Genomic DNA, 288358 nt, shown 5'->3' with positions numbered 1-288358 from the left:
ATTAGATCCGAATTTATTTGTGGCGAATCTCGTTAAAAAACAGCTATTTCCTGGTGTAACGGTATCACTGTATCTCACCGCCTTGTAATTCCTTAATTCCATTTAGTTGAAGAATCCCCCATTCGCCAAATAAGAAATTGCTGGTAGCGCTGAATAATTCCACATATGAGCCAAAGCTGAATACTGGAACAAGACTTTACTGGAAGCACTACACATTCAAAAAGTACAATTTTTTTTATCCCCTGCTCCCATGCAAGGTAGACACCCACAAAAAACATACATTAACCCATAACACAAAGGTTACAACCCACATAACATCCTCCCCTCTGCCTGTGATATAATCATGGTACACCATGGTGAACATAATCATCACAGGCAGGAAAATACACAATGTCCTCTGTCCTGGAGACAACAGAGTTGTAATTCAATTATCTCTCAGGACAGAGGGCAATCGCCAATACACACGGGGAGACAATGGGACAGATCTCACTACTCAACTTATAGAATGCCCCACCCTTTACAATACACATAGACATTTAACATATCCCAACCTGGCACGAATTAAACCAGGGGTTCAAAAGTTAGTGAAAGTCTTTTAAGCAGGGAGCGGAAAACTTGCAAACCACCATAGAAGGGCATCCTTCACACCTGGCTACAGGGAGCCCGTATAGTGGTGTAGAACACTGTGCCATGCAGTAACACGCAGAGGGAGTCTGCTGTGGTAGTGAAACAATACTGTGAGTCAGTATGACACGCAGATGACAGACGTCGCTCTTAGAATCACTGCACACTTCACTTATTTGGGCAGTTACGGGGCCAAAACTGACCAAATTTCAAGTGTGAACTCAATGTTAGCACCAGGTATAAAGAACCATGCAGAGGCCCAAGATCCTACTATAGCTTGAAAGAGCGAACTCCTTTTACACCGTCGTCAGCCGATTCCACATAGATGTCTACAGAACTTGTTCTATTAAGCACTTATACAAGTAGAGCCCCCCTGATAGAGTGGATAGGGTGTCAGCAGTAAGTTTGTGTTTACGTCACTGATTATTTTGCCCTTCCTCTGATCCGTCAGAATAATAGCCCCCCAAAAAATGGATCCTGTCTGTGGAGCATCCGCCTTCACTCGGTCAGTAATCCATCAGTAATACTAAAGCCAAAAAAACAGGAGTGGACACGTGAATGGAATATTTGCATGTCTTCTGTGTTTTGTACCCACTCCTGCTTTTGGCTACCAAATCACAAGCCAATTCTGATGGGACCATACAGGCCTTACAGCTGCTACACAGACAGGATCCATTGTACATCTAATTTTTCCTTCCTTCTCATAGATCAGAAGAAGGGTCAAATAAATAATGATGTCAACCAGGCCAAAAAGGCAAAATAGTGGCCCAGTCATGGAGTGGGGAGGGTGGGAACAGCATGAGAAGTCCACAGAGTGGCCCAGTGACATAGTGGTGAGGTGGCAGAAGCATGAGGAGACCACAGAGTGGCAAGGTGACATAGTGTGGAGGTGGTAGCAGCATGAGGAGACCACAGAGTGGTGAAGTGGCAGCAGCATGAGGAGATCACAGAGTGGCACAATGACAGAGTGTGGAGGTGGCATCAGCAGCATGAGGAGGCCACAGACTGGCAAGGTAACATAGCATGGAGGAGCAGCATGAGGAGGCCAAGAGACAAAGTTGTGAGTTGGCGGCAGCAGCATGAGGAGACCACAGAGTGGCACAATGACATAGTGGTGAGGTGGCAGCAGCATTAGGAGACCACAGAGTGACCCGGTGACAGAGTGGGGAAGTGGGTGGCAATAACAGTACCCGCTGACAATGGTGGGTGTAAGAAAGAGCACTTGGCATCAGATGTGTGGCATCAGCAAGGTGGCAGCATCAGAATAGTAGCTGAGGCAGGTAGCCAGAAGAAACCGGTCTCTTTTGTCAAGGTTTGGGTGAGGCAGCATGGATGATCTAATCTGATGCATCAGGCATTGGTGGGTAGAAATTCTGGCTGATCCACGCCTGATTCATCTTGACAAAGGTCAGTCTCACCACATTTTGGGAGGAGAGGCGAGTTCTCCTTGAGGTAACTATGGCCCTTGCTGTACTAAACACCCGCTCAGATGCCACACTATGGCCGGGCAGGACGGCTTTTCCAGGGCAAACTCAGCAAGTTGCGGCCAAAAATCCAGTTTGGCTGCCCAGTAGCCTTGCGAATATTCAATGTGGGGTTGCAGTGTGGTGTCCAAGTATGCCAACACCTGCTGGTTCAGGTTCTTCTCCAGGTCAAGCTGCTGCTGCTGGTGAGTAGTTCTTCACTAGGTGGTTGAAAGTTGCTCATCAGTGACTCGTCTCCACTCTCCAGTCCCCTGACCAGAAGATTTACCAGCATCTGTTCCAGGATATGGAGCAGTGGGATGACAATGTCCATCCCGCTTTGCGGCGTACAAGTGGCTAAAGTGCATGCAAAGTTTCCTGGCCATTTTTAGGATGTCTTGCAGATGGGTGAAAGACTTCAGGAACCACTTGAAAACTAGATTTAACACATTCGCCATGAAGGGCGCCTGGTTCAGCCCTCCTTGACGTAGTGCAGACACCATGTTTTTCCTGTTGTCGGTCACTGTGGTTCCGATTTTGAGTTGTTGCTGAGAAAGCCAGGATTCGATTTCTTGATGAGGGACATGGAGAAGTTCCTCCCCTGTGTGACTCAGTTCGCCCAGGCAATCAAGGTATAGAACAGCGTGACACCGCCGTGCCCTGCACATGTGGTATGCTGGAGGAGCACTGTGAATTGTTCCTAAAGTGGAGGCTGAGGACATGGTGGTGGATAAGGAGGCAGAGGCAGACATTGTCGCAGGACCAATGGCGTGAGAATGTGGAGGTGGTAGCGGTGTCATCTGGCAAAGTTGCTGGTGTGGCTGGGCAGGAACCACATTTACCCAGTGCGCCGTAAAGGACATATTGTCCATGACCGTAGTTACAGCTCCACACGTCGGCGCTGCCGTGCACTTTGGCAGACATCGACAGGCTCAAGGATTGGCCCACCTTCTGTTCTTCATACAGAACGTGTGCATGGCTGGTATTGCCTTTTTAGCAAAGAAATGATGTCTTGGGACTCTCCACCAAGCCATCAGTTCTCTGAAAGGTGCAGAGTCCACACTTGGAAAGGGAAGGACTGCAGCACCAGCAACTTGGCCAGGAGCACGTTCAGCTTCTGCGCCATTGGATAAGTGCATGCAAACGGTTGTCTCTTGGCAATCGCTTCTGTGATCGACAGAATGACTGATGAAGAGTAGGAGGAGGAGCATCAAGACCAGCAGATGATGGAAAGGACAGACAGCTCCCTTTGGCTGAGGTGGTGGAACATTGACTGCCTGAAACCAGGTGCGTGCCACTGGGTGATGCAGCGGTTGCTGCAGCAGGCTGGATCACCACATCGGAGCCACGGTTCTCCCAGGGCACTGCATGGTGACGCTGCATATGTTGATGCAGGGCCGTGGAGCAAACATTGTCACCCTGGCCATGCTTCACCTTCTGCCCACAGATTCTACAAATGGTCATGTTCCCTCCTCCGTCAGCTTAACAATAACTGCCACACCACTGAGTAGGTGATTTTACCCCCAACTCTCCGCACTGACTGACTGCTACCACCGCTACCTCAGTGAAACCCTGCCCCACTACTTTCTGGGCATATAGGCACCTGTGAAGCGGGTTTGCCTCCCAATCTACTACTGCTGCCACCCTGCTCACTCCCCACCATGCTACCAAGTTTCTGGCTCCACTGCCGCCTCACGGGCAAGCTGCCATCCTCTACTCCCGATGATAATGAAGCCCCTTCGTCACCCGGCTCCCAATTGCAATCGGCTACATCATCATCGAGTACTGTTTGCACATTAGTGATGTCCTCCTCAACTGTCTCTGAGCCAGGAGCCTGACTGCTTGCAACACCAGCTCACACCCCACTCTCCTAATCACTACTTTCCAGTCTAACGGAGGAAGCGGCGGATGTCTCCTCCAGATCTTAGCTGTATAGTGGAGCTGAGCCCACAGCATATAATACTTGCCTGGCTGAGGGAACAGAAAAGGCTATAGGCAGGTTGAGGACAGGTGAGGGCACAGGGCCTGCTCCTGGAACATGCCAACTAAGGGTTTTCTCTGACGAACCCACGACTCTTGGCTGGAGGTGTATGATGTCACTTAGGGCGAAGTGGATGACCAAGTCAACCATTCAAGCACCGCCGAGTTGCTGGTCAAGACACGACTGCTAGATGACACCGAGAGCTCAGGCCTCTCGAAGTGACCCCTGCTGCCATGCCACCTTACTCTGCTGCGACCTGTGCCTGCGCCAGAAACATTTAGGACTCTGCCCCTCTCCTGTGCAGGGTCTGTCACTTCTCTGTCTGACATACTGTTAGATCAAATAATTAAATAAAAAGGAAATTAAAACAGCCTAAAAAAGCTGTAATTTTGTCACTTCACCGCAGAACGGCTAATAAGCCTTTTTTTCCACTAATGCACCACAAAAAAGTATTTAAAACATAACTGCACCGCTGAATGGCAAAAAAGCCCTTTTTTCCACTAGGGCTAATACGACGGACAAATATTTCCTAGTAATACACCACAAAAAGGCTTTAGAACATTTATATATAACTGCACTGCTGAACGGCTAATAAGCCCTTTTTTCCCACCAATACACCCCATAAAAGCCTTTAGAACATATAACTGCACCGCTGAACGGCTAATAAGACTAGTTCTGGGATTTCTACCTTCAGCATAGGTGACCTACAGCATGAGAGCAGCGAGGAGTGGTTTTGGCGCAGTTAGGGGTAGTAGTGGTTTATTATAGCTGTATTCACTCTGATGCTCCCTGGGGCCATGCAGCAGTGAAAAGAGGGCACACTATTTCCTCAGGGCACATACTGTACTCACCTCATCCACATGCATGCATAGGGACATTCGCTTCTCACTGGAAGCACCAGGACCTGACACTGCCAGTGTTGTGACGTCACATTATGTAATGTCACCATGCTGTGTGCGTCAGGTCCTGCTGCCCCTAGTAAGGATCGAATGTCCCCTGGCATGCATGTAGATGAGGTATGATTTTGTTATTTTAACCCCTGAATGGCTCTTTTTGTGTAACCATTTTAATGGCCACTAGATGGGTGCACTTTTGTCTAAAAGGCTATTAAAAAGGGCCCATTGTTTTCAAAGGGGTCCGTCTGGCTGTTATTCACTAGCCATTAAAAAAACAGCCACGTGAATAGCCCTATAGACTTTAATTGGCTCTGAAAATGGCTGTGTGATGGCAGTTTTTTTCTGTCATGGGAATGTAGTCTTAGGCCCCTTTCACACAAGATTTCCTCGCGGGTGCAATGCGTGATGTGAACGCATAGCACCCACACTGAATCCTGACTCATTCATTTTAATGGGTCTGTGTACATGAGCGTTTTTTTTTTCACGCATCAGTTCTGCGTTGCGTGAAAAATACAGTATGTTTTATATTCTGCATTTTTCACGCAGCCCTGACCCCATAGAAGTGAATGGGGCTTCAGTGAAAAACGCATTACATCCGGAATGCAGATGCAATGCATTTTTCACTGATGGTTTCTAAGAGACGTTGTTTGTAAGCCTTAAGTTTTTCATCATGCGCGTGAAAATTGGATCAAAACACATTGCACCCTCGCAGAAAAAACTGACTGAACTTGCTAGCAAAATGGTGCTGGTTTCACTGAACGCACCCTGAACGCATCCGGAGCCACTCTGTATAGTTCGTGTGAAAGAGGACTTAGAGTAATTTCCTCAAAAACGGGCTCAAGTCCGCCTTGTGAAATAATTGATGGTTCCTTTAAGTATAAGTAAAATCAAATGGTGTTTGATTAACCCAAGGCTTTATTAATTTAAAGAATCTTCTAAAAGAGATCCATTATTTCCCCTTCCTGTACTTTGATTATAGGATTTTAATAATGCAGCTTCATTCTGGAAAAATGACATATCTTTCTTTGTAAACCAATCTGTTCATCTTGGTTATCTATTGTCCATTCCATATGTAAACTCTTCTTACACAAAAATGAATCACTTCCCACAGTTATTCAATCTGATGTATACTGTTATGGAGCCATAGATATCATCTATTCAGATATGTTTCCATAAACATATACTGTATCTACCAGTTATTCTACCCCAAGAAATCCACGTGATTAGACGTGTACCTTTAGTCGGTATCAGGGCTCTTTTACCTTTCATTTTACAGAATCTTTTACCCAATATGTTATAATTATGTTTAATAATATATAGTTCCAAGTAAAATGACTGATATAGGAAAAAGCACTCATTCTTCAGCATCAATCAACTAAAACAAGGACAATAAAAATCAATTTATTTGATTTTCAATCTGATGGCAGTAGCTCATAAAAAGATCATAGTTCAGACTCTGCTAAAATTCTCCTACAATATTTATTACTAGTTTTCGTTGACCTCTTGTTCACCCTCAATAATTCTTTGGAATTGGTATTTACCTGCGAGAACAAGTGTATTAGGCTCTAAAACATTAGAATATTTAAATAATTCTATATCTCAATATTAAAATATGCTGCTTTTAAAAAATCATATGTAATCATCATTACTGTAAATTATACAACATAATACACTGTATAAACCCAGAAGATGTAATTGGGGAAACACTAAGGTGCTTAAAAACTATAAAGTTATGCATGTGCTGTCAGAACCTAATACTGAGAACATCATATGACTAGATCTCAATGTAAAAACATTTTGAGGATGCTTGTAACCTCTCTTCTCCCCTTCTTCTTTTGGCTGAATGGGCACAAATGTCTACAATACTCCAAAATAGAGACTCTTCATTTTTAACATGGGACAATCTACCATAACTGCATACTGCTTAATCCATGGGATACCAGCAGAGTACATGTACGGCGCTGAGAAAAGGGTCACATATCCCAGCGCTGTGCAGCTACGGCACTCTGATCAGCTGCAGGGGTCCGGTAGTGACCGATAGCCGGACGCCTGCTGTATGCACACAGGGCCGGCGCAACCATATAGGCAAACTAGGCGTTTGCCTAGGGCGCCGGCCTTTGGGGGCACCCTGGTGGGCTCTCCCTGACTGGGGCTGCAGCCCTGGGTGACAGGGCGAGCAGCTCTTGAGCCGCCCCCAGCACCATTACAGGGGGGTCAGGAGGTGGAGGTCCTTCTTAAATTTGGCAGAGCAGGCATCTGCTTACCCTGATAGCAGGTGCCTGCTGTGCCAGTAAATTACCAGAGGAGAGGAGGAGGGCGGCAAGGGAGGGTGTTCTAGCAGCTCCCCACTCCTCCCTCGTGCGCCCTCTGTGATGCCGGAATATGACGTCATTCCGGCCCCGGCATACTTAACGGCGTGCTGGAGGACTGAGGAGCTGCACCACACTGGATCCCAGGGAGGTGAGTGTTTAAGTGTTTGAGTGAGTGTCTGCCTGTGTATTTATGTCAGTGAGTGAGTGTATGTATGTCTGTCTTTCTGTCAGTAAATGTATGTGTGTCTGTCATTAAGATTCTGTGTGTGTATGTCAGTGAGTGTGGATGTCTGTCGGTCAGTAAGTGTCTGTGTGTTTGTCAGTGAATATGTGTATGTTTGTCAGTGAGTATATGTGTGTGTTTGTCTGCCAGTGAGTAAGTGTCTGTCAGTGAGTTTCCGTGTGTGTGTGTGTTTCAGTGGGTAGGTGTATGTCTGTCAGTGAGTGTATGTGTGTCTGTCAGTGAGTGAGTGACATGAGGGGGCGGCAAAATGGATCTTTGCCTAGGGCGGCAAAAATCCTTGCACCGGCCCTATATGCACATTAGCCCTTGCATGCCACTTAAAAAATGTAAAAGTTTCAAGTAAAAAAAAGTGTCCTTTTCCCTAAATAAAGTTAAAAAAAAAGGGAAAAAGAGAAAAGTAGACATATTAGGTATTGTCGTGTCTGTATTGACCGGCTCTATGAAAATATCACATGATCCACCCTTTCAGGTGAACGCCGTAAAAATAAATAAAAACAGTGCCATATTCTGGTCACTTTGCCTCACAAAAAGTGTAATACCAAGCAATGAAAAAAACTTATTTAGCCCAAAATGGTACCAATCAAACTATGATCTCATCCCGCAACAAATGAGACCCTACCTAAGACAACTGAACAAAAAATTAAAAAACTATGGCTCTCAGAAAATGGCAACACAAAAACAAGATTTTATTCTGTTCAAATAGGCTTTCACTGTGTGAAACTTAACAAAAATAAAAATGACAGACACATTAGGTATCACAGTGTCTGTAACAACCTGATCTATAAAAATATCACATGAGATGGCCCCTCAGGTGAATGCTGTAAAAAAAATATTTTTTAAACTACGCCAAAAAAAGCCATTTTTTTACCTTGCCTCACAAAAAGTGTAATACCAAGTGATCAAACAGGCTTATGTACCCAAAATGATACCAATCAAATCATCATCTCATCCCGCAAAAAATTAGACCCTACCTAAGACAATCGGCCAAAAACTAAAAAAACTATGGTTCTCAGAAAATGGCAACACAAAAACAAGGTTTTATTCTGTTCAAAAAGGATTTCACTGTGTAAAACTTAACAAAAATAATAGACAAATTGGGTATTGCCGCGTCTGTAACAACCTGCTCTGTAAAAATGTCACATCAGATGGCCCCTCAGTGAATGCTGTAAAAAAAAAAAAAAAGCCAATTTTTTCACCTTACCTCACAAAAAGTGTAAACCCGTAAACCAATCCATCAAAATCTGTGCTGCAAAAGCCATATGGCGCTCCTTCCGTTCTGAATTTTGACATGTGCCCCAACAGCAGTTTACCACCAAATATGGGGTATTTCCATATTCAGGAGAAAATGGGTAACAAATTATGGGGTGCTTTTTCTCCTGTTACCCCTTGTTAAAATGAAAAATTTGGGGCTAGAGCAAAATTTTATAGGAATAAATGAAACTTTTCATTTTCACATCCAAATTCCGTAAACTGCTTAGGGGTCAAAGTGCTCACTACCCCCATTAATATATTCTTTAAGGGGTGTAGTTTTCAAAATGAGGTCACTTTTTGAGAGTTTCCACTGTAGGGTTACATCATGGTCTCTTCAAATACAAAATGGTGCCTAAAAAACATTCTAGCAAAATCTGTCTCCAAAATCCATATGGCGCTCCTTTCCTTCTGACCACTGCCACGTGCCCATAGGGCAGTTTACCGCCAGATATGGGGTATTTCTGTAAACTGCAGAATCAGAGTACAATATATTGAGGTTTATTTTGCTGTTTACCCTTGCTGTGTTGCAAGAAGAAATTAATTAAACATAAAAAATCTACCAAAAAAGTGAAACTTTGAAATTTCACCTCCATATTCCTTTAATTCTTGTGGAATACCTCAAAGTTTGTAACATCAGTTTTGAATAATTTGAGGAGTGTGGTTTCTATTACATAAACCCCTCAAAATCACTTTATAACTGAATTGGTGCTTAAATGGTTTTGAAAATTTTGGTAAAAATATGGGAAATGTTGATTGATAACTTTCTGCTTTTAAAGTATAAAAAATCAAATTTAGAACATTTTTGGTAAATTTGGGATTATTTTATAAAAAAAGGTGAAATATATCGACTCAAAATACCACTGTCATTAAGTACAATGCATCACGAGAAAACAAACAATCTCAGAATGGCTTGGATAAGTAAAAGCGTTCCAAAGTTATTACCACATAAAGTGACACGTCAGATTTGTAAAAATTTGCCTGGAATTTAAGGTGAAAAGTGACTAGGTAGTGAAGGGGTTAAGATCCCTTTATACAGGACTAAAGGGGGGGAAGCTTTCCTTCCCAATAATCTGCTGCTCGCTGGTGGAGTAGACTACTACTTTACACGTAGCCATCTCCTCAGTATGGGGAAGAGCGATCGCTAATGCTATTTCTCTTATCCATACTGACTTGTTGTTTCCCAGCAGATCGTATTTATACAGCACAATCTGTGCGCACAAAAAAATTGTTTGCCGACAGAAAACAATCGGATTACCCGATGAATGAGCATTCTTCTGAGGTGATTAAGTATTAGACCCCTTTCACACGAGCGATTTTTCCATGCGGGTGCAATGCGTGATGTGAACACATTGCACCCGCACTGAACAGGACCCATTCATTTCTATGGAGCAGTGATTTTCATGCATCACTTGTGCGTTGAGTGAAAATCGCAGCATGTTCTATATTCTGCGTTTTTCACGCAGCGCAGGCCCCATAGAAGTGAATGGGACTGCGTAAAAAATTGCAAGCATCCACAAGCAAGTGCGGATGTGGTGCAATTATCACGCACGGTTGCTAGGAGACGATCGGGATGGGGACCCGATCATTATTATTTTCCCTTATAACATGGTTATAAGGGAAAATAATAGCATTCTTAATACATAATGCATAGTACAATAGGGCTGGAGGGGTTAAAATAAATAAATAAATAATATAACTTACATTAGTCCACTTGATCGCGCAGCCCAGCTTCTCTTCTGTCTTCATATTTGCTGTGTACAGAAAAAAGGACCTTTGATGACGTCACTGCGCTCATCACATGGTCCGTCACATAATCCATCACCATGGTAAAAGATCATGTGATGGACCATGTGATGAGCGCAGTGACATCAAAGGTCCTATTCCTATGCACAGCAAAGATGAAGACAGAAGAGAAGCCGGGCTGCACGATCAAGTGGATTAAGGTGAATTGTATTTTTTTTTTTAACCCCTCCATCTCTATTGTACTATGCATTCTGTATTAAGAATGCTATAATTTTTCCTTATAACCATGTTATAAGGAAAAATAATACAATCTACAGAACACCTAACCCAAACTCGAACTTCTGTGAAGGGTTCGGGTCTGGGTACCAAACATGCCGATTTTTCTCAGACGCATGCAAAACGCATTACAATGTTTTGCACCCGCGCGGAAAAATGCAAACATGGAATGCAATCTCAGTGAAAAATGACTTGTTTTAGTTTTAAAATCGCACCATTTTCCCTGAACGCACCCTGAACACATCTGGCCCCAATCCGCAACACCTGTGTGAAAGGGGACTTATGGGTAGGTTACGACTTTTATGATTTATCCACCGGCCATTACTGTAGAAGGGGACTATTTATGAAATACATGCTCTCAGTTGGAGTTCCTGACAGCACATGATAAAGCGAGCTTTGACAACTGTTCACATGGTGTGGTGCTGCGCGGTGGCCATTGTCGCTATGCTGCTGTTCTGGTGGGTTGGGTGGCCCAGTGCTAGGTTTGGCATTGTCAAACAGCAGGGGTGCTGTTTGACTGCTGGGTCCCGCCGCCTGCTGGGTCAGCGCCGTGGTATCGGTGGTCGCCGCACAGTGCCACGCCAAATTTAGAGTAGGTCCCACTCATATAGGCAACCTATATAGGCCTTTTGATCAAAGTGTACACTAATGCCTCAGCATGTAGCATAGGAGGTGGTACAAATGTGCCAAGTAGCGCTGTTTTCTGCTACGTAGCAGTGATGAGATCAAACATTAATATGTGGATGTGTGATCCAGTTATTTTTCCTTTTTTATATATTTATGAGATACTGCTGCATTATTGTTTAGCACTGGCTATTGATTTACAGTATTACTTGCTATGAATTATTTATTATACAGTTGTGTTCAAAATAATAGCAGTGTGTTTAAAAAAATTAATAAAGCTTAAAATTAGAGTTGAGCGGACACCTGGATGTTCGGGTTCGAGAAGTTCGGCCGAACTTCCCGAAAATGTTCGGGTTCGGGATCCGAACCCGATCCGAACTTCGTCCCGAACCCCATTGAAGTCAATGGGGACCCGAACTTTTCGGCACTAAAAAGGCTGTAAAACAGCCCAGGAAAGGGCTAGAGGGCTGCAAAAGGCAGCAACATGTAGGTAAATCCCCTGCAAACAAATGTGGATAGGGAAATGAATTAAAATAAAAATTAACCAAAATCAATTAGAGAGAGGTCCCATAGCAGAGAATCTGGCTTCACGTCACCCACCACTGGAACAGTCCATTCTCAGATATTTAGGCCCCGGCACACAGGCAGAGGAGAGAGGTCCCGTAACAGAGAATCTGGCTTCATGTCAGCAGAGAATCAGTCTTCATGTCATAGCAGAGAATCAGGCTTTACGTCACCCACCACTGTAACAGTCCATTTTCATAAATTTAGGCCCAGCACCCAGGCAGAGGAGAGAGGTCCCGTAATTCATTATACGGGTCCCGTCCCGTATAATGAATTAAAATAAAAATTAACCAAAATCAATTGGAGAGAGGTCCCATAGCAGAGAATCTGGCTTCACGTCACCCACCACTGCAACAGTCCATTGTCAGATATTTAGGCCCAGCACCTAGGCAGAGGAGAGAGGTCCCGTAACAGACAATCTGGCTTCATGTCAGCAGAGAATCAGTCTTCATATCATAGCAGAGAATCAGGCTTCACGTCAGCCACCAATGCAACAGTCCATTGTCAGATATTTAGGCCCAGCACCCAGGCAGAGGAGAGAGGTCCCGTAACAGAGGATCTGGCATCATGTCAGCAGAGAATTAGTCTGCATGTCATAGCAGAAAATCAGGCTTCACGTCAGCCACCACTGCAACAGTCCATTGTCAGATATTTAGGCCCAGCATCCAGGCAGAGGAGAGAGGTCCCGTAACAGAGAATCTGGCTTCATGTCAGCAGAGAATTAGTCTGCATGTCATAGCAGAGAATCAGGCTTCACGTCACCCAACATTGGAACAGTCCATTGGCATATATTTAGGCCCCGGCACCCAGACAGAGGAGAGGTTCATTCAACTTTGGGTAGCCTCGCAATATAATGGTAAAATGAAAATAAAAATAGGATTGAATGAGGAAGTGCCCTGGAGTCCAATAATATATGGTTAAGGGGAGGTAGTTAATGTCTAATCTGGACAAGGGACGGACAGGTCCTGTGGGATCCATGCCTGGTTCATTTTTATGAACGTCAGCTTGTCCACATTGGCTGTAGACAGGCGGCTGCGTTTGTCTGTAATGACGCCCCCTGCCATGCTGAATACACGTTCAGACAAAACGCTGGCCGCCGGGCAGGCCAGCACCTCCAAGGCATAAAAGGCTAGCTCTGGCCACGTGGACAATTTAGAGACCCAGAAGTTGAATGGGGCCGAACCATCAGTCAGTACGTGGAGGGGTGTGCACACGTACTGTTCCACCATGTTAGTGAAATGTTGCCTCCTGCTAACACGTTGCGTATCAGGTGGTGGTGCAGTTAGCTGTGGCGTGTTGACAAAACTTTTCCACATCTCTGCCATGCTAACCCTGCCCTCAGAGGAGCTGGCCATGACACAGCTGCCTTGGCGACCTCTTGCTCCTCCTCTGCCTTGGCCTTGGGCTTCCACTTGTTCCCCTGTGACATTTGGGAATGCTCTAAGTAGCGCGTCTACCAACGTGCGCTTGTACTCGCGCATCTTTCTATCACGCTCCAGTGCAGGAAGTAAGGTGGGCACATTGTCTTTGTACCGTGGATCCAGCAGGGTGGCAACCCAGTAGTCCGCACACGTTAAAATGTGGGCAACTCTGCTGTCGTTGCGCAGGCACTGCAGCATGTAGTCGCTCATGTGTGCCAGGCTGCCCAGGGGTAAGGACAAGCTGTCCTCTGTGGGAGGCGTATCGTCATCGTCCTGCCTTTTCCCCCAGCCACGCACCAGTGATGGGCCCGAGCTGCGTTGGGCGCCACCCCGCTGTGACCATGCTTCATCCTTATCCTCCTCCACCTCCTCCTCATCCTTGTCCTCCTCGTCCTCCAGTAGTGGGCCCTGGCTGGCCACATTTGTACCTGGCCTCTGCTGTTGCAAAAAACCTCCCTCTGAGTCACTTCGAAGAGACTGGCCTGAAAGTGCTAAAAATGACCCCTCTTCCTCCTCCTCCTCCTCCTCTTGGGCCACCTCCTCTTCCATCATCGCCCTAAGTGTTTTCTCAAGGAGACATAGAAGTGGTATTGTAACGCTGATAACGGCGTCATCGCCACTGGCCATGTTGGTGGAGTTCTCGAAACAGCGCAACAGGGCACACAGGTCTCGCATGGAGGCCCAGTCACTGGTGGTGAAGTGGTGCTGTTCCGCAGTGCGACTGACCCGTGCGTGCTGCAGCTGAAACTCCACTATGGCCTGCTGCTGCTCGCACAGTCTGTCCAGCATGTGCAAGGTAGAGTTCCACCTGGTGGGCACGTCGCATATGAGGCGGTGAGCGGGAAGGCCAAAGTGGCAGGATGTGAACGCCGGAAGCGCGAACAGACGGCCCGCACTTTATGCAGCAGCTCTGACATGTCGGGGTAGTTGTGAATGAACTTCTGCACCACCAAATTCAGCACATGCGCCAGGCAAGGGATGTGCGTCAAACCGGCTAGTCCCAGAGCTGCAACGAGATTTCGCCCATTATCGCACACCACCAGGCCGGGCTTGAGGCTCACCGGCAGCAACCACTCGTCGGTCTGTTGTTCTATACCCCGCCACAACTCCTGACATATGAGTTTCAGAATGGCCTGCTGATGTTTACCCCGGGCTGTGCTGAAGTTGGTGGTGAAGGTGTGTGGCTGACTGGATGAGCAGGTGGAAGAAGAGGAGGAGGAAGCCGAGAAGGAGGAGGTGGCAACAGGAGGCAAAGAATGTTGCCCTGCGATCCTTGGCGGCGGAAGGACATGTGCCAAACAGCTCTCCGCCTGGGGCCCAGCTGCCACTACATTTACCCAGTGTGCAGTTAGGGAGATATAGCGTCCCTGGCCGTGCTTACTGGTCCACGTATCTGTGGTTAGGTGGACCTTGCTACAGATGGCGTTGCGCAGTGCACACTTGATTTTATCGGATACCTGGTTGTGCAGGGAAGGCACGGCTCTCTTGGAGAAGTAGTGGCGGCTGGGAACAACATACTGTGGGACAGCAAGCGACATGAGCTGTTTGAAGCTGTCTGTGTCCACCAGCCTAAATGACAGCATTTCATAGGCCAGTAGTTTAGAAATGCTGGCATTCAGGGCCAGGGATCGAGGGTGGCTAGGTGGGAATTTACGCTTTCTCTCAAATGTTTGTGAAATGGAGAGCTGAACGCTGCCGTGTGACATGGTTGAGACGCTTGGTGACAGAGGTGGTGGTGTTGGTGGTACATCCCCTGTTTGCTGGGCGACAGGTGCCAACGTTCCTCCAGAGGCGGAGGAAGAGGCCGAGACGGCAGCAGCAGAAGAGGCCGAGGCGGCAGCAGCAGAAGAGGCTGAGGCGGAAGCAGCAGAAGAGGTAGCAGGGGGAGCCTGAGCGACTTCCTTGTTTTTAAGGTGTTTACTCCACTGCAGTTCATGCTTTGCATGCAGGTGCCTGGTCATGCAGGTTGTGCTAAGGTTCAGAACGTTAATGCCTCGCTTCAGGCTCTGATGGCACAGCGTGCAAACCACTCGGGTCTTGTCGTCAGCACATTGTTTGAAGAAATGCCATGCCAGGGAACTCCTTGAAGCTGCCTTTGGGGTGCTCGGTCCAAGATGGCGGCGGTCAGTAGCAGGCGGAGTCTCTTGGCGGCGGGTGTTCTGCTTTTGCCCACTGCTCCCTCTTTTGCTACGCTGTTGGCTCGGTCTCACCACTGCCTCTTCCTCCGAACTGTGAAAGTCAGTGGCACGACCTTCATTCCATGTGGGGTCTAGGACCTCATCGTCCCCTGCATCGTCTTCCACCCAGTCTTGATCCCTGAGCTCCTGTTCAGTCTGCACACTGCAGAAAGACGCAGCAGTTGGCACCTGTGTTTTGTCATCATCAGAGACATGCTGAGGTGGTATTCCCATGTCCTCATCATCAGGAAACATAAGTGGTTGTGCGTCAGTGAATTCTATGTCTTTCACCGCTGGGGAAGGGCTAGGTGGATGCCCTTGGGAAACCCTGCCAGCGGAGTCTTCAAACAGCATAAGAGACTGCTGCATAACTTGAGGCTGAGACAGTTTCCCTGGTATGCATGGGGGTGATGTGACAGACTGATGGGGTTGGTTTTCAGGCGCCATCTGTGCGCTTTCTGCAGAAGACTGGGTGGGAGATAATGTGAACGTGCTGGATCCACTGTCGGCCACCCAATTGACTAATGCCTGTACCTGCTCAGGCCTTACCTTACCATCCTTAGAACGGCATTGGGCCCCACCATATATCGCTGTAAATTCTGGCGGCTACTGGGACCTGAGGTAGTTGGTACACTAGGACGTGTGGATGTGGCAGAACGGCCACGTCCTCTCCCAGCACCAGAGGGTCCACTAACACCACCACGACCATGTCCACGTCCGCGTCCCTTACTAGATGTTTTCCTCATTGTTATCGTTCACCACAACAACAAAAATATTATTTGGCCCAATGTATTGTATTCAAATTCAGCTGAATATAAATTTGAGGCCTAGTATTTAGGCGCTGGGTGACAGGTATAGGTTTACTGACAGAATTAGACTTGGAAATGCACAGTAGCGTGTGTGTGAAGTTATTCAGAATGACCCTATGTGCACCTTGAATATTATATACCCTTTTAGGGATAGATTTCAAATAGCTCTGATACAGCAGAAACCACTAAATTAGGAAATTGCTAAATTGGGAATTGTATTTCAACCCAGAACAAAAAATGTGCTTTGACGGACACTAAATAACTTGCCCAGCCACAACAGTACAGCAGTAATGACAGATTTAGCGGGATACAAATTTGAGGCCTAGTATTTAGGCGCTGGGTGACAGGTATAGATTTACTGACAGAATTAGACTTGGAAATGCACAGTAGCGTGTGTGTGAAGTTATTCAGAATGATCCTATCAGCACCTTGATTCTGATATACCCTTTTAGGGATGTATTTAAAGTAGGCCTGATACAGCAGAAACCACTAAATTAGGAAATTGCTAAATTGGGAATTGTATTTCAACCCAGAACAAAAACTGTGCTTTGACGGACACTAAATAACTTGCCCAGCCACAACAGTACAGCAGTAACGACAGATTTAGCGGGATATAAATTTGAGGCCTAGTATTTAGGCGCTGGGTGACAGGTATAGATTTACTGACAGAATTAGACTTGGAAATGCACAGTAGCGTGTGTGTGAAGTTATTCTGAATGACCCTATGTGCACCTTGAATATTATATACCCTTTTAGGGATGTATTTAAAGTAGGCCTGATACAGCAGAAACCACTAAATTAGGAAATTGCTAAATTGGGAATTGTATTTCAACCCAGAACAAAAACTGTGCTTTGACGGACACTAAATAACTTGCCCAGCCACAACAGTACAGCAGTAACGACAGATTTAGCGGGATATAAATTTGAGGCCTAGTATTTAGGCGCTGGGTGACAGGTATAGATTTACTGACAGAATTAGACTTGGAAATGCACAGTAGCGTGTGTGTGAAGTTATTCTGAATGACCCTATGTGCACCTTGAATATTATATACCCTTTTAGGGATGTATTTAAAGTAGGCCTGATACAGCAGAAACCACTAAATTAGGAAATTGCTAAATTGGGAATTGTATTTCAACCCAGAACAAAAACTGTGCTTTGACGGACACTAAATAACTTGCCCAGCCACAACAGTACAGCAGTAACGACAGATTTAGCTGGATATAAATTTGAGGCCTAGTATTTAGGCGCTGGGTGACAGGTATAGATTTACTGACAGAATTAGACTTGGAAATGCACAGTAGCGTGTGTGTGAAGTTATTCAGAATGACCCTATCAGCACCTTGATTCTGATATACCCTTTTAGGGATGTATTTAAAGTAGGCCTGATACAGCAGAAACCACTAAATTAGGAAATTGCTAAATTGGGAATTGTATTTCAACCCAGAACAAAAACTGTGCTTTGACGGACACTAAATAACTTGCCCAGCCACAACAGTACAGCAGATATAAACTTGAGGCCTAGTATTTAGGCGCTGGGTGACAGGTATACATTTACTGACAGAATTAGACTGGGATATGGCCAAAAAATAACCACACTATTGATGGTTAAATGCACTTGGTGTGACAGCTTGACCACCCACACTACTGAGGGTTAAATGCACTTGGTGACAGGTGCAGCTTGCCCCTGATGTAGTATATGGCCAAAAAATAAACAGACTATTGCTGGTTAAATGCACTTGGTGTGACAGCTTGACCAACCACACTACTGAGGGTTAAATGCACTTGGTGACTGGCGCAGCTTGCCCCTGATGTAGTATATGGCCAAAAAATAAACAGACTATAGCTGGTTAAATGCACTTGGTGTGACAACTTCACCCGGATGTAGGCTTTAGCCAAAAAACAACCACACCATTGAGGGTTAAATGCACTTGGTGACAGGCGCAGCTTGCCCCTGATGTAGTATATGGCCAAAAAATAAACAGACTATTGCTGGTTAAATGCACTTGGTGTGACAGCTTGACCAACCACACTACTGAGGGTTAAATGCACTTGGTGACAGGCGCAGCTTGCCCCTGATGTAGTATATGGCCAAAAAATAAACAGACTATTGCTGGTTAAATGCACTTGGTGTGACAGCTTCACCCTGATGTAGGCTTTAGCCAAAAAACAACCACACCATTGAGGGTTAAATGCACTTGGTCGCAGCTTGTGCTGGCGCACCACAAGACACTAAATGGCCACCGATCACCCCAGAAAAAAGTGACTGACAAACGGTCTGTGCAGCCTAAAAACAGTGAGCAAGATCACAGCTGCAGATCGATCACTGGATGGAGTCTTTTGGAGGAGTTAATCAGCCTAATCTCGCCCTACTGTCGCAGCTTTAACCTCTCCCTACGCTAATCAGAGCAGAGTGACGGGCGGCGCTATGTGACTCCAGCTTAAATAGAGGCTGGGTCACATGGTGCTCTGGCCAATCACAGCCATGCCAATAGTAGGCATGGCTGTGACGGCCTCTTGGGGCAAGTAGTATGGCGCTTGTTGATTGGCTGCTTTGCAGCCTTTCAAAAAGCGCCAAGAAAGCGACGAACACCGAACCCGAACCCGGACTTTTACGAAAATGTCCGGGTTCGGGTCCGTGGCACGGACACCCCAAAATTCGGTACGAACCCGAACTATACAGTTCGGGTTCGCTCATCCCTACTCAAAATCCTTCTAATAGCTTTTATTTCCATACACAAATGCATTGGGAACACGACACATTCTATTCCAAATCAAAACATGAAAAATATATCAAATTTGTGTTGTTCCAGGGATTGTATTCTTCTTTACAAACTCAAACATTCACTATATAAACTGAAAAATGTTTGAAGATTTTGCTTTCCTTTGAATCACTTAACTAATATTTAGTTGTATCACCGCTGTTTATGAGAACTGCTGTACATCTGTGTTGCCTCTTCAGCATAAGTCAGCATGACCTATTCAAGTATTATGAACGTATCCATGATCCCTAGTATGCGATAAATAGGCCCAACACCTTAGTATGAAAAACATTCCCATATCATGATGCTTGCGCCACCATGTTTGACTGTCTTCACAGTGTACTGTGGCTTGAATTCAGTGTTTGGGGGTCATCTGACAAACTGTATCTGGCCACTAGACCCAAAACGAACAATCTTACTTTCATCAGTCCACAAAATGTCTCTTTAGGCCAGTCACTGTGCTCTTTGGCAAATTGTAACTTTTTTCAGCAGTGGGACTTTGCGGGGGCTTCTTGCAGATAGCTTGGCTTCACATAGGCATCTTCTAATTGTAACAGTTCTCACAGGAAACTTTAGACCTTCTTGATCTTCCTGGAGCTGATTGTTGGCTGAGTCCTTGTCATTTTGGCTATTATTCTATCCATTCGAATGCTAGTTTTTTGCTTTCTTCCACATCTTTTAGGTTTTTGTTGCCATTTTAAAGCAATTGCGATCATTTTAGCTGAGCAGCCTATCATTTTCTGCACTTCTTTATATGTTTTCCCCTCTCCAATCAACTTTTTAATTAAGGTACGCTGTTCTTCTGAACAATGTCTGGAACGACCCATTTACTCAGAGTTTCAGGGAGAAATCCACGGTAACCAGCATGTACAACATTTGCTGCCTTCCTTCCTTAAATAAAGGAAATAATTGCCACCTGTTTTTCAAAGAATATATGACCTCACTCATTGAACTCCACACTGCTATTATTTTAAACATGCCCCTTTTAATAAGTGATTGAATTACAGAGAATCAGCAGCATGCATGTTATGATTGTTGAGTCTGTTGGGTTTCTATTACTCTATTACACCTGCTAGTAAATTATTTGCCATGTAGATATATAATTTCTACCAAAAACAGTGATTGGTCGGGTTAGTGATGTCTGACTGCTATTATTTTGAACACAACTGTATATCTTGCGGTTCAGTAATTTTTCTCTATAGCTACCCTCCACTTACATTATAACTCCATATTTTCCCTCGGGTAATACTGCACTTTACATTGATGTGATTCATCTCTTTTTATTATGTTTTGTGTATTTATTTAATAACAATTGTTATATGATTTAAGATATAAGGACTAAAGTGTCTTTATGAAGGTTAATATGCCATAGGTGAGGTAAATTGGAAAGTCTGATGCAAGAACTGTCTGGAAATGCGCCAAATTTATTCAATAAATTTCACACATTCCACACTGATCGACTTTATACTAAGACTGGCGTTTGTCCACTTGTGTTTTTAAATCCAAAGTCAAAAGTGCCTGTTTTCTTGTTATAAACAGATATATTGAATGACGGATGTAACAAACGGAAAAAAATCTGACTGAGGCCACGCAAAGGTAAATGAGGTGACAGCAGAAAAAGTAGATTAGGACTGGGTAGACTGTGTTTTCATTGTTGCAGTCTGATCAAATCTGATCAAACTGATGAAAACTGTGAGAAGCAGATTGTTTTTATTGAAAATGTTCAGAGGTTGCCATGAACTGTGTTGTGTACTCTGTGCCTTGTAGAGAAGCTTCAGGACTGTTTTACCTGTTAAGAATGTGAACCTTTGTGATGTTTATATAAGCTATTGCCCCCTGTTATACTTTGCCTCATTAAAAAAGATCAAAAGTTAAACTATCCTATTTTCGCAGGACTCTGGCCACAGTCAAAACTCTGTACTGCCTGTAAACCTCCATAATGCTTACTCTTCATGCTACTATACATCTACTGAAGTAAAAATAAAGGTTAGATGGCATCAGAGGTATAGAAATACTTTGTGGCTATGCTCAGGAAAGTTTTGGAAAAATGACATAAACCAGAGAAGATGCTTCGGTGATACTTTCATTCCTATCACAAGAAACTTTTTTTCATTAGTATGCAATCATCATTAACTGTTTATAGCTACAATAATGTTCCTTTGTGAAATGCCAGATGTGAAATTAGCTTTTGTAGGTAGACATTGCTGCATAATACCTAACCTAAAACATTACAATAAAAAAAACAAGTTTTATATGTGTAAAGATGCAAATACAGTTAAAAGCATTTCTAGATTTTAAAGTACATTTTAGATGTAATGTAACTCTTTTCTATTTCCCACTACTGGTGTCTTGGGTCAGATGCAATATAATGTTCATAGTGACCATGATGATCGGTAATCACCAGGAAAGGTGATGTTTGACCATAGTGACATCCATCTTGTGGCAGTCATATGGACATTTCAACACAGACACAGGCAAATTCCAGATCAATATACAGGAGGTTACTGGTGAAATGGGGAAATGGTGCAGAATTTAGATTATTTTGACAAATCAGGTTAACATAATCTTAGCATAAAATTCCAGAAAACCTCCATTTATGATGATGCATATTAATACATACTGTACTAATGAGTAACGTTGAAAACTCACAAATCCATGACGTTCAACTTGTGACTCTATGCTTGCCAAAAAAAAAAAAAAGAATTGACCTTAAACATGGAGATTAACATTAATTCCAGGATGAAAAAGCCATCGCCAACAATCTAATACACATAGCCGTTATATAATATGATTGAAAAAAAACATGTCCACCAAGTTCAATCAAGGGACTTAAGAGTTTTTAGGGGATCGCAGGGGCGGACTGGGCCGGAGGGCAGGGGGGCAATTGCCCCCCGGGCCTCCCTGGCTTGCTGTCCCGGCCGGCCGGCCAGCCGGCCGGCCGGGCCGGAATAAACAGCCGCTTTATGCCAGGGACGAGACGGGGAGCAGGGGAGCAGTGCGCCGGAGCTGGAGGCGGGAGTCCAGAGAAGCAGGGAGGTAAGTATGTCTGACTGACTTTTTTTTTTTTTTCTTTATTTCTGTCCCTATCTGGCTACTACTGGGCTGGCACTTTGAGGGGGGGGGGGGGCAGGGGGCACAATCTGGCTAGTGGTGGCTACTCCTGGCACATTATAGGGGCCCCCCCCCTAATCTGGCTACTACTGCCAGTAGTAGCCAGATTAGGGGGGGCCCCCCTATAATGTGCCAGGAGTAGCCACCACTAGCCAGATTGTGCCCCCTGCCCCCCACCCCCCTCATAAAGTGCCAGCCCAGTAGTCTACTGGGCTGGCACTTTATGAGGGGGGTGGGGGGCAGGGGGGCACGGGGGCACAATATGGGGGGCCTATGGCGACTGGCACATTATAGGGGGGGCCTATGGCTACTGGCACATTATAGGGGCCCCCCCCCTAATCTGGCTACTACTGCCAGTAGTAGCCAGATTAGGGGGGGGGCCCCCCTATAATGTGCCAGGAGTAGCCACCACTAGCCAGATTGTGCCCCCTGCCCCCCACCCCCCTCATAAAGTGCCAGCCCAGTAGTCTACTGGGCTGGCACTTTATGAGGGGGGTGGGGGGCAGGGGGGCACGGGGGCACAATATGGGGGGCCTATGGCGACTGGCACATTATAGGGGGGGCCTATGGCTACTGGCACATTATGGGGGGGCATATGGCTACTGGCACATTATAGGGGGGCCCTATGTGGCTACTGGCACATTATAGGGGGGCCCTATGTGGCTACTGGCACATTATAGGGGGGGCCTATGGGCTACTGGCAGATTATAGGGGGCCTATGGGCTACTGGCAGATTATAGGGGGCCTTTGGGCTACTGGCACAATATAGTGGGGCCTATGGGCTACTGGCACAATATAGGGGGGCCTATGGCTACTGGCACATTATATGGGGGGCCTATGGCGACTGGCACATTATAGGGGGGCCCTATGTGGCTACTGGCACATTATAGGGGGGCCCTATGTGGCTACTGGCACATTATAGGGGGGCCCTATGTGGCTACTGGCACATTATAGGGGGGCCCTATGTGGCTACTGGCAGATTATAGGGGGGCCTATGGGCTACTGGCAGATTATAGGGGGCCTATGGGCTACTGGCAGATTATAGGGGGCCTTTGGGCTACTGGCACAATATAGTGGGGCCTATGGGCTACTGGCACAATATAGGGGGGCCTATGGCTACTGGCACATTATATGGGGGGCCTATGGCGACTGGCACATTATAGGGGGGGCCTATGGCTACTGGCACATTATAGGGGGGGCTATGGCTACTGGCAGATTATAGGGGGGGCTATGGCTACTGGCAGATTATAGGGGGGCTATGGCTACTGGCAGATTATAGGGGACCTATGGCTACTGGCACATTATGGGGGGCATATGGCTACAGGCACATTATAGGGGGGCCCTATGTGGCTACTGGCACATTATAGGGGGGCCCTATGTGGCTACTGGCACATTATAGGGGGGCCCTATGTGGCTACTGGCACATTATAGGGGGGCCCTATGTGGCTACTGGCAGATTATAGGGGGGCCTATGGCTACTGGCAGATTATAGGGGGGCCTATGGGCTACTGGCAGATTATAGGGGGCCTATGGGCTACTGGCAGATTATAGGGGGCCTTTGGGCTACTGGCACAATATAGTGGGGCCTATGGGCTACTGGCACAATATAGGGGGGCCTATGGCTACTGGCACATTATATGGGGGGCCTATGGCGACTGGCACATTATAGGGGGGGCCTATGGCTACTGGCACATTATAGGGGGGGCTATGGCTACTGGCAGATTATAGGGGGGGCTATGGCTACTGGCAGATTATAGGGGGGCTATGGCTACTGGCAGATTATAGGGGACCTATGGCTACTGGCACATTATGGGGGGGCATATGGCTACAGGCACATTATAGGGGGGCCCTATGTGGCTACTGGCACATTATAGGGGGGCCCTATGTGGCTACTGGCACATTATAGGGGGGCCCTATGTGGCTACTGGCACATTATAGGGGGGCCCTATGTGGCTACTGGCAGATTATAGGGGGGCCTATGGCTACTGGCAGATTATAGGGGGGCCTATGGGCTACTGGCAGATTATAGGGGGCCTATGGGCTACTGGCAGATTATAGGGGGCCTTTGGGCTACTGGCACAATATAGGGGGGCCTATGGCTACTGGCACATTATATGGGGGGCCTATGGCGACTGGCACATTATAGGGGGGGCCTATGGCTACTGGCACATTATAGGGGGGCCTATGGCTACTGGCACATTATAGGGGGGCCTATGGCTACTGGCACATTATAGGGGGGGGCCTATGGCTACTGGCACATTATAGGGGGGGCCTATGGCTACTGGCACATTATAGGGGGGGCCTATGGCTACTGGCACATTATAGGGGGGGCCTATGGCTACTGGCACAATATAGGGGGGCCTATGGCTACTGGCACATTATAGGGGGCACTATGGGGACATTGGCTCAACTGGGGACATTACAAGGGGGTATTTTTTGCACTGTCTATTATAAGGAGAATTATTACTACTGGGGAGGGGGCATTATGGTGGGCTTTATTACTCCCCCATGGTATGACCCACCTAGTAGCAGCACCGGCCTCTCCCTGCTCTGCTATCCCTCTGCCTCTTCTCCAAATCCTCATTATGACATTTTTCTCATTAGGATAAAACACATCAGCTCCGCCGAGCCGCGGCCAAAGTGTCGAGGTGTCCAAGATCCCCAAGGGTCAAGCCAAGTAATTGTAAGTTTTCATGCATATACCGTGCAACACAATATACCGTTTCTTCTGCAAACGTCAAGTGTCATGTGGGGGCCCCCTTATTGTTTTTTACCCCACGGCCCCAGTTAACCTAGAACCGGCCCTGGTGATAGTCACTTCTTTATACTACGCGATCTTTATACCATGCGATCTCCGAATCAGATCGGCATCGCATAGTACTGTCCTGTGTGTGGCTCCTCCCCTGCCTTGCGTGACCGTGCACTTGTGAAAATAAGTGTCCCTGAATGGCAGTTAGGAAATGTGCTCACCCTACTGTTGCCTCTATAAATGGCCCCCGTCGGTGCAAACACTAGTGTCACCCAGCTCCTCTCGGCCGCTCTGCTACTTCAGCGGCTGGCGAGAACATGCTGCCTTCCCAAATGCGCGTGTCTCTGATCGGGCTCCTTTGCGGCCACGGCAGCTCCCTCCGCCCACTTCTGCTACTATTGGCTGGGAGGGAGACTGCCCACATTGGCAGGCTTTGAAGTGATACGGGGACCTGAAGGGAGGAGACAGTGACACCACAGGAAGCTGCAGGAGCATTTATCTCGGCGGCTAGAGGCTGCTGAAGCATTCATCTGACCCCCAGGCCACAACTATCAGGAGAGAAAGACAAGAGGGAACAACACCTGAATGAAGAAAGAAAAGGAGTAACAGTAACTCCATGTTCTTTTTGTATGACCTTTGGACTTTCTTACTGATCTCTACGTCACACCTCTGTTCGGTTTTGAAATTTTTATTTCGGTGCACCTCTAGTTAAAACTCTGACATGCCATTACCTAGGGGTGGGCGATTTGGCCTAAAATCTATATTGCGATTTAATTTTAAGCATGTGCGATATATATCGCGATATATTGTTTTCTATATTTGGGGGGCGTGTTTAAACTTTTTTTTTTTTTTTTTTACTTTTTATTTAATAACTATTAGCCTCCTTAAGGGCTAGAACCCTTGTCATATTCACCCTAATAGAGCTCTATTAGGGTGAATATGACTTTACACTCTCCCTGCTGCCCTGTGCTTTGTGTACGCAACAGCAGGGAGATGAGTCCCCTCCCCTAAACAGTGCCATCCACAGATCCCCCCCCCCCCCTAAACGGTGCCATCCACAGATTCCCCCCCCCCCTAAACGGTGCCATCCACAGATTCCCCCCCCCCCCCTAAACGGTGCCATCCACAGATTCCCCCCCCCTTCCCCCGACATTTATACATTTATAAACTAATCAGTAACTTTATTAATTGGTGATGTATTTACTGACGATGTATCGTCTATATCGCCCACCCCTACCATTACCCCTTCTTCCGGTCAACACTGACAGAGAGGTATTTTTAAAATGTAGAAAAACAAAATCAAATAAAGTAGATTACTATACAAATTAACCCTTTATGGTGATTATCTGCAACTGAGGTGCAGATTTGTTTTGCACCCTAAGGAGTTAATTTTTTGTTTTATCCCCACATGACTTACATCATACTCCTTTATCACTGAGGGTGTTATTTAATAAGCTGCAAAATAAATACCTGTCCCGAAATGAAGGGAGCTGAAGCTTCTTCGACTATTCACTTCAGACCTGTACGGCTAATTTTATCGCTTTGTCTCCCTTCACTTCCCCTTTAGTTAAGCTGAACAGCCTCAGGACTTTTGGCTGAACCAAAGGGAGTATTCTGGTTAGCTCAGCCGATCCAACATCTGGGTCTGCTGAGGCAAACATTCGTCAGTTTATTCACTTTTGTACGGGCTATTCTCTCAGGGGCCAAACAGCAGAAAGTGAACAGCCGAATGTTCAGCTTAATCCTTTGGCTCCTTAGTGAACCCCGTATGTTTTTTAGTGACATCGCACATTGTATGCCACATTAGTTTGCAAACTTTGTTGTTAGTAGATCTAAAGGAAATTGTACAATCAGATTGTAAGGTGTGTGTTGAGCTTTAGGGTTCCATTGCAAAGGCCTGCTCTGGATGCCCAACGCTCCAGTAAGTAATGCTTGTGCGGTGGTGCCCTTACACCTGTGGGAGCACACTGGCATGGCATGCCCTCACCTTCGGGTCACCTTAGATGATTGGCATATATGAAGCTTTAATTTGTATTTTGGATATGTACTATAAAGCCCTTATTCCTGTCCTAATTGTTACTCCCTTTTATTTGTTTGATGTCCAGCAAACAGTTTAGTTCATTCCTTATTGATAAATATGGAGAGCATACCATCAAAAAGCAAGGAAAAAAGTGGAGCTCAAAAAATACGCGAGAAAAGGGCTAAAGAGCTTGACATAGCAGGAAAGGATCCTAAGCAAATGAAATTATCATTTGCAGTGGTGAGTTGAAAGTTTAGAAGTTGTAAAGCAGGGGTAGGCAGCCTTCTGCACTGCTCATAATGTTCATAATTTTTATATGACTTTTTGTAGGGTCATGGTGCAACAGTACCCAAAGAAAGACCAACAGAGGTTTGCACAGACCAAGATAGGCTTCCAGTGAGGCAAGATGTGCTAGTTGAAGAGGAGTTGAGAACACAAAGTCCAAGTAGCTTAATAGAGAAGGAGTTGGACTTTGAAAGCAGTTCTGAAATGACTATTATAGAACAATCACCCATTCCTTGCTCTGAAGCTACAAGCTTTCATGATTTAGAAAGCGGTAGAACAGAAGAAGAGTCTGCATCTTCTGATGTTCAGTTTGACACCACCAAAACTCTCTTTAGTCTTCCTTCTACATGTTCCATGGCAGAAAAAATTACATTTGTGCAAATGCATCCAGTGCAACCAAGCACTACCGATTGTGAAGGCCTTCCCTTTAAAGAAATCGATTTTTATTTCCGTAGAAATCCAAATGGAGATCTTATTAGGCGTTCATGGCTCACTTGCAGAGTAAGGCCTCATGCACACGACCGTTGTGTGCATCCGTGGCCGTTGTGCCGTTTTCCGTTTTTTTTCACGGACCCATTGACTTTCAATGGGTCCGTGGAAAAATCGGAAAATGCACCGTTTGGCAGCCGCATCCGTGAGCCGTGTTTCCTGGCCGTGAAAAAAATATGACCTGTCCTATTTTTTTCACGGCCAACGGTTCACGGGCCCATTCAAGTCAATGGGTCCGTGAAAGAACACGGATGCACACAAGATTGGCATCCGTGTCCGTGATCCGTGGCCGTAGGTTTTAGTTTCATACAGACGGATCCGAAGATCCGTCTGCATAAAAGCTTTTTCAGAGCTGAGTTTTCACTTCGTGAAAACTCAGATCCGACAGTATATTCTAACACAGAAGCGTTCCCATGGTGATGGGACGCTTCTAGTTAGAATACACTACAAACTGTGTACAAGACTGCCCCCTGCTGCCTGGCAGCACCCGATCTCTTACAGGGGGATATGATAGTGCGGCACCTGAAGGGGTTAATTGTACTATCATATCCCCCTGTAAGAGATCAGGGCTGCCAGGCAGCAGGGGGCAGACCCCCCCCCCCTCCCCAGTTTGAATATCATTGTGCGGCCCCCCCCTCCCCTGTTGTTAACTCGTTGGTGGCCAGTGTGCGCACCCCCCTCCCTCCCTCCCTCTATTGTTTTAATACATTGGGGCCAGTGTGCGCGCGCCCCCCCAACCCCCCCCTCCCTCCCTCTATTGTTTTAATACATTGGGGCCAGTGTGCGCACCCCCCCAACCCCCCCCCCCTCCCTCCCTCTATTGTAATAATAGCATTGGGGCCAGTGTGCGCACACCCCCCCCCGATCATCGGTGGCAGCGGAGTAGAAGATTTTCATACTTACCTGGCTGCTGGCTGCTGCGATGTCTGCGTCCGGCCGGGAGCTCCTCCTACTGGTAAGTGACAGCAATGCGCCGCACAGACCTGTCACTTACCAGTAGGAGGAGCTCCCGGCCGGACACAGAGATCGCAGCAGCCAGCAGCCAGGTAAGTATGAATCTTCTACTCCGCTGCCACCGATGATCGGGGGGGGGGGGGGCACACTGGCCCCAATGCTATTATTACAATAGAGGGAGGGAGGGGGGGGGGGTTGGGGGGGCGCGCACACTGGCCCCAATGCTATTATTACAATAGAGGGAGGGAGGGAGGGGGGTGCGCACACTGGCCACCAACGAGTTAACAACAGGGGAGGGGGGGCCCACTGGCCACCAATGAGTTAAAAACAGGGGGGGGGGTCTGCCCCCTGCTGCCTGGCAGCACCTGCCAGGCAGCAGGGGACAGTCATGTACACAGTTTTTTTGTATATTCTAACCTGAAGCGTCTCCATCACCATGGGAACGCCTCTGTGTTAGAATATACTGTCGGAAATGAGTTTCACGATGTAGCTCATATCCGACAGTATATTCTAACATAGAGGCGTTCCCATGGTGATGGGGACGCTACAAGTTAAAATATACCATCGGATTGGAGAAAAATCCAATCCGATGGTATAACAGAACTCCAGACTTTACATTGAAAGTCAATGGGGACGGATCCGTTTGAAATGGCACCATATTGTGTCAACATCAAACGGATCCGTCCCCATTGACTTGCATTGTAATTCAGGACGGATCCGTTTGGCTCCGCACGGCCAGGCGGACACCAAAATGACTTTTTTTTCATGTCCGTGGATCCTCCAAAAATCAAGGAAGACCCACGGACGGAAAAACGGTCACGGATCACGGACCAACGGAACCCCGTTTTGCGGACCGTGAAAAAAAACGTCCGTGTGCATGAGGCCTAAACAATAGAAAGCTTGAAGCTTTTTTTGCAGTATCTGCATAGCATTTTCAAATTCCACTTCATCGTTCACTAGTGGGTGTACAAATTTTAGGCATTGTTATCAGGTTACTAACAAACATGAGATATCAAAAACTCACCGTGAAGCTGTGAACACATATTTTACTATAACAAAGAGCAAAGGCATTGATACATTGATAAACCAGGCACATGCTTCAAAAAGAAAGAAGGAGATACTTCAAAACATAGAAGTAATGAAACGAATCTTTGATATTGTTAAACTGCTAGCAAAACAAGGATTACCTTTTCGTGCCCATGGAACTAATGAATCATTATATAATTTGAATAATGCTGAAATTAACCATGGAAACTTTCTAGAAATGGTTTTATTTCTCTCGAATTATGACGTTCCGCTTAAAAATCACATTCGGAAATGCATTTCTGAAAGTGAAAAGAGTAAAAAACAGAGAAGACTCCTGGGAAAACAGACAGCTGGCCGTGGATCACTTGTGACATTTTTGTCATATAACACAGTAAAAAAAGTTATTATGGCAATCGTTCAGACCATGAAGTCATCAATAGTGTCTGAAATTGGTGAAAAGTAGGGATGAGCGAACTCGAACTGTATAGTTCGGGTTCGTACCGAATTTTGGGGTGTCCGTGACACGGACCCGAACCCGGACATTTTCGTAAAAGTCCGGGTTCGGGTTCGGTGTTCGTCGCTTTCTTCGCGCTTTTGTGACGCTTTCTTGGCGCTTTTTGAAAGGCTGCAAAGCAGCCAATCAACAAGCGTCATACTACTTGCCCCAAGAGGCCATCACAGCCATGCCTACTATTGGCATGGCTGTGATTGGCCAGAGCACCATGTGACCCAGCCTCTATTTAAGCTGGAGTCACATAGCGCCGCCCGTCACTCTGCTCTGATTAGCGTAGGGAGAGGTTGCGGCTGCGACAGTAGGGCGAGATTAGGCAGATTAACTCCTCCAAAGGACTTGATTAACTGATCGATCTGCAGCTGTGGATCATTGAGCTGCTGATCCTCAATTGCTCACTGTTTTTAGGCTGCCCAGACCGTTTGTCAGTCACATTTTTCTGGGGTGATCGGCGGCCATTTTGTGTCTTGTGGTGCGCCAGCACAAGCTGCGACCAAGTGCATTTAACCCTCAATGGTGTGGTTGTTTTTTGGCTAAAGCCTACATCAGGGTGAAGCTGTCACACCAAGTGCATTTAACCAGCAATAGTCTGTTCATTTTTTGGCCATATACAAAATCAGGGGCAAGCTGCGCCTGTCACCAAGTGCATTTAACCCTCAATGGTGTGGTTGTTTTTTGGCTAAAGCCTACATCAGGGTGAAGCTGTCACACCAAGTGCATTTAACCAGCAATAGTCTGTTCATTTTTTGGCCATATACTAAATCAGGGGCAAGCTGCGCCTGTCACCAAGTGCATTTAACCCTCAATGGTGTGGTTGTTTTTTGGCTAAAGCCTACATCAGGGTGAAGCTGTCACACCAAGTGCATTTAACCAGCAATAGTCTGTTTATTTTTTGGCCATATCCCAGTCTAATTCTGTCACTAAATCCATACCGGTCACCCAGCGCCTAAATACTAGGCCTCAAATTTATATCCCGCTAAATCTGTCCTTAGTGCTGTAGCTGGGCGAGTTATTTAGTGTCCGTTCAAGCACATTTCTTGTTCTGGGTTGAAATACAATTCCCAATTTAGCAATTTCATAATTTAGTGGTTTCTGCTATATCAGAGCTATTTGAAATCTATCCCTAAAAGGGTATATAATATTCAAGGTGCACATTGGGTCATTCAGAATAACTTCACACACACCCGCTACTGTGTATTTCCAAGTCTAATTCTGGCACTAAACCCATACCTGTCACCCAGCGCCTAAATACTAGGCCTCAAATTTATATCCCGCTAAATCTGTCCCTAGTGCTGTAGCTGGGCGAGTTATTTAGTGTCCGTTCAAGCACATTTCTTGTTCTGGGTTGAAATACAATTCCCAATTTAGCAATTTCATAATTTAGTGGTTTCTGCTATATCAGAGCTATTTGAAATCTATCCCTAAAAGGGTATATAATATTCAAGGTGCACATTGGGTCATTCAGAATAACTTCACACACACCCGCTACTGTGTATTTCCAAGTCTAATTCTGGCACTAAACCCATACCTGTCACCCAGCGCCTAAATACTAGGCCTCAAATTTATATCCCGCTAAATCTGTCCTTAGTGCTGTAGCTGGGCGAGTTATTTAGTGTCCGTTCAAGCACATTTCTTGTTCTGGGTTGAAATACAATTCCCAATTTAGCAATTTCATAATTTAGTGGTTTCTGCTATATCAGAGCTATTTGAAATCTATCCCTAAAAGGGTATATAATATTCAAGGTGCACATTGGGTCATTCAGAATAACTTCACACACACCCGCTACTGTGTATTTCCAAGTCTAATTCTGGCACTAAACCCATACCTGTCACCCAGCGCCTAAATACTAGGCCTCAAATTTATATCCCGCTAAATCTGTCCTTAGTGCTGTAGCTGGGCGAGTTATTTAGTGTCCGTTCAAGCACATTTCTTGTTCTGGGTTGAAATACAATTCCCAATTTAGCAATTTCATAATTTAGTGGTTTCTGCTATATCAGAGCTATTTGAAATCTATCCCTAAAAGGGTATATAATATTCAAGGTGCACATTGGGTCATTCAGAATAACTTCACACACACCCGCTACTGTGTATTTCCAAGTCTAATTCTGGCACTAAACCCATACCTGTCACCCAGCGCCTAAATACTAGGCCTCAAATTTATATCCCGCTAAATCTGTCCCTAGTGCTGTAGCTGGGCGAGTTATTTAGTGTCCGTTCAAGCACATTTCTTGTTCTGGGTTGAAATACAATTCCCAATTTAGCAATTTCATAATTTAGTGGTTTCTGCTATATCAGAGCTATTTGAAATCTATCCCTAAAAGGGTATATAATATTCAAGGTGCACATTGGGTCATTCAGAATAACTTCACACACACCCGCTACTGTGTATTTCCAAGTCTAATTCTGGCACTAAACCCATACCTGTCACCCAGCGCCTAAATACTAGGCCTCAAATTTATATCCCGCTAAATCTGTCCCTAGTGCTGTAGCTGGGCGAGTTATTTAGTGTCCGTTCAAGCACATTTCTTGTTCTGGGTTGAAATACAATTCCCAATTTAGCAATTTCATAATTTAGTGGTTTCTGCTATATCAGAGCTATTTGAAATCTATCCCTAAAAGGGTATATAATATTCAAGGTGCACATTGGGTCATTCAGAATAACTTCACACACACCCGCTACTGTGTATTTCCAAGTCTAATTCTGGCACTAAACCCATACCTGTCACCCAGCGCCTAAATACTAGGCCTCAAATTTATATCCCGCTAAATCTGTCCCTAGTGCTGTAGCTGGGCGAGTTATTTAGTGTCCGTTCAAGCACATTTCTTGTTCTGGGTTGAAATACAATTCCCAATTTAGCAATTTCATAATTTAGTGGTTTCTGCTATATCAGAGCTATTTGAAATCTATCCCTAAAAGGGTATATAATATTCAAGGTGCACATTGGGTCATTCAGAATAACTTCACACACACCCGCTACTGTGTATTTCCAAGTCTAATTCTGGCACTAAACCCATACCTGTCACCCAGCGCCTAAATACTAGGCCTCAAATTTATATCCCGCTAAATCTCTCGTTACCGCTGTCCTGTTGTGGCTGGGAAAGTTATTTAGTGTCCGTCAAAGCACATTTTTTGTTCTGGGTTGAAATACAATTCCCAATTTAGCAATTTCATAATTTAGTCGTTTCTGCTATATCAGAGCTATTTGAAATCTATCCCTAAAAGGGTAGATCATATTGAAGGTGCACATAGGGTCATTCAGAATAACTTCACACACACGCTTCTGTGCATTTCCAAGTCTAATTCTGTCACTAAATCCATACCGGTCACCCAGCGCCTAAATACTAGGCCTCAAATTTATATCCCGCTGAATTTGAATACAATACATTGGGCCAAATAATATATTTGTTGTTGTGGTGAACCATAACAATGAGAAAAACATCTAGTAAGGGACGCGGACGTGGACATGGTCGTGGTGGTGTTAGTGGACCCTCTGGTGCTGGGAGAGGACGTGGCCGTTCTGCCACATCCACACGTCCTAGTGTACCAACTACCTCAGGTCCCAGTAGCCGCCAGAATTTACAGCGATATATGGTGGGGCCCAATGCCGTTCTAAGGATGGTAAGGCCTGAGCAGGTACAGGCATTAGTCAATTGGGTGGCCGACAGTGGATCCAGCACGTTCACATTATCTCCCACCCAGTCTTCTGCAGAAAGCGCACAGATGGCGCCTGAAAACCAACCCCATCAGTCTGTCACATCACCCCCATGCATACCAGGGAAACTGTCTCAGCCTCAAGTTATGCAGCAGTCTCTTATGCTGTTTGAAGACTCCGCTGGCAGGGTTTCCCAAGGGCATCCACCTAGCCCTTCCCCAGCGGTGAAAGACATAGAATGCACTGACGCACAACCACTTATGTTTCCTGATGATGAGGACATGGGAATACCACCTCAGCATGTCTCTGATGATGACGAAACACAGGTGCCAACTGCTGCGTCTTTCTGCAGTGTGCAGACTGAACAGGAGGTCAGGGATCAAGACTGGGTGGAAGACGATGCAGGGGACGATGAGGTCCTAGACCCCACATGGAATGAAGGTCGTGCCACTGACTTTCACAGTTCGGAGGAAGAGGCAGTGGTGAGACCGAGCCAACAGCGTAGCAAAAGAGGGAGCAGTGGGCAAAAGCAGAACACCCGCCGCCAAGAGACTCCGCCTGCTACTGACCGCCGCCATCTGGGACCGAGCACCCCAAAGGCAGCTTCAAGGAGTTCCCTGGCATGGCACTTCTTCAAACAATGTGCTGACGACAAGACCCGAGTGGTTTGCACGCTGTGCCATCAGAGCCTGAAGCGAGGCATTAACGTTCTGAACCTGAGCACAACCTGCATGACCAGGCACCTGCATGCAAAGCATGAACTGCAGTGGAGTAAACACCTTAAAACCAAGGAAGTCACTCAGGCTCCCCCTGCTACCTCTTCTGCTGCTGCCGCCTCGGCCTATTCTGCTGCTGCCGCCTCGGCCTCTTCCTCCGCCTCTGGAGGAACGTTGGCACCTGCCGCCCAGCAAACAGGGGATGTACCACCAACACCACCACCACCACCTCCGTCACCAAGCGTCTCAACCATGTCACACGCCAGCGTTCAGCTCTCCATCTCACAAACATTTGATAGAAAGCGTAAATTCCCACCTAGCCACCCTCGATCCCTGGCCCTGAATGCCAGCATTTCTAAACTACTGGCCTATGAAATGCTGTCATTTAGGCTGGTGGACACAGACAGCTTCAAACAGCTCATGTCGCTTGCTGTCCCACAGTATGTTGTTCCCAGCCGGCACTACTTCTCCAAGAGAGCCGTGCCTTCCCTGCACAACCAAGTATCCGATAAAATCAAGTGTGCACTGCGCAACGCCATCTGTGGCAAGGTCCACCTAACCACAGATACGTGGACCAGTAAGCACGGCCAGGGACGCTATATCTCCCTAACTGCACACTGGGTAAATGTAGTGGCAGCTGGGCCCCAGGCGGAGAGCTGTTTGGCGCACGTCCTTCCGCCGCCAAGGATCGCAGGGCAACATTCTTTGCCTCCTGTTGCCACCTCCTCCTTCTCGGCTTCCTCCTCCTCTTCTTCCACCTGCTCATCCAGTCAGCCACACACCTTCACCACCAACTTCAGCACAGCCCGGGGTAAACGTCAGCAGGCCATTCTGAAACTCATATGTTTGGGGGACAGGCCCCACACCGCACAGGAGTTGTGGCGGGGTATAGAACAACAGACCGACGAGTGGTTGCTGCCGGTGAGCCTCAAGCCCGGCCTGGTGGTGTGTGATAATGGGCGAAATCTCGTTGCAGCTCTGGGACTAGCCAATTTGACGCACATCCCTTGCTTGGCGCATGTGCTGAATTTGGTGGTGCAGAAGTTCATTCACAACTACCCCGACATGTCAGAGCTGCTGCATAAAGTGCGGGCCGTCTGTTCGCGCTTCCGGCGTTCACATCCTGCTGCTGCTCGCCTGTCTGCGCTACAGCGTAACTTCGGCCTTCCCGCTCACCGCCTCATATGCGACGTGCCCACCAGGTGGAACTCCACCTTGCACATGCTGGACAGACTGTGCGAGCAGCAGCAGGCCATAGTGGAGTTTCAGCTGCAGCACGCACGGGTCAGTCGCACTACAGAACAGCACCACTTCACCACCAATGACTGGGCCTCCATGCGAGACCTGTGTGCCCTGTTGCGCTGTTTCGAGTACTCCACCAACATGGCCAGTGGCGATGACACCGTTATCAGCGTTACAATACCACTTCTATGTCTCCTTGAGAAAACACTTAGGGCGATGATGGAAGAGGAGGTGGCCCAGGAGGAGGAGGAGGAGGAGGAAGAGGGGTCATTTTTAGCACTTTCAGGCCAGTCTCTTCGAAGTGACTCAGAGGGAGGTTTTTGGCAACAGCAGAGGCCAGGTACAAATGTGGCCAGCCAGGGCCCACTACTGGAGGACGAGGATGAGGAGGAGGTGGAGGAGGATGAGGATGAAGCATGGTCACAGCGGGGTGGCACCCAACGCAGCTCGGGTCCATCACTGGTGCGTGGCTGGGGGGAAAGGCAGGACGATGACGATACGCCTCCCACAGAGGACAGCTTGTCCTTACCCCTGGGCAGCCTGGCACACATGAGCGACTACATGCTGCAGTGCCTGCGCAACGACAGCAGAGTTGCCCACATTTTAACCTGTGCGGACTACTGGGTTGCCACCCTGCTGGATCCACGCTACAAAGACAATGTGCCCACCTTACTTCCTGCACTGGAGCGTGATAGGAAGATGCGCGAGTACAAGCGCACGTTGGTAGACGTGCTACTGAGAGCATTCCCAAATGTCACAGGGGAACAAGTGGAAGCCCAAGGCCAAGGCAGAGGAGGAGCAAGAGGTCGCCAAGGCAGCTGTGTCACGGCCAGCTCCTCTGAGGGCAGGGTTAGCATGGCAGAGATGTGGAAAACTTTTGTCAACACGCCACAGCTAACTGCACCACCACCTGATACGCAACGTGTTAGCAGGAGGCAACATTTCACTAACATGGTGGAACAGTACGTGTGCACACCCCTCCACGTACTGACTGATGGTTCGGCCCCATTCAACTTCTGGGTCTCTAAATTGTCCACGTGGCCAGAGCTAGCCTTTTATGCCTTGGAGGTGCTGGCCTGCCCGGCAGCCAGCGTTTTGTCTGAACGTGTATTCAGCACGGCAGGGGGCGTCATTACAGACAAACGCAGCCGCCTGTTTACAGCCAATGTGGACAAGCTGACGTTCATAAAAATGAACCAGGCATGGATCCCACAGGACCTGTCCGTCCCTTGTCCAGATTAGACATTAACTACCTCCCCATAACCATATATTATTGGACTCCAGGGCACTTCCTCATTCAATCCTATTTTTATTTTCATTTTACCATTATATTGCGAGGCTACCCAAAGTTGAATGAACCTCTCCTCTGCCTGTGTGCTAGGCCTAAATATATGCCAATGGACTGTTGCAGTGGTGGGTGACGTGAAGCCTCATTCTCTGCTATGACATGCAGACTAATTCTCTGCTGACATGAAGACAGATTCTCTGTTACGGGACCTCCCTCCTCTGCCTGGGTGCTGGGCCTAAATATATGCCAATGGACTGTTGCAGTGGTGGGTGACGTGAAGCCTGATTCTCTGCTATGACATGCAGACTAATTCTCTGCTGACATGAAGACAGATTCTCTGTTACGGGACCTCTCTCCTCTGCCTGTGTGTGTGCTGGGCCTAAATATATGCCAATGGACTGTTGCAGTGGTGGCTGACGTGAAGCCTCATTCTCTGCTATGACATGCAGACTAATTCTCTGCTGACATGAAGCCAGATTGTCTGTTACGGGACCTCTCTCCTCTGCCTGTGTGTGTGCTGGGCCTAAATATATGCCAATGGACTGTTGCAGTGGTGGCTGACGTGAAGCCTCATTCTCTGCTATGACATGCAGACTAATTCTCTGCTGACATGAAGACAGATTCTCTGTTACGGGACCTCTCTCCTCTGCCTGTGTGTGTGCTGGGCCTAAATATATGCCAATGGACTGTTGCAGTGGTGGCTGACGTGAAGCCTCATTCTCTGCTATGACATGCAGACTGATTCTCTGCTGACATGAAGCCAGATTCTCTGTTACGGGACCTCTCTCCTCTGCCTGTGTGTGTGCTGGGCCTAAATATATGCCAATGGACTGTTGCAGTGGTGGCTGACGTGAAGCCTCATTCTCTGCTATGACATGCAGACTAATTCTCTGCTGACATGAAGACAGATTCTCTGTTACGGGACCTCCCTCCTCTGCCTGGGTGCTGGGCCTAAATATATGCCAATGGACTGTTGCAGTGGTGGCTGACGTGAAGCCTCATTCTCTGCTATGACATGCAGACTAATTCTCTGCTGACATGAAGACAGATTCTCTGTTACGGGACCTCTCTCCTCTGCCTGGGTGCCGGGGCCTAAATATCTGAGAATGGACTGTTCCAGTGGTGGGTGACGGGAAGCCAGATTCTCTGCTATGGAACCTCTCTCCAATTGATTTTGGTTAATTTTTATTTATTTTATTTTTATTTTAATTCATTTCCCTATCCACATTTGTTTGCAGGGGATTTACCTACATGTTGCTGCCTTTTGCAGCCCTCTAGCTCTTTCCTGGGCTGTTTTACAGCCTTTTTAGTGCCGAAAAGTTCGGGTCCCCATTGACTTCAATGGGGTTCGGGTTCGGGACGAAGTTCGGATCGGGTTCGGATCCCGAACCCGAACATTTCCGGGATGTTCGGCCGAACTTCTCGAACCCGAACATCCAGGTGTTCGCTCAACTCTAGTGAAAAGAGATTTAGCATCCAAGTAGATTCTACACAAGATGTTGGAGTAGTTGACCAAGCAACTGTGGTTGTTAGATATGTAAAAGAGGAATCTGTTAAGGAACGTCTCATCTCTGTTTTACCGGTAAAAGATACATCTGGAAGAGGACTCAATGAACTTTTAATGTCAAGTTTTAAAATTCTTGGACTGGATTACAAAAAAATAGCAGGAGAGTCTTTTGATGGAGCAGCAAACATGAAAAGTGCTTATGTGGGGTTGCGTGCTCAGATTGCAAAGGAAGTGCCTAATGCTGTCTACATTTGGTGCTATAGTCACATTTTAAACCTGTGCATATCTGACTGCTGTGATGTTTTAGAGGCAAAAACTTTTTTTGGTCTTCTACATCGCCTAGCAACATTTATTGGGGACTCTCACAAGAGAATGAATGTCTGGAGGGATCAGCTTGATAAGAGATGTGGGCATGAGAAACTTCTCAGGTTGCAAAAAATTGGGGAGACAAGATGGTGGGCCAAAGATAAAGCCCTCCACTGGCTATTTGGAGAAAAACACTCACTATTTTTGGACACTTTAGAAGTGTTATTGTTGATTTCACAGTTCAAACAGTCTGATTCAAAGACTACTTCAGAGGCTTCTTCTCTGTCAGAAAACCTATGTTTGTTTAAGACCATTTTAACTGCACATCTATTTTTGGCTATTTTTGATGTTATTGGCCCTGTTTCAAGATATCTTCAAACAAGTGGTCTTGACTATATGGAAAGTACAGTTGACCAACTAAAAAAAATTGAGTTTTCTTATATAAAAGAGAAAGCAAAGCAGTTTGCAAAAAAAATAAATGACCTAATCATAGAAAGAGAGGGCCTTGATTCCCTGGAAGTTGAGTCAGAGCTACAAGAGAGAAGAATTGGGCGAAAAAAGCGTATGCCTGGCGAATCCTCAATTGATGAACGTCCTATTAGTGAAACCCAACGTTTTCGAGTTGAAGTTTTTAGACCAATTCTGGATCAGATTATTGGAAGCCTGGATGAGCGATTTTCTGAAAACAAACAATTAGTTCAGGACTCCCAATACTTGGATCCTCGTTTCTTTGACAAAATCAGAAAAGATCCAAATGTGTTAGAGGCAGGAGCACTACAAAGAATTTCTCAATTGGCAAACGTGGATGAATCGGGTCTGAAAACTGAGCTACAGAGTTTTGCCAACTTGTTCCCACATCTTAGAGAACATGAGAGCGGGAAGGTAAACATAGTTCCTATTAGCTCTCAGCAAGAAGATGATGATGATGATGATGATTATCTGGATAATAATCCTGTTAATACTGATGCTGATGATGAGGACTGGGGCTCCTGTAAAGTTGATACCATGGAACAAGAAACAAAATGCAAGTCCTGTAACAAATGTTTTCTTTGCTGTCACCGATTTCTTGTAAAATATAATCTTTTTTCAACTGCTTATGAAAATCTCTCTGTAGTTTATGAATACCTGCTAACACTATCATATACTCAAGTGGCATGTGAAAGAGCATTTAGTAAGTTAAAACTTATAAAGACTCGCCTAAGAGCCACCATGGGGCAAGAACTTCTTGATGCACTTATGATAATGTCAGTTGAAAGAGATCTTTTGGAACTTGTTCAATTTCCAGATGTTCTTGAAAAAATTCGGAAGACCTCTCCTTTGATGAGGTCTTTGCTAACGGTTTGAAATTTTTGAGAAAAACATACCTCTCCAAATGTTAGTATGGTGTATGCAATACATCATAATATGTTCTGCACTAAGCAGTTGTAATATGCACTTAACTATTTGAAAAAAAATATGTTCTCATGTTTGTTTGCTAGTGTGAAAAAAAAAAAAAAACAATTCAAGAAATGCATGTCCTTTTAATTTATGTTTTGCTTCTGTATATCGGATTAAAGTTCTCTATTTATTTTAAAGTCTTACAGTGTGACTTGTTTAGAAGTGCACCAAAAAGCAAATTTCAAAACGAAACAAAAATAGTCAAGCCGAAACAGAACATTTTTTTAAATTTACATTTTTCATCATAAACTTTTAATTTCATTCATTTTTTATTAAATAATTCGATTTTTTTTACTTTACTTTTAGGGGCTTCGGGGAAATATTAGGGGTCTAAACAGACGCCTGATATTTCCCTTTTAAAATAGAAAAAGCAATTGAGGACACAAAGTCCTCAATCTCTATTTCTGTATCCCCTGTTACAAATGAACAGGGACCCTCTATATTGAGAGTTTCTGTTCATTCAGAACATGAGGACAGAGTGTGTTTACTATAATTACAACTATGAATGAACACACCTGTATATCACTTTCTTTTTATTCATAATTGGGAACACAGTAAACATGTTAGGTTCTCAATTATTTACAAACACTCAGTGATCGCTGATCACTGCATGTTTGTGCCTCACTCTGCTTCCTGACACAATGTCACGGGAGGCTGAGCAGGCAGTGCGGAGAGGAGAGCTCAACCTCCTGGGACAGCACTGCAAGCTGTCTCTGCCCACACACCACTCTGCCAATCTGAGACAGGAGGCTGAGCATTGTGGAGAGGAGACGTCGGCCACTCACTGCGCTCTCCTCCTGTAGCGCTCGGACGGCTGACACAGTCTCTCCCCCCCCCTGCTCGGACACAGAGCAGCGCCCAGGGGGGAGGAGAGAATACACGGATGCAACACTGTATCAGCCATACAATGACACTTTCGGCATTATACCAAAAATGCCATTTTCGGCTGATATGTTTCGGCGGCTGATATATCGGAGCATCCCTAGTTTATTTAGTTTTCCTGTGTTGTAATTTACATGGCTGACGAAAGTGGCAAGGGGGGGGGGGGGAGGGTCAGTGGGCCTCTGGGTGTTACTTGCCCCCTGGGCCAAAAGTTGCCAGTCAGCCCCTGATCAAGGGAAAGGAAGTAGGGAAGCATCTAACCCTTCTTTTAAAACAGTCACCTGCTGTTACCACATCTTGAGGTAGACTATTCCACAGATTCACAGTGATTATTAAAGGAAAAATAGAAAAATATAAGTATAATGCCACCTATTATGCCAGACATTACATTCTTAAGTTCTATACATATGTATGGACACATTCAAAAGGTGGAGATGGCACTCACTTGGGTGAGGGACCATAAATTAGACTGGACAGGACCAGTAAATTTAGCAATGACTATGAGATGATGATGAATATCAGAGGATTAGACATGTATGTATGGTATAGGATGATCATGTATATCAGTTGAATGGGGCCCTTCAAGATAAACATTCAGACTCCTCTTTAGGATACTAATGATAATAATAATAGTATCAGGATGGGTCACCAGTAGTGATTATTGAGCATGCTCGGCCGAACACCTGTTCGGCTAGAGCATCTCGATGCTCGGCACATGGCGGTACTCGGTCGAGGACTGCATGTGCTCGAGCGCCATGCTCAAGTCTCCTCCAAGAATGTTTCTTGGCTGCCAAGAAACGTGCAGATAAATACTGCGCTTACTGTAATGCCAGTAGCCATGTTGGCTATTGGCATTATAGTGATTGGCTAGCCAGAATGCGTCATCGATGATGGATGTTCAGCTCATTCGAAGTTGAGGGAGAGTTGAGCATAGGAAGGGACAGAGAGTGTAGGGAGTGTAATTGAATATTTTTTGGACAAAAACATTTTAGAGACCCAAAAGTCCTCGTAAGGACTATTGTGTGTGACAGCAGCAATATATGTTTGTAGTGCAACCTGCGCTAAATTGCTCAGTGTTAGGGAGAGCTCTGCATAGGAAGGTATTCTTCTTTGTAGAAAGAAAGTGGGTGGCACTCACCATTGTGAAGATATAATATATTCCTTTATTGCTGCATCAAGCAAAACACACGTGGCACCAGAGCTAGGAGTCACTTCCCTGCACACTGAATGCAGCGATGGCCGTTTCACGCAATATGCCTTTCGTCAGACTGCTACAGGTGTGTGCACCTACACTCCATCTCTTAAAGCACTTCACGTCAAAGCATCAGGTGTGCAATCAGTGACGCTCTCTTGGTGCTAATACACATTGGTTACAATTAAGAACAAATTACTACATTTTACATATTTGTCACCGAGCATTTATATAAATTACAACAGAACACTGTAATCTAATCTATCATTCAGGCCTAAGTTTCCTGCGTCCACAATATCCATCGCGCTTCACACTGCAACAATTGGCGATGTCTATCTCCTCCATTCAAAGGAGGAGGGACAGACTCAATCCCTGCAAATCTTAATGAACTTGTGTGCACTTCCCTAAAATGTTCAATGAGTCTGGGAGATCCCTTCCCTGTGTCGACTGAACTCAAATGTTCTCTAACACGTTCATACATGCAGCGAATTGTCTTGCCAATATAAAAATCGGCCACAACCTCAGGTCACCATGTACACAACATATGTGCTGCGGCAGTTCATAAAGCTGTGGACTCCATAGTTCAAACCAGCCACCCTGATGAACTTAGACTGAGAGTTCCGTCTACCCAGGGAGCAACCCCCACATCAAAAATTTCCTACTGGGATATTCCTAGTGAGCCAAGTGGTATTTGGGGGAGTGGCAAATCTGCTTCTCACTATTTTATCCTTTATGGTATGGCACCTTCTGAAAGAAATACGGGGCTTATTGTTAGTGATCATTGCTAGGGATGGATACCTCTCCAAGATATTCCAATTACAAAAAAATAACTGACCGGATTTTTTCAGCCATCAGGCTGAACCTAAAGGTAAAAGTAAACCTGTCCATTTCTTTTTCCTCTTTCCCATGCCCCTTACTCATCAATTGTTTATTATTACCTCTCGTTTTTTTCAAAATATTCACGCTGAGAAAAATCACTCAGCACTTTGTGCATTCCTGCACTCACCTCATGCTCCGGGTACCCTCTAGACACCAAACACTGCTTCAACTCTGTGGCTTGGCGGAGGTAACCACTTGTATGACTATTGATTCTCCGCAATCTAATAAATTGTCCATATGGAAGGGACCTTTTCACCCAATTAGGATGGTAGCTGTCATGGTGGAGCAAGGAGTTGGTCACCGTGGGCTTTCTGAAGCCCTCTTTGACCAACTCGTTGTCCTCACCACGACAGCCACATCCAAAAAATCCAAGTACGTGCCACCAAAAGTCAGTGTAAATTTAATTCCCATATCATTATTGTTCAAATACGCCACAAATTCTCCACATAACTCTTCGGTTCCTGACAACATCAAAAGGACATCGTCCACGAAATGGAGGAAAACCCATATCTGTCTTCTAATCTAGCCAAATACATGTTGGCAAATGTACAGGAGACCGGGGTCCCCATGGCCGTCCCTAACTTTTGCCTGAACCATTTATTGTCAAACTTGAAGACATTGTTGGTGAGTCAACCCCTCACCAATAAATCTACAAAAAAGCTCACTCTTTCCTACATTCATGAATATGGATTGGATTGCCTCCACACCCGCATCATGAGGGATGCGGGTGTAGAGGCTCTCCACATCCAGGGACACTAAATGGTCACCTTTCTGCCAATGAATTCCCTTCAACGCAAGCAAAAATTCATTGGTGTCTTTCAGGTACGCCGGAGCACAAGGTAACAGCGGTCTGAGTAACCAATCTATGTATTTTGACAGGGGCTCTGTTACTGAGCCAACCCCCGAGTCGATGGGACGTCCCTGGGGGTGGCTCAGCGACTTATGGATTTTTGGGAGGAAGTACCAACAAGGCTGGGTAGTAGTAGCAGGAACCAATTTTTCCAGCATGTTTTTCCTTAAAAAACCTATGTCTATAAAGCCTTGAATCAGGTTCCTTAATTGCATCTGGATACTCATCACTGGGTTCCCCTCTATCCCTTCATAGACCTCAGGATCTGTTAGTTGCCTCGTCGCCTTCTCCACATAATATGAACGTGACATGAGTACCACGTTGCCCCCCTTGTCCGCAGGCTTCACCACAATATCATCCCGAGTCCGTAACCAGTCAAGAGCCTGACGCTCTTCTTGACTGATATTAAATGGTGCCTCGGGATATATTATCGCTAATTGTTGTTTTGGCTCGTGCACTGTTGAGATCGTGGTATCAGAGGAGAACCGTGTGGGACCTGCAATTTTGGGTTAAAGTTAAAGGAGAGACGTGGAGTGTGCCGCTCATAATTCTGTTTAGAGTGTGATCAGCATAGGAAGGGACAAACAGTGTAGGGAGTGTAATAGGAAGATTTTTATACAAAAAAACTTTTCAAAGACCCAAAAGTCCTTTTAAGGACTATTGTGTGTGACAGCATCAATATATATTTTTATCGCATCCTGTGCTAAATACCGTGTAATAGGCCGCTGTGGAACAGTAAATTATTCATGCCACATCTTCTGTTTAAAGTGTACGCATCCCTAAAATATCAGTGACATCCAGTGCACTTTTTCCGTAGACGTGTCCGCTGTGGACAGTTAAATTATCCACGCCACATCTCCTGTTTAAAGTGTGTGCATCATTAATATCTCAGTGATATCCAGTGTACTTTTTTCAGTGGACACTGCAGGCATTTGCCTCTCAATACATTTCACACATTCCACACTGATGGACTTTATACTAAGACTGGCTTTTGTCCACTTGAGTTATTAAATCCAAAGTCAAAAGTGCCTGTTTTCTTGTTATAAACGGATAGATTGAATGACGGATGTAACAAAAGTAAAAAAATCTGACTGACTGAGGCCATGCAAAGGTAAATGAGGTGACAGAAAAAGTTGATTAGGACTGGGTAGACTGTGTTTTCATTGTTGCAGTCTGAGTTCTATGCTGCCAAAATCTGATCAAACTGATGAAAACTGTGAGAAGCAGATTGTTTTTATTGAAAATGTTCAGAAGTTGCCATGAACTGTGTTGTGTACTCTGTGCCTTGTAGAGAAGCTTCAGGACTGTTTTACCTGTTAAGAATGTGAACCTTTGATATGTTTATATAAGCTATTGCGCTCTGTTATACTTTGCCTCATTAAAAAAGATCAAAAGTTAAACTATCCTATTTTCGCAGGACTCTGGCCACAGTCAAAACTCTGTACTGCCTGTAAACCTCCATAATGCTTACTCTTCATGCTACTATACATCTACTGAAGTAGAAAATAAAGGTTAGATGACATCAGAGGTATAGAAATACTTTGTGGCTATGCTCAGGAAAGTTTTGGAAGAAAGACATAAACCAGAGAAGATTCTTCAGTGATACTTTCATTCACACTGGTATCGCAAGAAACTTTTTTTCATTCGTCTGTAATCATTAAGGCCTCATGCACACGACCAATCAGTTTTCTGCAGTCCGCAAACTGCGGATCTGCAAAAAACGGAAGCCGCCCGTGTGCCTTCTGCAATTTGCGGAACGGAGTGGCGGCCCATTTTAGAAATGCATATACTTGTCCGCAAGACGGACAAAAATAGGACATGCTATATTTTTTGGGGGCGGGGCCATGGAAAGGAGCAACGGATGCGGACAGCACACGGAGTGAATACGGTCCCATAGAAGTGAATGGTCCTCACCCAAGCCGCAAAAAATGTGGCTCGGAAGCGGACCACAACAACGGTCGTGTGCATGAGGCCTAAGGCCACAATAATGTTCCTTTGTGAAATGCCAGCTGTGAAATTAGCTTTTGTAGGTAGACATTGCTGCATAATACCTAACCTAAAACATTCCAATAAAAAAAACAAGTTTTATATGTGTAAAGATGGAAATACAGTTGAAAACATTTATTGATTTTAAAGTACATTTTAGATGCAATGTAACTCCTTTCTATTTCCCACTACTGGTGTCTTGGGTCAGATGCTGTGAAATATTTTGTGATAATATAATGTTCATAGTGACCATGATGATCTGTAATCATTAGGAAAGGTAATGTTTGACCATAGTGAGATCCATCTTGTGGCAGTAACATGAAAATTTCAACATAGACACATGGAAATGCCCCATCAAGATACAGGAGGTTACCGATGAAATGGGGAAATGGTGCAGAATTAGCATTATTTTGATAAATCAGGTTCACATAATATTAGTTTAAAATCCAGAAAACCTCCATTCATAAAGATGTATATTATTACATACTGTACTAATGAGTAAAGTTGAAAACTCACAAATCCATGACGTTCAACTTGTGACTAGTGTTGATCGAGTACCAAAGTGCTCGGGTGCTCTGGCCGAACACATCGGGATGCTCAGGTAGTCTCCAGAGGACTTGAGTATAATGGAAATCTGAAAAGGGGAGGTTGTCTGGTTCATAGGAAAAAGTCAGAAATTGATGGAAACGCCACTGAAATGGTTCGGGAACAGCACGGGGAGGATATCTCAATGTATCTTGGACTCCCAGGTCACTGCTGGGATTCTGGGAACCATGTTGTCCGAGTAGTACGCCACTTTTACAGACTGACAATAATATGCACAAAACCGTAAAAAAAATATTTTAGAGGAAAAATTGTTAAGAAACATTCTTTACTGTATATTTACTTGTATATTAAGTGCAATTGCTGCCCAAAATTACAAGGAAGAGGTACTCAGATACAACCTGTATATCATATAATGGAGGGCCTCATTCTCATTGTGGTACAATAGTTCAGGTAGTGGGACTCCTACACTCATAAAGCCTATGCACTGAAAGGGCTGCCAAAAATTTCAAGGAAACGGCACTCCAAAACACCCTTTGTTACACATAGAGGGCATCATACACACCCTTGAAAAATTATGATTGATGGCCTGCTGGTGACCCTCCGAAATATTTGGAGCTAGGGCCTGCTGATCTGACCATCCAAAACATTAGGGGCGAGGGCCTGCTGCTGCATTGGGTACTCTAGATAACCTCTAGGCGATTGCACTTCCCAGTGATGGCGACAATCCAATCGGATGTATTTTCAATGTCTTTCGATGTTCTTTTCTTTGCCTACCATGGTGATCACAGGTAATGAGGAATCAGGGTTCGATGCCGGAGAGGGAGTGTAAGATCCTCACCTGCTTTGCACTCCAGGGGAACCAAGAGGGGTCCTCGTGGAGTTGCGGGACAGGTTATGCGTGTCTCTGATGCACCAGCGCTGACCCCTTTGCGAGCCAGTGCGGAGATGCGTTCGCGTGGACATCGGAGGGGAGGACCGTCGGAGCCCCGGGGACAGAGTGGCCAGGCGAGTGACAAGACGCCGCGGCCAGGGTTGTCTCCGGTGTCTCCTGCGGCTTCCGTTTCCGCATCTGGGTCCACGCGCTCGCATACTCGCGCTGAGTCAATCATGCGTCCGTGCGTACGCACGAGGGCAGGTTCGCAAAGGGATACACGGTCGCGAGTACGCGCTTCTTATGCACTTCGTCGACCAGTGGCGCATATTATACTGACTCACAAGAGCAAAGTGGATTAGGGAGCCAGCCATGGGTTAATCAACTTGTGATTGCCTTAGGCCTTGTACTCAGGTGCAGGGCAATTTGTTCACCTATGGTATTGGACACTTGGCACCCTGGGATTGGTCAGCAGGCATTTAAAAGGAGGTCTCTCAGGGTGATCAGTGCCCACTGTTATTTTCCCTCAACCAGGTATAGGTCACAACTCCTAGTGACTGAAGACTGCCAGGAACTTTGTCCTTACAGCGGACCCAAGATCTGGAGTGACACGACTGCCAAGTGCACAGCATCATTCAGCACTGGTTGGGACTATTCCTGGAATCTCCTTGCCTGGTTTTTTGTTATTATTCCTTGTTACCAGCAAGTGTCCTGGACGTTTATGTTTCTGGTGAATAAACACCTTTTTGCTTTCATCACTGGTCTGTTTGTTGGTGCCTTGCATTACAGGGAGCCTGAGAAACGGCTACCACATGCAAGGGAGGTCAATGGCTAAAATCTGATTGGCTGTTGTTGCCTTGCCCCTTTTTTCCCCCTAATTGTGAACCACTCAGAGAGGGTGGGTCAAGTTATTAAAGCACAAGCGTCTAAGGAAGGCAGCAGGCGCTCTGCAATTACCCACTCCCGACTCGGGGAGGTAGTGACGATAAATAACAAGAGGCCCTGTTACTGGAATGAGTACACTTTCTGATAACGAGTATCTATTGGTGGGCAAGTCTCGTGCCATCAGCTGACTTTCTCCCGGCCTCCCCAACATTTTCCCAGTGTGCCATCATGGTGAGAATTGTATTGATCAGACTTTTGGCTACTGAGACTGGACTTGTAGGTGAGGGCCTGCTGCCACTTTGTTGACTCTAGATAACTTCTAGGCGATCACACTGTGATGGCGATGATCCATTTGGATGTGTGGCCAATCAACTTTGGAGCAATTTTTCAACAAGGACCATCTGTTATAGGTATTTTGTGATGGGCATAGTGAGTCCATGGAAGTTTTAATTTTTTGTCACAAGTTAGTGGAATATGAGACTTTGTAAGGAAAAAAAAACAAATCATCATTTTCCGCTAACGTGACAAAAAATAAAAAATTCTAGGAACTCGCCATGCCCCTCACGGAATACCTTGGGGTGTCTTCTTTCCAAAATGGGGTCATTTGTGGGGTAGTTATACTGTCCTGGCATTTTAGGGGCCCATATGCGTGAGAAGTAGTTTGCAATCAAAATCTGTAAAAAATGACCGGTGAAATCCGAAAGGTGCTCTTTGGAATGTGTGCCCCTTTTCCCACCTAGGCTGCAATAAAGTGTCACACATCTGGTATCGCCGTACTCAGGAGAAGTTGGGGAATGTGTTATGGGGTGTCATTTCACATATACCCATGCTGGGTGAGAGAAATATCTTGGCAAAAGACAACTTTTCCCATTTTTTTTTTACAAAGTTGGCATTTGACCAAGATATTTTTTCTCACCCAGCATGGGTATATGTAAAATGACACCCCAAAACACATTCCCCAACTTCTACTGAGTACGTCGATACCACATGTGTGCCACTTTTTTGCAGCCTAGATGCGCAAAGGTGCCCAAATTCCTTTTAGGAGGGCATTTTTAGACATTTGGATCCCAGACTTCTTCTCACGCTTTAGGGCCCCTAAAAAGCCAGGGCAGAATGAATACCCCACATGTGACCCCACTTTGGAAAGAAGACACCCCAAGGTATTCAATGAGGGCCCTGGCAAGTTCATCAAAAACATTTTTTGGGGCATAAGTTAGCGGAAATATATATTTTTTAGTTTTTTCTCACAAAGTCTCACTTTCCGCTAACTTGGGACAAAAATTTCAATCTTTCATGGACTCAATATGCCCCTCAGCGAATACCTTGGGATGTCTTCTTTCCAAAATGGGGTCATTTGTGGGGTGTTTGTACTGCCCTGGCATTTGAGGGTCTCCGCAATCACAAATACTTGAATATTCTCCTTATATTGAGCATACAGGTAATGAGATTTTTTTTTTCCGTTCAGCCTCTGGGCTGAAAGAAAAAAATGAATGGCACAGATTTCTTCATTCGCATCGATCAATGTGGATGAAAAAATCTCTGCCCAAAAAAAAAGGAGGGGAAAGGCGTCTGCAGGACATAGGAGCTCCGCCCAACATCCATACCCACTTAGCTCGTATGCCCTGGCAAACCAGATTTCTCCATTCACATCAATCGATGTGGATGAATAAATCATTGCCGGGATTTTTTATTATTTTTTATATACAAAGTGTTTGCCAAAGCATAGGAACACCGCCTCCTCCTCAGCTCATATGCCTCGGCAAATGTATCTTTTACTGCAGAGGAGAAATCTCGTCTTGCAGCGCCGCATACACCGACTTGTGTGTAATCTGACAGCAGCGCAATGCTTCTGTCAGAATGCACATCAGTGCTGCAGCTAGTCGATCGGTTGGTCCACCTGGAAGGTAAAAAAAACAAAACAAAAAAGAAAAAACCAGGCCGCAACGCAATAATTTTATTAACTTTTGAACAGAACATATAAACTTTTACTTTTTGAACTGACCTTTTTGCTTACTGGTGATTTTTTTATTTTTTTTACCTTTATAGGACAAACCTCTCCTTCTCCATGGGACAATGTGCAAAGCGCAAATCGCCCAAACATGTGGCGAAGTGCGTTATGCACTTTGTCCCAGGTGAAAGGAGAGGTTTGCAGCAGCTCTGTGTGAATGGGCCCTAATAGCCCTGTGTGCCTGTCCTGGTGAGATGTGATCCCTATGCTAGTTGTACCTGTGTGTGGTACTTCCGGAAACACTCCCCTAAGCATAGGGCAGGGTGGTCAGGGCAGTCAGGACAGAAATAGCGTGTGTCACGCCTTATTCCACTCCTGCTACAGACACAACATCTTTTTCGGGGTGACGGTTGGGTTGAGGTACCGGCAACGACATTGGGGAAATGTCGCTCGTGTAGACGGCTAACTACACTGGTGGATGGGGCCACGGAAACTCCTGGGTACAGGAGGTTCTCGATGATCTCTTCCTGAAATTTGAGGAAGGATCCTGTTTTCCCAGCCTTACTGTAGAGAACACAACTATTATGCAGAGCCAATTGAATCAAATATACAGACACTTTCTTATACCAGCGTCTGGTTCTGCGGGAAACTAAATAAGGAGACAACATCTGGTCATTGAAGTCCACCCCTCCCATGTGAAGGTTATAGTCGTGGACTGAGAGGGGCACGGGTTGCTCGCTCAATTTAGATTGTCGTGTCTGCGTGAATGGAGGAGAGCATGTAAACGTCACGCTTGTCTCTCCATTTCACCGCGAGCAGTTCTTTGTTACACAAGGCAGCCCTCTCCCCCCTTGCAAGATGGGTGGTAACGAGCCGTTGGGGGAAGCCCGCATGAACTAGTGCCACAGCTGTTCTAGAAACAAATGCCTGAAGAGGGCCACACTTGTGTAGAAATTGTCCACATAAAGATGGTACCCCTTGCTGAATAAGGGTGACACCAAGTCCCAGACCCACTGCTCTCCAGGTAGTCAGGGCAACTGACCGGCTCCAGGGTCTGATTTTTTCCCTCATAGATCCGAAATTTGTGGGTATAGCCTGTGGCCCTTTCACAGAGCTTATACAATTTGACCCCATACCGGGCGCGCTTGCTTGGGATGTATTGTTTGAAGCCAAGGCGCCCGGTAAAATGTATTAGGGACTCGTCTACGCAGATGTTTTGCTCTGGGGTATACAAATCTGCAAATTTCAGGTTGAAGTGGTCTATGAGGGGCTGAATTTTGTGGAGCCGGTCAAAAGCTGGGTGGCCTCTGGGACGGGAGGTGGTGTTGTCGCTAAAGTGCAGGAAACGCAGGATGGCCTCAAATCGTGCCCTGGACATGGCAGCAGAGAACATGGGCATGTGATGAATTGGGTTCGTGGACCAATATGACCGCAATCCATGCTTTTTGGTTAGACCCATGTTGAGGAGAAGGCCCAGAAAAGTTTTAATTTTGGAAACTTGGACTGGTTTCCACCGGTAAGGCTGGGCATAATAGCTTCCCGGGTTGGCGGTTATAAATTGTATGGCATACCGGTTTGTTTCTGCCACGACTATGTCCAAGAGCTCCGCAGTCAAGAACAGCTCAAAAAATCCCAGGGCCGAACCAATCTGAGCTGTCTCAACCCGAACTCCAGACTGGGTGATGAAAGGGGGAACTACAGGTGCGGCTGAAGTTGGGGACTGCCAATCAGGATTTGCCAGCACCTCAGGGATTCTAGGGGGTCTACGGGCCTGTCTGTGTGGTGGCTGCGACGGGGTAACTACTGCACGTGCCACCGTACCAGCTTCAACTGCCCTTCTGGTGCTCGCCACTTCACCATGTTGTACGGCAGTGCTGGTACTAGGTCCAGGGAGGGCTGCGCTGCTGGTGTATGCCTCACCACGTAATCCGACAGTGCCAGCCCCACTCTGCTGCCCTTGAAGCGGATCCTGCGCAACCTGTAGTCTAGCAACACGTGGCCGGGTACGCCTGGTGCTATCAGGGACCTCAACCTCCTCGTCCGAACTTTGAGTCAGACTGCCACTGCTTTCTACAGGTTCATATTCTGAACCACTAGAATCGTCAGATGAGGGTTCCCATTACTCATCCAACTGGGTCAGAAGCCTGTAGGCCTCTTCAGAAGAATACCCCCTGTTTGACATTTGGGCAACTAAATTTAGGGGTATTCCCTGAGACTACCCAAGAAAAAAAAAGCAAGCCTGTCTTACAAATGGGAGGCTAGCGAAGTACCGGAGGCCGCTGCGGTTGATAAAAAATATCAAAACTGATTTTTTTATCACCGCAGCGCATGTAAAGTGAATGTGCAGTGATCAAAAAATATATATTTTTTGTCACTGCAGCGGGGCGGGCGTGGGTGAACGCACGTGTGGGCGACCGATCAGGCCTGATTGGGCAAACACTGCGTTTTGGGTGGAGGGCGAACTAAAGTGACACTAATACTATTGTAGATCTGACTGTGATCAGTTTTGATCACTTACAGATACTATAAAAGTACAAAAGCTGATTAGCGATACGCTAATCAGCGAATAAGTGACTGCGGTGCGGTGGGCTGGGCGCTATCCGATAGCTAAACTACCTAACCAAGGGGCCTAAACTATCCTAAAACCTAACGGTCAATACCAGTGGAAAAAAAAAGTGACAGTTTTCCTTTCACTAGTGATTGACAGGGGCGATCAAAGGGGTGATCAAAGGGTTAATTGGGGTGCAGGGTGTGATCTGGGGCTAAAGTGTGTGGTGTTTGGTGTACTCACTGTGAAGCCTGCTCCTCTGCTGGAACCAACCAACCAAAAGGACCAGCAGAGGAGCAGGGAAGCCATTTAACACATCATATTTACTAATATGATATGTTATCTGGCTTCTGATTGGATTTTTTTTTAAATCATCAGCTTGCCAGCCATGATCATTGGCTGGCAAGCTGATGACGCGACCCCCCTGGAAGAAATGCCGGCTGGCGATGCGCATGTGCGGGCCGGCTGAGCGCGTCATCTCGCGTCTCGCGGCCCCGCACCGAAAATCTTTTACAGAGTCCGATCACCTGCATGCCCTCCCCTAATTATACCTAATAGGTGACTTGCATAGTGCATGAGTCATAGTGCATGCTCGTGGTTACAGGCACCTCATGGATCCGCCTGCCGCCACACGTGCTTAGGGACACCAGAGCAGTGGGGTACTCTTAAATCTCCATGTATGCTGAGCACCCCGACTTTCTGGCCCGAAAACTCGGAGGGTTGCACCAGGGGAGCCATCACAAGGGTCACCCAACTCCCTGAGTCCAGCAAAGCCACCACGGGAGTGACTCCCACCTCCACTTGACACAAAGGTTCATTATTGAGAGTTTCTGGAGTGTCTGATGCACCGACCCTTCTGGCATACCATGACTGTCGATACCCATAGTTTACGTCCATGGGCTTGAGCAGGTGAGGACTCATGACACCGCCAGCACATTATCGGGTTTCTATCCCCAAAGGTCGCACCCCTTGCGCTATTTCTCAGCTCAGGCCTCTGGGTCTGGGGCGGGGATTTTCTGGGTTTATTGTGCCCTTCCCCAGAGTTCCCCCCCAAGGAGAATCTGAAGTCTTGGTGGGAAACACGTACATTGGAAAATTTCATCAAAAATGGAATTATACCGAAGGGTTTGAGAATTCGTGTAGTCCCAGCCCTGAGGTCTAGTTCCCCTTGTTTATTAGAGAAGCGGGAGAAAGAATCAATTGAAAGTTCTATAATGTTTATGAAAATTCATCTGGAAGAAGAAAAAGATATCCTCAACAACACTTGTAATAAATTGAACAAACAAATAGAATTAGCTTTAACACTTAAGGGTGACTCTGACTTTAATAGAAGGGAGGCCACTCTTCAAATCTCGGTCGAACACTTCCAAACACAATTAAAAGAGAGAAAATATAGACAGTTCATTACTGACCTGGTGCAATTGCAAACGGATCCGTCCCCTATTGACTTTCAATGTAAAGTCAGGAGTCCCTATCAGAGTTTTCTCCAATCCGATGGTATATTTTAACTTAAAGCGTCCCCATCACCATGGGAACGCCTCTATGTTAGAATATACCATTGGATTTGAGTTACATTGTGAAAACTCAGATCCGACAGTATATTCTAACACAGAGGCATTTCCATGGTGATCGGGAGGCTTCAAGTTAGAATATACTAAGAACTGTGTACATGACTGCCCCCTGCTGCCTGGCAGCACCCAATCTCTTACAGGGGGCTGTGATCCGCACAATTAACCTTTCAGGTGCCACACCTGAGGGGTTAATTGTGCATATCACAGCCCCCTGTAAGAGATCAGGTGCTGCCAGGCAGCAGGGGGCAGACCCCCTTCCCTCCCCAGTTTTAAATTCATTGGTGGCCAGTGCGGCCCCCCTCCCTCCCCTGTATTAAATTCATTGTTGGCCAGTGCGGCTCCCCCTCCCTTCCTCCCCTGTATTAAATTAATTGGTGGCCAGTGCGGCCCCCTCCCTCCCCTGTATTCAATTCATTGGTGGCCAGTGCGGCCTCCCCTCTCCCCCCCCAATCATTGGTGGCAGCAGAGAGTTCCGATCGGAGTCCCAGTTTAATCCCTGGGGCTCCAATCGGTAACCAATGCAACCAGGACGCTACTGCAGTTCTGGCTGCCATGGTTACTTAGCAATTTTAGAAGCATTATACTTACCTGCGCTGTCTGCGACTGGCCGGGCGCTCCTCCTACTGGTAAGTGAAAAGTCTGTGCGGCGCATTGCTTATAGCACAGACCTGTCACTTACCAGTAGGAGGAGTGCCCGGCCGGTCACAGACAGCGCAGGTAAGTATAATGCTTCTAAAATTGCTAAGTAACCATGGCAACCAGGACTGCAGTAGCGTCCTGGTTGCCATGGGTACTGATCGGCGCCCCAGCGATTAAACTGGGACACCGATCGCAACTCTCCGCTGCCACCAATGATGGGGGGGGGGAGAGGGGAGGCCGCACTGGCCACCAATGAATTTAATACAGGGGAGGGGAGGCCGGGGGGGCCGCACTGGCCACCAATGAATTAAAAACTGGCAAGGGAGGGGGGGGGGGGTGCGGCACCTTAGGGGTTCATTGTTCGGATCACAGCCCCCTGTAAGAAATCGGATGCGGCCAGGCAGCAGGGGGCAGTCATGTACACAGTTCTTAGTATATTCTAACTTGAAGTGTCCCCATCACTATGGGAACGCCTCTGTGTTAGAATATACTGTCGGATCTGAGTTTTCACGATGTGAAAACTCAGCTCTGAAAAAACTATATGCAGACGGATCTACGGCTCCGTCTGTGCTAAAGTAGCCTACGAACACGGATCACAGACGCGGATGGCAATCTTGTGTGCCTCCGTGTTTTTTCACGGACCCATTGACTTGAATGGGTCCGTGAACCGTTGTCCGTCCAAAAAAATAGGACAGCTCATATTTTTTTGATGAACAGGAAACACCGATCACGGACACGGATGACAAACGGTGCATTTTCCGAGTTTTCAACTGACCCATTGAAAGTTAATGGGTCCGCAGAAAATCACGGAAAACGGAACAACGGACATGGATGCACACAACGGTTGTGTGCATGAGGCCTTAGTCTGTATAATTAAGGGATTAAAAAGACATGTATTATTGTGGGTACTTTATATAAATAGTTTTCTGGGTGGATAGGGCGTAACAGTATATTTTCGTCCTGTATGGCTATATATCAATGTCCCTGATGAAACGCACCAGGAATCAGTAATAAAATGTATTTTTCTGACTGTGGAATGCATGGAGATATTATCATTTCCGGTCCCTGAGCCTGACTTTGCTCCTATATCCGCTCAGTGAAACGCATTTGCGTTCCAGAGCTGTTTCCTGATTGCAGGGCTGTAGCGATTGACGTCATTTCTGCTTTGGACACCGGCTCTGTATGTCATTTACGGTTGGTGGAACACATATGCATTCCAAAGCGGCATCCTGCTTGGGCTATGATGTGATATTTTTGTGAAGCTTTTCCCCTTGATTCTTACTCCGGTTTGATTATCTATATATAATATGGATTATGGATGAGTGGGCCCTCTGTGTGAATTAGTCTGGGATGAATATTGGAGGAACTGATGATGGGGCCAATTGAGGGGGAGGGACAAATTATGGGAGGACCTGTTATAAGGCGCCAGCTTTTGAACAGACATGGGGACACCGGTCATCTTGAGCCCACATCCTGGGGCTTCTTTTCCTTGAGGGTCTCGATTGTGGGACACTGAATGTAAATCTCCATTGTGAAACCTGTTTGTTGGAGTATCATCCTCCTTCTCCCCTGACGAACCAGTCATGATCTATAACGGCTGGGGAAACATAACGTTGGGATTTGCTTATGTTGTTTGTCTTTCTGTATGTCCTTTTTGTACTCAGCATTCTTCCTTATGATAGGGTTGTCTAGGGGATACTAGACTAGGAACGAGGACAGGGAGCCCCTACCTTTAAGGGGTGTCCCTGGGCTTAGCTGAGTTAGGGATATACAGGGAATATCTTAGGTCTTTCATCGTGTTTGACTTACCAGATACCATATTGGTGATTCTCAACCCTTGACACCATTTATGAAGGACCTGTTTATCATTTTTATCCCTGGACTATCTCCTGTTCATCATCTGTATACCTCCGTTAGGTCGAAAATCACCCTACCTAATGTGATGTCAGCTAACTGTGAGTAACCATTGAGTATCTTTGATACTATGGGCAATTACATAGTGAGTATTTTCTATATATGTAGGTGTTATCTTGATCCTTGGAATTAAGTCCGGCCTGTGGCCAATTTTTATATGATTGTTTAATAAAAGGTTTATTTTAGAAATATGGGAAGGTGTTCATGTTAATAGTGCTTTATTCTTTTCTGGTGGATATTTGCTGCTGTAGCGTTTTTCTGTGTGGTTCAATCCCCAAAGGGCACATCCCATGCCCTCTTTCTCAGCTCAGGCCGCTGGGTCTGGGTCTGGGATTTTATGGGTGTTATTGTGCCCTTCCCCAGAGTTCCCCCCTGGAACTAGTAGGAGATGTCTGGCCAACCCAGCGCTGGAGGGGTGGTGGCAATGCTGTCCAGAATTTGTCAGCTACAATATGGTCCAGCATGGCAGTGGGACTCAGAACGTCAGACGGTATCCATTTTTGCAAGAGATGCAGCAAATTATAATACTGGAGTCTCACTGGCTCAGCCAGGTTAAACTCCCACTAATGGACCCTCTGGGCCCGGACCAACACATTCATCCCCAGTCTTGCCAGGATCTCACCCTTGACCTTATAGTGGTCTGCCGCATGCTTGTCTCGTAAATCAAAACCTGTTGGGTCCGGATGCCAGGAACAGAGCGATGACCTCAGCCCACTGGTCTTGGGGTAGACTCTCCCTGACGGCCACCTTCTCGAACACTGCCAGGTAGGTTTTGACGCCATCCATCGGTGCTATCTTGGGGATCGCTGTGTGGACTGCTTTTCGGGCATCGTGGGCTCCCTGAGATACTCCTGTCTTCTCTAAGGCCCAGTGGCATGCCCAGGTGGGGGCGGAGCGCCCCAGGTGCCTGCTCTGACGGGGGTGCCAGCAGGCCCAGAAGCAATGAGCGCTTCCATCAACACAGATGGAAGCGCTCATTGCTGAAGCGCTGACACCCATGACCCAGTCCCACATACTGCGGCGGGGCAGGGAGCGGAGTGCATAGTTCCCTGCCCCGCCGTCGATCACCGCCGTCGAGAAGGCCTGAAGCCTATGCGGTAGTGAAATCCCGGCGCAGGTGCGCATGATGACATCATCGCGCGTGTCGGGACTCAGTAGCACAGTGCCGTGACTCTGCAACAAGCGCAGGTATTTAGCTTTAGGATTTCCTTCTTTCTTTTTTTTTTCTTTTATGTGCCAACTTTGGGGGACATGAGGGGGCCGGGGTGCACGGAGGACGTGTGGGGGCAAACTTTTATTTTATTTTATAATGTGGCAACTTTGGAGGACAGGAGGGGGGTGCACACAGGACCTGGGGGGAATATGGTGGTATATGGTTTGGCACAGTGGGGGGGGGGGGGAATTACTGTGTGGTGGGCAGCGTGGGGGACACTACTGTGTGGTGGGCAGCGTGGTGGGCACTACTGTGTGGTGGGCACTACTGTGTGGGGGGACTACTGTGTGGGGGGCAGTGTGGGGGAAATTACTGTGTGGGCGACACTACTATATGGGGGCAGTGTGGGGGACACTACTGTGTGGGGGGCAGCATTGGGGCCTTTCTATTGGAGAGGCCCTGTAGAGGCCAGTCTATTATTTCTGGGGACACTATAGAGGGATGATTACCTGGAGCACAATATAGGGTGTTATTATTATTACTGGGGGCACTCTAGGGGACATTATAGCTGCTATAGACACTATAAGAACATTTGGGGTCATTTATCAAACTGGTATAAAGTAGAACTGACTTAGTTGCCCATTGCAGCCAATCAGATTCCACCTTTCATTTTTGACAGCTCTTTTGGAAATCCAGTTCTACTTTACTCCAGTTTGATAAAGGACTCCAATTATGTCTATTGGGGTCACTATTTTTTCAGCAGTATAGTACCTGGGACATTGGGGAGCACAACGGGCACGGGTATTAGGAGTGGCAGCAGGATGACACTGTGGGGACACCAGGATGGGGAGGTTGATGGAAAAATTGAGAAATCTAACATGTCTGTGTTACAAAATCTGTAGAGACGAGATGCGGCTAAAATAATTTCTCATGGCGGTCTAATGGAGGAGAAGAGGAAAGAGAAGGCCTACATGACATGAGATGTCCCTGGATGTAAGAGGTATGCGGTCAATTATTGGGGGGAGGGGGGGTGCCAGAGAAATGACCCGCCCCGGGTGCCAAACACCCTGGGCACGCCACTGCTAAGGCCATCACGTGTTGCAGCAGCCGCTGGTTTGTTTCTTGCTGTCACTGATAAGCCTCTAGCAGTTGTCTGTAAGTCTCCTGCTGCTGCTCCATGTTGTTGCCTTAGGTTGGCCTGCACCAGCTGCTTCATCATCTCCTCCATCTTGTCCTGTGATGCTGGTTGCAACTTAGCAGGCTTTATCCAGGACATACAACAGTGTCCGAAAAAATGCAACAAAAATATTTAGGCTTTTATGCCAGTCTCACTGCGATTGCCCGCATTCTCCACCAATTGTCGGGATTCGCTCTGATAGACATGATAAGCGGACGCAGTATAGGGGCACAAACCAGTTCTTAAATCAAAAAGTTCAGTGTTTATTCACACATTACTGTTTACAAAACAAAAAGTCACTTTCAAGCAAAAAGTCACCTTGCAGTATTGGTGTTAGTTCACACCAGGCGGGCTGTTCTGCCAGAAAAAGTCCATCAGCAGGCTTTAGTCGGCCTGTTTCCCCTCACACGAGTCTTAGCCCTCCACCCCGGCTTAAGCCTCAGATCCAAACACAGATCTCTGCTGATCCCAGCTGTCTTTTAAAGGCAGCTGGGTGTTGTCCATAACCCAGATCGGCACCTGAGATCCAGTCCTGTCTTCACTGTGTCACAACGTCAATAAAGGTTTTTCAAGATATAAGTGCAGCAGCGAATGGCGAATGTATATTTATTTTTTCTACTGATATATGTAACTAAAGGTTTTTCAAGATATAAGGGTAGGAAAGAATGGCGAATGTACCGTATATTTCTTTTTCTAATGATATATGTCAATAAAGGTTTTTAACATGTAAGTGCACAAGCGAATGGCAAATGGATATTTCTTTTTCTACTGCAATACGCCAGTAAAGGCTTTACTAGATATAACTGCAACAGTGAAGTGAGAATATATTTTTCTTGTAGTACTGAAATACGCCCCTATACGCTTTCTCCAGAAATAACTGCAGCAGTGAACTGAGAATATATATTTCTTTTTGCACTGAAATTGGCCACTATACACTTTGACCAGAAAAAAATTAAAGAGTGAAGTGCATATATATTTTTCTTGTCGTACGGAAATACGCTTTCACCAGAAATAACTGCAACAGTGCAGTGCATATGTATTTATCTTTTTTTTTTTTACTGAAATACACCCCTATAAGCTTTCACCAGAAATAACTTCAGAAGTGACTTGAGAATATATATTTCTTGTTGGACTTAAATTGGCCACTATACGCTTTGACCAGAAAAAAAATAGAGTGAAGTGCATATATATTTTTCTTGTCATATGGAAATAAGCCCCTATACGCTTTCACCTGAAATAACTTCAACAGTGCAGTGCGTATATATTTTTCTTGCAGTACTGAATTAGATACTAAGATGTAAGCCTCTAAGGGCTTTTCAACATAACACTTGCAGCCCAATAACAAAAAGCTGGAATGACAGAGCTGTCGTTCCCTGCACTTGTAAATCACTTTCCTATCAATGTCCCTCGCAGCTTCTGTAATCTCTCCCTGCACCAAGATGCTTTGAAATGATTCCTCCCTATCCTTTCCCTGCACTTATAAATGTTTTTTTCTGTCTTTTATTTTCCACAATGAGGTTTTCCAATTGCTGTCCCTAATGCCTTCACACGTCTGTCCCTGCACTCTGAACGCTTGAAAATGGCTGAATCTAAAATGGCTGCCATATTTATAGGGCTGTGACATCACAGGGCTGGCTGACTGCTGATTGGCTGCATGCAGGCATGTCATTCTGGGTTATCCCGCCTTCCAAGAGTTCCATGCCCCATGTCCTCACACATGTAGCCACCATTTTGGGAAAATTGAGATTCCTGCAAGAAAATTCGCATTCGTTATGAATCAAATTTTTCCTGAAATTCTTCTGCGATTCGCTCATCTCTAATAGACACAAAAAAATCATTGACTAAAACAAACAACCCAAAAAGTTGTCATATTTGTATTTTTCCAATCGTAACAACCTGCTCTATAATAATAGGGCCATTTATGGGTGGTTTCTATTATGTTAGTCCCACAAAGTGACTTCAGACCTGAGCTGGTCCTTAAAAATTGGGACATTTTCTTAAAAATGTTAAGATTTGCTTCTAAGCCTTCTAACGTCCCCAAAAAAATAAAATGTCATTTACAAAATTATCCAAACATGAAGTAGAGATATGTGAAATGTAAAGTAATAACTATTTTAGGAGGTATGACTATCTGTTTTAAAAGCAGAGTAATTGAAATTTTGGAAATTGCTAATTTAAAAAAAATTGGGGTAAATTTGGTATTTTTTTATAAATAAAAATGAAAATTTTTTACTCAAATTTACCACTGTCATGAAGTACAATATGCGGCAAGACAATCTCAGAATGCCTTGGATAAGTAAAAGCATTTTTATTTATTTTTTTAAACTTTTTCTTTATTAATTTTTTCAAAAAACAACACAATATACAAATACAAAATGGGAAGGAGGAACATAATACGTGTACAAATTCAACCTCAAATATATAGTCTTCATGGTGTACCTACTAATAAACTTCTGGCATACTACCTTAACTTGCCGGTCGATACCTACCTATAAGAGGAACCCAAGGCAAATATGCACTACCTCCTTCCATACGCACCAAACCCTACCCTATAAACCTCCCCCCTGCCCATTCCCACCCTCCCAGACTAGGTCACGGCTGTTGCAGGTGCGGTGGGCGACTTCCCCCACAATTCCAGTCTATTTCTTATTCTACCCCAGTATACTATAGAACATACCATTCTACAAGTATATTTCCCCCTGGTGCTTCCCCAGGTGTTATCGGTTATGGGTTTTCAGCTCCACTCCAGCCATTCTGCCTCACCTATATCCGATGTTTCTCCCCTTTAAATTTGATGTCTTCAAATTCTTTTACTCTGTGCATTAGTCTTTCCCACTCTAATAAAGTAGGGGCCCTATCCATCACCCAATTCCGAAGAATTAGTACTTTGGCGACCAGGAATCCCTTCAACCAATGACTCTGTACACTTTCAATGTTTTGAGTTTAAACTCTGGGGGGATTATCCCAAGTATGGCAAACTCAATAGTTACTGGGGGACTATTATCCATTAATAACTCCATACCCTGGAGTATGCTTTGCCAAAAAGTTTTTAAAGCCGGCAGCTCCAGAACATGTGAACATATCCGGCTGCGGGGCAAAGGCATTAAATTGTGTCAACCGATGCTGGCGTGACAGAGGCCTTTTTAATATTTTGATATGCCCCCCGCCACTGTAAAGAGTTACCTATCCCTAACGCCGCTTCCCATTTGCCAACACTCTTAAATTTGAGAACAGTGCTTAATTCCTTCCTAAATCTAGTGTAGATTTGTGAAACCCTAACTTTCTTCCCATAAGAATTATAACAAAAACCTAATAGTGTCTGCATAACAGGTGTTTGAGCAATTTTATTTTGCATGGATGCGAGTGTGTGTTTGAGTTGAACGTATCTATAGTGACTTAGTGCCGTATTGGGTGTCTCGTGAAATATTTCCCCTATAGGTTTTAATTTACCAAAACAACAAATATGTAACAACATCGTGATCCCTCTCCGAGTCCAGTAGTTATTATCATTAAGAGCGAGAAATTAGTTTAAAAAGGGATTATCCCATAGCGGGGCAAATTCCTGGGCATACGTGATCTGCAAGATAGACTTGGTCTTATTCCATACCCTCTGTAGCATTAAACTTATCGGGCAAGTGCCTAGAAATCCGGTTTCCAATGTACTGAAAATATTCAATATAGGGCGCATCTGTTGTTTGGTGAGATATGATACCACCATCTCCCACGTTAGTGCACCATTGCAATTGCGAGGCAAGATAATAGCCTTGAAAGTATGGTAGACCGAGACTGCCATCAATTTCGGTTAAAGACAGGTATCGTAGCTTAATACGGACCCTTTTCCTGCCCCATATCAGATCGTTGATCAATCTGTCAATCCAGTTAAAAAAAACATCCTCGATCCATATGGGGCAGGGACCGATCACGTACAATACCCAGGGCAGGAGGATCATTTTAACCAGTGCGATTCTATTAATCTGCGAAAGGGGGAGTTCCTGCCAAACCCTAACCTTCTCCTTTACTTTATTTATCAAGGGAATGGTATTTAATTTATTATAATCCCTTACTGAGATGCCAATCTTGATGCCTAAATATTCCAAATGGTCCGATGGGGATATCACTTTTACTTTTAGTGTGTTTTGTGGGGGTGCGTGGTTCAGAGGGAAGAGGACGTATTTAGACCAGTTTATCTCACATCCAGCGACCCGGCTGAACTCGTCTATAATTTGCATGACATGTGGAACATTTCGCCAACCGTCATTCAGATAGAGCAATACATCATCCGCATATAAACTGATCTTGTCCTCCACTCCCCCTCCTCCAAACCCCTCAATTCCCACGTCCGCTCTGATCCTACAGGCCAGGGGTTCCATAAAAATTGCAAAGAGTAATGGAGAAAGTGGGCATCTCTGTCCCCTGTTGCAAGCAGATGGAAGGAGAGATCACTCCGTTTATATTAATTCTGGCCACTGGGCCGTTATATAGCATTCTAACCCATTTAATGAAGTTTGCCCCGAGATTCATTTTATACATGGTCTGCCAGAGAAAGGGCCACTCCACCCTGTCGAAGGCCTTAGAGGCGTCCAAAGACAGGATGGAGCGGTCCTCTCCCCCCCATCTGAACATTCAAAAAGGCCCGCCGTATATTTGTCTGAATTTGTCACCCAGGGATAAATCCCGTCTGATCAATGTGTACTAGCCCCGTAATTACCTTTTTTAATCTATTTGCGAGGACCTTAGCGACTATCTTATAATCTGTGTTGAGTAATGATATAGGTCGATAGGCCTCTACTTTCTTTCCGTCCTTCCCTTCTTCAAGATAAGTATAATAATTGCCTCCATTAAAGACGGATTCATTATACAGGATTCATTCAGCAGGTCCAGCAACCGAGGTAGAAGGATCTCCACATGGCTCTTATACAGGTCCTTCTAAAAAAATTTGCATATTGTGATAAAGTTCATTATTTTCTGTAATGTACTGATAAACATTAGACTTTCATATATTTTAGATTCATTACACACAACTGAAGTAGTTCAAGCCTTTTATTGTTTTAATATTGATGATTTTGGCATACAGCTCATGAAAACCCAAAATTCCTATCTTAAAAAATTTGCATATCATGAAAAGGTTCTCTAAACGAGCTATTAACCTAATCATCTAAATCAACTAATTAACTCTAAACACCTGCAAAAGATTTCTGAGGCTTTTAAAAACTCCCAGCCTGGTTCATTACTCAAAACCGCAATCATGGGTAAGACTGCCGACCTGACTGCTGTCCAGAAGGTCATCATTGACACCCTCAAGCAAGAGGGTAAGACTCAGAAAGAAATTTCTGAACGAATAGGCTGTTCCCAGAGTGCTGTATCAAGGCACCTCAGTGGGAAGTCTGTGGGAAGGAAAAAGTGTGGCAGAAAACGCTGCACAACGAGAAGAGGTGACCGGACCCTGAGGAAGATTGTGGAGAAGGACCGATTCCAGACCTTGGGGGACCAGCGGAAGCAGTGCACTGAGTCTGGAGTAGAAACATCCAGAGCCACCATGTACAGGCGTGTGCAGGAAATGGGCTACAGGTGCCTCATTCCACAGGTCAAGCCACTTTTGAACCAGAAACTGCGGCAGGAGCGCCTGACCTGGGCTACAGAGAAGCAGCACTGGACTGTTGCTCAGTGGTCCAAAGTACTTTTTTCGGATGAAAGCAAATTTTGCATGTCATTCGGAAATCAAGGTGCCAGAGTCTGGAGGAAGACTGGAGAGAGGGAAATGCCAAAATGCCTGAAGTCCAGTGTCAAGTACCCACAGTCAGTGATGGTCTGGGGTGCCATGTCAGCTGCTGGTGTTGGTCCACTGTGTTTTATCAAGGGCAGGGTCAATGCAGCTAGCTATCAGGAGATTTTGGAGCACTTCATGCTTCCATCTGCTGAAAAGCTTTATGGAGATGAAGATTTCATTTTTCAGCACGACCTGGCACCTGCTCACAGTGCCAAAACCACTGGTAAATGGTTTACTGACCATGGTATTACTGTGCTCAATTGGCCTGCCAACTCTCTTGACCTGAACCCCATAGAGAATCTGTGGGATATTGGGAAGAGAAAGTTGAGAGACGCAAGACCCAACACTCTGGATGAGCTTAAGGCCGCTATCGAAGCTTCCTGGGCCTCCATAACACCTCAGCAGTGCCACAGGCTGAATGCCTCCATGCCACGCCGCATTGAAGCAGTCATTTCTGCAAAAGGATTCCCGACCAAGTATTGAGTGCATAACTGAACATAATTATTTGAAGGTTGACTTTTTTAGTATTAAAAACACTTTTCTTTTATTAGTCGGATGAAATATGCTAATTCTTTTTACATAGGAATTTTGGGTTTTCATGAGCTGTATGCCAAAATCATCAATATTAAAACAATAAAAGGATTGAACTACTTCAGTTGTGTGTAATGAATCTAAAATATATGAAAGTCTAATGTTTATCAGTACATTACAGAAAATAATGAACTTTATCACAATATGCAAATTTTTTTAGAAGGACCTGTATATGCCAAACGGGAGCCCATCCGACCCGGGAACCGAAGACCCCTGAATTCCCAGTATATCCTCCTGTAACTCCCCTAAAAGAATAGAGTAGTTCAGGTGAGTAGAATCAGATTGAGACAGTACTGGAACCTCGATTTGGTCCAAAAAGTCATCTATGGGGGTTTCTATATCGTCTGCCTCAGAGTGGTATAGATTGTTGAAGTATTTTACAAATTCTCCCTCGATTTCTGCTGCTTTGTCTAATTTATGACCGTCGCAAGTTTGGATTTGTCTGATCTTTGGACGGGACATTTGATTAGATACTATGGAGACTAACAATTTTCCTGGGGTTCCTGCCTCCCAAAACTGATCGTATCCTTGGAAGAACAGTTTATTCTGTGCCTTTTTCGTCATATAGTCTGTGTAGTGGTCTTTGGCGGTTTTTAATTTATCCCGCATACTTGCGTCGTTGTTTATGCTGATCCTACCTTCTAGGTATTTTACATTTTCTTCCAGTCTTTTTTCTTCTTTAAAAAAACTCTGTTCTTTTGGATTTTATAATGCCATAATATAGCCCGTGGAGGTATGCCTTCATTGCATCCCACACGAAGTAGATGTGTGCTGTACCGATATTTTCTCGCCAAAATTGGCCCAACTCCTTGTTTATCTTCTTGTGGTCTTTTATAATGGCTAACCAATGTGGGTTCAGTCTAAAAGGTCTTACAGTAGCGGGTTGTCCCCCTATCTTAATGGCTAAAAATATGAGTGAGTGGTCTGAGATTCCATGGATCTCATATTTCATTTTTGAGATTAGGGCAGTCATCTCGCTCCAATGCTGCAAAATATAGTCAGGGAAAACAGTCACTGCTCCGAGGTTTCTGCGAGGAAACAGGGCTAGTGGACATCTGGCGGGCGCTGTATGGTAACAAACAGGTTTTTTCGTGTTTCAGCAAAACCTACAGCGCCATGTCCAGAATTGACTGTAGGTTTTGCTGAAACACGAAAAAACCTGTTTGTTACCATACAGCGCCCGCCAGATGTCCACTAGCCCTGTTTCCTCGCAGAAACCTCAGAGCAGTGACTGTTTTCCCTGACAATATTTTGCAGCATTGGATATTCTATCCAATTCTGGGTCTAGCACACAGTTAAAATCCCCGGATACTAACACCGGGCACCGCTCTTTACTATAAACGAACAAGGCCAAATGGTTCAAAACTATCATAGCAAATGGGGGAGGGGGGGCGATGTACACAAAGGCCAGTATACAATTTCGTCCATTCCATCTCCGATAAAGAAAAATATATCTCCCGTCGGCGTCAATCTGATGTTCCAAAGGGACGAAGTCAACGTCTCTATGGACGTATACACTGACCCCGTGGGAGTATGCCGAAAAGCTGGAGTGGAACTGTTGCCACGCCCCTTTTTTTAGTTAAATAAATGGGGGTCTCGGGTGCTGCATGTGTTTCCAATAATGCTATAATTGCGGGGAGATGTTGAGAAATCAAGTCAAAAACTATAACCTGCTTTGTTCTATCCCCAAGCCCGCGTACATTCCATGTTAAAACTTTATCATTCATGGCAAATCGGGAATAAAGTCGTCCCCTGCCCCCCAGCGACAGCCATTGCCGTGCCCAAACGCAAACGCAAACGCAAAATTCAGAGGGAGTCTCCCCCTCTACGCCTTCAGGAAAACCCACTTTTCTCAAGTTGTTCCTGCGTGATCTATCCTCCAGGTCTGTCAGCTTCATACTAATCCGTTTGTTTTCCCTATCTAAGTAATCTATCGTCGTGGTCATTTGTCGCTGTTCTGTTTGGACTTCCGCCAATCCGGATTCAACATGTTTAATAGTGGCCCTGATTTTATTCATGTCGTCTCTAATGAGGGTTATATCTGTCTGCAATGTCTTCACTGTGGTGGAGATGTCTAACACCGATTGGTTGGTGGTCTGGACTACCGTCAGTATATCCACCAACTTACTGTCTATGGTGTCTAACCGATCTACATTGGGTCCCCTTAACTTATGTGTTGACTGCTCCTTCTGCGGCGGCAAATCCACCTGACCTTCTGTGGAGTCCGTCGTTTTTTCCCCCCTCTGGGCTCAGGTATTTTTCCATTCGGGCCTGAGGACTGCTTCCACCCCCGTCTTCAGGTGATCCAGTGCCCACTGATTTCCTGTTGTATTTAGGCGGCATATTGTGGGTTACTTTATCCTTCTAGCTAGTGGCGTCACAGAAGCCCGTGAACAATAGGGACCGAAGGATCTCCCCAGAATGTGGTACCTTGTAGTGACTCACCCCAGCCACATAGAAGTTACATGCAACAATTACATACAAGCTGGTCATACGACGCAGCTGTATTATAGCAATCTATGGAAACAGTGATTCACAACGAAACCCAGTGCGGACGCTTGCTCCGTGGCAGCGGTAATACACTCCCACGTAATCGAGCAACTTATTTACAATACAACAGTTTCAGTCGATTAGTGGGTTATATGTTAGTCCCTTATTGGTTTTACCAGTCCACAAGTAAAAGCATTTTAAAGTTATCACCACATAAAGTGACTAAAGTGTCAGATTTGCAAAAAAAGTCCTGGTCCTTAAAGGGAACCTGTCACCAGTTTTATGGTGTCCTATCTAAGGGCAACATAAATAAGTTGTCTAGGGGATACTAGACTTATTGACCCAGTCAATCTGCCAACATCTTGTACAGTTGCAAGAAAAAGTATGTGAACCCTTTGGAATGATATGGATTTCTGCACAAATTGGTCATAAAATGTGATCTGATCTTCATCTAAGTCACAATAATAGACAATCACAGTCTAATTAAACTAATAACACACAAATAATTAAATGTTACCATGTTTTTATTGAACACACCATGTAAACATTCACAGTGCAGGTGGAAAAAATATGTGAACCCTTGGATTTAATAACTGGTTGAACCTCCTTTGGCGGCAATAACTTCCACCAAACGTTTCCTGTAGTTGCAGATCAGATGTGCACAACGGTCAGGAGTAATTCTTGACCATTCCTCTTTACAGAACTGTTTAAGTTCAGCAATATTCTTGGGATGTCTGGTGTAAATTGCTTTCTTGAGGTCATGCCACAGCATCTCCATCAGGTTGAGGTCAGGACTCTGACTGGGCCACTCCAGAAGGCGTATTTTCTTCTGTTTAAGCCATTCTGTTGTTGATTTACTTCTATGCTTTGGGTCGCTGTCCTGTTGCAACACCCATCTTCTGTTGAGCTTCAGCTGGTGGACAGATGGCCTTAAGTTCTCCTGCAAAATGTCTTGATAAACTTGGGAATTCATTTTTCCTTCGCTGATAGCAATCCGTCCAGGCCCTGACGCCCCAAAGCAGCCCTAAACCATGATGCCCCCACCACTATACTTCACAATTGGGATGAGGTTTTGATGTTGGTGTGCTGTGCCTCTTTTTCTCCACACATAGTGTTGTGTGTTTCTTCCAAACAACTGAACTTTGGTTTCATCTGACCACAGAATATTTTGCCAGTACTGCTGTGGAACATCCAGGTGCAAATTGTAAACGTGCAGCAATGTTTTTTTTGGACAGCAGTGGCTTCCTCTGTGGAATCTTCCCATGAAATCCATTCTTGTTTAGTGTTTTACGTATCGTAGATTCGCTAACAGGGATGTTAGCATATGCCAGAGACTTTTGTAAGTCTTTAGCTGACACTCTAGGATTCTTCTTCACCTCATTGAGCAGTCTGCGCTGTGCTCTTGCAGTCATCTTTACAGGAAAGTCACTCCTAGGGTGAGTAGCAGCAGCGCTGAACTTTCTCCATTTATAGACAATTTGTCTTACCGTGGACTGATGAACAGCAAGGCGTTTGGACATACTTTTATAACCCTTTCCAGCTTTATTCAAGTCAACAATTCTTAATCGTAGGTCTTCTGAGAGCTCTTTTGTGCGAGGCATCAATCACATCAGGCAATGCTTCTTGTGAAAAGCAAACCCAGAACTCGTGTGTGTTTTTTAAAGGGCAGGGCAGCTGTAACCAACACCTACAATCTCATCTCATTGATTGGACTCCAGTTGGCTGACACCTCACTCCAATTAGCTCTTGGACATGTTATTAGTCTAAAGGTTCACATACTTTTTCCACCTACACTGTGAATGTTTACATGGTGTGTTCAATAAAAACATGGTAACATTTAATTATTTTTGTGTTATAAGTTTAAGCAGACTGTGATTGTCTATTGTTGTGACTTAGATGTAGATCAGATCACATTTTATGACCAATTTGTGCAGAAATCCATATCATTCCAAAGGGTTCACATACTTTTTCTTGCAACTGTATTTAAAAGCTCCAGCTCATAATGATGAGTCCTGAATATTCATGAGCTCCTGACTCTTCCAGCCTACCTGCTGCTGATTGACAGTTATTTTCCATATGAATCAGCAACAGGTGGGCAGGGGAGTGGCTATAGCTCTGAATTAAATAAACGCTGGACTCACTGACATCACGCTGGACTCAAATCAGCTCATTCGCATGCGGCATGTGGGATCTATGTGTGTATATTATGAGGTAACCATCTGTCACACCAGTACTTGAATACATTTAAGGCACTTTTTAGCAGTTAATGATTGTATATAATTAGATTTTTCAAATATCCACATGACAGGTTCCCTTTAAGGTGAAAAATGGCAGGGCCCTGCAGGGGTTAAACTACCACATAGAAACATATAAGAAGATAAAACAAAACTACAGTAATAAAGTTTTCTAGTATAAGGTAGTGTCCGAGTTTGTAGGGAGCATGCTATATCTCACCTAATTCTGACAACAGTCCAAGATCGAGAGTCAGAGGGAATATCTGCCATTTCCCCAAACTAAGACTGCTCTCTTCTGTTTTCATTGACCTCCTTCCTTTTGTAGTCGTGGCATAAAAATACATCTAGCTATGTCGGAGAGGTTTGTTGCTTGAAATGTCTCATATCTGTTTAGTCTGATTTTAATCATTTCCTCCATAGAGCGATTATATTTCAAAATATTAATCAGCTCGGTCATTGAAGGATGACGGGGGTCTTTCCATCTTTTAATAATTGTTTAAGACCACTTGAAAAATGGCAAAAAATCATATTTAGCATAGCTGGATCTTAACAAGGTTCCAAGTAGAGCTTCAACATGCAACAAGAAGAAATGGGAGTTAGAAAAAAAAAAAATTGAGCATTCAATATAATGAAAACAACGAATAAACTGAAACAGGCTGTTTTTCAGCTGATCAAAAGTTTAGGACCACACCTCCAAAAAAAAAACTAAAAACTAAATGCCCCCAAAACAGAAATCCAACTTCCAAACATGAACTCAGTAATGAGTAGCTTTGCCGTTATTGTTTATCACTTAAAAAATTTGTTTCGGCATGCTTGATGCAAGCGTTTCCATGAGGTGAGTGGGAACATTTCTCCAAGTGGTGAAGACGGCCGTACGAAGGCCATCTACTGTCTGGAACTGTTGTCCATTTTTGTAAACTTCCCTTGCCATCCATCCCCAAAGGTTCTCAATTGGATTTAGATCAGGGGAACATGCAGGATGGGCCAAAAGAGTGATGTTATTCTCCTGGAAGAAGTCCCTTGACCTGCGGGCATTGTGTACTGTAGTGTTGTCCTGTTGAAAAACCCAGTTGTTACCACACAGATGAGGGCCCTCAGTCATGAGGAATGCTCTCTGCAACATCTGGACATAGCCAGCGGCCGTTTGACGCCCCTGCACTTCCTGACGCTCCATTGTTCCACTGAAGGAAAAAGCACCCCAGACCATTATGGCGCCCCTCCACTGTGGCGCGTAGAAAACATCTCAGGTGGGATCTGCTTGTCATGCCAGTAACGTTGGAAACCATCAGGACCATCAAGGTTACATTCTTTCTTATCACAGAATAAAACTTTCTTCCACCTGCAAGCGTTTCCATGAGGTGAGTGGGAACATTTCTCCAAGTGGTGAAGACGGCCGTACGAAGGCCATCTACTGTCTGTAACTGTTGTCCATTTTTGTAAACTTCCCTTGCCATCCATCCCCAAAGGTTCTCAATTGGATTTAGATCAGGGGAACACGCAGGATGGGCCAAAAGAGTGATGTTATTCTCCTGGAAGAAGTCCCTTGACCTGCGGGCATTGTGTACTGTAGTGTTGTCCTGTTGAAAAACCCAGTTGTTACCACACAGATGAGGGCCCTCAGTCATGAGGAATGCTCTCTGCAACATCTGGACATAGCCAGCGGCCGTTTGACGCCCCTGCACTTCCTGACGCTCCATTATGGCGCCCCTCCACTGTGGCGCATAGAAAACATCTAAGGTGGGATCTGCTTGTCATGCCAGTAACGATGGAAACCATCAGGACCATCAAGGTTACATTCTTTCTTATCACAGAATAAAACTTTCTTCCACCTTTGAATGTTCCATGATTGGTGCTCTCTTGCAAAGTCCAAACGAGCAGTTCTGTGGCGTTCAAGGAGGCGAGGTCTTCAGTCTCAGATGCCGTCTGATGGTTATGGGGCTGCAGTTAGCACCAGTAAGGGCCTTAATTTGGGTCGAGGATCGTCCAGTGTCTTGACGGACAGCCAATTGGATCCTCTGGCTCAGTGCTGATGACATTTTTTGGGGTCTTCCACTTGACTTTTTTGTTCCATAACCCTCAGGATCATTTAAGAAATTCCAAATGACTGTCTTACTGCGTCCCACCTCAGCAGCGATGGCGCGCTGTGACAGACCTTGCTTATGCAGTTCAACAACCCGACCACGTTCAAAAAGGGAGAGTTTTTTTTGCCTTTGCCATCACAACGAAAATGACAATGAATCCACATCTTTGCACAGATTTGGCCTTTTAAAGGCATGTGGTCCTAAAATTTTGATCAGCTGAAAAACAGCCTGTTTCAGTTTATTTGTTGTTTTCATTAAATTGAATGCTCAAAAAATGTTTTGTCTCACTCCCATTTCTTCTTGTTGCATGTTGAAGTTCTACTTGGAATCTTGTTAAGATCCAGCCATGCTAAATATGATTTTTTGCCATTTTTCAAGTGGTCTTCAACTTTTGATCAGGACTGTACCTGTAACCTCCCCGATAAAATGAAACACGTCGGACCAAAATCTACCAATCACTGAACAGTCTCACCACACATGGAAAATTGATCCCACATTGTTGCATCTTTTCCAGTACAGATTGGAGTATGTGGGGAACATCTTAGCCAGTGTGTCTGGAGACATGTATCAGTTTAAGGCAATCCTCATTGCTGTTTCTCTATGAGCTGTGCTTCTAGAAAATGATTTCAGGAGGAAACACGTCTTCTTCCAATCTAGAAAAGAAAAGGAACATTCAAAATCACGTTCCCATTGTGTTTGATATATTGTTTTAGGTTCTTTGTGGGAATCTTGTAATAGATAATAAAATTAAGTTATGCCTTTAGCGTTTGGTGATGTTGAATAAAAAAAGCTGTAATTTGTTTAGGCCACCTTTTCTCCCAAATGTCAAGCTTGTCCAAGCAGCTCGTTATCATTTGGTATTTATAAAGGTCCTCATTAGGAATGTTATCTGTGGACACCAGGACCTCAAAGAGTTTAATTTTTTTGTCGGTAAATAGAAGGGATATATGATATAGAGTCTGGGATTTCCAGTTATTTATATGTAGTCCAATATGTCCTTGGGCAATGTATTCATGGTGATGAACCTCCTCTAGATATTCAGTGAAGCGGTTATGGCCATGAAACAGTTTTTAGAATTCACTTGTTGGGAAGTTAAAGGATCCAGTAATCTGATTAGTGAAAAGATTTTTCGAGCTCTCCATCTCCACCCATATCTTGTGGCCACAGTTATCCCACCAGTTTCTGACTTGGTCTAGTACTACAGAATGGTAATAGTTAACGGTTCTAGTCAGAACATCTGCTCTAACTCTAGGGCATTTCTTATCCCAGATAAAGTCCAGTAATATCCTCTGCAGTTTATTTTAAAAAACTGTTGCGTAAAGGGATAATAACGGACCTGAAGGTGTATAGAACGATGAACATCCTAACTACTGCTATTCGACCTGACCAGCACAAAAAAATAATCAAATAGGACTCCAGCAGTGAGGATACCTGGGATATAAGGCGGTTCTAGTTTCTCTTAAATAGATCATGCCAATTCGCTGTGAGGAGGACACCAAGATACTTAATATACTTGTGTTCCCAACTAAAAGGACAAGTCGCTTGGATCTGTAATTTGGCCTCCTAGGTGATGTAAATAGGGATAATCTGGCTCTTGGAATTATTGACTTTATAATATGAGACCTTAGAGAATTGAGACAAAACGTCTTGGATATAAATCATAGTGGACTGGATTATAAACTGCCAGAATTATATCATCAGCATATAATCGATTCCCATGATTATTGAACAGAGGTCACCCTCTTCCACACCTACTGTAGTTTAGTAACGTCCTTCTTATACACAGGAGCCCATAAATGTACACAGCATTCTATGTGCCATCTGACAAGCGAATTGTATACAGAACAACTATATTTCTTAAGCATCTATGCCTTTTTGGTGCATTGTATGGTTTTATTTGCCATGGTAATACGGTAGCTGCCTGACATTGGTAGCTAAAGTTATGCTTACTGTGAACAACAGAGGGTGTTCCTTTAAAGGGGTTTCCTACAAAAAGTTACTATGCAATGAATAGGACATTTTAAATGTAGAATTATTTTAATGTACATTACATTTTCCTCACTAGCATCCCAATTGTGCCCCCCCTTCCATTTCTCTTTCTGGTTCACCTTTTGCTTTAAGTGGAGGACTAACATACTCAGCAGCTTCTTGGCTCCCTTCCCCTCCCCTCAGTGCCGGCATAGTGATCTCAGAGAAGCAGGCGATGAGGTCCATCCAGGCACCATTCATTCATTCCTACTTCTAAATTTTATTGAAATATAAAGCTATATTTCTCTTTACAGTGGAGAAGGAAATTGTGTGGGCATTGCATACCATATGTATCTATGAGGCTATATGTAAGGCTTTGTATGCAAGGGAAGAAGGGGCTAACAAGACCTAATTGCAGTGCATCCTGGGAGATGCTGGTGCTTGAATGTCAATGATGAGCTGCTGTCCTCCCACAGAAAGAGAAGAAAGTCCTCCAGATATGTCAGTAAAAAAAAAGTTTTAAATGTATGGGAAAATCTTTTAATTACCACCCTCTATGTTCTATCACTTTACATGGCCTGAGAATCCGCCTGATCATCGCTAACGAGCATTCATAGGAATGTTTCTCAGTGACTATCTGGCGTAACGGTACTATGAAAGAGAGAAACGCTTGTTCAATAGGTAATAATTTGTGTAGGCATCTAAATCGTTGTTTGCTGGCAGCAGATTGTGGTGTCTAAACATCACTCTGCTGCCAGCAAACAACGAGTCTGTATGGGGAAGAGCGATAGCATTAGCAATCACTCCTCCCCATACTGTGGAGGAGATCGCTGCATGTAAATACAGAAACTGTTGCTTCCTGACAATCACCTGCTGAATTGTCCTGTCTAAAGGTACCTGAAGCCAGTTGTTAGTACATGTACAAATATTTCCCCTAGTCCCAGCATTCTCATTTTACAGACCAACCTTTTATGTGGCAAACTATCAAGTGTCAGTCCAACCGCACAACTTCCACTAGGTCCATTTGGAACTTACCATCTCTCAAAAGCTGGTCAGATTAGTATAAGGCCTCCTGCACACTAAAGTTTTTTTTTCCGTTTATGTTCAGCTTTTTGCATTCCGTATACGGACCATATACTGAACCCTTCATTTCAATGGATACGCAAAAAAAAGGAAGGCACACTGTATGCCTTCCGTTCCCATATTTCCGTTCAAACATAGAACATCTCCTATTATTACCCGCAAATCACGTTCCGTGGCTCCATTCAAGTCAATGGGTCCTCAAAAAAATTGAATGCATACGGAATGCATCCATATGTCTTCCGTATCCGTTCCATTTTTTCAGAACCATCTATTGTAAATTTTATGCCCAGCCTAATTTTTTTATGTACTTACTGTTTAAACATTATTGTATGCTTCTGTTTCTGATCCACAAAAAACGGATCACAAATGGAAACTAAACAGAAAAACAGAATTGGAAACACTACAGAAACAAAAAAAAAACTGAAAAACTGATCTGTTTAAAACAGACCGCAAAACCATACGGGACCAACATGATTGGATCCTTCATAAAACCATGATGACGATGAGTAAGGCTACCTACACATACCTATTTGTATGTAGAAAATCCATGTAAAAAATGCATAAAAACTGCACATAAATGTGCGTGTTATATTGTGTTTTTTATGCGGTTTTGGGTTGTTTTTATGTGTTTTTGTTGTTTTTTTGTGTGCAGATTTTCAGTTTAACAACTGCATTGAAGTCTATGGGGAAACCAACTGTGGAATCACACAGACGATTGACCCGATGCAGATTTTTTAAATCTGCATGGAAGGTCAATTTTCATGTGTAGAAAATATGCAATGCTGGAGAATTATGAAAATGGGTGTAAAAGTAAACTCGCTCAGTTGCCCATAACAACCAATCTTCCTTTATCAGGCCACCTAAATTATTTCTGGGTGGTTGAATGCTTTCAGTTATAAATTTCTTATTATTTCTGTAGTTTGAAAATATTTTTAGTTGTTCTAGTTTTTTTTTGGTAGGGAATCTTTCTGTTGAATATTGACTGCCTTTACTGTTTGCACAGTTTATTCTTTAATTTATATTTTATCATAAAATTAAATAGTGACTATTGTTTTTCAACTAAAAGAAACAAAAAAGTTCCATTTATTGCATTTTGCTCATTACTACCGTATGTTGTACCCATTGTTTACAGTGCAGAGTAGCTCAATGTGGCTTGAACTGTAGTTTGATTGACAGCACTGGTTTGAGGCTACAGATCCATTGATGTTGTCTGCAATTTGTCTACACAAAACAAGCTTCAGCAGAAAATGAGGATGCAGCATCAGTGTAGTAGAACTGAGTTACATTATTAGTTGATAATCGCAGATGGTAGGATACAGTGACTTATCACTGCTAAAGGGTTAATGCTGTAATTCTGTAGTGCTAACTGTGATTTATGTGATCCAGCGAGGCTGTGTATGGGATGTAATAGTTAATCTTGTGACAGCAGTTTAAATAGCGTCCATATGTAACCAATCATAACCAATTGCAGTCTATGTGGCTGTTCACATGTTTTTTTTTAAAGGTCTAGTAAATAACGGCCAGCAAAAAATAGGATATGTCCTATTTTTGGCCGTGAAATCAATGGGGCCATTTTTAACAGCTGTCTAGACAGGAGCATGTCTGTTTAACAGATGATAAAAACAGGTTCAGTGGGGATCAATGATATTTCAGGAGTTAAAATAATTTTTAAATACTCACCTCATCCAAAGCACAGGGACACAGACTCCTTGGATGCAAAAGGACCTGCGCTCCCAGCGTGATGACATCACACGATCACATCAGGTTCTGCTGCATCCAGTGAGGAGCGAGTGTCCTCGCGAGTGAAAGTGGATGAGGTATGGTGTTGTTTTTTACAGTAAAAAAAAAATGCTGTGGGCCATATTATTAATGCTGGCGGCCACTTTGAGGGACATTAATAATGCTGGGGGCCAATATTTGGGCATTATTTACAATTGGGCTAAGCCAATGAAATTCATTCATTTTTAACTCATTAGAAACCAATGACGTTACAGTACGGCATGGTTCCTGAGTCCTTAAGGACCCATGATGTACCGGTAATCATTGAGCAGGCACAACGGCTAAATGCGTGGTGGGGTCCCGTGACCCTCCCGTGTCGGCGATCGCTGCAAACCGCAGGTCAATTCAAACATGCGGTTTGCAGCTTTTACCTGGTTTGTCGGCGGTGCCATCGGGTCCCCATGGGGCTGTGGGGGGGACCTGATGGCATGGAAGGCAGCACGATGCCCCCTGGATCTCACAGGCCGGAAGCTGTATGAGTAATACACACAGTATTACTTATACAGCCAATGCATTCCAATACAGAAGTATTGGAATGCATTGTAAAGGATTAGACCCCCAAAAGTTCAAGTCCCAAAGTGGGACAAAAAATAAAGAGAAAAAAAAAGTTTAAAAAATAAAGTTTCCCCCAAAAATTTTAAAGTTTCAAGAAAAAAACAACAGAAAACTGAATTTTGCCCAAATAAAGAAACAAAAAAAATGGGGAAAAAATAGGGGGGAAAAAGTATACATATTGGGAATCGCCACATCCGTATCGACCGACTCTATAAACGTATCACATGACCTAACCCCTCAGATGAACACCGTAAAAAATAAAAACTGTGCTAAATAAACCATTTTTTTGTCACCTTACATTACAAAAAGTACAACAGCAAGCGAACAAAAAGTCATATGCACCCCAAAATAGTGCCAATCAAACTGTCATTTCATCTTGCAAAAAATGAGACCCTACCTAAGATAATCACCCAAAAACTGAAAAAACTATGGCTCTCAGAATATGGAGACACTAAAACATGATTTTTTTTGGTTTTAAAAATGGTATTATTGTGTAAAACTTACATAAATAAAAAAGAAGTACACATTAGGTATCGCCGCGTCCATATCGACCAGCTCTATAAAAATATCACATGACCTAACCCCTCAGATGAACAACGTAAAAAAATTAAAATAAAAACTGTGCTAAATAAACCATTTTTTGTCACCTTGCATCACAAAAAGTGTAATAGCAAGCGATCAAAAAGTCACACGCACCCCAAAATAGTGCCAATAAAACCGTCATCTCACCCTGCAAAAATCGTACCCTACCCAAGGTAATCGCCCAAAAACTGAAAACATTATGGCTCTCAGACTATGGAAACACTAAAACATGATTTTTTTTTGCTTCAAAAATGAAATCATTGTGTAAAACTTACATAAAAAAAGTATAAATATTAGGTATCACCGCATCCGTGACAACCTGGTCTAAAAAAATATCACATGATCTAACCTGTCAGATGAATGTTGTAAATAACAAAAAATAAAAATGGTGCCAAAACAGCTATTTATTGTTATCTTGCCTCACAAAAAGTGTAATATAGAGCAACCAAAAATCATATGTACACTAAACTAGTACCAACAATACTGCCACCCTATCCTGTAGTTTATAAAATGGGGCCACTTTTTAGGAGTTTCTACTCTAGGGGTGCATCAGGGGGGCTTCAAATGGGACATGGTGTAAAAAAAAACAGTCCAGCAAAATCTGCCTTCCAAAAACCGTATGGCATTCCTTTCCTTCTGCGCCCTGCCGTGTGCCCGTACAGTAGTTTAACACCACATATGGGGTGTTTCTGTAAACTACAGAATCAGGGCCATAAATATTGAGTTTGGTTTGGCTGTTAACCCTTGCTTTGTAACTGGAAAAAAATAAGTAAAATGGAAAATCTGCCAAAAAAGTGAAAGTGGAAATTGTATCTCTATTTTCCATTAATTCTTGTGGAACACCTAAAGGGTTAACAACGTTTGTAAAATCAGTTTTGAATACCTTGAGGGGTGTAGTTTATAGAAAATTTGGATTTTTAAAAATTTCAGAAAAATTTCAAGATTTGCTTCTAAACTTCTAAGCCTTGTAACATCCCCAAAAAATAAAATATAATTCCCAAAATGATCCAAAATTGAAGTAGACATATAGGGAATGTAAAGTAATAACAATTTTTTGGAGGTATTACTATGTATTATAGAAGTAGAGAAATTGAAACTTGGAAATTTGCAATTTTTTAAAAAAAATTGGTAAATTTGGTATATTTTTATAAATAAAAAAGATTTTTTTTTTGCTTCATTTTACCAGTGTCATGAAGTACAATATGTGATGAAAAAACAATCTCAGAATGGCCTGGATAAGTCAAAGCGTTTTAAAGTTATCAGCACTTAAAGTGACACTGGTCAGATTTGCAAAAAATAGCCAAGTCCGTAAGGTTAAATAGGGCCGAGTCCTTAAGGGGTTAAGCAGCCAGATGGTGAGAAAATGGACGCACAAAGGGTTAGAAAATGGTTTTAACAGTGCGTCTGCTTCTAAACACTTTATTATTATTTTTTTACATTCGTGTGCATGTAGCCTTATATGGAACTGTATGATGGAGGAGGTTTGGGAGGGAGTGGTGTTACTTGCATTGGACTGTGTGTTGGATGAGGCTAGAGGGAGGGAATGATGTTTTGTACATGGGACTGTATGTTGGAGGAGGCAGGAGAGATGGCGTGATGTTATTTACATGGGACTGTGTGGTGGAGGGAAATTATGTTGCGTCTGTATGTTGGAATGTCTGGGGCAGTATAATTTTTGAGAGCACTACAGGGAGGATTATAACTATAGGGGGCACTGCAGGGGGGCATAATAAATACAGAGGACATTATTGGGGTCCTGATTGCTACAGGGGACTCTATAGGAGTGTTTATACATCGAGCTATAGAGAGCTATATTACCACTGGGGGAACAATAGGGGGGCCTTAGGCTACTTTCACACTAGCGTTCGGGCGGATCCGTTCTGAACGGATCCGCCCATAATAATGCAGACGGAGGCTCCGTTCAGAACGGATCCGTCTGCATTATATTAGCTAAAAAAAGCTAAGTGTGAAAATAGCCTGGGACGGATCCGTCCAGACTTTCAATGTAAAGTCAATGGGGGACGGATCCGCTTGAAGATTGAGCCACATTGTGGCATCTTCAAACGGATCCGTCCCCATTGACTTACATTGTAAGTCTGGACGGATCCGCACGCCTCCGCACGGCCAGGCGGACACCCGAACGCTGCAAGCAGCGTTCAGCTGTCCGCCTGTCCGTGCGGAGGCGAGCGGAGCGGAGGCTGAACGCCGCCAGACTGATGCAGTCTGAGCGGATCCGCCTCCATTCAGACTGCATCAGGGCTGGACGGCTGCGTTCGGGTCCGCTCGTGAGCTCCTTCAAACGGAGCTCACGAACGGAAACCCGAACGCTAGTGTGAAAGCAGCCTTATTTCTACTGGGGGCTGTGTGAGGGCATTATTAATACTGGAGGGCTTTTCTACTAATGGAGGCACTTTTGTGGAGCATTATCACAATTGGGGATACTGTAGGGGGCAGTATTACTAATGAGGGCATTCTAGAAAAGAATTGCTATTGGTGGGACTTGGAGGAGCACTATTACTATAGGGGGACTATTTGTATGGCAGTAATTTTTCTTCAGGGTAGTATTTGGGGGTATTGGGGGGGGGGGGGGGCACATAGGGTGCCGCCCCTCTAGTCATCCAGATATTAAACTGCTACGCAGTGCCCTTGTCTTTTTCAGCAATAAATCAACCAGAAGCACAGCCAGATCTGAGATCGATCCACACAGACCAGAGAGAAGTGACAGCATTAAAAATCATACTTAAAAGCGCAGTGTTGCCAGGCACATTTTTTCTATTTGTGCCCCCAACAACTTGCTTTCATATGGCGCCATAAGCGGCCACCTATCCCTGCTTGCCCTTCGTCCCAGCCCTGCACATGACAGTATTTTGTATCTGTGTCTGATCTATATTCTTTTGTGGATTGCACATGGATGGACCCATTCATTTTTATGGGTCCTTAAAAATAAACAAACAGCAAATGTACATAATCTGTGTCCAAAAACAAGAATGAACCTGGATCACACCTCCTCATGTTATGCTTTGATCTAATAACTGCTTCTCAGCATAATTAACATTGCTTCTCAGCACCATAATTAGTGTACAGGCCCCTATGTTGCATGCTTACATGAGTCATTAGTACACATTTTGATCAAAAAGCATAAGCCCACTCACCACAAGGTTGCCTCCTCGAGTAGGAACCTACTCTAAATTTGGCGCGGCACTGCGTGGCATCCATTGGCCCCTCAGCACCACACCAGCAGACGGCGGGACCCAGCAGCCAAACAGCACCCCTGCTGCTTGGCAATGCCACCCTAGCTGGGCCCCACCAGCACAGCATCACAGCAATAATGTCCGCCACGCAGCACTGCACCATTGAACAGTTGTCAAAGCTCACCTTATCATATGCTCTCAGTAACTCCAACTGAGATCTGGTAGGAATTTTTGAATCCTTATGCAGTCTCCTGCTAATTAAAATCACATTGGTTGAATGGGAGGAGTGCTAATATCAGAGTGCAAAAAAAGGAAAGGAACTATAAAATATCCAAAAACAAGAATGAACCTGGATCACACCTCCTCATGTTATGCTTTGATCTAATAACTGCTTCTCAGCATAATTAACATCACTTCTCAGCACCATAAGTAGTATACAGGCCCCTATGTTGCATGCTTACATGAGGCATTAGTAATTTAGTACACATTTTGATCAAAAGCATAAGCCCACTCACCATGAGAAGGTTGCCTCCTCGAGTGGGAACCTACTCTAAATTTGGTGCGGCACCGCGGGCGACCATCGGCGCCACAGCAACACACCAGCAGATGGCGGACACCGCAGCCACCCTGGTCCCAACAGCACAGCACCACAGCAACAATGGCCGCCATGCAGCACTCCACCATGTGAACAGTTGTCAAAGCTCACCTCATGTAAACATGCAACATAGGGCCCTGTATACTAATTACGATGCTGAGAAGCAATGTAAATTATGCTGAGAAGCAATTAGATCAAAGCATAGCTTGAGGAGGTATGATCCAAGTTCATTCTTGTTTTTGGACATCATCTGCGTGCTGTCTGCATCCATGTATCCATTCCTCAAATTATAGAACAAGTCTAATTCTTGTCCTTTTTGCGGACACGTATAGTCAGTTGTAGTATTGGGAGCGATAAAATTGTGAATTGCAGATGGAAGGTTAATCCACGCCTGATTCATCTTTATGAAAGTTAGTCTCTGAAAATTTTGGGAGGGAAGGCAAGTTCTCTTATGGGTAACTAGCCCCCCCACCGCAATAAACACTCGATCTAATGCCACACTACTGGTCATGCAGGAAAGCATGTCCATGGCAAACTGGGCCAGTTGCGGACACACTTCAAGTTTGCATGCACTTCATCCCGCAAAAAATAAAACAATCACTCAAAAAATTTAAACCAAAGGCCCCCGACTGCACTAAACACTCGATCTGATGCCACACTACTGGTCGTGCAGGAAAGCATGGTCATGGCAAACTGGGCCAGTTGCAGTCACACACACCTAATCCCGCCAAAAATTAGCCCCAACCTAAGACAATTACTCAAAAAATAAAAACCAATGGCACCCATAAACCAATCCATCAAAATTTGCTCTGCAAAAGCCATATGGTGCTTCTTCCGTTCTAAATCCTGCCAAGTGCCCCCCAGCAGTTAACCACCACATATAGAATGTTGCCATATTCAGGAGAAAATGAGTAACAAATTATGGGGTGTTTTTTCTCCTGTTACCTCTTGTGAAAATGAAAAATTTAGGGTAAAACAACATTTAATTGGAAGAAATTAAACTTTTCATTTTCACAGCCAAGTGTTTCCAAATCCTGTTACGCTAGGGGGGGTCAAAGTGCTCAGTTCCCCCCTTAATATATTCTTTAAGGGGTGTAGTTTCTAAAATGGGGTCACTTTTTGAGGGTTTCCACTGTAGGGATATATCAGGGTCTCTTCAAATACAAAATAGTACCTAAAAACATTCTAGCAAAATCCGCCTCCAAAATCCATATGGCACTCCTTTCCTTCTGACCACTGCCACGTACCCATAGAGCAGTTTAATATGTGGTATTTCTGTAAACTGCAGAATCAGAGTAAAGTATATTAAGGTTTATTTTGCTGTTAATCCTTGCTGTGTTGCAAGAAAAAATTGATTAACCAAAAAAATCTACAAAAAAAGTTAAATTTTTTTAATTGCACCTCCATTTACCTTTAATTCTTGTGGAACATCTCAAGCATTAATAACGTTTTTAACATCAGTTTTTAATAATTTGAGGGCTGTAGTTTCTAAAATGGGGTCATTTATGTGTGGTTTTCATTACATATACCCCTTAAAAATCACTGAATTGGTGCTTATAAAAATGGTTTTGGAAATTTTGTTAAAAAATAAACAAATTGCTTCTAAAATTCGAAGAATTCTAACGTCCTAAAAAAATAAAATAGCATTTACTAAATAATGCCAACATAAAGCAGACATATGGAGAATGTTCATTGATAACTATTTTATGAGGTATTACTAGCTGTCATAAAAGTAGAGAAATTCAAATCTAGAAAATTTTGAATTTTTTTAAATTTATGGTGAATTTGGGATTATTTTATAAATAAAGGCAAAGGTGAAATATATTGACTCAAATTTACCACTGTCATGAAGTACAATGTGTCACAAGAAAACAATCTCAAAATGGCTTGGATAAGTAAAAGCGTTCAATAGTTATTTGCCACTTAAAGTAACAGATGTCAGATTTGCAAAAATCGTCCTGGGATCTAAAGTAAAAAGAGGCTCAGCACTGAAGGGGTTAAGATGGCTTTTTTTTTTTATACTGTATACTGATTACTTTCTCCTGGTATTTGATCACACCTTTAATTTATTTTTAATACCTATTTTCTTGAAGATAGTCTTTCTAAAATCAGATGCTTTTGTTGCTTAGAATAAATGTCAAACTATAAACATTGGTGACCACTGGAACCTTCAGTACATTTTATCCCACTGTAACGCTCTGACACCAGATCCTATTTAAAAAATACTATGGCTAAAATTTTATTCCCTCTGGTTGATGATTTATCAAGCTGTTTTAGAGATGCTTCTTTATGTGCCTCTATTAAATTTCTGCTGTTGTGTGTAAATGCATTAAAGGTTTTCTTCATTTATTGCTGAGTAATATCTTCAATTAACAGGTTATCATAACCCTCAGTTTGCCATGGAGGCCTATATATAATGTCTCATAGCAACAATTCTTTCTTAACTTTGCATGTGTTACAGGCAGTGGGTGTAAAACCACTGTGACAACCAACCAGTTTGACTTTGGTCTAGATCTAATGGCGTTAGCAGTCCCTTTGTTTTAACCCTTAAACCCCTATACAAGGACCTATCTTTGCTGCAGAGGAGCAACCAGGCTGCTACCTCTTGGAATTTGAATAGTTCTAGTCTGATTGGCTGCTGACACAGAAGAGTCAGAGTCACTGGTGCAAAGCACCAATCAGTCAAGCCATACTTGTATTCAGGAAATAGGCAGAGGTCATGGCAGGCAGAGATGGTGCTAATTTGGGAAACTAATCTGTGGTCAGGCAAGCAGCAAAGGGTCAATACGATTAAGAGGCACAAGTCAGTTCAGGTAGGGAAGGGTCAGAATCAGTAAACAGACACAGATCTGTACACGTTCAGACAGACAGAACAGCACATTTTCACTAGGAACTAACAAGCTAGATAACTTATGGTTCAGACAGCCGCTCCTAGGGGAAGGTGCCTTAAATACCCTAAGGTGACCAGCCATAGGCTGGAGAAGACCAGGGAATGGGCCATTTAGTATCAAGGAGGTACAAAAGCCCTAAAGATGGGCATGGAAAACCTGGCAGAGAAGCGCATGCTGCAGCCTACAGAAGACGCGTGGGACGGCGTCAGTGGGGCCCTATGCTGCTGGACAGTGGAGGGCAAGTAGGTCTGGATTGCCAGGACAGAAGAAGCTGGGTGAGTCACACAGTGCCCGTGCCTGCCTGGAGGAGTGGGACAGCAGAAGGCATGGGCTGCCATTGCAACAGCATGCAAACTTGGATGCTTTCTAGCAAGGAGACATTTTATTTGATGAAGCCAACGCATTGTCAAGAATGGTGTAGTGCATGCTGGTCTTAGTCAAGGCTTTTGTGTGTCTCCGCAATACTCCACCACCCCTTCTTTCTACTGTGTCTTTCCTGTACAATGTGAATCCAGGTATGTATGTATCCAAGTAATTACCCGTGTCTCTGCTATCACATAACATGTACAAATTATTTCTAGAAAACACCTGCTGACTGTCGTGCCTGTTGTAATTTCTGAGGCTGTGAACAGAGCTTTAACTGCTAAAAGGAAAAAAGAAAGCTAGTACAAAAAATCATATGGGCCACTGAAAAAGCCCTCTATGATTATATCAGAATTTTGACATTTTCCCAATGAAAAGTACATTTGTGTAACTGAAGGCAGCAGTAGACAATAACATGTCCCTCATAATAGCTTTAAGAGGAATAAAATGAAGTCACATTTGGGAAAAGTTCACAAAGCAATTTACATCAAAATTTTGATTCCACTATATTCTGTCAGAGAAATACATTTTTAACAGTTGAACAGTTTTTTTTTACTGAAAAATAGTTAAGGATAGATAAGAATCATTTAACTCGGTTTGAAGTGATCATAAAGCATTTACTGTGACTTACAGAATGTGAACAGCCTGCTTAAAAGGGGTTGTGCAAGAATGGGAGGAGTTGGCAAACTCCCCACTTTACTGGACCTGGAATGGGAAGTTTACTTACCTACTTCCCAGGGCTGGCTCCCTGCTCCTTCTCCTCCAGGCCTGCAATGCTCCCTCGATGTAAATAGTCGCAGCCAATCACTGGCCTCGGTGTCGCCTCCTCTTACGCCATGACAAATGGTTACATTATGCAGTCTTAACCACGGCCAGTGATTGGCTGCAGCAGTGTCAAACCAGATGTTTACATCTAGTGTTTAGTGAAGCAAAGCATTCGAAGCAGAATTTGTTATGAAGTTTACGAAATCTTCAATGCGCAACGAATCAGAATGTCCTCACGCTTTGTGGCACCGAATCAGGTGTTCCTAAAATGGCGGCTGCACGTGTTACAAAGTGAAACTAAGCGTAGAGGAGACAATGCCGGGAACGCAAAATAACCCATGTTACCATACAGCCAACCAATCTACAGATAACCATCCCTTGTGATGTCACCGCCCTATAAAACCCTCATTCTGCGCAGCCTCCGCCATTGTTATGTGAGCTGAGCAAAGGGGGAGATGTGGCAAGCGCTCATGCGCTAGGTACAGTGTTGCTGAATATGATTAATAGAAGAGTATTGGAGAGTGCAGGGAGACTGCAGGGGCACTTATTCGGCGTCAATTTTATTTATCTATTCCTACATTTACCTATTCCTACATCAGCCATAAACTAAGATATGTAATTCAATCCCAATAAGATGGAAACCTTTATTATTCCAGTGGCAGAGTGCCAACCTTTACTATCCAGTCTGCACCCCCTTAGGGGGGCCAGGCCTCAATGATGACCATCATCATATTTTGCTGTCTTTACTTCTTTGAAATCATCTTTCATGGTCTCCATGTCCTAGAAAAGTCAGAGAGAGGCAGAGAGAGGAGGAGAGATGCAGAGAGAGGAGGATGTTCCTGATGACACATTCTCATTGATATTAGATGATGTGGAAAAGGAGGAAAAGCAGATGGCAGAAGAAGGGCTCCCACCTGTAGGGCAGGAGAGTCTGGGGTTGGAGAAGTGGGTACAGCCCCTGTTTAAAGGTTGCTTAAAGGTACTGCAAGGCCCTTAATAATGAAGACTGACTATACAGTGCGGTCTTCATTAATAAAAGGAAGGCAGCTGTGGGCTAATTTGCCATGCTGTTTTTCACCACAACATAGCCACAACCTGCCTACAGCACGGCTGCTCCCTGTGGCTGTACACTAAGGCCCCATGCACACGGCCGTGTTTCACAGCCGTGTGCGGGCCGTGGAACCGTGGCCTGGATCCCTCCTGAGAGCAGGAGCGCACGGCGTCACTGGTTGCTATGACGCCGTGCGCTCCCTGCTGCCGGCACAGTACAGTAATACACTGGTATAGATCATACCAGTGTATTACTGTATTGCGGCGGCAGCAGGGAGCGCACGGCGTCATAGCAACCAGTGACGCCGTGCGCTCCTGCTCTCAGGAGGGATCCAGGCCGCGGTTCCACGGCCCGCACACGGCCGTGAAACACGGCCGTGTGCATGGGGCCTAAGGCAGAGTAGCCTGGGTATGCCTGATTTATAGCGATGTGTGGCAAATTAATTTGTAACTAATCACATTAATTGGCGAACATCGGCGAGGCTGCCAAATCAAATCTTTAAAAACTTCGCTCATCTGCATTTATATTTAGGCTGCCCAGTGAAACATTACAGTCCTGGAGTAGAAGGAGCAGAGAGCCAGCATCGGAAAGGAGGTAAGTAAGCTTCCCTTTATAGGTTCACTAAAGTATATGTGTGTGTGCGGGGGTGGGGGGCTTGCCCCTCAATTCTTGCTCAACCCCTTTAAAATGAGCTTCAACTGTAATCTTCTGATGTTCCTGCAATCCAACACTGATTCACTGCAGTGTGAAATCCCTTACCTATTGACATGCCAGCTCAGTAAACCACCTTTCCCTGCTGCAGCTTAATTTTTTTTATATCAGTGATTACATCAACATGCTAATTTTGTGATGCTGCTGGTTGTTTGGGCTCCTTCTTAAATGCATACCTATGCTGCACCTCCATCCAAGTAGCTTATATCTTACTTTCATTCTGGGTATTACTGCCATCTTACATAATGGCTTCATTCAGGAAACCTATCAGGGCAGCACTAGTTAACCATTGTCCCTTTAATTCTTCATCATAACCCTGGGCCAACCTAAATGTAACATGGCAAGACTGTGTTTGTCTTTCTCTGTATTACTTACTAACTGGTTTGCTTGTTGTGGACTGCTGGAAATTGCATTGGCAAAGTAAGGACTTGTTCAAACGTTTGTGATGATATCCATGTCAAGATGGTCAGTGGCTCATCTGTGAAGATGTTCATTAGGAATCTATGTTTGGTCCATGTGTTTTGTGCCCTTCGTGTGTCATCCGTATTCCATGGACACTGCTAGACCGAAAATTAATTTCCAGAATGTACTGTATGTGATGGATCCCTAATCACAGACAAAAATAGGGCATGCTTCCATGGTGTCACCACAGTCCATGAAAAAGCACTGATGCGTGAATTTAATCACCAAAATTTTCCCAGCAGTGGATTTCTAGAATGTATCTATTGGTTCTCATTAGAGATGAGCGAATCGAAGTTGACGAAGTGGAATTCAATTTGAATTTCAGGAAAAATGTAATTTGCACCGCTTTGTAGAAACAAATCACATTTTTATCGTAAAATGGCTGCTGCACATATTAGGACATGGAGCAAGGAACTCTGGGAACGAGGGATCACCCACAATGCCATGCATGCAGCCAATCAGCAGCCAGCCAGCCCTGTGATGTCACAGCCCTATAAATAGCCTCAGCCATCTTGGATTCAGTCATTTTCCAGTGTACTTAGTGCAGGGAGTGATGTCAGCAGGCGCTAGGGACAGTGGTAGAAAAGACTTTAAAACTTTTATTTTGCTGTATAGAAGTTCAGGGAAAGGATAGTGAAGAATTACTCCATAGTATTGAATCAGAACAGGGTTCAGTAAAGGAGTTTACAGCCTGGGTAATAGGAACAATCTTATTACACCTTGCTGCACTGACTGCAGATCCAATTGCCATTATACAGCTCTATAATTCCAGTAAACCGTTCTTGTTATTGGGGTGCAAGTGCTGTTTGATGCAGCCATTAATAGGGTTTATTACAAGGAAATATTTCTACATCTTATTTGCCTTTGTGCGGTGCAGTTATATGTTCTAAAGCATTTGTTGTCTTGTATTAGTGGAAAAAAAGGCTTATTAGCCATTGTGTGGTGAAGTGACAAAATTGCAGCCCTTTTTGACGTGTATTAGTGGCAAAAAATATATATATTTTCTGTTCAGCGGTGGAGTCATATGTTCTAAAGTCCTTTTTGGCGTGTATTAGTGGCAAACAAATATATATTATTTGCCGTTCAGCGGTGCAGTTATATGTTCTAAAGCCCTTTTTGGCATTTATTAGTGGCAGAAAAATATATATTATTTGCCTTCAGCGGTGCAGTTATATGTTCTAAAGCACTTTTTGGCTTGTATTAGGGGCAAAAAATATATATATTTGCCGTTCAGCTGTGCAGTTATATGTTTTAAAGCCCTTTTTGGCGTGTATTAGTGGCAGAAAAATATATATTTGCCGTTCGGCTGTCCAGTTATTTGTTCTTAAGCCCTTTTTGGCGTGTATTAGTGGCATAAAAATACATATTATTTGCTGTTCAACGGTGCAGTTATATGTTCTAAAGCCCTTTTGGCATGTATTAGAGGCTAAAAAATACATATTATTTGCTGTTCAACGGTGCAGTTATATGTTCTAAAGCCTTTTGTGGCGTGTATAAGTGGGGAAAAAAATAAGGGCCTATTTGCTGTTCAGCAATGCAGTTTTATGTTCTAAAGCCCTTTTTGGCATCTATTAGTGGGAAAAAACTGTCTTATTAGCCATTGTGTGGTAGAGCGAGAAAAATACAGACTTTTTTGGGGTGTTTTAATTTCCTATTTATTTATTTGATCTAACAGTATTATAGACAGAGAAGTGCCAGGCCCTGCAAAGGGGAGTGGCAGAGGTCTTAATGTTTCTGGCACAAGCACAGGTCGCAGCAGAGTAAGGGGGCATGGCAGCAGGAGTCTCAGCGAGAGGCCTGAGTTCCCGGTGTCATCTAGCAGTCGTGTCTTGACCAACAACCCAGCCGTTTTTGAATGGTTGACTCGGTCATCCACTTCGTCCCAGGTACCATCAGACACCCCCAGCCAAAAGTCGGTGGGTTTGTCAGACACAACCCGTAGTTGGCATGGCCCGGGAGCAGGCCATGTGCCCTCACCTGTCCTCAACCTGCCTCTGTCCTTTTTTGTTCCCACAGCCAGAGAAGTTTTATATGCTGTGGGCTTAGCTCCACTATGCAGCGAGGATGAGCTACTAGAGGACAGTCAGCAGCTACTGGCCAGCCAAGATCTGGAGGAGACATCCGCTGCTTCCTCCAGTAGGCGGGAAATTTCTGACGAGAAGAGTGGCGTGGGAGCTAGTTTTGCGAGTGGTCTCTTGACCTAGACACTGTTAAGAAGGACATCAGTGACGTGCAGACAGCACTCGATGATTATGTATCTGATCGCACTTGGGAACCCAAATTATGGGATTTATCATCATCGAAAGAAGAGGATGGCAGCTTGCCTGTGAGGCAGCGGCAGAGCCAGCAAGTCGCTAGTGTGGCCGGGAGTCAGCAGGGTGGCAGCAGTGGGAGGTCAGGAGCCAAACTTGTGGTAGACCACCCGCTTCGCAGGAGCCTACTTGCCCAGAAAGTAGTGGTGCAAGAGTTCACGGAAGCAGCGGCTGTAGCAGTCAGTCAGTGTAGAGTGTTGGGAGTAAAATCACCTACTCAGCAGTGTGGCAAATTGCCATTTGCAAAATGTGTGGGCAGAAAGTGAAGCGTGGCCAGGGTTTCAATGTTTGCACCACGGCCCTGAGTCAACATATGCAGCGTCACCATAAAGTGGCCTGGGAGTACCGTGGCTCCGATGTGGTGGTCCAGCATGCCATAGCAACTGCTGCATCACCCAGTGGCACACACACGATTTCAGGCCATCAAGGCTCCACCACCTCAGCTGAAGTGAGCTCTCTGTCCTTCCCATAGTCTGCTGGTCTTGATGCTCCTGCTCCTCCTCCTTCTCCTTGTCAGTCATTCAATCAGCAATCGATCACCGAAGCGATTGCCAAGAGACAACAATATGCGTGCACACATCCAATAGCGCAGAAGCTGAATGTGCCCCTGGGCAAGTTGCTGGTGCTGCAGTCCTACCCTTTCCAAGTGGTGGACTCTGCACCTTTCAGTGAACTGATGGCTTGTGCTGAGCCGAGGTGGAGAGTCCCTGGCCGTCATTTCTATGCCAAAAAGGCAGTACTGGCCCTGCACACGTATGTAGAACAGAAGATGGCCAGTCCTTGAGCCTGTCGATTTCTGACAAAGTGCACGGCAGCGCCGATTTGTGGCTCTCTAACTATGATCGGGGACAATACATGTCCTTTATGGCCCACTGGGTGAATGTGGTTCCTGCACAGCCACATCAGCAACTTGGCCAGGTGACGCCGCTTCCGCCTCCAGGTTCTCAAGCCGTTGGTCCTGCGATAATGTCCTCCTCTGCCTCCTCATCCTCCACTGTGTCCTCAGCCTCCACTGCAGGGACAATTCACAGTGCCTCTCCAGCATACCACATCTGCAGGGAACGGCAGTGTCATGCTGTTCTGCACCTTGTTTGCCCTAGGTGAACAGAGTCAATAAGGGGAGGAACTGTTCCGTGTCCTTCATCAAGAAATCAAATCCCGGCTTTCTCTGCGACAACTCTAAATTGTAGCCATGGTGACCGACAACTGGAAGAACATGGTGTTGGCGCTCCGTCAAGGAGGGCTAAGCCATGCACCATGCATGGCACACGTGTTCAATCTGGTTGTAAAGTGGTTCCTGAAGTCTTCCACCCATCTGCAAGACATCCTAAAAATGGCCAGGAAACTTTGCACACACTTCAGCCACTTATACACCGCCAAGCATACCCTTTTTGAGCTGCAGTGGCAGAACGGCATCCCCTAACATAGGCTGATATACCACGTTTCAATCCATTAGAATTCCACCCTCCATATGTTGGACCGACTATATAAACAGAGAAAGGCCATAAAGGGTTTCTTGGTGATCCAAGCGGACAGGAGTACTCCCCTGTGTAACTTTGATGTCAGCCAGTCGCAGCTCATACGTGACACCTGCCGTTTGCTCAGGCCCTTTGAGGAGGCCATGTTATTTGTCAGTCGCCAGGACTACGGGATGAACAACGCAATTCCACTGCTTCATATCCTTAAACAGATGTTGGTAAATCTGCCTGATCAGGGGACTAGAGACGTGGCGCCTAGATCTCACGGCCACATGAGCCCTGTGGGGGATAAACCGGAGGAGGAGGGGGACATTAGAGCATAAGCAATGTGTAGTGAAATGGGTAGTTTTTCTACACAGGTAGCAGGAGGAGCAGAATCAGAGGAGCTACATGGCAATGAGGTAGATGAGGCAGAGGACTCAGATACACTGTGGCAGTATGCAGTGAAGAAAGAGGCAGGGAGTCCCTCCGAGTCACTTGCACAAATGGCCTGATGCATGCTCACTTGCTTGCGTAGTGACTGCAGAATTGTCACCATTCGGCAGAGGGATGACTTCTGCCTCTCCACCTTGTTTGACCCTCAGTGCCGGTCCAAAAAGGGGGCCTTTTTTTACACCAGCTGAGAGGGAGGACAAACTGAACTACTATATAGACATCCTATTTAGTCAGTTGGCCGCTGCCTATGTGTGCGATCGTCCATCCTCTCACAGTGCCCTCTGCGCTCACATTACTCTGCCATGGCTGCTGTGGCAGGGTGCTGGGTAGGAACAGTTCCAGCTCCATCAGCAGCAACTTGAGTCTACAGTCGCTGATGAGCAGCTTTCTTCACCCGCCTAGTGAAGAAACTACTCACCAGCAGCAGCTAGACCTGGAGCATGACCTGAACCAGCAGGTGGTGGCATACTTGGACAGCACCCTGCCACCCCACATTGAAGATCCACTGGACTACTGGCTAGCCAAACTGGCCGCAATTTGCTGAGTTTTCCCTGGAAAAGCTGTCCTGCCCATCCAGTAGTGTGGCATCAGAGCGGCGGGGGCCATAGTTGCCCCAAGAAGAACTCACCAACACAGTCACAAAAGAGACTGGTTTCTTCTGGCTACCTGCCTCAGCTACTATTCTGATACTGCCATCCGCCTGATGCCACACATCTGATGCCTAAGGCTACTTTCACACTTGCGGCAGTGTGATCCGGCAGGCAGTTCCGGATCCGCCGATCTGCCGCTGACTGAAAGCATTTGTGAGACGGATCCGCAAATGCATTGCAAGGACGGATCCGTCTCTCCGCTTGTCATGCGGACAGACGGATCTGTCTTGTATATTTTTTCACATTTATACCAGTCTGCGCATGCTCAGGCCGGAAGGACGGATCCGGCATTCCGGTATTTTGAATGCCGGATCCGACACTAATACATTCCTATGGGAAAAAATGCCGGATCCGGCATTCAGGCATGTCTTCAGTATTTTTCGCCTGAGATAAAACCGTAGCATGCTACGGTTTTATCTTTTGCCTGATCAGTCAAAACGACTGAACTGAAGACATCCTGATGCAAACTGAACGGATTACTCTCCATTCAGAATGCATGGGGATATGCCTGATCAGTTCTTTTCCGGTATAGAGCCCCTGTGACGGAACTCTATGCCGGAAAAACGCAAGTGTGAAAGTACCTAATGCTCTGTCCTTCACCCACCATCTTCAGCTGGTAGTGATATTGCCACCTACCTCCCCACTCTGTCACCGGGTCACTCTGTGTTCTCTTAATGCTGCTGCCACCTCCACACTATGTCACCTCCTGATGCTGCTGCCACCTCCACACTGTCATTGTGCCACCCTGTGGACCCCTCCTGATGCTGCTGCCTCCACCTCCACGCTCTGTCATTGTGTCACTCTATGGCCTCCCGTTGCTGCTGCTGCTGCCACCTCCACACTGTCATTGTGCCACCCTGTGGCCTCCTCCTGATGCTGCTGCTGCCTCCACCTCCACACTTTGTCATTGTGCCACTCTGTGGCATTCTGATGTTGCTGCCACCTCCACTCTGGCATTGTGCCACCCTGTGGCCTCCTCCTGATGCTGCACCCACCACCTCCACGCTCTGTCATTGTGTCACTCTATGGCCTCCTGATGCTGCTGCTGCCACCTCCACACTCTGTCATTGTGTCACTCTATGGCCTCCCGTTGCTGCTGCTGCTGCCACCTCCACACTGTCATTGTGCCACCCTGTGGCCTCCTCCTGATGATGCTGCTGCCGCCACTTCCACACTTTGTCATTGTGCCACTCTGTGGCCTTCTGATGTTGCTGCCACCTCCACACTGTCATTGTGCCACCCTGTGGCCTCCTCCTGATGCTGGTGCTGCCACCTCCACACTGTCATTGTGCTTCTCTGTGGCCTCCTCCTGATGATGCTGCTGCCGCCACCTCCACACTCTGTCATTGTGCCACTCTGTGGCCTGCTGATGCTGCTGCCACCTCTACACTGTTATTGTGCCACTCTGTGGCGTCCTCCTGATGCTGCCGCCACCTCACCTTCTTTTACCCACCATCTTCAGCAGGGAACTGGTATTACCACCCACCTCCACAGTATGTCACCTTGCCACTCTGTGGCCTCCTGATGCTGCCGCCACCTCCAGACTCTGTAATTGTGCCACTCTGTGGCCTCCTAATGCTGCTGCCACCTTCAGACTCTGTCATTGTGCCATTCTGTGGCCTCCTCATGCTGCTGCCACCTCCAGACCCTGTTATTGGGCACTCTGTGGTCTCTTCATGCTTTCACCTCACCAATATGTCATAGGTCCACCGTGTGGACTTCTCATGCTGTTCCCACCCTCCCCACTTCATAACTGGGCCACTATTTTGCCTTTCATCCTGGCTGACATCATCATTTATTTGACCCTTCTTCTGATCTAACGGATCCTGTCTATGTAACAGCTTTAAGTCCTGCATGACATGGCCCCTATTTTGCATCAGAATTGGCTTATGATTTGGCAGCAAAAGCAGGAGTGGGTACAAAACACAGTAGATATGCAAATATTCCACTCACATGTCATCTCTGTTTTGGATCCATTCCTGTTTTTTTGTGCTTTAGTAATACTGAAGGATTACTGACCAAATGCTGACCGAGTGAAGGCGGATGCTCCACAGACGGGATCAGTTTTTGGGGGGGTTATTGCTCTAATGGATCAGAGGAAGGGCAAAATAATCAGTGACATCAACACAAACTTACTGCTGAGATCCTCTTCACTCTGTCGGGGGGCTCTACTTGTATAAGCGTTTAATAGAACATGTTCTATTGACATCTTTGTGGAATCAGCTGACGACGGTGTAAAAGGAGTGCACTTCTTCTTGACGCTAACATTAACCTGTAAGGCTGAGTTCACACTTGAGTTATTTGGTCAGTTTTGCCCCATAACTGCCAAAATAAGTGGAGTGTGTAGTGATTCTAAGCGCGACACCTGTCATCTGCATGTCATACTGATTCATAGTATTGTTTGACCACCACGGCAGACTCCCTATGCGTGTTACTGCAAGGCACAGTGTTCTACACCACTATAAAGGCTCTTTGGAGCCAGGAAATAGCAGTTTTTTTTAACGAGATTCGCCGCATACAAATTCAGATCAAACCAAATTTTTTTCGAAAAATTTGGCAAACCGGCCAAAACAAATTTTTGAGAAATTTGCTCATCTCTAGTTCTCATCTATGTGATATGCACCACATTTATGTCAAGTGATAGATATATGATGGAGCGAATGCACCAAAAAGAAAAGAGGTAGGAGGGCATGACGGGCAGAAAAGCATGTGGGCTAACACATAACAATTTGCTCCAAAATTTTGGTACAAAATTATATTGCTAAGTAATCTACGATAACTAATAGATACTGTAAGTTAGATAAAAGTGCCTAGCCATGTACTAAATTTATCATCCAGCATGACTGACTGATAAATTTGGCATATCTTTAGACTGCCTGTTTTAATTTGCACTCTGTGAGGTAATACTTTTGGGATGAAGGAAATTCAGATTATGACTTTTACCAATTGACATCACAAAATGTCTAAAGGTCATAATTACATTTAATTGAATACAATGCAGCCTTTGACTTATTGTACAGCACTTCTTCTGAAAGGTAGCATAAATACATTTTTAGATTTTATAAGCATCTGCAGACATTGCTATGCTAAACACATTAAAATAACATATTTAGACTGGGCATGAATTATACAAAGCCTAACACCAGGTAGCCTGTGAAAATGAAGAAGGGAAGCAGTTTAGTGCTGTTCTCTCTGATTTGACTGTCTTGCAAACTACACAAACTATCAGCAACTGTACAGAAACAGTTCAGCATAGTTTATTCTATTATTTTTGTACCAGTTTTTTCTCTTACAAAGAATTTATGTTATGTCAAATCCAAACATGCTGCACTATAATACGCATGATGTATTAAAACCTAATACCACAGCGGATGAAGCGGCAGAGAAGAAAAATGGTATCACTTTTTTTTAATCACATTTCCTGTTGCTGCAACATTTTTTGATATTTTTATGAATCTTAGACAACCCCTTTAACCCCATTATCACACTCTGCCTATATAGAAAGTATAGAAATATAGTGTTGAAATACCACCACAAGCCCCCAAACAAAAAAACAAGAACACTATGTACATGTAGATGCTGTGTAATCAGGGCTTTTTTTTCTCAGAGAAAAGGTGGTGGAACTCACCCCCCCTCCCCTGGCCACGCCCCTACCCACCCCTAGGACCTCCCCCTAAAACCGCCCCTTTAGAGAACAAAGAATGGAAGAAAAATTTGGGGGGCTATAAAAGTCCAGCCCAGCAAAGAAACCCCCCAGATGGGGATGGCACTGTTAATGGGGGATCTGGGGATGGCACTGTTAATAGGGGGTCTGGGGATGGCACTGTTATGGGGGATCTGGAGATAGCATCCACAGATCCCCCATCCTATAACAGTGCCATCCACAGACCCCCCTATCCTATAACACTGCAATTCATAGACCCCCCTACCCCATAACAGTGCTATCTGCAGACCCACCCCACCCCATAACAGTGCCATCCACAGACCCCCCCTTAACAGTGCCATCCACAGACCCCCCTGTGGCGAAACCAACATCGCCACTGGGTTTTGGAGAGGCCTGTTTAAAAGCCTCTTGCCTCAGGATTATGGCCCATACTAACTTTAAAGGAGAAGACAGACCGGCCGCACAGCTTAAATCTGTCTTTGGAATTGTATTTCATGTTATTATGCGTTCGGTTAAATTGTATGTTATGTGAGGGTACCCAGATAGCTAATATTATTGTATTCGTGTATTCTGAGTGCCATTCACCAAATGATATGCACTCAGACTTGAGCTATCTGGGGATATGTTAAATGTCTGTGTTTGCTGTGGGGGTGTGACATTGTGTGTTTGGGTGGTGATTCCTGTCCTGTTGTCTCCACATGTGTATTGGCGATTTCCCTTTGTCCTGAGAGATAATTGGATTGCTCCTCGGGTGTCGCCAGGGCAGTGAGGAGGAAACCATGATGCATTGTGGGGATGTGTTGTAATATACTGATTGGTTGTATTTCAAAACCCTGTGGGCAGTACTATGTTTGTGGTTGGTGAATAAAAGCGGCTGTACTTGAAGTACAGTCAGTTCCTGCTTGACCATCAACATGGAGCCTCGTCTCGTTCTTGGGGGGATTCACTGTATTCTGTTAGAGACTGATTGCTAGGAGTGTAAGCCGCTTGGGTGCGTTTCCTATTCGTCTGCTAGCAGCTATTCGTGAGGTTCCGTTCAGAGTTTGGAGCATTCCCTTGTATGCCGTTACACCCCTCACCCCATAACAGTGCCATCCACAGACACCACCCCCACCCCATAACAGTGCCATCCACAGACCCCCCCTTAACAGTGCCATCCACAGACCCCCCACCCCATAATAGTGCCATCCACAGACCCCCCTTAACAGTGCCATCCACAGACCCCCCCATAACAGTGCCATCCACAGCCCCCCCCATTGCCGCTCCAGTACAGTTATAAAATGTGTAAAATTAATAATGATTCTATTCATGCTGAATCATTATTAATTTTACACATCTTATAACTGTACTGGAGCTGGGGGCCGGAGCACAGTGAACAAACTGGCCCCCAGCTCCTCCTCCAAGTCCCTCCCCGCTGATACATCGCAGCCTGCGATGCTGGAGCATGGCAGGCTGCGATGTCAAAAGGTGGCGGAACGCCGCTCGGGTGCGTTCTGTCAGAAAAAAAGCCCTGTGTGTAATGTACTGTAAACAATCCAAAGTGCTGTGTGTGAATCTAGCCTAATAGAAAATATATCAATTTCTTGCATATGACTGGTTGATATGCATGGACTTCAATTTGTATGTTCATCCAATCCATCCCTAAATGGGTGTTCTGAGTAGGTCCTTATGACTGTCTAGACCAGTGATGGATAATGTCCGGCACTCCAACTGTGGTGAAATTATGACTCCCAGGATGTTCCATTCAATTCTATGGAGTTCTGAGAACAGCCAAGCAAGAGTACATCTTGGGAGTTGTAGTTTTACCACAGCTGGAGTGACGGAGATTAGCCATCGCAGGTCTAGACCATCAGAACTTTGCAGGATTAGGAGTGGAGGAGGATAACATCCAGCATCTGGAACTATCCTACTGGATTTGGAACGCTTGCACACTGGGGCAGCATCAAGGTCATCACCTATGACTTCTACAGTAAATATACTGTATTTCTGGGAAAGAAAACTACATTTTTGAAGGAGTAGAAGCGTGAAAAGGCCTTTTGCCCCAAATGGGTTGGAAGAGGGAAATTTTCAACGGCGTTTGATATGGAGGTGTGGAAAAACTCAGTGCTATCTGTGAGATGATGTATGAAAGTGTTATGCCATACATGAAATGAAGATAATATAGAATGAAGGCATTGTTTTGTACCAAAGGATCATGAGTAGTGATGGCTTGCTCACTGCATTGATGAAGCGATCATTTTTTTCCAACTGCATTTTTTTATTTTTTATTCATATTTTTATTAGTTTTTAATACGTAACAGGGGGTAACAGAGTACTAAGGTATGGCACGCAGGCCAAATCAAAATGCATATGGTAAGCATCGTGAGTACATTGTAGTTGCAAAGGCAAAAAGCAAAAGAGTGAGATCCATACGGCGAAACAGTACATACTGAGACAACTATAAGATGTAGAGGGAACCTCTACTCTTGAGGGAACCTGTAGGACGTCCACAAGAGCCATTTTTTGATAAAAACAGTGTGTGTGCGGTTTTCCCATGAGGAGAGTTCTTCAAACCTGTGGATTTGGTCAACTCTCTGCAACCACTGATCTATAGATGGTGTTAGGCTTTGTTTCCAAAAGTCTAGGGAGTGTTTTTGATCTTCGGTGACAGTGGGAATATTGGCCGAGTCGAGGAAGGACAAAATAGCGGATGCTCTAGCATCAGGAAGTGTGTTGGAGGGAAGGTTATATAGGTTTTCATAAAAGGTGCGAAATTGGGAAGCAATCTGTGTGGCAGAGAAGATCGGTTTACCTTCCTGAGAAGTAAGTTGGTGTATATGGTTTGCTGTTCTTCTGCCTTTGATCCTACTCATAAGGAATTTTGTAGCTTTGTCCCCATGGGCGAAGTATTTGTGTTGGGTGTTCAAATAATATTTGGCCGTTTTGTTTTGTAGTAAGGTTTTGAGTTTCGCTCTGTGTTTTGAGAGCTCTATAAGGTGGGAGTCTGAGGGGTTTTTTTTGTGGGAGGTTTCCAACCTCTGGATAGTTTCGAGGGCTTCGTCAATCTCTTTTTCTCTAAGTTTTTTCAGGTGGGAGCTAATGCTAATAAATTGGCCCCTGATGTAAGGTTTATGGGCATCCCACAGGGTATTTGCGGATATGTCCGAACACTTATTAAGTGAGAAGTATTCTGTGATGTGTTTGGTTACTAAGTCAATTGTAGGCTGGTAACCCAAAAGTGACTCATTTAGCCGCCAGTTGAAATTAGTGGGAGTATCATGTGGAGCGTTAATCTTCAGAAAGATTGGGGAGTGGTCAGAAAGGTGTAGCGAACCTATTGATGCTTCTTTGCAAAGATGAAGATGTTCTTTGGAGACAAAGAGATAATCAAGGCGGTGGTAACTATTATGTAGGGAGGAGTAGAAAGTGAAGTCAGATGCATCTGGGTTAAGTGACCGCCATGAATCTACCAGTTGGAGGTTCCAAAGGTTGTCTCTTAAGTTTTTGAGGGATCTGCTGGAGTGTGATGATTTCCGGGAGGAGGTGTCTAATTGTGGGTATAAAGCAATATTTAAATCCCCTCCTAATACTACTATCCCTTCTTTGAAGGAATGAATGTGCTGGAGTATACTAGAGAACCAACGTGATTGATTGGTATTGGGTGCATACAGGTTAATGAAGGTATAGGTTTGTGGACCTATCGAGCCTTTCACTAGTAGGAATCTTCCATCGGGGTCATGTAATTGGCTGGCAAACTTAAATGGAATTTTCCTTTGGAGCCCTATACTGACTGCGCTTGAAGCCGCAGAGCTACCCCCACAGTGAAACCAGTTTGAGTAGTAAGAGAACTGCATATTTGGATAATGGTTAAATCTAAAGTGAGTCTCCTGAAGGAACACAACATCAGCCCCAGCCTTCCTTAAGATAGTGAATATTTGACTTCGCTTGGAAGGAGAATGAAAGCCTTTGACATTATAGGAGGCTATGTGAAGGTCAGTCATAGTGAGTTAAATTTGGAGAAGTACCTTGAGGCCAATGTCGTGTCCTCCAGGAGAACACCCTGAAGAACTCTGGTGTCATAAATGGCTTGCACATGCTTGTTCAGATAAGGCAGGATCTCACGGTGCATAGACGATGATGATGGGTACCTTGGGGGAAAAACAGTGAGGGAGAACATAAACATAACAGCAAAACGTATGAGCGTACAGTCGTACGCTAGTATCATTAAGGGGAAAAAATGGTCAAGAGACCAGATAGTGGACCGAGAAGCACGGAAATAAGAAAAAATGATGTTGGCAAACAATAAAGCAATGCAGTTAGCTAATACAGGAGACGGGAGAAAAACATGTCAGCCCTCCAGGATTACAATACCAGGTGCGCCAAAGAGAGTCTGGTGCTGGGGAGCTGGGGGTCAGGGGGTCATTCTTTGTTCAGGCTTCTTGCGAGAGACTTCTGGGAGTAAGCTGGTTGCCTCTTCTCTTTGATCTTGAGGATTTTGGGGTTCACTGGACTTCGAATGGTAGTACTTTGGGGAGCTCAGGTAAGTCCCCTAGATCTTGGTATTGCTCCCAGTTCTCGATTTGCATTGCAGGGATGCCCAGCTCAGAGATGATGGGTGCAACGTCGGAGTAGGACGAGATGGTGAACCTCTTGCCCGCGGTGGAGAAGGTAAGTCCAAAAGGAAAGGACCAGCGGTACATTACGTTGTTGGACCGGAGCCAGTCGGTCAGGGGCTTCAGGGTTCTCCTCTTCCTGAGGGTGGAAGGAGCTAGGTCTTGGAAAATTTCCAATTTCGCTTCTTCATGTGTGAGATCTGTATGGTTGCGGGCTGCGTCCAAAATGGCCGCTTTTACAGGAAAGTTCAAGAACTTGCAGATGATGTCTCTGGGCGGCTCATTCTGCTTAGGTTTGGGCCGTAACGCTCTATGAGCGCGTTCAATAGCAATTTCGTGAGAGGTAGTCAGGCCCCAACAGAGAGTCACAAATAGATAGTATAGTGGAAGCGATCTCACCTGGCCCTATGGATTCGGGGACCCCTCTGAATCTTAAATTATTTCTCCGCCCTCTGTTCTCTTGATCTTCCAATGCTTTGTGGAGCTCATTAAGATGATCTGTACAGCGGTGGAGTGAGGCTGTTACCGCCGATTGGTGTGTCAGGGACGCGGCCTGCTGTGTTTCGAGCACCTCCACTCGTTCTCCCACATGCCTCACCTCCTGTCTGCATGCCGATATCTCGGTGAGGATAGGCTCCATCACTCTGCTTAATACCCGGTCCAGGTATTGTCTGGTGAGCGGCAGGTCTGTGGCCGGCTGATGATCCTCATTGTCGCTGTCTCCGTCGGACTGAGCTGGTATGCGTTTTGCTGCTTTGGCTTGCTGGGTCGGCGCCATCTTGGGTTCACGCACGGCAACAGTAGCGGCAGCTTTTTTGAGAAATTTATCCATTTCTCCACTTGGAATCTGGCTTTTGGGGATCACAGGCTGTTCTCCCAGCCTAGGGTTCCCGATTTTTACCATTATTGCTCGCAGGGGCTAGAAATAGCAGGTGCTATACTCGGTCACTATAGAGGAGCTGTGAACTAAGCGTCCATCTCAGTTCGGCGCCAACTCCGCCCCCCCCTTCCAACTGCATTTTGAAGAAAACTGGAAATTCCTGATGTCCCACATGTAATCTTTAGACTCTTGGCTGTTTTATGGCTATCTGTCTATCTATCTGTACTATCTATCTATCCTTCCACACTATGGCCTGCTGTAATTGCCACCATCTGGTCTGTAGATGTATTGTATGGCTAAGCCCCCATCAGCTATCTTAGGCTGGGTTCAGACCTGAGCGTTTTACAGCGCATTCCCACGCGCTGTAAAATGCTCAACAGGCAAGAACCAATGATTCCCTATGGGAATGGTTCTCACCTGAGCATTTTACAGCGCGTACGATCGCGCTGTAAAACGCCCGACGCCCCAAGAAGTACAGGAGCTTCTTTGGGGCGTCTTGTCGCGCGTTCCCGTACATAGACTTCAGAGGGAACGCGCGACAATGGGTGTTCGCTTGTTCCGGAGCCGCGATTGTAAACGCGCATACAATTGCGCATACAGAGTGCTCCATCCCGAACGCTCAGGTCTGAACCCAGCCTTACAGCAGGTAAGTCATGCCAACATGAGTACTGTGTTTGACTCAGAAAAACTCTTTTTAAGGCCTCTTGCACACGACCGTATGAATTTTGCTGTCCACAAAAAATCGTATCCGCAAAAAATACGGATGACATCCGTGTGCATTCTGTATTTTGCGGAACGGAACAGCTGGCCCTTAATAGAACAGTACTATCCTTGTCCGTAATGTGGACAATAATAGGACATGGTCTATTTTTTTGCGGAAGGGAAATTCGGAAATACAGAAACGGAATGCACATGGAGTACCTTCCGTTTTTTTTTGCGGACCCATTGAAATGAACGGCAAAAAAAAACCTGGAATGGAAAACGGAATGAAAATTAATTTGTGTGCAAGAGGCCTAAGGCATATGTAAATCCAAAGCATATATTCTGTGAAACTGAACATGATATCTAACCTCTCATCCAGACTACATGTGCATTAAGGTCTTCCTCACATCAAAGTGATCTCCTTCCTGCATCTTGGTTTTCTCCGGTCAAACAAACCAGGAAATCCAATGTCTTTTATCTGTCTAAAAATAGCTTGCAGCTTGAAATATGAATTCAGTACTTTCTGCCTTGTAATCACCATTATGTGTTGCTCGGAAAGGTAGGCCAGAGGGATCTTATCAGAGAAGATGTGTTTTATAGTAGGCACAAAGAACATGAAAAGTATGCATGAATTAAAAGCAAAATGCCCCCAGCTTCCCGCTTTGTTAGATTTCTAGATATTCTCACTTGCAAGTAAAAAAAAAAAGTGGCAGATGCAGTGCAAAAAAAAATAAAAGAATAAACTGCCAATAGCAAAGACTTAAAAAAACAACATAGATGGGGCTGGCTGTTGCTGCGTACATTTGTAAGGCAGCGGGGATTAATTAAATACACTATGTTTTTAACTTTCATATCCATAAAATATGTATAGGTTTCTCTTGGTAGACAAATTCCCTAAGCTTCAACTAAGTGAATAAACTCCTTGATAACCACATCTTCTGTTCTGTAGAAGCAGAACTGGAGAATTTGGGCATGATTTGTATTCAGTACACATACAGCTGCAGTTCATTCTTTCAGTGCACAAAGCTACCAATTTAACAATAGAAAATACAGTCTTTTAGCAGCGCAAATGATTAGAAGTGTTTTATAGTGAACTTGAAAAAAAAGGACTTCATTTATTGCTTTTTTTTCCCCCAGATTCATGTAGAATAGATTCAGCTCTTACACAAATTCATGAGTATTTTCTGCACTGGTAATGAGCTTAGAAGCGTACTTGACCTGTGTAGAGATTTATATACATGTTCAAAATAGTGAGCAGGCAGCAATTCCTGACCATCCAATGTGCCACTTCCATTAGAACTCTCACTTCAATGCTAAAGCAGTATGCTTCTCCATGACTTGATTTTGTCCTAGTTTCTTTACTGCATCATACAGTCTTAGATGATTAAAATTCAGACTATGCCATAGCAATAAAGGTTGCAGTTTCTATTAGGCCCCTATGCCTGGGGGACAATAGGCTCTTTCACCACATAAAAGGGCAGCAATGTAGTGCGAGCTTGCAACGGGCGCCTCCCCCTAGGGCCCTCTATATATCGTGCTTCCCAGGTGTAGGAAATGCAGAGTGGTATGTTTTGGCCTAAGATTTCTCTTTATGTATGTCACGGTGCTCCTACCTGGATACCGCTGGACCCCAGGCTTTGGCTCCAAAGCAATAAATAAAGGGAATAATGAGAGATAAAAGAATAACTTGAGTCCACACCTTGAGATGAACGTTCTCCAAACCGGTTTACAGGCTTTGTCTTGGTTCCAGCAGGCTTTAGCATGAAACTGGCAGGCAAACTCCACTCTGCTACATCTGTTTCTCTCTGAATCTACTGTACTAACAGGCTGGCTGTATAAGGCCTCATGCACACGACCGTTTTTTTTAAGGTCCGCAAAAACAGGGTCCGTAGGTCCGTGATTCGTGACCGTTTTTTCGTCCGTGGGTCTTCCTTGATTTTTGGAGGATCCACGGACATGAAAAATGAAAAAATAAACTAAGTCAAGTTTACCATTGAAATGATAGGAAAAAACGGACATGGATCACGGACACGGATCACGGACACGGATGACAATCTTGTGTGCATCCGTGATTTTTCCCGGACCCATTGACTTGAATGGGTCCGTGAACCGTTGGCCGTGAAAAAAATAGGACAGGTCATATTTTTTTAACGGCCAGGAAACACGGATCACGGATGCGGCTGCCAAACGGTGCATTTTCCGATTTTTCCACAGACCCATTGAAAGTCACGGTGATGGACCATGTGATTGGAGCATGTGATCTGACGTCACCACAGGTCATTTAGCCCACAGCTAGTAAAGAAGGGACCGGGAACTACGCGATAAAGAGGATAAGGTGAGTTAACTTTTTTTATTTTTTTAACCCCTCCAGCACTATTATACTATGCATTCTGTATTCAGAATGCTATTATTTTCCCTTATAACCATGTTATAAGGGAAAATAATACAATCTTCAGAACATCAATCCCAAGCCCGAACTTCTGTGAAGAAGTTCGGGTTTGGGTACCAAAGATGCGCGATTTTTCTCACGCGAGTGCAAAACGCATTACAATGTTTTGCACTCTCGCAGAAAAATCACGCATTTTCCCGCAACGCACCCGCCTCTTATCCGGGCAAAAAAACTGACGCTCGTGTGAAAGAGGCCTTTAGGTGTTCCACAAGAATGAAAGGAAAATTGAGATAACATTTCTAAATTTCACTTTTTTGGCAGATATTCCATTTTGATAAATTTTTCCTGTAATACATCAAGGGTCTGCAACCAAACAAAGCTCAATATCTATTAACCCATATAAAGTTAATCCACGGCACTCCAAGAGATTTGTGCAAAATACATTTTCACATTTAATTCTGAGTTTGCAGAATATCATTGTCTGATATGGCACAATACTTATAATGTCTAAATGAATTGCACTGGATGTACACAAATGATATTCTGCAAACTAAGAATTAAATGTGAAAATGTATTTTGCACAAATCTCTTGGAGTGCCGTGGATTAACTTTATATTGTCTAAACCACTCTCACAGGCACCCACATTGGATCCTAGGTGTGCAGAGTACATATTTATCTAATTATCTATTAACCCAGGCATGCTCAACCTGCTGCCCTCCAACCGTTGCAAAACTACAACTCCCAGCGTTCCCTAATAGCTGTAGGCTGTCCAGCCATGCTGGAAGTTGTAGTTTTGCAACATCTGGAGGGCCAAAGGTTGGGCATCCCTGTATTAACCTGATTCTGCAGTTTACAGAAACACCCCAGATGTGGTGGTAAACTGCTGTATAGGCACATGACAGAGCACAGAAGAAAAGGAGCGCCTTATGGTTTTTGGAAGGCAGATTTTGCAGGACTGGTTTTTAGACACCATGTCCCATTTGAATCCCCCCCTACAGTAGAAACTCCCAAAAAGTGACCCCATTTTGGAAACTACAGGATTAGGTGACAGTTTTATTGGTATTATTTTGGGCTACATATGATTTTTGATCACTCTATAATGGCTGTTCTGACGCAGTTTTCATTTTTTGCTTTTTTATAGTGTTCATCTGACAGGGTAGATCATGTGCTATTTTTATAGAGCAGGTTGTTACAGGCGTGATGATGTTAAATATGTCTACTTTGTTTGTTTGTTTCAGTTTTACATAATAAAGGATTTAAAAAAAATGTTTTGTGTCTCCATTTTCTGAATACCATATTTTTTTTAATTTTTCTGCCGATTGTCTTGTGCAGGGACTCGTTTTTTTGCAGGTAGAGTTGATGTTTTAATTGGTACCATTTTTGGGTACATATGATTTTTTGATCATTCATTATTACACTTTATGGAGCAAGGTGACCAAACACTTGGTTGTTTTGGCATAGTTTTTATTTATTTATTTTTACAGCATTCACCTGTAGGGGTAGGTCATGTAAAATTTTTATAGAGCTGGTTGTTACGGACCTGGTGATACCTAAGACTACTTTCACACTAGCATTTTTGCTGGAACGGGCAGGGTTCAGCAAAAACGTTTACGTTACTTATAATACAAACATCTGCATAGCCAAGACAGATCCATCATGAACTCCATTGAAAGTCAATGAGGAACGGATCTGTTTTCTATTGTGTCAGAATTAAATGGATCCGTCCCCTTTGACTTCATTGTGGGTCATGACGGATCCATGTTGCTCTGCGTCCCATGGAGCACAACCAAATGGAACAGAATGCCTTTTGGAGCATTCTGTTCTGTTCAGTTACATTTTTTTACCCATTTACAATGAATGGGGACAAAACAGAAGTGTTTTTTTCCGGAATTGAGACCCTATGACGGATCTCAACTACTTTTTTAAATTTATTTCACTTTAACACAATATTAGCATTTTTGAAACAAAAAAAATGATGTTTTAGTGTCTCTATAGTCTGGGAGCCATAGTTTTTTTTTATTTTTTGTCCGATTATCTTAGGTAGCATCTCATTTTTTGAAGGATGAGGTGATGGTTTGATTGGTACTATTGTGGGGGGCATAATGTCACGGCTGAGGATGGGGAAAACCCTCAGCCGTGCGATGCCAGAAGATGGAGCCGCTGCAAGGCCAGGACAGAGATCAGGGAGCAGGTCACCTCCTATCATATCCCTAACTCTGACCCTGACTCCTAGCTGTATGAGCCGACCCTGATGGTAGGAGGGCTCATACTCCAGAATCTTGAAGTCCCTACTAGCCCTCAGGGTTGCCCTCAACTAGGAGCAGGGTAAGACGACCTGTTCCTCCTAGGCATGGAGGAACAGGAGTCTCACAGGACAGGCTACAATAAAGGGGAAACATAAACAACTTATGGCAATGGTAGGTAAATGCAACAAGTATAGCACCTACCTGCCACAGACACAAAGCCTGGAACCCATGCAGACGCGCTGCTGTCCAAAGAACACACATGGACACAGCACACAACACACAACACACAGGAACACAGGACCATAAGCTGCAAAAAACAAGAATACTAAAAACACACCTTCATAACATCATGTGTGACATAACTTAAGACCACAAGGGTGGCCCCCACTGGCAGATGGTAAATTACCAGGAGGATGTCTCCAGCAAAGAATGGCTGAAGAACCCCTCAGCTTCAGGTCTCCAAAGAGGCTTTATAGCCCCAAAGTGGTCACACCCACACAGACACACACAGGAAAGGGAATTAACCCTTCCAACACCAACCAGGGAAGTGAAACAAAACCACAGTGAGGGTATAAAAAATAAGGGGACACCAAAACAGGCAACGGTGAAGAAATGGCAGGGAAAAGCCACTCACCGGGCCGTCAGCAGCAAAACCCCAATAACGCTCTCCCTCCGGAGAACGCGCATGCACCCCATCAGCAAATGGGAAACGCCACGTGAGGAGCCATTGTGGTCATACTGTCATGGCTGAGGATGGGGAAAACCCTCAGCCGTGCGATGCCAGAAGATAGATGGTCGATGCAAGGCCAGGACAGGAATCAGGGAGCAGGTCGCCTCCTACCATCAGGGTCGGCTCATATGGCTAGGAGACAGGGTCAGAATTAGGGATTGATAGGAGGTGACCTGCTCCCTGATTCCTGTCCTGGCCTTGCATCGACCATCTATCTTCTGGCATCGCACTGCTGAGGGTTTTCCCAATCCTCAGCCGTGACACATAAGCCTATTTAATTGCTTGGTGTTGCACTTTTTGTGATATAAGGTGACACAAAATTCCTTTTTTGGCACTGTTTTTATTTTATTTTTTATGGTGTTCACCTGAGGGGTTAGGTCATGTGATATTTTTTATAGAGCTGGTTGTGACCATAAAATGGCTGGCTTACATGTCTAATTGGCGTCTGTCAGAGTGGCTGGCATCTGTGCTTCAGAGCTGACATATAGATTGATAGTCCAGACAATATGCTCCCCTTCTGATTGGCTGACAGGCTGACTACAGAGCATTGTGGACAAGCCTACTGTCTGGGGAACAGCTCAGGGTCATATGATCCTCCATCTCCCATCCTCTTTGCTCTGTTTCCCTCACTATTGCACTGAACTTTACAAAGGGGCAGGCGAGCCTCCAAAAAGAATCACCAAAGCTTCGGATTCGTTTTTGTAAAATTCATGACGCACCTAATTCATTTTGAATCACGTAGATTTCTGTTTACTTCTGAGGCTGTATCTTTTATTTTATTTTAATTTTTACAACTAACTTGCTCATTGATGATTGATGCTAGCAAAGTGCAGATACTATGTACAAAACTTGTACATTCTGTGTACAGCAAGCATGGTTGCCTGATGATATGGATACCAACACATTGTAACAATGCCTGTGCCTTTTCTTTATTGAACTACGATAGTATATCTTGGATTTGTAATGGGGTCTTCACTGGCAGTAACTGGAGAGTCTGCCGATGCATTTAAATTCTTTTGACAAATGTTGGCCAACCATATAATGTGCATGAGAGTGCCCATTGCAAACATGGCAAGAGATCAAATGACCAATGAAAATTCACTTGTTATTGATTGCTTCTCTTTCACATCATATTTTTGACCTACGATTGAAAGGGTTTGTCTTACTTCAGCAAATGGCATTTGTCGTGTAGATAAAGTTAATACAAGGCACTTACTAATGTATTGTGAATGACCATATTGCCTCCTTTGCTGTCTTGATTCATTTTCCATCACATTATACACTGTTCGTTACAATAGTTACGGCCACCCTGCAATCCATCAATGGTGGCCGTGCCTGCGTACTAAATGAATGTGCACTGACCTATGTACACTCCCATGGTTCTGAACCAGAGAACCTGGGCAATTTTCCTATAGTGTGCAAGCACTTTTGCTGTTAACTGCGCTGATATCATTTAGTGGCCTATTTCTTATCATATTTCTTGTCATATTTCACTACATTACGAGAAAAATAGACACAGTTCACATTTGGTGTTATTTGCTCTAAAAGCGTTTATTGCCATATTTCTAGAGAAAAATAGACTAAGGGTACTTTCACACTTGCGGCAGAAGATTCCGGTAGTCTGGACGCAAACGGATGGCATTTGTCAGATGGATCCGGATGCGGGTCCGTCTGACAAATGCATTGAAATACCGGATCTGTCTATGCGATATCATCCGGAAAAAACGGATCCGGTATTTTTTCCCCCACAGACTTAAAGGTCTGCGCATGTGCACACCGGAAGAACGGATCAGTCAATGCGGCAATTTTAATGCCGGATTTGGCACTAATACATTTCAATGGAAATTAATGCTGGATCCGGCATTCCGGCAAGTGTTCAGGATTTTTGGCCGGAGAGAAAAATACAGCATGCTGCGGTATTTTCTCTGGCCAAAAGACGTAAGAGGGACTGAACTGATGTATCCTGATGAATCCAGAAGGGATTGCTCTCCATTCAGAATGCATTGGGATAAAACTGACGAGTTTTTTTCCGGTATTGAGCCCCTGTAACGGAACTCGATACCGGAAAAGAAAAACACTAGTGTGAAAGTACCCTTAGTTCATATTTGCTGTTATTTGCGCTAAAAGCGTTTCTTGTCTTATTCCACTACAATACAAGAAAAATAAACGCAGTTCACATTTGGTGTTATTTGCACTAAAAGCATTTATTGCCATCTTTCTATAGAAAAATAGACTTATCGTATTTTTCGCCCTATAAGACGCACTTTCCCCCCCCAAAAAAACTGGGGGGGGGGGAATGGCAGTGCGTCTTATGGGGCGAATGCTGCCGTTTACACTTATACAATGCCGACTTCATGCTGCACAGCGCAGTCGGAGGTGTATCAGCGAAGAGGGAGGAGGGGCTGGGGGCCGGTGCAGTCATCGTATTCTATTGCACCGGGCCCCGCTCACTGTACTAATCATATCTAACTACAGGCAATGTTAAACTATAGAATATCTTCAATCCAGCAGCCTGTACTTACATCCATAGCAGGCAGGAGGCGGGCAGTGCAACTCACTACATCACGCGTCTGCTCCTCCCACTTTATGAATAAAGCAGGCTGCGCGGGCATGTGACGTAGTGAGTTACGCTGCCAGTGCCCGCCCACCCGCCCAGTCTCCTGCCTCCTACATGCTACCTGCTACGGACGTAAGTACAGGCTGCTGGATAGAAGATATTCTATAGTTAAACATTGCCTGCAATTAGATACGATTAGTACAGTGAGTGGGGCCCGGTGCAATAGAATACAATGACTGCACTGGGCCCCTCTGCCATTACAAAACTAGTGTAGATGCCAGTCCCCACCCCCATTATTGGGGGTCATTCACAATACACAGGGACACTATTGTGAGGGGGGGATCTGTGGATGACACATAGCATAGGATGCTATTTATCTGTCATCCACAGATCCCCCCCCATAGCAGTGTCATGCCATCCACAGACGTCCCCATAACAGTGTCAGCCACAGACCCCCATAACAGTGTCAGCCACAGACCCCCATAACAGTGTCAGCCACAGACCCCCATAACAGTGTCAGTCACAGATCCCCCATAGTAGTGTCATCCACAGACTACCATAACAGTGTCATCCACAGATCCCCCATAACAGTGTCATCCACAGATCCCCCATAATAGTGTCATTCACAGGCTACCATTAGTTCAAAGCCAACCAAAAGCACACCTTTTGGTTCAAAATATATTTTTTCTTATTTTCCTCCTCAAAAACCTAGGTGCGTCTTATGGGCCGGTGCATCTTATAGGGCGAAAAATACGGTAGTTCATATTTGGTGTTATTTGCGCTAAAAGCGTTTCTTGTCATATTTCACTACAATACGAGAAAAATAGACGCAGTTCACATTTGATGTTATTTGCGCTAAAAGTGTTTATTGTCATATTTCTAGAGAAAAAGATAAAAATATTCGCAGTTCACTTTTTCTGTTATTTACTTAGAAATCGTTTAGTGGCCCATTTTAGTCCAATACGAGAAACATGTACTCAGTTCACTTTTGCTGTTATTTACGCTAAAATCATTTCGTTGCCAATTTCAAAACCTTTAGTTGCCTATCTCAGTAAAAAAAATATATATATATTTGTCGCTTTTAGGGGTGTTTTAATTTGCTTTAATTTATTTAGTTCAGCTAAAAGTATGTCAGACAGAGAAGTGCCAGGCCCTGCACAGGGGAGGGGCACAGGCGTAAAGGATTCTGGCGCAGACACAGGTCGCAGGAGAGTAAGAGGGCATGGCAGCAGGGGTTTCTTCCCGAGGCCTCAGGTCCACATGTCAGCTAGCGGTCGGGTCCTGACCAGCAACCCAGTGGTTCTCAATTGGTTGACTGGATCTTCAACTTCGTCGCAAGTGACAGCAGCACCAGCAGCTTGAGTCTAGAGTCGCTGATGAGCAGCTTTCTTCACCCGCATTGTGAAGAAACTACTCACCAGCATCAGGTAGACCTGGAGCAGGACCTAAACCAGCAGGTGGTGGCATACTTTGACAGCACCCTGCCAGACGTCATAGAAGATCCGCTGGACTACTGGGCAGCCAAGCTGGATTTGTGGCTGCAACTGGCCGAGTTTGCCCAGGAAAACCTATCCTGCCCGGCCAGTAGTGGGGCATCAGAGTGGGTATTTAATGCGTTGGGGGCCTTAGTTACCCCAAGAAGAACTCGCCTGTCCACCAAAATATGTAGAGACTTACTTTTGTCAAGATGAATCAGGTGTGGATTAGCCAGGATATCCACCCACCAATGCCTGATGCATCAGATTAGATCATCCATCTCCACACTATGTCACGGTGCCACTCTGTGGTATCATGCTGCTGTTGCTGCCATCTCCACACTATGTCACCTTGCCACTCTGTGGCCTCCTGATGCTGCCATGTCCACATTATGTCACCTTGCCACTCTGTGGTATCATGCTGCTGTTGCTGCCATCTCCACACTATGTCACCTTGCCACTTTGTGGCCTCCTGATGCTGCCATGTCCACACTATGTCACCTTGCCACTCTGTGGTATCATGCTGCTGTTGCTGCCGTCTCCACACTATGTCACCTGGCCACTTTGTGGCCTTCTGATGCAGCCATGTCCACACTATGTCACCTTGCCACTCTGTGGTATCATGCTGCTGTTGCTGCCATCTCCACACTATGTCACCTTGCCACTTTGTGGCCTCCTGATGCTGCCATGTCCACACTATGTCACCTTGCCACTCTGTGGTATCATGTTGCTGCCATCTCCACACTATGTCACCTTGTCACTCTGTGGCCTAATCATACTGCTGCTGTCACCTCCACACTTTGTCTCCTCATGCTGCTTCCACCTCACCACTATGTCATAGGGCCACTCTGTGGACTTCTCATGCTGTTACCACCCTCCCCACTCTGACGGGGTACCTATTGTTTGGCCTTCTTGAAATCACCATTTATTTGATGTTTCTTCTGATTGGTCGAAATGAAGGAAAAATGAGATGCACAACGGATCCTGTTTGTGTAGCAGCTGTAAGACCTGTATGGTCGCATCAGAATTGGTTTATGATTTGGTAGACAAAAGCAGGAGTGGGTACAAAACACAGAAAACATGCAAATATCACCTTCACGTGTCATCTCTGTTTTAGATCCACTCCTGTTTTTTGGGGCATTACCAATACTGATGGATTACTGAGCAAATACTGACCGATTGAAGGCGTATGCTCCCCAGACAGGATCCGTTTTTTTGTGGGTTATTGTTCTGACGGATCAGAGGAAGGGCAAATTAATCAGTGACGTCAACACAAACTTACTGCTGACACCCTCTCCACTCTGTACGCAGTCAGGTCATGTCACTGTGCAGCGCGGGCTGTTGAAAACCAGCAGGGCAGGCACTCATATCAGGACACGTGGAGCAGCGGAGCAGGAGAGCTAAGCTTTAATTTTTTATTTTTAGTCTGATCTGAGGTCTGATGGGGCCTTGGGGGTCTGTCACATCGATATGGGGGGCAACTGAGACAATGGGGAAGCTGAATAAATAAACAGCTGATATTGGGGGGGTCCTCCTGAGTAACTGATATGGGGGTGGTCCTGGGCAACTGGCATACGGGAGGGCTCAATAAATAAACAACTGATATTGGGGGGGGTCGTCCTGAGTAACTGATATGGGGGGTCCTAGGCAGCTGGCATATGGGGGGGTCTGAGCAACTGATATGGGGGCGTGAATGGGCATCTGATGGGGGGCTGAGCAATTGACATATGGGGGGCCTGCCTATTTTATATACTGTAATATGAAAAATAACTGTTTTATATACTGGCAGACATGGGGGTTACTATGGAGGGGGAGGAGCGCTATGGGGGGCCATATCTTGTATACTAGCACATTTGGGGAGCACTATGGAGGGGGGGAGCAATATGGGGGCCCTATCTTATATACTGGCACACATGGGGGCACTATGGAGAAGGGGGAAAGGAGCACTATGGGGGCATCTTCTGGGGCCCTATCTTATATACTGGCAGACATGGGGGACACAATGGAGGGGAGGAGCACTTTGAGGGCCCTATCTTATATACTAGCACACATAGGGGGCACTATGGAGAAGGAGGGAGCACTATGGGGGCATCTACTGGGGATCCTATCTTATATACTGGCACACATGGGGGGCACTATGGAGAAGGGAGGAGAGGAGCGCTATTGGGGTCATTATATAGGGAAATTATACTGGCACACATTATGGCGGCATTTTATTCTGGCACATTGTCAGGCACCATGGGGATAAGGGGAGGCGCACTATTGGGGCACAATGTAGGAGTATTTTATACTGGCGCAAATTATAGGGCACTATGGGGACCTTGTCTCAACTAGGGGCACTAGAGTTTTTATGGGCACACAGTAAGGGGCATTTGCACACATACTGAGGGTACTATGGGGACATTGGCTCTACAGGGGGCACTAAGAGGAGGTATTTTTTATACTGCCACACAACAGGGCACTTCTATTTTTACTGTAACACTGTATAAAGATATAATGTATCCGTCTACAGCAGAACCATTTCAAACTACTTTCAAGGTGGTACAAAACCCCTGACTTTCTCTTCAAGAGAGGTCTAGATGCTACAGGAGAGTGTTGGAGGTGTGGGGATGGAGTAGGTTCTCTGTCGCATATTTGGTGGGACTGTGTCACGACCATGTTTATGGCCGTGACTCCTTTGGAGCCGCATACAGTTGCCCACGGTTTGGGTTGTTGTGTCAACCGCAGCTGGAGGCATAATGTTGTTTGCCTCAAGTGCGGTTGCCACGGACAACAGTTATGTGTGCGGTTTCCTTGGAGTTGTGTGCGTGTATGTATGCACTTTTGTATGTCTGATGTGCACTCTGTTTTATGTTTGGTGTGCACTGACATCTTCCCTTCACTGTGGTTGCCCGTGGCAACGTTTGGTTGTATTGTGTACATGTGGTGGCAGTGTCCCGGCCTTCGGGCTGACTCCCAGGACATGGTTGCCACCCATGTCGTTGCCTGCGGTAACAGCCACAGTGTGTTCTTTAGTTGGACACTTTCCCTTTAAGTTTGTTTTTCCCTTCCCTGGTGCTGGAAGGGTTAACTCCCTTTCTGTGTGTGTGAGTCACGGGGTGTGTCTGATTGTTGGGTGTGGCTACTTGGGCCTATAAAGCCTCACTGTTAGCATATGTCTGAGGGTTGCTTCAGCCATGCTTAGCTGGAGCAGCCTCCTGTGTTTTCCACCTGCCAGTGAGGGCCACCCTTGTGGTCATAAAGATTTATGTCACAAAAGATTATGTCACATTAAGTTTATGTCATGTTTATGTGTGATGTCTATGTGATGTTATGTTGGGATTTTCCTTTGTTGTTTGGTGCAGCTTATGGATCTGGATCCCTGTGTTCACAGGGATCCAGTCAGCATGGCTGTGGCAGGTAGTTGGAACTAGTTCAGTTCACCTGTCATATCCTGTAAGACTGTTAGTGTTCCCCTTTTCCCTGCAGCTTGGCCAGTGAGGCCCCTGTTCCTCTGTGTCCAGAAGGAACAGGCCGTCTTACCCTGACTCCTAGTCCAGGGACCGGTGGAGGGTGAGTTAGGGATCCGAGGTTCCTGACCATGGGTCCTCCTACCTTAAAGGTCGGCCCATGCAGCTAGGAGTTAGGGTCAGGTTAGGGACGCTTAGGAGGTGACCTGCTCCCTAATCCTGTCGTCCTGGCCGAGCAGCCTAACATCATCTGGCATTGCACGGCTGAGGATCTTCCCCGTCCTCAGCCGTGACAGACTGCCCTCGGATTAAGTCCTATTGGAGAAAAGTGGAGGCGTTGATCCAGAAACTCACAACCCCAGACTTCAGACTTACACTAGAGATGGTTGTTCTAGCTCTCCCCACCCCACAATATTCCCCATCCAAACGGAATCTATTATCACACCTTCTAGCAGCCGCCAAAATGGTAATTCCCCTGCATTGGCTAGACACAAACCCTCCTTCCATACAAGAATGGAAGGCTAAGGTCACTCAAATCTGCCAGTTCGAAGAGATGACTGGGTGGATTAACAGGACTCATGATAAATTCTTGAAGTTGTGGAGCCCTTGGAGGACCCTGGCAGAGGGGACTCCTGATTAAACTGATACACCAGCATACAGATAGGAGGCATCATTTTCCTGGGTATTTCCCGTACCCCGCCCTCCCCCCATCCCTGCTCTCTCTCTCTCTCTGCTTTCTCTTTCCTCTCTACCCCTTTCTTCTCATCTTTTCCCTCCTTTACTTGTATTTTTATCTCCCTTAAATAACTCAAACCTAAAATCTCAGGGAAGAGAGTCAGAATTGATGTTTTTTTTCCCTCTCTCATAGTACCTTACATTTTAAGGGGACCTGAACAATAATAACAAGAATAATAATCCATGTATGTATGTATGAGGATAGATTAATATGCTTGCCATTGTATAGCATTAGATACTAATAATACGTGGCTTTATCTGTATCTGTCATGTCCATCTGATTTTGTTATTTGAAAATTTAAAAATGAAAAATAAAGAATTTATAAATAAACATTTAATGAATTTACTAATAAACATTACATGTTGCCTAAGACAGGAGAGAATCGGCCAATCTTCTGTTTATTCAAGGACGTGGTGTTGCGATGGAGAAAGCATGCAAAGAAAACAATTTCTCTCCACCTGGAGATGAATCCTGTCAAGATTGCTGCTAGTGTGGCATTGGCTGCTCATTGACCAAGATACTTCTGGGGGCAACCTGCCTGGCATGAACAGGCCTCAGTAGTAAAGGACGACAGTATTTGTCAAACTCAAAAGTGACAGGTATAAAGCTCCCTTTTCATTCAGTGACACCTGTTCCCAGTGACCTTAGGGCAGGTCCTAAAATGGCTTGGATACTTTATGCACAGCTGTTCAGAGCCACAGTCGGTCAGATAACTTTCTTTGATTTTCACAGAAACAGCAATTCTCTTGCAGTTTATAACTGTAATTTAACTAAGTTTTAACATGTTTAAAAATAAAATCATAAATTATATCAAGCTTGTAGTAAACTTAATATCAATACATAAAGCGTCAGCGTCCTTATGCATAGATATTATATATTATTAAATACAGCCTTCCCTGACGCGTACATAAATATTTGTAATAAAATAATATTTGTTTATATAAAAATATATAAAACTAATTTTGATAAAACAAAATCTATTTTATCTATTATCCACTTATGTAGTCATCATAGTGTTATCTATCTATCTATCTATCTATCTATCTATCTATCTATCTATCTATCCATCTATCTATCTACCATTTTATCTATCTGTCTATCTATTTATATTTCTATCTACATATCTATCTATTTATCTCTATCTATCCTCATTTTATCTATGTAGCTATCCATTTTATACCATTTTTATCTATCTTTATACATTTTATCTATCTATCTAACAATTTCTATCTAACTATCTGTTTATATATCTATCGACACAGACATGTCATGGCATGTTCTAATATCTAAAGTCTAGCCATTTATCTATGTATCTATTTTATCTATTTGCCATTTTATCTATATATGTCTTTCTATCTATTTTATCTATCTAGCAATTTCTTTATATCTATCTTTATATCAATTACCTACCTTTCTAAATATATTTCTATCTATCTAGCTATCAATTTGTACAAACACCTAGCAATTACATACGCCCTAGAGTTATACGTTTATATCTTAATTTCTAGGAGGAGTAACAGAGGACCAATTTAGAGTTTTTATTAGTTTAATACTTTAGGTCTAGATTGTATTACATAACCCTTACAGTTATTAATTTATATCTAAATTTCTAGGAGTAGTAACAGAGGAACAATATAGAGTTCTTTATTCATGTACTACTTTAGGTTTAGATTGTATGACATACTCATTTTGTAGCATTAGAACTGATGTCGCTGCAACAGAAATAACAGTATCAGCAAAATCATTTTTTGTTGCGTTAGGAAATTTGTCTCCATACATAATTATGTTTTAATAAAAATCGAAGGCGTGCATGATTTTCCGAAAAATATTTGTTTGCCGCATCTAGAGCAAATACGGAACATTTATAATTGATTCGTCTAGCATCCTAAAAACTAACAGACATAAACGCCTTTTGCACCGTCACAGCCGCTGCAGCAGCGACAGCAACAACAGAAACTGCGACATCCACGACAGTCAAAATCATTTTTGCAGCGGTAGGAAATTTGCCTCCTTACATAATTATGCTTTAATAAAAATTGAAGGCGTACGTGATTTAAGCAAAATACTTGCTCGCTGCATCTAGAGTAGATACGTAACATTTATAATTAATTTGTCTAGCATCCTAAAGACGGCACACAACTTTTTTCCGTGTATGCTGAGATCATCTAACAGACATAGCGTCTTTTGCCCCACTGTCACAGCCAAGGCAGCGGCGCCAGAAAACGGGTAACCAACTTTCCCGGGGTCCAATTCTGTCTTTCCATTTGTCCTGGTTCATAACTGCAGATATCACAGAAATTCAGCATATCTATCCATCTATCTTCTAATACGAAAGCTACAAATCCAGGGCCGTCTTTCCACTATCTTTCTATCTATCTAGATATTCAGCTATATAACCTTTTTATCTATCTATAAAGCACATACCTGTGCCTTTGGATATATGCCTAGTCAGAAATAAAAGTATTGACACCTGTAACAATATAAATAAAACTGTGCTTGTACATGTGTTATAAATGACAAAATCTAGTATGTTTATATGATTAGCAGTCATTAAATCTGTATAGCTCTTTCAACTCTATTACATGTTACCATAGATTGTCGCGAATATTCATTGGCACCGTTTCCTTTAATAAGCCTGCATCAGAATCAATGTATTGGTTTATCTTTGTATAACTAGAATATGTTACAGCATAAACCATTTTCTTAGGAGTTTTTATATCCATTCTTCTCTTAATGTAAATTAGTTGCTTTCTTAGTCACCGCAGTGCGGGTGGTGTGGGAGGCGGGCGGTGCGGCAGGTGGCGGTGTGAGAGGCGGGCGGTGCGGCCCCGCCCGCCTCCTCTTGAAAATTCATTGGTGTCCAGTGCTTATACCAGAGTGTCAGCACATTGCTGACACTCTGGTATAAACGGCTGACATCTGTGCAGATGTCAGCCGTTTAACCCTTCCCATACCGAGGTCCGTACAGACTGCTGTATGGAAAAGGTTAACAGTCAGGGTCAGGGAGCTCCCTCCCTCTCCCATCGGGGGTCTGCTGTGCTTTTGAAGCCCCCAGATAGGATGGGGTCAGTTGTGGCCACAACCGAGCAGACGGGGAAGGTTCCCATGGCAACAGGACGCCTTCTCAGGCATCTTGCTGTCAATGGTGCTGAACAGATCTGTGCTAAAGGCATAGATCTGTTCAGACAAAGTGTAAGTAAAATACAGTACTATATAGTGTACTGTACTGTATTAGGCAGACATCAGACCCACTGGATCTTCAAGAACCAAGTGGGTCTGGGTCAATTTTTTTTTTTTAAAGTGAACAAAGTATAGATAAAAAAAAACATTTATCACTGAATAAAAAATAAAATAAAAAATACACTACGCATATTAGGTATCGCCGCGTCCGTAGCGACCTGATCTATAAAATGGTCATGTAACTTTCCCCGCACGGTGAATGCCATAAAAATAAAAAAATAAAAACTATGAGAAAATTTACATTTTGCCCACCTCACTTCCCAAAAAAGATAATAAAAGTGATCAAAAAAGTCGCATGTACGCCAAAATAGTACCAATCAAACCTTCATCTCATCCCGCAAAAATCATACCCTACCCAAGATAATCCCCCAAAAACTGAAAAAACTATGGCTCTTAGACCATGGAAACACTAACACATGATTTTTTTTTGCTTCAAAAATGAAATCATTGTGTAAACTTACATAAATAAAAAAAAGTATACATATTAGGTATCGCCGCGTCCGTATCGACCGGCTCTATAAAAATATCACATGATCTAACCCCTTAGGTGAACACCGTAAAAAAAATTAAAATAAAATCGGTGTAAAAAACCAAATTTTTTGTAATCTTATTCACAAAAAGTAATAGCAAGCAATCAAAAAGTCATATGCACCCCAAAATGGTGCCAATCAAACCGTCATCTCATCCCACAAAAAGTGAGACCCTACCTAAGATAATCGTCCAAAAACTGAAAAAAACTATGGCTCTCAGACTATGGAGACACTAAAACATGATTTTTTTTGTTTAAAAAATGAAATCATTGTGAAAAACATAAATAAAAAAATTGTATACATATTAGATATCGCCGCGTCCGTGAAAAATCTGCTCTACAAAAATACCACATGATCTAACCTGTCAGATGAATGTTGTAAATAACAAAAAAGTGCCAGAAAAGCTATTTCTTGTTATCTTGCCTCACAAAAAGTGTAATATAGAGCAACCAAAAATCATATGTACCCTAAACTAGTACCAACAAAACTGCCACCCTATCCTGTAGTTTCTAAAATGGGGTCACTTTTTTGGAGTTTCTACTCTAGGGGTGCATCAGGGGGCTTCAAATGGGACATGGTGCCAAAAAAAAACAGTCCAGCAAAATCTGCCTTACAAAAACCGTATGGCATTCCTTTCCTTCTGCACCCTGCCGTGTGCCCGTACGGCAGTTTACACCACATAAGGGGTGTTTCTGTAAACTACAGAATCAGGGCCATAAAAAATTAGTTTTGTTTGGCTGTTAACCCTTGCTTTATAACCGGAAAAAAAATATTAAAATGGAAAATCTGCCAAAAAAGTGAAATTTTGAAATTGTATCTCTATTTTCCATTAAATCTTGTGCAACACCTAAAGGGTTAAACAAGTTTGTGAAATCAGTTTTTAATACCTTGAGGGGTGTAGTTTCTTAGATGGGGTCACTTTTATGGAGTTTCTACTCTAGGGGTGCATCAGGGGGTGCATGGGACATGGTGTCAAAAAAACCAGTCCAGCAAAATCTGACTTCTAAAAACCATATGGCGCACCTTTCCCTCTACGCCCCCTACTGTGTGCCTGTACAGAAGTTTACGGCCACATATGGGGTGTTTCTGCATACTACAGAATCGGGGCAATACTGGAAAAAATGGATTAAAATGGAAAATTTGCCCAAAAAATCTAAATTATGAAATTTTAACACCATTTGCCGTTAACTCTTGTGGAACACCTAAAGGGTTAACAAGGTTTGTAAAATCTATTTTGAATACCTTGAGGGGTGTAGTTTATAGAATGGGGTCATTTTTGGGTGGTTTCTATTATGTAAGCCTCGCAAAGTGACTTCAGACCTGAACTGGTTCCAAAGAATTGGGTTTTTGAAAATTTCTGAAAAGATTTGCTTCTAAACTTCTAAGCCTTGTAACACCCCCAAAAAATAAAATATAATTCCCAAAATGATCCAAAATTGAAGTAAACATATGGGGAATGTAAAGTAATAACTATTTTTGGAGGTATTACTATGTATTACTTCATTTTACCAGTGTCATGAAGCACACTATGTGACAAAAAACAATCTCAAAACGGCCTGGATAAGTCAAAGCGTTTTTAAAGTTATCAGCACTTAAAGTGACACTGGTCAGATTTGCAAAAAATGGCCAAGTCCTTATAGGGACACTGCCAGGCCCGATAAACATATTTAGTTATTTCTATGCAGTCATAGGTCTATTAAAGTGTATTCCAATTACATAAGAGTACCCCCTATCCGCATCTTAAACCATGTAAAAACAACTTTATAATAATCTGTCAATCACCTTCCTTTATGCCCAAGGGGCGTTTTTTCACATTTCTTTATGCCCAAGGGGCGTTTTTTCTCCTACCTTTGTGCCCAGCCGCGCCCCAACAGCAGCAGGAGACCCTGGAATTGAACTCACTTGTACCTTCTGCGCGTGCGCCGGATAACTTGCCCGGCACCCTCACTCGCAGTGCGCCTGCGTCCCTTATTCAATGCCAGCATCTCCTGCTGCGCCTGCGCCGGCTCGGGAGGATCTGGGACTGTAAAAGCCGCCCAGCGCAGTGAATAATAATGAGCACTTTAATAGACCTATGACTGCATAGGAATAACTAAATATGTGTATCGGGCCTGTCAGTGTCCCTTTAAGGTGAAATAGGGCTGACTCCTTAAGGGGTTGAAGAAAGCGGTACCAATGAATATTCGCGACAATCTTCGGTAATATGTAATAGAGTTTAAAGAGCTATACAGATTTAATGACTACTAATCATATAAGCATACTAGATTTTGTCATTTATAACACATGTACAAACACAGTTTTATTCACATTGTTACAGGTGTCAATACTGCATGTTTTTTCACTATATGTTAGACAGATAGCAATGCTTGGTGTTGGCCTGTCTGTGCCTTTTTCAGCCTCTGAATGATTTTTATATCTATGGCTTTTATTTCTGACTAGGCATATATCCAAAGACACAGGTATGTGCTTTAGAGATAGATAAAATGTTATATAGCTGAATAGCTAGATAGATAGAAAGATAGTGGAAAGACGGCCCTGGATTTGTAGCTTTCGTATTAGAAGATAGATGGATAGATATGCTGAATTTCTGTGATATCTGCGGTTATGAACCAGGACAAATGGTAAGACAGAACTGGACCCCGGGAAAGTTGGTTACCCATTTTCTGGCGCCGCTGCCTTGGCTGTGACGGTGGGGCAAAAGACGCTATGTCTGTTAGATGATATTGGCATACATGGAAAAAAGTTGTGTGCCGTCTTTAGGATGCTAGACAAATTAATTATAAATGTTACGTATCTGCTCTAGATGCGGCGAGCAAGTATTTTGCTTAAATAACGTACGCCTTCGATTTTTATTAAAGCATAATTATGTAAGGAGGCAAATTTCCTACCGCTGCAAAACTGATTTTGACTGTCGTGGATGTCGCAGTTTCTGTTGTTGTTGTCGCTGCTGCAGCGGCTGTGACGGTGCAAAAGGCGTTTATGTCTGTTATTTTTTAGGATGCTAGACGAATCAATTATAAATGTTCCGTATTTGCTCTAGATGCGGCAAACAAATATTTTGCTTAAAATAACGCACACCTTTGATTTTTATTAAAACATAATTATGTATCGAGACAAATTTCCTAACGCAACAAAAAATAATTTTGTCTGTTGCTGCTGTCGCTGATACTGTTGTTTCTGTTGCAGCGACATCAGTTCTAATGCTACAAAATGAATGTGTCATACAATCTAAACCTAAAGTAGTACATTAATAAAGAACTCTATATTGTTCCTCTGTTACTACTCCTGGAAATTAAGATATAAATGAATAACTGTAAGGGTTATGTAATACAATCTAGACCTAAAGTATTAAACTAATAAAACTCTAAATTGGTCCTCTGTTACTCCTAGAAATTAAGATATAAATGTATAACTCTAGGGTGTATGTAATTGCTAGGTGTTTGTACAAATTGATAGCTAGACAGCTAGATAGATAGATAGATAGATAGATAGATATGTATTTAGAAAGGTAGGTAATTGATAGAAAGATAGATAGAAATTGTTAGATAGATAATAGATAAAATAGATAGATAATTGATAGATAAAATGGATAGATACATAGATAAATGGCTAGACTTTAGATATTAGAACATGCCACGACATGTCTGTGTCGATAGATAAATAGACAGTTAGATAAAAATTGTTATATAGATAGATAAAATGTAGAAAGATAGATAAAAATTGTATAAAATGGATAGCTACATAGATAAAATGAGGATAGATAGAGATAAATAGATATGTAGATATAAATATATAGACAGATAGATAGATAAAATGGTAGATAGATAGATACGTAGATAGATAAATAACACTATGATGACTAGATAAGTGGATAATAGAAAAAATAGATGTTATTTTATTAAAATTAGTTTTATATATTTTTATATAAACAGCTATTATTTTATTATAAATATTTATCTACGCGATAGTTTGAGTTATATAGATGAATAGATAGATAAAATAGATATATGGAGTGATACATAGATAATGGGAGATACCGTAGATAGATAAAAAAGATATATGTAGAGACACATAGATAATGGGAGATAGATAGATAAATAGATTTATATATTTTTATATAAACAGATATTATTTGGTCACTGGGAACAGGGGTCACTGACTGAAAAGGGAGCTTTATACCTGTCACTTTTGAGTTTGACAAATGCTGTCGTCCTTTACTACTGAGGCCTGTTCATGCCAGGCAGGTTGCCCCCAGAAGTATCTTGGTCAATGAGCAGCCAATGCCACACTAGCAGCAATCTTGACAGGATTCATCTCCAGGTAGAGAGGAATTGTTTTCTTTGCATGCTTTCTCCATCGCAACACCACGTCATTGAATAAACAGATTGGCCGATTCTCTCCTGTCTTAGGCAACATGTAATGTTTATTAGTAAATTCATTAAATATTTAGTATTAAATTGAACCAAAACTTGATTAAAATTATAAGAAAGTATAATTAAATTCGCCAAAACTGACCAAATAACTCAAGTACCGTATGAACTCAGCCTTACAGGTCCATATTAGCGTCAAGAAGAAGCACACACCTTTTACATTGTCACGAGGGTATCGAGAACCACGCCTGACTCCGTTATACCCGGGGTCAGGAAGTCGCAGCGGTTGGCTGCACGCTCTATTTAAGATAGGGCTGTTTTCCTTATGGTAGCTTTCTGGGTTTGCTTTGCAAACCCTTTTGGCTCACTCAGGGATCCGTAGCTCCTTCTCCTCAGCTGTTCCTTGTCCAGCACTCCCAAACCTCCTTATATTCCCCTCTCACACTTCTCTGGTTGCCAGAGATAGAGCTTCCTGCCTGGACATCTATCCTGACCCACTGGAGCTGTGTTGCTGCGTTCTCTGACTGTTGATTCAGAACGCTACCCTCCGGATCCCTGTTGGATCTTTGTGGACTGCTGTGGTCGCCCACCTGGGTGTTTGTGTTTGTCTGTATTTGTCTGTCCTCTCCCTGGTGTTTCCCTCTTAGTGCAGTGGTGCGGACTAGCGATCCCACCGGCCCGTTCACTATCTAGGGCTCATTTCAGGGAAAGCCAGGGTTTAGGCACGTGATCGCCGCACGGGTGAGGAACCCGTCTAGGGACGTCAGGGCAGTCAGGTGCCAGCCGCAAGGTGAGTTAGGGGTCACCACCTTTCCCTCTCCCTTGGGCAGGGCTTTCCCTGTTTTCCTCCCTGTGCGTGACACCGGTCATTACATACATCCTCGTCAGCTGATTCAGCATAGATGTCTACAGAACCGTTTCTATTACACACTTATACAAGTAGAGCCCCCTGACAGAGTAGAGAGGGTGTCAGCAGTAATTTTGTGATGACGTCACTGATTAATTTGCCCTTCCTCCGATCCATCAGAACAATAACCTACAAAAAAAGGATCCTGTCTAGGGAGCATACGCCTTCACTCGGTCAGCATTTGGTCAGTAATCCATCAGTATTGGTAATGCCAAAAAAAACATGAGTGGATCTAAAACAGAGATGACACTTGAAGGTAATAGTTGCATGTCTTCTGTGTTTTGTACCCACTCCAGCTTTTGGCTATAAAATCATAAGCCAATTCTGATGTGACCATACAGGCCTTACAGCTGCTACACAGACAGGATCCGTTCTGCGTCTCATTTTTCCTTCCTTCTGACCAATCAGAAGAAAGGTCAAATAAATGGTGATTTCAAGAAGGCCAAACAGTAGCGACCCCGTCATAGAGTGGGGAGGGTGATAACAGCATGAGAGGTCCACAGAGTGGCCCTATGACATAGTGGTGAGGTGGAAGCAGCATGAGGAGACCACCAAGTGGCACAATGACAAAGTGTGGAGGTGACAGCAGCAGTATGATTAGGCCACAGAGTGGAACGGTGACATAGTGTGGAGATGGAAGCATCAGGAGGCCACAGAGTGCAAGATGACATAGTGTGGAGATGGCAGCAACAGCAGTAGCAGCATGATACCACAAAGTGGCAAGGTGACATAGTGTGGACATGGCAGCATCAGGAGGCCACAAAGTGGCAAAGTGACATAGTGCGGAGTAGGCAGCAACAGCAGCATGATACCACAGAGTGGCATGATAACATAGTCTGGACATGGCAGCATCAGGAGGCCACAAAGTGGCAAGGTGACATGGTGCAGAGATGGCAGCAACAGCAGCATGATACCACAGAGTGGCAAGTAGACAGAGTGTGAACATGGCAGCATCACGAGGCCACAGAGTGGCAAGGTGACATAGTGTGGAGATGGCAGCAACAGCAGCAGCCTAACTTTTTTTAGGACCTGCCCTAAGGTCACTGGAACCAGGTGTCACTGACTGAAAAGGGGGCACTGTACCTGTCACTTTTGAGTTTGACAAATACTTTAGTCCCTTACTGCTGGCCTCCAGTAGTTACCGACAATGAGAAGACAAAGGTTCAAGATAGCTTGGAGCCTGGAAGAGTCGCAAAGTTAGTCAAGATTCAAACCACCAACCAGGCCCCGGTCTCATCGTCCGGTGAAAACATCACGGGTTCCCAGTCATCATGGAACTGAAAAGGATGGCATCCTTATTTTATTTAATTAATGTAATAATAAAATATTTAATACATTTACTAATAAAATGTTAATTTTGTTTACAACAGGAAAGAATTGGCCAGTCTTCTGTTTATTGAACAACGCGGTGTTACAATGGAGAAAGCATGCCAAGAAAACAATTCCTCTCCACATGGAGACGAATCCTGTCAAGATTCATGCAAGTGTGTTATGGGTAGTGATGAGCGGCAGGGGCAATATTCGAATTTGCGATATTTCGCGAATATTTGGGCGAATATTCGCCATATATTCGAGAATTCGCGAATTCATGATCTCCAGGCATTATTTTCTTGATTGCGCATAAAAATTCGCATGAACTGGTATTTTCACGAAAATCGAATATTCGCAATTACAAATATATTTTGCGATATTCAAAATATTCGCGAATTCTCGAAGTGCCGATATTCGCGTTTAAAATTCGCAATTCGAATATTCGTGATCAACACTAGTTATGGGCTGCTCATTGACCAAGATACTTCTGGGGAAAACCTGCCTGGCATGAACAGGCCTCCAGTAGCTACAGACAATGAGAAGACAAAGCTTAAAGATAGCTTGGAACCCGGAAGAGTCGCAAAGTTACTCAAGATTTAAACCAACCAACCAGGCCCCGGTCTCTTTGTCCGATGAAAGCATCACGGGTTCCCAGTCATCATGGAAATCAAAAGGAGGGCATCCTGTGGTGCACGGAGATGGAAAGAGTCTTCGTATTCCCCCTGCACGATACGGATGTCTCAGAAATGAACCGCTGCTCCCGACAGCTGCTCCTTGGAAGGTCATGGAGCTCCCGGTCATCCGGCATCTATTCGCCCCACTGAAGGATTATTTTGAAAGTGTGTAGAAGCCAAACCGGGCCCCCACACTGCAGATTTATCATGGAGACACCGGATTTTAAAATATTAAATTATTATTTTGTGCATTAGCAATACTGATGGATTATTGAGCAAATGCTGACCGCGTGAAGGCATCTGCTCCCCACACAGGATTATGGGTTATTTTTCTGACGGATCAGAGAAAGGGCAAAATACTCAGTGACTTTAACAGAAACTTACAGCTGACACCCTCTCCACTCTGTCGGGGAGGCTCTACTTGTGTAAGCATTTAATAGAACAGGTTCTGTAGACATGTGGAATCAGCTGAAGAGGGTGTAAAAGGAGTGCGCTTCTTCTTAACGCTAACATCGACCTGTAAAGCTGAGTTCATACTTGAGTTATTTGGTCAGTTTTGGCCCCGGGACTGCCCAAATAAGAGAAGTGTGCAGTGATTCTAATACCGAAGCCTATCATCTGCATGTCATACTGACTGACAGTATTATTTAACTACCCCAGGGCACTCCCTATGCATGTTACTGCGAGGCACAGTGTTCTACACCCATATAAAGGCTCTATGCAACCCGGAAATAGCCGTTTTTTATTGCGATTTGTCGCAAATTTATTCGGATCTTAGCAAATTTTTTAGAAATTCGCTCATCTCTAGTCATAACCATAGAAACAAGGGTTGTGTAATAACATAAAAATTATAATTGAGTCTTGTCTGTTTTTATATCAGAAGTTTGGGAAAAATAGACTTAACAACTGTGATAAAACTCAGATAAAAGATTATATATACATATATATATATATATATATATATATATATATATACATATAAATAGAGAGATAAAAAGACAAATATTAAGTAAAGTAACAGTCACCAAGTCATCAATAAATGGGCCAGTTCCATCGACCAGTGCCCAACATGGCACTCAGCCGACGCCTATATGATACAAAGAGAGGTGTTGGTAGCAAGACATCTTACCCTGATGATGTCAAAACTAATGGGGTCATTTATCAATCTGGTGTAAAGTAGAAATGGCTTAGTTGCCCATAACAACCAATCAGATTCCACCTTTCATTTTCCAAAAGAGCTGTCAAAAATATAAAGTGGAATCTGATTGGTTGCTATGGGCAACTAAGCCAAATCTACTTTACACCAGTTTGATAAATGACCTCATAAGTGTTTTCTACTTTCCTGACCACTCCTAACCCCACCTAAAGGTAAGTACGCATTTACAGTTACCTCGTACTGCAGAAATGAGGCCAGGTATCAGACATCACTAATGATTTTCATTACATAAAATTTAAGGGGAAGAACCAAATAAAAACAATGCTTAACATTCCACTCCTGGCTCTTCTTCTTCTTCTTCAATTCAATTCAACCCATTTCAAAATAAAAAAATAAAATAAAATCTAAATATGTATAAATGTATGCAGCCGCTATTACACTATGACACTATATTTCTACACTGTTGGTAGGGGGGGGATTGTTAAATGTAATTAAACCAGCATATACCGTATATGTGATTACTACAACACATAAGGTATAGCAGCAATCTGTGTGTATTAACAAGAAATTGAGCGCCAAGCCTCCGTTTATGTATTTCAAAATTTCTAAATAATTTTAATTTATCAATTTTTTGGAGGGGAGGTTACATTTCTTTAAGGTACAGCATAAATGTATGTAATGACTGCGTCAATACCGGCATTTATCACAGTCAAAGCAATGCTGTCACTCAGGCATCATTTACTATTGCTGTCATTGTGCTCCAGAACTTGAGGAGGGGGGATGTTGGAGGGGAATTTTTTATTTTTTTTATAAAATAAAAATAGATATCAAGTTTTCCTAAAAATGATGGGAAAACTTTTAGACGCATGCCTTAATCTATGAGTCTATGCCCATGTGAATAGATTTGTAGATTAACATTGACTCTGTATTATGGACAACAGGAAAAATCTACTGATTAAAGAGTACTGATAAAAAATATAAGAATGAAAAATATAGATATTGTGGAATCAGTCTATAGTGGTATCTTGCTACCACACTTTGCAGCATAGAACAGGAACACCTTCTGTCACATTAGGTCATCAATATTAGACTGGTGGGGGTGCAACACCTGATATCCTAAGGCCTCATGCACACAACGGTTTTTGTAGTCCGTTCACTTCAATGGGGCTGCAAAAGATGCGGACAGCACTCCGTGTGCTGTCTGCATCCGTTGCACCGTTCTGTGGCCCCATAAAAAATATATAACATGTCCTATTCTTGTCTGCTGAGGCTTAAATTTTTTTGTGGATCCGCGGTTTGCGGACTGCAAAAAACAGCACGGTCGTGTGCATGAGGCCTAACTGACTGGAGCCGGAAGTGTATGGAGCTGGAAGCAGAGAGCTCAACTTCCGTTCAGTTGGAGGGCTAAGCTGCACTACTAAATTACACAGCCTTCTACTTCCACCCTTTACAGTGTTGCAGTGTTTGCAGCTTTTATGATCAGCACTCAGACATTGTGGGTTGTGTTAAGCGAATCAAAGCATCTGAAGATTGAATTCGGTCCAAAGTTTAGGAAAAATTAAATTCGACAAGAATATACATTTCTTCACTCTTCGTGGTAAGGAGTCAGTTTTTCCTAAAATAGTGGCTGCACATGTTACAAAGTGAAAGTAAGAAGCCCGGGAATACGATATGATCCATAATGCCTTGCAACCAGCTAATTCACTGGCAGCCATCCCCATTGATATCACAGACATATAGAACCCTGATATCCTGCGGTCTCCGCCATTGTCCTGTGCCTGAGCATATGGTGAGATGTGGCAAGTGCTCATGTGCTAGGGACAGTGTTGCTGCAATAATCCAGTGGCCATGTTTGATCCATCCACCATGTTAGGCCATTTGGTCTTAACTCAAATACTTTTAAAAGCAAAGTACCACTAGGTTCACAGTAGGGAGAGATCTTGGACCTTATCGAGGGATTATGGTCATCTCTGTTGTGGATCCCTTAATTTTATTGCTTTGAGGAAGATTTTTTCCACCATCTCTGGTACTGTCACACAGGAGGACAAGGGCTGCTGCATACACGCTCTGGCTCCTCCATTCCCCGTCGGGGGGAGCCAGAGAACACCTGAAATATCATGGTATCTGAAGGGTTAGAAGTTTGCAACCAAAATTACCGCTGGTCGCTGACATTGGTGCCAGGTGTCTGCTTTTTAAAACAGTAAATTTACTGTCAGTTATCGGCAAAGGGTTAACTTCCAAGCTTTCATACTGAGATTGCGCCACCAAGTGGGAAGAATATGATTAGGCAGAGTGGCATAGGTATACCTGAATTACAGTGCTATGTGATGAATTAATTTGTAACAAATCGAATTTCTTGGCGAATTTTGGTGAATTGTCCGAATCTAAATCTCTAATTATGGGAGTACAAAGAACTGGTTTACTTGGGAGAAAACAGCAACCATTAACTGTAACATTGTCATCAAGATGGAGACTACCAGAGATAACATCTACATTATTACCAGACAGTACATACACTGGAATAACTGCACTTGAATAAAAAGTGATGCTTAACACAGCACCATCTACTGTCAGCTTAACATGGTTCCTCCTTGCATTAAGCTGCAACTGTTGCTGTATTCAAACACTCCTTCTCAACAACTAAGGCCTAATCTTTAAAACTCAGCTTTTTCATCAACCTGGAGTGTATTTCAACACTCCTAGGCTTTGTAAAAATATCTGCGACCATGTCCTCTGTCAACACTGCAAGTTCAGAAGTCCTTGTTCTTGAAGATCAATATGCTTGGTTATGAGATTCACCGTTTCGATCTGCGCAAGTGCAAGGCATCCTTGGTTATCTTCAAAGACTATGCTGATTCCAACTGTTGTTGAACTATTAACTAGCCTCAAAGGTAGTCGATTAAAAATATACTTTATTAGAAATTTATTAAAAGATGTGATTGTTCACAATGATATTATGCTAGGAATTGAGTATGTGGCAGCGCCATGATAAACCACAAACCCAAAAATGAATTAACGCTACCACACATTTAAGTACCAACATTACATCTTTATTGAAGTCATAAATACATAATTGTAAATATTACAAAAACATTTTGCACAAGATGTTAAGATGTGGAACAATACAAGTCCCCCACAGCAATGAGGATATTGTGGTTAGGGTGTTATAACTTGAAAATACCAACAATATTACATTTATGCCATAAAGATTTATAAAAGAAAGCTTATCAATAGCTTAGGGGGGGTTTATAAGCTATTGATGAGCTTTATTTTATAAATCTTTATGGCATATATGTAATGTTCGTATTTTCAAGATATAACACCCTAAACACTGTATCCGCTTTGCTGTGGGGAACTTGTATTGTTCTACATCTTAACATCTCCTGCAAATTTACATCTCCATATTTACAATTATGTATTTATGACTTCAATAAAGATGTAATGTTGGTACTTAAATGAATGGTAGCGTTAATTAATTTTTGGGTTTGTATTTTATTACCACACATGCAATATTGTTTGTGATATCTGTGTGTAAGTATCACAATAAAGCAAATATCTGTGGTACCACCACCTATTACAACGCTACTGATGTGTATACATGTATGCATAGACAGATAACCACATGAATTGTAGAGCCTCACTAAAGTAAAAAAAGGGGGACCTCAAAGTCACAAATTGATAGTGAGTGCGATCAGGAGCTGTAATGGAAACAATTGGACACACAAATTTAACAAAGTGGCTGCACGGCACAGTAGGCGTGCATGCAGCCTGTACCCCTTGGCATTAGGATGGCCATAGCGCATCCGCCTACTACCGCTCATTGAATGGAACTAACCAGCTCCCCTGTGCTGAGCTACTGGCGCGGTATTCAATCTTACCAGTGGAGTGTCCCTATCACACACACAGGGGGTGGGGTAGTGACCACTGAACTCCAGCCTTAGCCCTGTCCCTGCCTACTTGCCTCGCAAGTCCTAGCGACAAGGGACAATGGGTAGACAAACCCTTAGCTAGGATAGTGCAGGGAAGACAAGCAACACAGAAAAAGAAAGGTCAAACAAGCGGTGTCAAAACCAAGAGAGCAGAAAAGGTACCGGAAGAGCAAGCAGAGAATCGTCAGGACAAGCCGAAGTCAAACCAGGAGAGCATGCCAAGACCAGAGGATGAGACGGACGGGAAATCAGAAGCCAAGCAGGAAAAAACAAACCAGGTGAGTATCATGTAGGAAGGACCTCAATAACAGGCAATCTGTGCCGGGAAATTGCCTGTTTAAATAGTGCACTAGTGTAGTCAGGTGACGTGTCCAGCGTCACATGACTCCTGAGTTCCAATGCAGCCTATACAGCCGAGCGACAAGTGATCAGCTCGGCACTCAGCCCTAGTGTGGTTCCCACAGGAACGGGCGATGCCGGGTGTGCTGATGACGCTAGCGCTCCTTGGCAGTTCTCCCCTCCTGGAACCACGCACAGAACGCATTGTGACAGTCCCCCTCACCCTTGAGTACATCACATAGAGCACAGGAGGTAAGTATGATACAGTAAGAAGTGACCAATCAGCAGTGCGCATACATGGATCAACAATATACAGAAACCATGGTTGAGTGATCAAGCTAGTTAGAGTCACAAAAGTCATCTAATGTATATGAGACCAAATGTCAATAGTATGATTGAGGTAATGACCAAAAAGAGGCCAGTGTACAGGTTATAATGTGAACATGGTCAAACTGTGACTCACTAAAGGGTATTGGAAATAAGAGCATAACTTAAATGAAATAGACCCCCACTAAGAATGACCATCCAGATACATATAACACCAACATATAAGGCAGAATGGTGGTTACAATAACTCTGTAATGGCCACCCCTTACAATGACATGGCCCAATCCAGTTAGACTCGTGAACCCAGGGGGAGTGGGCCACACTCGACGCCACACTCGACGCCACAATTCATAGCAACATTGTCGCATCCTATCCATGACCATGTCATGTGATGAGACTAAATATATGCCCTCGAAGTCATCATATGTGCTGATTACCTAAGGAGTCATTATGCGCAAACTCTCATTTACTTGAGAGAAGGGGGAGGGGGGTGTTATACGTCACATCTGCATACCCGCCCTGAATATAAGCTCACGGCTCATCGATTAGCCCTTTGGTTGGATGTCACTAAGAAGGAAGTGACCATTTTAGTCACATAACTTATTAAAAAATGATTGCTTTTAAGCTTATTCCACCTCTATATTGGTCGGGAACACCCATAGGTATCTTATAAAAAGCAGATGAAAGAGATAAAGTCATTGAGTCTATGCGGTTTAGCCGTCTACTACTTGCGCAGTAATAGGTTGTCAATATCTCCCCCTCTTGGGGGTGCTCTAAAGTGTTCAGTACCCTGGAATTTAATGCAGTTGCTGGTGTCAGAATAATACTGCAGAACATGTTGTACAATGGGGGTATCGGCTTGTTTTGTAATGTCCAACAAATGCTCCCCTATTCGACGCCTATGCTCACGTTTTGTTTTACCAACATATTGGTTCTTGCAAATGCAGGTGGCCAGGTACACTACAAAATTAATGAAGAATCTGATGGTGTAGCATCCTCCTATAGTGGAACTCACTATTTTGAATCCCCTTACATGCAACACAACCACTACAATTAAACGTGCCGGGCGGTTTATTTGACAACCAAGTCTGCTGTACAGGAGTATTAAATGTGCTATGCACCAATTTGTCCCTCAGGTTACAACCCCGTCAATAAGTAATCGATGAGTATTCACTGACCAAATGTCCAACCAATGGATCAGATCTAAAAATGCCCCAATGCTCTTTGAGGATCTCCCTTATTTCCTTGTATGCTTAATCATATGTGCCGATAATTCTCATTTTGGAGTCTTCAGCTTTGCGGTTTTTGGGATGTAACAAGGTGTCCCTGTTACAGGCAGCCGCATGCTGGTAGGCTATTATTTGGGGTGATTGCGGGTATCCCTTCTGCCTGAATCTGCTCTGTAGATCCCCGGCCAACAACCTGAAATTGGCCCATTAAGAGCAATATCGCCTAGCTCTAAGCATTAGAGCATTAAAGACCCCTTGACGCACCCCTAGAGTAGAAACTCCAAAAAAGTGACCCCATTTTAGAAACTACGGGATAAAGTGTCAGTTTTGTTGGTACTATTTCAGGTTACATATGATTTTTGGTTGCTATATATTACACTTTTTGTGAGGCACAGTAACAAAAAATAGCTGTTTTGACACAGTTTTTAATTTTTGTTATTTACAATGTTCATCTGATAGGTTAGATCATGTGGTATTGTTTATAGAGCAGGTTGTTATGGATGCGACAATACCAAATATGACTATTTGAGAAAAAAAATATTTTTTAGTGTCTCCATATTCTGAGAGCTATCGTTTTTTGGGGGGCGATTGTCTTAGGTAGGGTCTTATTTCTTGAGGGATAAGATAATGGTTTCATTGGTACTATTTTGGGATGCCTATGACTTTTTAATCGCTTGGTATTATACTTTTTGTGATGTAAGGTGACAAAAAATGGCTTTTTTGACAGTTTTTATTTTAACTTTTTTATAGTATTCACCTGAGGGGTTAGATCAGGGCCGGTGCCACCACCCGGCAAAACCGGGCAAGTGCCGGGGCACCCTGTGTCTGCTCACTCCCGCAGCTGTGTCCTGCCTGTTTTGAATTCTAGGGCAGCTTACCCCAGCAATGCAGACAATTTTCGCCATGTGAACTGCTGAGGTAAGCGGCCCCAGAACAGGGTGGATAGAGTTTTGGTAGATGATCAATCCTATGCTAGAATGTAGTTGTTAGAAGGAGGTCTGTGACATCATAACAGGCCGAACTGGATGGACAAATGTCTTTTTTCGGCCTTATGTTACTATGTTATGTTACTATGTTACTATCACTGGTCACATGCTCTTTCATGGTCACATGACAAACCCTGACGGCAGCAGCAGCTTGTTGAGGGAGGAGGGGCTGTGTATGCCTGCAAGATGCAGAGTGAGGTAGGATGTGCTGCTGGAGAACCAGAACTTCGTGAGGGGAAGCATATGGAGCTCATATATGAGTGGGCAGGTGGAGCACTCAGGGACAGTGGGGTTCAAGTGGAGTGGAATCTGGTGCAATTAAGGGGGTTTATCATACAGATCCGGGTGTATTCTGAGGGCCATAATGTGTGTGTCTGTCTGTCCCTGTGTGTGTGTTCTATGTTTTGTGCGGTGCGGACGGCTCATGGACCCATTCAGGTTGAATGGGTCTCAATCTGTCCCAGCTGCCGCACGGACATTGCTAGTACATTGGGGACCGCAAATTGTGGTCCCCAATGCACGGAACGGACGCATAACGGCAGTGTGCATGAGGCCTGAGGCATTGCTTATACTCCATCCCACAGTCTAGTCAGTGCCTAATAGGTTACAGTTTAGACCACCTTCTGGTACATGTTGATAATTCCCTTTTAAATCTCAGTTCATGTCCCCTTAGTACTGGGAATCTGTGGGATTCATATTATAAGGTAACAAAAGGTTGGAGCACAACTAAAGGTGGAATTCCCTTTTAATGCCCCCTTAGGCTACGTCTACACGACGACAACTACACTGCAACATTTGTAGCACAACATTTTGTTGCGCCAATGTCGCGCAACAATTTTTATAATGGCAGTCTATAGTGTCGCACTGCAACATGCTCCGACTGCTACGCAACAGTCGCAGAAAATCCATCTCGAATGGATTTTCTGCGACTGTTGCGTCGCAGTTGCAGCATGTTGCATGTTGCAGTGCGAAACCATAGACTGCCATTATAAAAATTGTTGCGCGACATTAGTGCGACAAATGTCGCCGTGTAGACGTAGCCTTAAGGTGGCCACACATTAGATAGAAGTTGGTTGATGATCGCACAGGTGTCTGTCCGTGTGTGTGTGTCTGTCTGTCTGTCCCTGTGTGTGTGTGTGTCCATCCCTGTGTGTGTATGTCTGTCCCCGTGTGTGTGTGTCTGTCCCCATGTGTGTCTGTCCCTGTGTGTGTGTGTGTGTCTGTCCCTGTGTGTGTGTGTCTATCCCTGTGTGTGTCTGTCCCTGTGTGTGTGTCTTCCCCTGTGTGTGTGTCTGCCCCTGTGTGTGTGTCTGCCCATGTGTCTGTCCCCGTGTGTGTCTGTCCCCATGTATGTGTCACCATCACCATGCCCACAGTGTTCCCTTTGTCTTGACATAGCTGCATCAGGACATTCTGTGCGGGGCAAGATGAAGATGGAAGAGGAGGCAGCACCGCCAGCATGGAGTCCGTGGTAGAGGCACAGGGAGGCACACTAAGGATGCAGGTAACACTACTACATGATCTACACTAGTGTTATTTGTGGTTTACATAGGACTACAGGTAACACTATCACATTATCAGCACTAGTGTTATCTGTGGTTTTACATAGGACTGCAGGTAACACTACTACATTTTCTGTACTCAGAGAGTTACCACTGTGTAAGGGGGCCCACTAAGACTTTATCGCCCAAGGGCCCACATGATCCTGGAGCCGGCCCTGGGTTAGATCATGTGATATTTTTATATAGTAGGTTGTTATGGATGTGGCAATACCTAATACTTATACTAAAAATAAATAAAATGTATTTAAGTTTTACACAATAAAAAGCATTTTTGAAACAAAAAAAAATAAGGTTTTTGTGTCTCCATATTCTGAGAGCCATAGTTTTTTTTATTGTTTGGGCAATTGTCTTTTGTAGGGGCTCATTTTTTGCGGGATGAGAAGACGGTTTGAGTGGTACTATTTTGAGATGCGTATGACTTTTTGATCGCTTGGTATTATACTTTTTGTGATGCAAGAAGAAAAAATTGCTTTTTTTACTCCATTTTTATTTTTTACGATGTTTATTTTTTACGATGTTACGAGGTTAGATCATCTGATATTTTAATAGACCTGAAACCTAATATGTCTATGGCATTTTTGAAACAATAAAAATCATGTTTTAGTGTCTCCATATTCTGAGAGCCATAGTTTATTTATATTTTTTTGCTCGATTGTTTTACGTAGGGGGCAGGGATTCATTTTTTGCGGGATGAGGTAACGGTTTGATTGGCAAACAAATTAAAAAAAATTGTGTGGTGTTAAACAGGCAGGAAGTACTCAAACCCATATGCAGTTGTAGTACCACAATAGACAACCTACACAATATAGCAATTATGTGGATGTGATAATCAATATAACAATATAATAATAGCAAAGACAGGTGCACTCTACTGACTTACTAAGCCTTCAAACTGATGATAAAATTGAGAGATCAGCCAACATGTCCTACTAGGTGGACATGTCTGAGCCCGAGCACTGCACCAAGGTTTCTCAAGTAGCTCGGGTCCTAACACTCACCTACCTGAGCCGTATGTGCAAATTACAGGAGTGTAAAGGTCTGACTCACAGACAACTCACCAGTTACCTCCAGCATGTAACCATGCTAGCAATGGGATGAGGGAGGAGTCTGCGAGTCCCACTCAAGACTGGCTGATATGGCCCAGGCCTCGCAGGTGCACATAAATGTAGCCTGTGGATGGAAAACAGGCTCATTTAAATTAAAGTTTATACACCTCCAGGTATCTCTATATGCAAACAGATGAAAAAAATGGTGTGGTGTTAAACAGGCTGATATGGCCTCCTAGTAGGACATGTTGGCTAATCTCTCAATTTTTTTCTCGTCAGTTTGAGTGCTTAGTGAGTCTTCAGAGTGCTTTGCTATTATTATATTGTTATGACGGTTTGATTGGTACTATTTTGGGGAGCATACACCTTTTTGATTGCTTGGTGTTGAACTTTTTGTTATGTAAGGTGACAAAAAAATGATTATTTTAGTACAGTTTTTATTTTATTTTTTCTACGGCATTCAGGTGAAGGGGTGGATCATGTGATATTTTTATAGAGCCGGTCGTTATGGATGCGGAAATACCCAACATGTCTGTTTTTCCTTTTTTTTTACTTCAATTTTATGTGTTTTATTTTGGGAATTTTTGTTTTTTTACTTGCAACTTAATTTTTTTATTATGAAAAACACTTTTTTTTACCTTTTGTTTGTTACTTTTTATTTTTGTCCCACTTTGGGACTTCAACTTCTGGGGTCTGATCCCCTCTGCAATGCATTACAATACAACCTTTATTGTAATGCATTGGCTGTACGGTGCTGGTCCTTAAGTCACGTCCACCAGCATCGTACATGTACGACGAGAGACTTCTACTGGTTAATTGGTAATCTGACATCGGCACCCTTAGATCCTCTAACAATCCTACCTCAACTCCTGCTTCTGCTGAATTGTCCACCTCTACCTCTACCTCTGATATTAATGTTAGTGACCCAACTGTTGTTGACCCTAATCTGCCCGTTGTCTTAACCATATGCCTTCCTGACTTGCTTGTGCTGCTGCAACTTACTCTGGTTCTTCTGAAGAAAGTGAAGAGTTGTTTTCTGCTAGTCCAACTGATGGTACTTCATGAAAGAAGAAACAGATATCCAGTAGTGGATTTTCTCACACAGGTCACAGGTGTCTCTAGCCCAGTCAGCATTCACATATCCAGTCAGGTTGCATATGTCACTTGTTGGTAACCTTAGTTTGAAATGTAGGGTTCCCTTCAGTGAATGGCCCATTTTAACAGCATTCCAGGCCATATGACTTGGCATTGAGACTTTCCTACTGCTGCCACAATGTCAGGTCTCATAACAGTGGCAATGTATGACAATTATCCTATTGCCGCCCTGTACTGATTATAGCCTATTGGCTGTTCATCTACTTGAAATTGTTGGTTTCCATAGGAGTCATTACTGGTGTACCAAATGTTTCGATTATTTCTCGTGCCTTTGGTTTAGAATAAAGCTGTCATCTTCCTCTCATTCTAAATATAAAGATAATGATTTATGTTTCCAAGATCTTTGGTATCCAAATTCTCATTTAGAATCTGTAGTATTCTTGTCTCATTTTAGGCTTCGTTCACATCAGCGTTCAGCCTTTCTTTTCTCCTGCTCGGTTATAGGAGCAGGAGAACGGAAAGGACAGATTCGGCACATAACTGAGCCGAACTGAGCCTACGGACCCCATAGACTATAATGGGGTCCGTTAGGTTTCCGCTCAGAAGATGATTTTGGAGCGGAGACAAAATTTGTGCGCACAGGACTTTTGTCTCCGCTCCAAAATCATCTTCTGAGCGGAAACCTAATGGATCCCATTATAGTCTATGGGGTCCGTAGGCTCAGTTCGGCTCAGTTATGTGCTGCATCCGTTCTTTCCGTTCTCCTGTTCCTATAACGGAGCAGGAGAACAGAAAGGCTGAATGCTGATGTGAACGAAGCCTTAGTCAGATATGCGTTTATTCATTTTTCATGCACAAACGTTTCCATAGCCTTTAACTTTCTTTGTAAATAATGTTTGCATATTTATTCACATGTCTAGTGTTGTAAATGTTAAAACACATATATAATATATTAGTACCAAACTTACACTGATAATCATACTGCTACTTCCAATTTTCATGTAACTCATTAAAAGGTATGTGCAGATTTGTTATAATTTCCTATAATGATGGCAGAATCAACCAGTATTATTTACATTTATGTAAACAAAGATGCCTGATTTGTAAATTACATGTGGTGACACATGAAATGGTTACTTATCTAGACCCAGCTCTCATAATTAGAAAATGTGACAATCTTTCAAAGGAACAGCCTTTAAACATTCATCAATTTTCACCTATTCCAGAGGAGTAGCGACATGATGGATTGGCAGGAAGATAAATACTATGTGCAAGATGGAAAGAGGTATAAATAATCGGTTAATGTTTCATGAGGTTCTGATTAAATACCTCAAGCCAGGAGCACGAATGCAGATTATCCAGAAGCTATTTCCGCTGTATGTCGGGAAATCTGGATTCCTGTTCATCAGTGCTATATAAAAGAGCTGTTAATTGCATGTTTCTAGACAGGGTATGTTCAATCAGTAAATCGTTGAAGAGGATGTCATATTGAAGAATAGGTGGTCTCTCTGCAGGCTTAAATGAAGCCAGAGGCTATTTATACTTGCATTATATACAAGTCCGTGATTTTGTTTTGCCTTATTCATATCTCCATTATGTATTGTAACATTCAGTCTAAAATACACTATGTTCCTTTCTTATAATAACCCTGTCTACAAGCTAATTTATCAAGGTAGTCAGTGCTATCTACAAAGAGAACTGACCCCTGTTTAATGTTGAGTTGAGATTTCCTGACATTTCCTTTGTTGGTTCCTCTTTCTTCTACATGTGGATTTTTTGCACTAATTGTAAATGTGCTCATTATAAAGTACATTAACCATTTGTTTTTGTTTTCTTTGGTTATGCATAACATTCTACACATCACACTTCCACCCCTTCAGACACAATGATGCCTACTGGGCACTCCAAACAAGAAGTGGTTCCTCACTGTGAGATCATGGCATCTTGTGAAACAAAAAAGTGCTGAATTATACAGTAATATATACATAAACATGGCTCTGATATGGTGGTCAGCAGAAGGTTAATTAAATAATATGTATACCCATGTAGGATCCATACCAAGGACTATACTTGCATTGACCCTTGTTGTTACTAGTGTTGATGTGACTGCCAGTGCTTATCCACTTTCCGCAGTATGCCAAACTATATTACTTACAATTATCAATACACATTTAATAACTAACTTTTAACATCTTAATAAAAAAGCATGAAAAAAGTAATTATGGGTTAAAATCACAACATGGCTGTGCCATCCACATTCTGCATCAAGGCAGTGCTAATTCAATATAGTTTCTTAGTACATGGTATGCTTTGAAGATGCAGCCAGCATCAGAACACATCAAACCACATCAAAGCAAAACCACGTGTCAGTAAACAGTACTTCATAGCCCATATTACATATTTTGTCCGGTGTCTTCAGAGGTATAGGGGCAATGATTGCTGGAAACACTGATCTCAGGCTTTAACATAAAATGTTATCATGAGGGTTCCATCAATTAGAGGTCTCAGTGTTTACTCACCTCCAATCTATATTGATTGACAAATTCAGTGGCCAGTGAAGTTGAGGTCCATTCTTGAATCAGAGCCAAAACTCTGAAAAGAAGTTTGCCAAGAGATATAATACACATGCTTACTGACTTAGTCTTACAAAAAGTAGACACCTTTCCATAAGCAAGTAATCTCAGTCAGGATAGATCAGAGCTCTAGTGTACAATAGTCAGTGACTGCCTCTACACCAAGATAGTCAAAAAGGTTCAGTAAATATACAGCCTTAGGCCTCATGCACACGACAGTATTTTTTCACGGTCCGCAAAAACGGGGTTCGTAGGTCCGTGATCTGTGACCGTTTTTTCGTCCGTGGGTCTTCCTTGATTTTTGGAGGATCCACGGACATGGAAAAAAAAGTCGTTTTGGTGTCCGCCTGGCCGTGCGGAGCCAAACGGATCCGTCCTGAATTACAATGCAAGTCAATGGGGACGGATCCGTTTGACGTTGACACAATATGGTGCCATTTCAAAAGGATCCGTCCCCATTGACTTTCAATGTAAAGTCTGAAGTCCCTTTTATACCATCTGATCGGAGTTTTCTCCAATCCGATGGTATATTTTAACTTGAAGCATCCCCATCACCATGGGAACGCCTCTATGTTAGAATATACTGTCGGATATGAGTTAGATTGTGAAAACTCATTTCTGACAGTATATTCTAACACAGAGGCATTCCCATGGTGATGAGGATGCTTCTAGTTAGAATATACTACAAACTGTGTACATGACTGCCCCCTGCTGCCTTGCAGCACCCTATCTCTTACAGGGGGCAGTGATCAGCACAATTAACCCCTCAGGTGCCAGCACCTGAAGGGGTTAATTGTACTATCATATCCCCCTGTAAGAGATCAGGGCTGCCAGGCAGCAGGGGGCAGACTCCCCCCTCCCCAGTTTGAATATCATTGGTGGCCAGTGCGGCCCCCCCCCTCCCTCCCTCTATTGTAATAATAGGTTGGTGGCACAGTGTGCGCCCCCCTTCCTCCCTCTATTGTAATAATTTGTTGGTGGCACAGTGTGTGCCCCCCGCCCCCCCCCTTCCTCCCTCTATTGTAATAATTTGTTGGTGGCACAGTGTGCGCCTGTTGGTGGCACAGTGTGCGTCCCCCCGCCACCCCTTCCTCCCTCTATTGTAATAATTCGTTGGTGGCACACTGTGCGCCCCCCCCCTCCTCCCTCTATTGTAATAATTCGTTGGTGGCACAGTGTGCGCCCAGTGCAGTGCATAGTGTCACTTCAGCGCCATTCATATCTGGTGTCACATTCGATTCCATTTAAAGAAAAAACAACTATTTTGACTGAATAAATAGCAGTCAGTTACACACGTGTCTGTGTGTTTAAGGCCCAGTGCAGCGCATAGTGTCACTTCAGCACCATTCATATCTGGTGTCACATTCGATTCCATTTAAAGAACAAAAACAATTTTGACTGAATAAATAGCAGTCAGTTACACACGAGTTTGTGTGTTTAAGGCCCAGTGCAGTGCATAATGTCACTTCAGCGCCATTTATATCTGGTGTCACATTCGATTCCATTTAAAGAAAAATAACTATTTTGACTGAATAAATAGCAGTCAGTTACACACGTGTTTGTGTGTTTAAGGCCCAGTGCAGCGCATAGTGTCACTTCAGCACCATTCATATCTGGTGTCACATTCGATTCCATTTAAAGAACAAAAACAATTTTGACTGAATAAATAGCAGTCAGTTACACACGTGTTTGTGTGTTTAAGGCCCAGTGCAGCGCATAGTGTCACTTCAGCGCCATTCATATCTGGTGTCACATTCGATTCCATTTAAAGAAAAATAACTATTTTGACTGAATAAATAGCTAAATAGCAGTCAGTTACACACGTGTATGTGTGTTTAAGGCCCAGTGCAGTGCATAGTGTCACTTCAGCGCCATTCATATCTGGTGTCACATTCGATTCCATTTAAAGGAAAAAAAACAATTTTGACTGAATAAATAGCAGTCAGTTACACACGTGTTTGTGTGTTTAAGGCCCAGCTGCAAGTCCATAGTGTTACTTTAGCGCAACTCATATCTGGTGTCACAGTAGCTTGCACGCATAGTACAACTTAACTAATCTAAAAAAAAATGACAGGCAGAGGCAGGCTACCCCGTAGGGGCCGTCGTGGTTGTGGTGCTGTGATTCCCTTTGGTACAAGACTAATGCCCAGTGTTCAGAGGCCACGTACCCTGAACTCGAAAAGTTCTGAGGACATAGTTGACTGGCTAACACAGGACACCCAATCTTCTACAGCTTCCGTTCGGAAACTTGACGCACCATCCTCCTCCAGCTCAGCTTTGGGCACCTCTCAAGTTACAACTAGCCCGCCTGCCGCCACCACCAACACTAGCACCACAGCCGCTTCACTTGATCTGTCAGAAGAGTTATTTACACATCAGTTGGAAGAAATGAGTGATGCAGAACCATTATTGCAAGAGGATGTAGATAACAGGGATATGTCTCAGTCAAGCAGCATTACACAGATGGACATACGATGTGATGATGATGATGTTGTACCCGCTGCTGCTTCCTTTGCTGAGTTGTCAGATACAAGTGAAGCAGTTGATAATTATGATGTGTCCGTGGATGTCACGTGGGTGCCTGCTCGAATAGAAGAAGAACAGGGGGAAAGTTCAGATGGGGAGACAGAGAGGAGGAGGAGACGAGTTGGAAGCAGGGGGAGGTCGTCGCAAGGAGCTAGTGGCACAGTCAGACAGCATGTATCGGCACCCGGGGTCAGCCAGACAGCACGTCAATCAACGCATGCTGTTGCCACCACCAGAATGGCGTCATTGCAAAGCTCAGCAGTGTGGCATTTTTTTTGTGTGTCTGCCTCTGATAACAGCGATGCCATTTGCAACCTGTGCCAAAAGAAACTGAGTCGTGGGAAGTCCAACACCCACCTAGGTACAACTGCTTTGTGAAGGCAAATGATCTCACATCACAAACGCCTATGGGATCAACACATGAGTAAAAGCAGCACACAAACTCAAAGCCACCATCCTCCTCCTGGTCCAGCATCTTCAGCCACGTCAACCACTGCTGTCCTCCTTGCCCCCTCTGAACCACCAGCCACTCCGCCTCTCGCCTTGAGCAGTTCCTGCTCATCTGCCCAGTCAGGTGTCTGTCAAGGACATGTTTGATCGTAAGAAGCCAATGTCAAAAAGTCACCCCCTTGCCCGGCGTCTGACAACTGGCTTATCTGAACTCTTAGCCCGCCAGCTTTTACCATACAAGCTGGTGGAGTCTGAGGCCTTCAAAAAATGTGTAGCTATTGGGACACCGCAGTGGAAGGTACCCGGACGAAATTTCTTTGCACAAAAGGCAATCCCCAACCTGTACTCGATTGTGCAAAAGGAAGTCATGGCATGTCTGGCACACAGTGTTGGGGCAAGGGTCCATCTGACCACTGATACCTGGTCTGCAAAGCACGGTCAGGGCAGGTATATCACCTACACTGCGCATTGGGTAAACCTGGTCACGGCTGCCAAGCATGGAATGCGTGGCTCTGCAGAGGAGTTGGTGACACCGCCACGACTTGCAGGCTGGCCTGCTGCCACCTCCTCTACTCCTCCTACTCCATCCTCTTCCATAACCTTCTCGGCTGAGTCCTCTTCTGCTTCTGCATCTTGCTCCACATCAACGGCACCCCCCCAGCTCCCCAGGGGCTATTCCACATCCCGGATACGACAGTGTCACTCAGTCTTGGGGTTGACTTGCCTGAAAGCAGATAGTCACACCGGACCAGCACTCCTGTCCGCCCTGAACGCACAGGTGGATCAGTGGCTGACTCCGCACCAACTTGAGATTGGCAAAGTGGTGTGTGACAACGGAAGAAATTTGTTGGCGGCATTGAATTTGGGGAAGTTGATACATGGTGCTGTGCATGGCACATGTGTGTAATCTGATCGCACAACGCTTTGTGCATAAGTACCCAGGCTTACAAGACGTCCTCAAGCAGGCCAGGAAGGTGTGTGGCCAATTCAGGCGTTCCTACACGGCCATGGCGCACTTTTCAGACATTCAGCGCCGAAACAACATGCCAGTGAGGTGCTTGATTTGCGACAGCCCGACACGTTGGAATTCAACACTCCTAATGTTCGACCGCCTGCTCTAACAAGAAAAAGCCGCCAACGAGTATTTGTATGACCGGGGTGCTAGGACAGCCTCTACGGAGCTGGGAATTCTTTTTGCCACATTACTGGATGCTCATGCGCAATGCCTGTAGGCTCATGCGTCCTTTTGAGGAGGTGACAAACCTAGTCAGTCGCACCGAAGGCACCATCAGCGACATCATCCCATTTGTTTTCTTCCTGGAGCGTGCCCTGCGAAGAGTGCTGGATCAGGCCGTAGATGAGCATGAAGAGGAAGAGTTGTGGTCACCATCATCACCACCAGAAACAACCTTATCAGCATCGCTTGCTGGACCTGCGGCAACGCTGGAAGAGGAGTCTGAGGAGGAGGAGTCAGAGGAGGAATGTGGCTTTGAGGAAGAGGAAGACCAACCACAGCAGGCATCCCAGGGTGCTCGTTGTCAGCTATCTGGTACCCATGGTGTTGTACCTGGCTGGGGGGAAGAACAGACCTTCAGTGAGATCAGTGAGGACGAGGAACGGGACATGAGGAGCTCGGCATCCAACCTTGTGCAAATGGAGTCTTTCATGCTGTCGTGCCTGTTGAGGGACCCTCGTATAAAAAGGCTGAAGGACAACGACCTGTACTGGGTGGCCACGCTACTAGACCCCTGGTATAAGCAGAAAGTGCCTGAAATGTTACCGAATTACCGGAAGTCGGAAAAGATGCAGCAGTTCCAAAATAAATTAAAACGTATGCTTTACACAGCGTATAAGGGTAATGTCACAGCACAACGGGAATCTAACAGGGGAAGAGGTGAAAGTAATCCTCCTCCTACCATGACCACGCCGGCAAGGACAGGACGCTTTACAGACGTGTTGTTGATGGAGGACATGCAGAGCTTTTATAGTCCTACGCATCGTCACAGCCCTTCGGGGTCCACCCTCAGAGAATGACTTGACCGACAGGTAGCAGACTACCTCGCCTTAACTGCAGATATCGACACTCTGAGGAGCGATGAACCCCTTGACTACTGGGTGTGCAGGCTTGACCTGTGGCCTGAGCTATCCCAATTTGTGATAGAACTTCTGGCCTGCCCCGCCCCGCTTCAGGTGTCCTTTCAGAAAGGACCTTCAGTGCAGCAGGAGGTATTGTCACTGAGAAGAGAAGTCGCCTAGGTCAAAAAAGTCTAGATTACCTCACCTTTATTAAGATGAATGAGGGATGGATCCCAAAGGGACTGACAGTGGGCAATACATTCGACTAAAAAAGGCCTGATGACTGAGATGAGCTGCCTTGGGCTAAAAATGGTCCACAGGCTGCTGTATTTTATCTCTGAATGCCAGATGACTTGCGTGACTTATCCGCCACCAACTAGGGTTCAAGCCACAATGTTTTAGGGCACTTTCTGCCTGGAAAACATAAATTTTTCTGGCTGCTGCTACAGCAGCGGCTGCAACAGTACCTAATTTTTCAGGCATGTGTACATGCCTAATTTTTCTGGCCTCTGGTGCTGCACTGTGGCTTCAAAAACCAAACAAAAAAAAAGGCACATACATGTGTCAATTCCCCTTCGTGATCGTTACCTTGTTGTGGTGAAGGGGCTTGCGTAGCACAATGAAGCGACCACCTCTATGAGTGTGTTGGCAATGGCAATGTTGGCACACCCCAGATAAGGTTGTTGCTTCATTGTGAACAGACCAAAAGCGATCGGCTGGATAATTTTGCATAGAAAAAACATTAATTTTCTTTGTGATCATCTAAGGTGATCATTAAAGCCAACTAGGCCAACAACGGGCCCACACTGCAGAATCATTGTTTTCTGGGTCACTTAACTGTCACTGAACTACCTCAGCACGGCCATAGGCTTTGAAAAAAAAACATCGCCTGCAATCTCCCAAACGTGCGCACGAGCACAGTCATCACTACACCAAGATTGACGCATAGAGAATACAATTTTTGTCATGAGTGTGTCAACTATTGACAACTCTTTGCGGTTGTCTAAAATCTATTCCATACACGTCCCCTGATAGGGGACGTAACAGGGATTAAACTGATAGGAATAGTACTACTTAACACACCACACATATTGGGATTGCACAGTACATTACACACGCACGCGCAGTGCCCTAAATTGGAATTAAGAGGACCGACCAAGCATCTTTTTCCATCTCCCGGTTCCTAAAATCAATGCCATATACACGTCCCCTGATAGGGAACGTAACAGGGATTAAACTGATAAGAATAGTACTTCTTAACACGCCACTCATATCTGGTGGCACATTCGATTGCACGCGCAGTGCCCCAAATTTGAAGTAGGAGGACCGACCAAGCATCTTTTTCCATCTCCCGGTTCCTAAAATCTATGCCATATACATGTCCCCTGATAGGGGACGTAACAGGGATTAAACTGATAAGAATAGTACTACTTAACACACCTTATAATAACGCAGAAAGAGGTAACGCAGAGAAGAGGAGTCTGAAGAAGAGGAGTCAGAGGAGGAAGGTGGCGTTGAGGAGGTGGAAGAGCAAACACAGCAGGCGTCCCAGGGGGCTTGTTGTCACCTTTCGGGACCCTTGGTGTTGTGCGTGGCTGGGTGGAGGAAGAGACCTTCAATGACATCAGTGAGGACAAGGAACGGGACATGGCTAGCTTGGTATCCAACCTTGTGCAAATGGGGAGTTTGCGGTTGTGCAAATGGACTGTTTGCGGTTGTTTGCGGTGCGTTAAACAGGGAGTTTGGTCTGTCACTGTGAAGCGGGTGTAACCGTTATACTACCTGATCGATACAACATCATACCTGATGTTTTAAAGCATGTTATTCCAAACAATTTAGGAATGTTAGGTGATTTATGCCCTTTATGGATTAAAACCCAACTCTGCGTCAACTACGTAATTTTCCATGGGAGTTTTGCCATGGATCCCCCTCTGGCATGCCACAGTCCAGGTGTTAGTCTTCTTGAAACAACTTTTCCATCACTATTGTGGCCAGAAAGAGTCCCTGTGGGTTTTAAAATTCGCCTGCCCATTGAAGTCAATAGCGGTTCGCCCGTTCGCGAAAATTTGCGAAAATTTGCGTTCGCTGTTTGCGAACGGAAAATTTTATGTTCGCGACATCTCTAATTGTGTGGTCAACAATCAAGGATGGTACAACATATAATTTATGGGCAGGGCTGGAAGCGTCTTGGACGTGGGTAAGGCATGCCAAACCTAAACTATGGCTGAGTTGTGCCGGGAGCCACGGGCGTGGGTAGGCCTGGAGAGGGCAAAAGAGACAAGTACACTGTGTCGTGCAAACCGGTTTATTGTGTGCTACCGCCCCGCATGACCTATAACGCCAACGATTGAAAAGCCTGGGATATTTCCCTATGTGGATTCGGGATGTATCTGTTGAAACAAGAAGATCTCCAGCGTCCCATGGAACGGATGACATGAGCAGGGACTTGGTGTTTTGAAGCTGACGAAGCCGCTCCGATGCGGAATGAGTGACCCGAGATGACGCCTGGGTCGTACCCAAGGCCTGCCGTTAGTGAACGGATATGGGACGTGAATTGATGTGAAGAGAGGGGTTTATCTTTGAAGGGTAGGAGAGGACTGTTGGGAGGAGCAGACTGTAACAGGGATAATAATTTGTTAAGAATCCGGACCGGGCACCAGTTGTTTTGGGTAGGGAAATATTTAATCTCCGTGGGTGGCCCTGTTTGGCTTGTTTTGGTCAGTGGTAGGCTGAGTATGAAATGGTCATTATGCCACGACAGCTGGTCTTTGCGAAGACAGCCGTGCCCCGGGGTGCTGCCGGTGAATTCTCCTGGACGGAGAAAGCCGTAAAAACTTAAAAACATGGCTGCTTGTAATACCGTGCTGGTCAAGGGCCCAAAAGGGGAGCCGTCTAGCGCGGAAGACAGATCCCTGAACAGCTTGGTGGACACCGGTTGTCTGCGGGAGGGAGTTTGTTTGGCGGTTTTCTGAATTCCCCTAAGGGCTGCCTTGATGGCCTGGTTTGAGAAAATGGAAGAACGATCCGGATTACTAAGCATGAAGTGGTGTTGGAGGCCTGCTAGGTATATTTTGATGGAACTGTGAGAGAGTTTGAGTTGGGATTGACAGAAAGCTATGAACGCCAGCAGGTACGATGTTTCGGGTACCTGAGGGTAAAGGAGTCTAAACCTACTGAATGCTTTCAACCCGGTTCTGTAATTCCTGGCCGTGTTTGGGGCTAAGGATTGGCTTATGAAATGTTTTGCTGTCGAGATGAGAGACTCTAGTCCATCACTAGAGTGTTGTGTGGCGGAATTGAGGCTCCCGTGGGATCCGCGTCGGGCATCTCCTGGAAAAAAACCGAAAAATTTAATCTAGACAATGCATCTGCTGCTACATTTTTATGTCCCTGAATGTGTTCCCCTGCAAAACGGAAATTAAAAGAAAGGGACAGCCATACTAGTCTGCGTAGCAGTGACATGATTTTTGGGGACTTAGCCCTTTGTTTGTCGAGGATGTCAACTAATGCCTGGCTATCCGTGACAAAAAGGACAGAGGAATTGGCCCACTGTTTTCCCCAGACTTGAGCGGCTGCTACTATGGGATAAAGCTCTATGAGGGGGGATGATTTTAAAGCATCTATGTCGGAGCTTAATTCTGGGGGCCATTTGCCCGCCATCCAATGGTTGCCAGAAATAGCAGCAAACCCGACTGACCCCGCTGCATCTGAAAAAAATGATGGGGGAGAGTGAGGTTCGGGGAGGAATAAATAAAGAAATACCGTTCCAGTTTGACAAGAATGACTTCCACATGTGCAGATCTGCCCTGGCATGACTGTCTAAAGAAATTGTGCTGTCCTGATCCTGAGCTTCAGGAAGAAGCTGCAGCAACCTTGACATAAACGATTTACCCTGCGGCATGACCCTGGTCGCAAAATTGAGCATTCCCAGAAGAGACTGAAGTTCCGTTTTGGTGATGGAGTTTCCTAGTACTGCTCTGTCCATGGCTATGCGGATTTTACTTAATTTCTCTGGAGGAAGCCTGGCTTCCATACGGACCGTGTCCAAGATGATACCTAGGAAGGTGACCTGTGTGGCTGGCCCTTCTGTCTTTTTTTGAGCTAACGGGACCTGTAACTGATTAAAGAACTCCGTCAAAGTGTTTAAACCGGTCGGGTGAGGATGCCGCTTCTCAATTATCAAGAAGTCGTCCAGATAGTGGATGACCATTGGCAAACCGCCGTGGTGAACCAATATCCAGTGGAGGGCCTGTGCTAACTGGTCAAAGAGCCATGGACTGCTTTTGCAACCGAAAGTGAGACGATTTGCAAAATAAAATTTATTGGACCATCTGATGCCATAAAAACCCCAAAGCTGTGGCTGGATGGGCAGCAGCTTGAAGGCGTCAGCTATATCTGCCTTGGTGAGCCAAGAACCCTTGCCTGAGAGCAAGATGAGTTGGACTGCCTGATCGATAGAAGAGTATCTCATTGAGTACTCCTCTGATGGAATCAGTGAATTCAGGCTGGGGGTGGACGAAGCATGTGGAGCAGACAAATCGTAGATCATACGTTTTTTATTCGATGACTGTTTAGACACAATGCCGATAGGACTGATGCGCCAGTGCTGAAAGGGAACATCAGAAAAGGGGCCCAGCAAGAAACCTTTATTGACCTCTGCTTGTATCAATGTCTCGACTGCTTCTGGGTCATGACTGGCCGACAGTAAATTGGAACCCTCCCAGTTGGCTTGAGGAAGAGCGACTAACCCTGTGTGAAACCCTTTGTGGAACCCAGCTATTAAGGATTCAGTGAAGACTCGGTCAGGATGGTTTTTGAGGAGACTTGACAGCAGTTCGACATTGATGTCGGTTAGTCATAACTGCTTTGAGGCTTTCCTAGGGCACAAGGAGCGTGGGTGAGCTCTGAAACACAATGAACAGATGTGCAGGGCCCGACACGCATTGAAGGCACAACTTCCCAAGTTAAAGTTATTGCATAATTGGCTTTTGCCGAGGTAGATTATGGGCCGGCCTAGTTTGTCCACTGAACTGGGATTACCCTGAGCACCAGAGGGACCGGGCCACGCCCCTTGCGGCGTGCCAGGGCTAGAGTTCGGGCACCAATCTGTTAAATGAAATATGGATTGGCAGTTCGAGCAGGTGGGGGCCCTGAGACCTGCAAAGTGCCGGCAAAATAGCTCGGTGTCCATCTCCGCCCAATTGGTGACAAACTGGAACTGGGAAAGTGCTGCTGCAGCTTTAGCGGAGAAGGACCGGTGGTAATCGTAAAATGCCGATCCACCATATTTCTGACCCAGGTCGGTGACCTGGTAAAGATATCTGTCCAGTTCCTCCCTTCTGTCTGGCTGGGCTGAACAGACCACATCTCTATATACGCTGAAAGCTAGCACGAATTCCGGAATGGTCAGCTTCCTGTTGAGACGTGCATCTTTAGCTTTCATGACTATGGACACGTCCCCACAGTTAATCACGCGACTTTCTGGAACATCGTGGGATGCAATGAGAATGGAGGCTAGATTTATATCTTTCCCTGCCACAATGTCCTTTTTTAGATTCTCTGGCAGAAAGTGGGACGGGGCAATTTGGGGGGTAGGTATGTGAATACCTGGGAGAGACTGTGGGATGGCCAGGGATGATGTGGTAGCCTGACTTTGACCGGATGTTGAGGGCTGGACTTCCAGAACGTCGACTCTGGACTGGATGTCCGAGACCGAACTGACCAAACCACTGATGGAGGATTGGAGCTGAGACAGTGAGAGCTGAATTGATGACAGGGAAGTTTGTTCCCCAGAGGGCCCAGCCTCAGACATCAAAATTCTGAAAAGTTCTGCTTTTCTGGCAGATGCAGGATACCGGATCCCTTTCCTATTCAGCTCAGCAATTAACTTTGGGATGGTCCAGCTCCGGAGGGATCTGTTGGTGACCCGACATGAGACTGCAGAGCCTAAGGAAGAGACGTTGTCTTCTATATCGGACACCTGTGACATCTTGGACCCGCCTTAAGCTGAACCGACTTTTGACGAATGACTTGATCTGGATTGCCGCGGACAGAAAAACCAAAAATAAGAGCTAGACAAGGTATATGTGGACTGAAATAAGCAAGAACAGAACCTACCAGTGATATAACTCTTGTATCGAATACCTTACCTTGCGGAACTTTAGCCTACTTTCTACTTGGAAATTATAGCAGCTGGAAACACTTCTAGGAATCTGAGGGAAAATTTAAGTAGACTGAATGACGTAGCCGTGAGAAAGGATGGGAACCGTGAGACCCTTGAACGTCCGTAAGGCTCATGAAGCCGAGCCTATGCAGACTAGGACAGGGTATGGCGAACCCAGTGGCACACTAGATTGAACAGCCCAGATGATCCGGGTGATATACCACATTGAACTTGGCCTGGACGATCCAGGTGACATACAACATCGACACTGGACCTGGATGATCCAGGAGGTACGCATGCGAGACATGTCCTGGACGATCCAGGTGACCCTACAGGAACGTGCCTGGAAGGTCCAGGAAACGCGCGACACTGGACCATGGCCTGGACGATCCAGATGACCTATGACGTGAAGCGTGGCCTGGACGAACCAGGTGACAAAAAACATTGGACTAGGCCTGGACGAACCAGGTAACGTAAAACTTTGGACTAGGCCTGGACGATCCAGGTAACATACAACATGAGACCAGGGCCTGGACGATCCAGGTAACATACAACATGAGACCAGGGCCTGGACGATCCAGCTAACATACAACATGAGACCAGGGCCTGGACGATCCAGGTAACATACAACATGAGACCAGGGCCTGGACGATCCAGGTAACATACAACATGAGACCAGGGCCTGGACGATCCAGGTAACATACAACATGAGACCAGGGCCTGGACGATCCAGGTAACATACAACATTGGACTGGGCCTGGACGATCCAGGTAACATACAACATGAGACCAGGGCCTGGACGATCCAGGTAACATACAACATTGGACTGGCCTGGACGATCCAGGTAACATACAACATTGGACTGGCCTGGACGATCCAGGTAACATACAACATTGGACTGGCCTGGACGATCCAGGTAACATACAACATGAGACCAGGGCCTGGACGATCCAGGTAACATACAACATGACCAGGGCCTGGACGATCCAGGTGACATGCAACGTTGGCACTGAGCCTGGACGATCCAGGAGACATACGACATGAAGATGGAACCAGAGTGACATGCGGGGTGTGCTGGGGAACTGCAGGGAGTGGGGGCACAGGGCTGGACTTGCTGGGACAAACTCTTCTCAGACCTCATTCATCTGAAAAGACGAACTGACATGCCTGAGAATATCTGAGTGAGTGACCAGTTTGGAACGGCAAAATGCCAGAACCTCGCCGCATGTGGATGTGACCCATCTTCTGAGTGCCTGGCAGTGTCACCATGCGGGCCACAGACCGACCCTGATGGAACGCCATGAGTCCAGAGCCACCCACTGCAGTCATACTGCGGTACCTCACGCTGGGGAAGGAGGACTCCGGTGCGGCTCCGGCGGGTGAGTGTGTGGGAACGGTCTGTGCTCCGCCTGGGGAGGCTGAATGGGGCAGGCGGAAGTAAGTGCGTTCCACCTTGGACCGCAAGACGACTTGGGGAAGTGCTGCTGCCGGCTGTGCGCGTGCCGGAGGCGGGCGGAAGTAGGTGCGTTCCACCCTGGACCGCAAGACGACTTGGGGAAGCGCTGCTGCCGGCTGAGTGCGTACAGGAGGCGGGCGGAAGTACATGCGTTCCGCCTTGGACCGCAAGGTGATTTTAGGGAAGCACTGCTGGAGGACGTACGGGAGTATCACGCTCCATAAACTTACTTTGAGGAGAAAGACTTCTCACCGGAATGTAGCACCGTGCAGCAATTCACTCTGGACGAGAGAGAGAAACAAACAGCTTGCTAGACGGCTAGATGTGGCTCCTCCTACGAACGTAAGTGAGACACACCACCTGAGGGGAGACCTTGACAGGCATATATAGGGAGCTACGCCCTGCCCACAAATACAGGCTGAAATCAGCCTTAATACTAATCAAAAGCCAACAAAATAAAAAATAATAAATAACATTAAAATTCCATAGCCTAGTGTGTTTTTTTTTACAGTCAACAACTAATAAGCATGAATAGTTCAAACTTTATACAATTTATTGTAACTCTACACCATTGAATTAGTATATGGCATTTATTCCATTCAAATACTGTCCATTGTGCATTGGGAATATATTACTAATGTGGAATGCATTGCAGTATGGCATATTAGGGATGAACAAATTGATTTGTATGAATTGATTCTTCATATGAATGAACTCTCCATCTCTAAGCCATTGTCCCTCTACAGACGATTCCCCACTGTGTCTGTAGATAAACATGGCCGCACATCTTCCATGGTCTTGATAATTTCACACATGGGCCATTACTGTGAGTATCGTCATAAGATGATATGCCTACACAAATGAATCAGTGATTGTGCACAAGCTGCTAAAATGTGTTTAGTGGTGCGTGCAAATTCATTGATTCAGATTTGTAGACATAGCATCCACACATGCACCTATACTGAGATGTGCAGCCATGTTAATCTGCCAGCAGAGGGAGCATTTAGAGCTGTGAGGATGTTCTCTCACAAGTGCAGATGCGCTCAGATGAACACATTGATTTGTACAAATCAATTCATTCATCCTCACAGTATTATTAAATTATTTTTCCTGACACCTCCAAAATGACACTACACAGAATGATTTCCTTGCCTCCAGTGAAAACAACTTAGACAGTTTAAAAGGCAAATCACCATTACCTGCTCCAGTTGGTGACTGTCCCTAGGAATATATGGAAGTAGCGTGGTCGGATTTGGGGTGGCCCCAACTATACGCTGGGTCCACTGGACACCGTCAAGGTGTCATCACATGTTGCTGCTCTCCGGAAGGGATGGTAAGGCCTGGTTTACACCAGTAAGAAATAAATACAGAGTCATGGTCTGCGGTAAACCAGTGTGCTTCTTTACTGGGGGAATTCAGGTACAAAACAATACAAGCGAGGCATGGGGCTGGCTTCTCCAGTCTCCTCCCTGGCAGAAGAAGGGTTTGATGCTGAGAAACAGCCTGAGCAACTGTAGTTATCCCTCTCTCCCTCAGAAGGCTGGTACCCTGGCCAAAGGCTGGAGACCCAGGATCTGTGGCAGAGTATCCCCGTCTCAGCGTCTTCTCCTGGTCACTCAAGTGGTCTGGCATAGTCTTTTCTTCTAAGCACTGTTCCCTTACCGGAGGAAGCTTTTTGTGAAAGCACCGCCCCAGATAGAATTGCTTGTTAGCATCAGGGCAATGGAGAACCGGAGCTGCAGAAAAGGCCTGAAGCAGGCCTTTTCTGCAGCTCCGATTCTCCATTGCCCTGATGCTAACAAGCAATTCTATCTGGGGCGGTGCTTTAACAAAAAGCTTCCTCCGGTAAGATGGTAACATGTGGTTTCTTCTCCAGGGCCTTCTCTGCTCCTGAGCACAACTATTTGATTGGGGACAGGGAGTTATTGGCCATCAAGATGGCACTAGAGTAATAGTGTGACCTTTTAGAGGGAGCATCTCATCCTGTGGTGATCTACACCGACCACAAAAATCTGACATATTTGCAGTCTGCTCAAAGACTGAATCCCCATCAAGCCAGATGTTCCTTATTCTCTGCCCGTTTTAATTTTGTTCTTCATTTCCATGCCACATAGAATATCAAAGCAGATGCTCAATAAATATATAAATGTCGCACTAGGGCACTGAAACCACACCAGGTGCTCCTGTAAATTGAGACCACTCTCTCAATACAGCAAATAATATAAAATGGATAAACAGGGCACTCACGGATAGCCGAGACCAAGTATTAGAAGCAATTATTAGCTTTTATTACTACAACAAATAAAGTCGATAAAACAATGTAGCACAGTGTGGCACAATAATAATAGATAAAACAATGTATCACAAAAAAAACAGTATCGTAGGTGAGCTGTAGATAGGATATATTGTAGTCTATTGACCAACTGAAAAATGTTCAATGATGCGATCTAATATATCTCCAGTCCAATGACGTTGCATCCGAAAATGCTATCAATGAATCATTGACTGCAGTGTTTCAATTGAGAATGGCGGCGTCACGCCGAAGCAATAAGGTAGCGGCGTCCCGCTCCTGAATAGCTTGCAAAGAAAGATAATCCGTTACCTTTACATCGACCTGTAGTTCGTCCGGAAATGTCACTTTAAGCCTTCAGATGTTTTGTTCCCAGAATATGCCTTTTGTTGTATTTTAGCACTATTCCATCAGGATATTGAATTCGGCTCGTTTTTTTCCGTTACGGTCGGTTAGTTGGTAACTCCAATATTTCAGTACAGCAATGGGGTGTAGCACCAGACGCGTTTCGGGGTCCAAACCCCTTCCTCAGTGGCATGCTTCACCCCATTACACACCCCTCTTTTATACTGAATGTTCTTTGCTTTGATTGGTCCCAATTGGATCGTAACTTCCTGTTTGTCGATCATACTCAGGTGTTCTACCCTACAGCTCTAATATGGGCATAGTATTGCATGGGAAAGAATTGTCAAAATTGTAAGGCACCAAGAAAAAGTCTTCTTTAGCGGCTTTAGCAGTTTGATATAGTTCTGCAATTTCATCCAATTGTATATCTACAACTGCTGCATACTATGGAATAAAAAACGCATCTACACCTTATGCGTTTTTGATGCGGTTTTAATGCGTTTTCCGCTTTTATAAAAAAAAATTATTTTTTTTTTTTTAGTGGATAAGAGCAGAACTAGATCAACCAAAAGCGTCTTACTCATGTACAACATCACAATATTTATAAAAATGAAAGATTCCACTTTTTAGGGGATACTTTGTAACCCAGTAGCTGTTTATTACATACCACATCTATATATTACATAGTGTCGCTTATATAACCATATATAAATCAAACTTTAGTTAAAACATATTATGAGCACAAATATGATATTGCAAATAAAATAAAGTAAAAAGACTTCACCAATGTCTAAAATGTATAAAATATACATTATTAAAATGTTAAAATGAGGGATGTGTTGTGGTGGGCACCCATGTCTAGAGGAGAAACCGACTGTGAGTAGAAACACCGATGTTTCGACGACTAACCGACTGTTTCTACTCACAGTCGGTTTCTCCTCTAGACATGGGTGCCCACCACAACACATCCCTCATTTTAACATTTTAATAATGTATATTTTATACATTTTAGACATTGGTGAAGTCTTTTTACTTTATTTTATTTGCAATATCATATTTGTGCTCATAATATGTTTTAACTAAAGTTTGATTTATATATGGTTATATAAGCGACACTATGTAATATATAGATGTGGTATGTAATAAACAGCTACTGGGTTACAAAGTATCCCCTAAAAAGTGGAATCTTTCATTTTTATAAATATTGTGATGTTGTACATGAGTAAGACGCTTTTGGTTGATCTAGTTCTGCTCTTATCCACTAAAAAAAAAAAAAAAAAAAAATTTATAAAAGCGGAAAACGCATTAAAACCGCATCAAAAACGCATAAGGTGTAGATGCGTTTTTTATTCCATAGTATGCAGCAGTTGTAGATATACAATTGGATGAAATTGCAGAACTATATCAAACTGCTAAAGCCGCTAAAGAAGACTTTTTCTTGGTGCCTTACAATTTTGACAATTCTTTCCCATGCAATACTATGCCCATATTAGAGCTGTAGGGTAGAACACCTGAGTATGATCGACAAACAGGAAGTTACGATCCAATTGGGACCAATCAAAGCAAAGAACATTCAGTATAAAAGAGGGGTGTGTAATGGGGTGAAGCATGCCACTGAGGAAGGGGTTTGGACCCCGAAACGCGTCTGGTGCTACACCCCATTGCTGTACTGAAATATTGGAGTTACCAACTAACCGACCGTAACGGAAAAAAACGAGCCGAATTCAATATCCTGATGGAATAGTGCTAAAATACAACAAAAGGCATATTCTGGGAACAAAACATCTGAAGGCTTAAAGTGACATTTCCGGACGAACTACAGGTCGATGTAAAGGTAACGGATTATCTTTCTTTGCAAGCTATTCAGGAGCGGGACGCCGCTACCTTATTGCTTCGGCGTGACGCCGCCATTCTCAATTGAAACACTGCAGTCAATGATTCATTGATAGCATTTTCGGATGCAACGTCATTGGACTGGAGATATATTAGATCGCATCATTGAACATTTTTCAGTTGGTCAATAGACTACAATATATCCTATCTACAGCTCACCTACGATACTGTTTTTTTTGTGATACATTGTTTTATCTATTATTATTGTGCCACACTGTGCTACATTGTTTTATCGACTTTATTTGTTGTAGTAATAAAAGCTAATAATTGCTTCTAATACTTGGTCTCGGCTATCCGTGAGTGCCCTGTTTATCCATTTCAAAGCAGATGCTCTCTCGAGGTCCTTTGATGCTACTGATCGGGAGGAGTAGCCTCACCACATCATTGATCGCGCAAGAATTGCTGTTTGTCCTGTCAAGTTGTCTGAGATTCGCCTGGTAAGACTTTTGGTGCACAGAACCTCAGGAAGCAAGTTCTTGTCTGGGGTAATTCCTCAAAAATTGCAGGTCATGCCGGACAATGAAAGACTTTCAAATTCATTGCTCAACGGTACTGGTGGCCATCCATGTGACAAGACATTACACAATGTGTAGCTGCTTGTCCATCCTGTGCACAAAATAAGACTCCCAAACAACGTCCAGTCGGGCTTCTGTTTCCTGTTCCTAAGGTTCCCTGACAGCAAATAGCCATGGACCTTATCACGGATCAACCCATTTCATCCGGTTGTTCTGTAATTTGTGTAGTGGTTGACCGCTTCTCTAAAATGGCACAGTTCATCCCTCTGCCTGGACTTCCTTCTGCTCCCCAACTGGCAAAGAAATTTATCAAGCACATTTTTCATCTCCATGGCTTTCCACTGCGTATTGTGTCCGAGAGAGGAGTACAGTTCACGTACAAAATTCTGGAGAGCTCTCTGCAAGCTATTAAATGTATCTCTGGACTTCTAGTCAGCATATCATCCTCAGTCTAATGGTCAGGTGGAGCATGTTAACAAAATTCTAAATAACTTTTTGCGCCACTTCACTAACAGTTATCACGACAAATGGGTTGAACTATTGCCTTGGGCTGAGTTCTCATACAACAATCATGTCAGCGAGACTTCCAAGAAATCACAATTTTTTTTTTGTTTATGGCCAACAACTGAATATCCCACTCCCGGGGTCTTCTTCTTCTGGTATCCCTGCTGCAGATGCCACCTCAAAAAATTTGTCTAAAATCTGGGAAGAGACTAGGGGAGCTCTGAAAGAGGCTTCTGTGCGCATGAAGGGGTCCGCGGATAAAAAACTTAGAGATTCTCCTAAATTTTGTCCTGGTGATAAAGTCTGTCTCGCTTCTAAATACATCCGACTCAAAATACCCTCCTGGGTCCACGCTTCATTGGTCCATTTAAAATTCTTGAACAAATCAATGATGTTTCCTACAAACTTAAGCTGCCGGCCTCTCTCCAGGTACCAAATTCCTTCCACGTCTCCCTGCTGAAGCCTGTCATCCTGAATTGTTTTTTTTAAGAAACCTGTCTCTGCTCCTGTTGCGGTCAGTGCTGAGAATGTCTATGAAGTAAAGGCCATTCTGGGGATGAAGAAGAGTAGAGGGAAAACCCTGTTTCTGGTGGATTGGTAGGGGTTTGGCCCTAATGAGAGATCTTGGAAACCTAGAGAGAACATCAATGCCCCTCTTCCTCTGAAAAAATTCTTGTCCAGGACCAAGCCTGAGGAGAGGGGGCATAAGGAGGGGGGTACTGTTAGCCCAGCGGTCCGTGCCGGAGCCGCTGCCCCTAACTGCGAGCACGGGCACCAGGCTTCCTCTTTCCCTCCTAAGTGCCGTGCTGACAAGCGCGGCCATAAGGTAACTTAACTATGCTATCTATGTTCCTTGCCAGACTTTCCTTCCTGCTGGAGACTTGTACTGGTATTTGAGCTTACGTGGGTGTGTCTCTTTTTACCTATGAAGCAGCACATACACGTCCTCTGTCTCACCAGCCTATGGCTGTATTGCAGGAGATATTTAACCCTTTCAGGACCCTGCCATTTTTCACCTTAAGGACCAGGCCTTTTTTTTCAAATCTGACATCTGTCACTTTATGTGGTAATAACTTACCACATCAAATGCTTTACTTATCCAAGCCATTCTGAGATTGTTTTCTCGTCACATATTGTACTTCATGTCAGTGGTAAAATTGAGTAAAAAAATATATTTTTATTTATAAAAAAAATGTCAGATTTACCAAAATTTTGGAAAAATTAGCAAATTTTCTAATTTCAATTTCCCAACTTTTATTAAAGATAGTAATACCTCAAAAAATTGTTATTACTTAACATTCTTTATATGTCTACTTCATGTTTGGATACAATATGGTGCAATTGCAAACGGATCCGTCCCCCATTGACTTTCAATGTAAAGTCAGGAGTCCCTATTTGTCACGGACGGTGTACAGGAAGCAAGAAAAAGCAACACGCATATATGACTCACTGGATCCAAAGCTAAGGAACCAAAAGGGAGACCCCTGCACAAGACCTAGCACTTTCCCTGGCTGCTCAGCCTATGCAAAGATCCCAAAGGTGGATGTTTGCATATCCACGTACCTCTACTATATAACCCCTGAACACCCTACAATAGTGAGGGGACACGACCACCGGCTCCCTACACCAGACACTGAGGGAGTCAGGGTCACCTGGGATCCAGCATACAGAAAATAACAGATAAATGTACAGCACTTAACTTTGTAGCAGACTGGGAAACAGGATCAGCATGCACACACACTCCAGGAAGAAGTATAAGCCGCCCAGTAAAGCATTATGGGGAGGAATTTAAAGGGAAGCAATCAGTCCAACTACATGACAGCTGAGAGAGACTAACGACATGAGGAACTGAATACCACAACAAAGAAAACTTAAGGAGGAGGTTCTGAAAGGCCTCTGTCAGAGCTTCTCAGCTGTCTGGTTGTGACAGTACCCCTCCCTCTACGAGTGGACTCCGGACACTCAGAACCCACCTTCTCAGGATGGGACCTATGGGAAGCCCTGATGAGACGAGAGGCCTTAATGTCAGTCACTGGGACCCACATCCTCTCCTCAGGACCATAACCCTCCCAATGAACAAGGTACTGAAGAGAACCGCGGACAAGATGAGAATTCACAATCCTAGAGACCTGAAATTCAAGATTCCCATCAACCATAATCGGAGGAGGAGGCAAAGGCGAGGGTACAATGGGTTGAACATAAGGTTTCAATAAGGACTTATGAAAAACATTATGGATCTTCCAAGTCTGAGGAAGATCAAGACGGTAGGCAACAGGATTGATGACAGACAGGATTTTGTAAGGCCCAATAAACCTAGGACCCAACTTCCTGGAGGGAACCTTCAATTTGATATTCTTGGTAGACAACCACACCAGATCACCAACATTCAGGTCCGGACCAAGCGCACGTCTCTTATCTGCCACACGCTTATATCTCTCACTCATGCTCTTTAGATTATCCTGAATCTTTTGCCAAATAGATGACAAAGACGAGGAGAATCTGTCCTCATTAGGTAAACCAGAAGACCCCTCTCCCGAGAAAGTCCCAAACCCATATGCACCAAAAAATGGTGACGACGACGGTTATTTAAAGCAAACTCAGCAAGGGACAAAAAAGAACACCAATCCTCTTAATTCTCCGCCACAAAATAGCGCAGATATGTCTCCAGATTCTGATTGACGCGCTCTGTCTGGCCATTCGACTGCGGGTGGAAAGCAGAAGAGAATGAGAACCGAACCCCCAAGCGAGAACAGAAAGCCTTCCAGAATCTGGAAACAAACTGCGTGCCCCTATCAGAGACTATGTCTGAAGGAATACCGTGCAATTTGACAATGTGATCAATAAATGCCTGCGCCAGCGTCTTAGCATTGGGCAAACCAGGAAAAGGGATGAAATGCACCATTTTGCTAAAACGGTCCACCACCACCAGAATCACAGTCTTCCCCGAGGAATGAGGCAGGTCCGTTATGAAGTCCATGGACAGATGTGTCCAAGGACGGGAAGGAATGGGTAAGGGAAGGAGAGGACCTGATGGCCGTGAATGAGGGACTTTGGCACGAGCGGGCTGCCACAAAACCCTCAACCGACTTACGAAGCGCAGGCCACCAGAATCTCTGAGCGATGAGATCCAGTGTGGCTCTTGCCCCCGGGTGCCCAGCAAGGACCGTATCGTGGTGTTCCTTAAAAATCTTGTGTCTTAAAGCGAGAGGCACAAACAACCTCCCAGGAGGACAAAGATCAGGAGCCTCTGACTGGGCTGCCTGCACCTCTGCCTCCAATTCAGAAAAAAGAGCAGAGACCACCACACCTTCAGCCAAAATGGGACCCGGATCTTCAAAATTCCCGCCTCCCGGAAAACAACGTGACAGGGCATCTGCCTTCACATTCTTAACTCCAGGGCGGAACGTGACAACAAAATTAAATCTTGAAAAGAACAAAGACCATCCGGCCTGTCTCGGGTTCAGACGCTTGGCTGACTCCAAGTAGGCCAGATTTTTATGGTCAGTAAACACGGTAATAGGGTGTCTGGCTCCCTCCAGCCAATGGCGCCATTCCTCAAAAGCCAACTTGATGGCAAACAATTCCCTATCTCCCACATCGTAATTTCTCTCTGCGGAGGAGAGTTTTTTCGAAAAAAAGGCACACGGTCGCCATTTGGCAGGAGAGGAACCCTGAGACAAGACCGCACCCACACCCACCTCAGAAGCATCAACCTCAACTATGAAGGGTAAAGAAATATCAGGTTACACCAAGATGGGAGCGGAAGCAAAACTCTCCTTGATATTAGAAAAAGCTTTACGCGCCTCTACCGACCAAGAAGAAAAATCTACCCCCTTTCTGGTCATATCAGTGAGTGGTTTAACAATAGAGGAATAATTCAAAATAAACTTCCTGTAATAATTGGCAAAGCCCAAAAAACGCATCAGCGCCTTCTGATTCTCAGGAAGCTCCCACTCAAGCACAGCACGGACCTTCTCGGGGTCCATGCGAAAACCAGAAGCGGAGAGAAGAAACCCCAGAAATTGAATTTCTGGAACCACAAACACACATGTTTCCAGTTTCGCATATAATTTATTCTCCCGCAGAATGAGCAAGACCTGACGTAAATGTTCCTTATGAGTTTTGAAATCAGGAGAAAAAATCAAAATGTCATCCAAATACACTAATACAAATTTTCCCATCAAATGATAAAAAATGCTGTTCACGAAATGCTGAAAAACGGCTGGGGCATTCATCAAACCAAAAGGCATAACCAAATTTTCTAAATGGCCCTCAGGGGTATTGAAGGCCGTCTTCCATTCGTCTCCTTGTCTGATCCTGACCAGGTTGTATGCCCCTCTTAGATCTAATTTGGAAAATACTTTAGCCCCAACAACCTGGTTAAACAGGTCCGGGATTAGAGGAAGCAGATAAGGGTCACGAATAGTGATACTGTTCAGCTCCCTGAAATCCAGACAAGGTCTTAAAGAACCATCTTTTTTCTTAACAAAGAAAAAACCAGCGGCAACAGGTGACTTCGAGGGTCGTATGTGTCGTTTTCTCAGACTTTCAGAGATATAAGCACGCATAGCGATCCTTTCAGGTTGGGAAAGATTGTATAAACGAGATTTAGGCAGCTTGGCGCCTGGGATGAGATTAATAGGGCAATCGTACTCCCTGTGCGGGGGCAAATCTGAACTCCACTCTCAGAGAAGACATCCGAAAATTCAGAGAGAAAAGATGGTACAGTCTTATTAGCAACCTCAGAAACAGATGTCGTGAGGCAATTCTCTCTGCAAAAGTCACTCCAACCATTTATTTGCCTTGCTTGCCAATCAATGGTGGGATTATGTTTAGTGAGCCAGGGTAGCCCCAACACTAGAGGAGTAGGCAAACCGCTAAGGACGAAACATGACACATCCTCAACATGAGCATCACTCACAATTAAACGGATATTATGAACTATGCCCTTTAATGATTTCTGAGAAAATGGAGCGGAATCAATAGCAAAAACAGAAATATCCTTTCCCAAAGTGCACACCTGGAGACCATGAGTTATTGCAAATTGACTATCAATGAGATTGACCGCTGCTCCACTATCCACAAAAATCTCACAAAAAATGCTCTTGCTCTCTAGCGCCACCCTAGCAGGCAGGACAAAACGGGAACTACAAGCAAACGGAAAACCTTCAATTTCCGCCTCAACCCTGCCAATAGTAACAGACGGAATATTTTTAAAAGATTTTTTCCTCTTTGTTTCTTTATTACTCCCAGAGAACTGCCTGAATCTCCTAGAGCATGGATGTCAAACTCATGGCCCTCCAGATGTTGCAAAACTACAACTCCCATCATTCCCTGATAGCTGTAGTATGCCCAGGCATGATAGGAGTTGTAGTTTTGCAACAGCTGGAGGGCCACGAGTTTGACATCCCTGTCCTAGAGGGACAAACATTTGCCAAATGATTTATACCTCCACAACAAAAACAAACCCTCCCATGCGGGCTGAATCTTCTATTGTCAGAAGCAATCAACCCCAGCTGCATGGGCTCCTGCTCAGAAGGGGCTGACAGCGACTGAGACCCCTGCGCACAGAATGGGACCGCTGCACTGTCCTGGGACTGAGTATGACAGGAAGGAGAGATCTCTCCTCTCTCTCTAAGACGCCTGTCAATACGAACGGCCTGAAACATAGCAGAGCCCAAGGAAATAGGCCATTCATGAAAGGCAAATGCATCTTTCAATCCCTCTGAAAGACCATGGCAAAATTGACTTCGGAGTGCAGCATCATTCCAACCAGTATCAGCTGCCCATCTCCGAAATTCTGAGCAGTATATCTCTGCGGATTGTTTACCCTGGCATAATAGACGTAGTCTAGACTCAGCCAGAGCAATACGATCCGGATCATCATATATCTGACCCAGGGCTAAAAAGAATTCATCCACTGAACGGAGGGGCCGTGCCCCCTCCAGCAGCGAAAAGGCCCAGGACTGAACGTTACCCCTGAGCAGCGATATAATGATCCCCACCCTCCGTTCCTCATCACCAGAGGAATGGGGAAGAAGGCTAAAATGGAGTTTGCAAGCCTCTCTAAAACGCACAAAATTCTCACTACCCCCGGAAAACGTATCCGGGAGCGAGATCTTAGGCTCAGAACAAACTCCATGAACGCCAGCTGAACCGGTCACTTGAAGCTGAGAAAAAGTCCTGCGGAGATTAGCTACCTCCAATGAAAGACCCTTAAGGCGTTCAGCCAAAAGTGAAACCGGATCCATGCTTGAGACGGTTTTGGCGGCTTATAATGTCACGGACGGTGTACAGGAAGCAAGACAAAGCAATATGAATATATGACTCACTGGATCCAAAGCTAAGGAACCAAAAGGGAGACCCCTGCACAAGACCTAGCACTTTCCCTGGCTGCTCAACCTATGCAAAGATCCCAAAGGTGGATGTTTGCATATCCACGTACCTCAACTATATAACCCCTGAACACCCTACAATAGTGAGGGGACACGACCACCGGCTCCCTACACCAGACACGGAGGGAGTCAGGGTCACCTGGGATCCAGCAAACAGAAAATAACAGATAAATGTACAGCACTTAACTTTGTATCAGACTGGGAAACAGGATCAGCATGCACACACACTCCAGGAAGAAGTATAAGCCGCCCAGTAAAGCATTATGGGGAGGAATTTAAAGGGAAGCAATCAGTCCAACTACATGACAGCTGAGAGAGGCTAACGAGATGAGGAACTGAATACCACAACAAAGAAAACTCAAGGAGGAGGTTCTGAAAGGCCTCTGTCAGAGCTTCTCAGTTGTCTGGTTGTGACACTATTATACCATTGGATCAGAGTTTTCTCCAATCCGATGGTATATTTTAACTTAAAGCCATCCCATCACCATGGGAACGCCTCTATGTTAGAATATACCATCGGATTTGAGTTAGATCGTGAAAACTCATATCCGACAGTATATTCTAACACAGAGGCATTCCCATAGTGATGGGGACGCTTCAAGTTAGAATATACTAAGAACTTTGTACATGACTGCCCCCTGCTTTCTGGCAGCACCCGATCTCTTACAGGGGGCTGTGATCCGCACAATTAACCCCTCAGGTGCCGCACTGTATTTAATTCTACTGTATCAAAGAGTACAAAAAGGCATATTTACAGCGCTCTCAGATGGCTCCCAACTAATATCATGTCTTTACACAGGGGGAAATGTAAAACTAGTAAAAAAAAGGTTGTGATTATAATATCTGCTATTGAGGAAGGAGGCTGAAATAAGGTTCCAGACCACGATGAAGGAGCAGAAGGGACCATCATTGGTGACAGCGGAGAGTTCTGATCGGAGTCCCAGTTTAATCGCTAGGGCTCCGATCGGTAACCATGGCAACCTGGACGCTACTGCACTACTTCTGTGCGGTGCATTGCTTATAGCACAGACCTGTTACTTACCAGTAGGAGGAGCGCCCGGCCGGTCACAGGCATCGCAGGTAAGTATAATGCGTCTAAAAATTGCTAAGTAACCATGGCACCAATGAATGTGCAGTAATACAGGGGAGGGAGGAGGGGCACACTGGCAACCAATGAATGTACAGTAATACAGGGAGGGAGGGGGGCCCCACTGGCCACCAATGCATTCCGTGGGGGGTCTGCAACGGATGCACACAACGGTCGTGTGCATGAGGCCTTACAGAAACACCCCATATGTGGTAATAAACTGCTGTACAGGCACACGGTATTGCGCTGAAGGAATGGAACGTCATATGGATTTTGGAAAGCAGATTTCACTGGGATAATTTTAAGGTGCCATGTCACATTTGAAGACCCCCTGATGCACCCCTAAAGTAGAAACTCCAAAAAAGTGACCCCCATTTTAGAAACTACACCCCTCAAGGTATACAAAACAGATTTTTCAAAATTTGTTAACCCTTTAGGTGTTCCACAAGAATTCATGGAAAATAGAGATGACATTTCAGAATTTTATTTTTTTGGCAGCTTTTCCATTTTAATCCATTTTTTCCAGTTACAAAGCAAGGGTTAACAGCCAAACTAAAATCTATATTTATGGCCCTGATTCTGTAGTTTACATAAACACCCCATATGTGGTCATAAAATGCTGTACGGGCGCACGGCATTGCACAGAAAGGAACGCCCAACGTTTTTTGGAAGGCAGATTTTGCTGGACTGTTTTTTTTACACCATGTCCCATTTCAAGACCCCCTGATGAGTAGAACCTTCAAAAAAGTTGTGGCAGTTTTGTTGGTACTATATTAGGGTTTTTGGTTGCTCTATATTACACTTTTTGTGAGGCAAGGTAACAAGAAATAACTGTTTTAGCACCATTTTTATTTTTGTTATTTACAACATTCATCTCACAGGTTAGATCATGTGGGATTTTTATAGAGCAGGTTTTTATGGATGTGACAATACCAAATATGACAACCAAAAAAAACCTTTTTTTGGTTTTGTTTCAGTTTTACATAACAAAGCATTTTTGAAAAAAAAAATGATTTTTTAGTGTCTCCACATTCTGAAAGCCATAGTCTTATTTAATTTTTAGGCGACTGTCTTGTGTAGGGGAAAACATTTTTGGGAATGAGATGACGGTTTGATTGGTACTATTATAGGGTGCTTATTACTTTTTGATCGCTTGCTATTACAATTTTTGTGATGTAAGGTGACAATAAATGAATTTTTTACACCGTTTTTATTAATATTTTTTCACAGTATCCACATGAGGGGTTAGTTCATGTGATATTTCTATATAGCAGGTTTTTACAGACGTGGCAATACCTAATATCTCAACTTTTTTTTATTTGTCAGTTTTACACAATGATTTAATTTTTGAAACAAAAAATAATGGGTTAGTGTCTCCATAGTCTGAGAGCAATAGTTTTTTCATTTTTGGGCGTTTGTCTTAGTTACAGTATGATTTTTGCGATATGAGAGGAAGGTTTGATTGGCGCTATTTTGGGGTGCGTATGAATTTTTGATTGCTTGCTATTACACTTTTTGTAATGTAAGGTGACAAAAAATGTGTTTTTTTAATACTGTTTTTATTTTTTGACAGTATTCACCTTAGGGGTTAGTTTATGTGATATTTTTATAGAGCAGGTTATTACGGAAACGGCAATACCTAATATGTCTACTTTTTTATTTATGTAAGTTTTACACAATAATATAATTTTTGTAACAAAAAATAAATCATGTTTTAGTGTCTTCATTATCTGAGAGCCATAGTTTTTTCAGTTTTTGGGCGTTTATCTTAGGTATGGTATGATTTTTGCGGGATGAGTTGACGGTTTGATTGGCACTATTTTGTGATGCATATGACTTTTGATCGCTTGCTATTACACTTTTTGTGATGTAAGGTGACAAAAAAAGTTTTTTTTCGTTTAAAAAAAATAATTATGATAGTTATGTTATGTGGTATTTTTATAGAGCAGGTTGTTACGGACACGGCAATACCTAATATATATACTTTTTTATTTACTTAAGTTTTACACAATAACAGCATTTCTTAAACCCAAAAAATTATGTTTTAGTGTCTCCATTTTCTGAGCCATATTTTTTTTTCTTTTTCGGCAATTGTCCTAGGTATGGGCTCATTTGTTGCTGGTGAGTTGACGGTTAGATTGGTACTATTTTGGGGGGTATACGCCTTTTTGATCACTTAGTGTTGGACTTTTAGTGATTTAAGGTGACCAAAAAATTGTTTATTTAGCACAGTTTTTATGTTTTATTTTTTATGGTGTTCACCTGATGGGGTTAGGTCATGTGTTAGTTTTAGAGAGCCGGACGATAAGGATGCGGCAATATCTAATATCTGTACTATTTGTCACTTAGTTTTTTGTCCCACTTTTGGGGGTCTGATCTCCTTTACCATGCATTCCAATACTTCTGTATTGGAATGCATTGGCTGTATGTGTATTACACATGCAGCTTCCTGCCTGTGAGATCCAGGGGGCTGGATCTCACAGGCTCTCCACCGGAAGGCAGCCCCGATGCTTAAGGAAGGCATCGCGCTGCTTTCCATACCATCAGGTCCCCATCACAGCAGCACGGGCACCTGATGGCAGCGCCGATCCCCGTGAGTAAATCGCATGTGCGGCACATGAAGGGTTAATGCGCTGACATCGGTGCTATCAGTGACTGCCGGACCCCTGCCATGGGTCGGGCGGGTCCAGCTCCTGCACCCGCCCGGTCCTTAAGTCACGGACATCTGCGCCATACATGTACGGCGCCATTAGAGTCGCTTCCAACCTCATGGTTTTAGCTTGTCTATCTCCAAGTGCTAAGGTGTTTCTCTTGTCTGCTTCGCTGTGTACCGGACCTTGCTTATTGAACTCCTGGACTTTGCCTGTTTGCTGCCTGCCTCTGACCTTGGACTTCGTTTATGAACTTTGCCTGTTTGATGCCTGCCCCTGACCTCGGATATTGTTCATGGACTTTGTTTGCGGCCTGCCTCTGACCTCAGACGTCGCTTACTGACCTTTATTAATCGCCACCTGTCTAGACCCGGAACCTACTGGCTACGCACGTCCGCTCGGTGCTTGCACCAAGTACTCAGACCCTTTGGCCAGCTGCCACTGACTCAGGGACTGCTCTGGAGTGGCACCTGGCAACTACCCTAATGGCTCAAACCTATCCTCACCATCAGAGGCTCTGGTGAAGATCAGGTAGTTGCTTAGTCACGCCGGCCTCCAGATTACAGCTGCATATGTGATGGCTGCAGACTAGGAGCTCCCTGGGCCATAAGCTCCTTTTTTTACCTCGCATCCATGTTGATGAATTGTGGTAGTGACGCCAGGTGCCAATTGCATTGGTGCGCACAGTGACATAATATGTGGGAGGCAAGGATGCTGGCAGGAAATTCTATGGAGTCTTAGAATAGAGGCGATGCCAGCTGGTGTCCTCGCATCAACATTCGGTGCTGCCCATGAGGAAGGGGGAGGGTTGCACTATATAACCATCGATGGGCTATTCCAGAAGATGGTGTTCATTGGTGCAGGTTTTTCCAGGATGTCCTCCTTGGTTGTTGCTCCTGAACTGCCCTGTAGATCTGCTGATCCTGTGAAGGCCCCCAGCCCAGTATATCTTCTCGCTTTTTTCCTCATGTCTTCTTCAGATACTTTCACATATCCGAAAAGTAGTCATGTAGATTGTATATTTTGTTCCTTTTGGGCAAAGAGATCTAGATCCTCGAGTAAAAGATGCACCATATGTATAAAATCTTTGAAAAGTCAACTTCTTTCATTGAGATCTCTTATTAAAGAAGAGGTTAATCCTGCCTACCGCAGAGGCTCCCATCTCCCTCCCCCAAGTCCTCTACTTTTTCACCCCAATTACCATTTCGATATAGATGTTGATCTGGATGAAGGCGAACTCTCTAACCAGGATTTGGATTTCTCAGAAGATAGTTCAGGGGACCTTCTTTGCTTCCCTGAAAATAACAAATCCTTACTCAATGCAGTCAGAGCTACTATGAAAACTGAAGATCTTAAAGAGCCTAATTCTATTCAAGATCGCACATGGATTGGGGGAGAGAAGGTAAAGAGTATTTCTACTAATGTGAAAAAATGGTGTCTAGGGAATGGAAAGAGCCTGGAAAGAGGTAAAGCATATATAAGGTCTTTAAAAGGAAGTATCTTTTTACTGAGGAAGATTCGGAGTTGTGGGAAAACATTTCTAAAATAAATACTCCAATTGTCCGATCGCTAAAAAATCTACACTGTCCTTTGAAGATCTGGATCTCATTAAAGAACCTGTGGATAAAAATGCAGAAGATTTTCTAAAAAGTTCTACCACAGCTATGTTTAGACTAGGAATTGTTGCACCTACACTTCTGGAGCACTTTCTCTTTGGCTAAGTCAGCTTGAGTTACATTTTGTCTCAGGAACCAACAGATGACATCATAGTATCCAACCCAATGTTAAGAAAGGCATTCGTTTTCTGGTGGATGCTTCAGTGGGCTTGGTTAGATTATCAGCCCATAGTGCAGCCTGATCTAATTCTACTCACAGGGCTAGCTGGCTTTAGTCTTGGATTGGTGATGCTAGCTCTAAAGGTCATCTTGTGAGGGTGGTTGCCTGTTTGTTTGGGTATTAGATGATAAACTAGAAAAAGCCGCAGACAAGAAAAAAGAATTCCCAACTGAGTAACAATACGTTTATCAAAGGCGGAGAAAACAGAAGTATTGAGCAGCTCTCACCTGCCAGGGATTCCACTGGTATAGCACGGAACAGCTCCTTCACCCGAATCAGGAGAAATACGGAAGTATAGAGGAAAAGAGATTTTGTCCAGCTTGTAGTTGTGGTAATCCAAGGCTTCTTTATTGAAAATTCAGTATAAAATCCAGGTACAGAAAGCAGAGTCTACATGTTTCGGGCACAATGCAATCTTAGCCCTTACTCATGACTGTTTCAGATACACTGTGAGTTACCTTTGTAGAGAGGAGGGGGAGGGTCTCTCACCTGAGATAATCAGGCTGAAAATTCAACCCCTCCCTTCTACAAATGTGTACATAGGTAAAAACATGCCAAAAAGACAATTCATATGGTCCATAAAATAATACATATAAAGGAAATGGGAAATAGAGGAAGAAAGGAGGAGAAATAAGCCATTAGTTAATACTGCAGAATTAGATCCAGTTTCTTATTTAAACCTTGAGGCTGGCGACTTTCAAGTCGGAAAATCCAGTATGATTCTCTGTTTAAGAGTTTCCTCCTTCTGTCACCACCTCGTGTTGGTTTTTTAACCTTTTCAATGCCTTGTACTGACATATAGGAGACATCACCACCATGTACCATGGCAAAATGGAGACTTGCCGCAGATATGTTGCGGTTCTCATGGTGCGGTATGTCTGATATATGTTTTCTAATGCGTGTTTTTATTGCATTTGTGGTACATCCCACATATTGTAGCCTGCAATCTGTGCATGTTATGCAGTAAATCGCATAAGTGGTATTACAATTTAAAAAGGATTTTATTTTGAAAACTTGGCCGTTAATAGTGGATTCAAAATTTTGACAGATCTTCATGTATTTACAACAAATGCAAATGGAGTGACCACATTTATAGTTTCCTGTTGTTGACAACCATGTGTTTTGTGTTGTTCGAGATTTGTCATTTTTGAAGAGAGATGGGCTGACGGAGCTAGCTATGGTGGGTGCCTTTCGGGCTGCACATTTAATGCCATTGTGTACCATAGATGCCCATGTTTTGTCACACGCTAGCACTGGGAAGTGTTTTCTGACAATGTCACAAATTTGAGTGTATTCCTTACTATATTGTGTGACAAAAATATTTTTTCTTTCTTGGTTAGATATCTCTCTAGTTTTTTGTCTCTTTGTTTCTATATGTGTGTTCAATAATATATTCCTATTCATGTATTGAATGTCTCTGCTGCATTTCTTCATATTTTTTTCCGAATATGCTCTATGTGTTAGTCTACTTATGATGTTTTGCGCCTCTGTTTCGTATGTCGACTCGTCACTGCAGTTTCTTCTAGCTCTAATTAGTTCTCCTTTTGGTATATTTCTGATGGTATGCATGGGATGGCATGATTGTGCATGTAGTATTGTATTGCCTGATGTTGGTTTTCTGAAGGTGCTAGTGTAAATGGAGGCCGAGGCGGAGTCTCCCCTGAGGCGGAGATCCAGGAACTCGATGCTCCTGGCGCTATGTTGAACGGTAAATTGGATACTGTTCACACATGCGTTCAGATAATCTGCAAATGATGGTATGGCCGCCACATCACCAGACCAGATAAAGATCAGGTCATCGATGTAACGGCCATACCATCTTATGCTATCCGAAAATGGGTTGGTGTCGATGAGGAGAAAGCCCCTCTCCCACCATGCCATAAATATATTGGCTATGGAGGGAGAGAACTTAGCCCCCATCGACACACCCGATGTCTGCAGGAAAAACTTTCCATCAAACATAAAATAATTCCGCCTGAGGAGGAAGTTCACCACGGCCACCACATACTCCATTAGCACCACAGAAAAATTTCCAAAATTCTCCAAAAACCATACCAGGGAGATATTCACCAATTTATGGGGAATGCTAGGGTAAAGTCCGACTACATCAGCTGTCACCCATAGATAATTTTGGGACCATTCCAGGTTTTGTACAGCCTGTAAAACTGATTTAGTGTCTTTCAGAAAACCAGGGATATTTGGAATCAAGGGTTGCAGTAACGAGTCGACCCACTGGCATAGGCGTTCGGAATACGACCCTATGCCTGAGACAATTGGTCTCAGTGGAGGGGGGAAGATTGATTTATGCACTTTTGGTAAAGCATGTAAAATCTGAATAACCGGGGCTGCAACAAAGATATAATCACATTCTTTTTGATTAAGAACACCCATATTGGATCCCTGTAACAACAGGTCTTTCAATTCTTTCTGAAAAGAGGGGAGCGGGTCACCAGGTAAAATATCATAGATCTTGTCATTATGTAACATCTGATAAGGGATCTATAGAGTTCACTATCTAGAATGACCACCGCTCCCCCCTTGTCAGCTTGCTTCACAACAATGTCATTTCTATTGCTGAAGTTATGCAATGCTTGGAATTCTTTTTTGGATAGATTGTGGGCATTTGGATCCCTTTGTTGTGAAACAACAGAATTGTGCAAAGAGACTAAATCCTTTTCAACTAATTCCTGAAATCTATCCAGTGCATGAGATCTAGATTGCACAGGATAGAAATCACGATTAGAGGGATTGAAATCTGATGAACGGTAAACAGGATTGGACGGTGGGCAAGTGTTTCCCAATTCCAATAAATCATACACACGTAGCATTTCATTAAAGGACATACTGGCTGTATCATATATATGATTTGGGTTCAAAGTTGTATTCATAGCTAAGTCAGGATCCACGTTGGAGGTGAACACACCAGCCGCAGCATCTCCTGGACTACACACCTGTGAGTCTGTTGGTTGGAAATGTTGCTGCAGGGTTAGACTGCGGGCTAGTCTGTTCACGTCCAATATGGTCCTGTATTATGGCATGGTGGGAGAGGGGCTTTCTCCTCATCGACACCAACCCATTTTCGGATAGCATAAGATGGTATGGCCGTTACATCGATGACCTGATCTTTATCTGGTCTGGTGATGTGGCGGCCATACCATCATTTGCAGATTATCTGAACGCATGTGTGAACAGTATCCAATTTACCGTTCAACATAGCGCCAGGAGTATCGAGTTCCTGGATCTCCGCCTCAGGGGAGACTCCGCCTCGGCCTCCATTTACACTAGCACCTTCAGAAAACCAACATCAGGCAATACAATACTACATGCACAATCATGCCATCCCATGCATACCATCAGAAATATACCAAAAGGAGAACTAATTAGAGCTAGAAGAAACTGCAGTGACGAGTCGACATACGAAACAGAGGCGCAAAACATCATAAGTAGACTAACACATAGAGCATATTCGGAAAAAAATATGAAGAAATGCAGCAGAGACATTCAATACATGAATAGGAATATATTATTGAACACACATATAGAAACAAAGAGACAAAAAACTAGAGAGATATCTAACCAAGAAAGAAAAAATATTTTTGTCACACAATATAGTAAGGAATACACTCAAATTTGTGACATTGTCAGAAAACACTTCCCAGTGCTAGCGTGTGACAAAACATGGGCATCTATGGTACACAATGGCATTAAATGTGCAGCCCGAAAGGCACCCACCATAGCTAGCTCCGTCAGCCCATCTCTCTTCAAAAATGACAAATCTCGAACAACACAAAACACATGGTTGTCAACAACAGGAAACTATAAATGTGGTCACTCCATTTGCATTTGTTGTAAATACATGAAGATCTGTCAAAATTTTGAATCCACTATTAACGGCCAAGTTTTCAAAATAAAATCCTTTTTAAATTGTAATACCACTTATGCGATTTACTGCATAACATGCACAGATTGCAGGCTACAATATGTGGGATGTACCACAAATGCAATAAAAACACGCATTAGAAAACATATATCAGACATACCGCACCATGAGAACCGCAACATATCTGCGGCAAGTCTCCATTTTGCCATGGTACATGGTGGTGATGTCTCCTATATGTCAGTACAAGGCATTGAAAAGGTTAAAAAACCAACACGAGGTGGTGACAGAAAGAGGAAACTCTTAAACAGAGAATCATACTGGATTTTCCGACTTGAAAGTCGCCAGCCTCAAGGTTTAAATAAGAAACTGGATCTAATTCGGCAGTATTAACTAATGGCTTATTTCTCCTCCTTTCTTCCTCTATTTCCCATTTCCTTTATATGTATTATTTTATGGACCATATGAATTGTCTTTTTGGCATGTTTTTACCTATGTACACATTTGTAGAAGGGAGGGGTTGAATTTTCAGCTGAATTTTCAGCCTGATTATCTCAGGTGAGAGACCCTCCCCCTTCTCTCTACAAAGGTAACTCACAGTGTATCTGAAACAGTCATGAGTAAGGGCTAAGATTGCATTGTGCCCGAAACATGTAGACTCTGCTTTCTGTACCTGGATTTTATACTGAATTTTCAATAAAGAAGCCTTGGATTACCACAACTACAAGCTGGACAAAATCTCTTTTCCTCTATACTGTTTATCAAAGGCAATCCTTTTGCAGCCAAAAATACCTTAACAATGAAGGAAAGAGGGCCAAGAAAAATGTCAGCCTAAGGCCTCATGCACACGACCGTTGTGTGCATCCGTGGCCGTTGTGCCGTTTTCCGTTTTTTTTCACAGACCCATTGACTTTCAATGGGTCCGTGGAAAAATCGGAAAATGCACCGTTTGGCAGCCGCATCCGTGATCCGTGTTTTCTGGCCGTGAAAAAAATATGACCTGTCCTATTTTTTTCACGGCCAACGGTTCACGGACCCATTCAAGTCAATGGGTCCGTGAAAAATCACGGATGCACACAAGATTGTCATCCGTGTCCGTGCTCCGTGTCCGTGATCCGTGTCCGTTTTTTCCTATCATTTCAATGGCAAACTTGACTTAGATTTTTCTTTCATTTTTCATGTCCGTGGATCCTCCAAAAAACAAGGAAGACACACAGACGAAAAAACGGTCACGGATCACGGACCTACGGACCCAGTTTTTGCGGACCTTAAAAGAAAACGGTCGTGTGCATGAGGCCTAACTAGAAGGGAAAAAGGATTTTAAGTTCAGACACCTCTACCCAACAATCCCAATGATGCCAGGATTCCTGTGAGGGTGAGGGGATGGGGGCAGGCTAACTTAATATTTTCAGGCATGGGAAGAAATCTCTGTGTCCACAAAATAGTGTTTGAATCTTCTCCCCCAGGTTCATGATAGATCAGCATCTGCCTTAATTATCTTCCCAGAAAGCCTAGGAACAAGACATGTTCTCATTACTCCTCAAAAATGTACTTCTACTCTGCTGTCTATTCAGTAAGGATCAGGATTCTACTTCCCAATGTTAATGGTAAGAAAGTTAAATGGATATTTCTGGTTCTTTATCAACTTAAAGAACTTAAATCAGTTAGCCATAATGGAAGAGCTCATTAATATTCGCCCCATAAGAAGCACTTTGAGGGAAAAAAGTGCATCTTATAGGGCAAAAAATACTGTATAGTTAAGATTTAATATACAAAAAGGTGCAGTTCTACAAGGTTACAAAAAGGACATACAGATAAGGAAATAGTACAGAAATAAAATGGGGATAAAATAATGATTTCATTATTATTCCATACTAACTAGGTCAGTGAGGGAACCATGCTGGTTGAAAGTTGACCCAGATCTTCAACTTGGTGTATAGCCGGGATCTGACTATATGTGGTTTACAGTATGTAATTTTTAAAGGCTCTTAGCCAGTCTTTAACCTACTTTTATTTATATGACAGAAGGCTGGTTAATTACATGCAACAAGTGTAAAGTTGCATGGCATAATTCTTATTTGAGTCAAAACTTTTTGTAGTTATATCCGAGAAAGATAATGTGACCAGCAAGGGATATTTTTACCAACCCAGACATACCAAACATGAAATATTAATACTTTCAACCAATAGGTTATTCAGAGGGTTTATTAAGGTCAAAAATCCTAACACTTAAAACAAAACAAGTGCCCAGGTTCTCGATCATTAGAACATGTTATTTATTACAAAACATGAATTATGACAAGGCTGTTTTTGAGGTATATCTTCTGGTCTATGGATATATACCACATTATTCACCTGTATTGGGTGAGCTGGAGATGTACCAACTGTGGCATGTATTAATTTCAGTAGCACCCCCGTGGTAACTGGCCAGTATAGTTTGTCTTTTTGAAAATAACTTTAATTGGCACTCCCCTACTCTACAACATCCTCTGTGTAATTAGGCATCAGAACTCACAACTTGGGGTAACCAATAGTGAAGGTGACAGTGGGGTGACACTCAAGATCAATTAGGGTGTCTATATACATTATAATAAGGTCACTGCTGCCCACACTATGTAAAGCAAAAAAAAGGTATAACAGATAATATAATCAAGTATACCACCATCTAGTGGCCCAAAACCAAAACAATACAAGTAAAGGACAATGCGTGCATTAGCTTTTTTTGCTTTCCTATGGTTTTCTATTGTGTAGCCATTTTGTCTGCTATTGGGCAAAAAACATTTGTTCTATACTAAATCTGAAGTCAGAATTGTTGTAACACTTCACAAAAATGTGCTATGCATAAGTATGCCTAAATGAATTAAGCACTTGGAAAGCATTGAATAATTTTGAACAGAACGAGTTTTACTCCAACATTTACCTGATCTACATTAAAGTTTGCGTATTAAACAGTGTATGAAAATATAATGGAATAACAAAATTTCAAAAAGTCTAGTTTTTCAGTTTAAAAGTATTACTCGAGAAAGGCCCAGTACTGTTAAAAGTGCTTCAGGCATCTGCTTTTGCGTTTGTGAACGGTCATATTTTCCAGTTGCAAAAACCAGCAGTAGTCCCCCATCATGTTGGGATTCCAGCGGCCTTGATACCTGTTCTCTATTGTAGAAATATCTTTATGGAACCACTCTCCCTGTTCGTCACTTACGTGTCCCAAATTGGGTGGGAAAAAGTCAAGATGGGAATGTAAGAAATGCACTTTCAATGACATTATGCTCTAAGCATGTTGTCTACTAATTCAGCATAGTTTGCAGCTCGTCTGTTCCCAAGGAAGTTCTGCACTGCTCGCACAAATACATGAGTTTTGTTCGGAATGTGTCATCATGCATTCGTTTGCTGATTTCAGGGCCAATAAAAATTCCAGCCTTTATTTTAGCATCAGTTTTCAGTGTGCTAAACTTCTTCTTCAAATACTAGAAACCATTTCCATCACGATCGAGTGCATTTGCTAAATTTTTCATTAAACCAAGTTTAATGTGAAGTGGTGGAAGATAAACTTGAAGTGGATCGACCAGTGATTTGTGTTGTACATTGTATTGACCATCTGTGTGCTCGACTCTGAGAGGCCACTGTCTCATTTTGTAATGATTGTTGTCATCACTAGTGTTCAATAGGCACAAGAAAAACATATGCTTTGTGTACCCTAACTGTAGGCCTATCAGCAGTGCTACCACTTTCAGGTCAGCACAAATTTTCCATTTATTTTCTGAGTATTTTTAAAATTAACTCCATATAAGCATGGGTCTCTTTCATTTCAACCGCATGAGCCAATGGAACAGATGTTTTTTTATTACCATTGTGCAACAAGATAGCTTTCAAACTTGTTTTGCTTGACTCTATGAATAGCCTCCATTCATCGGGGAACATGTGTACCATCTAAATCCATCATAAGACCATTTACATCAGTACAGAAACAGACATCGCTTTCCATTGCATAGTATGCAGCTAACTTGATGTGTCGATAACGAAAGTGTGAAGTTGTGGTGCCTCGTAGCAAATTCCATTCCTGAAGTCTAGAAGCTAGCAGTTCTGACTTTTCTTTAGATAATGACAGATCTCTTACCAGATCATCTAAATCTGATTGGCACAGCAAGTGCGGCTGACCCTCCAGTTGTTCTGGATCAGGAAATACATTGTGACAATCAACATCTTCATCTGCATCAGGATCAGAACCGTCTGTTTCAATTGCCGTTCCTGCTGTGGGAGGCGCAGGCACTGGATTCGCTACATCGTGTGGTACCGGTTTAAGAGCAGACTCAGTCAGGATACACAATTTGTGACTTTTTTCTCTTTGAATATCCAGCGATTTTAGTCATGCAAAATTAACAGTCTGATTGGTGATTTTTCTGCTTACGCCAAACCATAGGCACTGCAAAAACCATTCCTTTCCCTTTACCATTCAACCACTGCGTTAGCCCAGACTAACACACAATGCAACAAACATGAGGCGCCCAGCTTTTATCTTGATCTCCAATTTTACAGTCAAAGTAATACTTGTAAGCAAGACGCGCTCGCTTTATCAGATTCTTGCGCTGATCATAAGTAGTGTATTTGCCACATAGGTATCAGAAATCAGTGTTTATCCATCTTAAGTTTCAAAACTGATAGCACTATAACAGATCACTTAATCAAAATCTGTTCAGCTTGCCTTATATACTTACTGCTGACATCAGCCTGAGTGCGTCCGGACAGGTCTGGACATGTCCATAGGAATATTTCCAATATAACGCATTAATATATAACTTAATAGGCTTTGCATTTATAACTTAAAATCTAGACGTGTCAGGCATATTCCGAGTTCATATTTGGATTCAGCACGCTCAATTCAGTATAAATCACATGTTTTTCTCTCAGTAGCAAAATCATTGTTGCGCGGTGAATTGTTGAATACAAGGAAGTTACAGAAACTGTGTAGAAGAGCTGATTGCCATCACTGATATGAATGAACAAGAATGAGTAAATATAAAAATATATAAAAATGGGAAATATAGTACAAAAGAAAAATGTCAATGGAAATCATGTACGTTATGTATACTGAGACTAAACCACACTGTAGCAAATGACATATTACTGAACGAAGGAATTATTTTGCTTTGTGTGTGTCCTTTTGTGCATCTCAAAGATTGGCAAGAGAGCCACAGGAGAGTTTTTGATGGAAATAAAAGGGACTAAGGAGGGAACAGAATTATCAATTCAAGTGTATGCAACAGGAGCTAAATCTAAAATATCTTTGTATTGCATTGAAATGTTGATAATAATACCACTATGGGAGTTAACTTGGATATCAATGGGCCTATAATCAACCATGTTTTAATGAAAATGTTGAAACTCTGATTTTGACTATTGTAATAGTTTCTGTTAAACTCTATTTTGACATCTATATATATAAAGAAGGATGTATGTATGTATGTTCCGCGATCATTCAAAAACGCAATTATCGATTTCAATGAAACTTGGTATACACATCCCTTGCTCACATGTCCCTTATCAGCCAATAGAAGCTCGCAGGTCCTTAGTCTACACATATACACAGTTTTACACCAGGTTTCCATAACAACCCTGCCATTTTTTTTCACTGCTGTAGGTCAGCTTTAAAGGGGTATGGCGCTGTGGATGACACTGTTAAGGGAGCGGAGTGCTGTGGAGGTGACAGTTCAGGGGGCAGGAAGGGGGGCCATTCATGCCACCCTCAAAAGATGGGCTTAAAAACCCCGCCCCAGGTCCTGCTAAACCACACCCCCAATACAGTTAGACTACACCCTCTCCCACTACACTTCTGTCAGCTGCAGGGGTGGGAGGGACTGTGACTTTCTCCCTGCAGCTCACACTCAGACAGCACAGTGCTGCTGTCTTAGAGTGAGCTGTTCAAAAGGACATCCCTGCATGAGATATTCCCCAAAAATGCATTAGCCAATAGAAGCCTGGTCACAAGACCCTTATTAGCCAATAGAAGCTCGCAGGTGCTTAGTTTTCACATAGTTTTACATCAGGTTTCCATAACAACCCAGCCATTTTTCTTCACTGCTGTAAGTCAGCTTTAAAGGGGCAGGGCACTGTGGATGACACTGTTAAGGGAGCGGAGTGCTGTGGAGGTCACAGTTCAGGGGCAGGTGGGGTGGCCATTCAGGCCACCCTCAAAAGATGGACTTAAAAACCCCACCCCCAGGTTCCACTAAGCTATGCCCCCTCCCACTCCGCAGCCAAAGGGGATTAAAAAAAATAAAGGTAAAAATCAACTTTTGTCAGCTTTTCAAGAGAGGGTGACTTTCTACCTGTAGCTCACGCTTAGACAGCACAGTGCTGCTGTCTGAGAGTGAGCTGTTCAAAATAACATCCCTGTGTCCGTCCAGACCCTACGCCGGATGGAGGACAGGGAGTCTGTAAGCCTAGGGGCAGGCTGCTGTGGAGGCCACAGTTAAGTGGACGGGTTTTGTGGAAATCACTGTTAAGGAGATGCGGTACTGGGGAGGTCACTAATGAAAGGGCGGCCGCTGTGGAGGTCACTGTTAAAGGGGCAGGCTGCTGTGGAGGTCATTGACAAGGGGGCGGGCACTGTGGAGGTCTATGTTAAGGGGACAAGGAACTGTGGAGGTCACAATTAAGGGGACGGTCCGCTATGGAGGTCAGTGTTGAGGGTCCAGGTGCTGTAGAGGTCACTGTTCAGGGGGATACTGTCGATATCTTTTAATGGCATACACAAACATTGAATGAAATAGATAAAATATACCAGTACGAAGCCGGGCCCCTCTGCTAGTACTTGTTTAAAAATATATATTGGGACCAGAAGATAGGAGATGTATCTCAGCCAATGAGCTGGTTTGTGTCTTACAAACAAACATTAAAGGCTATGTACACCTTTGGGGGAATTTTCTTTAATGATTGCATTGTACTAATTTTGAGTCAAAAATAATTTTTTAATAGGTCTTTATTACAAATATGGAACCCTTTTTTCTGTACAGGGCTGAGGTTTTTTAGTAGAGGGATCTGAATTTTCGGGCTCCTTATCACTGCTCTCTGACATTATAAACACTCATTATAGATCAGTTTTTATCTTATTGATAAGAATGTGGCTTAAAGAGGTTGTCCTGGGTTCAGAGCTGAACCCGAACATACTTCTCTTATCCCCCCCGGCAACCCCCCTGACTTAAGCATCAGAGCAGTTCATGCTCGGATGCTCTCATTTGCACTGCGCTAAATCCCACCCATCAGAGCCGGTGACGTCACCGAACACACTGCCGGGCGGAAGTTTCCGCCCGCTAGTGTGTTATTGAAAACAAAAGAGATCTTGTCCTGCGCGATTTAGCGCAGGGCAAGAGAGCGCATCGGAGCATGAGATGCTCCGATGCTAGCCTCAGGGGGGCTGCCTGTGTGAAAAGAAGTGTATGTCTGGGTTTGGCTCTGAACCCGGACAACCCCTTTAAATAAGTGTTTTATAACTAGTGATGAGCGAAGTGAGCTTCGGATGTTACATCCGAAGTCACTTTGTTCAAAACTTAGGTTTAATACTGTACGGAGATCCGTCTCCATACATTATTAAAATGTTTGGGCGCCGATGAGCTGAAGTAAGTTATTTTCGAAGTCGCTTGTGACTTCTATTCTGATTGCCTAATTGGAGTCGGGAAGGAATTTTTTATTCCCCTAAAGTGGGGAAAATTGGCTTCTACCTCACAGTTAAAAAAATGTTTTGCCTTCCTCTGAGATCAACTTGCAGGATAACAGGCCGAACCGGATGGACAAATGTCTTTTTTCGGCCTTATGTACTATGTTACTTCATTGAATAACTTCAGTAGTTGATCTCCGTACAGTATTAATTCGAAGTTTTGAACAAAGCGTCTTCAGATTTAACATCCGAAGCTTGCTTCGCTCATAAATATTTCCCGTCAAAGGTGTGCATAGCCTTTAATTAAGTTCACTAAATATATAATTGATCACAGATGTTCATATGGCCTTATGCTTTGATGACAAGCATAGGATATTATAGTAAACATTGTCAGATATGACCCAATTAATATAGCATAGAAAACTCAAATATAAATTATGAGGAGAACTCTGGCCAGTCACTGTATCTATACCAGGTGCAGAACTAGCGGTCACTCTTGATAACTGGTTCCTGAGAAGGCCAAAAGATCGTTCTAGCACATAGAAAGATGCCATGTGAAATTTTTTTATTTTTTGTATAAATGCATAGTGAATCTTAGGGACTTGGAATAAAAGCAGGTTCCAGTAATAATGGGCCCTGTAGATTTGAGATCTCCATAACAAAAAAACTGATATATGTTTATTTGCTTCTTTTCTAGAGAAGAATTGTGTGTGTTTTGGATTATTCTTGAATCTTGTGCAGTTTCATGAGGTTGACATGTTCAGGAAATGTGACATTTTCTGAACATGTGATATTTATTTATTCCTTCGGCATTCTATGTTACTAAAATGTGTGGAATAGCTGAATATTCGGCTGTAAAGAACATGTTATGTTGAGGTTCTCATTGCCTTAAATCCTTCTCCATATCTTCCACATCATTGCACATACAGCTGCAGCTAATATCACTATGAGTTAGTGTCTCCTTGGAAACAGACAGCATATAAACAGATTAATGCCATCATTTCAACAACATCCTGAGCAGAATATGCAACTTTCCCAGGGTTAGTAAGACAAGTAAGACAGAACTTACTAATGGAGGTATATGACAATGCTGAGTTAAGGTACTGTATCTAAAGTATTAGACAGGAGAGAGGTCAGGGACAAGGAGGAGGTGAGAATCCATCCTGCCAAACAGGATTTCTGTGACGTTATCAAGGCTTTCTATTTAGTTAATCGTCACATCATTGCCTGGTAAGGCAACTTTCACACTAGCGGCAGGATGGATCCGACAGGCTGTTCACCCTGTTGGATCCGTCCTGCCGCTATTTCGCCATGCTGCTTGACCGCCATTACGTCCCCATTGACTATAATCGGGACGGGGGCGGAGCTCCGGCGCAGCACGGCAGTGCACGGCGAGAGGCCGCAGGACTAAAAAGTTGGACATGCAGTAATTTTTGTCTGGCGGCCCTTTGCCGTGCACTGCCGTGCTGCACCCGAGCTCCGCCCCGTCCACATTATAGTCAATGGGGATGGAGAGGCGGTCCAGCGAAATTGTGAAATAGCGGCAGGACAGATCCGACAGGGTGAACAGCCTGTCGGATCCATCTTGCCGCTAGTGTGAAAGTAGCCTAAACAGGGTATATTTATGTCTCCTGTCTGTTTGCTATTGTGCATTATACTATACTGACATTGCTTCCTGACCTTGGCTCTGTTCCTGACCTCATCTTTGCCTTGCTCTCCTGTTAAGTGGTCTTTGTGGTGCTTTCCATGCCATAAACTGGCATAGAAAATGGTAAATGAGACAGGCCAGCCAGCCCATCCTCTTCCCTGCCCCCCCCCCCCACCTCAGAAAAGTGGTGTGAGTGGGGAAAAGTAATAGATTTTGTCGTCAAACCCCTGTGTGACAAAATCTGCAAAAAGTGGTGTATATAATGACCCCCATTTTTTTTTGTGGCATTTTGTGTTTCTAGTGCTTTTTTTGCTGTGTTTTTAACGCAAGAATGGCAGTTCTACAGATGTAGCAGAGTTAACAGTCACACTTGGTGAATTATCACATCTAGTTAACATGTTATGACTGTAACCTTAAGTCTGCTATGTCTGTAGATGTTTCCTTTCAGTTGTGTTTTTCTTAACTTCAATTGCTTTCTAGATTCCATTTTTTTTTTATTCCAGCATACCCTGGATGTGGTGTTTTTTGCTTGATTTTTTTGACATTTTTGTCCCATAGACATAATTTTATTTCCTCTGCTTAAGGCCTCATGCACACGGCCGTTTGTTTCATTCTGTGATCCGTGTCCGTTTTTGTTTCCATGTGTCTTCCATTATTTTTGGAGGATCTCCAGACATAAAGGAAAGCAAAAAAAAATCTAAGTCAAGTTTGCCATGCAAATGACGCGTGGACGCGGATGACAATCTTGTGTGCCTCCGTGTTTTTTCACTGACCCATTGACTTGAATGGGTCCGTGAACCATTGTCCGTGAAAAAAATAGGACAGGTCCTATTTTTTTCACGGACTGGAAACACGGATCACGGACGCAGATGACAAACGGTGCATTAGCCGAGTTTTCCATGGACCCATTGAAAGTCAATGGGTCCGCAGAAAATCACGGAAAACGGAACAACGGACACGGGACACAACAACGGTCGTGTGCATGAGGCCTTAAAAAGTTAGCATTGCATTTATATGCCTTTTTTCATGCTGATAAACAAGAAGTCAGATGGAGGTGCATACATTCCTGTTGAAAAAAACAAAACGCATGGCTTGCAAAAAATGTGAAAAATGCTACATGCCACTAGAGATGACAAAAAACAGTACCAAACAAAAAAATTGGGTGGCAGCATCCAGGCTGGTTTCACACAGAATTTTGGGGATTTTATTTTGCAATTTTATGTTTATTATTTTTTTTACCATTATTTTTTTCTCATGTGGCCAGATGTTACTTTAAAGTTTAAATGATTTATGAAATTCAATATAGACAAGCATATTTGCGTGGTGTTTTTAGCATTGCATTTGTGCATTTTCCTCATTTGTGGAGTCTATCAAAATGCTTCATGCTCTAGGCATGGCTTTTCTTCAGGCATTATCCCTATAGAAACCTCTATGGGAGTTGAAAATGCCTTAAAAAGCCTATTTGGAGTATAAGCATAAAAAAAACACTAAAAATGCATGGTATTTGTTTGCCACCAAAGGAGAATTGCCCAACCAGTTATGTGTGAAGGAAGCCTAAAGTACAGTATTTATCTTTGGGCCACTAGTAGTAGGCTGCTTTCATATGGCCATGTCTGGTCTGTGAAACTTGGTGTGACTCCACATTTCCCGGATCAGACAGAGTTCATGTGACTGCCATATTTCTAGCATTGAATGCGGCTGATCTAAGCTGAACCCATTACATCATATTGATTCAGCCCAACTACTTGTCCACTGTCACGTATTCATAGCATCCTTTAGACCTGTGTTCAGGCTGGAGCTCACAGCATAAAAGACCACTATGATTCAGTGAGTCTGGTTCAGATAAATCAGTACTAGAAATATGGTCACACAGAACGTGTGTAAAGGCATCCTAAAGAACATAATATTTTTTACTGTTGCTCTTTATTAACTTGTAACTACTGTAACTTCTTTCAACGTTGATTTTTTTTAAGATACTACTTTTTTTTTTGTATTTTTGTAATATAAAATTATGTTTTTGTCTTCACACATTAGTGTCAAAATCCTACATAAAAATATACTCTCTATCTTCTATTTCGAGCAATGATCTTTCAACTATTTTTTCATTATTACTCTATGTAATCTGTAATGAAGAAGCAATAATAATTAACTAGGCCAGGAATGTTTCAAATGCTTCATAATTGTCTTTTATAGTTAACTGTGGCCAATGATTCTTGCAGCCTTATTTTTAACAATCATAATTGAATCAAATATCCTACTGGAGATAAATTAAAATTTCTACATGAACTGGAAATTGATGAAATGAAAAATATGTTAATTATTTTTGTTAGATTTATTATTACTTCAAATAGTGAGTCGAGCTTACATAAAAGTTGTTTTCTTTAAAGTGAATATCCACCTTTGAACACCATTTTTTAATTCTATATAGGTTCAGACTTCTGTGCTGATTAATTTCTTTTTATATATTTAAAGCAGCTAGTTTCCTCTTTTGATACTTAACATATCTCCAAAACACCTGCATAGATATTGATTACAGGCTCCACCTATAGTGGCTTGTTGTTTGTTTCGATAGATTCACCTAAAAATTCATAAGGTATGCAGCAATAACAGCACACCAGCTTCAGCAGAGCCGCGGCCTTCTCTCTATTTACCGCTGGTCCAGTGACGTCACGACTAGTATCAACTTGCCTGTACGGGGCTAAGCACCATTCAAGTGAACAGAGCTTAGCTGCGCCCAGGTACGTTGATACTACTCGTGACATCACTGGGCCAGCAGTAAACAGTGAGAAGGCCGCAGCGTTCCTGGAGCACCGCTGCCTTCTCAAACAGCCAGAATAAAGATCATCAGTTTAAACAAACTGCACAACCCTTTTAAGGGTGTGCACACTTATGTAAACATATTATTTTATTTTTATATTTTTTCTTCCCTCTACCTAAAAGATTTCAGTTAGTTTTTTAATTGTGTTGCACAGTTTATAGGTCACATTAAAGGTGGAAAAAGTTCTGAAATGATTTATCTTTGTCTCATTTTTTTACATAACAGAAACCTGAAATTTTAACAAGGGGTGTGCAGACTTTTTATATCCACTGTAGAGTTGAGCGGACACCTGTATGTCCAAGGGAGATCAATGGATGAAATTTAATTGTGATCGAGCGGAAATGTGTGAGAAGCTATTAAAAACGGAAGAATTGAAGGAAAGGAGGGGGCGCGCAGCAATTACCCACTCCCGACTCGGGGAGGTAGTGATGATAAATAACAATACAGGACTCTTAAGATTCCCTGTTATTGGAATGAATAATAAAAAATTCTAGGGAATATCACTGGGGTATTTTGGATTTGTAAACATTAGACATTAGTGAAATGTTACCTGTCTACTAAGTAAAGCAGGGGTATAGCTCAGCCAAAAATTAGTGAATTTCACCCAAATATGTAACAGACAAATTAGTGAAAGGTTACCTGTCTACTAGGTAGAGCAGGGGTATATCACACCCAAAAATTAGGGAATTTCACCCAAATATGTAACAGACAAAATCATATTTTTTTTACCTGTCTACTAGGTATAGGAGTGGTATATTACACCCAAAAATTGGTGAATTACACCCGAATATGTAACAGACAAATTGATAACATTTTTGTACCTGTCTACTAGGTATAGCAGTGGTATTTCACAGCCAAAAATTGGTGAAATTCACCCGAATATGTAACAGACAAATTAATGATATTTTTTACCTGTCTACTAGGTATAGCAGTGGTATATCACAGCCAAAAATTTGTAAATTTCATCCGAAAATGTAACAGACAAATTAGTGAAATGTTTTTACCTGTCTACTAGGTACAGCCGGGGTATATCACACCCAAAAATTGGTGAATTTTACCCGAATATGTAACAGATACATTTGTGAAATGTTACCTGTCTACTAGGTAGAGCAGGGGCATATCACACCCAAAAATTTGTGAATTTCACCCGAACATGTAACAGACAAATTCATGAAATTTTTCTACCTGTCTACTAGGTATAGGAGTAGTACAGGTCCTTCTCAAAAAATTTGCATATTGTGATAAAGTTCATTATTTTCTGTAATGTACTGATAAACATTAGACTTTCATATATTTTAGATTCATTACACACCAACTGAAGTAGTTCAAGCCTTTTATTGTTTTAATATTGATGATTTTGGCATACAGCTCATGAAAACCCCAAATTCCTATCTCTAAAAATTAGCATATCATGAAAAGGTTCTCTAAACGAGCTATTAACCTAATCATCTGAATCAACTAATTAACTCTAAACACCTGCAAAAGATTCCTGAGGCTTTTAAAAACTCCCAGCCTGGTTCATTACTCAAAACCGCAATCATGGGTAAGACTGCCGACCTGACTGCTGTCCAGAAGGCCATCATTGACTCACTCAAGCAAGAGGGTAAGACACAGAAAGAAATTTCTGAACGAATAGGCTGTTCCCAGAGTGCTGTATCAAGGCACCTCAGTGGGAAGTCTGTAGGAAGGAAAAAGTGTGGTAGAAAACGCTGCACAACGAGAAGAGGTGACCGGACCCTGAGGAAGATTGTGGAGAAGGACCGATTCCAGACCTTGGAAGCAGTGGACTGAGTCTGGAGTAAAAACATCCAGAGCCACCATGTACAGGCGTGTGCAGGAAATGGGCTACAGGTGTCGCATTCCCCAGGTCAAGCTACTTTTGAACCAGAAACAGCGGCAGAAGCGCCTGACCTGGGCTACAGAGAAGCAGCACTGGACTGTTGCATGTCATTCGGAAATCAAGGTGCCAGAATCTGGAGGAAGACTGGGGAGAGGGAAATGCCAAAATGCCTGAAGTCCAGTGTCAAGTACCCACAGTCAGTGATGGTCTGGGGTGCCATGTCAGCTGCTGGTGTTGGTCCACTGTGTTTTATCAAGGGCAGGGTCAATGCAGCTATAGCTATCAGGAGATTTTGGAGCACTTCATGCTTCCATCTGCTGAAAAGCTTTATGGAGATGAAGATTTCATTTTTCAGCACGACCTGGCACCTGCTCACAGTGCCAAAACCACTGGTAAGTGGTTTACTGACCATGGTATTACTGTGCTCAATTGGCCTGCCAACTCTCCTGACCTGAACCCCATAGAGAATCTGTGGGATATTGGGAAGAGAAAGTTGAGAGACGCAAGACTCAACACTCTGGATGAGCTTAAGGCCGCTATCGAAGCATCCTGGGCCTCCATAACACCTCAGCAGTGCCACAGGCTGATTGCCTCCATGCCACGCCGCATTGAAGCAGTCATTTCTGCAAAAGGATTCCCGACCAAGTATTGAGTGCATAACTGAACATAATTATTTGAAGGTTGACTTTTTTGTATTAAAAACACTTTTCTTTTATTGGTCGGATTAAATATGCTAATTTTTTTAGATAGGAAATTTGGGTTTTTATGAGCTGTATGCCAAAATCATCAATATTAAAACAATAAAAAGCTTGAACTACTTCAGTTGGTGTGTAATGAATCTAAAATATATGAAAGTCTAATGTTTATCAGTACATTACAGAAAATAATGAACTTTATCACAATATGCTAATTTTTTTTAGAAGGCCCTGTATATTACACCCAAAAATTTGTGATTTATACCCGAATATGTAATTATACCCAAATTATACCCGAATTACAAATTAGAATTAGTGAAATGTTTTTACCTGTCTACTAGGTACAGCCGAGGTATATCACACCCAAAAATTGGTGAATTTCTCCCGAATATGTAACAGACAAATTAGTGAAATCTTACCTGTCTACTAGGTAGAGCAGGGGTATGGCAAAATAACCTCGCTACTGGGTTTTGGAGGGGCCTGTTTGCCAGCCTCTTGCCTCAGGATTATGGCCCATACACTAACATTGAAGGAGAAGACAGACCGGCCACACAGCCTAAATCTGTGAAACTGTTTTGGACAGGAAATCCATGCTTGCGGTCGGCCAAATGTGACTTCCATGGAATTCGGGAACCCCTGCTCGGATCTAAGTGATTTTTGGATATGTTATTCACCCAGATCAGAGCTATCCATGGATGTATAAATTATGGGGATATGTAGGGTTTTGAGGTGTTTTCTGTGTTTTGGGGAAAAATTTGTGTTTTCTGCCTGTGAGTGATTAAGTTAGCCCATTATGTTTGGTAATTGTATCACAGGCAGAGCCCATTGTGTTTTGGTAATTGTATTTTGTTGATTGCGTCAAAGACAATGCCTAATCTGTTATTGAGTGCGTCACAGGCAATGCCATTGTGTTTGTTAATTGCGTCACAGACAATGCCATTTTGTTTGTTGAATGTATAGTTTTTGTGTTTAAACTGTAAACTATAAAGGATTGGCTGCTATGTTATGTCCTCAGTTCCCAACCAGGTCCACGGGGGTGGTACCCTTGTTGGAAAATGTGTATATAAGTCAATGCTTGTGTGTTCAATAAAGAGTTCCTGTTTTACCCTTCATCATGTTGAGGCTGGTGTTTGGGTAACTGATATGACACTGGGGATTGCTATATGCTGAAGATTTGCTATACTCCCCTGGCTATAACTACTAGCTCTTGTAAGAGCTGTTCCTGTTCCTGGTTCCTGTGGTGGTTACGGTGTCGAGTGGAGTGCTTGGAGTCCTCGGGAAGCACTAGGAGCATCCATCAACGGAGGTACAGACAAATTAGTGATTTTTTTTTTACCTGTCTACTAGGTATAGCAGTGGTATATCACACCCAAAAATTGGTGAATTTCACCTGAATATGTAACAGACATATTAGTGATTTTTTTTTTACCTGTCCACTAGGTATAGCAGTGGTATTTCACACCCAAAAATGTGTCAATTTTACCAGAAAATGTAACAGACAAATAACTGAAATGACATAAAAAAAAATTAAATTAAAAACAAATTAAAAAAAGAAACTTAATTTATGAGGTGGAGGTCCATATGGAGTAGGAGTTTGAGGAGGCGGTGGATGTAGCGGTGTAGGTGGAAGCGGGGGTGGAAGAGGACTAGGTAGCCAACACTGGTCTTTTGTTTTAATTTTTTTTTATTTTTTTATTAGGGTACACTCCAAAAAATGCCGAACTGGATGGACAAATGTCTTTTTGGGCCTTATGTACTATGTTACTATGAAATATCCAAAATACAACAATGAGCAATTGCGCTGTAGTATAACAATGGCTGGTTAAGGTCTGTATACATGTCTATTCTGCACAAGGTACAGATAAGTCCTGTGGGATCCATTCCTAGTTAATTTTTATGAACATGAGCTTGTCCACATTGTCTGTGGACAGGCGGCTGCGCTTGTCTGTGATAACGCCCCCTGTCGTTCTAAACATTCAGACAATACACTGGCTGCAGGGCAGGCCAGCACCTCCAAGGCGTAAAGGGCAAGCTCAGGCCATGTGCCAAATTTGGAGACCCAAAAGTTGAAGGGGGAAGACCCGTCATTCAGTATGTGTAGGCGTGTGCACACATACTGCTCCAGCATGTTGCTGAAATGCTGTATCCTGCTAAGATGTTCCATATCAGCTGGTGGTGCTGGTTGTTGTGGTGTGCTGACAAAGCTTATCCACATTTCAGCCATGCTAACCCAGCCTTCTGAGGTGCTGGTGGTGTCCCAGCTGCATTGGCAACCTCTTCCTCCTCCTCTGCCTTTGCCTTGTGCTTCAACTGTGCCATCGCTGTCAGGTGGTAATGCCACCAGCAGCGCGTCTAATAACGTGCGCTTGTACTTGCGCATCTTATGATCACGCTCTAGTGATGGAATTAAGGACGGTACATTGTCCTTGTAACGGGGATTAAGCAGCGTCGCCACCCAGTAATCAGCACAAGTTAGAATGTGGGCAACTCGGTGGTCATTGCGGAGACACTGCAGCATGTAATCGCTCATCTGTGCCAGGCTGCCCAGAGGCAACGAAAAGCTGTCCTCTGTGGGAGGTCTATTGTCTGTGTCCTTCGTATCCCCCCAGCCACGCACCAGTAATGGCCATGAGCTGGTTTGGGTGCCACCCTGCTGTGAACATGGTTTCTCCTCCTCCATCTCCTCCTCCTCATCCTCCACCTCGTCATCCTCCAGAACTGTGCCCTGGCTGGACACTTCTGTACCTGACGTTTGTGGGTGCAGGAACCCACCCTCGGAGCCACTTGGGAATGACGGGCCGGGAACCCTATGAAATGATCCCTCTTCCTCCTCCTCCTCCTGTGCCACATCCTCTTCCATCATCGCCAGCAGCATTTTTTCAAGGAGGCATAGAAGTGGGATAGCAACGCTGAGAACGGCGTTATCGGCCCTGGCCATGTTGGTGGAGTACTCGAAACAGCGCAACAAGGAACACAGGTCTCGCATGGAGGCCCAGTCATTGGTGGTGAAGTGGTGCTGTTCCGCAGAGCGACTCACCCATGCATGCTGCAGCTGAAACTCCGCTATCGCCTGCTGCTGCTCGCACAGTCTGGCCATCATGTGCAAGATGGAGTTCCACCTTGTGGGCACGTCGCATATGAGTCGGTGAGCAGGAAGGCCGAAGTTACGCTGCAGGGCTGACAGGCGATCAGCAGCAGGGTGAGAACGCCAAAAGCGCACACGGCCCGCACTTTATGCAGCCGCTCTGACATATCAGGGTAATTTTTATGGAATCTCTGCACCACCAAATTCAGCACATGTGCCAGGCAAGGGATGTGCGTCAAACGCAGATTGCTACGAGATTTCGCCCATTATCGCACACCACCGGGCCGGGCTTGAGGCTGACTGGCACCAACCACTGATTGGTCTGTTGTTCAAGGCCCGTCCACAGCTCCTGCGCGGTGTGGGGTTTGTCCCCCAAACACATACGTTTTAAAACTGCCTGCTGTCGTTTACCCCTGGCTCTGCTGAAGTTGGTGGTGAAGGTGTTACGCTGACCGGATGAGGAGCCGGGAGAGGATGAGGAAGCGGAGTAGGAGGAGGAAGCAACAGGAGGCAAACTGAAGCGCCCTGCAATCCTCGGTGGTGGAAGGACTTGCACCAAACTGCTATCCGCCTCAGGCCCAGCCGCCACAGCATTTACCCAGTGTGCTGTTATGGAGATATAACGTCCCTGACCGTGCTTACTGGTCTACGTATCCATAGTTATGTGGACCTTGCCACAGATGGCGTTGCGCAGTGCACACCTGATTTTGTCCCCCACTTGGTTGTGCAGGGAAGGGATGGCACACCTGGAAAAGTAATGGCGGCTGGGCGCGACATACTGTGGGACAGCCACCGCCATAAGGCTTTTAAAACTCTCCGTCTACAACAGACGGAATGATAGCATTTCGAAGGACAGTAATTTTGAAATGCTGGCATTCAGGGCTAGGGATCACAGGTGAGTAGGAGGTACTTCCTCTTCCACTTCAGTGTTTGGGAGATAGAGAGCTGAACGCTTCCGTGGGACATTGTGGAGATGCTTGGTGACCCAGGTGTTGGTGTTGCTGGCAGATCCTCTGTTTGTGGGGTGCCAGGTGGCACTGTCACTCCAGAGATGGATGAAGAGGCCGAGACTGCAGCAGAAGAGGAAGCAGGAGGAGCCAGAGACCTTTCTTGGTTTTTGAGGTGTCTACTCCACTGCAGATCGTACTTTGCACTTAGATGCCTGGTCATGCAGGTTGTGCTCAGGTTGAGAATATTTATGCCTCGCTTCAGGCTCTGATTGCACAGCGTGCAAACCACTCTTGCCTTGTCGTCAGCACATTGTCTGAAGAACTGCCATGCCAGGGAACTCCTTGGAGCTGGCTTTGGTGTGCTCGGTCCCTTGCTGCGGTGGGCAGTAGCAGGAGTACTGTCTAGGGGACGGCGGCTCTGCTTTTGCACCCTGCTCCCTCTTCTGCTGTGCTGGTGGCTCTTTGCGACCACTGTCTCTTCCTCCGAACTACACAGGTCACTCGCATGACCTTGATTCCATGTGGGGTCGAGGACCTCATCGTCCTCCACATCATCTTCCACCCAGTCTTCACCCCTGTCCTCCTTGTCAGTCTGCACACTTTTGAAAGCCACAGCAGTTGGCACCTGTGTTTCGTCATCATCCGAGACATGCTGCGGTGGTCCTCCCATGTACTCATCTTGAAACATAAGTGGTCGGGCATCGTTGCACTCAATCTCTTCCACTTCTGTGGTAGGGCTAGGTGGATGGCCCTGGGGAACCCTGCTAGCAGAGTCATCAAAAAGCAGAAGAGACTGTTGCATGATTTGGGGCTCAGACTGCTTGCTGTTTTGCAAGGGGGTGAGGTGAAAGACTGATGGACATCGGCTGCAGGTGCCAACTCTGATCTTTCAGCCAGAGACTGGGTGAGAGACAATTTGAAGGAACTGGAGGGACTGTCAGCAACCCAATCTACTATCACCTGTACTTGTTCTGGCCTCACCATTTGTCTTGCCGCATTCGGCCCGACCAAATACCGCCGAAGGTTCTGTCGCCTACTAGCACCCAAGTAAGGTGTGCGTGTAGCTGGCAAGGATTGACCACGTCCTCTCCCTACAACAGGAGCCCCACCAGCAGCACCACGACCGGGACCACGTCCCTTATTTGACGCTCTCCTCATATTTCTCAAATTTAGGATCTTTCTCAAAATGGGTGTTTTTTTAATACCAAAATAGCACGTGAGTATCTAAAGCATGTATCTCACACTTACAGATGCAGACAAGGTCGCAAATTAAGTATTTTACCCAAAAAGGGTGTTTTTTTTAAACCAGAATAGCACAGAAGTATCTAAAGCGAGTATCTTACACTGACAGATGCAGACAAGGCCGGAAATTACGGTAAGTATTTTGCCCAAAAAGGGTGTTTTTTGAATAACAGAATATGACAGCAGTATATAACGCTTGAATTTTATACGTACAGATGCAGCAAGAGCTGTAAAATTCAGTATTTTGAACAAATAGGGTGTTTTTTAAAACCCAGAAAATTATATCTGTATTTCTAGCTTAAGATGCACACTGACTAATGCGGCAGAGGCCCCAGATGGAGTGTATTGCAAAAAATTGGTGTTTTTTAAAGCCCAGATTATTATTGCACTATTGCAAGCTTGGATTTGAATGTCACAAAAGCACATATGCTGTGCTGGTGCACTGAGCTTGCATAAAATGGCCGCCGCCGCTCACCTAACTAACAGACGGATAAAAGTTATTTTTCTGTGTCACTGGTCTCAGGGCAGGGTAAAAAGATTGTGTACTGCACCCACAAAACTAAATCTAGGTAGATCGCTGAGTTAACAAGCACTTCTGATTAAAGATTCTGTCCTATTCTCTCCCTCACAGCAGCCGCATCCTCTCCCTACACTAGTAACAGCAGAGTGACGTGCAGCGCTAGGTGACTCCAGCTAATATAGAGGCTGAGTCAACCCTAATCTTTTCATAGCTATATATTAAAATAATCAAATAAAAGTGCAACCAGCCATAACTCTATAGCAAGAATGCTCAACTTGCGGCCCTCCAGCTGTTGCAAAACTACAACTCCAAGCATACCTAGACAGCCAACAGCTATTAGGGCATGCTGGGATTTGTAGTTTTGCAACAGCTGGAGGGTCCCTGGTTGAGCATCCCTGCTCTATGAAATACGCTATCTTACCCATGGTCACAGTGCAAAGAATGAAAATCTCTGACACTGTACCGAGGGAGGGTTGTCAGGTGTTCATACAGCGTTAAAAATGCAGGGTATGTATAGGGTCAAATAGATGCATCTCACCTGTGTTGCCATCATGATAGCGTCCTCCATGGATAAGGCATGAGTCCACCCTGCAAAGTAACACAGACATAAGCATAATGATGTCATCAAGTAGTAAACTGTGGTAACAAGGAAATAAAGACACACATATTTATGGAGAATAAGCATTGTGTGTGCGGAATGTGTCTGCATCAGAAACACCAACAATTTTAGGAAAGTACTGTACAATAATTAATCTATAGTGCATTCAGAAAGTCTTAAGACCTCTTTCCTTTTTTTTTTTTACATCTTTGTTGCAGCCTTGTGCTAAAGTAAAAAAAAAGTTTTCCCCCATCAATCTGCACTCAATACTTCATAATGCGAAATTTCCTTATTACCACTGTGAATTGCCAGTAGCAGTGTGCAGTGTGTTTGTGGAAATGGAGGAATTCGGGACATTTAATTGCACCTGTGTTTTTAAATTACAAATAAAAAGAAACTTGCCATTTTGCTAGTACCGTTCAATAATCTGTTTACCAAACCCATTGCTTTTCATTTAAGAAACACATGTTTTATTTTTATAGGAAACCTGTGACTTTATATTTATAGGCCTTGTAGTAAAATGTCTGGAAAACTAAAGAGTGCAAAATGAAAAGCCATGAAAGATACCCATCTGAGTGTCATAGTGTCTTTAGTAGCAGCACGAGTCATCCGACCAGTAGTAGTAGATGTGGCACTTCTAGCTACTGTGGTGGTGGTAGGAGAAGTCATAGCGACAGAGGCAGTTGGGGAAAATACACAGCAGGCAATAGGGAGGAGGCCAAAGAGCCCACAATGACATATCACAGTCTGATAAAAGTGACAGGTAGGGTAATGACTATGATAATGATTGTGTGTTAGACACGACCTGGGAGTCAGATTGGGGTGCTAAGGAGGAGTTGACATAAGAAGAGGAGGGGGGTGGCTGTGGGGGCACTAACGATCAGAGGCAATGTATATCCAAAACCTCCTAAAAACTGGCAGGGGCAGATCTGCCTCTAATGTGGCTAGCTTGAGAACTGCTGATGCCACTGACACTGTAGGTGTAGGCTCAAAACATGCTGTACATAGATCAAGTTCAGCTTCCTCTAGCTCTTTGCGAGCAACCTCCTAATCATATCAAGTCTGTTCTGCTTCTCCTGGTCTTCTTTGGAGGAGCCAGCCTGCATTCCCAAGCATTACAGTGTCCTTGTCGCCAGTGTGAGACATCCAAAACGAAATGTGTGGCCATAAGAAAACTATTCTTGACCAGCAATGAGCTTATGTGCAGTATGAACACTCACCTGTCCAAGTTGCTGGTAGTGCAATTGCTGCTGTACAACTTAGTTGTGGAAATTGTGGCGCACTTCTCTACCTTTACCCCCAAAATATTTTTCTGGGCCATATATTCCCACATACTATCACAGGACTTTTGGCCAGGCAGGCTCAAGTAAAAATTGTCTTGTCATTCTATAAATGTGGCGCACTTCAGCACCTTCATTCACATTACATTTTTCTGGCCCAAGCCATTGGACTTCTGGCCAGACAGGCATAAGTAATAATTGTCTCGTCATGCCTCAAATGTGGCAGACTTCCACATTTTTACCCACATTTTTTACACCAGTTTCCAGCAATCTCTCTACCACAACAAGTAGCAGCACTCAGTTGAGTTTGCTAGTTGTAACCGGATGGAACCATTTTTAATACTGCCACTCCACCTGCCAAAACTTGTCTCATCAATAGGGAAATCTGGCACACTTCTGTGCCTTCACCAAAATGTAATTCTGCTGTATGATATTCATACTTTTGGTCAGCTGTCATTTTTTATTTTTTTTATAAAAAAATTGTTCCCTGTGCATACTGTGTTCCCTGACCCCATAGACTTCTTGGTAGGAAGGCCTGAATAGTGGCTCAAAGAGGCCCAGTATGCTGTCTCTGTTCTCTCTGACACTCCAGTGTCATCTCAGAGAGGGTTTCCAGTGTGGCACGGAGGATTGTTACACTCAAACGGACAAAGTTGTCCTCATGTCAAAATCATCAAGGCAAGGATCAGTGAGGATTTTGAGACTTCTCTGGCTGAGGCTATTGAATCGATCTGCCCTTGCTGATGGTGCCCCATCATGCCACTGTCTGCGTGCCTACCATCATGTTTTGTACTGCTGCTGTCAACCTGCTGTTGCAGCTGTTGTTCCCTGTTGCCAATCCCCTACTGCCACTTACATTACCTCTACTGCCACTACCACTACTACTACCACGCACATCTACTGCCTTGTATGTTCCATGCTATTATTGCAGCTACATGCTATTATTACCCTCCCCTTTGCACATCCACACTGTATTGCTACTGCTCCCAATTAAAAGGGAGAATATTTTATTTTTTCTGACATTATTGTGTGTGACCCTGTAGAGACATCATTTTTGGATACTTGGTTTCAACAAGCCTTTTTTTTCCCCATAACACTGTGTGTTTGAACACCACCAAGAACAATTTTTGGAAGCTACATAATACGAAAAAGCCTAACAAATGTGATGGCACAGTTTGTTAACATTGTCAAATATGCATTTAGGGAGTGGGAGAGAAAGAACAAGAATTTGTAAAAAATTTACAAAAAGAGATAACATCTTTTCATAAAAATTTCTGGCATAAAATGAATTTCAAGAAATTAGCTGTGAAAAAATTCCAGCCCCCAGTATTGACTTAATTTGTTACATTATTAGATATTCTGAGGAATAAGATTCTCTCTGTTAATTATAATATGTAATGAAAGGGTTAATGGAGTAGCACAATAGGATCTATATTTAAGAATTCATGATCCTTAGCTCTCATGCACATGAACTTATTTTTTTTCCTTGTCCATTTATGTTTATTTGCGGCCCATATGTGGAACCGTTCACTTAAATGGGTGCTGCAAAAAATAACTGAAAATAACGTGTGCATTCTGTTTCCGTATGTCCCTTCCACGCAAAACTAAGACATCCTATTATTGTCTGCATTATGGACAAGGATAGGACTGTTCTATTAGGAGCTAGCTGTTCCGTTCCACAAAATACGGAATGCACACAGCGGTGTCCATGTTTTGTGCATTAGTCCTTAATAGGAACAATTATGCCTAGCCAAATAAAAAATAAAAAAACACCTAGTTACGTGTGGAGAGACTGTGTGTGGAGCCATGAGATAACATCAGGACACAGCTCCCTGGATGAGAGAACTATAAGAAAATGCCAAGCTCCGCTGGCAGGGATTCATAAAGCAGATCTTTAGTGATGTCAGTTTTTATATAATCCACCTATCATTGTATTGTCTGTCTGTAACTGTACCTTGTATGCACTGTTATTAAATCATATTAAACTGTTATGCTTAATAGCTGCTGTGTTGTCCTGTTGATGGAATCTGGCTATATGTAGTATTGTAATCTACTCTGTACAGCAGTGTATTGGCTTGGCTGCAGCTGCTGCTTATTGGGTGGGATAGTCATAGTATAGGATACCTAGCAGATAAGGATGGGGTCCCATAGGAAAGAGCACTATCTCCAGCACTATATCCACTATAGCCAGTTCTGTATAGCCTGGGGTATTCTGGGGATAGCCTTCTATATCAACCTACAGGGAAGCGGGCATATAGACAGACCAAGGTGTGAGTGGTGAAAGGTGGTGTTTGGCATATTGTAGTCTGCCATGAAATTGGTGGTTGCCCTTTTCAGGGCAGGTGCTCCAATTACAGCCCCGCTGGGGATTTAACTCATACACAGATGAGGATTTAGGGTGAGTGTACTGAGTTAGTTGGATGGAAAGTGTGGGCTAAAATTAGGACTTAATTTTACTTCTGGTGCTCTTCTGTTTCAGTAGCTCTGATTGTGGAGCATGGGAGCTACTGAAACAGTGTAGCACAGCAAGCTATTGTGTTTCTGAGTTAGGGAAACAGCATGGCTCGCTGTCCTATGCTGTTTCTGTAGCTCTCATGCACAGCAACCCCACACCGAACATAGGAAGGAAAGGGAATAGGAAATAAGGCCTGAAAAATAGGGAAGGAAGATGGACACCTACTAGAGAAGACCCTAATCAAAGCCCTGAGTGACTACCAGTATGAACAGACCCCAGATGTAGGTGAGTTCATACACAGGAATACCTAAAGTCCTATCTAACCCTAAAAGACCCTGGTACTAATGACAGAAATGCAACATCCTGTTCCTCCAAAAGGAAGGATGAACGGGAGTCTCCCTAAGGCCTAACACAAAGCAACAATGAAATGTAACACACAAAAAAGCCAAAATACAAAGGGAAAGGTAACACTTAACTTTCAAGAAGCTATGGCAGCATCAGGAACTCAGCCGAGATCCAAACACCACCTATGCACAGGTCCAACTAAAGCTATAAACCACACAGCATTGTGGGATAGACAACTGTAAATAGGCAACGTTAAATGACCACAATAGCAACACTTTTGGGTCAATGGTGTGGCCAGTAACAGAAACACACAGATGCCTATTGATGTCAAACCAAACCACGTGTTGCCAGTCTTAAACATCTCCTGCCACTCACTGTCGCGGGGACGTCCATATGTCTCATGTCCGTGACAGTATCTCCCCTTCTACAAGTGACCACCAGTCACCCAGGACTGACCATATCCGGGTGAGACCTGTGAAAAGCTTGCACCAAACGACTAGCATTCACGTCAGATGCCGGTACCCACATCCTCTCCTCAGGTCCATTACACTTCCAGTGAACAAGATACTGAAGAGATCTACGCAGAGCTCGAGAGTCAATATAGCCCAAAAAATTGCGACTTACCAGTGGATTCCTGTCTACGATTATTTATGGCAAACTCTGCCAAAAACAAAGACCACTCCTCCTGGTTCTCAGAGGCAATACATCTCATGTAAGTCTCCAGGCTCTGATTAGTGCGCTCCGTCTGTCTGTTCGACTAAGGATGAAAAGCCAAAGAAAAAGATAGTTGTACCCCCAGCTAACTACAGAACTTCTTCCAGAATCTGGACACAAACTGAGTCCCACGATCCGAAACCACGTCAGAGGGAATGCTATGGAGTTTCACAATGTTATCAACAAACACGTGAGCAAGTGTTTTGGCATTAGGTAGGCCAGACAACGCTATAAAGTACACCATTTTACTAAAACGATCAACCACCGCCAAAATAGCATTAACAAATTAGGCAGATCAGTGATAAAATCCATAGATAAATGAGTCCATGGTCTGGATGGGATAGGCAACGAAAGTAGGGATCCGAAAGGCTGAGTATGTGTCACCTTAGCGAGTGCACAGACACTACAGGCCGACACATAGTCCTCAACACACTTACGCCACCCCAGCCACCAGAATCTATGAGAGATAAGGTTGGCAGTACTTATGAGCGGGAGGTGCCATATTAGATTTCGACGAAATTCGCGAATATTCGTCTCATATTCGTCTAAATCGAATATTCGTCATTATTCTAGTTATCGCGATTAATATGCAATTTAAATATTCGCATATTGCGATTTTAACTTAAGGCAACTTTCCTATTGGTTTGATATCTAGAATTAGTGAAGATGAGGAATATGACAAATGTATTCGTCATATTCCTCAAAACGAAGATAGCTGTGTTTAATTCGCTATGCGATTATATTACTTAGCTTTTTTTTATAAATAGAATAATTATAATAATGATCAAGTATTATAATTATTGCATTTATTTAAAAAAAAAAGCTAAATAATATAATCGCATAGCGAATTAAACACAGCTGTCTCTATAGTCAACTTTCCTATTTGATTGCTAGAATTAGCGAAGTTGACGAATATGGAGCTAAAACGAAGATGGAGAATATTTCGTTATCATTGTTTTGAGGAATATGACGAATACATTCGTCATATTCCTCATCTTCGCTAATTCTACCAAGCCAACCATAGTAAACCAGTAAACCAGGTCTAAGTTGAAATCGCAATGCGATTACTTCAAGTTATTTTAATCGCATTGCTATTTCAACTTAGGGCTGTGTTTGTAATGGGTCAGCTTGCTAGAATTAATGAAGTTAACAAATATGGAATATAGCAGTGCTAAGTTGAAATCGCAATGCGATTAATATAACTTGAAGTAATCGCATTGCGATTTCAACTTAGCACTGCTATATTCAATATTTGTTAACTTCAATAATTCTAGAAAGCTGACCCATTAGAAACCCAGCTCTAAGTTGAAATCGCAATGCGATTACTTCAAGTTATATTAATCGCATTGCGATATCAACTTAATTCTCACATCCGACAGTACATTCTAGTATGGAGGCGTTCCCATGGTGACGGGAAGCACGGAAGTCGGCAGAAGCAGCAACGGGCAATGACTGGAGCAGCCAGGAAGCCAGGAATCCTCAGAACGGTAGGAACTACTTTTGGGAAGTGGGAAAGAACAAAGATATAACAATAAAAAAATTAAAAAGAATATTCGAAAATAACAAATTTATAGTGCTAAATTCAAAATATTCGCGAATTAGCGAAGTGCCGACATTCGCAAAAAAAATCCGCTGTTCAAATATTCGCACTCAACACTTGTCGGCAGTAGATCTGCTCCCAGGATATCCAGTGATGTTCCTCAAACACTTTGTAATGCAATTCCGATGGCACAAACAATTTCCCAGAGGGTCAAGATTCCGGTGGTCTCCCTGGGCCTCCAACACCTTCACCTCTAGGTCAGGGTATAGGGTGGATATCACCACCCTTTCCAATAGAATAGGACTTGGATTTTCAAAATCACCACCTCCAGGAAAATATGTGACAAGCCATCTGCCTTGAAGTTTTTAACCCCAGGACGATAAGTGACAGTGAAATTTAATCTGATGAAAATCAAAGACCATCTGGCCTGCCTCGGGTTCAGTCATTTAGCCGACTCAGGTAAGCCAGGTTTTTGTGATCTGTGAACCCCATGATCGGATGAATTGCCATTTCCAACCAATGACACCATTCCTCGAAAGCCAACTTAATAGCCCATAACTCTCTGTTACCCATATCGTAATTTCTCTCTGCGGAAGAGAGTTTTTTAGAGAAAAAGGAACGCGGATGACATTTACCAGGTGATGGGCAATGCGATAAAACCGCTCCTACTCCCACCTCGGATGCGTCCACTTCCACAATGAGAGGTTGTGATACATCCGGCTACACCAATATAGAGGCAGAAGAGAAGGATTCCTTAAAGGGGTATTATCATCTTAATAATCACTGTTAAATCTGTTAATGATTTAACAGTGATCATTTTTCTAAATATAGTTGTAATGACCGGCGTCACACACAGGGAGGAAAACAGGGAAAGCCCTGCCCAAGGGAGAGGGAAAGGTGGTGACCCCTAACTCACCTTGCGGCTGGCACCTGACTGCCCTGACGTCCCTAGACGGGTTCCTCACCCGTGCGGCGATCACGTGCCTAAACCCTGGCTTTCCCTGAAATGAGCCCTAGATAGTGAACGGGCCGGTGGGATCGCTAGTCCGCACCACTGCACTAAGAGGGAAACACCAGGGAGAGGACAGACAAATACAAACTAACACAAACACCCAGGTGGGCGACCACAGCAGTCCACAAAGGTCCAACAGGGATCCGGAGGGTAGCGTTCTGAAACAACCATCCGAGAACACAGCAACACAGCTCCAGTGGGTCAGAATAGATGTCCAGGCAGGAAGCTCTATCTCTGGCAACCAGAGAAGTGTGAGAGAGGAATATAAGGAGGTTTGGGAGTGCTGGACAAGGAACAGCTGAGGAGAAGGAGCTACGGATCCCTGAGTGAGCCAAAAGGGTTTGCAAAGCAAACCCAGAAAGCTACCATAAGGAAAACAGCCCTATCTTAAATAGAGCGTGCAGCCAACCGCTGCGACTTCCTGACCCCGGGTATAACGGAGTCAGGCGTGGTTCTCGATACCCTCGTGACAATAGTTCATTAACAAATCCCCATCCCTTAGAAAAAAATAAACCTATACTTACCTGACTGTTGTCTTCCGTCTCCCCTGGTTACTGACGCCGCTCTTCTCAGGAATCGCGGTGGCCGCGCGTGCGCAGTCAACTTCTTTTCTTCTCCCGGCTGGCCGCGCGCAGTACTGAACGCGCACGCCGAGTCCACGCATGCGCACTGGTGACTTCTTCCTGGCACGTATACTATACTGGCCAGGAAGAAGTCACCAGGGCGCATGCGCGGACTCGGCGTGCGCGTTCAGTATAGCGCGCGGCCCGGCCGGGAGAAGACATCAATGAAGATGAAGCCGAAACCAGGAAGCAGGTAAGTATAAAACTGCGTCTTGAGAAAACCCCTTTAACTGCAGAAAGCGCTCGCAACACAGAATCAGACCACACTGAGACACCCGTCCCTTTCTTAGTCATGTCAGTTAAGGGTTTTACCACTGTTGAATAGTTCTGAATACCTTTTTGGTAATAATTGGTGAACCCCAAAAACGCATAAGAGTCTTCAGATTTTCGGGTCGATCCAAGTACAATATGGCACGGACTTTCTCCGGATCCATTTGAAAACCTGAAGATGACAACAGGTATCCCCAAAATTGTACCTCGTGCACCAAAGTTTCTATCATATCCCCTCTGTCTCGTCTTTCTTCCAAGCTATACATGTTAAGGTCATTTAATCTTTCCTGGTAAGTTTTATCCTGCAATCCATGTACTAGTTTAGTAGCTCTTCTCTGAACTCTCTCCAAAGTATCAATATCCTTCTGGAGATATGGTCTCCAGTACTGCGCACAATACTCCAAATGAGGTCTCACTAGTGCTCTGTAGAGCGGCATGAGCACATCCCTCTTTCTACTGGTAATGCCTCTCCCAATACACCCAAGCATTCTGCTGGCATTTCCTGCTGCTCTATGACATTGTCTGCCTACCTTTAAATCTTCTGAAATAATGACCCCTAAATCCCTTTCCTCAGATACTGAGGTTAGGACTGCATCCCTGATTTTATATTCTGCTCTTGCGTTTTTACGCCCCAGGTGCATTATCTTGCACTTATCAACATTAAATTTTAGTTGCCAGATTTTTGACCATTCCTCTAGTTTTCCTAAATACTTTTCCATTTGGTGTATCCCTCCAGGAACATCAACCCTGTAACAAATCTTTGTGTCATCAGCAAAAAGACACACCTTAACACCTTACCATCGAGGCCTTCTGCAATTTTGCTGATAAAGATATTAAACAATATGGGTCCCAGAACAGATCCCTGAGGTACCCCACTGGCAACAAGACCATGGTCTGAATATACTACATTGACTACAACCCTCTGTTGTCTGTCCCTCAGCCACTGCCTAATCCATTCAACAATATGGGAGTCCACGCACAAAGACTGCAATTTATTGATTAGCCTTCTATGTGGGACAGTATCAAAAGCTTTACTAAAGTCCAGATAAGCGATGTCTACTGCACCTCCGCCATCTATTATTTTAGTCACCTAATTAAAAAAAATCAATAGGATTAGTTTGACATGATCTCCCTGAAGTAAACCCATGCTGTTTTTCATCTTTCAATCCATGGTATTTTTAGATGTTCCACAATCCTCTCCTTAAGTATGGTTTCCATTAATTTCACCACTATTGATGTCGTGACTCCTTCTACCGCATGCAGTTGCCTGCGGTCTTGTTCTTGTTGTCAATCACAGGTGAGGGCTGAGGTATGTTGCCTCACCTGTGGTTGCCGCTGGCAACATTATGTATTGCAGTATAGCAGCCTGAGCTGTGGCTAGGCAGCTTGCTGTCAAGTGCTTGCGGTTGCACCTGCAACGTGTGTTTATATGTGTGCACTTTCCGTACTGGTGTGCACAGGGTTTAGTGTGTGTATTCCACTTTAAGTTGCTGTTTTCCCTTTGTCAGGTGTAGGAAGGGTTAACTCCTTTCTTTGTGTGAACACTGGGTGTGTCCGTGTGTGGGTGTGGCTACATGGGCTATTTAGCCTCAGTTTAGAGCAGAGCTCGGAGGGGTACTTCAGCCATTGTAAGCTGGAGTCATCCTCCAATGTATATACCATCTGCCAGTGGGGGCTAGCCTTGTGGTCATAGGTTTATGTTACATGATGTTATGAAGATGTTTGTTTGGTCTTTATTCTTTGCAGCTTATGGTCCTGGGTTCCTGTGTGATGTGTGGTGTGTGCTGTGTCCGTTTGTGTTGTTGTGGACAGCAGCAATTGCACATGGGTTCCAGGCTTCGTGTCTCTGGCAGGTAGATGTTGTATTTGTTACATTTACCTGCCATTGCCATAAGTTGTATATGTTCCCCCATTCCATGCAGCTTGGCCAGTGAGACTCCTGTTCCTCCGTATCCAGAAGGAACAGGTCGTCTTACACTGCTCCTAGTTTAGGGCCACCCTGAGGGCTAGCAGGGACTTCAAGGTTCCGGAGTATGAGCTCTCCTACCATCAGGGTCGGCTCATACAGCTAGGAGTCAGGGTCAGATATTTTTAGGCCCCGGCACCCAGACAGAGGAGAGAGGTCCCATAGCAGAGAATCAGGCTTCATGTCACCCAGCACTGGAACAGGCCACTGTCAGATATCTAAGGGCCCCGGCACCCAGAGGAGAGAGGTCCCATAGCAGAGAATTACGCTTCATGTCATAGCAGAGAATCAGGCTTCATGTCACCCACCACTGGAACATGCCACTGTCAGATATTTTGAGGCCCTGGCACCCAGACAGAGGAGAGAGGTCCCATAGCAGAGAATCAGGCTTCATGTCACCCAGCACTGGAACAGGCCACTGTCAGATATTTTTAGGCCCTGGCACCCAGACAGAGGAGAGGTTTATTCAACTTTGGGTTGCCCCACAATCTAATGGTAAAATAAAAAAAAAAGGATTGAATGAAGAAGTGCCCTGGAGTACAAGAATATATGGTTAAGGGGAGGTAGTTATAAATGTCTAATCTGCACAAGGGATGGACAGGTCCTGTGGGATCTATGCCTGGTTTATTTTTATGAACGTCAGCTTGTCCACATTAGCTGTAGACAGGCGGCTGCGTTTGTCTGTAATGAGGCCCCCTGCCGTGCTGAATACAGGTTCAGACAAAACGCTGGCCGCCGGGCAGGCCAGCACCTCCAAGGCATAAAAGGCTAGCTCTGGCCATGTGGACAATTTGGAGACCCAGAAGTTGAATGGGGCCGAACCATCAGTCAGTACGTGGAGGGGTATGCACACGTACTGTTCCACCATGTTAGTGAAATGTTGCCTCCTGCTAAGATGTTCCGTATCAGGTGGTGGTGCAGTTAGCTGTGGCGTGGTGACAAAACTTTTCCACATCTCTGCCATGCAAACCCTGCCCTCAGAGGAGCTAGCCGTGACACAGCTGCATTGGCGACCTCTTGCTCCTCCTCTGCCTTCGCCTTGGGCTTCCACTTGTTCCCCTGTGACATTTGGGAATGCTCTCAGTAGCGCGTCTACCAACGTGCGCTTGTACTCGCGCATCTTCCTATCGCACTCCAGTGCAGGAAGTAAGGTGGGCACATTGTCTTTGTACCGGGGATCCAGCAGGGTGGCAACCCAGTAGTCTGCACGCGTTAAAATGTGTGTAACTCTGCTGTCGTTGCGCAGGCACTGCAGCATGTAGTCACTCATCACTCATGTGTGCCAGGCTGCCCAGAGGTAAGGACAAGCTGTCCTCTGTGGGAGGCGTATCGTCATCGTCCTCCATTTCCCCCTAGCCACGCACCAGTGATGGGCCCGAGCTGCGTTGGGTGCCACCCCGCTGTGAACATGCTTCATCCTCATCCTCCTCCACCTCCTCCCTCATCCTCGTCCTCCTCGTCCTCCAGTAGTGGGCCCTGGCTGGCCACATTTGTACCTGGCCTCTGCTGTTGCAAAAAACTTCCCTCTGAGTCACTTCTAAGAGTCTGGCCTGAAAGTGCTAAAAATGACCCCTCTTCCTCCTCCTCCTCCTGGGCCACCTCCTCTTCCATCATTGCCCTAAGTGTTTTCTCAAGGAGACATAGAAGTGGTATTGTAACGCTGATAACGGCGTCATCGCCACTGGCCATGTTGGTGGAGTATTCGAAACAGCGCAACAGGGCACACAGGTCTCGCATGGAGGCCCAGTCATTGGTGGTGAAGTGGTGCCGTTCCACAGTGCGACTGACCCGTGCGTGCTGCAGCTGAAACTCCACTATGGCCTGCTGCTGCTTTCACAGTCTGTCCAGCATGTGCAAGGTGGAGTTCCACCTGGTGGGCACGTCGCATATGAGGCGGTGAGCAGGAAGGCTGAAGTTACGCTGTAGTGCAGACAGGTGAGCAGCGGTAGGATGTGAACGCCGGAAGCGTGCACAGACGGCCCGCACTTTATGCAGCAGCTCTGACATGTCGGGGTAGTTGTGAATGAACTTCTGCACCACCAAATTCAGCACATGTGCCAGGCAAGGGATGTGCGTCAAACCAGCTAGTCCCAGAGCTGCGACGAGATTTCGCCCATTATCGCACACCACCAGGCCGGGCTTGAGGTCTGTTGTTCAATACCCCGCCACAACTCCTGCGCGATGTGGGGCCTGTCCCCCAAACATATGAGTTTCAGAATGGCCTGCTGACGTTTACCCCGGGCTGTGCTGAAGTTGGTGGTGAAGGTGTGTGGCTGACTGGATGAGCAGGTGGAAGAAGAGGAGGAGCAAGCCGAGTAGGAGGAGGAGGCTACAGGAGGCAAAGAATGTTGCCCTGCGATCCTTGGTGGCGGAAGGACGTGCGCCAAAGAACTCTCCACCTGGGGCCCAGCCGCCACTACATTTACCCAGTGTGCAGTTAGGGAGATATAGCGACCCTGGCCATGCTTACTGGTCCACGTATCTGTGGTTAGGTGGACCTTGCCACAGATGGCGTTGCGCAGTGCACACTTGATTTTATCGGATACTTGGTTGTGCAGGGAAGGCACGGCTCTCTTGGAGAAGTAGTGGTGGCTGGGAACAACATACTGTGGAAAAGCAAGCGACATGAGCTGTTTGAAGCTGTCTGTGTCCACCAGCCTGAATGACAGCATTTCATAGGCCAGTAGTTTATAAATGCTGGCATTCAGGGCCAGGGATCGAGGGTGGCTAGGTGGGAATTTACGCTTTCTCTCAAATGTTTGTGAGATGGAGATCTGAACGCTGCCGTGTGACATGGTGGAGATGCTTGGTGACGGAGGTGGTGGTGTTGGTGGTACATCCTCTGTTTGCTGTGCGGCAGGTGCCAACGTTCCTCCCGAGGCGGAGGAAGAGGCAGAGGCGGCAGCAGCAGAAGGGGTAGCAGGGGGAGCCTGAGTGAGTTCCTTGTTTTTAAGGTGTTTACTCCACTGAAGTTCATGCTTTGCATGCAGATGCCTGGTCATGCAGGTTGTGCTAAGGTTCAGAACGTTAATGCCTCGCTTCAGGCTCTGATGGCACAGTGTGCAAACCACTCGGGTCTTGTCGTCAGCACATTGTTTGAATAACTGCCATGCCAGTGAACGCCTTGAAGCTGCCTTTGGGGTGCTCGGTCCCAGGTGGCGGTGGCCAGTAGCAGACTCTTTGGCGGCGGTTGTTCAGCTTATGCCTCCTGCTCCCTCTTTTGCTACGCTGTTGGCTCAGTCTCACCACTGCCTCTTCCTCTGAACTCTGAAAGTTAGTGGCACGACCTTCATTCCATGTGGGGGTCTTCCACCCAGTCTTCCTCCCTGACCTCCTGTTCAGTCTGCACACTGCAGAAAGACGCAGCAGTTGGCACCTGTGTTTCGTCATCATCAGAGACGTGCTGAGGTGGTATTACCATGTCCTCATCATCAGGAAGCATAAGTGGTTGTGCGTCAGTGCATTCTATGTCTTCCACCACTGGGGAAGGGCTATGTGGATGCCCTTGGGAAACCCTGCCAGCAGAGTCTTCAAACAGCATAAAAGACTGCTGCATAACTTGAGGCTCAGACAGTTTTCCCTGATATGCATGGGGGTGATGTGACAGACTGATGGGCTTGGTTTTCAGGCGCCATCTGTGTGCTTTCTGCAGAAGACTGGGTGGGAGATAATGTGAACATGCTGGATCCACTGTCGGCCACCCAATTGACTAATGCCTGTAACTGCTCAGGCCTTACCATCCTTAGAACGGCATTGGGCCCCACCAAATATCGCTATAAATTCTGGTGGCTACTGGGACCTGAGGTAGTTGGTTCACTAGGACATGTGGCTGTGGCAGAATGGCCAAGTCCTCTCCCAGCACCAGAGGGTCCGCTGACACCACCATGTCCGCGTCCCTTACTAGATGTTTTCCTCATTGTTACCGTTCACCACCATAAGAACAAAATTATTTGGCCCAATATATTGAATTCAAATTCAGGCCTTTTTTACAGGCACCTAACACTATCTGGCTATCTATTTAAGTACCGTATTACACTAATACAGGAACAGCAGTAACCACAGATTTAGCTGAATATAAATTGTAGGCCTAGTATTTAGGCCCTGGATGACAGGTTTCCTTTTACAGACAGAATTAGACTTGGAGATGCACGGTAGCGTGTGAAGTTATTGAGGATGACCTTATCAGCACTTGAATTTGCACCTTCAATGTAATATACCCTTTTACGGACAGAAATACACTATGTGAGATGCACAATAGTGCGTGCAAATTTAAAGGCTTATGCTTTCAGCAATTGTAATTTAACAGTTTGTGTAATATACCCTTTTACGGAACAAAAATACAATTGGAGATGCACGCTGAGTGTAATATACCCTTTTACGGTCAGATTTAACTTGGCCTGCAACAGCACAAACCACTGATTTAGGGTATTGCTATTTTAGGAATTGAATTTCAACCCAGAACAAAAACTATGCTTTGACGGACACTAAAAAAACTTGTCCAGCCACAGCTGGAACACCAGATTTAGGGTATTGCTATTTTGGCAGTTGAATTTCACCCCAGAAAAAAATATATCCTTTGCGAGACAGCAGACAGTATTGCAATTGGCTAGCCACAGCTGAAACACCAGATTTAGGGTATTGCTATTTTGGCAGTTGAATTTCACCCCAGAAAAAAATATATCCTTTGCGAGACAGCAGACAGTATTGCAATTGGCTAGCCACAGCTGAAACACCAGATTTAAGGTATTGCTATTTTGGCAATTGTATTTCACTTCTCAATAAAATAGCAAGCACAGCCAAGCCCCTGATGTAGGATATAGCAAAAAAAAAAAAACACACTATTGATGGTTAAATGGACTTGGTGGCAGCTTGTGCTGGCGCACCACAAGACACAAAATGGCCGCCGATCACCCCGGAAAAAAGTGACAGAAAAACGCTCTGGGCAGCCTAAAAACAGTGAGCAATTAACTAGCAGAAGTTGAATAATTCATAGCTGTAGATCGATCACTTCATCAAGTGTTTTTGCTGAGTAAATCCCTGCCTAATCTCGCCCTAACAGCAGCTGCGTCCTCTCCCTACACTGATCAGAGCAGAGTGACTCAAGCTTAAATAGAGGCTGGGTCACATGCTGCACTGGCCAATCACAGCCATGCCAATAGTAGGCATGGCTGTGATTGCCTCTTGGGGAAGTAGTATGATGCTTGTTGATTGGCTGCTTTGCAGCCTTTCAAAAAGCGCCAAGAGAGTGCCGAACACCGAACCCGAACTTTTACATAAATGTTCGGGTTCGGGTCTGTGTCACGAACACCCCAAAATTCGGTACGAACCCAAACTATACAGTTCGGGTTCGCTCATCCCTACTTATAATCTCTTGTCCTGACACTATTTCCATGGCCCTTTAGGGTCAGATAGGTCCCTAGGTTCCAGCGTATGAACATTCCTACCATCAAGGTCTTTTCATACTGATAGTAGTCAGGGCTTGGTTTATGGATTCACTAGGTGGAGACCTTTTCCCCTTTCCTTAATTTCCAGGCCTAGTATCTTTTCCCTCCCCTCTTGTGGCTGGTGTGGAGTTATCTACCAACACCGCTCCACGACACCTATCTAACCCTAAAGGACCCTTGTACTAATGTCAGGAATGATACATCCTGTTCCTCCAAAAGGAAGGATGAACGGGGGTCTATGGCAGCATTAAGAACTCAGCCGAGATCCAAACACCAGCTATCCACAGGTCAAACTGAAACTATAAACCGCACAGTATTGTGAGAGAGATAACTATAAATAGGGAAAGTTAAATGTCCACAATTGCAACATCTTTAGGTTAAAGGTGTGGCCAGAAACAAGATAGACACTTATTGATCCACAAGATAAACATGTAAAACCAAACCACATGTTGCCAGTGTTCTGTCTTCATACACGTTCACACAGTGTGCAGTCTGAAATTCAGCATAAACCATTTCTGGCTTCCAAATAAGATGACTTTTCTTTGTAGTCTAACTTGTTTGTTGGTCAACAGGTCATACATATGTAATAGATTGATCATATACGATTGATTGATTGGTTAAACAGGATTGTTTGGTAAAACTACAAGAATGCAAATAACATGTATAATATTAAGCATAGCATAGCATGTACTATAACATTACATTAACACTAAAGTACATGGTAAAATGGCTGCCTGTACATAAGATTGCATGGCCAGCTAACAGTAATAACAACTCCCTGAGTAACAATTACAGCTAGCTGAACAGCTCTGCAACACCCAATATCCATGAAACAAAGGTAGATCTCTCACCAGATATGCTTTTACAAGGATGGTGGAGTTTGAGAAGGAGACATGCATAGAACAGATCTGATGATGTGTCCTGGAGACTTCTCTTTCCCAGGATGCCTTGCACTCCCACAATGCAGTGCACCTCCCACAATGCAGTAGTATTATAACAGGAAAAACAAAGTGTGATACAACGTAACACTGCTAGATGGTGCTATAACCACATTAAACACTGACCCTGGCAGAATGAAATAGAATCATTTTATAACCCTGCTGGGCAGAGCAGCCAGTCTCAAAGATCTCCTGACACTTACTGTCACAGGGATGTCCATGTGTCTCGGTACGTCCATGACGGGACTGTGCTTCATCTCTCCTTAGTAACGTCAAGATGAGACAACCCCTTTAAGCAGTACAGACCTCTATCAAAAGCTACATGAATAGGAGGTTAGTCTAATGCTGGCAGCTTGTCTTGAGCACACTGAAGTTGACTTTGATAAAAATTTCAGGAAAAATTTGATTCGCCATAAATCAAAATTTCCTGGGGCTTCATAGTAAGGAATACATTTTTCCTGGAATGGCAGTAAAAAATAAAAAAACATACCTCATCCATTTGTATGTAGAGAGGCCATTGCGGTCTTCTTGATTGAAGAAAAAGCACCAATGCACCAAATCTTGCTCGTGTTGACGTGTGACATCAACATGTCATCACGCTGGCCAAGGCATGTTGACATCATCAGCCTTCCCTCTCTGATTGTCTATAAAGAGAAAGAAGTCAATCACTGAAAGGACTGAATCCTTGACTTCACAGCCCAGAACATAGTTATACTGAATCTTTTCCTGTAAAGCTATATACCAATCTGCTCAGCTTCTCCTGCTCTGTAACATGCTGCCTTTAGCTCAGACACCATGTTCAACGTCACAGGTTCCTTTTAAATATTGCATCCCTTGTTTATTTTAGACAATTTGAGGGCTTGTCCAAGATTTTTTATTATCGGATGACCTCTTTATTCTAATAGATACTGTAATAATTACCCTGTTACCGCCTGTCTCTTCTTCAGCTCAGGGTGCTTACATGCTGAGTCCTGATGTCAGGCAACATCAAGAAAAAAAAAACATACTCACCTCATCCATTTGCTTGTGGAGAGGCTGCCGCGGTCTTGAACAGGGGCGCCGCTACTTCAGGCAGCCTATTTCAGCAGCTCTCCATTCATTACTGAGTTTGTCCTTTTTAATTCTTTTTTAGACCTGTTGTGTATTTGTTTACTTGTTACTTAGTTTTTCCTTAGTGACAAGATGGAGTGGACTACATTTTGGTCAACCCAGTTTTTATTTTATTTTTTAATGGTTTTTGTGTCCGGCGAGAGAGTGAGCGATCAAGCTGCTATTGTTTACAGCAGGGATCAGCTGTTAGCACTCCGTAGCTCCGCTGGGTCTTTTACCACACAACAAGACAATATTCCCCGCGAGTTAAGGAGACAGAGATGTGGGACCCGGGCTGGAAGAGGACATTGGGACTGGAGGAAAAGAAACAGACCTGCCATCCCATCCATCATCATGGGAAATGTGAGATTGCTCCAAAATAGGGGTCAGCGAACCCGAACTGTATAGTTCGGGTTCGTACCGAATTTTAGGGTGTCCGTGACACGGACCCGAACCCGGACATTTTAGAAAAAGTCTGGGTTCGGGTTCGGTGTTCGTCGCTTTCTTGGTGCTTTTTGAAAGGCTGCAAAGCAGCCAATCAACAAGCGTCATACTACTTGCCCCAAGAGGCTGTCACAGCCATGCCTACTATTGGCATGGCTGTGATTGGCCAGTGCAGCATGTGACCCAGCCTCTATTTAAGCTGGAGTCAAGTAGCGCTGCACGTCACTCTGCTCTGATCAGTGTAGGGAGAGGTTGCAGCTGCGATGTTAGGGCGAGATTAGGCAGTGATTAACTCCTCCAAAAGACTTAATTCAGTGATCGATCTACAGCTGTGGATCATTGAACTGCTGCTATTCAATTGCTCACAGTTTTTAGGCTGCCCAGAGCGTTTTTCATTCACTTTTTTCTGGGGTGATCGGTGGCCATTTGTGTCTTGTGGTGCGCCAGCACAAGCTGCCACCAAGTCCATTTAACCATCAATAGTGTGGTTATTTTTTGGCTATATCCTACATCAGGGTCAAGCTGTCACCAAGTGCATTTAACCATCAATAGTGTGGTTATTTATTGGCTATATCCTACATATGGGGCAAGCTGTCACCAAGTGCATTTAACCATCAATAGTGTGGTTATTTTTTTGCTATATCCTACATATGGGGCAAGCTGTCACCAAGTGAATTTAACCATCAATAGTGTGGTTATTTTTTGGCTATATCCTACATCAGGGTCAAACTGTCACCAAGTGCATTTAACCATCAATAGTGTGGTTATTTTTTTGCTATATCCTACATATGGGGCAAGCTGTCACCAAGTGAATTTAACCATCAATAGTGTGGTTATTTTTGGCTATATCCTACATCAGGGTCAAACTGTCACCAAGTGCATTTAACTATCAATAGTGTGGTTATTTTTTGGCTATATCCTACATAAGGTTCAAGCTGTCACCAAGTGCATTTAACCATCAATAGTGTGGTTATTTTTTGGCTATATCCTACATCAGGGTCAAGCTGTCACCAAGTGCATTTAACCATCAATAGTGTGGTTATTTTTTGACTATATCCTACATCAGGGGCAAGCTGTCACCAAGTGCATTTAACCATCAATAGTGTGGTTATTTTTTGGCTATATCCCACATCAGGGGCAAGCTGTCACCAAGTGCATTTAACCATCAATAGTGTGGTTATTTTTTGGTTATATCCTACATCAGGGGCTTGGCTGTGCTTGCTATTTTATTGAGGGGTGAAATACAATTGCCAAAATAGCAGTACCCTAAATCTGGTGTTTCAGCTGTGGCCAGACAATTGTAATACTGTCTGCTGTCTGGCAAAGGATATATTTTTGTTCAGGGTTGAAATACAATTCCCAACTTAGCAATTTCCTAAATTAGTGGTTTCTGCTGTATCAGGGCTACTTTAAATCTATTCATTAAAAGGGTATATAAGATTCAAGGTGCAGATAGGGTCATTCTCAATAACTTCACACACACGCTACTGTGCAATTCCAAGTCTAATTCTGTGTGTAAACGTATACCTGTCACCCAGCGCCTAAATAATAGGCCTCAAATTTGTATTCATCTAAATCTGTCATTATTGCTGTTGCTGGTCAAGTGTACGTCAAAGCACAGATTTTGTTCTGGGTTGAAATACAATTCCCAATTTTGCAATTCTCTAAATTAGTGGTTTCTGCTGTATCAGGCCTACTTTAAATCTATCCCTAAAAGGGTATATTAGATTCAAGGTGAAGATAGGGTCATCCACAAAAATTTCACACGCTACCGTGCATTTCCAAGTCTAATTCTGTCCGTAAACGCCATCCAGCGCCTAAATACTAGGCCTCAAATTTATATTCAGCTAAATCTGTCGTTACTGCTGTGCCTTTATTAGTGTAATACGGTACCTAAATAGATAGCCAGATAGTGTTAGGTGTCTGTAAAGAAAGGCCTGAATTTGAATTCAATTCATTGGGCCAAATAATATTTTTCTTATTGTGGTGAACGGTAACAATGAAAACATCTAGTAAGGGACGCGGACGCGGACATGCTCGTGGTGGTGTTAGTGGACCCTCTGGTGCTGAGAGAGGACGTGGCCGTTCTGCCACAGCCACACGTCCTAGTGTACCAACTACCTCAGGTCCCAGTAGCCGCCATAATTTACAGCGATAATTGGTGGGGCCCAATGCCGTTCTAAGGATGGTAAGGCCTGAGCAGGTACAGGCATTAGTCAATTGGGTGGCCGACAGTGGATCCAGCACGTTCACATTATCTCCCACCCAGTCTTCTGCAGAAAGCGCACAGATGGCGCCTGAAAACCAAGCCCATCAGTCTGTCACATCACCCCCATGCATACCAGGGAAACTGTCTGAGCCTCAAGTTATGCAGCAGTCTCTTATGCTGTTTGAAGACTCCGCTGGCAGGGTTTCCCAAGGGCATCCACCTAGCCCTTCCCCAGCGGTGGAAGACATAGAATGCACTGACGCACAACCACTTATGTTTCCTGATGATGAGGACATGGGAATACCACCTCAGCACGCCTCTGATGATGACAAAACACAGGTGCCAACTGCTACGTCTTTCTGCAGTGTGCAGACTGAACAGGAGGTCAGGGATCAAGACTGGGTGGAAGACGATGCAGGGGACGATGAGGTCCTAGACCGCACATGGAATGAAGGTTGTGCCACTGACTTTCACAGTTCGGAGGAAGAGGCAGTGGTGAGACCGAGCCAACAGCGTAGCAAAAGAGGGAGCAGTGGGCAAAAGCAGAACACCCGCCGCCAAGAGACTCCGCCTGCTACTGACCGCTGCCATCTGGGACCGAGCACCCCAAAGGCAGCTTCAAGGAGTTCCCTCGCATGGCACTTATTCAAACAATGTGCTGACGACAAGACCCAAGTGGTTTGCACGCTGTGCCATCAGAGCCTGAAGCGAGGCATTAACGTTCTGAACCTTAGCACAACCTGCATGACCAGGCACCTGCATGCAAAGCATAAACTGCAGTGGAGTAAACACCTTAAAAACAAGGAAGTCACTCAGGCTCCCCCTGCTACCTCTTCTGCTGCTGCCGCCTCGGCCTCTTCTGCTGCTGCCGCCGCCTCGGCCTCTTCTTCCGCCTCTGGAGGAATGTTGGCACCTGCCGCCCAGCAAACATGGGATGTACCACCAACACCACCACCTGCGTCACCAAGCATCTCAACCATGTCACACGACAGCGTTCAGCTCTCCATCTCACAAACATTTGAGAGAAAGCGTAAATTCCCACCTAGCCACCCTCGAACCCTGGCCCTGAATGCCAGCATTTCTAAACTACTGGCCTATGAAATGCTTTCATTTAGGCTGGTGGACACAGACAGCTTCAAACAGCTCATGTCTCTTGCTGTCCCACAGTATGTTGTTCCCAGCCGGCACTACTTCTCCAAGAGAGCCGTGCCTTCCCTGCACAACCAAGTATCCGATAAAATAAAGTGTGCACTGCGCAACGCCATCTGTGGCAAGGTCCACCTAACCACAGATACGTGGACCAGTAAGCACGGCCAGGGACGCTATATCTCCCTAACTACACACTGGATAAATGTAGTGGCGGCTGGGCCCCAGACGTGGAGCTGTTTGGCGCACGTCCTTCCGCCGCCAAGGATCGCAGGGCAACATTCTTTGCCTCCTGTTTCCACCTCCTCCTACATAGCTTCCTCCTCCTCTTCTTCCACCTGCTCATCCAGTCAGAAACACACCTTTACCACCAACTTCAGCACAGCCCGGGGTAAACGTCAGCAGGCCATTCTGAAACTCATATGTTTGGGGGACAGGCCCCACACCGCACAGGAGTTGTGGCGGGGTATAGAACAACAGACCAACGAGTGGTTGCTGCTGGTGAGCCTCAAGCCCGGCCTGGTGGTGAGCGATAATGGGCGAAATCTCGTTGCAGCTCTGGGAATAGCCGGTTTGACGCACATCCCTTGCCTGGCGCATGTGCTGAATTTGGTGGTGCAGAAGTTCATTCACAACTACCCCGACATGTCAGAGCTTCTGCATAAAGTGCGGGCCGTCTGTTCACGCTTCCGGCGTTCACATCCTGCCGCTGCTCGCCTGTCTGCGCTACAGCGTAACTTCGGCTTTCCTGCTCACCGCCTCATATGCGACGTGCCCACCAGGTGGAACTCCACCTTGCACATGCTGGACAGACTGTGCGAGCAGCAGCAGGCCATAGTGGAGTTTCAGCTGCAGCACGCACGGGTCAGTCGCACTGCGGAACAGCACCACTTCACCACCAATGACTAGGGCCTCCATGCGAGAACTGTGTGCCCTGTTGCGCTGTTTCGAGTACTCCACCAACATGGCCAGTGGCGATGACGCCGTTATCAGCGTTACAATACCACTTCTATGTCTCCTTGAGAAAACACTTAGGGCGATGTCACGGCCACGGTTATGGTCGTGACTCCTTGGGAGCCGCATACAGTTGCCCGCGGTTTTGGTTGTTGTGTCAACCGCAGCTGAGGCATAATGTAGTTGGCCTCAGTGCGGTTGCCGCGGACATCAGCTTTGTGTGCGGTTCCCGGGGAGTTGTGTGTGTATGCACGTTTGTATGTCTGGTGTGCACTGTGTTTTATGTTTGTGTGCGCACGGACATCATTCCCCGCACTGTGGTTGCCCGTGGTAACGTTTGGTTGTTTTGTACATGTGGTGGCACTGTCCCGGCCCTCGGGCTGACTCCCTGGACGGCTGCCACCCATGTCGTTGCCAGCGGATCACCATTTACAGCGCGGTTGGTGGCTTATTCCCCGCCACCTTACCTTCCGCGTCCGTGTTGGTGATCCCTCGTTCCTCACCATGTTCCCATCTCTGGTCGTTTGCTGGCAGCACTCCGTGAGTGGTCCGGCTGCATGCTGGTTAGGAGTGTCTGCTGGCAGCGACTGGAGTGGGGACGTGAGTGGAGAGTCCCCTCGCCCATCTCTCAGTGGTTCTTTCCCCTTTGTCGCTGGTGCGGGCTGCAATCCTCGTCGGACTGGCTAGTGTGAGCCGGGAGAGGATGCAGCTGACAGCGACCCCTTTTGTGGAACCGGCTCTGAGAGTGGACGTCCCCTTCTCCTATCCCCTTGTCTGAGTCCCTCACGTATTTTTTTTTTTGGTGGGGGGGCTTTGAGGGGTGGGAGTATCACGGCCACGGTTATGGTCGTGACTCCTTGGGAGCCGCATACAGTTGCCCGCGGTTTTGGTTGTTGTGTCAACCGCAGCTGAGGCATAATGTAGTTGGCCTCAGTGCGGTTGCCGCGGACATCAGCTTTGTGTGCGGTTCCCGGGGAGTTGTGTGTGTATGCACGTTTGTATGTCTGGTGTGCACTGTGTTTTATGTTTGTGTGCGCACGGACATCATTCCCCGCACTGTGGTTGCCCGTGGCAACGTTTGGTTGTTTTGTACATGTGGTGGCACTGTCCCGGCCCTCGGGCTGACTCCCTGGACGGCTGCCACCCATGTCGTTGCCAGCGGCAACAGCCACAGTGTGTTCTGTTGGACACTTTCCCTTTTATGTGAGTTTCCCTTCTGTGGTGTTTGTAGGGTTAACTCCCTTCCCAGTGTGTGTGTGATGTCATTGGGTGTGTCCGACTGTGGGTGTGGCTTCTTGGCCTATATAGTCTGAGGCATGGGCAGGGTTCAGTAGGTTGCTGCAGCCTTGCTAGCTGGAGCAGCCTCCTGTGTTTCCCATTCTGCCTGTGAGAGCCACCACTGTGGTCATAGGTCTATGTGATGGTAAAATGTATTGTTGCTATCTGTATGTCATCTGTGTGTGTTGTAGCAAGTTGTTTCTGTTGGGACCTTTATATGTTTCTGTGCAGCATACGGTTCTGGATCCCTGTTTGTGTAGGGATCCAGTCAGCAAGGCTGTGGCAGGTTGGTGAACGTGTTGTTCGCCTGCCATTTCCGTATTGCTGTTTCTGTCCCCCTTTTCCCAACAGCTTGGCCTTTTGAGACTCCTGCTCCTTCGTGTCAAGGAGGAGTAGGTCGTCTTACCCAGCTCCTAGCGCAGGGTTCTGCGGAGGGTAAGATAGGGCTCCGAGGTTCCTGCGCATGGGCCCTCCTACCTTAAAGGTCGGCCCATGCAAGTTAGGAGTTAGGGTCAGGAAAGGGACGCTGTAGGAGGTGACCTGCTCCCTATCCTGTTCTCATGGCCGAGTAGCCACTACAACACCTGGCATCTCACGGCTGAGGGTTTCCCCCATCCTCAGCCGTGACAGGCGATGATGGAAGAGGAGGTGGTCCAGGAGAAGGAGGAAGAGGGGTCATTTTTAGCACTTTCAGGCCAGTCTCTTTGAAGTGACTCAGAGGGAGTTTTTTTACAACAGCAGAGGCCAGGTACAAATGTGGCCAGCCAGGGCCCACTACAGGAGGATGAGGATGAGGAGGAGGTGGAGGAGGATGAGGATGAAGCATGGTCACAGCGGGATGGCACCCAACGCAGCTCGGGCCCATCACTGGTGCGTGGCTGGGGGGAAACGCAGGACGATACGCTTCCCACAGAGGACAGCTTGTCCTTACCCCTGGGCAGCCTGGTACACATGAGCGACTACATGCTGCAGTGCCTGCGCAACGACAGCAGAGTTACCCACATTTCAACGTGTGCAGACTACTGGGTTGCCACCCTGCTGGATCCACGGTTTAAAGACAATTTGTCCACCTTACTTCCTGCACTGGAGCGTGATAGGAAGATGCGCGAGTACAAGCGCACGTTGGTAGACGCGCTACTGAGAGCATTCCCAAATGTCACAGGGGAACAAGTGGAAGCCCAAGGCCAAGGCAGAGGAGGAGCAAGAGGTCACCAAGGCAGCTGTGTCACGGCCAGCTCCTCTGAGGGCAGGGTTAGCATGGCAGAGATGTGGAAAAGTTTTGTCAACACGCCACAGCTAACTGCACCACCACCTGATACGCAACGTGTTAGCAGGAGGCAACATTTCACTAACATGGTGGAACAGTACGTGTGCACACCCCTCCACGTACTGACTGATGGTTCGGCCCCATTCAACTTCTGGGTCTCTAAATTGTCCACATGGCCAGAGCTAGCCTTTTATGCCTTGGAGGTGCTGGCCTGCCCGGCGGCCAGCGTTTTGTCTGAACGTGTATTCAGCATGGCAGGGGGCGTCATTACAGACAAACGCAGCCGCCTGTCTACAGCCAATGTGGACAAGCTGACGTTCATAAAAATGAACGAGGCATGGATTCCACAGCACCTGTCCATCCCTTGTGCAGATTATACATTAACTACCTCCCCTTAACCATATATTATTGTACTCTAGGGCACTTCCTCATTCAATCCTATTTTTATTTTCATTTTACCATTATATTGCGGGGCAACCCAAAGTTGAATGAACCTCTCCTCTGTCTGGGTGCTGGGGCCTAAATATATGACAATGGACTGTTCCAGTGTTGGGTGATGTGAGCATGATTCTCTGCTATGACATGAAGACTGATTCTCTGTTACGGGACCTCTCTCCTCTGCCTGGGTGCCTGGGCCTAAATATCTGACAATGGACTGTTCCAGTGTTGGGTGACGTGAAGCATGATTCTCTGCTATGACATGAAGACTGATTCTCTGCTGACATGAAGCCAGATTCTCTGTTACGGGACCTCTCTCCTCTGCCTGGGTGCCTGGGCCTAAATATCTGACAATGGACTGTTCCAGTGTTGGGTGACGTGAAGCATGATTCTCTGCTATGACATGAAGACTGATTCTCTGCTGACATGAAGCCAGATTCTCTGTTACGGGACCTCTCTCCTCTGCCTGGGTGCCTGGGCCTAAATATCTGACAATGGACTGTTCCAGTGTTGGGTGACGTGAAGCATGATTCTCTGCTATTGTCATGGTCTTACCTCCTTGCTGTCCTCCTTCGTTTGACATGTGCTGGCGGCCATCTTGGTTTCTGGGTTTCTTGTAGCCTCCCACCCTGCGGCTCCTCCTTCCCACTGGGAGGAGCTGGATGCCTAGCTCATATATATAGGAGGTCTGTGGCTTCAGTTCCTTGCTTGGTCCTCCTGTGCTCACATGCTTCTAAGACTGCTGCTGCTTCTGGTTCCTGATCCTGGCTTCATCTGACTACCCTGCTGATTCCTGATCCTGGCTTCGTCTGACTACCCTGCTGATTCCTGATCCTGGCTTCGTCTGACTACCCTTCTGGTTCCTGATCCCTGGTTTCGCAAGACCCTGCTTCGGTTTAGCCATCCGTTTGGACTTTTGCCTTACAGCTTTATTTTCAATAAAGCCTTCTTATTTCCACTCATCTCTTGTTGTACGTCTGGTTCATGGTTCCATGACATTAGGACCAAGCCATGAATTCTGACGGTACAGGGCCATCCTCGCTACCTACGCTGGTTGCCAGACTTGATCAGCAGGATCACCTGTTGGGTCGGTTCGCTGTGGCGTTGCAAACCCTGCTTGAACGCACGGCTCATTTAGCTTCCGTTGCCGATGGGTCGGTTGTCGCTCCTGGGGCCGCTCCTACTGCCGCTCCTACTGCCGCTCCGGTTGTTGCGCCAGAGTCTACCCCGACACCTGTTGCTGCGCCTGCGGTGTTTCGGGGTATGACCGGTTCTGCCCCCCCTCCACAGCGCTTTGGGGGAGAGCCAACTCAGTGCCGAGGTTTCCTTAACCAGGTGGGCATTTACTTCGAGTTGCTGCCACATGCCTTTCCTACTGAGAGATCAAAGGTGGGCTTCTTGATCTCGCTGCTCTCGGACAAGGCCTTGGCCTGGGCCAGCCCTTTATGGGAGAACAACAATCCGGTGGTTGCCGAGTTTTCTGGTTTTGTTGATTCTCTTCGGAAGGTATTCGATGTGCCGGCTCGTGCTGCCTCTGCTGCGAAGCTCCTTATGTCCATCAGACAGGGTTCACGATCCGTAGCTGAATACGCCATTGAGTTTCGTACCCTGGCAGCAGAGGTGGGCTGGAATAATGAGGCTCTGGTCGCTGCTTTCTCTCATGGTCTCTCGGATGCCTTGAAGGATGAGGTTGCAGCTAAGGACCTACCAGTGGAGCTCGAGTCTCTTATTTCTTTCCTGATTTTGATTGACACCAGACTCAGGGAGAGACCTTCCTTTAAGGAGAGCCTGCGGAGGCCTTCTAACAGATTGGCGCCTACGTTTGCTGTCCCACCCGTGCCTCCCTCTCCTCCCACGCCTCCTGGGGATGACTTGTCTGGGGGTGAACCCATGCAGCTGGGGTTTGCTCGCCTGTCCGAGGGGGAGAGGGTACTCCGGAGACGCGAGGGCCGATGCATGTACTGTGGTCTCGGTGGGCATTTTCGGTTGGCATGCCCGAACCGTCCGGGAAACGCTCGCACCTGAGATCCTGTCGGGGGCAGATCTTGGGTGGAGTCTCCTCGTCCCCGGTTTCCCGTGTTGACAAACCACTGATTACTGTTGTCCTCTCCTGGGTCGGGGGCTCGGTGACGACCCAGGCGTTGGTGGACTCTGGTGCTGGTGGTTTGTTCATTGATAGTGTGTTCGCTGCCGCCAATTCCATTCCTCTGCAGCCTCGAGGTTCCCCACTGGCTCTTGAGGCGATAGACGGCAGACCTCTTCTGCCGCCACACGTGACTCATGAGACCCTTCCAGTGGGGATGGCCATTGGTGCCGTTCACAGAGAGTCGGTCTGTCTCCAGGTTATTTCGTCTCCACACTACTCGGTGGTCTTGGGGTACCCCTGGCTCCAGAAGCATAATCCGACTTTCGATTGGAAATCGGTCGAGATCCTCTCGTGGTCACCGCAGTGTGGGGCTAGTTGCATCCATGGGCCTGTCAAGTTGCTGTGTACTTCCTCGGACTCTCTGTTGCCTCCTGAATACGAGGAGTACCGGGATGTATTCGATAAGGTGCGTGCGGTTGCCCTACCTCCGCACCGCCCATACGATTGTGCCATAGAGTTACAATCTGGTGCCGTTCCGCCTCGTGGCAAAGTCTATCCACTGTCGGTAGCGGAGAATGAGGCCATGGAGGAGTACGTGAGGGAGGCGCTTTCACGCGGACACATTCGCAAATCCTCGTCCCCGGCAGGGGCTGGATTTTTCTTTGTGAAAAAGAAGGGCGGTGAGTTGAGGCCTTGCATCGATTACAGGGGTCTCAATCGCATCACGATCAAGAACGCTTACCCGATACCCTTGATTTCCGAGCTGTTCGATCGCCTCAAAGGGGCCACAGTCTTTACCAAACTCGACCTGAGGGCGGCATATAACCTGGTAAGGATCAAGGCGGGCGATGAGTGGAAGACCGCGTTTAACACCAGGACCGGTCATTATGAATCCTTGGTTATGCCCTTTGGGTTGTGCAATGCGCCCGCAGTCTTCCAGGAATTCATCAACGATGTTTTCCGTGATCTGTTGCAGCAGTGTGTGGTGGTCTATTTGGATGACATCTTGGTATATTCTGAATCCATGGAGGCCCACATTCTGGATGTCAGACGAGTGTTGCAACGGTTACGAGAGAACAAGCTGTTCGGTAAGCTTGAGAAATGCGAATTTCACCGATCCCAGGTAACCTTCTTAGGTTACATCATTTCCGCTGAGGGGTTCTCCATGGATCCTGAGAATGTTTCGGCTGTCTTACAGTGGCCCCAGCCCAGTGGTCTTCGTGCCCTGCAGCGCTTTTTGGGCTTCGCCAATTATTATCGGAAGTTCATCAGGGACTTTTCCAGGCTAGCCAAGCCTCTCACGGATCTGACCAAGAAGGGCAGTAATCCCCAGGTCTGGCCGCTCGAGGCCATCCGAGCTTTTGAGGCTCTAAAGTCCGCCTTTGTGTCGGCTCCGATTCTGTCGCATCCCAACCCTGGGTTGCCGTTTGTCCTCGAGGTGGACGCGTCTGAGACGGGAGTAGGCGCCCTCCTGTCTCAGCGTAGAACACCAGAGGGTCCTCTGCTTCCTTGTGGGTTTTACTCCCGGAAACTGTCTTCCGCGGAGTGCAACTACCAGATTGGTGACAGGGAGTTATTGGCCATCGTGCAGGCCCTTAAAGAATGGAGGCACTTGCTCGAGGGCTCGGTGGTTCCGGTTCTCATCCTGACGGACCACAAGAATCTGACCTACCTCTCTGAGGCCAAGAGATTGACACCACGTCAGGCCAGATGGGCTCTGTTCTTGTCACGTTTTAATTACGTGGTCTCCTACCTACCCGGTTCCAAGAACATCAGAGCGGATGCCTTATCACGGCAGTACTCCGAGCTGTCCGGGGAGGAGTCGATTCCGACTTCGGTCATACCTCCGAATCAGATCCTGGCCGCCATTCGCACCAGCCTGACCTCTCCCCTGGGTGAGCAGATTTTGGCGGCTCAATCTGGTGCTCCCTCTGGGAGACCCAACGGCAGGTGTTTTGTGCCTGAGGAGTTGCGCACTCGGTTGTTGCGAACCTACCATAACTCCAAGGCCGCGGGGCATCCTGGAAAGAATCAGCTGTCCTGGGCTGTTTCACGTCTGTTCTGGTGGCCTTCTCTACGTTCCGACATCGCCGCATATGTAGCGGCATGCTCCGTTTGTGCCCAGAGTAAGTCCCCTCGGCACCTTCCGTTAGGCCTTTTGCAACCCATAGCCACCGGGGAGCGTCCATGGTCACACCTGGGGATGGATTTCATTGTGGACCTCCCTGCATCCCGAGGCCATTCTCATGATAGTGGATCGGTTTTCCAAAATGTGCCACTGTGTTCCGCTTAAGAAGTTACCCTCTGCACAAGAGTTGGCCTCGATTTTTGCCAGGGAGGTCTTCCGGTTGCACGGTTTGCCCAAGGAGATTGTGTCGGATCGGGGGAGTCAGTTTGTGTCCAGGTTCTGGCGCGCCTTTTGCTCCCAGTTGGGGATTCATCTCTCTTTCTCCTCGGCCTACCACCCTCAGTCCAATTGGGCCGCAGAACGATCCAATCAGGCCTTGGAGCAATTCCTTCGTTGCTATGTCTCCGATCACCAAGACAATTGGGTTGACCTCCTGCCTTGGGCTGAGTTTGCCAGGAACACGGCGGTGAACTCTTCCTCTGGGACGTCTCCCTTCATGGCCAATTATGGGTTCCAACCTGCCGTGTTACCGGAGGTATTCTCTCCCCAGGATATTCCGGCTGTGGAGGATCACCTTTCCGTCCTACGTGCTTCTTGGGTACAGATCCAGAGGTCCCTTGAGGTCTCTGCGCAGCACCAGAGACTCCAGGCTGATCGCAGACGAGCGCCCGCTCCTTCCTACCAGGTCGGAGACCGCGTATGGTTGTCCACCCGCAACCTCAACCTTCGAGTGCCCACTCCCAAGCTGGCGCCTCGCTTTGTTGGTCCCTTCCGAGTGCTTCGCAGGGTAAACCCGGTAGCCTATGCCCTTGCGCTTCCTCCTGGCATGCGGATCTCCAACGTGTTTCATGTCTCCCTGTTGAAGCCACTGGTGTGTAATCGTTTCACTTCCTCGATTCCTCGGCCTCGTCCGGTCCAAGTGGGCAATCGTGAGGAGTATGAGGTGAGCAATATCCTGGACTCACGCCTGGTCCGCGGCCGGGTGCAGTTTTTGGTCCATTGGCGTGGTTATGGTCCAGAGGAGCGTTCCTGGGTTCCCTCCGCAGATGTCCATGCTCCTGCCTTGCTCCGAGCCTTCCACGCACGCTTCCCTCAGAAACCGTTCCTTACTCCGCGGAGGAGGGGCCCTTGAGGGGGAGGTACTGTCATGGTCTTACCTCCTTGCTGTCCTCCTTCGTTTGACATGTGCTGGCGGCCATCTTGGTTTCTGGGTTTCTTGTAGCCTCCCACCCTGCGGCTCCTCCTTCCCACTGGGAGGAGCTGGATGCCTAGCTCATATATATAGGAGGTCTGTGGCTTCAGTTCCTTGCTTGATCCTCCTGTGCTCACATGCTTCTAAGACTGCTGCTGCTTCTGGTTCCTGATCCTGGCTTCATCTGACTACCCTGCTGATTCCTGATCCTGGCTTCGTCTGACTACCCTGCTGATTCCTGATCCTGGCTTCGTCTGACTACCCTTCTGGTTCCTGATCCCTGGTTTCGCAAGACCCTGCTTCGGTTTAGCCATCCGTTTGGACTTTTGCCTTACAGCTTTATTTTCAATAAAGCCTTCTTATTTCCACTCATCTCTTGTTGTATGTCTGGTTCATGGTTCCATGACAGCTATGACAAGAAGACTGATTCTCTGCTGACATGAAGCCAGATTCTCTGTTATGGGACCTCTCTCCTCTGCCTGGGTGCTGGGGCCTAATTATATGACAATGGACTGTTACAGTGGTGGGTGACGTGAAGCCTGATTCTCTGCTATGGGACCTCTCTCCAATTGATATTGGTTAATTTTTATTTATTTTATTATTATTTTTTTTATTCATTTCCCTATCCACATTTGTTTGCAGGGGATTTACCTACATGTTGCTGCCTTTTGCAGCCCTCTAGCCCTTTCCTGTGCTGTTTTACAGCCTTTTTAGTGCCGAAAAGTTCGGGTCCCCATTGACTTCGGGTTCGGAACGAAGTTCGGGTCGGGTTTGGATCCGGAACATTTCCGGGAAGTTCGGCCGAACTTCTCGAACCCGAACATCCAGGTGTTCGCTCAACTCGACTCCAAAACAAAGCGAATGAACTTGCGGCACTAACGAAGCATCAGCGCATCTATAGAGAAAGTAGTTTACTCATTCTGACTGAGACAGGATTAACGCTGGACGTGCATGTATACATTGAAGGGTTTTATCTGCTCCAGGCTGACAGAAGCAAAGAGAGCGGTAAGAAGAGAGGAGGAGGTCTGGCTGTGTTTGTAAATGATAGATGGTGTAACTCTGGGCATCTAACTATCAAAGAGACGCTTTGCTGTGAAGACATTGAGCTGCTAGCTGATAGCATAAGACCTCGCTATCTACCATGTGAGTTTGCACAGGTTATTGTGTTAGCAATCTACATGCCTCCCTCTGCCAATGCTTCAGCTGCCTGTGACATTATTCACACTGTGACCGGCAGACTCCAGACAAAAACACCCCTAGGCTCTCTTTTTGATCTCTGGAGACTTTAATCATGTGTCTCTGTCTTCCTCTCTTCCCACCTTCACCCAGTATGTTATCTGCCACACCAGAGACAATAGAATGCTGGACCTACTGTATGCTAATACTAAACAGGCATACAGCTCCTCACCTCTCCCTCCCCTGAGGGGCTCAGACCACAATCTGGTTTGTCTTCAGCCTGTGTACAGACCCCTTGTATAAAGAGAACCAGCTGTGAGGCCCACAGTGAGAGGATGGTCTGAGGAGACTGAAGAAGCTCTGAGGGACTGTTTCAGCTGCACTGTATGGGATGAGCTCTGAGCTTCTCATGGTGACTGGGAGGACATCGACAACAAAACAACTTCTGTGTGGAGAACATCGTACCAGTCATGAAGGTACCATGTTTTTCTAATATTAAGCCTTGGATTAACCCAGAAATAAAGGCTCTCCTCAAGGAAAAGAAAGGAGCATTTAAATCTGGAAACAAGGAGGAGCTTAAAACTGTGCAGAATGAGCTGAGAAGGAAGATAAGAGACGGAAAACCATCTACAGGAAGAAGATGGAGGACCAGCTGCAGCAGAATAACATACGCTGGGTCTGGAAAAGTCTGAAAACCATCTCAGGTCATAAACCGGATCAAATCCTGACTGCAGGTGACTTGGGGTGGGTTAATGAGTTCAAAAAGTTCTTCAATAGGTTTGACCAGATACCCACCCATCCCCTGACTCAATCCCCCATGCTTCTACAAACACCCCCTCCATCTTCTTCCCCCACCACTACCATCACTGCCTGCTTACCTCTTAGCAACCTACCACCACTCTTCCCCTCTACACCAGAGGACTCCATCGTTCACCCCCCTCCCCAAATGCCCACCTTGTCCTTCACCACACTCCAGGTGAGGAAGCAACTACAGAAAATCAAGGTGCGTAAAGCTTCGGGACCAGACGGCATCAGCTCCAGGCTTCTGAAGTGCTGCTCAGACCAACTGTGTGGCATCATGGGTCACATGTTCAACATGAGCCTGAGGCTGGGGAAGGTTCCACAGCTGTGGAAGACCTCCTGTGTGGTACCAGTGTCAAAGACCTCACACCTGAAAGACCTCAGCAGCTACAGGCTAGTAGACCCTCGAGAGGCTGGTTCTCAACCATCTTCGCCCCCTGGTGAGGTCGTCATTGGGTCCACTGCAGTTTGCCTACCAGCCTGGCATCGGGGTGGATGATGCCATCATCTACCTCCTACACCGAGCTCTAACTCATCTGGAGAGACCTGGAAGCACTGTGAGGATTATGTTTTTTGATCTTTCCAGTGCTTTTAACACCATCCAACCTGGACTTCTGAGGGACAAACTGGAGTTGGCAGGAGTGGACCACCACATGTCACATAATAACCTGCTCTATAAAAATATCACATGACTTAACCCCGAAGGTGAATATAGTAAAAAAAAAAAAAACGGTGTGAAAAAAGCAATTGTTTGTCACCTTACATCACAAAAAGTGTAATAGCAAGCGATCAAAAACTCATATGCATCCTATATTGGTACCAATCAAAACGTCATCTCATCTAAAAAAAATTAGCACCAACACAAGACAGTTGCCCAAAAAATAAATAAAACTACGGCTTTCAGAATGTGGAGAAAATAAAAAAATGCTTTGTTATGTAAAACTTAAACAAACAACCAATATTTGGTATTGTCACGTCTGTAACAACCTGCTCTATAAAAATACCACATGATCTAACCTGTCAGATGAATGTTGTAAATAACAAAAAATAAAAACTGTGCCAAAACAGCTATTTCTTGTCACCTTGCCTCACAAAAAGTGTTATATAGAGCAACCAAAAATCATATTGACCCTAAAATAGTACAAACAAAACTGCCACCTTATCCTGTGGTTTCCAAAATGGGGTCACTTTTTTTTTAGTTATTACTCTAGGGGTGCATCAGGGGGGCTTCAAATGGGACATGGTGTAAAAAAAAACAGTCCAGCAAAATCTGCCTTCCAAAAACCGTATGGCGTTCTTTTCCTTCTGTGCAATGCCGTGTGCCCGTACAGCAGTTTATGACCACATATGGGGTGTTTCCATAAACTACATAATCAGGGCCATAAATATTGAGTTTTGTTTGGCTGTTAACCCTTGCTTTGTAACTGGAAAAAAATGATTAAAAATGAAAAATCTGCCAATAAAGTGAATTTCTGAAATGTCATCTCTATTTTCCATTAATTCTTGTGGAACACCTAAAAGGTTAACAAAGTTTGTAAAATCAGTTTTGAATACCTTGAAGGGTGTAGTTTGTAAAATAGGGTCATTTTTGGGTGGTTTCTGAAGTCACAAAGAGACTTCAGACATGAACTGGTCCTGAAAAAGTGGGTTTTAGAATTTTTCTCAAAAATTTCAAGATTTGCTTCTAAACTTCTAAGCTTTCTAACGTCCCCAAAAAATAAAATGGCATTCACAAAATGATCCAAACATGAAGTAGACATATGGGGAATGTAAAGTAATAATTATTTTTGGAGGTATTACTATCTATTATAAAAGTAGAGAAATTTAAATTTGGAAATTTTCAAATTTGTAAAAATGTTAATTTTTTTTTTTTTTAAATAAAAAAATTAATACATTTTGACTCGATTTTACCACTGTTATGAAGTACAATACGTGCAAATGAGTTTTTACATGACAAAACTGTATAGAAAGGTTATTGAAAATTATGTTAGGACAATCGGAAAACTTTTGTCGCCATAATGATATTGATCTTGGTGTGCAGGTTCACCCAAGCCATCCAACAGATGCAAAATTACTTTGAGGTTTACTGGTTCTCAGTCAGATGAGAGCTGGTTTGGAATATCTCATAGTGCACAAGGCTGGCATTGTAAGGTATGTTGACTAAGCCTGCAAACTGTCTCATGGATAGATTAATGGCTTGCACATACCAGGCTTTTGGCATATAGCCTTTGTGTGGTTGTCTATTGTATGTTGTACATAATAGGAGTCTAAGACACATCCAGCTATCCTCTTAATGCTGGTTTCAAAACCCTTTTGACAGGGTTTCCATTAATTTATAACCTTTTTTTATGAACCAGACACCCTTTTCTTTTCCGAGCAGGAGTGCCTGGTTGTCTGCCATTGACTTCCATTATACTCGGGTGCTCGGCCGAGCACACGAATATAGCAATGTGTTTGGGCCAAACACCCGAATACTTTGGTGCTCGCTCATCACTAATCATGACTTCAGATGAAAAAAAATGACGCAAATATAGCAATGTGTTTGGGCCGAACATCCGAATACTTTGGTGCTCGCTCATCACTAATCATGACTTCAGGTGGAAAAAAATGACGAATATTCTAAAAAAACAAATATATAGCACTATATTTGATATAGTGCTATATATTAGTTTTTTAGAATATTTGTCAATTTTTTTCCATCTGAAGTCATGATTCCTTCCTACATAAGTTGCTTGACAAGCAACTTAAGCAGGGAGGAATCGTAACTTCAGATGGAAAACAATTACGAATATTCTAAAAAATGAATATATAGCACTATATTCTATAGTGCTATATATTTGTTTATGACCCATGCCTGTATTGATCGCGCAATATTCGCATATAACGCGATCATTACCTTGCCGATTTTCAAGTAAAAAAAAAAAGAGTGTAGAATATAACGAATATTTGAATTTGAATATGACCCCTGCTGCTCACCACTAGACATAAACCCCTTTAATAGTATTCAATCATATAAAAATTACTGCCTGCGTTATAATGTAGGTTTAATGTATAAAAAGTATTATTGCTGTGCATAGTACAGATCACCTGAGTTATTCTTTAACACTAGAGAAATGAAAACAGTAATTGGATTGACATTACGTTACATGTATAATGCATGAGATGACTACAAGCTTGATACCATTTTATGTTCACATTTGAGGTTGCATTATATTATTTAAAGACATAAACATTGCTATGTATCTGCAATTTGTGGTTCCATTTTGTGAATTTTATATGCATTTTTAATATGCTGAGTATTGAGATTGCGTAGAGTATACTTTTCCTTTTATTTATAGCACACTCTTGGTGCAATAAAAAGTTACACCAAATTGTGCTGTGTGAACATGCCATAAAGAAACAGCCAAAAAAAGTCAATACTTTAAAGGGACACTGACAGGCCCAATAACCATAATTAGCTGTACATATCCATGCACAGGTCTTCTAATGTGCATTAAAAACATATAAGTATCCCCCCTGTCCACATTATGAATACAGTTAACTCACGTTTTATAACCTGAACTAATCGCTGTTCTTTCTGCCCAAGGGGAGGGGTTTCAGCTTCTCTTGCGCCCAGCCAGCATCAGCCCAACCGCCGTTTTTGAAGCGCCGCCCAGCTCATCAATATTCACTTAGCTGGGCGGCTTCTGCAGTCCCCGACCTTCCGACATACGGCGCATGCCCAATAGAAAGCTATAGGCATCGGACTCGCTTTCAGCTTCTGCGCATGCACCCGGCACCCATAGCTTTCTATTGGGCATGCGCCAGATCTCGGAAGGTTGGGGACTGCAGAAGCCGCCCAGCTAAGTGAATATTGATGAGCTGGGCGGCGCTTCAAAAACGGCGGTTGGGCTGATGCTGGCTGGGCACAAAAGAAGCTGAAACCCCGCGCCTTGGGCAGAAAGAAGAGCGATTACTTCAGGTTATAAAACATGAGTTTACTGTATTCATAATGTGGACAGGGGGGATACTTATATGTTTTTAATGCACATTAGAAGACCTGTGCATGGATATGTACAGCTAATTATGGTTATTGGGCCTGTCAGTGTCCCTTTAAAAACAAGCAAATAACTAAAATGAAAATGGAAATTCAGTAGTGATGAGCGAGCACCAAAGTGTTTGGGTGTTCAGTTCAAACACATCGTGATATTCTTCCGCTCTGCCGAGCACCCGAGTATAATGGAAGTCAATGGGAGACAACCAGGCACCCCCTGCTCGGATGAGGGGAGGGTGCCTGGACCATAGGAAAAGGTCTAAAAGTGATGGAAACATCTCTGAAATCGATCAGGAACAGAAGGGGCACCATGTCTGGATGCATCTTGGACACCAATATCGCTGCTGGGAACCATGTTGTCCAAGTTGTACGCCACTTTAACAGACTGAGAAAAAAACGGACAAAACCCCGCCCCCAGAATAAAATAATCCTTTTTAGAGTAAAAGTTGTTAGCAAACATTCTTTCCTGTAGATTCAATTGTATATACAGTGTAAGTGCTGCCAAAAATTTCAAGGAAGAAGAGATACAGCCTGTATATCACATAAAGAAGGGCCTCATTCACATGGTACTACAATTGTTCAGGTAGTGGGATTCCTACACTCATATAGCCTATGCACTAAGTGAAAGGGCTGCCAAAAATTACAAGGAACTGGCACTACAATGCACCCTTAAAAATTATCATTGATGGCCTGCTGGTGCCCCTTAAAAACATTAGGAGCAAGGGCCTGCTGATCTGACCACCTAAGAAGTTAATAGACCCAGTCAGCACAGGCTACCAAGAAAGAATGAGCAATATCTAAATCGGAATGTTCCTTTGGGTTTCAGAGAATGTCACATAGAAGAGTTAGTGCAGGGAATGGCGGTCAGCACAGGCTACCAAGAAAGAATTACCAATTCCCACAGCAAAAGTGGTGGCAAAAGGGAGAAGGCGGGCCACAATAATCAGGCCCGCAACTGTTCCCCCTTGTGCAAATCTCCCTTGACAAGGGGTAGGTGTTCCGCAGTCTGGGGCTTTATTGAGGAAGGTGGGGACGATAAAAGAATTGGAATTTGCTAACTGTTACTTTGCTATACCTAAATAAAAACTCAACATTTCATAAATAACAATAACCATAACATATTTTACATCCTATTAATAAACTAACTAAAAACATAACGATAAACACTCAAACACGGGAACATAATGGGGGAAGACTGTACACTGGAGGCTAAATGAGTACGGGTGGGAACAGTAGCAACCTCAACCCCACCAGCATGATCCACCACATGGCAACACAGCATCCTAATCGGTGGGCCTAAACCCTGGGTCCACAATTAGTGTCTGTGGGTCACACCATTGCCTCCTCGTCCTCCCCTGTTTTACATGCTGGCAAATCCTCTGTCCTAGACGCAGGCCTCAATGACTCCTGCCCTGCAGCTGGGCCTTCGCAAGCAACATCTGTTAGCACACCCCTTTCTGTGTCCAAGCACAGCGTACAAATAAGCGTAAGCGCCAATACCCTGCCACCCACCCAGAGGCTATAGCACTAAGTGCACACCTTTCAAAATTTGTAGGCATGGAAATGTTACCATCTAGGCCTGTGGACACTGAGGCTTTCCTCAGCCTCAGGGCGGCGGCCATCCTTCGTTACTCAGTCCCCAGCCACCGATATTTTTCACGGTGTGCCGTCCCCGCATTACACCAGCAATTGCGTGTGTGTCCCCTAACATCACCCATGCCCTGACCAACGCAGTTATTGGGAAGGTCCACTTAACGACGGACACATGGACAAGTGTTTTTGGCCAGGGATGCTACATTTCCGTTACGGCACACTGGGTGAACCTTGTGTAGGCCGTTAGCGAGTCGGACCCTGGGATAGCACAAGTGCAGGACACTACTGCCATCAGGATTTCTGTCACCACCTACATTAGTGGCAACCACCCCCCCCCCCCCCGCTCTTCTCCTCCGCCTCCACCTCCTCCTCTACTGTAAACTCTGAATTCTCATGGGGAAGCAGCAACAGGCCTGCTGAAATTTAAGCACACCGCCGCAGAGCTGGGGCAGAGTATAAAGGACCAGGTTAGCTGTTTCTTATACGTTGTCTGAACGTTTGTGGATTGAGCGCGCAGACAGATGTGGCACAAATTTGGTTAATTTCCCCAGAAAAATAAATTTCTATGATGGAGCAGTGTATATCTCGCTAGCAGGCACACACACTCTAGTGAATAAGCCCCTTTTTAGACATTTCTGCTAAACACACTGCTTTCTGATTGTGTACTGTAGATCTCACTGATATGTAATATTAATTTCTTTTGAAAGCTTTTTGGTACTGAACACAGCGATTTTCCAGCCCTGCACTATCTGTCCCTTCCTGGAGATGGCAGTCCCTAATACTGCAAAATTGAACCCTTGTTAAAAAAAATTAAAATGCTGCACTGCTGTCAAGCACACACTTTAGTCCTGAAGAGGACTGTTTTGTCTTTCAAGAGTTTTTTGGGAGTTCAATCGTTGTAATTTCAGCAAACCGCTATATGTCGGCTCTCCCTGACGCTGAATGATCCGAGCGCGAGACGTCGGCTCCTATATAAACTAGAACCACGTGTTTCGGCCAGCCAACCAGTGAAAGGCTTATAGCTAACATAGCTATGGCATTACACTGGAGGGAATTACTTTCCTGAACGCTGATTGGATGCTTCAGGAGGCGCCAAACGTGCGGGGCGGAGACTCGAGCAACGCGACAAACACATGTGATATTCGGCTGAGTACCGCTACGAGCCGAGCATAGCGATGCTCGAGCCGAACCGGTACTTGGCCGAGCATGTTCGCTCATCACTAAAATTCAGTTATTGTCATTTGCTAGTATATAATATCTAAACATTGAATATAAGTTCAAATTACCATATTTTTCAGACTATAAAACACATCGAACTATAAAACACACATAGGATTTGGAGGAGGAAAATAAGAAATAAATATTTTACATCAGACCTCAGAGCAGATCCCCAAATCAGATACCCATTCTTTATCAGACCTGAGATCAGACCCCAAAATCAGGCTCCATCAACCTCAGTCAGACCCCTCAACCTCCATTAGCCTCAGATCAGACCCCCCTGCTTCCATCAGCTTCCCATTAGACCCCCAGGCTCCATCAGCCTCAGATCAGACCCCCACCAGATCTCCCAACACCCATCAAAATCATATCAGACTCCCAATCAGCCTCAGATCAGAGCCTCCAGCCCCAATGAGCCTCAGATGGAACCCCAAGCCTCATCAGACCCTCAGCCCTTTCAGACTCAGATCAAACCCCAATCAGATCCTATCATCTGATTGGACCCCCACCCCCATCAGACCTCAGATTAAACATGAAAAAAAAAAATCTTGCTTGCGCCAGACGGAGCCACATATCCAGGACTCACTGCACCTATGTAGTGTCCCACTAGGTAAATGTGGGCACTACACAAGGGTCAATATGGCCACATTACTGTCCAGCTCCTGTGGAACATGGTCATTGTATTATATATAATGTTTGTAAGTGTTTTCCCTATTATCTCCTGTATCAGGCCTGTTAGGGGTAGTTCCTCCTCCTAGACAGTAGAAGGAGCTAGGGAACCCCTAGTATATATAGTTAGGCCCAGACAGGAAGGGGATAGTGCAGTATATTCCAGGAGGCTAGTCAGTGCAGTCTAGTATGCCTGAGGTCCCTGAGCAAGAGTAGCTCAGAAGTTGCATCCAGGGGAAGAGTTGCCTCCTGAGAGAAACTAAGTTCCTACAAAGTACAGTGCAGAGCCAGATTGATTCCAGCCAACCTGAGAGCTGAATGGTAGAAGGATCTATTTAAAGCAAGGAGACATATACCTGAGGAAGTTTTCCCTAACCAAGGATAAAGCCAGCAATAGGGCATACGGGCCTTGGGATAAAGACAGACAGGATTCTGAGGAAGTGTTTAACCCTCTGCGTATCTTGCAAAAACATTGTGCCTGCCAATTGATGTAAAGACTGCATGTTACTATCTCTGACCTATGGAACTTTGACCAAAGACTGTATATAGTTAACTGTTCCAGTAAACAGAAGTTTTGGTTCACTACAACATTGTGTTCCTCAATTATTCCTAACATAAATCGGTGTGCCACCGTTACCGGCACTGGCGTCACGATAACTATTTACTAACTGATTCACCATTGCATTAATACATTATGTGAAAATGCATCATTGTAGGTATACAGGCAAATCTCCAAAAATTTGAATATCATGCAAAAGTTTATTTATTTCAGTAATGCAACGTAAAAGGTGAAACTAATATATGAGATAGACTCATTACATGCAAAGCGAGATATTTAAAGCCTTTTTTGTTATAATTTGAATGATTATGGCTTCCAGCTTATGAAAACCCCAAAGTCACAATCTCAGGTCCCCTTTGCTCAGGGGGTATGGATTAATTAGCTGACTAGAGTGTGACACTTTGAGCCTAGAATATTGATCCTTTTCACAATATTCTAATTTTAAGTTGCATTAATGCAACTCCTTTTAAGGCTACTTTCACATTAGCGTTTTTCTTTTCTGGCATAGAGTTCCGCTCTATACCGGAAAAGAACTGATCAGGCATCTCCCCATGCATTCTGAATGGAGAGTAATCCATTCAGGATGCATCAGGATGTCTTCAGTTCAATAATTTTGACTGATCAGGCAAAAGGGAAAACCGTAGCATGCTATGGTTTTATCTCTGGCGAAAAAGACTTGCCTGAATGCTGGATCCGGCATTTTTTTCCATAGGAATGTATTAGTGCCGGATCCGACATTCAAAATACTGGAATGCCGGATCCGTCCTTCCGGTCTGCGCATGTGCAGGCCTTTAAAAATGAGAAAAAAATAAATACTGAATCTGTTTTGCCTGATGACACCGGAAAAACGGATCTGGTATTGCAATGCATTTTTATGACCGATCAGGCATTTTTCAGACTGATCAGTCTGAAAAATGCCTGATCAGTCAGAAAAAAATGGCATGCGTTTGCATACAGTTTGCCTGATCAGGCAGGCAGTTCAGGCAATGGAACTGCCTGCCGGAATCAAACAACACAAGTGTGAAAATACCCTAAGTTGCATTACTAAAATAAATTTACTTTTGCACGATATTCAAATTTTTCGAGTTTCACCTTTATTTGAGATTAGTTTTTAGATTGCAGATGCCATGGATATCACTTAGGAATATGGCACATGGTATAAATAAATTTGTCACAATAGCAATATAGATGCCACTATTATCAGTGAAAATATGCCTGGGGGATACCGAGCGTGTAGTTGGGACTTTGTTGCGACTTTTTAGAAAGTCACACTTCATAAATGTGACATAAACCTCTGAAATACTTTTTACTTCTGAAGTGGTGATAGGAAGGCGCAGCGCTCAAAATGTGTGACAGCAGTGTGAATATTTCCACACCAAAAACATGGTGTAGCAAATTTGATAAATGTCCCCTTATACATACTTGAACAGACAACAGTACCCTGTGTTGAAGTAACAGAGCCAATTAAATCATTTAAAAAGGACATTGCTGCACAAAATCAAATTTACTCAGTTAATAAGTTAAAAAATCACACAGGCGGAGACTCATATGCCACTAAAAAGAACATTAATTAAATTGAACAAAGTGTTAAATAACATGAATTAAGCTGAAGAAAATAAGTCATTCTAGCCCCAGGCCCTCTGTTAATAGCAAGGATGAGTCAGAAAATGACAACTAGTACTGACTTTTATTGTCACTGACGATTGATAATTTTACATTTCCATTAGAAACACTCATAAAATATTCATTGAATAATTCTTTATTGCAATTAATAAAGAGTCACAGGTACAGTATCCATGTGCAAACTAATGTTATTATTATGAAGAATTCCAATTAATTTAGTTAAGACATTTCATTTGAAAACACCATCGTATCTGATACAATCTCTTATCCAGATCATATGGTCTCACTGTTTTGTTAGTGCTCATCTGATAAGAACATTTTAAAGTGTTGGATTTAGCTGTTTCCAATTAAAATTATCTTCATTTTTGAAAACGACACTGAGAACTTACTAATTAACAGATATTTCTACTTGGCAGCTTTTGCAGCTTTTGTTTTTAAGCAAATAAACATCTAAAATCTTGTCTGTAGCATATACTGCCTCATGGTTGATGGGTATATTAAATGTGTTACTATATACAATTTTAGTTAAAATAATTATGCTTTAATGCTTTAATTGAAGTATCTTGTTTCTAGCATATGTTTATTAAAAATAAGCCCCCGGTAACTTGCAATTTTTCCTTCAGATTTTTAAAGAAATGTACACTATTAAAAAAAAACTCTTGATGGAGGTAACATCTAACCTAGTATGAATTGACTTCCCTCCTTCTTGTTGTACCAGTATGGTCAGGCGAGAGCATCTCCTCTGCTTTTGCTGTTGTGTTTGTCTGGAGTCTGCTGGTGGCCGATAGCCAAAAAAAAAAAAGGGATGTAGAATTTCATTAGAGGTGGATGGTAGAGCATTCTATGGGGGTGAAGATTAGTGTTGTTATAATAAGTCATTAAAGAGCACATGACAGCAAGATCGATCCTATTAAACCATGTACACCTCATGGTAGGGTTGATTCTGCTCATTAAAATGATAGCTGTCTTGTGGCAGCCCTCGGTTGTAGCAGCCCTGAGAAATAAAATACATATTATTTATGCAAATTAAGGCTTCAGTGCACAGAGTGGTATGGATAGCCCTGGAAAGTTTATGGAGCGAGGTTCACTGAGGGTCTAGGTCAGGCATCCTCAAACTGCGGCCCTCCAGCTGTTGCAAAACTACAACTCCCAGCATGCCCGAACAGCCTACAGGTATCAGCCTACAGCAGGGCATTGTGGGAGTTGTAGTTTTACAACAGCTTGAGGGCCGCAGTTTGAGGATGCCTGGTCTAGGTACTAAAAGTCTTTCTTCTTGGGAACACCACAGCCGATTTTCACAAAACAGGTATCATTTTATTCAGCAGGGTCAACCTTACCGTGCAGTATGCATGATTAGTGCTCTTTAAATTTCTGTAAATTAAGGATATCTAATCGGATGACAAACCTCTTTTACATTTTAAAATGTAGGAGGTTACTGAAAATGCATTTATCATTAAAATATTTGGTCTATCTAAAAATACATGGATATACTGCTGGGTAAATAGTGGAACCAACCAGCAAATAATTCTGTTATACTTAATTATAGTGAAGACAAGTTTATTTTAAGGATTGGTGATATAAATATCTGAAGATTTTGATTAGAGACACACTAAGGTGTGTGGATTTTCCATTTAAAGCTATAAAGAGCTGAAATCCATTGATTTTAATGTTTTTTGTATTAATGCAATAATACAGCACAATAATACAGTACAATAAAATGAAATGTAAAAATCAGATGGACATCCAAAACCAATGGCTCAAATCAATTGCAAAGATAAAACCAAAATACAGTGATGGAATCAGAGGCAAATCACAAACAAGACAAGTGAGCCAACAGAAGAAAAAGTTCACTCTGGTTCTCTAGTACTACTGCCCCTTTGTTCCAGTGATCAACATGGAGAACTGTATTAAGACCCACATCTGTGACAGTAGGGGCATTTTCTAGCAATAAGCCACTAATGTCTATAAAAAGACAAACTTTTCTCAATTTGTGACAAGCTCTGTTTTAAGGGTCGGGTCACATTTAATGGAGATTTCGAGACACAACTGAAAAAAGGCTCTCATTGAAGTTCCATGTCATTTGCATTGTATTCCTACGCCTGGGTGTGTTTCATGACAGCTACAATAAAAGCAGCGGTGGTCGTGCTTGCACACTAAATGAAAAAGTGCTAGCCTCTCTGGTAGCCAGGATCATGGTAGCAAGCATAGGCACACGTGTGCCGCAGCTTCTGTCCCAGCCCCTTGTATCTACGCTGCAGCAGTAGAGATGAGCAGTGTATAATGCGATGGAAAAATGAATCAAGCCAGCAAAGGAGACAATATGGACAATAATAATACATTAGTAAGTGCCTTGTATTAACTTTCTTTACATGATAAATGCCATTTGTTGATGTGAGACAACCCCTTTAAAGATTTACTATCTGTGTATAGTCGATTCCTTATTCTGTGTAAAGCTCTTTTAATATTGCTAATTTTATTAATTTGGCAGCCAATAGTATTTAGATGTGGCACTTTGGTAAATGCGCCAAACTGAGACAGAATGCTGTCTTACTTTATGGTCTTAATTTAAATCAAGTATCTGCCAGTATAAAACATAGCATATGTTTTTATTAAAAGTATGCGTTGAACTTTAATAACTTTATTAAAATTGAACACTGATTAATTATACCCATTTCCTACCTTTCCACACCAAAGTGTCAGGTGTATTGCAAGCATCTGTTATTTTTTGAACAAAGCAATAATAAATTGATTTTGCACCAAAAAAGGTGAAAGCCAAAGCAGAAAACAAGCTCATCCATAATGATAAACCTGCCCCAGTGTGTTTTTTTTCTGTCATTGTATAGTGTATAGTTTGGAAACTTTTCCTGAGCATAGCCATAGAAATATCAAGTACTTTTTTAAAGGCATTCATTAAACAGGAAATTTACTTTTTAATCAAGACGTGTAGGGCTACCTCATCCGAATGTAATTACTTCTTTTACTTAGTGATATGTTGCTTCAGTCTGGATAAAGAGTCCTTTAATCCAAATCAGCAGATAAGTGCACCAAAGGGAGGTCCAAGACACTTTGCACCTTTGCTCCTCCTGCTTCCTTTGCCAGCCCCTCCCTCTCATTCTTGGTTGACAGGCCCAGGCTAGATGACTAGGCAGGAACCAGGCCCTAGGGAGGGCTGGCAGAGAGAGCAGGGGTGCACAGAGTTGCTTAAGTCTACCTTCAGTGCACTAGACTGCTCATCTGCATATGGATTAAAAATACTTTTTCTCCAGAACAAATCACTAAGTAAAAGTCTACTGTTAACTACGGAGATCTCTGATTGGAATAGCTGTGCGATTGGCACATGCACTGCTCCTGATCTTCCCCCAGTACCATCTCGAGGGCCAGAGTGGCAGAAGCAAGGGAAAGGGACAGATACAGAGGGATTGTGGTTAGGCAACTATGCACACATAGTGCAGTGCTAGCTCTAAAAGGCATTGTGCCTGGTTTAGTAGTGAATTTCCTGGTGACATACTCCCCTAAAAGTAATCTGTTTTTTCCAAAACAGCCCCTAAACTAGTGTAAGTGGTGTATAGTGTGTTACAGAGTCCGGTAATGTAATTTTTATCCTTATATTCACTTGCATTCCGATGCTGTACTCCTACAAACAAGGAGTAAAATGCTTGAGAAGGCTCCTCTTTGCTTCCTCTCTATTACGTGCGTGAGCACAGGAGTCCTCTAAATGCATTTTACTGCTGTTTTGTAGGAGCAAAACATCAGAACGCAAGTGAGAATTAAGATAAATTGCAAAACTGGACTCAGCATCACTTACACTATACTCCGCTTACTCTACATAACTGGACTCGGCATTACTTACACTATACTCTTCATACTCTTACAAACAAGGAGTAAAATGCTTGAGAGGACTCCTCTTTCAGTTCTTTCCATTACATGCGTGAGCACAGGAGTCCTCTCAATGCAATTTATTGCTGGTTTGTAGGAGCAAAACATCAGAACGCAAGTGAGAATGAAGATACAAATTACATAACTGGATTCGGCATCACTTACACTATACACCTCTTACTCTAATTTGGGGGTGGGATGGGGGTTGAAGCTGACAAATTCCATTTTAATAGTAATACAATACACCAGGCATGCCACTTTATGCTTCATTCATGTTTCTTTTTTTTTTTACACCAACAGATGGGAAAAGGGAACTAAGCAAATGTAGGTTTAAAGAGATATTTTTAATAAAATGTGTTTCTTGTGTAAACTACATGAAGCAAAAATAAATGTAGATTTATTAATATTTCAGATAGTTGCTCTCAAAATGCCTTCAGCAGAGTGTTTAGAATCTAGTTCTTTGCTTCAATGCGTATGCACTTAAGTTCTGTGCAAGAGTTTGCTATTATTTCTGCTGAATAGACCATAAATAAGGAAACATTATATCCAGCAAGGGCCTCACTTCAGTCTCACAAATGCTAAAGTGAAGCATGATGCAGTTACAGTTTTTGAACATAAATACAATAAGGCTGAAAATTGGCAATTTCTTTTTCCTTTGAGAAGCTGTTATGTTTGTCCGTAAATCAAAAATGATCGTATTATGTTGAATTCTTGGCTTGAATCTCTTAAACTAGTATCCCTCTTAGTAGTACTGTGGAGTTGGGCTTGTGATATGATTTATGTTATCATTCATTCTGACTGGTAGCTGTACTTTTTTCATTTATATGACTTTAAATCTGAGTTAAAGATCATTCAACATGAAGGTTCTTCACTTAAATTTATTTGTTAAAAAATCTTATTTAGGCCGAATGCACACGGGCGTTTTTCACAGCCGTGAGCGGTCCGTGGAACCACGGGCTGGATTCCTGCTGAGAGCAGGAGCGCACGGCGTCATTGGTTGCTATGACGCTGTGTGCTCCCTGTTGCCGCCGCAATACAGTATTACACTGGTATGATCTATACCAGTGTATTACTGTACTGTGGCGGCAGCAGGGAGCGCACGGCGTCATAGCAACCAATGACGCCGTGCGCTCCTGCTCTCAGCAGGAATCCAGCCCGTGGTTCCACGGACCGCTCACTGCTGTGAAAAACGGCCGTGTGCATTCGGCCTAATAATGCAAGTTGCAATGGAATATTTTATTGCATGCCCAAAATATGTTGCCATTTTCTGCTGTCAGCAAAGTTTCTCTTTAGCTTTGATTGGAATGGTCAGTTGAGACCGGAAGGTCGAGATACACTACCTACAAGTAACAGCCTATTATGTGAAATTTTCCTGCAGTATGTCTCTAGAAACCAGTCATTTTTAGACTACTTAGGTTACATATTGATAACTTTGACAAGACTCATGTCCATCAAATTCAAACATAGGATGGAATCCTGGTTAAGGTCCTATGCACACAAACATATTTTTTGGTCCACATCTGATCCGTTTTTCTTTCTGATTGGATGCGGGCCCATCACACCATGTGCTGTCTGCATCTGTATGTCTGTTCTGCCGTACCATAAAAAAGATGATAGAGAAAAGAACAGATAGAGCTTTTTTAACATAGAGTTGGACCTGTGGAATGCGAATATGTGGGATCTGCAATTTTCGGCATACCTCTTTAAAATTTGTTGCATCTTACTCTAGCGCACAAGGGATCTAGACTGCTGTATGGGAATTCCAGTCTTGATAAATGTCCCCCATAGTCTCTTTTTAGAGCTGCCTGCATGCTCCTCTATTACAAAGTGCAAGACAGCTACTCACTAGGGATGAGCGAACTCGAACTGTATAGTTCGGGTTCGTACCGAATTTTGGGGTGTCCGTGACACGGACCCGAACCCGGACATTTTCGTAAAAGTCCGGGTTCGGGTTCGGTGTTCGTCGCTTTCTTCGCGCTTTTGTGACGCTTTCTTGGCGCTTTTTGAAAGGCTGCAAAGCAGCCAATCAACAAGCGTCATACTACTTGCCCCAAGAGGCCATCACAGCCATGCCTACTATTGGCATGGCTGTGATTGGCCAGAGCACCATGTGACCCAGCCTCTATTTAAGCTGGAGTCACATAGCGCCGCCCGTCACTCTGCTCTGATTAGCGTAGGGAGAGGTTGCGGCTGCGACAGTAGGGCGAGATTAGGCAGATTAACTCCTCCAAAGGACTTGATTAACTGATCGATCTGCAGCTGTGGATCATTGAGCTGCTGATCCTCAATTGCTCACTGTTTTTAGGCTGCCCAGACCGTTTGTCAGTCACATTTTTCTGGGGTGATCGGCGGCCATTTTGTGTCTTGTGGTGCGCCAGCACAAGCTGCGACCAAGTGCATTTAACCCTCAATGGTGTGGTTGTTTTTTGGCTAAAGCCTACATCAGGGTGAAGCTGTCACACCAAGTGCATTTAACCAGCAATAGTCTGTTTATTTTTTGGCCATATACTACATCAGGGGCAAGCTGCGCCTGTCACCAAGTGCATTTAACCCTCAATGGTGCGTTTGTTTTTTGGCTAAAGCCTACATCAGGGTGAAGCTGTCACACCAAGTGCATTTAACCAGCAATAGTCTGTTTATTTTTTGGCCATATACTACATCAGGGGCAAGCTGCGCCCGTCACCAAGTGCATTTAACCCTCAGTAGTGTGGTTGGTCAAGCTATCACACCAAGTGCATTTAACCAGCAATAGTCTGTTCATTTTTTGGCCATATACTAAATCAGGGGCAAGCTGCGCCCGTCACCAAGTGCATTTAACCAGCAATAGTCTGTTCATTTTTTGGCCATATACTACATCAGGGGCAAGCTGCGCCCGTCACCAAGTGCATTTAACCCTCAGTAGTGTGGTTGGTCAAGCTGTGACACCAAGTGCATTTAACCAGCAATAGTCTGTTCATTTTTTGGCCATATACTACATCAGGGGCAAGCTGCGCCCATCACCAAGTGCATTTAACCAGCAATAGTGTGGTTATTTTTTGGCCATATCCCAGTCTAATTCTGTCACTAAATCCATACCGGTCACCCAGCGCCTAAATACTAGGCCTCAAATTTATATCCCGCTAAATCTCTCGTTACCGCTGTCCTGTTGTGGCTGGGAAAGTTATTTAGTGTCCGTCAAAGCACATTTTTTGTTCTGGGTTGAAATACAATTCCCAATTTAGCAATTTAAAAATTTAGTGGTTTCTGCTGTATCAGAGCTATTTGAAATCTATCCCTAAAAGGGTATATAATATTCAAGGTGCACATAGGGTCATTCAGAATAACTTCACACACCCGCTACTGTGCATTTCCAAGTCTAATTCTGTCACTAAACCCATACCTGTCACCCAGCGCCTAAATACTAGGCCTCAAATTCATATCCAGCTAAATCTGTCGTTAGTGCTGTAGCTGGGCGAGTTATTTAGTGTCCGTTCAAGCACATTTCTTGTTCTGGGTTGAAATACAATTCCCAATTTAGCAATTTCATAATTTAGTGGTTTCTGCTATATCAGAGCTATTTGAAATCTATCCCTAAAAGGGTAGATCATATTGAAGGTGCACATAGGGACATTCAGAATAACTTCACACACCCGCTACTGTGCATTTCCAAGTCTAATTCTGTCACTAAACCCATACCTGTCACCCAGCGCCTAAATACTAGGCCTCAAATTTATATCCAGCTAAATCTGTCCTTAGTGCTGTAGCTGGGCGAGTTATTTAGTGTCCGTTCAAGCACATTTCTTGTTCTGGGTTGAAATACAATTCCCAATTTAGCAATTTCATAATTTAGTGGTTTCTGCTATAGCAGAGCTATTTGAAATCTATCCCTAAAAGGGTAGATCATATTGAAGGTGCACATAGGGACATTCAGAATAACTTCACACACCCGCTACTGTGCATTTCCAAGTCTAATTCTGTCACTAAACCCATACCTGTCACCCAGCGCCTAAATACTAGGCCTCAAATTTATATCCAGCTAAATCTGTCCTTAGTGCTGTAGCTGGGCGAGTTATTTAGTGTCCGTTCAAGCACATTTCTTGTTCTGGGTTGAAATACAATTCCCAATTTAGCAATTTCATAATTTAGTGGTTTCTGCTATATCAGAGCTATTTGAAATCTATCCCTAAAAGGGTATATAATATTCAAGGTGCACATTGGGTCATTCAGAATAACTTCACACACACCCGCTACTGTGTATTTCCAAGTCTAATTCTGTCACTAAACCCATACCTGTCACCCAGCGCCTAAATACTAGGCCTCAAATTCATATCCAGCTAAATCTGTCGTTAGTGCTGTAGCTGGGCGAGTTATTTAGTGTCCGTTCAAGCACATTTCTTGTTCTGGGTTGAAATACAATTCCCAATTTAGCAATTTCATAATTTAGTGGTTTCTGCTATATCAGAGCTATTTGAAATCTATCCCTAAAAGGGTAGATCATATTGAAGGTGCACATAGGGACATTCAGAATAACTTCACACACCCGCTACTGTGCATTTCCAAGTCTAATTCTGTCACTAAACCCATACCTGTCACCCAGCGCCTAAATACTAGGCCTCAAATTTATATCCAGCTAAATCTGTCCTTAGTGCTGTAGCTGGGCGAGTTATTTAGTGTCCGTTCAAGCACATTTCTTGTTCTGGGTTGAAATACAATTCCCAATTTAGCAATTTCATAATTTAGTGGTTTCTGCTATATCAGAGCTATTTGAAATCTATCCCTAAAAGGGTATATAATATTCAAGGTGCACATTGGGTCATTCAGAATAACTTCACACACACCCACTACTGTGTATTTCTAAGTCTAATTCTGTCACTAAACCCATACCTGTCACCCAGCGCCTAAATACTAGGCCTCAAATTTATATCCTGCTAAATCTCTCGTTAACGCTGTCCTGTTGTGGCTGGGAAAGTTATTTAGTGTCCGTCAAAGCACATTTTTTGTTCTGGGTTGAAATACAATTCCCAATTTAGCAATTTCATAATTTAGTGGTTTCTGCTATATCAGAGCTATTTGAAATCTATCCCTAAAAGGGTATATAATATTCAAGGTGCACATTGGGTCATTCAGAATAACTTCACACACACCCGCTACTGTGTATTTCTAAGTCTAATTCTGTCACTAAACCCATACCTGTCACCCAGCGCCTAAATACTAGGCCTCAAATTTATATCCTGCTAAATCTCTCGTTAACGCTGTCCTGTTGTGGCTGGGAAAGTTATTTAGTGTCCGTCAAAGCACATTTTTTTGTTCTGGGTTGAAATACAATTCCCAATTTAGCAATTTCATAATTTAGTGGTTTCTGCTATATCAGAGCTATTTGAAATCTATCCCTAAAAGGGTATATAATATTCAAGGTGCACATTGGGTCATTCAGAATAACTTCACACACACCCGCTACTGTGTATTTCTAAGTCTAATTCTGTCACTAAACCCATACCTGTCACCCAGCGCCTAAATACTAGGCCTCAAATTTATATCCTGCTAAATCTCTCGTTAACGCTGTCCTGTTGTGGCTGGGAAAGTTATTTAGTGTCCGTCAAAGCACATTTTTTGTTCTGGGTTGAAATACAATTCCCAATTTAGCAATTTCATAATTTAGTGGTTTCTGCTATATCAGAGCTATTTGAAATCTATCCCTAAAAGGGTATATAATATTCAAGGTGCACATTGGGTCATTCAGAATAACTTCACACACACCCGCTACTGTGTATTTCTAAGTCTAATTCTGTCACTAAACCCATACCTGTCACCCAGCGCCTAAATACTAGGCCTCAAATTTATATCCTGCTAAATCTCTCGTTAACGCTGTCCTGTTGTGGCTGGGAAAGTTATTTAGTGTCCGTCAAAGCACATTTTTTGTTCTGGGTTGAAATACAATTCCCAATTTAGCAATTTCATAATTTAGTGGTTTCTGCTATATCAGAGCTATTTGAAATCTATCCCTAAAAGGGTATATAATATTCAAGGTGCACATTGGGTCATTCAGAATAACTTCACACACACACGCTTCTGTGCATTTCCAAGTCTAATTCTGTCACTAAATCCATACCGGTCACCCAGCGCCTAAATACTAGGCCTCAAATTTATATCCTGCTAAATCTCTCGTTAACGCTGTCCTGTTGTGGCTGGGAAAGTTATTTAGTGTCCGTCAAAGCACATTTTTTGTTCTGGGTTGAAATACAATTCCCAATTTAGCAATTTCATAATTTAGTGGTTTCTGCTATATCAGAGCTATTTGAAATCTATCCCTAAAAGGGTATATAATATTCAAGGTGCACATTGGGTCATTCAGAATAACTTCACACACACACGCTTCTGTGCATTTCCAAGTCTAATTCTGTCACTAAATCCATACCGGTCACCCAGCGCCTAAATACTAGGCCTCAAATTTATATCCCGCTGAATTTGAATACAATACATTGGGCCAAATAATATATTTGTTGTTGTGGTGAACCATAACAATGAGAAAAACATCTAGTAAGGGACGCGGACGTGGACATGGTCGTGGTGGTGTTAGTGGACCCTCTGGTGCTGGGAGAGGACGTGGCCGTTCTGCCACATCCACACGTCCTAGTGTACCAACTACCTCAGGTCCCAGTAGCCGCCAGAATTTACAGCGATATATGGTGGGGCCCAATGCCGTTCTAAGGATGGTAAGGCCTGAGCAGGTACAGGCATTAGTCAATTGGGTGGCCGACAGTGGATCCAGCACGTTCACATTATCTCCCACCCAGTCTTCTGCAGAAAGCGCACAGATGGCGCCTGAAAACCAACCCCATCAGTCTGTCACATCACCCCCATGCATACCAGGGAAACAGTCTCTTATGCTGTTTGAAGACTCCGCTGGCAGGGTTTCCCAAGGGCATCCACCTAGCCCTTCCCCAGCGGTGAAAGACATAGAATGCACTGACGCACAACCACTTATGTTTCCTGATGATGAGGACATGGGAATACCACCTCAGCATGTCTCTGATGATGACGAAACACAGGTGCCAACTGCTGCGTCTTTCTGCAGTGTGCAGACTGAACAGGAGGTCAGGGATCAAGACTGGGTGGAAGACGATGCAGGGGACGATGAGGTCCTAGACCCCACATGGAATGAAGGTCGTGCCACTGACTTTCACAGTTCGGAGGAAGAGGCAGTGGTGAGACCGAGCCAACAGCGTAGCAAAAGAGGGAGCAGTGGGCAAAAGCAGAACACCCGCCGCCAAGAGACTCCGCCTGCTACTGACCGCCGCCATCTGGGACCGAGCACCCCAAAGGCAGCTTCAAGGAGTTCCCTGGCATGGCACTTCTTCAAACAATGTGCTGACGACAAGACCCGAGTGGTTTGCACGCTGTGCCATCAGAGCCTGAAGCGAGGCATTAACGTTCTGAACCTGAGCACAACCTGCATGACCAGGCACCTGCATGCAAAGCATGAACTGCAGTGGAGTAAACACCTTAAAACCAAGGAAGTCACTCAGGCTCCCCCTGCTACCTCTTCTGCTGCTGCCGCCTCGGCCTATTCTGCTGCTGCCGCCTCGGCCTCTTCCTCCGCCTCTGGAGGAACGTTGGCACCTGCCGCCCAGCAAACAGGGGATGTACCACCAACACCACCACCACCACCTCCGTCACCGAGCGTCTCAACCATGTCACACGCCAGCGTTCAGCTCTCCATCTCACAAACATTTGATAGAAAGCGTAAATTCCCACCTAGCCACCCTCGATCCCTGGCCCTGAATGCCAGCATTTCTAAACTACTGGCCTATGAAATGCTGTCATTTAGGCTGGTGGACACAGACAGCTTCAAACAGCTCATGTCGCTTGCTGTCCCACAGTATGTTGTTCCCAGCCGGCACTACTTCTCCAAGAGAGCCGTGCCTTCCCTGCACAACCAAGTATCCGATAAAATCAAGTGTGCACTGCGCAACGCCATCTGTAGCAAGGTCCACCTAACCACAGATACGTGGACCAGTAAGCACGGCCAGGGACGCTATATCTCCCTAACTGCACACTGGGTAAATGTAGTGGCAGCTGGGCCCCAGGCGGAGAGCTGTTTGGCGCACGTCCTTCCGCCGCCAAGGATCGCAGGGCAACATTCTTTGCCTCCTGTTGCCACCTCCTCCTTCTCGGCTTCCTCCTCCTCTTCTTCCACCTGCTCATCCAGTCAGCCACACACCTTCACCACCAACTTCAGCACAGCCCGGGGTAAACGTCAGCAGGCCATTCTGAAACTCATATGTTTGGGGGACAGGCCCCACACCGCACAGGAGTTGTGGCGGGGTATTGAACAACAGACCGACGAGTGGTTGCTGCCGGTGAGCCTCAAGCCCGGCCTGGTGGTGTGTGATAATGGGCGAAATCTCGTTGCAGCTCTGGGACTAGCCAATTTGACGCACATCCCTTGCTTGGCGCATGTGCTGAATTTGGTGGTGCAGAAGTTCATTCACAACTACCCCGACATGTCAGAGCTGCTGCATAAAGTGCGGGCCGTCTGTTCGCGCTTCCGGCGTTCACATCCTGCTGCTGCTCGCCTGTCTGCGCTACAGCGTAACTTCGGCCTTCCCGCTCACCGCCTCATATGCGACGTGCCCACCAGGTGGAACTCCACCTTGCACATGCTGGACAGACTGTGCGAGCAGCAGCAGGCCATAGTGGAGTTTCAGCTGCAGCACGCACGGGTCAGTCGCACTACAGAACAGCACCACTTCACCACCAATGACTGGGCCTCCATGCGAGACCTGTGTGCCCTGTTGCGCTGTTTCGAGTACTCCACCAACATGGCCAGTGGCGATGACACCGTTATCAGCGTTACAATACCACTTCTATGTCTCCTTGAGAAAACACTTAGGGCGATGATGGAAGAGGAGGTGGCCCAGGAGGAGGAGGAGGAGGAGGAGGAGGAAGAGGGGTCATTTTTAGCACTTTCAGGCCAGTCTCTTCGAAGTGACTCAGAGGGAGGTTTTTGGCAACAGCAGAGGCCAGGTACAAATGTGGCCAGCCAGGGCCCACTACTGGAGGACGAGGAGGACGAGGATGAGGAGGAGGTGGAGGAGGATGAGGATGAAGCATGGTCACAGCGGGGTGGCACCCAACGCAGCTCGGGTCCATCACTGGTGCGTGGCTGGGGGGAAAGGCAGGACGATGACGATACGCCTCCCACAGAGGACAGCTTGTCCTTACCCCTGGGCAGCCTGGCACACATGAGCGACTACATGCTGCAGTGCCTGCGCAACGACAGCAGAGTTGCCCACATTTTAACCTGTGCGGACTACTGGGTTGCCACCCTGCTGGATCCACGCTACAAAGACAATGTGCCCACCTTACTTCCTGCACTGGAGCGTGATAGGAAGATGCGCGAGTACAAGCGCACGTTGGTAGACGCGCTACTGAGAGCATTCCCAAATGTCACAGGGGAACAAGTGGAAGCCCAAGGCCAAGGCAGAGGAGGAGCAAGAGGTCGCCAAGGCAGCTGTGTCACGGCCAGCTCCTCTGAGGGCAGGGTTAGCATGGCAGAGATGTGGAAAACTTTTGTCAACACGCCACAGCTAACTGCACCACCACCTGATACGCAACGTGTTAGCAGGAGGCAACATTTCACTAACATGGTGGAACAGTACGTGTGCACACCCCTCCACGTACTGACTGATGGTTCGGCCCCATTCAACTTCTGGGTCTCTAAATTGTCCACGTGGCCAGAGCTAGCCTTTTATGCCTTGGAGGTGCTGGCCTGCCCGGCAGCCAGCGTTTTGTCTGAACGTGTATTCAGCACGGCAGGGGGCGTCATTACAGACAAACGCAGCCGCCTGTCTACAGCCAATGTGGACAAGCTGACGTTCATAAAAATGAACCAGGCATGGATCCCACAGGACCTGTCCGTCCCTTGTCCAGATTAGACATTAACTACCTCCCCATAACCATATATTATTGGACTCCAGGGCACTTCCTCATTCAATCCTATTTTTATTTTCATTTTACCATTATATTGCGAGGCTACCCAAAGTTGAATGAACCTCTCCTCTGCCTGTGTGCTAGGCCTAAATATATGCCAATGGACTGTTGCAGTGGTGGCTGACATGAAGCCTGATTCTCTGCTATGACATGCAGACTAATTCTCTGCTGACATGAAGCCAGATTGTCTGTTACGGGACCTCTCTCCTCTGCCTGGGTGCTGGGCCTAAATTTATGACAATGGACTGTTGCAGTGGTGGCTGACGTGAAGCCTGATTCTCTGCTATGACATGCAGACTGATTCTCTGCTGACATGAAGCCAGATTGTCTGTTACGGGACCTCTCTGCTCTGCCTGTGTGCTAGGCCTAAATATATGCCAATGGACTGTTGCAGTGGTGGGTGACGTGAAGCCTCATTCTCTGCTATGACATGCAGACTGATTCTCTGCTGTCATGAAGCCAGATTGTCTGTTACGGGACCTCTCTGCTCTGCCTGTGTGCTAGGCCTAAATATATGCCAATGGACTGTTGCAGTGGTGGGTGACGTGAAGCCTCATTCTCTGCTATGACATGCAGACTGATTCTCTGCTGACATGAAGCCAGATTGTCTGTTACGGGACCTCTCTCCTCTGCCTGTGTGCTAGGCCTAAATATATGCCAATGGACTGTTGCAGTGGTGGCTGACGTGAAGCCTCATTCTCTGCTATGACATGCAGACTGATTCTCTGCTGACATGAAGCCAGATCGTCTGTTACGGGACCTCTCTGCTCTGCCTGTGTGCTAGGCCTAAATATATGCCAATGGACTGTTGCAGTGGTGGGTGACGTGAAGCCTCATTCTCTGCTATGACATGCAGACTGATTCTCTGCTGTCATGAAGCCAGATTGTCTGTTACGGGACCTCTCTGCTCTGCCTGTGTGCTAGGCCTAAATATATGCCAATGGACTGTTGCAGTGGTGGGTGACGTGAAGCCTCATTCTCTGCTATGACATGCAGACTGATTCTCTGCTGACATGAAGCCAGATTGTCTGTTACGGGACCTCTCTCCTCTGCCTGTGTGCTAGACCTAAATATATGCCAATGGACTGTTGCAGTGGTGGCTGACGTAAAGCCTCATTCTCTGCTATGACATGCAGACTGATTCTCTGCTGACATGAAGCCAGATCGTCTGTTACGGGACCTCTCTGCTCTGCCTGTGTGCTAGGCCTAAATATATGCCAATGGACTGTTGCAGTGGTGGGTGACGTGAAGCCTCATTCTCTGCTATGACATGCAGACTGATTCTCTGCTGTCATGAAGCCAGATTGTCTGTTACGGGACCTCTCTGCTCTGCCTGTGTGCTAGGCCTAAATATATGCCAATGGACTGTTGCAGTGGTGGGTGACGTGAAGCCTCATTCTCTGCTATGACATGCAGACTGATTCTCTGCTGACATGAAGCCAGATTGTCTGTTACGGGACCTCTCTCCTCTGCCTGTGTGCTAGGCCTAAATATATGCCAATGGACTGTTGCAGTGGTGGCTGACGTGAAGCCTCATTCTCTGCTATGACATGCAGACTAATTCTCTGCTGACATGAAGCCAGATTGTCTGTTACGGGACCTCTCTCCTCTGCCTGGGTGCTGGGCCTAAATTTATGACAATGGACTGTTGCAGTGGTGGCTGACGTGAAGCCTGATTCTCTGCTATGACATGCAGACTGATTCTCTGCTGACATGAAGCCAGATTGTCTGTTACGGGACCTCTCTCCTCTGCCTGGGTGCTGGGCCTAAATTTATGACAATGGACTGTTGCAGTGGTGGCTGACGTGAAGCCTGATTCTCTGCTATGACATGCAGACTGATTCTCTGCTGTCATGAAGCCAGATTGTCTGTTACGGGACCTCTCTGCTCTGCCTGTGTGCTAGGCCTAAATATATGCCAATGGACTGTTGCAGTGGTGGGTGACGTGAAGCCTCATTCTCTGCTATGACATGCAGACTGATTCTCTGCTGACATGAAGCCAGATTGTCTGTTACGGGACCTCTCTCCTCTGCCTGTGTGCTAGGCCTAAATATATGCCAATGGACTGTTGCAGTGGTGGCTGACGTGAAGCCTCATTCTCTGCTATGACATGCAGACTAATTCTCTGCTGACATGAAGCCAGATTGTCTGTTACGGGACCTCTCTCCTCTGCCTGGGTGCTGGGCCTAAATTTATGACAATGGACTGTTGCAGTGGTGGCTGACGTGAAGCCTGATTCTCTGCTATGACATGCAGACTGATTCTCTGCTGACATGAAGCCAGATCCTCTGTTACGGGACCTCTCTCCTCTGCCTGTGTGTGTGCTGGGCTTAAATATATGCCAATGGACTGTTGCAGTGGTGGCTGACGTGAAGCCTCATTCTCTGCTATGACATGCAGACTGATTCTCTGCTGACATGAAGCCAGATTCTCTGTTACGGGACCTCTCTCCTCTGCCTGTGTGTGTGCTGGGCCTAAATATATGCCAATGGACTGTTGCAGTGGTGGCTGACGTGAAGCCTCATTCTCTGCTATGACATGCAGACTAATTCTCTGCTGACATGAAGACAGATTCTCTGTTACGGGACCTCCCTCCTCTGCCTGGGTGCTGGGCCTAAATATATGCCAATGGACTGTTGCAGTGGTGGCTGACGTGAAGCCTCATTCTCTGCTATGACATGCAGACTAATTCTCTGCTGACATGAAGACAGATTCTCTGTTACGGGACCTCCCTCCTCTGCCTGGGTGCTGGGCCTAAATATATGCCAATGGACTGTTGCAGTGGTGGCTGACGTGAAGCCTCTTTCTCTGCTATGACATGCAGACTGATTCTCTGCTGACATGAAGACAGATTCTCTGTTACGGGACCTCTCTCCTCTGCCTGTGTGTGTGCTGGGCCTAAATATATGCCAATGGACTGTTGCAGTGGTGGCTGACGTGAAGCCTCATTCTCTGCTATGACATGCAGACTGATTCTCTGCTGACATGAAGCCAGATTCTCTGTTACGGGACCTCTCTCCTCTGCCTGTGTGTGTGCTGGGCCTAAATATATGCCAATGGACTGTTGCAGTGGTGGCTGACGTGAAGCCTCATTCTCTGCTATGACATGCAGACTGATTCTCTGCTGACATGAAGCCAGATTCTCTGTTACGGGACCTCTCTCCTCTGCCTGTGTGTGTGCTGGGCCTAAATATATGCCAATGGACTGTTGCAGTGGTGGCTGACGTGAAGCCTCATTCTCTGCTATGACATGCAGACTAATTCTCTGCTGACATGAAGACAGATTCTCTGTTACGGGACCTCTCTCCTCTGCCTGTGTGTGTGCTGGGCCTAAATATATGCCAATGGACTGTTGCAGTGGTGGCTGACGTGAAGCCTCATTCTCTGCTATGACATGCAGACTGATTCTCTGCTGACATGAAGCCAGATTCTCTGTTACGGGACCTCTCTCCTCTGCCTGTGTGTGTGCTGGGCCTAAATATATGCCAATGGACTGTTGCAGTGGTGGCTGACGTGAAGCCTCATTCTCTGCTATGACATGCAGACTGATTCTCTGCTGACATGAAGCCAGATTCTCTGTTACGGGACCTCTCTCCTCTGCCTGTGTGTGTGCTGGGCCTAAATATATGCCAATGTACTGTTGCAGTGGTGGCTGACGTGAAGCCTCATTCTCTGCTATGACATGCAGACTAATTCTCTGCTGACATGAAGACAGATTCTCTGTTACGGGACCTCCCTCCTCTGCCTGGGTGCTGGGCCTAAATATATGCCAATGGACTGTTGCAGTGGTGGCTGACGTGAAGCCTCATTCTCTGCTATGACATGCAGACTAATTCTCTGCTGACATGAAGACAGATTCTCTGTTACGGGACCTCTCTCCTCTGCCTGGGTGCCGGGGCCTAAATATCTGAGAATGGACTGTTCCAGTGGTGGGTGACGGGAAGCCAGATTCTCTGCTATGGAACCTCTCTCCAATTGATTTTGGTTAATTTTTATTTATTTAATTTTTATTTTAATTCATTTCCCTATCCACATTTGTTTGCAGGGGATTTACCTACATGTTGCTGCCTTTTGCAGCCCTCTAGCTCTTTCCTGGGCTGTTTTACAGCCTTTTTAGTGCCGAAAAGTTCGGGTCCCCATTGACTTCAATGGGGTTCGGGTTCGGGACGAAGTTCGGATCGGGTTCGGATCCCGAACCCGAACATTTCCGGGATGTTCGGCCGAACTTCTCGAACCCGAACATCCAGGTGTTCGCTCAACTCTACTACTCACTTTATTCAACATGATCTACTGCATGATCTACTGCTGAAAAAGATTCTGCTACCTAAATGTAGATTTACACAGGCTATATTCGGGCAGATTATCTGGGAATGAACGTTCCTGTGAACGCTCGTTCCCAACAATCTGCCCATCTGAATGTGCCGCCATACACCGGATGAAGGAGCAATACGTTCGTTCATCGAGTGATTGTGTAGTTCATGCAGGCATATAAATTATTGCTTCTGGGCACAGACCGTGCTGTCTAAACAGCGATCTGCTGCCCAGAAACAATGCAACGAGCAATCACATTAGAGGATAATTCATTTTTTTTTTCAAAGTTTCCATTTAAAAAAATAATAATTCTTTGTTTTCTTTTAATTCTTTTGGGACACCTAAAGGGTTAACCAAGTTTGAAAACGCACATTTGAATAACTTGAGGGGTGTAGTTTCTACAATGTTATCATTTATGGGTGGTTTCTATTATGTAAGCCCAAAAAGTGACTTCGTAACTGAACTGGACTTTCACCCCTTAACCTATAACGCCATGCATGTACTGTGTTATGCGCCTGTGGATATATGGATCGGGCCTCTGCAGTGAGTCCGCTCCACGCGGTGGGTGCCAGCTATTTTATACAGTCGGCACCCAGAAGCACTTACAGGTATTTATATTATTTAACCCCTTGGATGCCGCGTTCAATGCTTATCATGGCACCTGTGAGTGATGGCAGATAGATACGGTTCTCTCTGCCTTCCGATCGGAGTCCCTGCAGTAAAATTGCGTGACTTCGGTCGGTTGCCATGACAGACCTGGATCGCTTCAGCATGGACACTTTTTTACTGTAATTTATTTTGTATTTTTTTTAGAAGACACTTTTTTTTGTACCAGTCCAGGGAATTCAACATTTCGGGGTCTATTCCCTTTTTCAATGTAGTACAATACATGCTGTACTGTACTACATTGACTGTAGCCTCACAGACTTCCGTACTTGGCAGACCCCGAGGCCTTTGCCATAGCAGCCATCTGCTTCCTGTCACTGCAGTGCGGGGGCCGATGAAGAGGCAGAGGGAGTCCCTCCCTCTGTGAACCTTGTATATGTTGCGGTCAGCATTGATCGAAGCAAATAAGGGGTTATTCCACTGGAATCCAGTCATGCCGGAGGATACAGCAGGGTGTCAGGTAAAAAATGATGTTTTGAACATTAGCAGAGGACAATTTGGTCTGTTGGGGTGCCCTCCTGTGGTGCTAAAAACCCTTTCTGAGATGTCACTGGAGACTGGTCGAAAGAGAACAAAGAGGGCATACTGGGCCAATATGGGCTACTGTTTCAATGTGCCTGCACAGATGTCCATCTGGTCAGGGAACACATTATGCTCCAGGGAAAGGCCACAGTCATTTAGAGAATGAGACAATTTTAAACAATTTTTTGATAAATAAACTGGGCAGAAGTACAAAAATCATAAAGCAGAATTAAATTTTAGTCAAGGAGCGGAAGTAAAATCACATTTCTCATGTTGACAAGATAAGATTTGGCAAGTAGTGCGGTAGTGGAAAAAAACATTCCATCATGTAAAAACCAGCAAAGCCGAATTGGCTTCTACTTGTTATAGCAAAGAGGTGAGTAAAATTTTGGGAAAGGCACTAATGTGCACCACTTTTGCAGACCGATGAGAGTACATTATTTCTGAATGCAGTGGTACTCTAGTTTGTCTAGCCAAAATCCCCACCACATAGCCAGGGCCAGAGCTCAGAAAAATTTAATTTCAGTAAAGGATCGAAAGTGCACCACATTTGTGGATAGACAAGAGTCACAATTTTCTGAATGAAGTGGTGCTTTTGCAAAGAATCCCACCACAATGCTTGGGTCAGAGCCCAGAAAAATGTGATTTGGACGAAACCATAGAAGTGCAACACAATTCAAACAACTAAGTGGTATAGCAGCAACTGCACCACCAGCAACTTGGACAGGTGAAACCTCATCTTGCACACAAGATAATTGCTGGTCAATAATAGTTTTCTCATGGCCACACAATCCATTATGGATGTCTCACGATGGATTAAAGGACAATGCGGAGGAGGAGTCTGAGTAGGAGAATAATCAGAGATGACAAAGACACTGTACTGCTTGGGGATGCAGGCTGTCTGCCACAAAAAAGACTAGGTGAATGAGAACAGACTTGTTCTGATTAGGGATGCTGGCCAGTTCTATTTCCCCACAGGATCTGGTGATTCCACCTCATGTGCGGGAATAGAGCCCTAGTACATGGTATGTTTGTTTGTTTTTGTTTCTGTATGTTTGTTTTTGAACACCCACTGCTGAATTTAATCATACAGATTTTGCACACAGCAGTGGTTTTGTGTGCTTGCCTTGTGGAGAAAAATCGCTATACAGGGTTTACTCACACAGAGTTGTAGGCAGCTGACCTTGGACTAGGTCTGGGATGTTTTGAGTCTGTGCCCACAGTATCAGTGGCATCACCAGTTCCCAATCTGACCACCATAAAAGCAGATCTGGTCCTACCAGTTCTCTTGATGGTTTTGGCTGTACATTGCCTACATTCTTTATTGCCACTGCAGCCACCACCTTTCTTCTCTGATGTCTCCTCCTTGTTCTCAGCACTGGCTCTCAGGTCCTGTTCAAAACACAATCATCATCATAGTTCTCACCCTCCCGACTATCTTTCTCAGTCTGTGATACAGTATGTCATTGTGATCTCCTTGGCTTCTTTCCCGGTTCCCTGCCCTGTATTTACTCAGAGTGCAACTATTGCTACAGCTAACCTACTGCCACCACCATGGCTACAAGTTCCATCACCACTACCATGAACGCAGCTATGCATGGGGTCCCCCACCTCCCTCTAAACCTCCATCTCATTGTAGTCCAAACACTGACTGCTCTCACACAAGTCATCAACAAGAAGATTCTTTTGACTATATGCCATAGTGCATGGTGGGGTCTTCTTAGGAAAAAAAAGAAGGCACCCCACTAGGAAGGTGCAGTGATGACAGAGAGGATGCAACTGAATAGCTTCTCTTGGGCTGCAAGGCGAAAGAGAAAAGGAATTCTATGACCTATGACTCCAAAGCACGGTCTCAGACTCAGAGATGACCGCCATGTCATCCTGCTGTTACTAAGAGAAGGAGTGAGCCATCCAGTCCACAATGTCCTCCACCTTGTCCTGAATAATAATGCTGCACCTTTCAGTCAGGGAGAAGTGTGGCTTACCACAACTACTGCTGCCTGGATGGCTGCTGCTACTACCTACATTATGGCTCTGGGAGGATGAGGCCTGGGTATTCCGTTTTTAATTCTCCTGTTCACAGGTTTGGTACACAGTCACACAAATCATGGAATGGTTATAGCAAAATTGCAAGTGTGTTTTCTGTAATTTAAAGACAGAGGTGCAATTAAATGTCCTTCTCCTTCGACAAACACACTGAACACTGCTATTGGCAATTTACTTTGGGAATACTGTAGTTTTGTTGCCGGTAAGATTTCTGCCTACTCTGTTATTTGTATTTATAAACGCAGGTTAAAAAAATACCTCCCCTTCCACACCACAAATATATATTGCAGGAAAGGTGGTAATAATAATGTCTATGGGGTAATTTGTGTTTAATTTCACTGGTTAAAAAAAAGGTATTAATGCCATAAGATGCTTTTGCTATAATGCAACGTATTTAAAAAACACCACCAAAAAATGGCCAATTTTCTGAACAGCACAATGCTATTAGGGGGCTATGCTGGCAATAAACCTACTGTATATCAAAACTTGAGGCATTAAAAAAATTGCCTCTCTGTTCAAATAAATCTGTATACTGTGTAAAATCATTTTCTGTCAGACACTGCATAGACACCTTCATCATCATCATCAACAGCTAAACACATGACATCTGCTTGTTCTGCACAGGCATCTCCCTGCCTAATGCCACCCCTGATTGGCTGATGTTGTTTTTCACTGTATGAGCCTATCAGGGCAAGCCCCCCTCCTTTCAGGGTCATTGAGCATCCTTCTTCCTCCCTCATGGTTTTGCCCACCAACATGAGCAGTAAGATAGCGATGTACGCTGTTTTACAGGATATGTCTAAAGAGAACCTGAGAAGCTTCTGGTTTGTTTGGTGGAAAATTTTTTGTGAACTTCTTAATACAACTGGTTTATTATGAATCACTCATCTTTAATGTAAACATTATTATAAATTTGATTAATTTTCATATAAACATTATATACTGTATTACCTGCACCATAAGACACATTGGACCATCTTTATCAGACCCCAATCTTCATCAGACCTCAGATCAGACCCCCATCTTCATCAGACCTCAGATCGGACCCCTAAATCAAACCGCCAATCAATTTTGCACTGGGGACCTTGCACCAGAGAATATTATTATTGAGACCCAATCTCTATATCTTCAATAAAGTCGAATAGGTTTTTAATCAAAGAAACAGAACCTAGTGGCAAGGAATTGGCTCAAAAGGCAGCCAAATATTTTTTTTCTCCTTGATCCCTGGGCCTATTATGGCATCTGACCCTGCCACAATATTTATCAGACCTCAGATCAGACCCCAAATCTTTATCAGAGCTCAGATTACACAAAAAATAAATAAAAGAACTTAACTATCCTGCTCCAGATGGTGCCACCACTGGAGATTCTGCATGTTCTTCCTGAAGTGCTGCACTTTTACCTGACATTGCACAGTGTCAGGTCATAGTGTGTGCTTAAGATCTGATGCTATACGCAGTCTGGTCACAGTTAGGAGCATCGCCCAGAGAAGACCAGTGAGCGGTGATTAAAGCCAGCATCCACAATATTCACCACTCTCCGGTCCTACTTTACTAATGAGCTCTTCCATAATGGAAGCCCTCATTTGTATTCGCATTATAAGACACAATACCATTGTTTCCCCCACTATTGGGAGAAAAAGTGCATCATAGTGCAGGGAATATGATATTTTGTTATGTTGTAAATGGCAAAGTTTTTAAATATGATATAAAAGTGCTATAAACTAAAAAATCACTGTTCAAATCCTATTAAACTGTTTAATATGCAATGTATTTCCATTTCTAGCCTTGGTAAATAGAGATGGCCTTGCGGTTCACCCGGCTGTCGTCTCACGGTGAACTTTGCGTGTTCGCGAATTCACCGAACATGCGAACATATGGCAATGTCTGCCGGCACCAGATTCTTTTGCATTGGGACGAACTTTGACCCATGACACATCCATCAAGTGGGACAAGACAGCCAATTGGGATGTTTCAGCACATGGACACACCCCCACCCTGTCACAGAACCCGATCTGGCAGCCATTTTACATTCTGTGTTTTGCCAGTGTAGGGAGAGGTTGCTTTGTGGAGCAGGGACAGGCTGTTAGGGACACCAAAAGCTAGCTATTAGGGCCACAAAAGTCCTTTTAAGGACTGGTATAGGTGTGCAATCGATAGGTGTAACATACTAAGGGGTGTAATATACTTATAATATACTTTCTAACATAGAAAATATATTATAGTGCATTTGTATTGTGCAGCAGTTGTGTGCGGTTCTGCTGCGATACCGCAGCTATACAGAGGGACAAACACTATTGAAACAACTAATTGCAACTGGTGTGATATACCTGTTGCCCCCCCCCCCCCCAAAAAAAAAAATGATTGAGGGGTGTGATATACCTATAATATACTTTCGAACATAGAACGTATATAGTGCATTTGTATTGTGCAGCAGTTGTGTGCAGTTCTGCTGCGATATCGCAGCTATAGAGAGGAAAAAGCGCTATTGGAACAATATTTGCAATGGGTGTGATATACCTGTTGCCCCCCCAAAAATGATTGAGGGGTGTGATATACCTTCTTCCACAAAATACTGATTAAGGACTGTGATATACCTGTTGCCCAACATAAAAAGGGTGGTGTGATATAACTGTTGTGGCAAAAAAAAAAAAATTGAGGGGTGTGAAATACCTGCTTCCACAAACTACTGATTAAAGGGTTCGATATATCTGCTTCCACCAAATATTGATTGAGGCCTGCGATATAACTGCTTCCACAAAATACTGATTAAGGGGATTGAAATACCTGCTTCCACAAAATATTGATTGAGGCCTGCAATATACCTGCTTCCACAAAATACTGATTGAGGGGTGCTATTGCTATATGCCTTCTTCCGCCAAATACTAATTGAGGGCTGTGATACACCTGCTTATACAAAATACTGATTGAGGGGTGACATATACCTGTTTCCACCAAATAGTAATTGAGGGGTGCTATATACCTGTTTCCGCCAAAAAACTAATTGAGGGGTGCCGTATATCTTATTCCTCTAAATACTGATTGAGGGGTGCTATTGCTATATACCTTCTTCCACCAAATACTAAATGAGGGCTGCGATACAGGTGCTTCCACAAAATACTGATTGAGGGGTGCTATATACCTGTTTCCGCCAAAAACTAATTGAGGGTGCCGTATACCTTATTCCTCTAAATACTGATTGAGGGCTGCGATACAACTGCTTTTACAAAATACTGATTAAGGGGTGCCATATACCTGTTTCCGCCAAATACCGATTGAGGGGTGCTAAATACCTTTTTCCTCCAAATACTGATTGAGGGGTGCCACATATCTTCTTCCACAACATACTGATTGAGGGGTTCTATTGCTATATACCTTTTTCCACCAAATACTGATTGATGGCTGCGATACACCTGCTTCCACCAAAAACTAATTCAGGGGTGCCTTATACCTTATTCTACTAAATACTGATTATGGGGTGCTATTGCTATATACCTTCTTCCACCAAATACTAATTGAGGGCTGCGATACATGTGCTTCCACAAAATACTGATTGAGGGGTGCTATATACCTGTTTCCGCCAAAAACTAATTGAGGGGTGCCGTATACCTTATTCCTCTAAATACTGATTGAGGGGTGCTATTGCTATATACCTTCTTCCACCAAATACTGATTGAGGGCTGCGATACACGTGCTTCCGCAAAATAATGATTGAGGGGTGTTATATACCTGTTTCCGCCAAATACTGATGAAGGGGTGCTATATACCAGTTTCCGCCAAATACTGATTGGAGGGTCCCATATACCTTCTTCTACTAAATTTATAATTGAGGGGTGCTATTGCTATATACCGTCTTCCTCCAAATACTGACTGAGGGCTGCTATACACCTGCTTCCACAAAATACTAATTGAGGGGTGCCATATACCTATTTCCGCCAAATGCTGATTGAGGGGTACTTTTTAACTTCTTCCACAATTTCCTGATTGAGGGGTACTATATACATATTTATGACAAATACTGATAGAGGGGTGCTATATACTAGTTTATGCCAAATATTGATTGAGGGGTTCTATTTACCTTATTGCCCAAAATACTGATTCAGGGGTGCTATTGCTATATACCTTCTTCCACCAAATAATTATTGAGGGCAGCGATACACCTGCTTTCACAAAATACTGATTAAGGGGTGCCATATGACTGTTTCTGCCAAATACTGATTGAGGGGTGCTAAATACCTTTTTCCTCCAAATACTGATTGAGGGGTGCCATATATCTTCCTCCACAACATACTGATTGAGGGGTGCTATTGCTATTTACCTTCTTCCACCAAATATTGATTGAGGGCTGTGATACACCTTCTTCCGCAAAAAAACTGATTGAGGGGTGCTATTGCTATATACCTTCTTTCACCAAATACTAATTGAGGGCTGCGATACACCTGCTTACACAAAATACTGATTGAGGGGTGCTATATACCAGTTTCCCCCAAATACTGTTTGAGGGGTGCTACATACCTTCTTTCACAAAATACTGATAGAGGGTTGCTATTGCTTTATACCTTCTTCCGCCAAATCCTGATTGAGAGCTGCGATACACCTGCTTCCACAAAATACTGATTAAGGGGTGCCATATACCTGTTTATGCCTAATACTGATCGAGGGGTGCTATATACCTTCTTCCACAAATTCCTGATAGAGGGGTGCTATTGCTATATACCTTCTTCCACCAAATACTGATTGCTGGATGCTATACACCTGCTACCACAAAATACTGATTGAGGGGTGCCATATACCTGTTTTCGCCAAATACTGATTGAGTATTTCAATATACCAGTTTCAACAAAACACTGATTGAGGGGTGCTATTTACCTGTTTCCGCCAAATACTGATTGAGGTCTGCGATACACCTGCTTCCACAAAAAACTGATTGAGGGCTGCAATACACCTTCTTCCACAAAAAACGGGTTGAGGGGTGCTATTGCTATATACCATCTTCCACCAAATACTGATTGAGGGCTGCGATACACCTGCTTCCACAAATACTGATTAAGGGGTGCCATATACCTGTTTCTGCCTAATACTGGTCGAGGGGTGCTATATACCTTCTTCCACAAATTCCTGATTGAGTGGTACTATATGCCAGATCCCACCAAATACTGATTGAGTGGTGCTATATACCTTCTTCCACAGAATACTGATTGTTGTATGCGATACACCTACTTCCACAAAATACTGATTGAGGGGTGCCTTATAACTGTTTTCACCAAATACTGATTGAGGGGTGCTATTGATACATACTTTCTTCAACCAAATAGTGCTTGAGGGATGTGATACACCTGCTTCCACAAAGCACTGAGGGGTGCCATATACCAGTTTCTGCCAAATACTGATTGAGAGTTGCTATTTACCTGTTTCCACCAAAGAGTGATTGAGGGGTGCTATATAACCTGTTTCCACCAAATACTGATTGAGTGGTGCTATATACCTTTTTCCACCAAATACTAATTGAGGTCTGCGATACACCATCTTCCACAAAAAACTGATTGAGAGGTGCTATTGCTATATATCTTCTTTAATCAAATACGGATTGAGGGCTGTGATACACCTGCTTACACAAAATACTGATTGAAGGGTGCCATCCACCTGTTTCCACCAAATACTGTTTCAGGGGTGCTATATACCTTCTTTCACAAAATACTGATTGAGGGTTGCTATTGCTATACACCTTCTTCCACCAAATACTGATTGAGGAGTGCCTTATACCTGTTTCTGCCAAATGCTAATTGAGGGGTGATATATACCAGTTTCCTCCAAATACTGATTGAGGGGGGCCATATACCTTCTTATACTAAATTCTGATTGAGGGGTGCTATTGCTATTTACCTTCTTCCACCAAATACTGATTGAGGGCTGCGATACACCTGCTTCCACAAAATGCTTATTAAGGGGCGCCATATACCTGTTTCCGCCTAATACTAATTGAGGGGTACTATATACCAGTTTCCGCCAAATACTGATTGAGTGGTGCTATATACTTTCTTCCACCAAATACTGATTGTTGAATGCAATACACCTGCTTCCACAAAATACTGATTGAGGGGTGCCATATATTTGTTTTCGCCAAATACTGATTGAGGGGTGCCATATACCAGTTTCAACAAAATACTGATTGAGGGGTGCTATATACCTTTCTCCACAAAATACTGATTGAGGGGTGCTATTGATATATACCTTTTTTAACCAAATAGTGCTTGAGAGATGCGATACACCTGCTTCCATAAAACACTGATTGAGGGGTGCTATATATCTGTTTCTGCCAAATACTGATTGAGAGTTGCTATATACCTGTTTCCACCAAATACTGATTGAGGGGTGCTATTGCTATTTTACCTTCTTCCACCAAAAACTGATTGAGGGCTGCGATACACCTTCATTCACAAAATTCTGATTGAGGGGTGCTATTGCTATATACCTTTATCCACCAAATACTGATTGAGGGCTGCGATACACCTGCTTACACAAAATACTGATTGAGGGGTGCCACATACCTGTTTCTGCCAAATACTGTTTGAGGGGTGCTACATACCTGTTTTATACCCTTTTCCACCAAATACTGACTGAGGAGTGCCACATAATTTCTTCCAACAAATACTGATTGAGGGGTGCTTTTGCTATACCCCTTCTTCCACCAAGTACTGATCAAGGGCTGCGATACACCTGCTACCAAAAAATTCTGATTGAGGGGTGCCATATACCTGTTTCCGGCAAATACTGATTAAGGTGCTCTATACAACAGTTTCCGCCAAATACTGATTGAGGGGTGCCATATACCTTCTTCCACTAAATTCTAGGTGACGGGTGCTATCTCTATATATCTTCTTCCACCAAATACTGATTGAGGGCTGCGATACATCTGCTTCCACAAAATAAAGATTAAGGGGTGCCATATACCTGTTTACGCCAAATACTGACCGAGGAGTGCTATATATTTTCGTCCACAAAATACTATTTGAGGGGTACTATATACCTATTTCCGCCATAAACTGATTGAGTGGTGCTACTGTATATACCTTCTTCCACAAAATACTCATTGAGGGGTGCTATTGCTATATGCCTTCTTCCGCCAAATACTGATTGAGGGCTGCGATACACCTGCTTCCACAAAATACTGAGGAGTGCCATATACCTGTTTCCGACTAATATTGATTGAGGGGTGCTATATGCCTGTTGCTGCCAAAAACGAATTGAGGGGTTGCCATATTTCTTCTTCCACTAAATTCTAATTAAGGGGTGCTATTGTTATATACCTTTTTCCATCAAATACTGATTGAGGGGTGCTTTTGCTATACCCCTTCTTCCACCAAGTACTGATTGAGGGCTGCGATACACCTGCTACCAAAAAATTCTGATTGAGGGGTGCCATATACCTGTTTCCGGCAAATACTGATTAAGGTGCTCTATACAACAGTTTCTGCCAAATACTGATTGAGGGGTGCCATATACCTTCTTCCACTAAATTCTAATTGACGGGTGCTATCTCTATATACCTTCTTCCACCAAATACTGATTGAGGGCTGCGATACATCTGCTTCCACAAAATAAAGATTAAGGGGTGCCATATACCTGTTTACGCCAAATACTGACCGAGGAGTGCTATATATTTTCGTCCACAAAATACTGATTGAGGGGTACTATATACCTATTTCCGCCATATACTGATTGAGTGGTGCTACTGTATATACCTTCTTCCACAAAATACTCATTGAGGGGTGCTATTGCTATATGCCTTCTTCCGCCAAATACTGATTGAGGGCTGCGATACACCTGCTTCCACAAAATACTGAGGAGTGCCATATACCTGTTTCCGACTAATATTGATTGAGGGGTGCTAAATGCCTATTGCTGCCAAAAATGAATTGAGGGGTTGCCATATTTCTTCTTCCACTAAATTCTAATTAAGGGGTGCTATTGTTATATACCTTCTTCCATCAAATACTGATTGAGGTCTGCGATACACGTGCTTCCACGAAATACTGATTGAAGCGTGTTATATACCTGTTTCCGACAAATACTGATTGAGGGGTGCTATATACCAGTTTCTGCCAAATTCTGATTTAGGGGTTGCCATATACCTTTACCCACTAAATTCTGATCGAGGGGTGCTCTTGATATATACCTTCTTCCTCCAAATACTGATTGAGGGCTGCTATACACCTGCTTCCACAAAATACTAATTGAGGGGTGCCATATACCTGTTTCTGCCAAATGCTGATCAAGGGATACTATATACCTTCTTCCACAATTTCCTGATTGAGGGGTACTATATACCTATTTCTAACAAATACTGATTGAGGGGTGCTATATACTAGTTTATGCCAAATATTGATTGAGGGGTGCTATATACCTTTTGCCCAAAATACTGATTCAGGGGTGCTATTGCAATATACCTTCTTCCACCAAATATTGATTGAGGGCTGCGATACACCTGCTTCCACAAAATACTTATTAAGGGGTGCCATATACCTGTTTCTGACAAATACTGTTTGAGGGGTGCTAAATACCTTTTTCCACCAAATACTGATTGAGGGGTGCCATATATCTTATTCCACAAAATACTGATTGAGGGGTGCTATTTAGAGTTGAGCGGACACCTGGATGTTCGGGTTCGAGAAGTTCGGCCAAACTTCCCGGAAATGTTCGGGTTCGGGATCCGAACCCGACCCGAACTTCGTCCCGAACCCGAACCCCATTGAAGTCAATGGGGACCCAAACTTTTCGGCACTAAAAAGGCTGTAAAACAGCCCAGGAAAGAGCTAGAAGGCTGCAAAAGGCAGCAACATGTAGGTAAATCCCCTGCAAACAAATGTGGATAGGGAAATGAATAAAAATAAAAATAAAATAAATAAAAATTAACCAATATCAATTGGAGAGAGGTCCCATAGCAGAGAATCAGGCTTCACGTCACCCAACATTGGAACAGTCCATTTTCATATATTTAGGCCCAGGCACCCAGGCAGAGGAGAGAGGTCCCGTAACAGAGAATCTAGCTTCATGTCAGCAGAGAATCAGTCTGCATGTCATAGAAGAGAATCAGGCTTCACGTCAGCCACCACTGCAACAGTCCATTGTCATATATTTAGGCCCAGGCACCCAGGCAGAGGAGAGAGGTCCCGTAACAGAGAATCTGGCTTCATGTCAGCAGAGAATCAGTCTGCATGTCATAGCAGAGAATCAGGGTTCACGTCAGCCACCACTGTAACAGTCCATTGTCATATATTTAGGCCCAGGTACCCAGCCAGAGGAGAGAGGTCCCGTAACAGAGAATCTGGCTTCATGTCAGCAGAGAATCAGTCTGCATGTCATAGAAGAGAATCAGGCTTCACGAGGGGTACTATATACCTATTTCTAACAAATACTGATTGAGGGGTGCTATATACTAGTTTATGCCAAATATTGATTGAGGGGTGCTATATACCTTTTTCCCAAAATACTGATTCAGGGGTGCTATTGCAATAAACCTTTTTCCACCAAATATTGATTGAGGGCTGCGATACACCTGCTTCCACAAAATACTTATTAAGGGGTGCCATATACCTGTTTCCGACAAATACTGTTTGAGGGGTGCTAAATACCTTTTTCCACCAAATACTGATTGAGGGGTGCCATATATCTTATTCCACAAAATACTGATTGAGGGGTGCTATTTAGAGTTGAGCGGACACCTGGATGTTCGGGTTCGAGAAATTCGGCCAAACTTCCCGGAAATGTTCGGGTTCGGGATCCGAACCCGACCCGAACTTCGTCCCGAACCCGAACCCCATTGAAGTCAATGGGGACCCAAACTTTTCGGCACTAAAAGGCTGTAAAACAGCCCAGGAAAGAGCTAGAAGGCTGCAAAAGGCAGCAACATGTAGGTAAATCCCCTGCAAACAAATGTGGATAGGGAAATGAATAAAAATAAAATAAAATAAATAAAAATTAACCAATATCAATTGGAGAGAGGTCCCATAGCAGAGAATCTGGCTTAACGTCACCCACCACTGTAACAGTCCATTGTCATATATTTAGGCCCAGGCACCCAGCCAGAGGAGGGAGGTCCCGTAACAGAGAATCTGGCTTCATGTCAGCAGAGAATCAGTCTGCATGCCATAGAAGAGAATCAGGCTTCACGTCAGCCACCACTGCAACAGTCCATTGTCATATATTTAGGCCCAGGCACCCAGGCAGAGGAGAGAGGTCCCGTAACAGAGAATCTGGCTTCATGTCAGCAGAGAATCAGTCTGCATGTCATAGCAGAGAATCAGGGTTCACGTCAGCCACCACTGTAACAGTCCATTGTCATATATTTAGGCCCAGGTACCCAGCCAGAGGAGAGAGGTCCCGTAACAGAGAATCTGGCTTCATGTTAGCAGAGAATCAGTCTGCATGTCATAGAAGAGAATCAGGCTTCACGTCAGCCACCACTGCAACAGTCCATTGTCAGATATTTAGACCCAGGCACCCAGGCAGAGGAGAGAGGTCCCGTAACAGAGAATCTGGCTTCATGTCAGCAGAGAATCAGTCTGCATGTCATAGAAGAGAATCAGGCTTCACGTCAGCCACCACTGTAACAATTGTGAGACGGGACCACTCAAACAGTCTCTTTTCAGGGTTTTATTCGGCACACAGTACAGCAAAGGCTTGCTTTCTTCAAATAACAGAACAGTCCAAATGAAATAACAACACACAGTGATACAGGCTCCTCACCAGCGGCAGTCTTCTCCCAGCAAATCCTCACCGCCAAGAAGTTTGGTTCAGTAGTTTTCAGTAGTTTAAAACCACCATCGCACCTGTGTGTGTGTTGGTAACACCCGAGATGGATTATGGGAGTGACCTTCCCACCCAAGCTCTTCAGTCACTCCTAAATCCCGGACCCAAATTCCAGCTACCACCAACTCAGTGATCTACCACCACTGGTCACTACTTACCTCCGGGATTTACATCACTGAGCGTAGCAGCCTCAGTGACACATACCTACCATCCATGATGTCACCCACTGCATGCTTACATATCCCCCCCTCTGCCTAAAGCCGGGGGGCTTGGCACCTTCCATGACCAAACAATGGACTCTTGACAGGGCATCTGCATTGATGTGCAGTTTGCCCGGCCTGTGTTCCACCACATAGTCAAAATCCTGTAATGCCAGGAACCACCTTGTTACCCTAGCATTATTTCCCTTGTTTTGACTCATCCACTTCAGTGGGGCATGGTCTGAGACAAGTCTGAACTTTCTGCCTAGCAGGTAATACCTTAGGGACCCTAGGGCCCATTTTATTGCCAGACATTCCCGTTCCACAATCGAGTAATTACTCTCACAGGGGTTCAGTTTCCTACTTAGATACATGACAGGATGCTCTTCTCTGTTAACCTCCTGGGACATAACAGCCCCTAGTCCCACCTAGGGACCCATCTGTCTGTACTATAAATTCCTTGGATAAATCTGGCGCTATTAGCACTGGTTGCCTACAAAGAATGGACTTTAGTTCTACAAACGCCTTTTCTGCCTCCGGGGACCACTGAACCATAACTGACTTTTTCCCTTTCGTGAGGTCAGACAAAGGAGCCGCAATACTGGCAAAGTTGGGGACAAATCGCTGGTAATACCCGACTATCCCTAAGAAGGCCTGCACTTGTTTTTTTGTAAGAGGCCGGGGCCAACTCTGTATGGCTTCTACCTTGTTGGCCTTGGGTTTAATCATGCCTCTTCCTACAACATAACCCAAGTATTTGGCCTGCTCCATACCTATGGCACACTTCTCTGGGTTGGCTGTAAACCCTGCTTCTCTGAGTGAGTCTAGAACGGCCTGGACTTTACTTAGATGGCTTTTCCAATCCAGGCTGTAGATAACAATGTCATCTAAGTAGGCTGCTGCACATTCCCTGTGGGGAAGCAAAATGTCATCCATCGCCCTTTGAAATGTAGCAGGGGCCCCTTTCAACCCAAATGGCATCCTCACATAGTGGAAACATCCCTCTGACGTAAAAAAGGCTGTTTTCTCTCGGGCCTCTTTTGCTAATGGTATTTGCCAATACCCTTTGGTGAGGTCTAATGTGGTTATATACCTGGCGGGACCCAACCTTTCAACCAGTTCATCTACCCTAGGCATAGGGTAAGCATCCATCTTGGAAACCTCATTAAGTTTCCGAAAGTCATTACAAAAGCGCCAGCTTCCATTTGGTTTTGGGACCAACACAATTGGGCTGGACCATTCACTTTTGGACCTTTCAATTACCCCTAGTTGTAACAGTCTCTGAACCTCCTCTGAAACTGCTTGTCTACGGGCTTCTGGGATGCGATACGGTTTTACTTTAACCCTTATGTGGGGTTCAGTGATGACATCATGTTCCACCACATTAATGCAACCTGGTAAGCTAGAGAATATGTCCGTATTACGTTGCAACAACTCTTTAGTTTCCTGTCTTTGGGGACGTGACAAGGAACTAGCAATTGTCACCTTTCCAAACTCAGGACCGGAAACAGTGGGAGATAAGAGCGTAGCTGACAAGGACTCCCGTTCTCTCCAAGGTTTCATTAAGTTCACATGATAGACCTGCACTGGTTTCCTTTTCCCTGGCTGATGGACTCTATAATTTACTTCCCCAACTTTTCCCATCACCTCAAAAGGTCCCTGCCATCTAGCCAATAACTTGCTCTCAACCGTAGGTACCAGAATTAATACCCGATCCCCTGGCTTGAACTCTCTAAATCTGGCAGAACGGTTGTACACACTTCTCTGAGCTTCTTGGGCCCTCTGGAGATGTTCCTTCACTATGGGCATCACCTTGGCAATTCTCTCTTGCATTTGTACCACATGACCAATGACACTCCTATATGGAGTAACTTCAGTCTCCCATGTCTCCTTAGCTACATCAAGCAAACCCTGAGGGTGTCTACCATAAAGCAACTCGAAAGGCGAGAACCCTGTAGAAGCCTGTGGAACTTCCCGGATTGAAAACAACAGATATAGCAACAAACAATCCCAATCCTTGCCATCTTTCTCAATGACCTTTTTTAACATGGCTTTCAAGGTTTTATTGAACCTTTCTACGAGGCCATCAGTTTGGGGATGGTACACTGAAGTTTTTAACTGTTTAATTTTCAATAGTTTACACAGCTCGAGCATGACCCTGGACATAAAGGGGTCCCTTGGTCAGTCAAGATTTCTTTGGGGAGTCCCACTCTCGTGCATATGTGAAACAACTCCCGAGCAATAGTTTTAGCGGAGGAGTTTCGTAACGGCACGGCCTCTGGATACCGGGTAACATAATCCAGCACTACTAGAATATACTGGTGTCCCCTAGTTGATTTGTCTAACGGTCCCACTAAGTCCATGGTGATCCTTTCAAATGGTATCTCAATAATAGGAAGTGGCACCAACGGACTTTTAAAATGAGACCACGGGGCCTTTAATTGGCATGTAGGGCAGGATTTGCAGAATTCGTCTATTTCTTTATAACACCCCGGCCAATAGAACCTCTGAAATATTCGTTCACGGGTTTTATCTGTACCTAGATGACCCCCTAACACATGAGTATGAGCCATTTCTAGGACCATTTTCCTATAGGGCCCGGGAACCACCAACTGTTCTACCACCTCATTGTGAGCTTTGGTAACCCGATACAAGAGGTCATTGTGCATTTCAAAATACGGATACCTGTGGTCAGCATCTGGCTCTTGGGGAACACCATTTAGAACAGTCACATTTGCTAAAGCCCCTTTTAGAGTGGGGTCTTGCGCCTGGGCCATCCCAAAATTCCCTTGTGGGATATCCAGAACGGGTATGGTCTGTTCTGATTCTACGGCCTCACTCTCGTCTCCCACCAAGACAGATAGCGGAAATCCCTCAACTACCTCAGCTGGTTCACTAGGCATAGCCTGGTTTGTGATTTCCTCAACATGAGACACATCATAAGCAGGTGCAAACTTTACTTGTTTGGGTGACATTTTGCCCCACAGTTCCCAAAACAACGGAAAATCCCGCCCTATGATCATGGCATGCAATAAGTTCTTCACCATGCCCACCGTATGCAATACAGTCCCATATTCAGTGGCTATGGTGACCTGAGCAACTGGATACTTCTTAACATCCCCATGCACACACATCACCCCCATGCCCTGTCCAGGTGCCGGCAATACGGGAACAAGATTTTCTCTAACAAGTGTCACCAGGCTTCCTGAATCTAGTAGTGCAGTCACAGGGCTAGCATTGACAGTCACCTGGCCCATATGAGGCCCGGTTGCCTGGTACGGACTGGCACTGCAGACGGGATGGGCAAACAGGGAGCACCGTCGTGCCATGTCACAATCCATACGTTCATTTGTCATGGGACAGTGAGCTGCAATGTGCCCCAGGTTATGACACCTCCAACAGACAAGACGGCGGGGGGGAGGTCTAGAACCAGTTTCTGGTGATTCTTTTTTGTTTCCATGGGCACTTGTCCCCGTTCTCCCCTGGGTTTAAACCCCCTCCTACTGGGTTCCGCATAAACCTTGGGGTTGCTGGGCGTTATTTTTATTTTCTCAGCTCCTGCAAGGAGGTTCTCCGCTGCAGTGTACCTCTCAACCAGGTTTATCAGCTGGTCAGCATTCTGGGGATCTCCCTGGGCCACCCAGAGTTGTACTGGCCCGGGAAGAGAGTGCAGGTAACGATCCATTAGCACTTTTTCCACCATCTGCTCTGGGGACTATGACTCTGGTTGCAACCACTTCCGTACCAAGTGGAACAGATCAAACATCTGTGACCTCGGTGGTTTGTCCTGGCAAAAGATCCACTGTTGTACCCTCTGGGCCTGGAGTGCAGGACTGACTCCCATGCGAGCCAGTATTTCCGCTTTTAATTTGCGGTAGTCTCTCGAATCCTGCAAGGTCAGGTCATAGTATGCTTTCTGCGGCTCCCCAGTCAAATATGGAGCCAGCACCTCAGCCCACTGATCTACAGGCAGTTTCTCCCTGTCTGCAATACGTTCAAAGACAGTTAAATAAGCCTCCACGTCGTCCTCATTTGTCATTCTCTGTAAAGCCGACTGCACAGTTTTCCGAACCCCACCTGAAGCTTGCCCAGCCATATGCACCAGTTGAGGTGCTGTCACAGCGTCTCTGAGGGCCGCAATTTGCTCAGTCAACAGGCGGTTAGTCTCGTGTTGCTGTGCATTAGCCTGCCGTTGAGCCTGTAAAGCCTCTGTATGGGCTCTTTGTTGCTGCTCCAGTGCCTGCCGCTGCTGCAGATTGCTCTGCACCATCTGCTTGAGGAGCTCCTCCATTTCAACAGATTCTTGTTGCAAACCTGCTGCTGCCTTAACCCACGACATTCACCACTGACAGGTTTTCAAGTCGTTGCTCCTAGCAACCCTTTGCCAGCATCCTCCACCATATGTGAGACGGGACCACTCAAACAGTCTCTTTTCAGGGTTTTATTCGGCACACAGTACAGTACAGGCTTGCTTTCTTCAAATAACAGAACAGTCCAAATGAAATAACAACACACAGTGATACAGGCTCCTCACCAGCGGCAGTCTTCTCCCAGCAAATCCTCACTGCCAAGAGGTTTGGTTCAGTAGTCTTCCTCTCAGACCACCATCCACACCCTGCTCTCTTGGCAGAGTGTCCTTTTTAAAACCACCATCGCACCTGTGTGTGTGTTGGTAACACCCGAGATGGAGTATGGGAGTGACCTTCCCACCCAAGCTCTACAGTCACTCCTAAATCCCGGACCCAAATTCCAGCTACCACCAACTCAGTGATCTACCACCACTGGTCACTACTTACCTCCGGGATTTACATCACTGAGCGTAGCAGCCTCAGTGACACATACCTACCATCCATGATGTCACCCACTGCATGCTTACACAGTCCATTGTCAGATATTTAGGCCCAGGCACCCAGGCAGAGGAGAGAGGTCCCGTAACAGAGAATCTGGCTTCATGTCAGCAGAGAATCAGTCTGCATGTCATAGCAGAGAATCAGGCTTCACGTCAGCCACCACTGCAACAGTCCATTGGCATATATTTAGGCCCAGGCACCCAGGCAGAGGAGAGAGGTCCCGTAACAGAGAATCTGGCTTCATGTCAGCAGAGAATCAGTCTGCATGTCATAGAAGAGAATCAGGCTTCACGCCAGCCACCACTGCAACAGTCCATTGTCATATATTTAGGCCCAGGCACCCAGGCAGAGGAGAGAGGTCCCGTAACAGAGAATCTGGCTTCATATCAGCAGAGAATCAGTCTGCATCTCATAGCAGAGAATCAGGCTTCACGTCACCCAACATTGGAACAGTCCATTGTCATATATTTAGGCCCAGGCACCCAGGCAGAGGAGAGAGGTCCCGTAACAGAGAATCTGGCTTCATGTCAGCAGAGAATCAGTCTGCATGTCATAGCAGAGAATCAGGGTTCACGTCAGCCACCACTGTAACAGTCCATTGTCATATATTTAGGCCCAGGTACCCAGCCAGAGGAGAGAGGTCCCGTAACAGAGAATCTGGCTTCATGTCAGCAGAGAATCAGTCTGCATGTCATAGAAGAGAATCAGGCTTCACGTCAGCAACCACTGTAACAGTCCATTGTCAGATATTTAGGCCCAGGCACCCAGGCAGAGGAGAGAGGTCCCGTAACAGAGAATCTGGCTTCATGTCAGCAGAGAATCAGTCTGCATGTCATAGCAGAGAAACAGGCTTCACGTCACCCAACATTGGAACAGTCCATTGGCAGATATTTAGGCCCAGGAACCCAGGCAGAGGAGAGAGGTCCCGTAACAGAGAATCTGGCTTCATGTCAGCAGAGAATCAGTCTGCATGTCATAGCAGAGAATCAGGCTTCACGTCACCCAACATTGGAACAGTCCATTGTCATATATTTAGGCCCCGGCACCCAGACAGAGGAGATGTTCATTCAACTTTGGGTTGCCCCGCAATATAATGGTAAAATGAAAATAAAAAGAGGATTGAATGAGGAAGTGCCCTGGAGTACAATAATATATGGTTAAGGGGAGGTAGTTAATGTCTAATCTGCACAAGGGATGGACAGGTCCTGTGGGATCCATGCCTGGTTCATTTTTATGAACGTCAGCTTGTCCACATTGGCTGTAGACAGGCGGCTGCGTTTGTCTGTAATGACGCCTCCTGCCGTGCTGAATACACGTTCAGACAAAACGCTGGCCGCCGGGCAGGCCAGCACCTCCAAGGCATAAAAGGCTAGCTCTGGTCACGTGGACAATTTAGAGACCCAGAAGTTGAATGGGGCCGAACCATCAGTCAGTACGTGTAGGAGTGCGCACACGTACTGTTCCACCATGTTAGTGAAATGTTGCCTCCTGCTAACACGTTGCGTAGCAGGTGGTGGTGCAGTTAGCTGTGGCGTGTTGACAAAACTTTTCCACATCTCTGCCATGCTAACCCTGCCCTCAGAGGAGCTGGCCGTGACACAGCTGCCTTGGCGACCTCTTGCTTCTCCTCTGCCTTGCCTTGGCCTTCCACTTGTTCCCCTGTGACATTTGGGAATGCTCTCAGTAGCGCGTCTACCAACATGCGCTTGTACTCGCGCATCTTCCTATCACGCTCCAGTGCAGGAAGTAAGGTGGGCACATTGTCTTTGTAGCGTGGATCCAGCAGGGTGGCAACCCAGTAGTCTGCACACGTTAAAATGTGGGCAACTCTGCTGTCGTTGCGCAGGCACTGCAGCATGTAGTCGCTCATGTGTGCCAGGCTGCCCAGAGGTAAGGACAAGCTGTCCTCTGTGGGAGGCGTATCGTCATCGTCCTGCGTTTCCCCCCAGCCACGCACCAGTGATGGGCCCGAGCTGTGTTGGGTGCCACCCCGCTGTGACCATGCTTCATCCTCATCCTCCTCCACCTCCTCCTCATTCTCGTCCTCCTCGTCCTCCAGTAGTGGGCCCTGGCTGGCCACATTTGTACCTGGCCTCTGCTGTTGAAAAAAACCTCCCTCTGAGTCACTTCGAAGAGACTAGCCTGAAAGTGCTAAAAATGACCCCTCTTCCTCCTCCTGGGCCACCTCCTCTTCCATCATCGCCCTAAGTGTTTTCTGAAGGAGACATAGAAGTGGTATTGTAACGCTGATAACGGCGTCATCGCCACTGGCCATGTTGGTGGAGTACTCGAAACAGCGCAACAGGGCACACAGGTCTCGCATGGAGGCCCAGTCATTGGTGGTGAAGTGGTGCTGTTCCGTAGTGCGACTGACCCGTGCGTGCTGCAGCTGAAACTCCACTATGGCCTGCTGCTGCTCGCACAGTCTGTCCAGCATGTGCAAGGTGGAGTTCCACCTGGTGGGCACGTCGCATATGAGGTGGTGAGCGGGAAGGCCGAAGTTACGCTGTAGCGCAGACAGGCGAGCAGCGGCAGGATGTGAACGCAGGAAGCGCAAACAGACGGCCCGCACTTTATGCAGCAGCTCTGACATGTTGGGGTAGTTGTGAATGAACTTCTGCACCACCAAATTCAGCACATGCGCCAAGCAAGGGATGTGCGTCAAATCGGCTAGTCCCAGAGCTGCAACGAGATTTCGCTCATTATCGCACACCACCAGGCCGGGCTTGAGGCTCACCGGCAGCAACCACTCGTCGGTCTATTGTTCTATACCCCGCCACAACTCCTGTGCGGTGTGGGGCCTGTCCCCCAAACATATGAGTTTCAGAATGGCCTGCTGACATTTACCCCGGGCTGTGCTGAAGTTGGTGGTGAAGGTGTGTGGCTGACTGGATGAGCAGGTGGAAGAAGAGGAGGAGGAAGCTGAGTAGGAGGAGGTGGCAACAGGAGGCAAAGAATGTTGCCCTGCGATCCTTGGCGGCGGAAGGACGTGCGCCAAACAGCTCTCCGCCTGGGGCCCAGCTGCCACTACATTTACCCAGTGTGCAGTTAGGGAGATATAGCGTCCCTGGCCGTGCTTACTGGTCCACGTATCTGTGGTTAGGTGGACCTTGCCACAGATGGCGTTGCGCAGTGCACACTTGATTTTATCGGATATTTGGTTGTGCAGGGAAGGCATGGCTCTCTTGGAGAAGTATTCCCGGCTAGGAACAACATACTGTGGGACAGCAAGCGACATGAGCTGTTTGAAGCTGTCTGTGTCCACCAGCCTAAATGACAGCATTTCATAGGCCAGCAGTTTAGAAATGCTGGCATTCAGGGCCAGGGATCGAGGGTGGCTAGGTGGGAATTTACGCTTTCTCTCAAATGTTTGTGAGATCAAGAGCTGAACGCTGCCGTGTGATATGGTTGAGATGCTTGGTGACGGAGGTGGTGGTGTTGGTGGTACATCCCCTGTTTGCTGGGTGGCAGGTGCCAACGTTCCTCCAGAGGCGGAGGGAGAGGCCGAGGCGGCAGCAGCAGAAGAGGCCGAGGCGGCAGCAGCAGAAGAGGCCGAGGCGGCAGCAGCAGAAGAGGTAGCAGGGGGAGCCTGAGTGACTTCCTTGGTTTTAAGGTGTTTACTCCACTGCAGTTTGTGCTTTGCATGCAAGTGCCTGGTCATGCAGGTTGTGCTAAGGTTCAGAACGTTAATGCCTCGCTTCAGGCTCTGATGGCACAACGTGCAAACCACTCGGGTCTTGTCGTCAGCACATTGTTTGAAGAAGTGCCATGCCAGGGAACTCCTTGAAGCTGCCTTTGGGGTGCTCGGTCCCAGATGGCGGCGGTCAGTAGCAGGCGGAGTCTCTTGGCGGCGGGTGTTCTGCTTTTGCCCACTGCTCCCTCTTTTGCTACGCTGTTGGCTCGGTCTCACCACTGCCTCTTCCTCCGAACTGTGAAAGTCAGTGGCACGACCTTCATTCCATGTGGGGTCTAGGACCTCATCGTCCCCTGCATCGTCTTCCACCCAGTCTTGATCCCTGACCTCCTGTTCAGTCTGCACACTGCAGAAAGACGCAGCAGTTGGCACCTGTGTTTCGTCATCATCAGTCATCTTCAGAGACATGCTGAGGTGGTATTCCCATGTCCTCATCATCAGGAAACATAAGTGGTTGTGCGTCAGTGCATTCTATGTCTTCCACCGCTGGGGAAGGGCTGGGTGGATGCCCTTGGGAAACCCTGCCAGCGGAGTCTTCAAACAGCATAAGAGACTGCTGCATAACTTGAGGCTCAGACAGTTTCCCTGGTATGCATGGGGGTGATGTGACAGACTGATGGGCTTGGTTTTCAGGCGCCATCTGTGCGCTTTCTGCAGAAGACTGGGTGGGAGATAATGTGAACGTGCTGGATCCACTGTCGGCCACCCAATTGACTAATGCCTGTACCTGCTCAGGCCTTACCATCCTTAGAACGGCATTGGGCCCCACCAAATATCGCTGTAAATTATGACGGCTACTGGGACCTGAGGTAGTTGGTACACTAGGACGTGTGGCTGTGGCAGAACGGCCACGTCCTCTCCCAGTACCACAGGGTCCACTAACACCACCCCGACCATGTCCGCGTCCTTTACTAGATGTTTTCCTCATTGTTATCGTTCACCACAACAACAAAAATATTATTTGACCCAATGTATTGAATTCAAATTCAGGCCTTTTTTTAAAGACAACTAACACTATCTGGCTATCTATTTAGGTACCGTATTACACTAATACAGGCACAGTAGTAACCACAGATTTAGCTGACTATAAATTTGAGGCCTATTATTTAGGCGCTGGGTGACAGTTATACGTTTACAGACAGAATTAGACTGGGATATGCACAGTAGCGTGTGTGTGAAGTTATTGAGAATGACCCTATCTGCACCTTGATTCTAATATACCCTGTTAGGGATAAATTTAAAGTAGGCCTGATACAGCAGAAACCACTAATTTAGAGAATTGCTAAATTGGGAATTGTATTTCAACCCAGAACAAAAACTGTGCTTTGACGGACACTAAATAACTTGACCAGCCACAGCAGTAACGACAGATTTAGCTGGATATAAATTTGAGGCCTAGTATTTAGGCGCTGGGTGACAGGTACTGTCAAAATACTGATTGAGGGGTGCCATATACCTTCTTCCACTAAATTCTAATTGAGGGGTGCTATCTCTATATACCTTCTTCCACCAAATACTGATTGAGGGCTGCGATACATCTTCTTCCACAAAATAAAGAGTAAGGGGTGCCATATACCTGTTTACGCCAAATACTGACCGAGGGGTGCTATATATTTTCGTCCACAAAATACTGATTGAGGGGTACTATATACCTATTTCCGCCATATACTGATTGAGTGGTGCTACTGTATATACCTTCTTCCACAAAATACTGATTGAGGGGTGCTATTGCTATATGCCTTCTTCCGCCAAATACTGATTGTGGGATGCGATACACCTGCTTCCACAAAATACTGAGGAGTGCCATATACCTGTTTCCGACTAATAGAGATTGAGGGGTGCTATATGCCTGTTGCTGCCAAAAACGAATTGAGGGGTTGCCATATTCCTTCTTCCAGTAAATTCTAATTAAGGGGTGCTATTGTTATATACCGTCTTCCATCAAATACTGATTGAGGTCTGCGATACACGTGCTTCCACGAAATACTGATTGAAGCGTGTTATATACCTGTTTCCGCCAAATACTGATTGAGGGGTGCTATATACCAGTTTCCGCCAAATATTGATTTAGGGGTTGCCATATACCTTTATCCACTAAATTCTGATCGAGGGGTGCTTTTGACATATACCTTCTTCCTCCAAATACTGATTGAGGGCTGCTATACACCTGCTTCCACAAAATACAAATTGAGGGGTGCCATATACCTGTTTCTGCCAAATACTGATCAAGGGATACTATATACCTTCTTCCACAATTTCCTGATTGAGGGGTACTATATACCTATTTCTAACAAATACTGATTGAGGGGTGCTATATACTAGTTTATGCCAAATATTGATTGAGGGGTGCTATATACCTTTTTGCCCAAAATACTGATTCAGGGGTGCTATTGCAATATACCTTCTTCCACCAAATATTGATTGAGGGCTGTGATACACCTGCTTCCACAAAATACTTATTCAGGGGTGCCATATACCTGTTTCCGATAAATACTGTTTGAGGGGTGCTAAATACCTTTTTCCGCCAAATGCTGATTGAGGGGTGCCATATATCTTATTCCACAAAATACTGATTGAGGGGTGCTATTGCTATATATACCTGCTTCCACAAAATACTCATTGAGGGGTGCCATATACCTGTTTCCGCTTTATACTGATTGAGGGGTGCTATATACCTGTTTCTGCCAAATACTGATTGAAGGGTGCCATATACCTTCTTACACTAAATACTGATTGAGGGGTGCTATTGCTATATACATTTGTCCACCAAATACTGATTGAGGGCTGCAATATACCTTTTTCCACAAATACTGCTTTTCTCTACGGATTTAGACAGAGGGTTATTTAGAAAATTATATGCAGAGGAAGAGGCAGACCATTCCATAGGGATGGTTGGGCTCGGACAGATGCTCCAGGCCGGAGCCTAAGTGGGAAGTTGGAGAAGGTGAGTGCGATAACTTCATAGGGCGCAACAGAGTTGGTTGAATGGTTGAGTGGCTCACTCAGTCTTCCGCTTCTTCACCCTCCTCATCCTCTGTATCTGCGCCCTCTTCACTATCTGCTGTGTGCACCCCCAAAGATACCACCACCACAATAGCCCCTCCACTCGAGTCAGAGGAATTCTTTTCCCATCCATTCCCAGACCTTACCGTTGCACAGCAATTCTTGGCATTGGATGAAGAAGAGGCGGTAGCAACAGCCGCCACCCAGCGGTCTGAAAACAGTTCTCAGATCTGCCCAAGGAGGGTGGTCCCCACTGTTGCTGCCTACTCTGATATCTCAGTGGTGGTAAAGGTGACGACAGAGGCTGAGCTGCCCAAGTGCACCCCCCCTTTAGATATGTATGTTTGTTATCCATCAGACCTCAGATCAGACGGAAAAGAATATTATCTTTACGTTACATTACCCTACTTCGTGAGAATTCCAAACTTCCGGTCTCACTGCTAATGACGTGAGGAGGCCTTCCTGAGTTTTGACAATCTGCGCATGCGGAAACGGACCGTTTATGGAAAATCTCAGCGGAGTTCAGCTTCACACCGGGACACTGCGCATGCGCCGGCCGGAGTTAGCCGAGCTTGCGCACTGGGCCGTAATATTTCCCTACTGAGGCTCTCCGGCGCATGCGCAGTGTCCCGGTGTGAAGCTGGACTCCGCTGAGATTTTTCATAAACTGTTTGTTTGCGCATGCGCAGATGGTCAAAACTCAGGAACGCCTCCTCACGTCATTAGCAGTGCGACCGGAAGTTAGGAGGTAGGGAAATCTCACGAAGTAGGGTAATGTAAAGTGGCCTGCCTGCCGCCCAGACTGGCCTGCGCCCTGAGGCTGGAGCCTCCCCAGCCTCTGTGTCGGCCCTGGCCCTGGACGTCACGTAGGTGCCCACAAAAAAGGAAGAGGAGGAGAGTTCAGAGGGAGAGACGGAGAAGCAGATAGGGAGGAGAAGCAGGCAGAACTCGCAGTACACAGGAGGGAAAAAGCAGACTGCAAATGTATCTGGAGCGAGTCATCCACCATGCACGGTCACATCTTGCATTCCCAGGATGCCTGCAAATAGCTCCGCAGTGTGGGCTTTTTTTTTACGTGTCAGCTGCTGATAATAGCATTGCCATCTGCAGACTGTGCTGTCAATGCATAAGTCGCGGTAAGCCCAACACTAACCTAGGGACGACCGCCTTAAGAAGGCACCCGGCCTCCCATCACCGAGCCCAGTTGGAGCAACGCCGTCAGAACCCACAAAGCCATTACTCCTGGCACTCCATGTCCCGCACCTCCACTCCACCTTCCACCATGCCATCGTTGCGTTCATCTGGCACAAGGCAGGCTTCCGTGGCCCAAATGTTTGAGCATAAAAAAATTATGACGCTGGAAATATTTCTCCCAGAAGGGCATCCCTGAACTATATGGCCACGTTCAGCGGCAAGTTAATATATCTCTGGCACACAGTGTTGGTGCCAAGATACATCTGACCACAGACACATTGTCTAGCAAACACGTGCAGGGAAGGTACATAACTATTACTGCCTACTGGGTGAATCTTCTGACGGCCGTCAAGCATGTAACCCGTGGCACCCGTGTGGATTTGGTGTTACCGCCATGGATTGCATGCAGGCCTGCCTCTTCTTCTCCTCCTCCTACTCCATCCTCCATCTCATCCTCCGCTGACTCCTCCTTTTCCACTGCTACCCCCTCTTCCGCTGCACCCCCAAGCTCCCCAGAACCTATTCGACGTGCCAGGTGAGACGTTGCCATGCTGTGCTGCGGCTGTTGTCCCTGGAAGCCAAGAGCCACATCGGTCCTGCACTGCTTTGAGCTCTGCTGTCACAAGCCGATCAGTGGCTAACCCCACTCAATTTGACAGTTGGTAAAGTGGTGTGCGGCAACGGCGCCAATCTGTTGAGCATGCTGAAACAGAGCAAAATGACACACGTGCCGTGCATGGCACACGTCCTGAACTTAGTCGTGCAGCGATTCGTTGTTAAATACCCCAGGGTCCAGGACGTCTTGCGGCAGGCCAGGAAAATCTCTGGCCATTTTAGTAGATCTTATACGGCCATGGCTCGCCTCAGACAGTCTGATTTGTGACTGCCCGACGCATTGGAACTCCACCTTGTATATGCTTGATAGGCTTCTCCAGCAGCAACGTGCCATTAACGACTACCTGTACGAACTCTGCGGCTGGACAGGTTCTGGGGAGCTTGGTTTCTTTTCACTGCGCCAGTGGCTGCTCATGCGTGACGCATGCAGACTTCTGCAGCCATCTGATGAGATCACCAAACTGGTCAGTCGCAGCCAGGGCGCCATTAGTGACATTGTACATTACGCCTTCTTTCTGGAGCGTGCATTGCGTCTTGTCATTGATCAAGCCATCGAGGAGCAGGAGCTGGAAGATGAGGAAGTCGCAATGCTGGGTGAATTGCCAGGGGGGGCTACTCCATCTGAGACAAGTCATCAGGAGTCTGAAGAGGAGGAGAAGGAGGATGGTGGCTGAGGGGAGGAGGAGCAAGAAGAGATGGCTTTAAATTTTTCAGGGATCCCAGGTGTTGTCCGTCACTGGGTGGTGGAGACCGAGGATGACATTCTCCAGGGTGATGAGCAGGAGCCAGGGCGCTCCACCGCTTCCAATTTAGTGCAAATGGGGGCCTTCATGCTCCAATGTTTGAAGAGGGACCCCCATATAAAAAGAGTAAAGGTCAAGGACCTGTACTGGGTGGCAGCGTACTTAGACACCCTGTCAGAATGCAGCATTTCCAGGCCTTGCTGCGAGAAATTCTGCATTCTGCTGTTGCGGGCACTGGCAGAGGAATTTCCACCCACAGTGAAACAGGTGCGGGTACCAATCCTACCACGCTTGCAAAACAGAGGGCGGTTTGTTGGTCACTTTGGATATTAGATCATTCTTGCAGCCAACCCATCGACAGCCTTCCTCCAGATCCAGCCTCAGGGAACGCCTAGACTGACAGCTGTCTGACTACATCGGGGTAACGGCCGATGTGGACGGTCTGAGAAGCGAGGAACCCCTTAATTACTGGGTGTGCAGGCCTGACCTGTGGCCAGAGCTGGCACAATTTGCCATGGAACTCTTGGCTTGCCTCTTGTAGAGTGTCCTGTCCGTAAGGACGTTCAGTGCAGCGAGGGGGATCGTGACTGATCAGCACATTCGCCCAGCTCACGACAGTGTGGACTACCTCACATTTAAAAAAATGAATGAGGCAGGGATCTCAAAGTAATGCAACACTTGTGATGAACACGTGTAATTGAATTTCCTCATGCCAGCCCACACATATCTGCCACCACACAGAACCAAGAATGGTCCTTGCCTTATGTATATACAGTGGCATAAAATGCTTTTATGTCAGATGAATGCCTAATTTTTGGGGCCTGTACTGGCAGACAATTACATATTTATCCTGTGACCGCCTAATGCATCTTTAGCCACAGAATCCAAAGTTCTTTTCTCTCAGGTCAATGCCTATTGGCTAATTTTTGGGACCTGTACTGGCCGACATATACATTTTTATCCTGTGACGGCCTAATGTACCTCCAGCCATAGAATCCAAAGTTCTTTTCTGTCAGGTGAATGCCTATTGGCTAATTTTTGGGGCCTGTGCTGACCGACAGTTGCATTTTTATCCTGTGACCGCCTAATGTACCTCCAGCCACAGAATCCAAAGTTCTGTGGTGTCAGGTGAATGCCTATTGCCTAATTTTTGGTGCCTGTAGTTACATTTTTTATCTCTAGCCACATAATCACACCCCTGTCTCATTCCTCTGTTTCTCATTATGGTGGCGTATGAACCGCATTCATCATAAGGACCTTCTAATGTCATAGCGTCATGTGACTGTGCCCCCTTATACCCTGCATTGTGCCCTCTTACCACACTCTGTGCAGTGCCCCTAGTCATTCCCTGTACTGTGCCCTCTCATACCACGCCACCTCTCAGGATCGCTTCTGATTAGCTGGCTGGGCAGGTGGGCAAGCGGAGCGGCAGATTTGAAGTGCCGGAGCTCCTCTCCCCGCTCATACGTGTCCGTTGAGTGGGGAGAGAGAGGAGCTTCTGGCTGCAGAGCCTGCAAAGTTTTTTGTGCCATCAGGCACAAAACAGCATTTTAGGGACAGTGAGGGAGAGGTAGGGAGCGGTAGATTAGGCAGGGATAGTGAGGGAGAGTTAGGGGATTTTTTTAATTGTGTTTTAGCACTCAGCTTTGTGACCCTAGACCCCCCAGGGGTGCTGCAGCTTGCCCCCCGCCCCCAAACACACAGTGGCGTCCGGCCACTGTTAGCTCATCGCCCACACCACCGCTGATCAGCGTGTTTGAATATATATATTGTTTTACACTTTTTGGGGCTTTCAATTTTTTTTGTTCTTTTTATTATTTTTTTCTGTTATATGTGGGGCAAAGTACGCAAACACCTGTCCCCCACACACACGCACACTAAATAAAGCATTCCATGCACGCACACACACACACGCACACTCCCTTATGGCCCGCCGGACGTTCTTGACTGAGGAGGCATACGCCCAGCTCTGAGGCTCGTACTAGTTTTCCGGCCCACCAGATAAGTCCACCTGAGCCCCCTGCCGGTGAACTTGCATGGTGTA

Source organism: Bufo gargarizans, chromosome 5 (genome assembly GCF_014858855.1).
Source record: "Bufo gargarizans isolate SCDJY-AF-19 chromosome 5, ASM1485885v1, whole genome shotgun sequence".
In the NCBI taxonomy this organism is placed as follows: Eukaryota; Metazoa; Chordata; class Amphibia; order Anura; family Bufonidae; genus Bufo; species Bufo gargarizans.
This window is presented reverse-complemented; position numbering follows the sequence as displayed.